General features: G+C 41.6%; 4 protein-coding genes across 8 annotated transcripts; 1 reads left to right on the top strand and 3 right to left on the bottom strand.

The window, feature by feature from the left end:
• Positions 1-11,489: 11,489 nt before the first annotated feature.
• POU4F2 (POU class 4 homeobox 2) lies at positions 11,490-13,170 on the bottom strand. Its single transcript, XM_068403883.1, has 2 exons — positions 12,862-13,170; positions 11,490-12,431 (listed from the first exon to the last, which is right to left on the bottom strand). Exons 1-2 carry the CDS (start codon positions 13,168-13,170, stop codon positions 11,490-11,492), a joined length of 1,251 nt encoding a protein of 416 aa, XP_068259984.1.
• Positions 13,171-45,713: 32,543 nt separating this feature from the next.
• SLC10A7 (solute carrier family 10 member 7) lies at positions 45,714-196,028 on the top strand. Of its 5 annotated transcripts, XM_068402887.1 has the most exons (12): positions 45,714-45,863; positions 49,573-49,655; positions 54,725-54,861; positions 59,596-59,671; positions 96,734-96,772; positions 144,211-144,246; positions 157,803-157,886; positions 168,142-168,307; positions 171,289-171,340; positions 172,882-172,955; positions 189,851-189,996; positions 193,325-196,028. In XM_068402887.1, exons 1-12 carry the CDS (start codon positions 45,764-45,766, stop codon positions 193,367-193,369), a joined length of 1,038 nt encoding a protein of 345 aa, XP_068258988.1. In that variant the 5' UTR covers positions 45,714-45,763; the 3' UTR covers positions 193,370-196,028. The 5 variants fall into 5 exon arrangements, with proteins under 5 accessions (XP_068258988.1, XP_068258990.1, XP_068258989.1 ...); XM_068402889.1 differs by lacking the exon at positions 157,803-157,886; XM_068402888.1 differs by lacking the exon at positions 144,211-144,246.
• Positions 196,029-207,624: 11,596 nt separating this feature from the next.
• On the bottom strand, positions 207,625-215,660 carry REELD1 (reeler domain containing 1). The gene is made up of 6 exons (XM_068402549.1): positions 215,441-215,660; positions 214,345-214,567; positions 212,599-212,756; positions 211,572-211,872; positions 210,860-210,923; positions 207,625-208,206 (listed from the first exon to the last, which is right to left on the bottom strand). The coding sequence occupies exons 1-6, from the start codon at positions 215,658-215,660 to the stop codon at positions 207,625-207,627; spliced, it is 1,548 nt and encodes a 515-aa protein (XP_068258650.1).
• Positions 215,661-225,260: 9,600 nt separating this feature from the next.
• Positions 225,261-232,642, bottom strand: LSM6 (LSM6 homolog, U6 small nuclear RNA and mRNA degradation associated). Its single transcript, XM_068403991.1, has 4 exons — positions 232,576-232,642; positions 230,638-230,750; positions 227,018-227,131; positions 225,261-225,518 (listed from the first exon to the last, which is right to left on the bottom strand). The coding sequence occupies exons 2-4, from the start codon at positions 230,729-230,731 to the stop codon at positions 225,484-225,486; spliced, it is 243 nt and encodes an 80-aa protein (XP_068260092.1). The 5' UTR covers positions 230,732-230,750; positions 232,576-232,642; the 3' UTR covers positions 225,261-225,483.
• Between the last annotated feature and the right edge of the window lie 55,716 nt (positions 232,643-288,358).

Below are 288,358 nucleotides of genomic sequence, written 5' to 3' on the forward strand. Positions count from 1 at the left end.
CTGAACGATGCACAATGGAAAAAATTGCCACAGAAATGTAATACTGAAAAGGCCACAATACTGCGTATGTAGTTTAGATTTGTAATTGCAATTGATATTATTTCAGCAGTTTTGTATTCCAGGAGTATTTTCAGCTTCAGAAAAGCAGAGTACTTCTAACCTGGGGGTGTCAGCAGGGCAATACGATGACTACTGTTATACAGCTGGCGTTGCAGAGATATTTGACACAAAAAAAGATAGGGCTGCACGTGTGTGTTTTAGTTACAGCTTACTGCCTAGAGTGTAAGGTAGCAGCGTTGTTTTACAGTGTATGAGAGTGATTCTGCCTCAGTAGAAAGAAGATTGAGGTGTGATGAAATGCCAGCCAAAAGTGCCTACAGATACCTCCAAATAAAGAACTACACGTGTTCTGAGATGTTGGTCTATTGTATTTCGCCTTAATCTGAGCACAGCACTATCCCGGATCAAGGAAAGGCTTGTAATTTTGAAATGAGAGGAAAGGTGGAGCAGCATCTTGTTCCTAGAAAGTCTGGACTGAAAATGAACCACATCAATGGTTATATTGGTCCTTTCTCTTGTAATTGCAGGTGGGTTTCCTCCTTCAGATGTGCAGGGTACCGTTATGTGGTAAACAGCTTCTGTTTTTTCTTTACTCGACCAAGGATAGTTTAAAGATTGTCATGCCTAAAACACACACCCAGTTGAGATCTCACTGGGTGAGATCTGGCACAAAACCTAACAGAGCAGCCCGGCACTGACAGCCGGGTCAGCTGCTCATTTCCTCTGGGCAAGAAAACTTGTTCACGAACACCCATAGGCGTATTTGGAAGGGCAAAGGAGGGAAGAAAGGATCTGGAGGAGTGAAGAGAGGGTTGGTGTCCACGCTTCCTTCCCAGGGATTCAGGGTTTGGAGGTGTACAAATTGAAGAGTATTTTCTAAAGGTGAGAACTGACTAGCCCTAGCAATGCTTCTGTTGCTTTTTAAGGAGTAGCTGCTTTTTCAGTTTAACCTTTCGAGTTTTCTCAGTTAAATCTCAACATCAATCAGATCTCTCCCAACGTGAAGTCCAAACCTTCTAAAACTATTGGTGAGGATGTTTAGAATGTTACTACAGAAATGAAGCATCCGTTTCCATGTGGATAACGGAGCTGTTTGTATTCACACGTGTCCGTGTGCAGGAGGACCCACTTAATTAAAGCTGGCCTCAGACAGCAGAGCTGCATTCAGGCTGCTGCTGTCCTGGGAGGACGAGAACTGTTGCAACAGAAGCGGTCTGGGGGGCAGGAGGTGAAGGAGGTATGTGGAAATGTTCACCCGAGCAGCATCTCTTCTTCAGGTGGCTTGGTCACAGACAGCAGCCTGGCTTCCCCAGGAGGGCTTGGGGGACCCCGCTCTGCATGGCCGACCCTGTCTGTTTGTACCTCTGTCTGTGCCTCCCTCAGCTTCAAACTGGCTTTAAAACCCTTAGCCCACTTCAAACCAGTGGAACGGATAGGGAAAGGGCTTAGCTGTGAATATATCCCCACAGATTCTGTGCAGCGAAGCAGCTGACAGAGGGGACAGACCCCATGTGTGTCCCACACAAGGGAAAAGGCAGAAAATCACACATGTACCAGAAAGCCTGCCCCAGGCAAGAGGGTTTATTAATGCTCCATCCTTGGGAAAAGCACCAGTTGGAGTTTGTGCCTTATTTGACACCAGAGAACCCAACCAAAAGACCCGAACCTGAGGGAAGTCAGCTTTTACTGTTCCACTGCTGTTCTGCCTCCCCACCGCGTACCCCTGCAACAGAGCTTTAAAAATTACTGCTGTGCCGCTGCTGGGAAAATAAACCACTTCTTGCTGTAGTTCGAGGTGAATGGTGTTTCGTTGGGCATGTCGTACTCCCGGTGTCCTGTGAATAAGATTTTCAAGGACGTTACTGGTTCAGCTTTTTGGAGGTGCTGTGAGATGAGGCAGGGTTGGTCCCCTGATCTGAGCGCTCTCCTAGAACTTGGGAGACTGCTTTACAGTTCCTCATCCACCCCGAACTTCTCTGCTTTCCTCTGCTGTAAGGTGGGGTAGCAGCACATCCCTGCCTCCTGGGGATGTTTGGGGATCAGTATGCTGAATACCATGAGGCACTCTGATAATACTGGGGAGAGGGGCAAAAGCACTGAATTGCCATAAAGACCCAGAAAGAGTTGTAAAACTCTAGGGGAAAAAAAAAAAACAACTTGAGAAAAAAACCCCAGACAGTCCATGGGGACACAGTGTTAAATACACTGACACTCACCCCCAGCACGGTTTTCCCTTTTCTGCATGCTCCCTTCCATGCATGGCCACTGCTCTTGCAATTCAAGCCTGTGACATGTATAAAATGGGACTGTTGCGGCACGCACAAGCGTTGGAGTTTGGACCATGTGTTTTCCTTCGCAGAGCACCGCCGCCTTGGCACTAGAAACCTTGGGAGTGATGTGTTTTGCAAAAATAAAAAAATAAAGGAGCGAATGAAAATGTCATATACATAAATGTGCCACAATAAGTTTAGTCTTTGGATCAAAGTGCTCAAAACGAGACAGCTTTGAAACAGAAAGGTAGGAATCAAAATTACACATCCCTGCATATCGTCTCGGGTGCCAGCTGTTTAACTGAGGCGTACAAACCATGGCTGATTAAATGAAAACATTTTAACAGCTGTCTAAAAAAGTAAAACCCTCTCCCCATCGTCCCTGGGCTGCCTGGTACACCGTCCCCATGGGCTGCCCAGGAGAGCGGCTGCTTGGCTCCAGCCCGCGCCTGCCCCGTCTCTGCTCATCGGCACGCGTGCGGGGGCCACCGGGCACACGGGGCTGCTCTGGGCTCGTCCAATGGACAAGCAATAAGATCCTTGGCAAGGTCCGGACCTCACCGAGTCCTGGTGCTGTTGACTCGCAAACCTGCGTCTGGGCAAGAGCCCATCAGCTGGCTGGCTCTGATCCAGACTATTCAATGAGTTAAAAGTAATGCCGGCTAATTCAGGGGGACAAAGCGGCTCAGAGAGGAGAGGGGCTGGTTTTCACATCCAAGCCAAACACAGCCCCACCTCCCCAGTGGGGAAGAGGCTTTGTGGAAGAGAAAAAGCTTTAGGTAAGTGGTGGGTGGTCTCTGGTGGCTGCAGCCCTGCCAGTCTGCACAACCAGCTGGGAACCGTTCTCCAGCCCTGGGGCCAAGCGACACTGCGTGACTGCTAATTCCCCTCCTCTCTTCCCCTCCTGCCCCAAAACTGCCTGGGCACAACTGAACTGACTGGAGTTTCCCCAGCCTTCCTGAGCAGACAAGGGATTAACCTGGGCAGAGAGACAGGGACCGGGACAGAGGCATCACCCCTCCACCACCCCCAGCCTGCTGCTGACATCCACCTTGTGTCTGATGGAAGCTGAAATGAAAAGTGGTTTAAATTGCGATCAGGTGGATGGTGACGGGGAGCAGGCAGCCACCCCAGCTGTTGCAGGTGAGCTGCATCAATTAGCAAGGGGTTCCTAGTTGCCCCCCCCCCCCTCCAGCAATGCCCCTTCTCCATGAGGAAGGGCCAGTAGGAAAGGTTTGTGGGCATCTTCACGTAAGGTATTTAAGTAGAAGAAACTTGGGAGAGTTACATATCAAGGCACCAGGCATGTCCATTCACAGCCATTTTTAAAGATGATGCATTTTAAGAATGTATTCTTAAAGAATCTATTTCTAAAATGAAGAGCAATCAGGAAAGAAATTTGACAACTCAGGATGTAAAAACAGTTTCAAAAGGTGACATCTTTGGCTTTTTTTTTTTTGCACAGCATCTGGTGTAAGTGTTTGTGTGTGTTTGTATGCACCTGTGGGATGGAGGCTTTTATTATGCTGAGGTTTGCGCAAGCCCTTCTCATCACATCCCTTTTCGGCCCGTGGGGCTTCGTGTTGCTGCCAGGTGGGCACTGCCATGCATGTCGCTGCCAGAAGCTCCCCCCACAAGAGTCGCAGCCATTACTGGGGTGAGAATGGGACCTGTACATGCCTCTCACTGCTGCACAACCTCCAAAATAACATGGTGCCACAGGCAAGAGAAAAGCTACAAGGGTTTCAAGTGAGCAGATGGGTAAGAAAGGGTTTCAAGTGAGCAGATGGGTAAGAAAGGGCTTTCCACCATGCAGTGAGCCCTTCTCAAACCCAGCAGGCCACACACGTGCCCACACGCACCCTGAGAGGACTTGATCCCCAAATGCCACATGCAAAAGGACGAGGAAAACATGTGCCAGCCACGTGCACGGCAATGTGCCCCTGTGCCACATCTCCTGTGTGTTCATGGTGGCAATAACTATGAGCACATCTGCAAGTACGATTCAACCCATCAGCCTCGGGCCTTCTGGTGGCTCTTTGTGCCTTGTGTTTTTGCCCACCCGGGGTGATGCTTTTGCTCATCATCCTGAAGGTTATTTTTCTCATCCTCTGCCCAGAGAGCATCTGGGACCAGTATAGTGGCAGTGGCTCTAGGAGAGGGCTCACATTGCTGGCTATGACCCTACCAAGTGCAGAAGACATGTCCAGCTCTTCAGGAGTAGCCCTCTCTCATGTGAAGGCCAGGGCTGTATGTACCCCCACCCCGCACAGATGGGGGGATCCCCCGGGCTTGCTGCCCAAGAGGTGGGGAGGGCTGGGTGTGGCTGTGCGGCTGCTTACACACCACGATCCTGGCTGGAGAGGAGATAAATGTTCCCACGGGTGTCATTGTGTCCCTGGGACCGTGTGGTGCACAGGTAAATACCCCTTCGACACGAGCCTGTGCGGAAAGCTGGTTAGAGCCCCTGTGGGGGCGTTTGTGCCAGGGTTTGAAAGGCTGCCAACACCTGCACCCACACCCCCACCCCCTCTGCCCTGGCCCCTGACCCCTATGCTCTGGGGGGGTTCTGGGGGCAAAGGGGCCTTTCTGATGCGTGGTAAGAGTCCCCTCCTGAAAGGGGAATTGCTGGCACCCTCCCCACCGCGGCCCCAGTGCCACCGGGTCAGCCGGCGCCCCTCCCCGGGGCCTCGGGGCAGGCACTGCGGAGCTCCGTGTCCCTTCCCCGGGGGAGGGCCGGCCCCACCGCCCTGCTGTCACCGCCACCTCCTCCCCGTTATTTACATCCATCTTTAGCAGTCTAATTACCCGCTTTATTGCTTTCGCCCGGGGGAAGCCCGGGGACGGCGGCGCAGGGGAAGGACCCTCCCCGCAAGCCCCAGTCGCACTCCACACCGCCCGGGGCGGGGGGGACGGGGACGACACCCCCCCTCAGCCCGGACTTCCCCCTCCCCGCCGGCTTTTCAGCAGGATTTGGGGCGGGGAGGGGCGGAGCAGGTCTCCCGAGGCGGCCGGGACCCGCCGCCGCGCAGGGCCGGCGGCCGGAGGGAGCTCCCGGGGGGGCCCGGCGGGGCGCTCCCCGCCCTCACGGGGCGGCTTCATCGTGCTGCACCAACGCGATGGGCGCCAGCGGAGGGAAAAAAAACCGACAGAATATGTGGACTTTCAGATAAGCAGCGGAGGTAATTTATTGGCCTTTATGCTCTTCCGATGGAGCGGGAGAGAGACGGCGGAGCCGTGTCTGCACAGCATTAGGCGGCTTTACTCCGCCTCTGCCAAAAGAGGTTCCCCCCCTCCCGACCCCCCGCTGCCAGGGGATCCCCCACGCCCCAGCCCGAGCACGGAAGCGAGCTCCGGGCTGCCCCCGGCCAGGACCCGACGCCACGGTGAGGGGCCGTCACGCCGGGGTGCCGCTCCTGCCGCCCCGGGGGGGAGCCCCAGCCTCTCCCCGCTGCTCCAGGTTATCCGCAGCGCATTCGCTCTTCCAAACTCATCTAAATTACATCAATAACAGAGCGCACTCTTTAATGAGCTCTCAACTTTAAAGACTTGAAGGATATTAACAAGCCGCTTGACAAATGGTGCTTAGAAGCACATTAAAGACGCTGCTAATGGAGCGCATAATGACGGCTAATTTTCGATCAGATATAAATTAGAGCCCCAACAGTTATTTGCCTTAAGGACTTTATGTAAATGATCCTGTTCTGTACAAACGGGGAGGCGAGCCCAGCCGAGTCGAGCCCCGCCGCGCTGGTGAGCGGTGCCGCAGCCGGACGGGGCGCGTAGCCCCCGGCTCCATCCGCCGCGGAAACACCGCGGGGCCCCGCCGCGCACCCCCTGCCTATGGAACACCCCCGACACACACACAGCGGCACCGGGGAGAGGAGGGGGCTGCTGTGCCCGCCCGGGAGGCCGGTGCCAAACGCACGCGGGGGTTGGGGCCGGCCCAGCCCTCTCCGGCCGGGCAGCGCTGCGCCCCGCGGGCTCCGCGGCCGCGGAGGGCTGGGGCTGGGCCGAGACGGGGAGCCCAGCTGCGAAGCCGGCTCCTGCATACAGACACGCTCCCGGGGCAGTCCCAGCTGCCGCCCAGCGCTCCTGCAAGCGCCTTTTTTCTTCCTCCGTTGTTTTGGGTTGGGGGGTTGTGTTGAGTTTTGCGGCAGGGTTTCGGTTGTGGTTTTTTTTTTTTTTTATTGCTTTTAAATTTTTTGGCAACAAGTGCCACCTGGGGGCCCGGCCCCGGGACAGGGCAGGTGTGACACCCCCCCCCCCTCTCCCCCCCGCCCCAGCACAGCGGCTGCGGCTCCTGCTCGGGAGCTGGCGGCAGCCCCCGGCCCTGCCCGGCCTCCGGGGCGCCTCTGGCAGGGAGGAGCCGTGGGAGCGGGTCAGCAACGCCCCCGCCGCGGGAGGGGTGGGGGGTCCCGGCTGTCTGTGGGAACCCCCGGAGGTTTCTTGAGGATATTTTTGGCTGGTGAGTGGGGATTCTTTTTCTCTCCTCCCCGCCCCCCTTACTTGCGAGGTGTCCTCCTCCCTCCAAAAACCGCATTTACCTTTGCGGGGCGCGCCGAGCCGCAGCCGCGGGGCAGGTTCCCCTCCTGCGCCTCCGGACTCCCTCCTCCGGGAGGGCCCGGGGGTCTCACCTGCCAAAATAACAATAACAATAAAGGGGAGAGGGAGGGGAGTGTTGTCTCCCCGTTCTCCTCCCCCCGGTTACCGCGCCGGGACCATAAACCAACCGGGCTTCCCTGGGAGCAGGGCGGCTGCTGGGGTCTGCCACCGCCGCGCTAAGGAGGGGACCCGCCGGCCGGGGGGCCGGGGTCCCCCCCTCCGCCCCCCCCGAACCAGCAACTCCCCCCGCCCCCCCCGAAGGGGATTTTGGGATAAAAAACGGCGACCCCCCATCCTTCCCCGCGCCTCCCCCTACAACGATCCGCGAGGCGGGATGGGGCGCGGGACTTACGCGGGCGCGGAGGACCCCTCCGGCGGCCGTACTCACCCGGGCGGCCCCCGGGGCTGCGCCTCCTGCTCCGCGCTCGCTGCCCCGATCCATCGATTTGTTCCTGGAAGAACGCGGCGCATTCTTATAGCAGCTACGAGCAATTAATATTGCATTAACACTATTTGCAAAAAAAAAAAAAAAAAGAGGGAAAGGGAAAAATCCGCACCCTCTCAAAGGCATCTATTATTAACGCGAGTGTAATTGGAGACCCGAGACGTGGGTGTGTGCGTGTCGTGGGGCAAGGCAGGAAAACACAGGCGTGACAGTGTGGCGGTAAGGAAGGGGAGGCGAGGGTGGGTAATATTTAATTTCAGGTCTGTGGTTTTCTAATTCGAGATTAAAAGCAGTCACGTCTTTGAAGCCAGACACTTGGTGTAAATGTACAGTTAAAATATTCTATTCCACAGTCCCCAGACAGAGCTCTGCTACTCCCAGGCTTCATTAAATTTTAATTATCATCCCAGACTGGAGCAAGGGAAGAGGGGGAAGACTGTCCACCTAATTGCAATTGATAAAGGCAAAGAAGCCGAGATGTTGTTGTTGTTGTTGTTGTTGTTTTAATGCGGGCAAAGCCCGGCGAGGGCAGGGGGAGCATCTCCACCTATAGATTTGCTGTTTACAAAAGATGCACGTGAAGGAAAGCCGGGAAGTGATGTTATGGAGGGGGGGGGAACACATTAGCTCTTGGAGAGATCTGGCGAAAGATGAACGGAAGAGACAGGGACCCTCATTAGAGCTCGGCAGCTTATTGTCTCCCAAAACAAAGCGCGCCGGTGCCTCAGACCTTCCCGGCGGTAGCAGAGGGGCTGCCTGGGTGCCCACCCCGGGTCCCTCGGAGCCCAGCACCCTTCGCCCCTCTCCCGCCCCAGCTCTTTCGTGCCTCGTCGTTTGTTAATAATCTGCATGAGTGGGACAGGCAGGTACGGGGAGAAGTCGACTAATTGCCCCGGGTTTTTAATTTGGGGAAACTAGAGAGCAGTCTATCTCCAGGCATTAAAAGGTAAAAAAATAAAACCCACCGCGTTTGCTTTCTAAGTAGCTTCCTATTATCACATCGCCACTTAATTTTATTTCCATTCTCTCCAAGTTAAATAGAAAGCCGGGCTCACAGGGGAGCTGCCATGTGCCTACAGACTGGGGATGTCAAGCAGAGAGACTCACTGTGCAAAGTTAATTTCAATTCCCGAGGAGGATTTCACATTCTCGCTCGCTCTGACCCACAGTAATTAGCTGAGATAACTAATGATTACTTACTTATTCCTTGTAATTATCTGGATTTAATAATTCGCTGTGTAATTTATTAATTCGCCCGTAATAGCCTTTAAGTGAATGGCTCATTTAAGAGGGCGAAGCAGCAGTTCAGGGGCTGTTCGCTGCCTGCGCCTGCCGACGGTTTTGGTTTTTGCTCTGCTGTTTTCAAGGTTTTTGCTCTGCTGTTTTCAAGGGTCCCACTGGCCCGTCCCACGCCGGGCTGACTGGCTCCGGCCCCCCGACCCGCCACTTTCCGCCCGCCCTCCCCCCCCCCTTTAAAACGACCCTACACCCGCGGAGGGTGCGCGGCAGCCCAGCCCGCGGCGCGGGGGGTAGGGAAGCATTTTCCCCCCGCTGCCCACGCCGGGGGGAGGTGTCGGCGGGGGGGGCCAGCCCTGGCCGTTGCCCGGCCGGCGGAGCGCGCAGAGGCGCGCAGGGGTGCGCGGGCTCCGCGCAGGGACAGCGCCACCAAATTGCCGCACCGCGCCTGCAGCCCCGGCAGCGGCTGAAGGAGAAGACAAGCCATGCTGCGCGCCCGCGGGAGTCCTGCGGGCCCGCGGGATCGTACAGTATCGTTGCGGTAGCAATGACGGTAACGACAGCGACAAGCGCTGGCCATGCCGGGGCCGCGGAGGGCCGGGAGGGGGGGGGCAGGCCTGTGCCGGGCGGACCGAGGGGAACGAGGTGCTGCCTCCGCGCCCGCGGAGCCACCGCCCCGGCCGTGCCAGCAGGCCGGCACCCTCGGAGTGCCGGGGCGGCTTTGAAGATGCAGCTGGAACTGGTGGCTGGGCGGAAATATGAATATTTAATGGCGGTTCGTGTATGAGCTCCTCTCCCCCCTCCCCGCCCGCCGCCGTCGGGTTTCCCCGGCTTTTGTGAGCGCCAGGCGGAGAAATTACTTTTTTTCTTCCTTTTTTTTTTTTTCTTTCCCGCGCGTGTGCGTGCGCGGCACCTCTGACTCCCCCTGCGCCGCGGGGGTACCCCCACTCCCCCCCCCACCCCCGCACAATCACAGCGGTCACCCGCTGCAGGCGCTCGGCGGGCGGGGCGCGGCGCTGTCCGTGGTGCTGCCGCCGCTGTCCGTGGTGCTGCCGCCGCCAGCGCTGGCACCCCCGGGGCCGCCCCCCACCCATCCCTCCGGCCCCGGGGGACCTGCGTCGGCCCCCCTCCCTCCCCTCCCCCGCTCCGCTCGGAGGCGCCGGCGCTGCTGCGGGAGGGCAGGGGGTGCACAACCCCCGCCGCACCGCGGGGTCTGAGCGGATCCCGCGACCCGGAGGCGTGGGGGAAGCTCAGGCAGAGGATGGCGGTGGAAAACAAGAAGCAGCAAACGCGCTTTGCCCACAAACTGTTAAAATCCTTTTTTCTTTTTTTTAATGAAAGACGATTTAACAACATTTAAAAATAACTTAGTACATTACTAGAATAAATAAACCGCCTATTAACCAAGAAAAAAAACCACGAACGAAATCGGGTCATGTACAGAACTTAAGACTTCAAACAGTCTCGAATAGAACAGCGATACAGCGGAATCTGTAAGAATATATCTATATGTGCGTCAACGCCAATGAAATATTTACAATACATACAGGTACCCAACTGAGTACCCTCGTTTTATTGTTGTTGTTCCAAAAGAAATGTATCAAACCAGTTGTGAATTTACAAGCAGTGCAGCCTCGCTCGCTCGCTCCCTTTCCTACAAATTTAAATTTGGCTTTTCTACAAACAGACCTCCAAAAGGGACTTTCCTCCGTGGGAAAGCATTGCAATTAAAGGTAATAAATAACCGACCGACCGACCAAATAAATAAATAAGCAATCGGATAGATAGATAAATAACCTAGCCGGTCTGAACACCGTCGCGATACAGCTTTGAAATCGAGAAAGACGGATATTGTGCTGGCAAGAGACCCGAAGGGACAACTCCCCCCACCCACGCTGTCACCTACGCGGCCACGTCCTTTCTCGCTTCAGGAGCAGCGTGTGGTGGGGACAATATGGGAATCCCCATTAAATATGTAACGCGGTAAACAAATACCTCGGACAGTGAATCAGGCTACACAAATAATGTAGGACATCTACTATAGGGTGCCGACGCCGTACGAATAAGAATACTCGCCAGAGAAATACCTTAGGTTCAGGTGACAATTTACAGATGGCCAAAAGGGACGTTCAGAAGAAGATAAAACCTCACGTTCATAAATCCTACCAACACAAAATATTTGATTCTCACTATCTTTTTTTTTTTTTTTACTCTTATCAAGACTTAGATTAAAGAGGTGTAATTAATTAGAATGAGCACAAAATGAAGTTGCTAGAGAGATAAATTAATAATTTACAAGGGGTTGTTTGGCAGTAATCTAATAATAGCTTTTGAAGACCAGTGAACACAGCAGGATCAGCTCTTTCCCTAAGCGTTATAACTTCAGAGAAGGAAAAGGATAATAACCACAGTAAAAATATATATATATTTATATATTTATAATACGCAGTGTAAATGCAGAAAAACCTGCCATCTGTTTTTTTTTCTTTAAATCATTATTATTATTATTTAAATCAAAATACTTTTGAGACGTCTCTCGCGGCGCAAGCCTCAACTCTAGATTCAAGTTTGGGTCCCGAAAACACCGTGACATTGCGGACACGCCGCTGCGGAGGGCACCTTCCGCGCTTGCACCCAGGCGAGGTCTGTTAAGAATAAAAACCAGCGGTACTTGCCGGGGCGGGTCCGGGCGGCGGCTCCGCGGGGAAGTTCTCCCCGAAAGTCGGGCGCGAGGCGGTGGGGTGGGCTGGGGGCGGCGGGGAGGGTTTTTTTTATCCTCTTTTCTTCTTTTTTTTTTGTTGTTGTCGTTTATTTAATTTTGAATTTTTTAATGATGGTGATAATGATGGTGTCGATTCTCCTCCGCTGCCGGCTCAGATGCCGGCCGAGTACTTCATGCGCTTCTGCTTCTGGCGCTGGTTGCAGAACCAGACGCGGACCACGTTCTTCTTGAGGTCCAGCTTCTCGGCGATGGCGGCGATCTTCTCGGAGGAGGGCCGGGGCTGGAGGGCGAAGTAGGCCTCCAATGAACGCTTCTCGGGGGCGGCGATGGAGGTCCGCTTGCGCTTCTTCTCCGCGCCGCTGAAGAGCTCGGGCTTGGCCAGCTTCTCGCGGTGGGACTTCTCGGCCTCCTCCAGCCAGGCCTGCAGGATGGGCTTGAGGGCGATCATGTTGTTGTGGGAGAGGGTGAGGGACTCGAAGCGGCAGATAGTGCTCTGGCTGAGGGATCCCACCCCCGGGATCTTCAGGTTGGCCAGCGCCGAGCCCACGTCGGCCTGGGTCACCCCCAGCTTGATGCGGCGCTGCTTAAAGCGCTCGGCGAAGGCCTCCAGGTCGCGGGGGTCTGCGTCCACGTCGCTCATGCAGCCCATGTGGGCCGGTAGCCCGTGGGCGTGGGCCATGCCCAGTGCCGCCGGGTGCATGGGGTTCATGCCGGCCATGTGGGGAGCGTGGCCTGGCGTGGAGACCACAGCGCCGTCGGGGGCCGCCATGGCCCCCAGCGCCAGCCCCGGCGTCAGGTGCTCCAAGAGTTCCCCCTCCAGCGCCTGGTGGGGCTGGTGGTGGTGGTGGTGGTGATGGTGGTGGTGGTGGTGGGTGCCCGACAGGGCGGACGGGTGGGAGATGGGCACCGAGGAGGAGGAGGCGGCCGAGGTGCAGGGGATGGTGTTCATGGTGTGGTAGGTGGCGTCCGGCTTGAAGGGGCTGTGGTGCGGCGGGTGGTGGTGGTGGCTCTTGCTCGGGGAGACGATGTCCACTGCTGCCAGGGCTTCGGCGCGGGCCAGCAGGCTCTCGTCCAGACCGCCGAATATATTGCTCTGCAATTGCAAATAGAAGGCACACATAACGCTCAGCAGGGAATTCGCCTCCCCGCGCACTCCGCCGTGCCACTAAAACCTTCCCAGCATGTTAAAAGAGAAATCCTGGAGAAGGGGGCGGGGGGGGGGAAGAGGAGAAAAGGGAGCGAGCGGGGCGAGGGAGCGGGCGCGGTGCGCAGCCGCTCGCACAGAGGCAGCCAGCGGCGGGCGGACGGACCGACGGACGGACGGACACACGCACCCGCCGCACGCAGCATCCCAGGTCATAAAAATTAATACGGGCGGCAAGAGCCGCCGCATGCATAAGTTGGGCGAGAGCCCGGCGGCGCCGGGTGATTTGCTGCGCGGCCATGAAAAAATCATCAGGCGGATCCAGGGGGGTCGCCGAGGGGCTCCCCTTAAAGCGGGGCGGCGGGCGGCGGGCACCTACCGGAGGGGCGGGCAGGCAGGCCCGCCGCATCGCCTCCGCGCCGCCGCCGCCGCCGCCGGGGCCGGAGCCCGAGCCGGAGCCGCCGCTGCCGGGGCCGGAGCCGCCGCTGCCGGGGCCGGAGCCGGAGCCGCGTCCGGCGGAGCCGCCGGTGCCGGTGCTGCTGGGGGAGCTGGCGGCGGGGGCGGCGGCGGCGGCGGAGGGGCAGGGCGAGGCGGTGTGCAGGGCCGAGTACTTGGTTTCGTGGAGGCCGCCGCCACCGCCGCCGTGGGGGAGGCCGAAGGGCTGCTTGCTGCTCAGGGACATCATCATGGTGCTCGGTGCTCGCCGCGGCCCGGCCCGCCGGCAAGAGGCTGCCGGAGGAGGGCAGGGGCGCGGGGCCTGGGGCCCGGACCCCCCGGAAAAGCCACAGGAGCCCCGGCCCCCCCCGCGCCCCCACCCCCTGCAAAAAAAAAAAAAAATATTAAAAAAAATCCCACTCGCCCCCCAGCCGGCTGCCCGAGCCCCGCCGGGGAGGACGCGGCAGGGAGCGGCTGCTCCGGCGAGCCGGGGATGCGCAGGGGATGCGCGAGGGATGCGCCGGGGGATGCGCGGGCTGCCTCCCGCCCGCCCGCCCGCCCTCCGCCCGGGCGCTCGCCGCCGTCCGCCTCCGCTCCGGCGCCGGCCCTCGCCTCTCGCCAAGTGCCCTCCCCGCCGCCGCGCCGGTGGGTTTTACTCTCTTCCCCTCCCTCCCCTCCCCTCTCGCCTGTCACTACAGCCCAACTCCTCGCGAAGGGCCCTCCGCGCCTGCCTCCTCGGCCCCGGCCCCCTCCTCCGCCGCTCCCTGCCCGCCCCCCCCGCCGCCCCCGCGCCCACGCCCACGCGTGCTCCCACACTCACCGCCGCGCCGCGTCCCACCGCCTCCCGGAAAGGGGAGGGAAAGAGCCAAAAAAGCAAGGGGAAAAAAAAAAAAGGGAGGGGGGAAGCGCCCCCCCCCCCGCCCCGCCGCGCCAAATCCACCCGCCATTAAAAAACAAAAACTCAAAAAAAAAAAAAGGAAAGAAGAGAAAAGTCCCGTGCGGACTCACAACGAGCCCACAGCCAAAGAGCGTCCCGGGCGCTGCCCTGGCACGGTTCGCCGCTCCGGCGGGGCAGCGGGGGCGGAGGGGGGCGACGGGGGGCGGCGGGGGGCACCGGCCGCCGGGCGCTGCGCGGGGGCCGCAGAGGGGAATGCGGCCGGGGTCTGTCCCCCCCCATCGGCGGGGAGCCGGAGGGATCCTCCTGTAAAAGCGCACCGCTGTCCCGTCAACTTCCCCCTGCATCTCTCTTCGAAAAAGAAGAAAAGGTAAAAGAAAAAAAAAAAAAAAAGAAAAGAAATCGGGGAAAGTCAGTTTTACTGAAGGTGGCCGGGTTTATTTCCCTGAATTTCACTTTGCAGCAGGAAGGTTAAATAAGTGCTTAGGTGTTTAATTTCTCACCTAAACAGCAGACTTGGTAATTTTAAGGGAAATAAAAAAAAAATTACATTGTATCAGCTCTCACTGTCGCCAGCTCGGAGAAATGAAATAAATCAAAGTTAAAAGCTTGAGTATCATTTAATTATGGTGCGAATAGCGCTTGGAAAGAAGTAGAACAACATCTCTAAACAAATTATGGCCGGGCCAGGAAGGAATTATTAGATTGAAATTTCATTTAGGCTCGGGAGACACAGCGCTTCAATATGTAATCTGTTATGCCTCATCTGATTTGTATGCTTAATTCAGCTTGACGAATTTATTAGTTTTCATAATAGTAAAAAAATTGAGCAGCACTATGGGCTAATGCATTGTGTGTACTATAAATTGTATGTCACCGTTGAAAGGCTGAAGTCTATAGAAATCTTTTATTAATGACAACGTAGGAAAGAGGATTTTCTTGCAAGCCTTTAAGGAGTTCATGCCAAACCTCCGCGCTTCGTGTCTCAGTAGGCTATTAACATATCGTCATACTAATTAGGCTACTTCATGAGTGATATAATTTCAAACTTTAAATTATGTTCTAATTAACAAGGGTTGTCCAATTTGCTTAATCTTCAAAAGGCTTTTGGCTTGTCTAATTAGTCTAAAGCATCCAGCATCTCCTCCAACGCCCAAGAAAAAGCCATCAATAATATTTGTGAGTGTTTTGCAGTCAATCCCGGGCAGGGCCCAGGCGAGGCGGGCAGGGAGGCGGCTGTCCCCCTCCTTCCACCCCCCCCCTCCCGCCGCCGGAGCGCCGCAGCGCGCCCGGCCGCTCCTCCGCTCCCTGCTCCGCCGCCCCGGCCGCGGCCGCCGCCCTTCGCGCTTCGGCAGGGGCCTGCCGGGAGGTGTGCGGGCAGATGAGGAAAATCTCCCACTTTCTGGGGAAAAAAAAAAAAAAAGAAAAGAAGAAGAAGAAAATGCCTCGTTGGCGCGGGGAGCGCGGAGCCGCGGAAGGGGCTTTGCCCGCCCGGCTCCGCGGCTGAAGTTTGGCAGAGAGAAGGACTGGGGAGAAAAACCTCTCCGCGCTATACATTTAACCCCTCCCGCATTGAGTTTAATTACTCGCAATAGTTGTTCTAATGTATGCTGTCACACGGGAGAATTGAGAATGCATATCGTTAATATGAATTAATCTTGATTTTAATAGCAACTGACAACCGGTCTCCAAAACGCCGAGCGCTTCTCGCCGCTCCGAACGGCCGCCACGGGGGTGCGGCGGGGTGCGGAGCAGCGCGGGGGAATGGCTGGGCAAACTTTCCTGGGTGCCGGGCCCGGGGGCTGACCCCGGTGTGCTCCGGGGGGCCCCGCGGAGGCTGAGCCGGCCGGTAGCGGGACTCTCCGCCGGCCCCGACCCCGCGCAGCGCCGCGCTGCCGCCTTACCCCGCTGCCGGCAGCGCCCTGCCTGCGGCACCGCTGCCCAGAAAACGCTGCATTTCCCATTTTTTCCCCTCTTTTTTTTGTTTTTTTTTTTTGGAGGGAGATGCCGCGATGCCCAGCTACCCCTTCCTTCCCCCCACCCAGTGTCGTGGGGGACGCCGGGGGGGAGCCGCAGCAGGCGCGGAGCCCCCGCCGCCCCCCGGCAGCTCGCCGGTCCTCCGGGACCGCGGGCCCTGCGCAGCAGTGGGCCGCCTAAATAAAAGGAGAGCCCCCCCCCCCCGCGCCTCCGCCTTGCCCACGCCCACACCCTGACCCACGCAGACATCTGGGGAGAAATCACTGTCGCCTCTCATGTATCCGCGTTCTGATTTACGATTAAAATTTAAAGCCGCGCATTCATATTTTACCGAACCTAATGCGCCCTATGAATTTTTAATCCATTAAGATGCGGGCTACACTTTGAGCAAACTCTACCTTTGTTTTGAGCGCAGGGCAACGCCGGCCCCGGCTCTGCCAGAGGGGCGGCCCCGGTGTCCCACACCGCCTCCCGACCCCTACAACCCCCGGGCCGCTCCCCCGGGGCTCCGGGCGCGGGGGGCGACCTGTCCCCGCCGCCGCGGGGGTATCGCGCGTGTGGACAGCTGCAACCCGCGGAACCCCGGCAGCCACCGGGCTGAGACGCCCCGTCGGGGCATCCCGGCACCCCCGGCGGTGCCTCCGCACCCCCAGCACCCTCGCTCCCCCCGCCCCCAGCCCGGCATCGCTGCCTGCACCGGCACCGGCTCCGGCTCCCCATCTCGCCCCCCTCCAAATCTGGGTGCGGGGGCCGGTGCGTGGTGTTGGGCAGGCACCTGGGGGGGTACACCCTTCGCGGCTCCCCCGCCTCCTCCCGAGCCGGGACGGCCCCGCCGGCCCCTCGGCCTCGCCGGAGCTGCGCTCCCTCCTCACGACAAGTCAAGTCACGAAGTCAAACTTAAAGCCCGGACCGATCAATGAAGACTTTTGCCGTCCGTGGCGCCTCGTGCTTCCTGGCGCTAAAATAAATGCAAGAAATCGAAACTTAATTACTTGAAAGAAATCCAGAAATCCCTCTGCATAATTTATCCAGGCATTATTTTCGTGGCGTTGTGTTGAACGCACGCGTTTAACTCCGCACTCTGCTTTCCCCAGCGCCGCTCCCCTCGGCAGGCGCGGGGCGACGGGCAGGCGAGAGGCGGCCGGCTCGTCCCCGCACCCCCGGGCACCCCGCACCCCCCGCACCCCGCCAGGCCGAGGGGCGAGGGGAGGAGGGGGGGGGCTTCGGAGAAGACCGCATTTCTGCTTTGGGGTCTCCCGGCGCTGAGCTCCCCCCCCCGGCTGAGAGCATCTCCTGGGGCAGGGATGCGGGCAGGGCGGCGTGCGGTCCCCTCTCCTCACGGCCTGCGAGGTCTGAGCCCTGAGCGAGGCACTTGGCAGATATTTTCTGATCAGGAGTGTCTGGCGTGACAACCCGTGTCTCCTAAGTGCAATGGAAAGTGCCAATAAAGTAACTCAGTTAGTCTGATAAACTCTCCCCTTGCCTTTGATGATACCCCCGTGGCCTCCGCAGTCCTTCTTATGAATAGGGTATGACACCTGCTAGGTGGGGGTAGTGCATTAACTGGCGACACAGCGATGGCCTCCTCATTTGCCATCTAGCCTGGCTGATGAGAGCGCGCTCGGTGAGCTTTGCACTGAATTCATTAGGGCTGGGAGTCTTGCCGGCTCTGGAGCAAACTTTATCATACGACACCTCATTGAGAAGTTGAAGTAATGTTATGAAAGAATGAAAAATACATTTGGGAGCTGCCTGGAAACTGAAGTACATTTTGATTTAACTTACATTAACAGAAACCTAATGTAAAAGTGAAGGGATCTAACAAAACCATTAATAATTTAAAAATAATTACAGATAGTCTATCCTTACTATTCATAGCCACTCAACATTTTAGACAAAGAAAGCTGAATATTCTTCGTGGAAGAAAGATGTGAGCAGACTGCTAAGCACGAGCCATCCAGCTTGCGCTGCCTCTCCTCTGCTCGCGTCCATCGCAAGTTCCCCACGGTACCCAGGGCACCATCCAAAAAGTCCTTTTCCAGGAGAGAGGGTGAAAGCTGGCTGGAGGTGGAGGGCAAGTCCTGCCTCTGTACAGGGCTTTTTGGCAGGTGTACAGCACGGATTTGAACCCCTCCTTCTTGTTGGAGCTGCTCTTTGAGGTGGGTCCAGACTGGCAGGGGAGACCAAGGACTCCCTCATGTCTCCTTGGGCTCTCACGAAGCTCTGTCAGCCGTGGAGGCCTCGGGAAAGGCTTTTTCCATCCGTAGCCTTGGTTAACACCAGTGGCAACAGTGACTCCTCTGTCCCATGCTGTGCCGTGCTATTTAACAACAGCTATCAGCACCATACGTCATCTGTTTGGCTTGCCATGGCTCTGCACAAAAGTTATTTCGAATGCATCCATTTTAATTCAGGTTTCTATCATAAGCTTTATAGCTCAAGGGTCTTGAGCATCCTGCAAGGCCATGATTTTGCCGGTGTTTCTGTTCATTTGGAGTTTTTTTTGAGATACACCTGCTGTCCAAACACTCCGTAAAATCAAAGCAGCTGGATATGAGGCAAACTTTGCTACTTTTCCTTACAGATAAAGATAAAATTGTAAAGGGAAATTCACAGACATAAAGTGGCTTCTAAAGGAAAAGAAATATTGGACAATACAAAGCAGGTAAGAAATTCAGATTAAACTCTCACAGGAACCTATCTTACAAATAGCCTCACAGGTAGAATCCCTTCCTAACTGCTTCCCCAACCTCTCCTTGCACAGAAAACATTAAGATCTCATGGATCATTAAAAAAAAAAATTCTATAAATCACACTGTGGATGTCCTTGGGACTCTATTCTTGCTGATTTAGACAAAACCCTGGTATCTTAGATTACCCTTCATTAATTATTTTCATTATTTTCCCTTGTTATAGATGTATTATCACAAATCATATTCCAAACACATCCCCTAATTAAAGACAAAATTCCTCTCTACCTCCGTGTGCCATCTAAATGGAGCAATGAGAACGCGCGTATTCAGCGCATCGCTGCCGCACAGCCAAGCCCGGTGCCCGGAGGCTGGTGGCAGGCAGTCGGTGTGACAAAAGACGGTGCTTATACGTTAGCTGTCTTTCGGGACTTGCTCTAACTCAGAGTAAATATTTTGATTTTTCCATTTGGTCATCAGCATGGGCATGTTCTCAGCTCAGAGCTCTTAGCCCTTCCAAATTTTCAGTGTTCTCCATCATCTTCTTCGGTGTTTTCAAGGTAAACCTGTGTTCTTTTTCTCCCCCTTCCACCGTGCAAGGTGTTGGCTGATCTCTTTATATCTCTTCAGGATTCACCAGGCACCTTTTCCTTTTCAGCCAGGAAGAACTATGACAGCTGATAAGCATTGAAAACGGTGATGAAAACCTCGTGTTTCTGAAAGGCTGTCACCAATGGATAGATGCAATTTAAAAAATGGTGTAACAGTTGTGTCACTAGATTGGTGTTTGTACCTCGGAGCCATTAAATAGCGTGCTAAAATACTTATTTATGTAGGCAGGGTCCTGTGGCCCCCACATGAGAGGTGTATAACGTACAGCTGTGGTATTTGGTGTGTGCCGGGACATGTTCCGTGCTCTCCACAGTCTCCGTAGTTTTGGTGAGGTCTTGCATGGACTCATCCTGCTTTGTGAATGCGTAGCAGAAAATGTCTGTGAATTATTCTGTTTTCTCCCTTTGATTCAATGTCCACACAATCAGAGCATGACGGGACTCAACGCCGGCTGAGGAGGAAGGCCCACTGGGACCAACATCTGCTAGAAATATTAGATATGTGCTGAAGCGTCAGTCCCTGCAGGATCAGGCACGCTGAGCTCAGACATAGTCTACAGGCTCATCCTCCTTGAAAACCAGGCTTTAATTCTTGAAAGATATATCTGTGTATAACAGCAATGATAATGTTTAGGGGGCGGTCCACCTTATATGTGGGCATAGACACTTGTCTACGTTTTACTCAAAGCTATTCACAAATCCTCAACTTTTTTTTCCCCTCTATGTTTTTTTTGTTAAAATCCAGTAGAAATGCATTCCACCTTTCCTACAAATCTGGGCACACATCAAAGCCCTTCCCTTTGCACACAGAGCATGCACAGTTATCTGCCTGTGTTCTCCTATCCCTTCTTATAAATGAAATATTGTATGTTCTGAAGACTGTTAATAATAATGAAATCAAATTGCTAAATGCCTCTGCAGCTCATATCAACATTTCCTATTGGAAACAGCCTGTTAGGACTATGTTATCACGTACCTCTTGCAGTCCTGAGACAGCAATCAAATTCCAGTGAAATCTCTTACCAAAGGCAATCGAGTCGATCAGTGGGAGTTTTGCCAGTAACATCAAACCTGATTAAATGGTTCGGTGTTAAGAACTGCAAATATACGCACAGAAAAGAGGACAGATCAGAAAACGAGACTATGAAGACAAAGAAAAAATGCAGAAAGAAAAGAAATGATACCCAGAAAAAAAAAATGCAGGAGATTAGTAATCGACTGGCATATATAGCCAACCCAACACAGAGTTTAAAATGCAGACAACTCAGTTTATAGCCTGAAACACAAACTTCTGCGGAGACATTTACTCAGAAGAACTCTTATCCACACATCCTGCTTTAAATATTATGCTGAATTGGGATGAACTAAACTTGTGCTTAACTGCTTTACTGTTTGTTTTGGTGGGGGAGACCTGGGACAACCCAAAGAGGCTGTCATTTTTGAATTTTCAAATATCTTCATCAAACTGCATATGTCTGCATATGTGTCTGTTGCTATGTATATGTAGTAAATATGGCACCAAATAATATTTTTACTTGTTAACCCCTTGTCGTGGTTTTGCAAGGGTAAAATTTATAGCATCACTTTTCTGTTACATTTTGTTTCAGTTTGTGGCCAGCCATGATATGGTGATCAAGGCCATTAGCAGTGAAAACCAGGGCAGCTGACCCAGGCTGGCCCACAGGTGTGTTCTGTAACATTAACGTCGGATTCAATATAAATGGGAAAGCTGGTGGGGTATGGGGGGCTTTTTGCTCAGCTCTCCTATCACTGTATTTTTCTCCGTCTCCTCTCTTCTCAGTGGTTACTCTCTCTGGAGGGACTTGCTACCACTCTATGAGCTAAGTATAACTTTGTGTCTTTTGTATTAGTATTGATATTGGTTCTCTTATTTTATTAAATCTGTTTAAATTTCAACCCATGAGTCTCCCTTCTTTTCCCAATTCCCTTTCTCAGCTGGGAAGGGGTCTTGGGTGATAGAACAACTGGTTATTGTTTAGCCCTGGGTGCAGGCTAAACAGAGACACCCCTTAACAGTTATGTTGCCTGGTAGATACCCTCACATAGTGAACTTAAATAAGTTAAATGCATTTGGTTTTTCTTGTTTAGGCCAGCATGTTTCCTTGGAGTAAGTGAATTTGTTGATGCACACCAGCAAAATTGAGACAACACTTTCTAACAGGTCGCAGCACCCCTGTCTTTCCCAGTGACTTGGGCTCCCAGTGTGCTCGCCTGCCTCTGGAAATGTTCCTGCTGGGTCCGTGCACTCTAGCCCAAAGCAGGCCAAAATGGTGGGGGGTTTGGGGGTGGTTTTGTTGTTGTGTGTGTTTTTTTGTTTGTGGTTTTTTTTTTTTTATTATTGGGGGAATTTATTTTTTTTTTGAGCTTGATATAGTTTTTAATAATGCTCAATTTTGAATGAGGGGGTGGGATCTGATAAAGCTTTTACAAGTGCTAAAACTTGTCAGCTGTAAGTGCTGACAGCTGTGGAAAGGTTCTTAATGAGGAGGGATGCACTTGGGAGTGCCCTGCCCCTCATCCCTCTGTACCTTCCTCTGTCTGTGAGTGCTGGGGACCACGGGGGCAGCCTTGTGAGTGTCCCCAGCACAGGGTGGGGAGGGGTGTGGGTGGCTGAATTCCTGCTGCCCACTCTGTATGAACACAACTGGGGCACCCTGGGGGGACACAAGAGGAAATTAAAAGCACTTTGTGACTATGAGGGGCTGCTCCCCTGTTTTTTCCTGGGAGGCTGGGGCAGCCCAGATGCTGGGGAGATGGGCTCAGGACCAGGATCCTTCCCCCTCTTCCTCCCCACTTAGCTCCAGGGTGCAGTGGCCCCAGGTGATGCTTTAGGGTGGTGGGGGCTGGTGGCAGCCAGACCTCATCTATGGTTCTGTGGGTAAAACTGGGGTCAGGCCCTGGGGAGCCACCAAAAGTTTGCTCCGGGAGGGGTGACCCTGGGAGGTGCTTCCCGATGGCTGGGGCAGAGCTGGGGGTGCCCCAGGGCAGGTGTCTCCCTGCTGCTGGTATCCAGGGTCTAGGGAAAATTCCTCTCTCTTCTCAACTGGAGCCAAAAGCAAACCCTTTTCAAGATTCCCAGTGGAGCACTGTGACCCACCTGCTGCAAGGATCATGTGAGAGGTATGTCTCAAAATGAAATGTGTTTTAATTCTTATTTTGTCTCTGTTACACCTGATGTCCTTCCGTGTCCCCAGTGTGACACCTCATGGCATGTCATAGTATGTTGCAGCATGGTATGTTGTGATTTGTACGTAATAGCAGGCATGTGATTTTAGTAAAAAAAAAAATACGCTCCGAAGGCAGGAGACATGTCAATCTAGAAAGAAGGTTGTTCCATCTGTACTCATCAATTGCTCAGAATACTTAAAAATGAACCGAAAGACCAGAAAAGCTCAGGAACCTGAAAAGTAAGGGTTATGTGCTTGGAGGCCAAAGCAACTTAAGTTCAACAGTTAGCAAGGCCCAGCTGCTTTAGACACTAAATGGTAGGAGGAGAAAAAAAAACCCAAACCAGAATAGGTGAGTAGAAAGAATATCTTCTTGCAGGCAAGTGAGGGGAAGAAGGTGATGAAAAGAGTTTTGTTTTATTTGATTCAGAATTGTGCTCCAGCTCTGGGCGGATGCCTGTGCTCTGTGGGAACCCTGCTTGGGAGGGGAAAGAGGCAGGTCTGGTTTGCAATCCCGCTATTTTGGGGCTTGCTGCAAAATCAGGAGACTTGTGTAGGGTTTGATGTTCAATATTCATATGGCCGTGTTTTAGCAGAGGTGAGCTAAAACCTGTCTCACTACACATGGCTGTCATTTTCACAATCTTGTGGATAAGCTGTATCAGCACAGCCTTTATAAATCCCATTTTCACCAAAGATTTATGATATAACTGTAAATGTGTGCTCTGGACTGGTATCTTCCACAGAGGGTTTTAGTGAAAGATCTCATTTTCAGGGGGTTGATGCATTTATTTTCTATGCCTAAGATACATGATGAAAAATGTAATTTATAATGTGGCATAATAAAAATGGATGATCTTTGAGGGGATGGCAGACTTACTCTTGTGCCTACACAATATCTTTTTGGGTAACATTTTGATAATGGTTTTATATGTGTGATATAATGGTGTGAGAGGTGGTGATAGTGCATCAGGCAATGGTAGGAGCTGCTGTGTTAACTCTGACCTTATGAAGACTGCTATGCATGTACAGAGCAGTCAAGTCAGACAAAGATGGAGGGAAGAAACACTGTATGTGGCTAGATTTTGCTTTTATTTATTCCACTTTAAGTAAGAAATAACTGAGTGAATTGGAATCGTCTTTGCTGAATTAATGTGTGTGAATGCTCCAACATTTCAATGTTCTTAAAAAATCCAGCCAGACCTGGGAATGGCTGGGTAACTTGCTCCTGAGAGCTGAGATACACAGCCTCCTGTACTGCTGTTTGGCAAGACTGCCTATTTTAAAGAGGCAGCTCAATGTTAGAGCTGGTTTTAAGACAGGCTGCATTTACTATTTGATTCTGCATGGTGTTGCCATACCTGCTTATTTCATTGTAATCATGATAACATTTTTTTTTACGCAAATCAAGCTGTCACACATAAAGTGGTGGAAAACAGCAGCTCTATATCTGTATGAACAGTGGCTGGTTTTCCCCTTACTCGAGGACTTTGTGCACTTATGGTTCTACAGGACCCTGCAAAGCAGAAGCCATGGAAATGACAAATGAAAGCTGGGCTGGTGCATTCGTTGTTAAGGCAAAGCTCCTGCCAAGTCAAAGACCAGCCATCGAATGAGTTTCATCTGAATCTAGAGGAGAGACTCAGGCTGCACTAGTACTAGTAAAACTAAGAAACTGCTAAGGGAAACTTGCAATCTTGGTGGTTTTTTTTTTGTTTGGTTGGTGTTTGTTTGTTTTAAAGAAATAACTGACAAACCAGAGACTATAAAAACTTTGCTTAGTGTATACACACAGTTACCTTTCAAAATCATCATCCTTCTTTTTACTATGCAGGCAGAAATTCTTATGTATGTCAGCACTTCCCTAGTTTGTTAAGCTGATGTACATATGAATTGGACCTTAAATGCTATACTGGCACACATCAGAATATTAAGATTTCAGATTATAGCAATTGTTCAGTTCAGGGCTCTAACATGAATTCTTAAACGACTTCCAGAAGTAAAAAAAAAAAAAAAAAAAATTACAGGTCAACAAAGAAATTATTTTAGGTTTTGTGGTGTTCTTGCTATCTCCTCTGGTGTAAAAGCCATGAGTTTGCTTGCTTCCCACTTTGGACAGCTCATCTAAGTAGAAGCAAGGAAGGGGGAACATCACCTTTTGGATAAAACACCTCCACAGTCTGGAAAGGGCAAAAATGAGAAATTTAGTCTTTATCTGCTCGTGGTTATTATACCATGTTTCCAAAACACATGCTACTATAAACTCTGTGATTAGCTGAAAGAGAAGCAACTTTGGTCTGAGTTGTCTATATCTACTTCAGATTGCTAAAATTGTGCTGTTCAGAACTTGCTTGAAGTCTACTGATAGTTTATGCTTATGTGCAAATAACCTTTTTTAAAATCTACTTCTAACTGTTATCATCGATCATGAAGAGAAGAGCAGGAACAGCATTTTAAAGCAGGTAGAGGATGGTGGGATCACAGGTGATGGCAGCGCAGGATGAGAGCAGGAAACACATGCATTCTGAGGATAACTTCTGTTATTTAGTGAGGTCTGTGTTTTGGAGAAAAAGCAGTAGAGGAGAGCAAGAACTTGGTGCTAGAGGGGAAAAAGTAGACCACTACATCTTCAGGATGAAGACTTTTGCTCTTCTGGCATGGTGAAAGCGCTGTAGGGGATGGGGGTTTTAAACTTGTTTTTCATTAATCCTTGCCTCTGCAAAAGGAAAATCTTCCTTCAGGACTGGTCCAAGGTGTGGAGCAAATGAAACCAGGGACAGACTGATGCTTACTACCTTCTATTTCAGGTCCCAGGCACTTATCTGACTTACTGGCACAAAGATGTCTGTGTGTATATTTAGCTGAAGCATCTCATCTCATACCTGCTGCCGAAACAAAACAAAATGGGAGAGTGCTATAGAAACATGAAAATCCAGTCAGGAGGAAAAAAAATGTATACTGAGTGGCTGGGATGAGGGTAAGGGAGCACGGTAACCCCACGATAGTCATTACTTGCACTGCTTAACGTACCCCCTACAATGGCACTTGGATGCTTCAGGGCTGAGCATGGATGAGTACGATGACTGAAGAGAAGGGAGAGGTCCCTGCTGGGCCGTGAATATGGACGGGGCAAGGGGTGTGTGCTGCCACTGTGTGCCACTGGGACCTCGTAAGAAGGGCGAGCTGTCAAGCAGGAGGATGAATTTACTCTGCGTTAATGTGATGGTTTTATTATCATAAACTCAGCTGATAACAGAGGAAAGCTGGAGCAAGCATGGGGTTTCATAGCTGCAAGGGAGAGTCCTGAGAGGAGGTGTTAGGTGTTCGGGCTCTGTCTGTTAGCCAGAGTGACTGTGGGTGGTTTGGGTTTGTAATTTCCAGAAGCAATTAACACAAGAAAAAAAAAAACCAAAAAACAAAAACACTGACTCAATGAGGTGAAGCAAATATCATACACTTCAGTATTTATTCAAAAGTTACTTTTCATCCCTGCACTTAGCTAACTCAGTCCAGGAATTTCCTTTTTCTCCCCATCAGAATTGAATTAAATCAAGATTTTAATCCCATTTATTTCAAGATCATGCTCCAGAAAACTCTAAACAAAAATGCTGTGGCTAGTGACTGACAAACAATGTGTTTGGGTGTTCAGAAAGCAGCCACTGAAAGCTGTTTTCTGTTTGAAGCTTCTTGCTGGCTCCAAGTTTTGGGAAGTTCAGACTACATAGGCCCAGCTGCCATCCAGCCTGGTAACTGCTACAGACCCACCTTTCCTGTTGTTACTTCATGTTCAGTGAGATTCTGATTGCAAACAGCTGAAATTGGATACTAATCCCTTGTGTAGAGTATGCTGGAGACTTATGTCCTCTTGGTCTTGGAGTAAATTGGACATGGTAGTTTTGGCAGTAGGTGGACTTGATACTTCTTCTTTTCATAAGAAGCTGACCAACTGATGTCAGTGAAGGATAATTCCTCTTAATTATTTTAAATCATCAAGCAGCCTGTTTAGTAAGTGGGATGACACATGAGCATGAGGTTGCCTGCCCTTTTTTGGGCAGGGGAGGGTCCTGGCAGGGCTGGGCTCTGCCCATGCCTGGCCCCAGGGCGTTGCTGGGGGCTTGGCTGTGGGCTGGTGCTGGGTTGTGGGTTGTCAGTTCTTCCAAGTGACTGCTGTCTTCTGGCATGCATTTAAGTGCTGAAAAGCACAACGGTGCTTGCTTCTGTCTGGGGTCTTCAGAGGCTGCTACGACACCAATAAGTAAAAGTTAATTGCAAATTTATTTCCACATAGCAATAAGGGAAAAGCACTTGGGGCCAGTTTCCTTTAAAGAAAAGGGGGGAAAAGCCTGTTCTACACTCATTTGATTAACCCGTGCTGTTAATCACTGCCAGGTTTATGAACCTCTATTATAAACTTGTTACTCTAAGGGGTTTCAGTTCAGTGATTGAAAAACAGCTTTAGGGCCTGGGTAGGTTAGAGTAGTGAGAAGTACAAGTAGAAGCACTGAGCCTTTGAAGAGGTATATAAATAATTAGCAACATATTTCATGTGGACTCTTTTGTCAGGATACGCTGTCAGACCTGGGATTTTATCAGAACATGATGAAAATGTATAAAGAGCTCTGTATTTATTCCAGCATAACAATGTTGAAATCTAAAATAATTTGGTATATTAGAAGCTGTTTTAGGTTGCAGGTAACAGCTCTGCACTGCTGAACCGCCCTTGTATCTGCTGCGGTTTCTTCAGAAAGCAGAACGTATGTGAAAGGTTCTTTACGCTCTTGTCTTTTGAATCTTAGATCCATATTTCATGGTTGCAAAACATACAACACAGGTGAAAACCTGAACTGCATCTTAATGAAGCAAGTGATGAATAAATAGTAGCAGTAGCCCATGCAACTTCAGAAAGTGGAGAGAAATATAGCAGGTAAAACAGAAAACAAACATGGGAACTTCTCAAAACACTCCAGTGGGGGAAAAAAAAAAAACCCCAACACTCTAGGACATACCCATGTATCTCACTTGAAAGTGACAAAAACTTTGTTCCTACTAATAAACAAGAAGCACAAATCCTCCTAATGAAACATACGTATCTGGAAGCTAATGGCATTGCAAGTGTTTTATATAACAAATTACAACACTGTTTTAATCATGGTTTGGTTTAGTATCATTCTAGTTTGTTTGATTTTTTTTTTCTTTCCCCCATTTATGTGGTAAAATTGTTTGCTTTTTAAGGCAAGACATCTGCTCTCCCATTTTCAAGCACTAGTCTCTGTGGAAAAGCCCTAACTCTCCCTGTTGTAGGTGGCTTTGCTCATTCCCACTTGGAGGAGGAGCTCAGTGGGTGTCAGCATGAGTTTTGTCCAACTAAGAATTAATGTCAGCCTCAACATAACCCAGCATCAACTGCTGGGCGTGGGACCCCTGTGAGAAACCCACATGCTCAGATGCAGAGGTTATTTTACCAGAAATGTGTTGGTCTCTGCTACTTTCAGAAAGGCTAATGGGACTTCAGTGAGGTCAGGACTTCACAAGAGTATGCTCTATTAACCTGAACAGAATAAAGATTTCCCTCTTCACCTTTTTCTACTGTGGCTTTCTGCCCAGCTTTGAAGTCTAGAAGAATAAAGCAAATTCAAAGAGTGAACTTCATTCTGCCTCCAGTTTGAATGTTTGGGCTGAGCGATGGTAATCTTAGTGCAAGACCACAGGCCAGTGAATTTCTAAGTCATGGGCATGAGGCATTTTCCGCCCCTTCTACTTACATTAGGAATTAGAGACCTGTTTAATGATTACAGTTATTTTCTTTAATTGCTTTCATGCTTATGTGCATTTGTATTTTAAGAGGCTAGTACTTAGCCAGCTTTAAGTTCTATTTGTTCATTGTGCTTGTCAAATAATTTTAAAGGAATATGCTGCGTTATTAAAGAACTGTGTTCTCTATTTGTGTGTTATGTGATGTGAAATGCAATGGGATCTCTACAGAATATAATACACAATGAAAAGTTACAGCTGATATGTGGAAGGAGACAGCATCACCCCTAATCCTCCTGGGCTTAGCTCAGCAGCACATGAGATCCTAAAGAAATACCATGAGGCAAAACTGGACCCAACGGGTGCCTGTGGGCACTGCCCGTGGCTTTGGCTGTGCAGTCAGCATAAGGCTGCTCCCTCCTGCCAGCAGCACCGGTGCGAGCAGGCCGGTGTTTGCCCACCCATACAACTCATGGGCAGTTTGTCTGGTGAACTTGGTGGTAAAGTCCCAGCTGCAATTCTGCACCCATCCAGGTGTTACTCCTTGGTGAAGTGCTATCCAAGTCAGCCTTTCTTACTATTTAAATTTTCATTTCCACTCTTGCTAAGAGTGTACTACTCTCTCATTTTTACTTTTCTGTCTCTAAACTTGCCTTTGCTACTCAAATGGGAAGCTGTGCGCAAGAGACTAATGCTCAGGCACATGGCAAAATACCCAGATAGATGCAAAGCCAGCCCCTCCTCCTTGACACACCTGTTTCTTCCCACCCTGGTTTTAAACTGGAAGAAATGCTATAGAAATCCATAGGCTTCAGCAAGGTAAGCAACGGAAAAAAGTCCAGATTTTCTTGTCTACTTTTGGTCTCTTCTGGTATCCACTGGCAGCTGACACTAACCTGGCTAGTTGATGTCCCACAGAGTCAGACTGACTTATGTGGTAGCCATCTCTATGGTGAGTTTGATTTTTATTTTCACAGTAGCCCATAGGGCAGGTATTACACTTGACAAGCGAGTGGAAACTGTGCCACTCAGCTATTACTTTTTAATCTGCTAAGCAGGAAAGTGAGCCTTTTAAGTGCCTGGCTTGTGGGAGGTCATCATTAGTCTGTCAAGGTATTTCTTTATTGCCGTCTTCCATAAATGTGTTTGATATGGCAACTGCTAGTTATGTTGTTTTGAACAGACAAGACGTACTGTTTATGAAAACAGACTTCTTAAAAGCAAGCTGTTGTGGCGGGTAAAGAAGGAGAGGTTGTTTACAATATTTTAAGCCGAATGGTTCCTTTGGCAGGAGGTTTTCTGTAACAAGTGAGAACAACAAGAATTAGCTCTCTCAGCACTTCAACAAGCAGAGATTTTTGTCTGTAATGAGAAGGATGAGGCTTGTTTGACATAAACTACAAAACACAGGAAAGATGAAGAAGGAGGGCAGAAATACATTACTGAAGGTGAGGAGAAACAAGTTCACTGCTCTACTGTGAATTCAAGATTCTTCCTCATTATAATGTATAATTACAGCTGGCATCATTCCAAAGGAGGGGTTGAAAGAAGGTAGGTCTTACCAACTGTGCTAAATCCTGTTGAGGAACTGACCACAGCAGCATCCTACCTGAGTTCATATAATCCAAATTGTTCCCATTTTATTCTTCTGTACCGGGTCCTTCTTTATGCAGAAATGCAAATTCACTTTGGACTCCTGAGATTGAAAAGTGATTAGAATTTTTATGTTCTTTCGTTAAGGGTAAAAATAGGTTATCCCAAGATAGACAGCCCCCCAAATTATATACTGATCTGAGAAAATGGGAATAGCTTACTTTTGTCATTAAATGAATAACTACTTTCAGCAACCAGTGCCAATGACACGGTTGTGCCTCTTCTGAATTTTTATGTTTCTGAATTTTTTAGCAGTTTAGTGATCAGTTTACTAATGCCAGATTCTATTTACTTGAAGTAGGATATTCATCCAGGTATCATTTTAAATACATCATCCATGTATCATCATCTTTGGTTTGCTTTCTGAATCCCGTATGTGACTGAGAACATCAGAGATGTATGTGGCTATCCTAACTTCCTCTGCAGCTCTGCCAAGGAGCAGAGCTGGAACTCAAGTGAGGAGACTGGGCTGAAGTTTGACCGTCTGAATGTGCCTGGGTAGATACGCATATGTGCAGCCTCTGGGGCATGGCTTTTGCTTTTAAAAGCAATGATGGACCACGATACTGTAGGACAAAGTTAGTATTTATTGAATTCAAGCTCAGGGTAATTGTTGGTGACCAGATATTTCCTGTGTAACGAAATTGTAAGGCTCCTACTCTTTCTTTTTTTTCCTCTTTTCTTTCATAGAATGGTTTGGGTTGGAAGGGACCTTAAAGATCATCTAGTTCCAACACCCCTGCCACAGGCAGGGACACCTTCCACTACACCAGGTTGCTCAAAGCCCTATCCAATCTGGCCTTAAACACTGACAGGGAGGGGCAGCCACAACTTCTCTGGGCAACCTGTTCCAGTGTCTCACCACCCTCACAGTAAAGAATTTCTTCCTAATATCTAATCTAAATCTACCCTCTTTCAGTTTAAAACCATTCCCCCTCCTCCTATCACTCCATGCCCTTGTAAAAAGTCCCTCTCCCGCTTTCCTGTAGGCCCCTTCAGGTACTGGAAGGCTGCTAGAAGGTCTCCCCGGAGCCTTCTCTTCTCCAGGCTGAACAGCCCCAACTCTCTCAGCCTGTCTTCATAGGAGAGGTGCTCCAGCCCTCTGATCATCCTTGTGGCCCTCCTCTGGACTTGCTCCAACTGCTACATGTCCTCCTAGTGCTGGGGGCTCCAGAGCTGGATGCAGTACTCCAGGTGGGGTCTCACGAGAGCGGAGCAGAGAGGGAGAAACACCTCCCTCAACCTACTGGCCACGTTGCTTTTGATGCAGCCCAGGATACAGTTGGCCTCCTGGGCTGCAAGCGCACATTGCCGGCTCATGTTGAGCTTCTCATCAACCATCGCCCCCAAGTCCTTTCTCCCTTTGAGAGCAATTGCAAAGCCAGGTTGCATTGCTGGACACCTGCTCCTTTCCCACCAGTAAATGATGTCATCTAAGCAGCTGTGGCTGTGCACAGATGACTCTGGACCCTGGTTTCCTGGCTCTGAAATACCTGTCTGTTTGGAGGTGTGGGGACAATGATTGCTTTTCTTCTGGCCTGGCTCCCAAAAGCTCTTCACCCCTCTCATATCCTAGTTACACTGACGTTCTTTTCTTTCCTAGGTCTTCTGACAGCCTCAAAACTGGAGTTAGTCATAAAGTATTCACTTTGTCACTTGCTCTTCCCCACTCTTGTGGTGTGTTTCATGGCAGCTGTCTCAGCTTCATTCCCCTCCTCGACCTGTAGTGCATTGTGTGTACATGTGTTTCATTTCATTCAAAGCTTGGGACAGGAAACTGGTGAAGTGCTCTGGTTGGAGGGGGATAGCAGAGAGGGAGAAGCTAAGGCTCTGTGTAATGGAACAAGGCTTATCTATGCAGCTTTCCTTCTGTTGCGACACAACTGTGCGTTGCTTATTAATATTTTATTTGTATTGCACATGCACACTGCTAAGAATGGTGCTTATCTAGGCATAAAAAGGCTATTAATAACTGATCCTGTATGTACCTATGAGTTTCCAGAATCTTACTACAGAAATGATTCTTTTTGCCCACTTCCACTCCTGTGCTAGAGGCTCCACTTGCTTCTGCCTGCTTTATTTCTAAGTAAGCCCATGATTTTTTGATTATATAAAGAGAACAGCTAAGAAAATCAAGATGTCTAAGTATCTTAAACTAAATAATCCTTACGAAAGAGTTCAAGAAGAATTATTTGGAACAATTTATTCCTTTTATTTCCTGTTGGCAATGATATTTTCTTTACTAGAGCTGTCTGGGGGAAGTAAAAATGTGTGTTAAAGCCAAAGAGGTGTGTATTCCACTGTATTTTATCTACAGTTTTTGGTTTAGACCCTGATCTGTTACACAGCCATAAAACAGGGTTAATGTGATTGTAATGACAGACACAAATAAGGGTTAGGTCTGCTAAGCATAAAATGAGAATTATATTGAAGTAAAGATTTATGGGGCTACTCCTAGTCATATCAGGCAAGGAGAAAACCATGGATGTCTTGTGTAAGCATGTGGATATATGCAAAAAAAAAAGCTATCATGTTATATATAGTCTACTGAACTTTATTCTTTTTTGTCTAGATGATAAAAGATTTATTAAAATCAGCAAGAGGAAAATGAGCCAAATTTTGTTGCTGTGAGAGAGTTCTTACAATTTCAGGTCTATGGTGTCAGTTTGGAAAACAGGGTATTTTTTGTTTTCTGTGTTTTGTTTTTTTTTTTCTCTCAACACTGGTATGAAGCATAATTAAACCAGGTACCCATATGTTTACATAGAAACACAAAGGGTCCGTTTATTTCAGCAGCTGTTTAACAAGCCACCAGCACAATCAATTAAATTAATCCCAGGAAATAAAACTTGAAATAAAGATGATATCTGAAATCATTTTTATTCATGGTTAGAGACCATACAGATTCTTTTGACAAGTCAAAAAATCTTATGGGTGATGTTGAAAACTTCAATGTACAAGTGCTAATTCAATTTGAGGGCAAAAAACCTGACTTGATAGAAGTTTCTGTAGAGATATTACTAGAATAGCAAACCCCTAAGCAATACAAAGGCAGCCAGAGTATTGTATGCTCATTACCTGAATTTTCAAACACTTAACAACTGTGAGAAGTATGAATATGCAAAGCTTCCAGACTCTGACCAATGTTTTTCTTATTCTTTTCCATTCCTGGAATGAAAAGGCCAGTGGCTTATGTCATTGCATACATATAACTGTTATTAACTCAATTTAAAGCTGCATATGGTTTAAGGTCATAGGTCTCTAACTCAGCAGAGCATTTAAGTAAATGAGCCTCTTCACTCACTGCAGCACCTTAGATATGTGTGCAAGTGCTCTGTTGAACTGGGGCTAAAATTTCAGCCCTTGTATCGCCACAGCTGTTATGCAGGGGAGATGAAAAGTGGACCCTGCATATAGACAGCACAATATTAAAAATGTATTAAATCACAACTATGGAGATTATAATATTAAAATGGGAATGAATTCTTGCCTTTAATGGTGAGGGTCCTAAACAGTCATCCTCATCTCTCGAAGAAAAAACATAGAAAAGAGAGCCTTATAATGAATGTCCCATGTGAGGGAATGGTTTGAATACGAATTCCTCTCCCATGTGGAAGACCCCTTGACCTCTGTGAGGATTTCGGGGACTCACTGCCATGTTGAGTCTGAAGGCTCCAAAGGCAATGTTAATTTGCCTAATTTTAAGTTCTGCGCCAGACCCTGCAAGCTCTTGTTTGCATATATAGTCCATTATGCCTGAATATTTTGTGGTGGCATTTTATGACAGATAACTTATCAGCCCTGATGTTTTAACTGGAAATGTGAAATATCACAAAGTGCACACCACAGTTATGCTGGCATTGTCACCTGACCCTTACCTTTTGCTTTTTCTCACATGAGCAGTGCCACTGATTTCTGATAGATCAAAAAAAACCCCTCTGAGATATTTGTGCAAGACTTAGGATTTTGTGCTTACTGCTGAATGATCAAAGCTTTGATATCTAATCTTAAACAAGACAGTAAGGACTACAAGAGTGAAGTTTTTTTAAAGCTAAAATTATCTTATATATAAATATATATATATTTATAAAGATATTCTTTATAAATAAAGAAGGACACCAATCTCTGCAGGTTAAGGCTAACAGGGCAGTAGCAAATCTATTTATATTAGACTGTCTCTTAAATATAAGAAAAAAGTGTTTTAAAAATAAAAAAGCTGAACTGCGTCTAACACTGAAGAATGCCACAGAAAAAGCAGTTGATGTGCCATGAATGCTTTTATCCTTTACAAACCAAGTTTTTATTCTGTACAGAAACTGAAGGATTTATTCTGGGAGCTTTTCTTGCAAGATACCTGTAGTCTCCTTCCTCCTTGCTAACTCTTGCCAGTGGTGTTTGCAAGAGGCTTCTCAGCTGCCTGAGGCCCTTGATCGTGGCAAGCAGACAAATATTCTAGGTTATGACAAAAGTATTGAGGCTCGAAGGAAAGAACTGGCAACATCTGTATTTACTCTAGGCTCCCAAAGTCCTAGTGCTCTGATCACTTCGATGGGACCTGTTGGAGCACATCTGTCTACTTTCTTTTCAGCCTGAATGCTCCTCTTCCCTTTCCCGTGGAAACCAAGCGGTATGGTGGCGAGTCGGCACCGCTGGGTCTTGTTTCAATATGCAGGTGGGTGGTGATGTGCCCTGGGAGCTGGAAAGTGCTTCAGGGTCCTCAGCGTCTGCTAAATTACAGTGGAGGAGCAGAGGGGGAACGTCATTGCAGTCTGGAGATGTGGTTGGGATCTGAAATGAATCTCGCTAAAAGCAGAGCTCCTCGCTTGTTTGTCAGCATCTCCGCAGTTAATTTCCTCCACAGACAAATTTTCTACTGAAAATTTTCATGTCTCCATTACTTAACCTGAAATGTGAAAATCAATCCAAGTGTTTGCTTAAATATTGTCAAAAAATGTGTCCACCTATTTGCCCACTGTAAACATGTAATACATGTAACAGCTGATGCACGTATTATGTGCATTTTACTGAGGTCAGGGAATTCTTTTATGATAAAAGAAAATGAAACCTGGTGGTCTTTAAAGCACTAAATCATTTGTAAAAGAAGTATCTCATGCAAGTGAAGAGATGAGCGCAGGGAAGGAATGGTGTCACTTTTACGTGCCCAATATTCAGAGCACAACTCCCTCTTAACTAGAGAGAGCACTGCCAACTACTGACTGGAATTTAAGGTTTTAGCTGTCATGTGGCTTCCTATCTAAGCATTGACAAGTAATTTGAGTAGTAATCAATATGTTGCTGCTTCCTGGAGTTGTACACATTTCTTAATAATCCAAATTTTTATTTGGCTGTCGTTAAAGATCAGTGTGGTGGGTTGACCCTGGCTGGACACCAGATGCCCACCAAAGCCCTTCTACCACTCTCCTCCTCAGCTGGACAGGGGAGAGAAAATATAACAAAAGGCTCATGGGTCAAGATAAGGACAGGGAGATCACTTGCCAATTACTGTCATGGGCAAAACAGACTTGACTTGGGGAAATTAGCTTAATTTATTACTAATCAAATCAGAGTAGGGTAATGAGAAATAAAACCAATTATTAAGACACTTTCCCCCCCCCTCTGTTCTTTCCAGGCTTAACTTCACTCCTGAATTCTCCACCTTCTCCCCCACAGCATTGCAGGCAGATGGGGAATGGGATTGCGGGTCACCTCATCACATGTTGTCTCTGCCGCATCTTCCTCCTCAGGGGGAGGGCTCCTCACACTCTTTCCCTGCTCCAGTGTGGGGTCCCTCCCATGGGAGACAGTCCTCCATGAACTTCTCCAACATGAGTTCTTCCCACAGGCTCCTTTCCACAGGGTGCAGTCCTTCAGGAACAGACTGCTCTGGTGTTGGTCCCCCAAGGTGTCACAAGTCCTGCCAGCAAACCTGCTCCAGTGTGGGCTCTTCTCTCTTCATGGGGTCACAGGTCCTGCCAGGACCCTGCTCCAGTGTGGGGCTTCCCACAGGGTCACAGCCTCCTTCAGGTGCATCCACCTGCTCTAGTGTGGGGTCCTCCATGGGCTGCAGGTGGATATCTGCTCCACCATGGACATCCATGGGCTGCAGGGGGACAGCCTGCCTCACCGTGGTCTTCACCATGGGCTGCAGGGGAATCGCTGCTCCTCCTCCTCCTTCTTTGCTCACCTCTGTGTCCGAAGGGTTGTTTCTCTCACATATTCTCACTTCCCTCTCCAGCTGTAGTTGCCGAGGTTTTTTTTTTTCTCCCTTCTTAAATATGTTATCACAGAGGTGCTACCACCATCACCGATGGGCTTGGCCTTGGCCAGCATGGGGTTTGTCTTGGAGCTGTCTGGCATTGGCTCTATCTGACACGGGGGAAGCTTCTAGCAGCTTCTCACAGAAGCTACCACTGCAGCCCCCCTGCTACCAAAACCTTGCCACGCAAACCCAATACAATGAGAAAAGGGGGTTGTGAATATAAATGAAGCATCCTATTGCTCTAGGCCGCACTATGTCTAACTTGTGCAAAATGATGTTACTTGGTGTTAACTCCATAGCTTGCTTTTTGCATAAGAAGGCTGTGTCTGTATTTGGAAATGCTGCATAGAAAATTAAAAATGCAGGCCAGTCTTTGGGAACATTTCACTTACTGTTTTAATAAACTTTTGTTTATGCCTAGAGGTGCCATTAAATTACCATCCAGACATTAATATACAGTACACAAGGGAGCTTGTATATAAGCAGTGATTATTACTGTGTGACTCAGATGAAGCTTGCTATATACACAGATAGCTGCTGGACAGGAGATGAAAAGTGAATACCTGTCTGGATAAGAGTGGTGGTACTCAGGCAGTGGATGTGCCATTTGGTCAGCTATGTTTAGAAGTAAGCTATTTTTTCAGAGCAGAAGCACGACTTAAGGGGACAGTGGTCTGTCGTGGTAGAAACGCCTTTGCTTTCTTTCATAAAATAATGGAAGGCAAGCACGTGGTGTGGATGATCCTGGAGCTAAAGGTACTAAGCACTTCCAAGTGCAGTATTGTTTGGGGCCCCTTTAAACAAGGAGTTATTTTACACCACCAAAGCATCTGCTTCAGTTGCTGACTCTTGAGTGTGCAGGGATGCTGGAAATGGTTAATTCCAAACACAGCTTGCCTTCTGTGCTTCTGTGTCCACAGCCAGAACATCACCGAAGGAAGCGAAGACTGCAAGAACAAGCTGGAGTAAACACTTGTAGAAGACTGCAAGAACAAGCTGGAGTAAACAAGCATGGACACCACACTGGAAAGCATCTGTCTGAGTAACAAGGTGGAGAGGTAAAATCGGAAAGATGTATTTTGCTGCAGGCCTTGTGCTTGCATGCTTCCACAGACAGGTACAACTTCAAATGTGGGATTGCAGGAGTGTTGTAAGTTCGTCTAGAAGGAAAAAATTCAAAATCCCTCCAGCTCCTGAAAAAATGTATGCCAATTAATTCTGAATTGGGATTTTCCTTTACATTTGATCTATTTAAGAATGCACCACAAGGAAAGCTTCCTATGAGGAAAGCTTAGAAATGCGCTCAGGGAAAATGCACCATCGTAACTCTCCCACTTCCTAAAGGGATCAGGGCAGAACTCTGCTTAATGCACATCCTCTAAAGGAAATACAAGGCCCTACCTAATACAGCCTCTTTAGGTTCTGCTGCAACAAAATAGCCAGATGATCCCTCCCCATGTCTGCTCTTCTTGCTTCTAGCTTCCCTACTGTGATTTCTGACTGACTTGCACCTACAAAAAAAATAATTCCTTCCCTTGTTTACTACAGCACAAGGCTCTGGTATTAAAGCCACTTACATGGAATGAAATGGGGGAGATTGGGTGGGACCTGTGAAATGAACAATACAAAATTGACACAAGATGACTTCTGTGGTATAAGCTGGATAGATGGCAGGCAGCAGACAGTGCTGCTTGGAAATCTTTGTGAAACCGGATTATGTTGTAGGAATATTTCAAGTTCACAAAGGAATAACTATTCCTTTCCTTGGGAATAGGAATGAGAGGGCAGAATGTCTCAGGAGTAGAGCTCTTCAGCAATGTCCCAGCGAAGGCATGGGGCAGATGCTGAGCATGAGAGAAGGCAGGAGTGAGAAGGTTTAGCAACTGCGTTGGCTGTGCCAAAGAAACAAGTGGTGGGTGTTCGAGCACTGAGTGTGCCGGAGGTGCAAAATTCTTGCCTCCTGGTTAGTGAGGTAGCAGTAAGGGAAACGAATACACAGTGGAAGGAGAGCAGCATGGCAGTAGGCTTGGATATAAAAGGCTTTCCCTTCAGGCCACATCCTTCATGGTGCTTGTTTACCTTGGAATGGTGCGTACCCCAAAAGTCTCTTACCTCAGTTTCACTTTAACCCTTGGTTCCCATCCCATCTCCTCTCTCTTTGTTTAAATAGGCAGTTTGGGCTGGACACTTCTGGAATAACATCTGCATCCAAAACATTCATCAGACAGTGCTGACTTCATGATTTGCATCTGATTACTGCCAAAAGAAATGAGGCAGCCATGTTTTTCTTATATTTGGTGGTTGGAGGGGTTGTATTTGTTTCCGTTTTTTTGTTTTTCATTTATGTCATTATTTGCCAGCAATACACAATCATGCCCTTTGTTTTAGTTCAGATTTATTCCCTTGTCCTCATGTGATATTGTTATAGGCACAAAGTGTCCCAGTTTTTTTTAATACTTCATCACTTATTAATGCTGCAGATCATGGGATGCAGAATTATCAGCATCCTCAATTTTTCTGTATTGACAGATGTAATAGCCGATTTGTTATTAAATAGCTTTTAAATGATCTCTTCCTCTCTGGTTGTATTTTTTTTCCTAATTATTTAGTGTATCTCCCAGTAGCTTACCTACCTTCCTGACTCCACCTTTTTTGGGGGTCTGCTTTCACATTTGAGATAAGTTTTCCACTTAAATCTGAAACTTTGAGGGGCGAGGCAGAAGTGAACCTGATCAACATCAGACATATCAGGACCCCATCTATTAATGTGCTCTCATGCCTCTCTAGGAGAGGGCTTGTGAGGATGTCTGCAGGAGGTGGAGTTTTGACTCAGTTCAGAGTACTGCCAGTGGGGATCTCCTGACATCTTTGGCCTGGTGGTCCCCATTCCTACTGAATCATAGAATCACAGAATGATTTGGGTCGGAAGGGACCTTTAAAGGCCATCTAGTCCAAGCCCCCTGCAATGAGCAGGGACATCTTCAACTAGATCAGGTTGCTCAGAGCCCCATCCAGCCTGACCTTGAATATTTCCAGGGATGGGGCACCAATGGTATTAATCACTGCAGCTGGTACTAACGAGGGCCACATTAAAGCGAAGTCCATTATGTGTATGTGCACTACAGTTACTTGATTGCAGTGTAAACGTGCCTGGGTTTATACTTGCACAATACCTGGTGCAAAGAAGCCTTGAAATCTGATCTCTGAATTCTGCCCTGGTATAAACAACAATTTAGGAAAAAAGAAAGAAAAGAAGAATAGCTCTATTCCAGCACTACGAAGGGGCCTAGTGCCACACGGATGGGTGGGAACATGCACCTTCCTCTCAGGACTGACATATGCAGCACACTGAAGCACTTATGTTCCTGTGGGGGCATTTCCTAGTCCATTTTAAATCGAAAAGCCAGAAAAGGCTGGGATCAAATAACTTGATTTGCAAATAATGTGGAATTTACTTCATTGCAGGTAAATGACGGCACTGTCAAGCTATATGACTTTAGGCTTGCCTATTTCCTGGTGCTCAGAAAGGCCTAGTTTATTAAGGGGAGGGTAGGCAAAACTTTCCTTGGTAAATCTGTACCCTAGTTATGTATAACAAGCTGCTTGGTTTCCATCCTGCAAGGGAAAATCGTGGTGGCTGGTGAGGACTGAATGGTCAGGCTGTGAGTTATGAACATGGTTTGATGTTCAAAATAGTCAACAGATGTCAACGTGCCAAGCTAAGCACAAAGGATGCGTCTATACTTGCATCTTTCTATTGCACATCACATTGATCCTGAGACTGTAGTCTCCTGAATGTCCAAATTGGCCATGGTCAGAGTTCATCATAGCTCTATCTGGGGAATGTACTTGGCTTTTCTCCAGACTGATGGAGAGCTAGGTCCTGGCCTGTGGTGAAGACAGGACATGGCAATGACGTGCAAAGATCCGAGAGGTATGAAGCAACAGGTGCCACAGTATGACGAAGTCAAACTGACAAATCTGAGAAAGTCTAAAGACAACTTCTCTAGCATATTCTCCCTCAGGGAAGCTAGTGAAATTATCCTGTTTCTCTGAACCTTTAAACTCTTTGCTAATGATAAATGAAAAGGGAAAGACACAAAAGAAATCAAGCCCCACCTTCCATCCAGCTGAGTGAATACAAAGTTTGGAGCATGGGCTGTCCTTCCTCTTGGGCAAGCCCTGCTATTCCTTCTTCTAGAAGATAAGCCTTAAGCTTCTAAAAGCCAGCTTTCAGCAACCTTAAGACAAACCCTTCTTCTAGCAACTGCCTCTTTCTCAACCCCATATGTGCTCACTTATTTCCGATTTCTCCGATGGCTACTCCTTCCAAAGTTGACCTTTGTGACAGGTATCACAGCTGGGATGATGGCTCTCCTCTTTCTGCTTTCCGTGATTTGCATGCTCTTCCCATTATGAGTGGTTTAATTACTCTGAAACTGTTGTAAAATGTTTACATCTGCACACATGTGTGCACACACACACCCAGGAATAAATCTGCTGCTTCTCCCCTATAAAAATACAGATGAGGTTTTTTATACTGCAACTGTTCATGTTTTAGGTGTTTTGATATGACTACTGTAATATTAGAAGGTTATTTTTGTAAGCGTAAGGAGAAAAAGATATAAAAGTATCATAATGTTATCTCTGAAGTGTCTTATTTAACAGGTTAAATTCAGTTGTTGTTCACAATGAAATCATTCAAAGAAGCTACTTCATGTTCCTGCTTTCATTTTTCAGGTTTAAATATGTACAGCTTTTCATGGTCTTAAAGAAATAGAATTTTTTCTTATGTTTTTAAGTTGCAGTTAAAGAAGCCCATAATTTGTTTCAAGCATAGCTTTATTACGACAATTGCTTTTTGTTTTTCTTTTTAAATCCAAACTTCTGAACGTGTTATAGCCTTGCTGTCTACTGGGAAACCATATTTTCTGTGAAAAAGTGCAAAACATGACAATTTCTCCAATCTATATGTTCCCTTGGAGGTCTAGGAGGAGAAGGCAAGAGAATATCATGAGTGGAGCAGCACTAAGCCAGGTTCTGTCTCTTCGTAAGGACAAACAGGTTCTAGGAAAGGAATCAGCAAAGCCTTGTTTGTTGCCTTTTAAATTTTCTTCCTAACGCCTAAGATTAGTGCGTGAAAATTTCACACTGGGCTCTTAAGTAAAAGAAAAATTGCTTATTTGGTGGATACTAAATTTATATGAGGACCCTTTATTACAAGTTAAAAAAACATTATGCATTTAAAGTCTCTGGGGAAAAAAAAATCATACCATTATAGAAATAAAACCAAAGATCTACAAAACCTTTTATCATCTTATAGCTTCTGTTTATAACAGCATACCTATACATGTGTTTAAGTCCCATTAAGTGCTGTTCTAAATTGAACTTGTACATAATTCCTACTACTGCATTACGCTAATGGTAGTAAGTCCTGCAGCCTGCGAGCGCATTTAGTAATATCCAGTAGCAACAACCAAAAGATCCCTTGCAGATGCCTGAAACAATATAAGCACCTAGGCCAGACAGAATAAGTGTTGTGAATTCAATTTCAATAAGGAAAACCAGCCAATGGGATCAGTATAACAATCTCTTCAAGCTGCTGAGAAAATCTGAGATCATGCTACTAAGTGCTCATGAGAAATATAAATGTGTTGTAAACTGTCTCCCATATATTTCCACTTTTTCTCCTCAACTTTCCTATTTATAATTAACACCTCTCTTTATCTTGTTCATTCTGGATATCTTTGTTCTTTTCAAGTTAAATTATTCAATACCATCTCCTCCTCTCGTTTAAGCTCCCTTTATCTCGTGATCCCTTCTCCTTTATACTGAAATCTCTCCTGTCTAAATGCATAATCAGATGACATCTGCTACTACGGAACTTAAAAATCCCAGCACATTCCCTAAAATAACTTAAATGTGTAGTTATTAGACAGCAGTGTATATTGTGCAGATAAGAGGCTGGGCACACAAAAGAATGAGGCTCCATATGGCACAAAGAGGAGTAGACGTCCCGGCATCAGTTACAATCCACCTAAGACCGATTGTTCATAATGTGAAGCCCAGAAACTTCCAGTCCACTCCTGTCTCTTTGCAGACATGAAAACCAGTCACTGCTCACAAAAACAGTCCTGTTGATTTCAACAGATTACCTGTGAGCAACAAGAATTTGGTGTCACGTAGCTACGCATGTCATGAAGCTTTTTTATTATGCAGAAGGAAGCACGAGGGCCTTTAGAGGCAGGAAAGCATCTGGAAGCCCTGAGGTATGTTTGCAGTTGAACAAAAATGAAAATTTGGTCATGTGAAATGAGAGAGAAGCTAAATTCTTGTTCTTGTACTGTGTCAGAGCCACAGGTAAATATATCTGGGATCTGCCGGATAAATATATCCCAAAATGGTTTTGTATGATGTAATGGAGAATAGACGTACACATGTGCCAGACCTTTCTGGGATCTGGTCAAGTCCCAGTGGTTAATTAGGATATGTATATTATCCATATGGGAACCTGATGAAGAAAGTGAAATGTTGTGGGATATAGTTTTGGATGACACACACTGAATTGTCCCCCTCTAATACTGACCAAATGGCTCAATATGGATGACAAATTGCCTTATAGCAACAGTGATGCTCTCTTGCAAAGACTTAGGATGCATGAGAGTCCTGCCAATTATACAATACACTTGTAGTGTTTTCTTCTGTCCTGTTCTGCACTGGTGGGTCAGGGCAGGGCAGGGCTTTCAGAGTGCTCTCTTACTTAAAAGCAGGAACAATTTAATCTATTTCATCTAAAAGACCTATATGCTTATCATGCTAATCGAAGAACAGCTTTTAAACAAAACCAGCTAAAATATCTTTGTACAAGTCTTTTGATACACAGCTTAGAATATCTGCATACGATCTTGAAGATGACAGAAAACAAGAGCCACACGAATCCATGTATTTTGTAACTCAGTTGGCAAAACACGTTTATTACAAACTTCAGATCTCTTGGAAACAAATTTCCAGGCAAAGCATCCACTCAAAACAACAGAGCATTATTAAAGCGCATATTTTTATTTAGTGAGTACAGACAAAAGTTAAACTTTTTCTGTGATATCTGATGACCGTTGGCAAACTACTGGGTTTTTTTTTAAATATTTCTTCACTGTTCTAAATCTAATAGGCAGTGAGATAGCTCATCCTTCTCTAGAGGAGAGACATGTTTGGGACAGCTCACAAGGAGTGACCCTTTTGAGGGGAAAATGAGAAGAATCTTCCAGAGCCTAGGACTGAACCTGAGGTTTCTAAGTTTTGCCAATTAGATCTGCTGTGCAAACATCTGACACTTGTTGGCAAAACTTGGCCAGTGGGCAAGATTAGAAATTAATAATTAGTATTCACCTGCAAAGAGTGAGGGGCAGGATTAGCACCATGTAGAAACTATAATGCAAAAGCAGGGAGAGACTGCCATCTTTACTGCAGGATTGAATTTTATTGCCAGACTGAGCATCCTCTGTACCTGCCTCTTCTTTGCATCCATCCACAGCTTCTGCAGCAATTGACATCGCGGCAACTTCATTCACTATGAAATTTGTCTGCTTCTAACTTCTGTGTGCTTAACTTTCGGCCTCAATAGGGTATTTGTCATTTTGCTTTTCCTTGGTAACAATTCTTTGCTGAATTGTGCTGAAGCTGTTTGTGCCTTTTAGCCCTGCTAGTGCAGAGTGAGGCCTCTGCATCGTGTAATGAACCAGCCGGGCCAGAATCACCAGGCAGAGGGTGCAAAGCCTCCTGCCCATCTCTGTTAGGACCTCCAGGGCTGTGTACGCATTCACAACAAAACGACCTGGGAAATACTGGACATTTGCCTGGTCTCCCGCTGTGTTCAGATCAGAGGGCCTGTGTTCTGGCTAGTGTGCTTTCAGAGCCACACAGGAAAAGATCTAAGCACTCTGGTCTATGAGTGTAGATAAAAACCATATCATAGAATGAGGGCCACCTCACCTGTGAATGAGTATCCACACAAAGATTTAATATAATTTATATGAAAAACACTAACTTTACATCTTTAGTTGATTCATCTTAGCCTTCCTGTGCAGTAATCAAGTCCTCCAAGTAATAAAATCCTGTGCTCACTATAATCACAGCTTGCTGTAGAAGAACAGCTGTTACACATTTATCTTCTCCAAAAACAGTTAACCTATAGCAGTTGCACAGGCAAATGCAGTGAGGTTTTACAATTTGGCCCTTGAATCTGAGAAGAGAGCAAGGACCAACGTGTACTCCAGTAAACTTTAGTAAAGTAGTGAAACGTATATTCATTTTAAACCGCACATTTTGGATCCCTTGTGGGTGGGAGAAGGAACATTTCCTCCATATTCAAAAAACTCAGCTATGATGTATGCATGTTTACACAAGCGAACCTCCCAGGACACACAGCAATATACGCTTCCTGACGTAGCTGAGATCACAGCTGAGCTTTGAGCTATAAACATTTATTTACTTGGTAGCAGAGAGCAGAAAGCGTGTGGCAGGGTGATTCTTTGAAACCTGAATATACCCACAGAGACCGTGAAGTATAAACTTACCTCTTTATTCAGAAATCACCCAGCAGAACTGGTGTGTGTTTGAAACCTGCCGGAACAAGGCAGCGTGTGAGCAGCTGTGATGATAAGAGCATTTCATACTTTATAATTTCCTTGTTAATGTAATTTAGAGCGAGGGGGTCGTGGCCGGGCAGAGGCTGGGCCTCCGGGGAAGGCTGACCCACCGGGGAAGCAGAGAGAAGAGGGGAACAGGCAATGGAAAGCGCAGGTCGAGCACCTCAGCGGGGTATTTATGACACCCTGTTTTAATGGAAACGTAATTAACACTGAAATAAACCCACCGGCCTCCGCGCACGGAACCGTCGGCAGTTCGGAAGCCGGCTGGCTCAGCAGGCGCTCACACACGGGACCCGCCGCGGGAGATAATGTCGGCATGTCGCGATAGGCGTTTCTTTTCCTGCGGGTAGAGGAGATACCTCTGGGCCGGCTCAGACCGGGCAGGCAGGTGCCTTCCTACGGCCACGAAGCGACACAGGGTGAACCCCGAGGCGTGTGTGTGCGTGTGTACACAGGTGACACGCGTGTGACACAGCAGCCACCCTCTGTCCGCATCTCCTTGCTTCCGCAATACGGGTTGCGGGATTTTAGCTGTCACTTGTTCCCACCGCCAGCAGCCTCCCACCGGCCCAGCCCGCGCCCGCCCCCCCAGCGCACCTCCCGCCCCGGTTCCCGCCTCAGGCGGGCGGGGGCGTGGTTCCCACAAGCCGGTGAGCGCCCCCCCCCCCCCCCCTCCAGCCCGCCCTCCCGCGCGTCGAACGCCGGCCGTCACGCAAACGCTGTAATGTACCAAAGCAGCGCGCACCCCCCCACCTCCCGCGGCCCCACCGCGCCCGCCTAGCCCCGCCGCACCCGCGCCGCCCGCCGGGACCGGCTCCCGAGGCCACGCTCCCTGGCCTGCCCGGCGACGGCAGCAACGGCGTCGCCGCCGCCGTCCTGTCTCCTCAGCCCGCACCGCCGCGATCCGCGGTGGCCGCCGGCGACCGCGCTTCGACGCGGGGATGCAGCGCGGGGCGGGGGCGGCCGAAGCCGGCGGTTGGTCGGCGCTGCGGACGGGCGGGCGCCGCAGCTGCAGCTGCGTGTTTATTAGGAGGTGCGTGGTAGCGATGGCGGCAGTGGGTGAGACTTTTCCTGTCGGCGGATCCGGCTGGCCCTGCCGGCGGGCGGTGGGGCTGCACCCCGCCCCGGCGCTACGCTGCGCCGGGCCGGGCGGCGGGGAGCGGCGGGGCGCGCCATGGGGCTGCTGGAGCGCCTGCGGAAGGAGTGGTTCATCTTCGGGATCGTGCTGGTCATCGCGGTGGCGCGGCTGGAGCCCGCCGTCGGCGTCAAAGGGGGTGAGTCCGGCCGCTTGCCCCGCCGAGGCCGGTTTGCCCCGGCAGCTGGGCGGGCGGTGCGGGGAGCGCCGGCGGGGGCCCCTGGAGCCGCCGCCCAAGGGCCCGGGCACCCTCGGGGAGCCTGGCGGTACTTTGTTAACTCCCGGCGGCCGGCGCTGTCCCCCCCACCCCGCCTGGGCTGGGCCCGGGTGCGGGCGGCAGGGCGGGGAGCGGGCCGCCTCGCTGCTGGGGCGCGGAGGCAGCGGAGAGTCCGCGGGCCTTTCTGCGGGTCCCCGGGCGGAGGGTGCCGGTTTCTTCGCTGCTGGGGACGCTGAGAGTTGCGCGGGTGCCCCTCGGGCATAGGGGCATCCGCTCTGAAACTTTGGAACTGGAGTTGCCCCGGGGTGCGGGGCACAGCCCAGCCCACCGGGCCCGCGTGTGGTCCCGCACCTCCAGCAGCTCGCCTTCTCTGCTTGTTAACCGGTCAGTGGTTCTCAGGTACCCAAGAACTGTTCCACAGCGTGTTCCTGTGGGTGTCTTTGCTAGGCGCTGCACCAGTTGCTTGAATAACATCCTGCTCTTTTTGGATTAGTAGTAACGAAAGCTGGATAGCGACTGACTTTGAGTGTACTCCTGTTAAACTAAGTAATAACTTCAAGAACTCTTAAGGTGGGCATAAAGTCATTGCAGCTCAGTGTGTGGATGTCTGCCATCTGTGAGCTTTTTGAGAGGTGTAGCTTAACGTATGTTGTGTTAAAGTCTCAGGTGCTGTATTTCAGCCGTGTGATTTTTTTTTTTTTACTTTATAATAACAGACTTATATTTTAAAGGTAAGGCTTTTTTTTTTTTTTTTTTTTACCTCCTCATGAGAGATGACGGAAAACAGTCAAAATGATGCTGTGCAAAATGGTGTCAAAAGCTCACAGTAAACAAATCGGAAGAAAGATCTGTCCTTTTCTAAGCAGTGAGGTCTTGTATGTTTCTTGTAACAAGAGCTGATGAAATACCCAGTGTTATTTTAAAATAAACAGTGTATCTCTAAGTATAAAAACTGGCAGCGTCTTCTGGTTGGTTTGCATTGCAACTTCCGTTCCAGGTGTTCAGTTTTCAAGAACAAATTAATTTTTTTTTTTTTTTTCTGGTTGATCTCTCAAGATTTAAGAAAAGGGATGTAGAACACTTGAACAAAATTCCTTTAGCAATTCCATGTTATGGGAGAGGAAGAAGAACATAGCTGTGCTTTTATACGCATAGAATATTTTTTTTTTCTTAACAGAGATGAAGTTTGAGGATAGGCAGCTCCTCACTGAGGAGCCAGCCTTTCGCACCCCCCTTCCCCCTTTAGGTTCTGGGGAAAAAAAGAAGGGATTTGAAAAAATATGGCTCTGAACTCTTGCTGTGGCAACTAAGGCTCTGGTACTTCATGGAGTTCAGGGTAGGCAAATTCCTGCTGTGTAAGGATCCCTTCTAACATCTGTGTGCTGTTTTGCATAGGTGAATAGGACCCACATGGAGCTTCTTGCAGGATCCATGCTGTGTCTTCAGCAGACCTTAAAGACAACTTTAAATTGATAGTATCAGGTGGTTTATCCCTTTCTGGTTTGTTTGCTGTGCTAATTGTTAACAGCAGTGTGGGTGATCCTTTTAACTAGAATATGAGATAATTTTTCCTCAACTTGCTTCCTGTGTGGAAGCACTATGATGGAGCACTTCATTTAATTATCCTACTGCAAAGAGATGTCAAGCATTGACATGGTTTGTTCCTGGGACAACTTGCTTGAAAAATCTTGTAAGCGTTGCTTGAAACTTGTGAGCACGTGTACCCCAAAGTGGTATCCTTATGCTGAAGCTACATGATCTCAGTGCTCATTTTAAAACCAGAAAAAAAAAAACCCAAAAGAGTTGGGGGTGGGAAATACCAGCATATGAAAAAACCTTAGTTTGTCATCTTCCAGCTGACAAAATCATGCACTGTAATTTGCAGGGCCTTACTGAATGGTATGGATGGTCCAGCATCCATACCAGAGGAACATTGTGCCACAAATAACAAAGATTTGTGCTGTTGCCACCTTCAGGGCATAAGCCAAGCACTTCTTGTGTGTTTTCCTATTTGATGAATGAGCCTGTTTAGTTCCTTTGTGAAAAGAGCTTTCCTGACCAGCCTTTTGCACAAGAGATGAAGGGGATCTGTTCTGACCAGAGTTCCCTGTGCTCCATGAACATGTGGTTGCTCTAGTGGTAGAGATTTCTCCTGTGTAAAGGAGTTCAGGTACCCCTGTGAAATACCCTAAAATACAAAAACTGGGTCCTGGAAGAACCCTTATCTTAGCCAGACTAACTAACCCACTGCCTGTCTGCCCTGTGCATGTACGTATGTGCTCTAATCTTCTAAAAGACTAGAAAAATTATATAATTCTCTCTATATAATATAGTTTTCTGTATAACTGTATGTATATTTATATAATTTTTCTGTTTTTTTTCCCCCTGGCTATTCAGTTAACACGCCATAATTTTGCAACTAGCCGCGTGCTTTGTTTGCAACTTTAACTCTTGCATTTCCTGCCTTATTTTTACCTTATGCTTCATATAGGTTGTTTGGTTTATTTTTTATATTTAAGACACGCAGTTTTAGTGTCTCATGAACAGAGTCCTCTCTGAGAGCAGGATTTGGGTTTAAATGACTTGACATGCAAATTAGAGTAGACTCAGTGTACGATCAAATCCCTCTAATTTAAGGATCATTGACCTTGCTGCAGTGTGACCATCAATGTATCATTCATTCAAGAGAGCAGAAAGGATCTTCTCTTCTGGAGTGCTGAGTAAAGGCTTGCTTGTTTGCTGCTGCAGTTTTGCTGGTGACAACTTACTGTCACTTGCAGAGTTAGGATATTACTTTGGTCCTAAGTAGACTGCTAATATTTTCTTTCTAATATAATAACTGGTTGAATGCTTGTGAAAAAATGAGTATGTACGTTTTGCTCTTGGTGGCCTCTGAAGGCGAAGTGTATTAAGAGAATTCATCATTTTTATAGGAGTGTAAAAAGTATTTTAATCTCCCTGAAAAAATGTATACAAATGTAAGCCTTTAATATAGTGGAACCCTTGGAGGTGCAGGCACCTGCCCTTGCTGATCTCACTGCAGCAGTGTATCTGAAATGTGTTATTGTAGGGCTGGAATGAACCATTTTGCCACAGCCCCCGTTGTGGGGGAATAACGCAGAATTGTATTGCCCCAAGGAAATCATTGCAAGGTGCGAGTTGGTTTCCTCTGCGCGGGCAGCCAGACAGGTGTATGTGTTGTGGGGGAAGAAGTGAGAGGTAGATGTGTGAATGATATCGATGGCCCTGTGGAGGGAGCAGCTAATATTTTTATTTGAGTGTACGGTTTGAGTTTGCTCATGCTATAGGGATACTCTGATGACAGAACTATGAAAATTCCCTGTTTTCACATTTCCAGAATTTACCTGTTCCTTCCCAGTGGCCTGTAATCACGTAAGCCAAATTTGTATGACATCATACCTCACTCTCCACTCACTGGTTTGCTTTTATTTAAAAATGAATAGCATGCTTTCTGTAACTTAACAGAAACCCCATTCTTTTTATTAGAGACTTTAATGATTAGATTTTCTCCAGTTATTTTTCTAAGTATTCTCATTTACTTTGATGTAATATATGCATATCATTATCTCTCTGACTGTAGTTCACTTGGTTCTCTGTCTATATTTTTTAGGACCCTTGAAACCAGAAATTACCATAACTTACATTGCTGTTTCAGCTATCTTCTTTAACAGTGGACTCTCCTTAAAAACTGAGGTACTGTAATTTCTCATTGCTTCATTCTTATTTTGCTTTAAAAAGTTGTGTGTTGCCTTTGATCAGGTTTGAATGTAATTGGAATATTTACTTACTATGCTGTTGTTGATGCTGGGAGAATGGCTAACAAGAGAAGATAAATATTAGACATTTGTGGAATAACCCCTCCTTGATTTCAGAAAATTCTTCACAAAGGAATGAACATGATGAGAAGGAGACCGTGAATAAATTTCACCCATCCATAGAGGGTGGGTTGGTTGACTTTGCAGGGCTTTGATTAAATGGAAGTGCTGAGCACGATTTTGAGACTGGATCTGCATCCTGGATGTGTCCCAAATCCAAATCGGGGTGAGACCCAGGAACACATTAGCACCTGCCTTCTGCCACCCTTTCTGCACCTTGTCTTCTCCACTGCTCAGCTGAGATACAGGCCAGACAACTGTGTGAATCCCAGGGTAGAACTTTGGAGGGACTAGGCAGAGAGGGACTATGTGGAGTCTCTGTGCCTCTGTAGGACACGAAAAGAAGATATGAGCTCTCTGTGCCTCTCTCCTTCATCTCACCCGCTGGTGTGCTAAGTAAAACTGTTGAGGCTAGTCACTACAGGAATGATGCAAGCAAAGATCAGATGGCTTGAAGTTACCGCATTGGGTAGGCACAGGACAGCAGCTAGTATCAACACAAAAAGGTTTCCTCTGCAGATGCAAGGCCAATATACAGGTACAAAGTCTTGGCAGTCTTTTCCTATAGGATTTAGTTGTGGACAGGTAGACTTGAAGTGCCTATGCTCTGCTGCATATCACAGACACTGAGACTTGTTTCAAATTTTGTGTCACACATTTTTCAAAGAGGAACAATCTGGGAGGAAGAAGAGATGAAGGGGAGAACCTCTTTGTGATGTGCAAAGGAGGCATAGAGAAAGGAAATGATGGCTATGTGCCCAGAAGGGAAGGAGCAGCTGGAGTTGAAGTGAACCACTGCATGTCTCTGCTAGTCTAGTTTCTCGATTCCTTTTACACTGTTGGCTGTGCTAACAGGTGATGTCATTCGTATGTTGCATGATACTGATGCCTAAAAGAATCATCATGATATTGTCTGGTTATCTTCTGGGCAAACTGGGATTTGGCTGAACGGCATGCATTCAATAAAAAAAAGTTTCTATAGCTGTATCATGGTTATAGTGATAAAGTTTCAAATGGCAGCCCTCAATCAAATGAATTGATGACAGCCCTCCTGTGTCTGCTGGCAGTTCTGGCGCTAGGGCTTCTAGTTCTGCCAGGACACAGCATAAGTGAAGTGAATAACTTTGTTCAATTCTGTAGCAGCTATTTAGAGTCTTGTGGTCTTATGGAGAAGCAGGAAGAAACATGTTATCTATTTGCCTGGAACAGTAATTAACCCTAATGCAAATAGACTGTGGAGAGGCACTTCCTTCCACAGAGAGGAGGACCAAAACCATGAAGCCTGAGTAGTACTAATGGAGTGGAGTTTTCTGCTTTCAGGATTTAGGAATCTTTGCATGCAGAGAAAAAACATAAAACTGCTTTCCCTTTCACTACTTTGTATCCTTGAAGCTTTATATTTGTAAAGCAGCTGTGAGCGAGAGTGATATTGGTAGCGTTATCCAAGTCTTGCTTAGATTCTCAATGCTAATGTGCATCTAACTTTTTCCTGTTAAGGTGACATGACTGACAGGTTCCTGGGCAATGTGTCATGTCCTACTCTGGACTTGCATAACTTTTTTTCATCCGTGGTTCTAAAAGCAGTATATTGATGTAAATGAAGCTTTTACAGGAGCTGATGTTTATGTCCAGGTAGCTGATCTCAGATTGTTTTGGAAGCATCGGTTAGGACTGGTGCTGTACATCCAGCTTTATGTTCCATCAAGAAGTGAAGCCTTTTCTGAATTTCTGCCATGGGGGTAGAAGATAAAGAGGAAGACAAACATTTCACTCATTGTACCTTGTGCTAATACTTTCTAAAATGTATGTTAAAAACAATCCTTAAATGTGTTAGGAGGCCAGGTCATGATTTTATTAAAATACTTTGGGGCATGTTTTAATTGTTTAAAGCACAAGCTGAAGTTGGTATTATTAGTCAGTTAATATATCTTTTTATTGGCTTGCAAAGTAAATAGCTTCTGCTTTTGTCTTTGTCCTTGACCTGGGTGTCAGCTGTTCTACCTTGGATAATACATTAGGTCAATTGAAACCAGTGTTTGGTATGAAATCATAAAAAGTTGTGTAAGTGTTAATGGAGGCCGCCTGATAAAACTGACAAAATTAGAAATAGCTGATGCTCTCCTGGTTTTATCTGCTGTGAAAGCGCATGTTCAAAAAAAATTGCTAACATGCATTCAGAAAGCATTTTATAAAATAATTGGCAACAGTCAGGGAGAGCCTGTCTGTGCATGGCCTTGTTATATTTTCAAATCTAGAGGTCACCGAGGTCCTCTTACGTTTGTACAAATAGTCTGTGTCCAGGAATGACAAGAACATTTGATTCCACTTTAGTATAATGCTCTTTCAGTTTTCAGTGACTGGATAACTTGCTCTTAAAAGCAAATGCCTTCTGTGGGGCCCCAGAAATGAAATCACATACTTGAGTTACCCATTTCAATGAGGAATTTGGTAAGCCAATGAAAACACTGTTTGCTCTGTGTGGGTATTTACCCAGAGGAGTCCAGCTATGACCATATGAGCATGGCTGGATGGCAACAGGGACGCACACTGACCAGTGAGAGGCTAGGGTAAGCTCTCTAAAGGGTCTGAAATACTGGGAAAGACAAGCTAACCTGTTCTACCTGGTGTGCAAAAACAGAGTCATAACTAGCAGCTTCCCGTAACTTTTCTGAGACTTCTGCTTTTTTCAGGGCTACAGTGACCAGATGTATTTTGGGACAAGCCCTTGTAGATTGCTTAAGAGGGTGAAGGCTGTTTGCCTCAGTGTTTGCTCTATGATGATACAGTCTAAGGAATAACTATTCTAAAAGGTGATCAGGAGAGACATTTTAAAGACTGGTAATTTAGATCTACAAAGACCTGTTCTACTAACACCGCGTTCCTGCATGCACTAGGTTGACTGCCTTGTAATCAACTTCCTTGCTCCCTGGAAGCTCCAGTTTTTCCCAATTTTTTGTCTTGGATTTTGCTTCTGAAAGTATCACACAATTTTCTTCAAATCATCTGTTTTTTAAGGCATTTTCCAATCGTAAAAATATTAAATTAAAAGGGCACTTCTGTATGTGTGACGGTGCCTAGATTGGGGATGCCTTCATAGATTGGTCCACTAGGAAATCTGGGCTAGAGGTGACTTGGCAGGACAGAAGGAGGAATTAGCAACTTTGATGAAAGGAGTCACTGGCTTTAGTTTTTCTCAATTGTATTATTTACTTTTAAGATGTACACTTTTATATAGGTATTTCCAGGCATCTTTTCTTCCTGCACAGGATGTGTTTCTACTACTAGACATTTTATTTATGCTTTCTTTTGGAGATAGGATGAAATAGTACTACAGTGAAGCTATTAGTCACACTGTGGGTACTGTGACAGGTTATGTGTGAAGAAGGCCTGTTTTTTCGTGCAGAGTGATACTAGCCTGCTTCAGAACTTTCTTTATTTAAAAAAAAAATAATGTTGTTTCATTCAATTAACCAAGCACTGAATATAATGATACTTTCTTGGTAAAACTGGATCAAGATGTAAATTTCAAGTCCATGTTCTTTTATAACTTTAAGAATAGGATACGAATGGATGTATATTTTTTTGGTGGAAGATTTTTTTCCCCTAACCCAAATTTGGGAGAAGATTTTATTACAAGAAATAAAGTAACAAGGACATGGTGCTGAACTGCTAGTACTTCCAGATGTATAAGTACATCAGTGTGCATTTGGATGGTTGAAAATGCAATATTTGATTATGTTTCATAAAAGTTCAACTGTTTTGAAGCTGAGGCAGGGTGGCATTTGAAGATTGGCTGCTGCATTACTGTACATGGAAATACACTTTTTAATATTGCTTTTTTTTAATGCATTTGAGGTGTCAGCTGGAGAATCCTAGCAAATTAGGTTTCAAATAAAAGTGCCGTCAGTTCTTTTCCTGTTGCACTGTTTGCTTGAAAAGAGTGTGAGTTATTTTGAGAGAGAGGAAAAGGAATTTTTTTCTCAGTCTACGAGAGCTGAAATGAGCTGAAATGTACAAAGCTTTTTCTTTGTACTCAAAAACTGAGTAGAAGATCCTGCACTGCACAGATCAGGCACTGCAAAGTGCCTGAAAAGATAGAAACTGAGTGACACAGCTAACTGAAGAGTTTTATTGTGTAAGGATACTCGATCACCTCTCTGGAGTACTCTTACACTATTTAAAATTATTTTTTTTGGTTGTTTTCTCAGTCTGCAGTGGTGTTTTGCACTTTATTTCTCTGAATTTCATGGCTTAGCTGTTGTTAGCCTGTTACGGTCTTGATATTCTTTCTTTGCTATTCTTCATCAGCCTATTTTTTTTTCTATAAATTTCCTATCTGTTGATACAATAAGTAATCAAAACCTGCTATGGATTACTTTGCTTTTTATGTTTGTTAGTCTTTCCTTAAAAAAAACCCACCGCAAATGATGACTGTTTGTAATGTAAACATCCCTTTTTCATGGTGTAAATGAGAATCACTGTGGCTCTCTTTAAACTAGAGAAGCCTGAAATTGTGTGCACACTACAAGTTTCCCTTTCTCTTGATATCAGCAGTCAATAAAGTAAACAGGCCGCCAGCGTAGTTAACACAGGTTTTGAAGCAGTGGCGAAGTGCTAAGGCTGCCTGCTGAAAAGCTACCCTTACGAGAGCTACGCTGTTATTGAAGTGGTGGACAATTCTTTTGGAAAAATGCCCAGGAGCAGACGGAGCTTTTATGTTGTCTGGGTGTAGTTCATTATTGAAGAGGAGATCAGATGATCCCTAAAGGTGCCTTTTTGACATGCACTCTCTTTGTATTATAAAGATGATCCTAGTTTTAAAAGCACAAACGTGATCTTACTTCAGCTGTTATGACTGCAACTTCCTCTCTTCTTTTTCTTTTGCAGGAGCTGACAAGTGCTTTGATGCATGTGAGACTACATCTTTTTGTCCAGATTTTTACACTTGTGTTCTTCCCAACAGCAATATGGCTCTTTCTTCAGCTATTATCGATCACACCTATAAATGAATGGCTTTTAAAAGGGTATGTTTAAGCATAATAGAGTGAAATGTATTTGTAGCTGTCTTAAAGGGCTGCTTATCCTGCAATGGGTTTTTTAAGACTTGTATTGTAAACAGATTTTGCTGGTTGTTTTTGTGCTTCAGCACTTTGCTGTCAAAAACACACAGTACATGCACAAGATTATCCTTTCAGGAACCTGGTCTCATTTTTAGAAAGTCTGGTGAGTTAGTTTCATATGTAGGGAGCTTGCAACAGGTTAGCTTTCTCTTTCACAAAACAGAGCTGAAGTACTGTGCTGGGTCTCAGGGAGGATGGGGAGGAAAGAAACGGAATGCTGAAGGAAAACTATAAGTCGATGAATAAATACTGTGTATGCCATGTACTGGTGTTCCTTTCTGATTTTAAACAGTCTGTATTGAGCATCTCTTGCATGTGTCCAGACTGGGGTTCAGTATCTGCTCCTAGGTAAATTATGGAAAAAACAAAAAGAGAGTAAAGTTTTTGTAGGAGAAGAACTTTGAGATGAGCAGAAGCTAAGTTACCATGAAAACAATGTGGTTTAAATCTTTGGTGTACTCTGCCAATGTGTGCTTCCAAAGCTGCACTGATGGTGCAGTAGTGATAGATGTTACGAAAAATCAAAAAAAAAAAAAAAGCTTTTTTCAGAATCAAAGGTCAATACCCAGCACCATGCAGCTCTATTGGAATGTTTGAATGCAAAAATCAATTATTTTAGAAAACTGCTTAAAGGATCCCCACTGTTTCTTGTTGCTTAGTGAAACATTGCTTGGGGAGAGTTCACTGTCTTAAAAGTTTAATGATAAAGCTGCTCCTGTTTATGTTTTTACAAGGCCTAAACCTAAAAGAGCATTTTGTTTTGTTTTTAAGAGGCTTCTCCAGGTGTTCCACCAAGTGTGAAGTGGTCCAAATGATACTGAGAAAGTGAAATTGAGATGACATAATTTAAGTTAGCACTGTTTTGCTTAACAGTATTAGTATATCAAGGAAATAACAAGGTTGCTATACAATGTCCATTTGCATTTGGCTATTCATAGTAAAGGTTATTCTTTAAAGTAAAATCATTATGAAGTTTTTCCTCAGCTAGAACAGACATATGATTATCCACAGTGAGCCAAAATTCCCTCCTAATCCGTGGGAGTATCAGTTTCTGAAGTGCAAGGTGCAAAAGATTTTTGTGGTTTTTGTTCCTTGCCGCACTTCTCATCCCTTCTTCCCTATGACTTTTGTGCCACTTTGGTTCATAGTATTTAAGGGACATGATCTGTTACATGCACTAGTATATGTGTATGTATATACATACACACACACAACTGTGTGTAAAACTACATATGTATGTATGTTTTTTAAAAAAGAAGCACTTGTATGTGTATCTCCCTAAAAGTGGAGCCTAAAACCATCCTAGTTGTCATGAAGGTGTGTCTGTGTTTTACCAGTGAGCTAGTATACTTATATATGTTTCAAGCTGTCTTGCAAGCACTTTTTCCTTGAGTACTCTTTCTGTTTTGGCTGTGTTTTATCTTTTGGTGCATTTGTATTTAGACTTCATTCAAAGAATGGTCTGATTGAGGAGTTTAATGAAGGGATTATTTCTTTTTTTTTTTTTTTTTTGAAAGAGTACTTTCTTGATAAATAGTGCTGTTCAGGACATGCTCAGAGCAGCAGCCATTGTGGGGCTCTGAAGGCATCCACTGCAAAGGGAGCCTGATGGGATCTGTACCTTCAGCGCTATGCAGGTGCAGAAGATACTGAGCTCAGTTCTAATTCTAGGACAGCGCATTTTAAAGCAAGGACTTGCATATTCCTATATGAGTATGTGAAAGGAGAGTGAGGAGTGGATGTGAGAACCGCCTGTGCCTTGGCTGCTCTGTGTAACCAAAGTTCACGCTAATGCCCCGCAGCTGTAGTTTTTATTCCCTAGAAACTTTGAAGTACCCTAATGAAAACATGGGGGAACAAGATAGGCTTTGGCAAAGTTGCTTCCTTATCATGCATGTTTATTACAGCTTGTAGTGGGAGCTAGTTGATAGTCCTCACAAAGGCCTGGAAAAATAGGCACATGCTCCCAAGGGTATGCAGCACCCTTTGGCAGGGCAGCTTCCCTGGGGACTGTAGTTCTCCACTACTCTCTACACAAGGTTATGCCTAAAGGGCACAGTCAAGCCCACAGCTGATTTCCCGCCTTGCTTCAGAGTGAACGGTAGATTCTCCCATCCTCTATAATGGTCTGTTTTGCTGTAAATGTTATTTGGGAGGCAGATTCAGATGGTACCAGCTTTTCATCTGTGTTTCTACAGTTGCGGTTTTTTTTTCCCCCCTCTCTGTCTGGGATGATATTAGGAGGTTTGTTATTTTGCAGTTATTTTGAAATAAAATAGAGCAGAAACTGACGTCATCCCAAGCATCTTTTAAGTTAATTTTTTATTAGCTGACTAGGTTTTGCATTGACAGGATCTCTTTGAAAAGGAGCATGAAGGAGGTTATTAACTCTTGCACAGATTCACCTCTTCTGCCCCTCTTAGCATATAGCATTTACAACACAGGTGGCAAGGCATGAGATGGAAAGACCTGGTACAAGATATGGCTTTGGTACTTCCATATCTAAAATATGTGACTTCGGACTCCAATACGCAGTTGTCTGTAACGTATTAGCAGAACAGGTATTATTTATTGCCCTTCAGCAAGTGTTTGGACCCCTAATGTTAGTGCTTATGGCATTGCCTGAACCAGTGGAATGTTTCAGTTGGTTGTTCTCTATAGTGATCTGTTGGCCATTAGAGGAATTTTTGTATTGGTAGTGTTACATGTAGTTGATACAAAGCGAGGAAAAAAAAGATTGACAAGTGCATGTTTCAATACACCTCATTAGAAGTATTTCCATTTAGTGCGTACCAGATTTTTGTAGATTAATATTTTGTTTGAAGAATATTTAAAACCATAGCTTGATAGTGATTTTTATTTGTTTTAAGTTCCAAATGTATTATTTTAAATTTGAGAGTGTTCACAGAGATTGTGTTATTAAACCTTTCTCTTATAGTGTGGAAAATCCCTGCCAGCTGAGATGAATGCCCTTGCACACATTTCATACCTCTCTGGATAACTTTGGACTTAATCCACCCCTTATTAGTGCAGGTGAGAAGTTCAAGGAGCTGACTGCCAAGAGACCACATAGAAGCAAGATAACAGTATCCCAGCGGATGTAGGGCATGGACATCAGAATCGCCATGTGTTTGTCTGCTGTATATTTTCATATATATTTCCAAACTTTCCACACCATTTCTTTTTCCTGTATTTCTTTTCAATATGAGCTTATCCTAAGTGCTGACAACTCTCTGCTTCCATAGCTTACTTCACTGTAAGCTAAAGGTACGATGTACTTCCAAGGTGGCGCTTGGCACTTTGATTGGATTTATATAATGCTTACGTTGGTTTTCTCTTCCTTTTCCACAGTGTCTGTAGCTGACAAACTGAATACTGTCATTGTTATTTACCTGTTTCTTCTATTTTAGCTTTTTGTGTATTTGCAGCCTATCAATTGCACTATGATATGCTCCCTATTCTTTGGATTTAATACTTCTGTGTGCTATAGCTTTTTGACACTGCGTTTCTCGGGACTGGACTAACAGAGTTACAAGTGCAAAACAGTTCACTGCTAGTAATTGATCTGAACTAGAATACTGTCTCAAACTCAAAGACTTGAAAACATACGTAGATGCTGTGCTTTTGGGGGTTTCGCAGACTATTTGATTTCATGCCTTACTGTTCCTTCGAAGTCAACACAGTTTTCTTCAGAAGGCCTGTTTTACTTAGTCCCAAATTTAATTGTAATCTGTTGTGGGATGTTCTTGTGTTTCTAAATACACATTTGATACAACTGATTTTTGTAATAGCCACTTTTTGTGGCTGTCTTTGAAAACAAAAGAAAGCTCACCATTTTTTCTCACTTTGCAACAGCATTTGCTGTATATGTCAATAATTTGGTGCACAAACAATAGAAAAAATGACAGGTAATAATAGTGTATTTTAGACTTCTAAAATGCAGGAGAAAGATTTTGATGTGTTGATTAATGGAAGTCAGATGATTTTACCAAGAAGTGAAAATATGCATAAAAATTAAACATTTGATAGACTTTTAATGTTAAGGAAATAAGCTTAATTGTGATTATTTTTTTTTCAGTAGGGGTTGATGAAAAACAAAGTGTAGTGGGAACCTGAAATAGTGAGCATTACTATTTTGAGCATTACTATTTCGAGCATTACTATTACTTACTCTTACTCTTCTACTTAGCAGTAAATATTTTTATCACTGAACAGCTTTCTCAAGAAAATAGGGGTTTACATCCTTGTTTTCTTTTTTTTTTCCAAGTAGCTACAGGTATCTCAAAACATACTACAAACATTACTACATCAGGACACATGATGCAGTTATCTTTGTGATAGATGTGTAGATATCTTTGTGAATGATAGATACAGTACTACAGATGGGGAAATGGAGTCACAGAGAGGTTAAGTGTTTGAGTTTTCAAGTGGTGACATGGCTCTTCACTGTGGTGGTTGGTAAGAGATGGCATAGAAATCCTGCTGGCTGGTGCAGGGCTCTAACTGTAACGCAAACTGATTTGGTTGTGCAGGTGATAAGATGATTGTTTCTACTCAACTATTTGGTATTTTAAGGTTTTAGGTTGCATAGTGTTTGCATGATGTGAGGAATGTAACATTTCTTTTTGTTGTTTTCAGCTTGCAGACAGTAGGCTGCATGCCACCGCCTGTGTCTTCTGCAGTGATTTTGACCAAAGCTGTTGGTGGAAATGAGGTGAGTTTTCATTTTGTTCTTGAATGCTTTTTTTAAACAGAAGGTTAAACAAATATTTGTTTATGATGAGCTCATGTGGCAAAACACTGACTGCAATATGATGCTATTATGGTTTGCAAAAACTTCTGGAATTAAAACTTGGATATTGTGTTGGCATCGAACAAAGGAAATAGTGTTCTCTGCTGGTATTGTTCAACTGAAAGAAGCTCAGTTTTCTGAGGTGATAGAAAAGTTTCTGATAGAAATTGGTGTTAGGAGATTTCTGCTTGTTGCTGCACTGTAAGTCCTAACCATATAATGTTCATATGCTGTGTACTGGTTATCTCATAGACCATTAGCTTTGTGGCGAAGAACTGCCCTTGCAGTGATTGATTGGATGGTGTTTAGTATTAAGAGACCCTATAGTAGGAGTTCCTCAAGCTTGAAGCTGCAAATATTGCAAGTGACGATGGAGACACAAAAATTCATTTAAATCTTATATTGTTATTTGTGACTGCATGAAATGAAAATTCTGGGAACGTGGAATTCTCTGACAGTGATGCAATGCGAAGTTCTCAAAAGATAGGAAATGCCAGAATTGAAGTTGTTTTTGCAAACTCAGTTTGGTCACATCATGTTTCTGCCTTAAATTGGCATATGCTGATGTAATTTCAGACTCTTTATCCACAAAACACTTGCTGTTTTCAGGAAGACCAGGTAGACAGCATTTAGGAAATTAATCCAGGTGTGCTAATTAATGAGACTCTTTCCTTTAGATCTGCTTCCTCATAACTGCTGAAGGTGGATGACACCTAGCAGGTGAGGAAGGGAGAGAATAACACTAAAAGAGAGTGGTTTTAAAGCTAGGGCTGCTGGGGTGCTGCTCGGAGGGCTAGAGCCAAATCTTAATTCAGCCATAGAGCTCCTGGGTGAGGAAGAGTGAGTCACTTCAACCACATTTTTAAAATATGGCCATTAGTTGTGTACTTGTCATTTTCTGAGTTCAGACTCTTGGGACCGATTAATGTCAGCTTTGAAAACACATGATAGCACTGAAATAGATTGAAGTTGTACTTTGTACTGACAAAGTGCTGTTTAATTGCTCTATCCTCTGAAGACAGACCCAAAGCATCTCAAGTCAAGCATCTATAATTATGGGCAATCCTGATGCACATCACTGTCTCCCAGTTTGTTACCTGAAAACAAGAATCATAAAATTGTCTGATGGAGGTGCTGTGGAGTAATTAGCGTAAGGAAATAATTCAGGGACATAATAGTGATCAACAGAGAAATGAGAAGTTTTCCAGTTATGATTCTAGGTGTAGACGCTGTAAATTATACAAAGATGCCCCATAGTGAACAGTGAGGATGAAATGAAGTATTGAATGAGTGCTCATTCAGTGTTAGCACTGTCTGTCTTATCCTTAGAACAAGGAAAAGATCCTCTGGAAAAAAATAAGGAGGGATTGGTTAGTTGAAGGCAATATCATACAGCATTTGTGTGCAGGAGTGAGAGAGGTACTTTAGTTTCTTGACCGTTAGAGTTCCCCTTTTTGTAGTAGTATTCTTCTGGAGTGGTGGGGTTGTGTGTATTTTATACCAGCTTAAAAAAGGAAACTTTCTATCATGTGAGGTTTGTGTAAGTAATTGTATAAATCACTGACAAAGTAAGCTTGAACCTCTAATTCTTCTGTACCAAGCTGGTGTTGGAAGAATGTAAAAATGCATACCTTGTCAGTGATCTTTACAGATAGTTGCTGACAGCGGACACAGAGTGAATCAAGAATTGGATCTTGGGAATTGAGATTCTCAGTCAGGCTCTAGGAAGGTATGCAAAAGAGAAACACCCTTTAAACATGCTCAGCGTAGACAAAGTGTGTGGCAAATTTCTTGCCAAACTTGAGCAATTTTCCACTGCAAACATATTTTTGGAATTTGATGCTTCTCTGTCATTCAGACTATTGTTAATTTTTCTTCTGAAGAACAGCAAATCACATGCCTCATGCTAGGGGAGAAGACCCTCTCACATCGCTCCTTGCCAAATTTCACCTAAGCTGTTATTGATATATTTCTCTTTCTGAACATGAGCAGAACAAGGCATTTTTTCCCATTTTAATTTAAATCCATTCTGATACATGAAGAATTTAAACCTGGGAGTCAACTGGAAATATAAGTGATTGTACTGTGAGAGCGTTTGTTCATAATAGTGTCCCTTAAACTGCTTTTGCCTTGTCAAGCGTGTATCCCATACCTAGAGAAATTGATTTGTCTGAGGGTGTATCTACACTGCATAATGTAATATGAAGATAAATGAGCTTGCTCAGAAGCAATATAGTGAGGGAGCTCCACGTGAGCTAATTAGTCTGAGAAGTGTCCTGCTGCTGTAGAGTACAGGCACACCCTCAATAAGTGCTCTGAAGACCTCTTTGGATTTCTTGAAACACAGCACATGAGAGTTGTGGTAGTTCACTGTGTTATGACAGTATGGAGGGGTTTAAGTTTTCTTCATCTAAGTAGAAGTGACTGTTGAATGTAAGTTTGGACTTGGGTTATTCTCAAAGAAGTAACTAACAGGCACTATGGTGTGGTAGGAGCAGTACTCACCTGGGGCTGAGGAAACATGGATTCTATTTTTAGCTCTGTCATTAACCTGTTGGGTAAAACAGAGTGGGCTATGATGTCTCTGGGCTTAGCAGTAATGGATAATGGCGACTTTGTGAAGTGTGTGAAGATCAGTGCTGAAAAGCCTTATGTAAGAGCTGTGTTTTATTGTTCCGGGACAGGGTGATTAAGTATTTGGTCAAGAGCTTAGAAAGAGAGTCTACATCATTAGAAGTTGCTTGGGTGGAGGTTTTGCTGCATATCAGTTGGAAAATTCGGTTGTGAGATGATAAAAGGAAGACATTTTTGTTAATCTTCAAGGATGTGTTTTTTTGATTGATACATGCCTGAGGGCACAAAATAAAACGTTCTGCTTTTGTTGACTAAGGAAGATGTGGTCACCAAAGCTGATACTAAGAATTCTGTTTAAACTGTGTTCATTGTTGAAAAAGTTAATGTTCTGGGATTGTAGATACAAACCCAGGTAGGCTAAAAATCTTTGTTATTTAACTGTCAGTGGTTAATAGCAACTATACAATTTACCAATGTTTGTTTTCCTGATGGTTCAAACATATTGTATATCAAAAAAGTTTATCTAAGCTTTAAGTCCTCTTGACCTGTGTATAGGAATACAGCAGCTGAACAGTTACTCAAGAGTGTAAATATAAAATTGTCCAAATCAAAAAGAAATCTTCCTTCTTCCTATACATTGTTTGATCGCCAGCCCGGTGATCTGTATCACTTTCAAATTTCTCATCGTAGCAGCTGCTAGGTGTGCCTTCCAAACTCTACCATGTTAGCCGTTTGTATTACTTTGCAGTATGCCTGGTAGATGAGCAGGTGGGGGCTGGTTTTGATGGTTGGGGCATTCCAGAGGAAACAATCTTTATCAAAAGCCCTTTGTCAGCAGTAGCCTTCTATTAATAAGGGAAGACAATCAAGTCAGTTAGCACCTTTGCTTCCCATAGCTGTGGCATTATGGTGGGGAGAAGCGTTATATTTGGAAGCCAAAAGGCTTCCAAGTCTTCTGGTGTTTGAGGGTGAAAATTAACATCTTCACTTAGCCCTGATGCATGAGTGGTTTGGTGGCTTGTTTTAGGGGACTGGAAAGAGCCTTCCTCACAAGTCATAGGGATTATAGGGGGGGAAAGATCTCTGTAGCTTTATAAGAAAGAAAGTGAAAGACTGCAAAGAGATAATCAGACTGAAAGCCAATAGCAGATTTCATAGGTGTATTGGATATTTTTGCTGTAATCAATGGAAGAGAAATCCAGAGTTGGCATTAGCCGAGTGGAAGAACAAGAGATTCTAGCTGCAAAGAAAATAACGGAGTGACTAGTTCACTCTCAGTAGTGCTTGTTACATGAGACTTAAGACAGACTTTTACAAATCTCATTTCCTTACATATCACCATTGATGGCAGTGGCAGCAGCAGAGGTGTTTAGCTGTTCAAGACAGTGTTTCTGTACCACTTCAGAATAACTTGTGTACTCGTAGTGGTATAGGTACCATGTTTTGAAAATGTCTAATATGCAGCATTGTAAGATGTAGTTGTTGGAAGAAGGTATGGTGGAGATTAAAATTTCTGTCCAAAGATCTGCCTATATAATTCAGACTAGCTAGGAGCTAGTATTGTTCTGTCGAGAGAGGTGTTGGCAAATGAGAGATGTCAGCGGTGGGGAGCGAAACTGTGCTCTCTGAAAATCCTGGCTTTTGGAGGAGAGGATGGTGATTTATCGCTATTCTATCTTTTGGTGGAAGTAGCTGTTCTTGATGTGATGAGCAGAAATACAACTTGCCTAGTAGGGCTACAAATTCACACCTATGGACTCTGTGACCCATTCTTAGGTTTCTCTAGCTCCTCTCCCTGGTCTCTGTATGATGTGTGGTTTGTTCTTTCAGCTCTCTTTCAATTATTGTTTCTTCTCTCTGTTCCTACCTCTTCACCGTGCTTGTCCATCGTTCCTCTTGTGATCTCTTCGTATATGATGTTACTTTCATTAACCCTGCAAATGACTTTCTAAAATAGCTTATTCCTAGCTTTTGTTGCAAATACATTTAGGTCATTAGCAAAGCCAGTTTCAAGTAGTGAATTTAATTTGGTGCATATGAAGCCCTATAGGAACAAAAAAAAGTTCATATGTACGCTGGCAAAAAATAAGGAGGGATCACCATGAGAAATCAAGATTAATTTTTAATTTAGTGATATCTTCTCAATTACTTAGTTGTTTCTGTCATCAGTAACACTTATGAAGTCTCTTGATTTGTGAAGAGGACAGTCCATGTAGTTAAAAAAAATTGGAATGAAAAACAGAAGGCCTCGCTTTTGTTCTTTGCTCTTGTTGAGCCATGAAGGGTCAGGATTTTAATAACATTATAGCATCTGACAGCACAAAAGGCTTTTTTGTGTCATTTTTTTCAAAAAGTCTTGTAGTTTTTCAATGAAATTATAAAACCAATTTCTTTAAAAGTCTGCTTCTAACTATCCATTTCTGCAAGAGAGAGACAAATAAATATGTCAGCATTTCAAGGTGCTGTAAAGACAAACCTATTAAAAGCTCTGAGATCCTCAGACAGAAATGCTGTAGAGATGCCAGATATTACTACAAAGTATTCAGACAGCAAATGTCATATTCTCCTTAAGAATCAAAGTAATGAAGAAAAGAGATTGAAAATTAGATCTATACGTCTATTATCAGTTTGGGAGAAAAAACAATTTGCCATGACTTTTATGGCAGCTTAATGACATATTTTTGAAACATGTAACATAACAGGCAAGAGCTGTGGTGGAATTGTACAGATAAATCGTGGCAGACGGTTCATTTTATTGAAGAATACTTTGGCTATTTTGCTATCTCGTATACAACAAAACCATCCAGGTTTTTTTTGTGTTCAGTTAAGCTGTGGCTTGTACAGAATGTCTTAATCAAGGTGCTGTTTTATTTTTTTGCAACTTCCATGTGGATCTGCTATGCCTTTTGTAAAACAAGGTGTTGCATATGCAAGACAAGAATTTGAAATATAAAATAGACTATAATGAAGAAAGCTAGAAAGGTATTTATGAAATAAGATATAAAGTAAAGAAAGAGTTCTAGCATTGATTTTTAGACTTGTTTTTTGAAGCAGATGTAGAACATAAAACAATATAAATTTGGAAGGTCCACAGCTAGCCTTTCTGGAAAAGAATCAAGGGAGAGTAGTAACATTTTGCCAACAAATTATATGCAATAGTTTTAACTGATATTTTAAATAAAGAGCAAATGAGTACTTACTGAGAAATGAACACTGGAAAATTCCTCTGTTTGAGAGTGGTGGTTTTCTTTTTTTCTTTTTTTTTAGTAAAACAAAAAAGTGAACCCTAACACTACTGTAAAGTCACAGGAAAGATATTGATTTCTCTAAAAATATCTGAAGTTCTTTGAACTGTGTATACATTTACATTAACCTTTTAAAAAACAAAATAAAATGAATAAAAAGAAGTACAAGCTCTAGTGGTTCGTGATTCATACACTGATGCACCAGTCTACCAAGAGCGTTTACCCTTGGAAGGTGACACATGAGCATTATGAAACAAAATCATTTAAGATCTTCAAATAAACTGTATGTGTCATGATGTTTAGTTGTCTTCTATAACATAGTTTTCTTCTCTGAATATAAGCCAGAATTTACAGTAGTTTTGTCTAAAATTTGATATCTGAATTGCACTTAAAATATTCATATTTTTAGGTTTTGTTTATAAAAGGGTAAGTAATTTCATTTTATTGTTTTTATTGTTTTTAAATTTGATACTGTAAAAGGAAAAAACCTATAATGAAATTTTTTTTTATTTCCTAAGTAATAAATTTTGTCTTTCCGCACAGATCAAATAGTTCTAAATGAAAATGTAACCAATTCTACCACTAGATACTACACTGAAGTCTCTGGGAAATGCATGTGGGTGTCAGAGGACAAATTTAGGGAAGATGTCTGTACTTCTCATGTACAAATATAAAGAATTAACTGTGTCAGCATAAGCCGTGTATGTACATAGGAGCTGTTGTGCTATTAAATTCAACCGCTCTATTCTAGTATTACAGTCTAATTTTTTATGTATCCTAAGAGTTTACTTTTCTTTTATCATTACTGTGCTTTGAGCAGATGGTTTTTATTGATACTTAGGGGTTTTTCCTTCCTTGAGTGGTGAGTGCATTTTATATCCATCAATGCATAGGAGTAGCCCAAATTATTACTTACAATATGAATTTCATCACTATAATGTGTCCCAGTCACGCAGCTCCGTTAGATATCTCTAGAGTTCCTCATCATCTTCTCAAGTCTTCTATAACACAAAGCAATTGTGGAATCTGCTGTTTTTTTCCCCTCTCTCACTGTTCTCCTTTCATTTATCACTAGTAGTTCAAATACAGATCCACTATTAAAACTGTTCAGGATGGAAGGGATTTTCAAAGGCGTTCAACTCTGCTCTTAATTCAGTGGAAGCAAATTCAGGCTAACAGTGAGACTTCTGAAATCCCTATATTGGAGCACTTCACCCCGAAACTCCTTACTTCGGTTTGTACGAAGTTTCACATTCTCCCAACACCTTTGAAAAGCAGCTGATTTACTACCCTAAGGTATCAGTGATTGAGTTAGACTTGTGATAAAAGATTTAATTTTGTCCCTGGTTGCCAGTACCTCCAACTCAGGGTCTTTCATCTGGCTCATAAGGTGTCCAGTGGAAAAAGCCCCATCCTGCACTCCTGGGAGTGTAAGAGATTAGGGAAGTGCAACAAAATATATTAAACCTCTTAACTGCACAACTTTATGTGCTGTTAGATACATGACACAGAATTTGCAGCCTGGTGTGTGTTCAGCCTTCCCAAATCTGGGGTGCTTATAGCAGCTCTGCCATAGTCTAGAAAGCTGTAAAATTGTCTGTTTAAATTATGCGAAACTGCTTGGGCTGTGGCTGGAAACTACCTGGAATCATCATAGCCTTGAGTTTTTATAACTGTGTTTGCCCAACTGTCCTAGATGTGACTTGAACAAGAGCATTTTCAGAGGCTTCGCTGTTGCTATTCTTCAGTGCTTGACTGGGGAGACCAGTTTTTTGTCTGCTAGGGGACATTCAGTGACCCTGAAAGCTGTTTGTGGCGTAAAGAGACCAGGACAGAAGAAAAGTCTTTCTCTCACGCTTGACAAAAATGGCCTTTTAAAGCAAGGTGGTTTCGTATTTGTCTTGGTCTGCAGGTTAATTCAGTGTAAAATTATAGTGTGCAAGAGCTTCCCATATTTAGCAGGGAGTGCTGCGTGAAATGCATTGCCTGCGCAGAGCATTTTAACTGTTTGAACAAATCAGTAATACTTATATTAAAATATTTGCAGAGAGTGGGGTCTACTGGCCCCCTAAAATTCAGCTTCTGTACTCTCTGGTGTTTAATCTTCATGGCTGTTTGAAAGAGAGATTGCAGATACTTCATAGCGAGGGAAATGTGTTGCCTGCTCTCCCTTCCTCAGCCTTTGAAAGGAAGGGCTGTCTTTTGGAGAGCAGTGAAGACTGGAAATATTATTCTGAAGGTGACAGCTTCAAAAAGTTACAAGTGATTTGTTTGCAGTGGAGTGTTTTATGCAGTCTTAATTCCATTGAATGCCTGCACGATGCCAGCGTTCACTGTGTAAGGGTCGTTTTCTAATGGGTTTCTTTTGGCAGAGCAGTGCAGTTGTTTGCTGGCACTGAAATCCAGCGACGTGCTTCTGGTTCTGCTGGCCCTCACCTGTTGGCTTACAAAGCAAATTTAATATTAATTTTAATAGTAAGTGAAATGTTTAAGCGTTGTGTATGTTAGGATTGGTGTTAAATCACTGATAGAGCAGAACAGAAACTATTCAGCTTTGTTGCTTGTAGGTGGTTTATTTTCTACCGTGAATAATAAAGATGGTTCCTTTGACGTCTTTTCACGTGTTCACCTGTCTCTGCGGACCTGGACCCTCTTGCACGAAGGGAAGTGGCTGCAAATGGTTTAGCATGGCTGTTGGTGGCCCCAGCGTTGTGACTGGGAATGAAAACGTGTATTTCTAAAACTAGCAAAAGCTAATATGCAATAGTATTGGTTGTCAAAAATGGAATTAATTCAGTGTTTCTTTCTAAAAAGAACATTTGGAATGATAATGTGTAAAGCATGGCTAACATTTTGAAATCTGAAAAATACCTTTTACCTATGACTGTTTGCAGCTCACTGCAGATAAATCAAAATTAAACATGTCTATTGAGAAGACAAAATGTCCTTTAGGAATATCTGTAGTGGATTTAGTCAAGGATAGCATTACTGGTTTTGAAATGTGCAAGTTCTGAGCACTGGCTTGTAAAGAGGTAGTGTTACATTGTTTCTCCTTTCTTAAATTTGTCCTTTGTTCATTAAAATCAAAGCATCGCAGAGTATTTCACTTGGGAAAGTTTTTGTTTCTATCCAAGCACATTTTTAGCTGATTTGAATGTATTTGCTTAGTGGCTAATAATGATATATAGAAAGAAAGGAATCAGGCTTGCAAGTTCAGTATTTCTAGAATTTGTTTTCTTTAGCTCTCTTTTTGGGTGTGCAATATTAAGTCCTGATTTGTGGAAATCATAGCTGTAAAACGTGAAGCAGGATTTTCAGTTAAAATTACTGTTATCTTTAAGTTTCATTCTTTTTCAAGGAAGTAAAATTGATTTTGTTATCCTTTTTTCATTACTATGATTATGAAAGAACATTGTGAAGGTTTTCGTCTTCTGAATTGTTTGTCAAATGATTATACTCTACATGTTAAGAAAAAGTGTCTTACATTCTATGCGGAAAACCTCATCTGTATGAAGAGACAGAACAGATTTCTAGATTCCTCTTTATAAAAAAGAGCAAGCCCAAATTTATTTAAAATATTTTTATAGAACTCTTATGAGAAGATAGGATATTTTAGAAGTGTTTCCAGTCTGTATTTCTCTGTTAAACTGACTTTTTGTTCATTTGGTAGTTAGAGTAGTTGGCAAAAAAATGTGGAGAGCACTAGAGCAGCAAATCTTCTCTGATTTCAAAGCATTATTTAGGCTTCGGTTTCTGGAAAATATTGGCCCTATTATGAAGTCTGAAAATAGCAAGCTGCTGGTAAACTGTTTCTGGACATATTGAGGAAAAGGCATGTGCCTCCTGGGAACTCTTTTTCAGACATGCAGTCCCCACAGCTGGGTGCTTCCCTGCTCATCTAGGATTTTTGCAGGTGTTCCCTTGTGCATCTGGCCTTTTCTGTCTGAAATCCACTGCTTCTGCTGCCACTTCTAAATTAGCAAGGATGGAGGGAAAACAACACCACTCGGAGTAGCAGTAGCAGAGGCTTAAACTCTTGTACTCACACGGGAAGCCCCTATGAGAAGGTGGTAGCGTTTAGGAAATTTTGAGGGGCGGGAGACTGGCAAAGGAGCATTAATGTGTTCACTGTACTATAGGTGCCCTGAAAGTATGACAGCCCCTGATTATTCATTTGCGTGATGTGAGAGAAGAAGTTTTACTATTAAATATAACCTTTGCCAGCCCATTCAGTACCTCATCCTATCCCCATATCTATATCCCCACCCCAAGCCGCATTTCCAGGCCGTTTGCTTCTCTGTCATTTCACGTCCCCTCGCCAACCTCAGCCTGACCTCTCAAGGTCAGTGCTGCCTGCCTCCGAATCCTGCCCTGCCTCAGGCCCTCGTACGTATCCCCAGGGAGTCAGCACCCACTGCTTGGCCGCTCTGCGAGGAAGAGGTGAAGTGAGAACCGGTACGAGCCACGGTCGTGCTTGGCAGCATGTTATTCTTTGATGCGCACTTAATGCTCTGAGGCAGTAGCTATGTACTTTTTCGCTAGGGCTGCGAGCCAGTGCTTGAATTTAAGGTAAATAATGTTTCTGAAGGAATTTTCCCCAAGATTCAGGGGAACAAAAAACTTGCCTTATATTGAGGTGGATACAGTAGTTCTGACTTCATCTATTTATTTTTAATAATAAAGGGATGTTTAGTAAGAAATACATGAGCAAACAAAGAAGCTAGTGCACTGCTTATCAGCAAAGAAGTCAGCAGCCATAGACTAACTAGGTAGTCTAATGCAGCAGTTCTGGTAATTACGGGGCACATAAACTAAAGAGAATATTACTGTGCTTGAACTGAATTGTGTTTGAGCTGGTAAGTCCAGAGCAACAGTATACTTCCTGAATTAGTTTGCCGATTTACATGTATTACTTCTTCCATGAAATTTTGAAACTCTCTGTTCTAGCAGGTATTGTAGATTATTGCAGCAAGATTCCCAAAATGTTGAATTTCTAGTGTGTGGATGACTTCGCTTAGCTAGACCTTTTTGTTGTTATATTTTGTAATGATCTAAATTCATTTTGTTTATTGATGTTGTTGCAAAATGTCCATAATGTATATGGGGATATATACTTTGATACATACTGTGTGTTTCAGCTCCAACTGCATATCCAAAACCTTTTAAAAGGAAATCTCAATGAGCCCCATGGGGCAAAGTAAATTATTACATGTGGTGAACTCTTAAGTCATAGACCAAGGTCATGGCAGTGAGAGTGTATTTCAAAAAGGTTTTATCTGTGCTTGGAAAGCAAATGAAATCTCTCATCATTAACTTTAGAATTATAGTTATAAGAGGATTTTCACTAGAGGTGAAAGATCAAGTTCATGGCGGACATAATGGAGTCTGAAAAGTTCTTTCTCAGACATAATGGTAGGGCATGAAACATTCACTGAGGTTTTCACATTATTGATGAGGAGTTTACAGCCTCTAATCCAGATACTGATGATCAGAATCATTGTAGTTATTGCTATATATTGTGGCTTTATTTCAACCTTTCTAGATTAAAAAAAAGAAAACCTTCTTTTTTTCTAAATTGTCAAGACTTTTAGAAAAATTTCCTAGCTTTTCAGCCGTGTCAGTCTCTGTCATACTGTACAGGCAGTATCTTCCTTAGTTAATAACAATAATCCTTCTATAGAAACATGATTTAGTAAACCTGATCTTCAGTCCCTAATGAATTAATCAAAGCACATATACATACAGTGATACGGTGTCTCTGTCCGTATTTGTTGATAGTTCACGTAAACCAGAAAGAGCAAATGTCGAAGGGAAACAGGGCAGAAAAGCATAAGTAGAACTCAGGTTTTTAGTGACCCAGACTATTATCCTGTCAGTGGAAATGGATACTCATTTGTCTGTGTATTCAACAGACTTTTACATTTTGCTAGACTTTGCATGTGTACATGCATGCATTTCAGCGGTACCAATGAGCAATAGAAATCTGCTCAGTAGTAGAGAGTCTGAACTCTGTGCCTGCTCCTTGGGAATGGTTTTGCAAATATCCCTGCCCGTAACAGCACTCGCTTGTTCACAGAGTTTACAGTGCTCAGTCTGTTTGCCGGTAGAAGTGTTGAAATTTGCCGGTGATGTGCTACGTTTAAAAGTAGAGTATTAAACGACTGTTGGCAAAAAGGAATCCCTTCATATTTGTGCTTTCACTGTCATGAAGGTTATTACATTTACAGGAAAATTTCAGCTATTGTGATTTTATTCGAAAGAGTCTGTTTAGTCCTGTTTTCATGCCATTTCACTTCTAGGTAAAATTTAAGATTTTGGTGTTTTGTTTTCTTAAATCTTTCCATCTACTTTAAGAAGAGGTATTTGTTAAAAGGTGCATTTGATCGCTGAGTTACAACTACAAATAACAAGTACGTATATATTTTTGGCAAGTGATGTTTAATTTCTTTGAAAATATAAAAAATAGAAACTAATTCTACAGTAAGAAGATTTTATAACTGGAACTAGAGAAAGTGAGCTCTAAGAGTGGCTATGAGGTTTTATTCTACTTAAGCAAAGCACTTTCTTTCAAAATGAATGTGTTTTTAGGGAAACTTTTTGTATATTCAATATGTGTCATTTCTTAAAAGTCCTACGAGAAGAGGAAGCGTAAGCTGGATTGATAGGTTACCTGTAATTCAGGAAATGACAGCATTAAAGTTGGACATAAAATCTCAGTTCTAATCTATGGATATGTTTTATGCTTCTGTTTTAAAATGGCATGTGATCATGCAATCTAGAAAACATATATCCTGCAACATTTTTTTTCTGTAATGTTAATGTCATAGTGTTATCTCAAAAATACTTGCTGTACTTTCATTATCCAAATGGTTCAGAATATCTGTATTGAGAGAGACTTTCTATATAGGTTATGTTCTCTAAGGTGTATATTTTAATAATTTAGTCAATGGCCTCTCTTACACGTTTTCTCTTCAACCAGCAGCGTAACCTCTTTTGTACAGTTGTGAGGCATTTCCATTTCTAAGCGTAGTCACAAATATCTGTGACCTACTGATACTAGAACGTTTTTGCTATTTGTACCACCCTTGTAGATGACTTCTGCATGGCTTGATTGTCTGCAATTTATGATTTGAGAGACTCAGAACAATAGATGTTATTTGTAAGTATGGAATACCCAGAAAAATATGCAGTATTGTGAAGTGCTGTCCTCAAATCCCTTCTGAAAATGAGTCACTCTGAGGCATCTCTGCTTCATATGGGGTCTGCTGTGATGACCCCTTGAGTAACAAATGCCTATGTTGCTACATTTGGTTTTTCAGACCTTCCTGATACTCCCAGCAGATAAAACTCAGAGTAGGCATCTTCTGCAAATAACAACAAAATACCTACCTTTTAACCTTGATTTCTTTTAGTTCATTCCTTAGCATTTTCTTTTTAAATTTTCTTTAAATGTAGAGTATTAAATTGAAATTAGTTCAGTTTTGTAGGTAACAATGTTCTCTCTTTTTAGATGTATATAAATTCGAAATAGTAGCCTCTTCACTAGTTCTGATCTACTTTGTTTTATGTAAATATGAAATCCTAGAATGTGATGACACTTTATAACCCAGGTACTTTGTGAGTCTGACAGCTGAGTGCACTCTGAGTTGTGAACAGGATTCAGATGTGCATTTTCATCTTTAGAGTGTGTAAAATCTCTTTCTTGTTGTCTTGGCAGTATAGTTACACTTATTAACGTCCCAGTTCTTCCCCCCTCTGATATCTTTGCATGATATATGTCAGTGTGCCCATTGTGTAAGCATCCTGTCGTGTCTCTAAGTGATCATGCTGATTTTAATTTCCCTCCTCTTTCAAATCACCAGCCAGTTCCAGCATGTTGTTTGTCATCTTCCTTACTAATATAAAACCACGCTGAAATCTGCAGTAGTCTTCTGTTTCCCAGACTGCCTGATCTGTGTAGTCTGTGCTTCTAACTTTCAAGGGATTATTTTACTCAGGTGAATCACTTGTTATTCTAACTTATCATACAGTATTTTGTGAGGTAGATGGCTCATTTAGCAACTCTTCCAGCAGGCTATATTCATGGCTTCTTTATCAGCTCTTGTGGTTTGTTTTTTTTTTTTCATTTTGTGCGTGGTGGGAGGCAAGAGTGTCGTTTCATACCCTCTAATAATATTTTGCAACCTAATGCAGATCTGCCATACAAGCGCATTTTAAGGAGATTTCCTGTCTTTCAGGCTTCAAGTTCCTTCTAAATTGTCTGATGCAAGGCAATGGAAAATTTCATTTTGTCAGGTTATTTCCTCCTGTAGAGCATATTACAATATGCTGAGACTTTATTCTGAGCCATTTCTCTTCTTGGATGTTTTTACAAAACTAGTAATAGTTGAATTTGGTTTTCATGCTAGTTAGCACGTGCCAGCTGCTACCAGCAAGAGAACACCTGTGCTGCTAGTGAGGGTACCTGGAAACTTGGGCATGATTCTTCTCCTTTGTCCTAGTGTAAATCAGATATTTTTCTGTTGAAATCAAAGCAATGGACTGGATAAGTGTAGGTAAGAGTCACAAATGAAAATCTGGACTGCATGATTTTGGACTGCATGATTTGGACTGCATGATTTGGACTTCTGGGTTCCAGAAGCACTAATTGGTCTTAGCTGATCTCCTTATGCAAAAGTGTGCAGTAGATACATAAATAAGTACAGTACTGCATTTTTGTCCACTGTATTCTCATACATTAATTACTGTCTTTTTGAAAATATGGTCTTTGTTTCAAATAAATGGAACTGTGCCTGTAAATTTAAAATAGAAAATTGAAGACAAGTATCAATATTGTTCATGCTGTAAATGCTTCTAAAGACAGAGCTTTATTGTGGGTTAAGTGTATGTCATTATCTTGAAGTTAGAGTGATCATACTTATCTTTCTTTAGGAAGTGTATTCATCAGGAAACATCACTAAGCTTTCCCTCTGCTATCTCCTTATGCAGATATTAGAGGAGTATAAAGTCATTTTGTTAGCTGACGAACTGTGTAATTACAAGATAAGAAACAGAGCTTTGCCCAGTAGAGGAAATGTGGAATTCTTCCACCTGCATTCAGAAACACATTCAGAAGCCTATTTCTTCCTACCTTCACTGGAGGTAAAGGCAGCCTCTGAAACCTGGAAGAATTTAATCAAAGTAGTTTATGGATGTTTTCTCCTAGGTTTGTTCATACATACAGAAATAAAATATCTAAATCATGAAGAACTTCGTATTATACATCTAGTCAGCTGTGAACTATAGAGCTGTACTGCTAAATGTCCTAGATTAGGAAAGAAGAAAGAGGATGTGATAGTTGTGTATACAGCCTTTCATATATATGTCGAAATCAGGAGTCCTAGTTAGAATTTACTACTTGGGCAGGATTAATGGTTCTGCAGTGAGGTCAATGCTTGAACTATATGTAATTTAAAATATTGTTCATTAACTCTTTTTGGTATAGATTGACTGGCTTCTTGGATGAGTTCCAGGTGTTGTTCAAGGTGGTGTTATTAATGTCCGAAATCATTTTCCTCTGTTCCACTGTAATGGCAGATAAACAGGAGCTACTCCATTCCATTTCCAAATTAGGAGAAGTGTTAACATGGATTTTGTTTGAAGACCTTTTTTCTCTGGAGTTTGTTTTCATATTTGATTTGCCTTTGTATGGATATGTTGGCATTCCTGTCATGCTACAGTGCTTGCTTCTTCCAGCTGTTGAGTTTTTGGAGAATGACTGTGGGGAGTTTTATTTACTGTTAGAAAGCCTCACTGAATAGCTGTAATTTCATAATAGATAGTGCAAGGCAGCATTAGCTACCAATGTTTGGATACCCATAGAACATAAATCAATACTTAGAGTAAACAGAGGAGTATTTCTGGTTTGAAGCATTTATTTATTTGCTGTTGGAGTCCTGGTGATGGCTTATGGCTTTGAAAATAAGTTTGTAATATGTATGTCCAAGCTGTAACTAGTATTTAAGACAATCCTGCAAAAGTGTGCTTTTAGACACTGTGAGAAATGTTTGTTAGAACCTGTATCTATAACCTCTATATCTTTCTATCTTTAATATGTAGAATTAGTGTGGGATTTGTTTGCTTTGTTGACTAACTTTATTTCCTGTGTATTTTGTGAAATAGATCTTACATGTTCATATGTGGAGTATTTGGTTTGATTTAAAAGGAGTAGGGGAAAGGGTAAGCGTGTGGGATGCACCATTCAAATTCTATGGCAAGTGAAGACAGAGGGTGTATAATTAAGCATCTACAGTGCATAAAATACCAAAATTAAAATTCCACCTAGTCTTTACTTCATTTCTTGTGTTACTTGTGTTAATGCCATATCCACTGATAGAATCACATGCTGTTTTTTAGCCACATGAGTTTGACCTGTTCTACCTTACAATGTTTTTCTTATTACACTGCAGTCTGGATTGTTCTACAGCAGACAACGTATTAGTAAATACAATATAAGTTTTTAGTGTGGTGGTATGGAATATTTTATGACTTTTTCTTACTTGTTTCTGTTGTGTAAAGCTGCATAGTTACTTGCAAGCTGCAGCAGTCACAGAAGTCATCAATTAAACTGTAACAGGCTGATATCGTAGCAAAGCTTTTAAGAGAAACATTTGTTGGACACGCATTGTATATAGAAAGCATACAAAATGTTTATGTTGTCCTGGTGCTGCTGGTATTTTACAATGTCATTATTTGCACTAATCCACATTCACTCTAACAACCTACCTGCTTGGTGAGAAAGCAAAGGAGAATTTGCTTGATTCATATTCAGCAAAAAATTGCATAGCATCTTTCTGAATATCTCAGAAGTATGCTGAATTGTTCAGGAGGTTTTTTACAGTTGATATGATGTAAGTAACGCTGGTGAAGCACAACTTCTTTTCTTCTTGATCCAACTGTTAACTGCATTAGGAAACTGCTAAAATACAGTGGGGTAACTTTTTAGTATTGTTTCTCCCCCTGAGAGGGGAGCGTTGTGGCTGGAAGAAAGCAGGATAGCTGTGGTGTGAGAAATATGAAGAAAAAGAAAGCAGGATGCTCTGTAACAGCATGATCCCTAGTAAAGTTTTTAGCACACGATTTTCAAACTGCTTCTGTCTGTAGCACTTTTTAAAGGTTTTGGCAGGGATTTGTTTTCTTTGGGAGCTGGTGTGTTATGGCAGATTATTCAGAGGTTTCTCTAAAGCTCTTTTCTGAACGCTTTGAAAATATCCTGAAATGAGGCAAAGTTAAATCGCAGGGGCCTGCCCTTAGAAGAGAATTGGAATCTGAATTTATTTAGTGTCCTTTCTTTTTAACTTGCCCTTGCCAATGGAAGGGAAGAAAAGGTGTGGTGGTTGGTCTGAAACAATAAGGACACCCACACAGAAGTGATCTCTTCCTTATTGCTGCTGTTACGTGCCACCCCTGGGTTTTAAAACTGATGCTGCTTGGAAGTACGTGGCTGGGATGATATTCGTAGTATGGGCATGTTTACTGCCCTCAGACAAATACCTGTGAGATTTTGATTTCTTCCAGGTTTAAGTGTTCTGTTGTTTTTTGTTTTTTTTTTTTTCCTGTTGCTGAGGGCAGGCAGCAAGCGTGCACTGGGAACACCTAGGGTGTAGGGGCACTGCTGTAGGAAGGACATAGGAGCATGGGTATAGGAAAAGGGCCTTCTCCTGCAGGGCTGCCTCCAACAGCTCTTGTCCAGCTGCCAGCATCACATCTGGTGTAACCTGTAGTGGTTGGGGATGACGAGGAATCAGACAGACCAGAGTTTGTGGCAAAACCCAGGTAGCCTCTGATGGCAGGAAAGCCTGGCCTTGGAATTAAACCTTCGTTTCCCTGTGTTTGCAGCCCACCTTACCCCTGTGAGCTCAGCACATTGTGAACTGCCCTGTTTCTAAGCCTGGAGCAGCCAGTTGGGCACTTGGCTGAATCTGTAGCAGTTGTCAGAGGGTCATGCTTCAGGGGTAACGCTGCTGGCATCTAAAACCTATGAATTAGTCAAAAATAGTGTGTTTGGATGTTGTAGTCATTTTTTTGCAGGCTTTTAAAAACATGGTTTGATCATGCAGTGTGGTGACCTTTCAATGAAATCTTCATTAAATCCACTAATTCCTTGCAGTTTTTTTAACTTCTGTTTGCTTTTGTCACACGTTTTTTCCTGGATTATCATTCATTAGCTTCTCCAGAGAGATTAGCAGTTCCTTAAAACAGGATCATGCGCATTCTGGTGTTCTGCGTGAAAGCGGAGCTGGAGAGCCTACAGGATCCCTATAGAAATGTGAAGACAGTTTTGATACTCTAGTCCACTCAAAAATCTGCTGATACTGTAATGTTTTTTCCCTTGCCAGGACCCTCCTTGCCTGGTGTCATTTCTTGAGCTCTCCTGGGATGAGATTAGTCTAAAACAACAAAGTAGCCAGATGTCTGGTTCTGAGAGAGTCCCAGAGGCCAGGGTATGGCAGGCAACGGTAATCGCTTGGGGCTGAAGATCAAAGATACCTGAGAATTACTTATGGGCACATACTATGTGTCATTCCTATTATTAACAGTCTGAGAAAATTTGTATCCCTAATTAACCCTTTTGTTGGTTAAATTTTCTTGCCAGTACAGTCCTGTCTGTAATGACTATTTGTTCTTTTTGGTAGTGTTACGTAAGTACATGTTAGCTTAAAAAAAAAAAAAAATATGCAATAGTCTCATAGTAGCAAATTTATGTAACCCATCCAGACCCTTTTTATCATAGTTATTTGTAAAGGTCAGAAGTTAGCATGATTTCCGTTTGTTTACTGTGCCATCCTTAGGGCTGGTGTTATTCCTGTCCAGAACTGTGTCGATAAGAATAGTTAACTTGTCAGAGTAGTGGTTCTCGTTCATTGCTTCCTAATCTAAAATGAATTAAAATCTAATCCCAGATGTGCAGGATGTCTGCACATCACTGCTTTTTCCCATATTGATATTTCTAATGAAATGCTAATTAATATTTTTAGTGATCAACCCATGTTTGTATTATATACTCTGAAATAACAACGCAAGATTTTAAGTGCTGTCCCTGAATTCTTGTAGTGCTTTTAGAATGAGTGACTCCTGGCGAGAGAGAAAAATCTGGTTGCAGCCTTCTGTGCTTTTTTTATCCTCCAGATGAAAATACCAAGATTGTGAGTGGAATGTCTAATTTACTAAATTATAACATTGTCTGCTGTTGTAGAATTGAAGGCTCAGAACAATTTTTCTTAGCTTTTGAATAATAAACTGTAGTTATCAGAGATACCTGTTGTTTGTTATGACTGCTACAATTTCACTTTCTTTAACATGATGTAACATTATTGTGTGGTAAATACTGCATGTGTATGTTTGAGTGGGAAGGTGTGAGTTTCTGGTCACACCAAGTCTGTTTGCAGTTTATTGCCCATATTACATGTGTTTAACAATTATAAGATACGTTTTTGAGTCAGTAGTGAGTGAGGAAAAGATCCCTGGAGTGATTTAAAGGACTGAATTGATTTACCTGTTTCAGCCTTGACAGTCTCCCTTCAAAACATGTTATTTGAGCAAGAAACCCCAAAAGGTGACCTGCCTGAAAGTGTATTGTGTTTTTTACATTTTCACTTTTGACACAGGTATGCCTGCTGTCCGTATCTTCCAACACGGCCATGACTGCTGCTCTGTTGTCCCCACTCCTGTTCAGTTCTGTACCTCGCCGGTCTTGCTCTACACCCGAAGCAGTGTTTAAAAAAAAAAAAAAAAAAAAAAAATCAGCATCTAAAGAAATGTGAGGGCAAAGTTTTCTGGTGATGCAGGGTTATTTAGCCTTTCAGGCCCTATGGCTGTCAGCAGGTATAGCCGATCATCTTATTAATATTATGAACCTCATGAAAATTTCCATAGGGTAGAGACAGGTACTGTGCTTCTCAGAGATGCACGGGAGGGGGGAGCTGTGTAGGAGTGGTTCGCAGGCACGAAATAGCTGCTTCCATGTGGATGTTGGAACCTGGGTTTTGGATTGTTTGTTGCCATTCATGTGCCATAATCCAGGCACAGGGGCCTCACTGTGACCACGTGGGAGCCACATGCTGCTCCAAAGGTGCTGGCTGGCTATCCTAACATAGAAATCAGCTCTTTATAACATTTGGATTCTATTTTGCACAACCCTTTTTTTAAATTTTTTTTCTCCTTACTTTTCCCTCTCACTTGTTCATCTGGGAGGCATTGCACCAGTTTTGGTTGTCTGCGCTGCTCTGTTGAAGGTCACAGTCAGAACTGGAATAGGTAAAATCCAAGAGTCCATGAAGTTGTCTCTGCAGAGGCCACGTATGACCTTCTTTTGAGTTACCTCACAGGCAGCAAGGTGCTTCCCATGAAGGTGTTGAATCCATAGCTGAGGTTTTGTGAGAGTCCTACTAGATGGATTTGCAACATACCTGAGACAGAAATGCCTTTCACTCTCTTTTGTTATCTGCCTAGAGCTCTTGGAAACCATGCCACAGCTACTGCCAACAAGCTAGAACATGACATAGTCAGCCGATACTAGATTAGTGTATAGAAGTAGAAGCACAACCATCTCCCTCTTTGTTTTCAGGATGGTAAAACTCCTATATAAATTTTGATCACTAGTTTTGCCTCTCTAAGTATAAAAGTGACTGGATCTGAGGTGATGCAGGAGATTCAAATGCAGTGCAGGAGCAGAGAAAAGCACTGCGGAACTACTTCTCCCTGGCAGAGGCCAACTACTTTTTACGTTGAGGGATGAAGTTAGGAGACTCTAGTCGTTATCAAACCAGTAATTGGAGGTTGGAACTGGTGAAATTATTGATATCTTCTGCAGTTAGATTGTTTCTTGTTCATGTAGCAAGTTTCTTTTCTGTACCACAAAATGTCTTAGGGACCTATAAAACAATTCTTTATTTGGCCTTAGGGAAAAACAGGCTTTGGAGCAATTTAGGTGCTTGAGTAGACTCAGAAATAGGTGTAAATACCTTATACAAGCTGAATAAATTTGAGTATGTTAAGGTGTTGTATTGCATATTAATGAATACTGCTTCATTCTGGGTACTTCCATTACAAGAAAGTCTTTACAACTTTGAAATAACTTTTGTAAAGGAAAAAACATAGGAACTAAAGAGACTGCCCACTACAAATCTGTGGGAACAGTGTTCTCTGGTTAGGGCTGATGGGCATCTAGGGGGTACAGGATTGTATTTGTTCTGCTGGCACTGCTGTGTGTGGAAGAAAACAGTTGTCTGTTGCACTAATGTACTCCTCTCTGGTATTTAAGAATAAAACCATAGGAACTGTGCTATCAAAGAGCAAGCGTTGTGCGAGTAGTCAGGAAGAGTGAGTCTTGCAAAAAAAAAAAAGGAAAATTGTGGTTGAATTGAAGGATAAGTTGTGAAGGAAATTAAAATACATCATCAGCATGTAAGTTTGTTACTTCAAGGAAATATGTTTTTTTTTTTTTTCTTAATAGTGGTGTTTAAAATATATTTCGTATGCCAACAACATGTATGTATTTTCCTCCATACTGCAACTTTTATATTTAGTAATTTCAGGACTGTTCACTGTTTTAAACAGCACATCATGACCCAAGCACATCCTGTATCAGAAGCTTAAGCCACAGCTTTCCTTTAACTTATCTGAGCCACTGCGATGTTCGGACCTTGGGCTGTGTAAAATCAAATAAAAAAATCTCTTATTGACTTAGTTGAGACATGGATCTGATCTAAGGATCATGCCATGAAATAAATAGAAAAAAATATATATTTCCATTCAGAAGTTTATTTCCATTCATATGTTCCATTCACAACATTTGAATTAATAAGAAAAATGATGAATGTAACTAACATTGCAGCTTTCTGTTGTCATCCACTGGCAACATGTCTGTAAGCACAAAGCACTCACCACTGACAGCAAAAGCTACTTGATGAATTGATTATACTAAAATTCTTGGTAGAGGATTCTTGCTGTTGAATTTCTGGTTTTCCAGCATGTCTGGTACAACTTGCCATTACTTTAGTTTGTGGAGTTTTTGACCTATAATTTGGAGAAGGAAGGAAATTAATTGGAACAAACCTCTAGAAAACTGAGTGTTCCAGGGTTTTTTTCTGCTAATCTCTTGTAATTAAAAATGTCAGCTCCTTTTCCTGGTTTATGGATAACCAAAGTCATTTATATTTAGAGGTGTTGAAGGAGAAAAGCTGTAGTTAATGTTCCAAGTGCTATTCAATTTTTCGTCACCAATGCAATGGTAATTGGTTTGTGGGGCAAAGGAGATGATTGGAAGGATCACGAGATGGTTGACAAAGCTTTTCCTCTTTAAACTGCAGGTGCTAAAAGTCTAAATTAAGTCATAGTAGCTATATGAGCTTGCAGCTGTGTAAGACGACTCTTGACTATATTAAAATATTTTGCAAACCCCTAGGTTATCCTGGTATTTTATCGGTGACCCTTGTGACCTAGAATAAATTCAACACAAAGGGCTATTTTTAACTGCTCCCCCCTTCCCAGCTGGGAGGGGCATGCTGCTAACAAGTTATCATGACTGTGGTGGCAGAAGAGAATGTCTATGTTGTGAAAATTAATTGCTTGTAAGCAAATTTTTTTTTAAAAGTGTCATGATTTTCATAATGTGTAGTTTTTGTTACCATTATGGAGTTGAGGAATAGTAATAGGCAGAACTTCTGTAACGGTTGCTTTTGAAAATATTTAAATTATATAACTAGCATTATTTTACATGGTCTTTCTCTGACAGACTATTGTGACATGGATTACTATGCATTACACTCCTTTGTACTGATAATATAACAACCAAGCATTTAAAATAAAATATGAAATTGCTTGTGAATGCTTCCTTCTTTGAGAGGGCTAGATAAATGAAAATTAATGAGGTTAAGGAAATTTCGCTTCACGAGTGATCAAGTAAATCTGGCTTTGCGCAGTCTGCAAAACATGATTTTAATAAGACTGTATTACATTTCTGTTTTGCCTTCCATTGTTAAGGGGAATTAGAGAATATGTATTTTTTTAATGAAATTAAAAGTTATATTAGAACCAAAGGTTTTTTCCTAGTAGACTTTGAGATTGTCTTGTATAGTATGAAGAAAATCGTATCTTTTACAGGCAAGTGTGTTTATTTTTCTTTCTTGCTAAGCTTGTACTCTGTACGAGCAGCATATATACTGTAAATAAAAGGGTTTGTAAGGGAACTGCACTGAAGTATGTGGCATAATAAATGTAAACATTTTCTTTATTTAAAAGGCTCAATAGAGGGGACATGCAAATTGGTATTCTGAGTTGTCGTTTGCTACCCAAAGCATTTAAATGCGGGAACATTTGTTAGATACGAAGAAATGTTAGTTGGGAAGGGTAGTACAATTATAAGGCTTGTTTAAATTGGATGGTTTCATGGATCTTGCGTCTGATATCAGCATTATATGGTTATTCTTGGAAATTTCTTCTATGCGTGTTTGTACAGCTGAAACCTTGTCATGAACTCCGTTTCTTCATCAGCGTCTGTGTCTTGCGCGATGGCAGGCCTTGTACCAAAGATTGTAAAATAGCTTTGCTGCTGTAAATCCTCCAGTGTTGCACACCCCAGAAAGAATAAGCAAGACAACCCCGAACCGGTTTCCTTGGATGGCACGGCGCAGAAATAACAAAGGCTTTGGTTTTGCCTCCTTGCTCTTTCAGGGAAAAATCCAGAGGACAGGTAGGGTTGAAAGTTACGTCTGGAGAGTGGTGCTTTGTGTTGGAAATTTTGTTTCGAGGTCTGGTTCCTGCTGGCAGCAGCAGTAGGTCCTGTTACAAGCCCTAGACTTTCCCGAAGTTAGAAGGCAAGGGGCGAGTCCTCCTGGCAATGATGGGGAAAGGTATGTTTGAATCGTAAATCAGGACGTGCAGCAGGTACGATAAGCAGACGTGGAAAAATGGACGTGTGTCTCTTTGTGGGGAAAGTAATTGGGCACTGGGGCTTGGCAGGCGCTGGCGCGGCTGAGGTGGGGGTGACTGCCACAGGTTGATGGGCAGGTGATCCGACGGCTTCCACCCGGGCGGGCGCAGGAGGTCTACCTAATATGCTGTCTGCCCGGAGGGCCTGGGGGAACGCGGTTGGATTATTATGTTAATGCCTGAGCCTGCTGCCCTCTTCCTATCCCAGCTGGGCTCCCTGTTGTTAGGAACTGCTTTGCTCTGACAGTGGAGTAATATACTTCATGATTGAAAGGGCAAAGGGGCTCGGAGGGAAGAAAGAGCCGGGCTGTGCAGATATGTAAATGAGGGGGGATGGCTGTAGGAGGGTTTGCGTGTAGGTGCGGCTAGAAAGTTTATTAGGAAATGAGTAATAGAAATCTGCTAATTGAATTGTTATTTACAAGTCCTGTTTCCTAATTTGTTTCTTTGTGCGTTACTCGCCCCCCCCCATGCTGATGTACAGTGAATTCGAAGTGCTTACCGAAGCAGGCACTTAGGCTGATTTATTTTAAACCAAGGTGCTATAATACACTGGTACCAGTGTACAATGCTGACAATGGTGTATTTTTCAGGACTTTGATTACTGTTTCATGCGCTACAGCTTATAGCGATGATATGATTCTTTTATATATTGTAGATAAGTATATCACTCTGAATTTTGTTGATACTTCCACAAGAGTAGGAGATAGATACAGATTACAGAAATATATTTGTTATGGTGTTAGAGCAAATTGAACTTTGATTCGACAAGATGGTGACTATGTTGTGATATTTTTCTGAGGTCTTTTCTGCAATGGAATTGACTAAACGACGACTTGGTTTTAGAATGAATGTATGTGAGAGATGAAAATCTGTTCCATAAACAGGTTTGGTCCCCCCCATGATGATGATATGGCCTGGTGTACGAAGTTTTTCTCTACCTTTTATCAAGCTTCTATCAGTGGCAAAACTTGACTCAAAATACCAACCATCCTTGTCTGTTTTACCCCTAAAGTGCTGATCACAGACTACTCAAAGAAATAGCTGTTAACCTAAATTAAACTTTCTAAAGTGAGAGCTGTTCTTATGAAATGCAGCTAGTGTGTCGGATGCAAAGCTGTTCGGTAAGTGAGGTGCTTTTCTTGTACATCTATCTGGTACTTGGTGTTTGTGTAAGATGTGATTTCTCATTGCTTCTAGTGTATAAGGTGACTTTTTCTACTCTTCACATGTTTGTTTGCATATCCCAATTCTGTTCATTAGTTTTGCATTCACATGTATTGCTACTCTGCGTTGCTATTAAGCGGGTGTGTCTGTCTTGGCATCGGGACCTCTTGCTGTGCAGGAAAGTTGGCAGCTCTCGCACTTTTGACCTGGCAGTTGTGAATGTACTTCTTACGCAGTCTTGTCCACGTATGTATCATAGGACATCTTATGTTACTGAAGTACTTCAAGGTGAAAAAGAATTCTGGATCTAGATTGCTTCTGCAAACTTAGTTAGGTCTGATTGTCTAGATACAGGATGTTCTGGGTCTAAATGGCGTGACAGAGTACAATTTTGCTTCCATGCCCCTTCCCTTGTTGGGTGCCCATGATGAATAACCGTCACAGAATAGGTAGCAGCAGTAGCTGTGTTCTACTGGAGCCTTTGTACTTAACACAAAATTATTGTTTTCGTTATCAAGTTCTCCTTGGAGTTCTTTGTGAGCAAATCAGAATGCGTTGGCCTTGTCTCTACAGTTTTATCAGTAAGGTGAGAGAACCACAAAATTCTGGAAAATAGACACATGTTATAAAAGAAGTGTTTTCCAGTTGAAGGAGTTTTTTTCCAATAATTGCTTTTTAATTTTTCTTTCATATTGTATATGCACCTAAGTTCTTTAGTAACCTCTTTAAAAATGTGAAGTTGGGCTACAAACCATGATGAGTTGGAAACCTCTCCATTCTTTCTTTTCTTCCTCCTGTGTATGCAATTTAGACTTTGTAGAAATGTTCCCACTTTCTTTCAGGAAAATCTGTATGTAAATATTTTGTTTTGGGTCAGGTTAACCTGGGTCAGTTTTGCACACAAATGATTTTGATGTAGTCCACATTTTTCAGTGTAACTTAGGTGCTCCATGCTTTCATTTCATTTATGCTCTCGATAAAGTGATCTCCCTGGCTGTATCTTCTCAGTGCATCATAAGAATTTAATAACAGTGCTGCATCGTGGACCAGCTGAAGAGCTTTGTGCAGGGACAAACAATGGCAGAGGCCATCTTCCACGAGGGACCAGAGCAATTCAGCTGGAAGCAGCAAAATACCAAAATGAAATGGTTGAAAAAGAAAACTTCAATCATTGTATGAAAAGTGGTGATTTTAGAGGCAGGGAACTTACCCTTAAAGCAAGTGTTTAAGTACTGGAATATCCCTAATGCTGGATATTCCAGTTTTCAGCCAACTCTGGATGTAAAGGGAAACTGTAGAAGCTCAGTTAATGCTGCCATGAAGAGCATGTTCAATGCAGATGGCAAGTTTGTGACCTCTTGCAGTAAAACAAACTTGTATATTTCTTAGGCTCACACCCAGCACAGCTCTTGGTGAGTCTCTGCTCTCCACAGAATGAGGAGAATTCTGTACATAAAACCCATAGGTTTTAATGTTTTCTCTTCACCTTTTCTTCAGAGAAGTAGTGGTTATATAGTATTCTACCCGTTAGAGAAATTAAATTACTTAAAGGAAGTAATAAAAATATCTTTAATTTAGTTGAGTCACTGTGTATTTTATATATATGTTTATGTAATAAATAGATATATATGAATTAAAATTCCAAAGAACAGTTTCAGCGTTTTTGTAGTTCATGATGTACTCGTACTGCTGGCCAAGTAGTTGTGAAATCAAGTCCCTGACCTAGACTTGATTGGCATTTGGGGATTAATCCTTGCACTTTAATGAAGACTAGTTCCCCCCTACCCACACCCCTTTGGATCAGAGGGTATAGCAGTCCGCTTGGAAAATGGGGGCAACTAACTGATTAGAATTTAAAGATGTTTTGGGCATGCTTCAGAGGAAGGATGGTGGTAAATACCAATGTTTTCAGAGAAAAAAGGTTTGGAGCTTCAGTTGTTACTTGACCCACTGCTGAACTCCTTGCGCAAATTTTGGGGATATGTAATATGTAAAGATGCACAGTTATGCACTTTCTCACTCTGTGCATGTGTGTATATGTAACTTCTAGTTATACGAATTGTTAATTTGGATGACAGAAGTATCTGAGCAACATTTAAGAGAATGCAGTTGCACGCGTCAAGATTGTTCCTTTTTTACCTTCAGGCAGCGACTGTAGTGCTGGTCTCTTCCTTCTAGTAGGCCGATTTTCTTTCCCTTCTCTTTCTGCCTCTGCCACAATATTGCAGAGTGCAGAGCTTTGGCTTTGGCTAGGCTCATAAAAAGGGAATTGCCAGTACCATACAATGCTGTCTTACAGTAAAGCCTAACCTTTGGACTAGGTTAAAAAAAGAAGTAACTGTACTTCTTTGAGATATGGACAGACGTTTGTTGATGAGATTAAAATCTCCATATCTTTTAACTGTGACGTGTGACACATTCTGAGATGAGCTCCAGAGATTGGGGTTCATGAATCTGTGCAGTGGGCCACTTTTTATTTTACAAAGCTGGTACTTCAGCCAGCATCCCCATGCTGTGGCCTTGCTTGCATTACTGTTTTATTACCCATCTCCTGGCATTGCACTACTGATAGTGAAGCTGTTCCCAGTGGTAGTAGTGACAGGGACTTTAATAACAATGCCATTCTGAGCTGGTTTGGATGGCATAGCAGTTAAAATGTCTGGTTCTGCTACTAGCTGCCTGGAAAGCAATATGACAGCAGGATATTTATAGAAAAATACTGGTGCAGGCACAGCCTTACAGTTAATGCAAAGGGCACCTTTTAAAAAGTGGCCTTGTGCTTTCATTTCACTTTAGCAGGGAAGTAATACTCTTTGCAGTTGTGGGATGCATTGTTTAACTAGACCTCTAATCATGTTATGGATGATGTGTCTCCAGGAGAATCAGGGGACAAGACCTTTAAGTGTTTTTATCACAGCTTAAGATCTCAGAAAATGTGAACTTAAATAAAAGTATGTTTGGGAGGTTGTTATTGCTCTGTATCCTTTTGAGGATACCTGCTACAGTAATTTTTTTTTTTTTTTAGAGAGAAAGTCACTTACAGTTACGAAGTCTTTGACCATAAGAGAAGATCAGCTTGGCAGAGTTACTTGTATAATGCTGTTCAGCTGAGCCTCCTTTATTAAATCATTGTTCAGCAGTCCATTTGTTCTCGTGCAAGACGTAGTGTCTTCACTGCTGAGGCAATAAGCCTTGAGTCACTAACAAATACACGATACGCGTAAGGTTTGCGCGTATTTTTCACACCAAAGCGTCAGTAGATTCTCTCCTTTTTGCCCTCTAATTGTGTAGCATGATCTGTTTCACAGGTCAAACGTATGGCTGCTAAGGCTTATACTTTACAGTACGTAGGTAGAAGGGGGAAGTTACCTTCTGTTTCCCCATGTCTAGGAAAATTATGGAAATGGGCTTTCCATTTGAGGAAAAATACATACAAAAAGGTTGGCTATATGCCTTCTCAGAAACCCAGAGCTTTCTGACATGGCAGAGCTGTATGAAGCTTGTGGAGGAGTAGGTGAGATGCTAGAGCATAGAGTTTGTGGATAGTTATGCACATATGTACTCAGTATGAGAAAGCATGTGTTGTTATGAGTCTGTCAGCTTTAAATCACTGCCTGCTTGAATGTTTACACTGGCACTGGGGAGTAATCTTAGAAATTGTAAATGCAAATATTAAGTAGAGGAGAGAAAAAGAAACTGCCTCTGTTTATTCACGTTGGTCTTCAAAAGTCCGCTGTAGATGTTCAGGTTAGTTCTCCATTGGGGTGCGTGATGTAGGAACCAACACTGGAAGGCACTGTGTCTTATGAGTGTAATTTTGTGTTTTGTACTGCAGCTGATGGGACGGCAGGAAGGTTAAGCTACAGCTTCAGGGTACCACTGGGCTTGGGGTATGGATGGTCAATGACTGTCTCACACAAGGACAAGGTGAGAGCATTGGTGGCTGTCTCTGCTGACAGCCCTTCTCATTGTCAAAAGGAAACAGACTGTGGTTGTTAGAAAGAGGAAATCTCTCTTCACCGTAGCATCCTGAAGGGATAGATGTGAGGTTGCAAAAGGTGTTCCCTACATTTGTGTTTCTGGATAGGGCCTAGATAGGCCTTTTCCCCCGGTACGCCCTGTGAGCATCGCACCAGTTTAGTGTGCTATACAGCCCCGTAAGCATCTGGTATGGATGGATCTATGGCAATTAGGATAAAGCAAAGAAACTACGAACAAAGTGGCTCAGCATTGTACAACTGATAGCCTGGGCTAGTCAGGCACTGTGCACTATATCTCATGAAGCATCTTATCTCCTCTGTACCCGAGGAGACCAAGTCTTGGTGCTTTCAATGTGGAGATGGACATTCCGACTCATGACAGAGGTTATTCCCTCCTGGCTTCCTTCATGTGATCTTTCTGATACTGGTGACAAAGGCTTTCATTTTCATTCTGCTCATTTATACAAGTAATCTGAAGTAAACTGATCCAGCCACTCAGGACAGTGTTGCTTTCCAATCTTTGCTCAACACAGACTTCCTGTTACTAATCTATATATTAGTACTGGGGGGAATTTGCAGACTCACTCATAAATGTTCCTGAGATCTGAATGGTTAACGTTTGCCATTTGAATTGTTAACAAACGTTTACATTCTGGTTTTACTCTCTGGAAAAAAACCTTTAATGTATATACTCTCCTGGGTTTTATTTATCATCTCCTACTGCTTCTGAAGGAGAAATACCATGCTGCCCCTCCAGAACTCTCTTGGGTCATGCCAGTTGCTCACAGTAGAGAGAAGTTACCATTTCTGATGAAAGGAAAGAAAGCAGGATAGTTTTCTTTCTCTCAGTATTGCTGAAACTATTGGTGAAACAGAGAAATCCTTCAATGTAGAGCACCAAATACACTAAATAAGTGTGTCTAAAAAGCCTGCCTTTTGACATCCTTTTTGATGGATGGTTTTGTATTTGTAAATATTATTACCAACAGGCGGTGATGGTTATGAGGAACTACAAAAATGGGGGAGTGAAAGACTGATATTCAACAGAAAGAACTTGGCTAGCAGGAGGTAGGAGGCAATAATTCTTTGCCAGCTTGTTTCCATGAACTGCTCGTGGCAGAATGCTGAGCCTGGCTGAAGCAGCACAAACTTAATACTCAGGTGATGGCAACCTCAGCCAGCCCAGAACAAATCTGTAGTGTGGGCAGCTTCGATCCACAGCTCAATGAGGTGTTTTAGAGGACATCATTCTCTGGATGACGTTTCCCTCACTGAAATGTGAGCAAACAGCACATTGGTTATTCTGTTTTCATTTTTCTGGTGCCTTTTCAGCATCATTTCCATAAAACTGATGGTTATTGAACATTATTGAAATAAAGAAAAGTTTTCATGTTGTCAGCAGAGCTCTAGAGGCAGGTTGGGGATTAGGTGATCTCTTTTTCATGGTCAAAAAATTGTGTTGGGTCACAGGGAACATGACAGTGGATAAAAACATAATCCGCTCCATATCTTGGTGTGTTTTTCTGTTGGTGTTCTGGGGTTTCTTTGGTTGGTGGGTGTAGGGTTTTTTTTGGGGGGTGAGTGTTTTGTTTTAAGAGGGTAAGGTTATGTGTACGGTTCCACTCCTCTAAAAAACTTAGAGTAATTCAGTATTTTTTTTTAAGAGAATTTTCAAACATCAGTTCACATGTTTTGTAAGATTTCTTTGGATTCAAAGTTTAGTTATCATCAAAGTCTGTTTTTTGGCTGGTTTTGTATTGTTTTGTTTTTGTTGTTTTGGGTTTTTTGTGTGTTTTTTTTGTTTTTTTTTTAAAAATTTTTTTTTTTTTTTAAACGGAATACCACTGTTGAGGTGCCCCATCACATATGCAACACATGGGGCCAAAGTTATGTGTAAGATGCATACTACAACTTCTGTTGAATTCAAAATGGAGTGTATATACATCTCCAAGTGTCAAATTTAAGGCCCAATTTGTTTCTCAGAGATGATGCTGGAGTGTTAAAAAGGCATGTGCTTTGCCTTTGAGGGGGCAACTGTGCAGCCAGAGATTTTGTTGAGCAGTTAACACTACCTCTTTTTATTTGTGCCATGCTGTAGCAGGATTTTTATATGCATTTTAACAGTTATTTAAGAGTCCCCATATGCTTAGAAAGGAATCTGAATATATGTGCCTTTTTTTAAAGCTGCATCATAACTAGGTTATTCCATCAATACAGTGGAATGACTGGGAGCTGCGGTTGGAACAATATGTAAAAATACAGCTTGTAAAAGATTTCCTTTATTAACTGTCATCATCCACAGAATATATGTTCAAATAAACGTTGTGTAATAACTAAATTTGAGATTAATAGGCCCCTTAAGAAACAACGAAGTCATTCAGGATAGTCAGTGAAAAATAGCCTGTAAGACTGTAACATGCACATATTGTCCTGCTTACATGCTCTCTCTGGTGTCATTCCCATTTATCAATGTTGGCAGGCTCTGTTCTCATTAAAACACTCTTGCACAAAAGCAACTTAATTTTCTTAAGAGAAGAGGACACCTGATTCAATTTAGTGCTCAAAACCAGGAACTTGAATATATATATTTTTTCCCGTCTGAACACAGATGAATAGTTATGAACAGCAACACAGATTAAACCTTATTAGGTATATTTATATTCTGTTTGCAGTAACAGTGCTGTGGCAAATAGCTTTTTACAGAGCTGTAACATCTTATTAATGGAAACACCAGTTAAGACATGAGCTGCGGTAACACTCACATGAGATTTTATTTTTAAATAGGAGATTGAAGGAGTTGTTTAAAGGGACTCTGCCGACTCATTCAAGCTACTTCTGACGTCCTGCCTTCTTCCTCCACCTTCTCGAACTACACTGATCTCTTTGGGTAGATAAAATTTCCTTTTCTGTCCTGTTTGGTCAAACCGTTTCCATCACTTTCTTTAGTTGTCCTTTCTTCCCCCCCCCTATTTTTTTTCTTCTCCCTGTCAAATAGGAGACATGGATCTATTAAATTTTGCATTAACAACGTGGACGCTGTAAAACGTTATACTACCATATTGTGTTCTCTGCCCTCTACTGCAGTAGTACTGCTAGAGTCCTTGTCTTTCTCCAGATCCTTTCTACTCTTCTGGGTTTTTCTCTCTTCTTCATTGTGCCATGTGTGTTGAACAGGATATTTAGTCTTATGCCTGGTACTGGAGCTGTATATCCCACTAGTGCATGTCTGAAAATGATAAAGTTTTAACCGCAGGTATTTGCAGGCATACATGGAGCAGCTTTGTATGATGCCCAAGCCGCTTCCTTCTGAGATGTTTTGAGGCCATTCAGTTTCGTTACTCTGCATATACGGCCTTGGCCCTGGAATGTCCTTTCCACGGATCAGGGACAGCTCAGGGCCAGGCAAGTCCTAGTGTGCATAGCATGTGCTCTCTCAGCTGTGGGGTGCCTGGGGGACACAGGTCCTGTGTAAGCATAGGGTTAAGTACAGTTAGGAAGGCTACCTCCTTAAAGGCTGCCAAATGAATCAAGAATCAAATGTTTTAGTGTTAAAAAAATATACATATTGGCAAAAAAGCCTTTTGCTTTTTTATATGGTCCACATATAAAACAAGGAGACACCGTTGTTTCCCTGTGACTCTGCAGTAAAGAAAATTGTAGTTCTAGTTGAGTTGTGCATAACAATTTCACTCAAATCCTGCCAATAATGATAAAACATTGGGTTTTGACCCAGGTGTTCCAAATGTTGTCAGTGTATCTTTTCCTTTTCTTTAATGTAGTCCTGCTGCATTATTATCAGAAGATACCTGGTCTAATAAATTCCAAGATAGGTTAGTTTGATACCAAAATAAAAGGGAATGGAACAGCGTTCAGACCATATTCTGTATTTAATGCTATTGAAACCTTAGCATGCTTGTTTGATTTGCTGCCCAGTCACATGTACTTGAACGCTGAATGTACTTGCTGCATTTGGGTACCCACTCGTGGGGAAGTGCTCAGCCGCTTGGTTGTGGCTTGGCATTTTTCTTCTGTCTTTTAGTAGCCTTTGTTGCTGTGAGGACTCTCTTGGATCTTGTTGCTGTCACTGTTACAAATCTTAGCGTTTTTTTCCGTACATATATTTCAGGATAAGACGGGAGATGAAGGCCTGAAGCTTTGCGCTAGGCTCAGGGATGGGAAGAGGAAAGTTTCTGCCAAGTACTGCCAGATAGGTTTCCTTCGGAAGCGGGCTGGTGATTTCTCCCTTGAAAGTGCTCCAGGCCAGCTGATGCTCCCTGGAAATGCAGACCAGCGAAAGAGAGTTCCCTCAAGCCTGCTGCCCTGTTGAGTTGACTGAAATTGTACCTGCTTAATATCAAGTAAATTTGTTGTTTAGTGAAGCCAGCGTGTACTATTTTAAACTCGAGTGGAGATGTACGTGCTCTTCTGTACTAGCCCTGTTTAGAGTACTGGCAGTGACTTTCAGTCTTCGTTGTCTCTGAGTTGATGTAAACTTGAATAATTGGTCTGGTTGTTACTACTGCTGCTTTTGAATGTGGTCTGACCTTGCATTTGAATACATGGCTATGCATTTACCTTTTGAAAGGATCTTACCATTGATTTTATAGCGAACTCTCCCCTCATATTACTGGTAAGTGCAATGAACAGTTTGCAAACACATGCAAATCTGAACTTGGAGTATTATAAGGACATCTAAATGTTTTCATGTTTTATTGTTTCATTTAAGCTGACTGCAGATAGTGTGATATCTGTTGAAGCACAAAAGGCACAAACACTAAAAAAAGTTACACAATAATAGTGACTAATAAATGTTTCAAATACAAAATGAAGAGCGTAGCTGTATCATGTGTCAGCACTAATGTTTATTTGTATCATCCCTCTAAGGATCTCAGAGTGCTTTTTAAGCAATGAATTAATTTTGACAATGCCCTGTGAGGTATGTAGGCAATATTATCCCTCTTGATAGAAGGGAGTTGGAAGCACAAAGTGTTTAAATTCTACAGGGTCATGCTACTAGGTACGTTTAATTACAAATTGGAGCAGTTGATTCAGTTTACTACCAGTTTGTTTAAGCTGAACCAGAATCACAAATATAAGTCCCAGGTTTGTGGGTATGAGAAAAATTTACTACTAAGTTTATTTTGCAGGAGAAATGTTGGTAAAGAAAACTGCGAATAATCCACATGTGTAAGTCCTTCCTCACTAAGGCAAATCATCTGAATGATTATAACTTAATTTGTGGTCTTTCTGATTTTTTTTTTTCTTCTTTTGTCTGTAATGAGTATTTAATCATCGACCATGGACGATTTCTGACACTTCAGAGAAAGGGAATTAAAAATTGCAAACTAGTGTACCCCTGAACCAGTCGTGAGTTATGACTTTTGCACATGACTGACTGAATACCTGAAGCATAAAATTTGTCTGCGTTTGTTGTCTTAGTACCTATTATATGCTTGAGAATCTTAAGAAACCCCAGAAATCTTCCTGGTGGGTCAGGAAGGAAGAAAGAAAAGAAGTTTGTTGATGGCCAAAATATATACCGCCAGAACCATCTAGTATCTCTCCTTACCACCTTTCCAGGTACAGAATCTCTCCTGGAAGTGGAATTGCAGCATGTTTTAAGTAAAAAAAATTTCATGTATCTAGATGATCCTCAAATCGGGATTGGTAGCCACCAATGTGGCTAAAACTAGATGCGCAGTGTCCTTCAAAGTGTATCGGTTCTTGCCAGCTACTGCTTTGTTCTTTGTGCATTGTTGAAATGACCAGGAAGGCCGTTGAGGGCCATCTAGCACTAAAGTTATTTCTCTTGCATCACTAAATGTGGTCTGGCAGGCTCACCTGCACTGTAAGCAGAGCCTGGCTTGAACCCAGCTGCTGGTAGGACCAGGTATTTCTGAGACAGGGGAGATAAGTTTAGTGTGTTAGGGAGGGAAGGGCTACGTTTTTGTGCTCTCTATCCATTTCATGTGGACTTCACCAGCTTTCCTGAAGAGGGTGAGTGATTCTGTTCTTTGTAGCAGACAGAAATGTAGCCGTCACTCTGCACACAAAATCTGCATGGGGAGGAGGGGACCATTAAGTTTCCTCCCAGCCTTCTGGTGCAGAAGTGGAGCCCAGATGCTTCTGTCTTTCAGATCTTAACAGTTGATTTACACTGTTTTCTATAGCAAAGCATGTTTTGCAAGGAAGAGACCTTTTAAGTGTGTTTAAAAATAGAAGTCTAGATCCTGCTTCATGGATTCAGAGACAGGATGTAATAAAAAGGACCTTTCTGCATCTTTATCAGATTGAAGTGGTCAAATACAATCAGTCTGTGTAAAAGAATGGCACATGTCCAACAAATACCAAAGAGACTTGATAAACCTGATGGGTTTTTTAATATAATGATAATAGTAACCTTAAGAAGGATATATTAACAAAAGATACCTACAAGGACATCTCCTGTGTTGAAACTGATCCCTTGCAGTAGGTTTGTGTGCGTGGGCGTAATGTGTCTCTCTCTTGCCACATGAAAGTATCAGCTGCACAGCTTCAAATACAAGTAGAAAATCCTGATTTAATTCACACTTGTTGAAGAATTGTTTTAAGTAGTACTCACTCTTGCTTTCAGCTGTGATCTCTGGCAAGAGGAGCTGTTTGGACTTGTGCCTCTTTTTTTATATTCAAAAAAAGGAATGCTGATGAGGAAGAGGTGTTAAAATATGTTACTGTAGTTTACAACTGTCAACTATAATGTTTTATTTAGCTGTATCTATTCAGATGCTCCCTCCGCAACATGGAGTGCCATATGCCATTGTCCCTGTTAGTGAGCAAGTCAGCAAGGGTTTCCCAGTCTGCATTTGGTTTTGTATTTGGGCCGCTGAGGAGCTGCGGTCCAGTGCCATCTTTTATTGATAGGGCCAGCAGAGGAGGAATCTAATGAAATTATCAAAGCTTTGAATTAATTATGAACTTGAATAAGAAAGCTAAGCTCTCTAGAGCCAAGGATCTCATTACCCATTCATTTTCATTGCATCCTCTTATGGAGCAGAAGGCAGGTTCAGCTACAGCTCCTACCCTGATTTTGGACTTTATTCAAACTTGCTAAAGTCACTAGCATCCACTTGTTATTAATCTGTGGCTGGAAGTGTCCAGGGTGATTAATTTGATTCTGCTCTAAATCTTCATGTAAGTGGTAGATTTCCCTCCGCCCTTTCCCTCTTACCTTTGCTGTGTGGCTTTTCATCATCAGACTGGCTGCCATACAAGAGTTTCTGTTCTTTCTTGGTAATTGGGGAAAGCTATTCAAGACTCAAGTTTTAACTTCCTGGAGTTTAATGAGTTAATGTTAAGAAATCATACTGCTGCCTTATATTTCCTGGATATTTAGGTAAGCACAAATGCTTCTGAAGTCATTATCAAAATTGTTTATTTTCTTATTTTAATAGACTATGGAGTAAAAAGTAATGATTAGACATTTTGGCCTCAAAAGTGTGGGGTTGTTTTGGGGGTTTTTGTTTTTTTTGTTGTTGTTGTTGTTGTTCCTGTTTTAAATTTGTTGGTCAAACTACAGAAATGTCTAAATTTGTCAATACTTTGTTATGATGAACAATTAAATTACTTTGCTTGCCTGATTAATATTCCATTAAAATTGTTAAAAGTCTATGAAAATGCAGTGTTTTAGTTAAATCAGATTATATCTATTTTAATTAATAGGTCAATATGTAAAAATGTTTCTGGCAAATTAGGGCAAAAGCCGTGAGACCAAGCTTCTGTGTAATATTCCTAATTCTTGTGGATATTCCTCTTAAGTCTACTGGCAAGGATTTTCTTCTCCTGCTTTTGTCCGTTTCAGCACATTATTTATGAATGCATAAACTAAAACCTATCAGTCTTCATAAGTTACAGGCCACTGGCAATTTTTTAAGCAGTGGCTAACTGCCTAATGATCTCTGGGTATGCGTGTATTTGGAAAATCTAATAGCTTGTTGGGCGGGGGAATAATATTTTGTTCTTGTACTATAGATATTTTACCATTGATGATATTTATCTTTTTCTCTCTTCAGGCAGCTGCTATATTTAATTCCGCTTTTGGAAGTTTTTTGGTAAGTAATGCACTATTTATAGCAAGAGCTTTAATAGTCTTATTTTAACAGTATCATTGGTGTGTTTGTATTTTTCACATTAGTGTTGGTGTAATTGTGCCATTTAGCTGGCAAAAATTTGAATCATCTTTCAATTTATGTCACCATGCCATTAAATACAGATATTACAATTTCTTTTTGCTAAACTCTTGAGAAAAGTAGTAAATAAATAGTCTCTGCTCATGGTAAATTAATAATGTGTAAACACATCTTAATTTTCTCCTTAATGGGTTAACAGAATCTATTATTATGCAGATGTTTCAGACATGGGCATCAATATATTGATTTTTCTAATAAGGCCCATCAAATACTCATTATTTTCTATCAAGAGGCCATGGATTTTGAAAAGAAAACATGACCCAGCTGATCAGAGAGTAGATGCTAATTTACTCAGTGACATGTCATTTGTTTAGCATATTTCACTGTCAGTGAAGCCACTCAGTGTCTCTGAGGAACACACTAAAACAGCTAGATATGGGAAAGCAATCAATCCAGCTGGAAATGTAACCATTTCTGTAAAAAGCTAAAACAGTATTTGTGGGCCTGGTAGTCTACAAAGATTCAGAAAGGACACTGTAAAGAACACTAAATATATTTATGAAGAAAGGAAGAATAGATTTCTTTTATTGATGTGTTGTTTAGAGAGACATTAATGAATATTAAATACAAATTACTTTATATGTAGGCAGGCTGCTGTAACTGTTTCATTTATTTAGGCAGCTAATAAGTGAATTTGTTCTTCTTTACAAAAACTTGTGCACGTTTAGAAGTGTGTGTTTGTGATTCCAATCTTGTGTCTCCATAAAGAGGACTATGATGTGTAAAATGAATGAATGACAAAACAATTCAAATTAGGAAATTAAAATCAAAACTGCAAGTACAAAATAACCCACTTCATGCATATTTGTTTTATGAAAAGCTGGAGTTTGGGCGTTCAAGTATGTAAAGCTGTACTGCCAAGAGAGCGAGTTGCATGGCATTTTGAAGTTATGCATTGTGCTGCTGCTTTTTTGAGGGACCAGGTTAAAGTTTGGAGGGTGGATGTAGGTTTTGTGGATATAGACGACCATTCACGGTTTTAAAATATCAGTTCCCAAATATTTGTTCCTTTTTGTCACCTATCATGTTCTCCTCCAATGGGAAGAAGGTACTTTTTGCCTCAAACTGTGGGACCACAGTGTTAGAGCAACTTCTAAGTCTGTGTATGTGCGTGGCGTTTTCTCTTGTTGCTTGGCACGAGCTCCGGCTTCTCTGCTGTCCCTGTCTTTCCGTTCAGGATGAGGCCTTGAATACCCAAAGGCCTCAGTTCAGCTGTCGTTAGGAGAATGTCTTTTGACTTCAAATAAGAATTTAGACCCCAGAGCATCTGACTACAATGCCGGCTGCTAGTAAAGCAACATAAACATATTTTAATTTCTAGAACCTGTTTGTAGCTCTTTGAAGAAATCTCAGTTGAAGAAGATGAGATAGTTTGTGTGTTCATGTAATACTCCTGATTTTGGTTTTGATCTTAGTTCCATGAACTGATCATTGGAAACTTGCATTTCACTTTTTATTCACTTCATTTTTTTTTTTTTTTTGAAATATTGGAGCACATTGCAGTAAGCATTCTTTTTAAAAAAATTCCCAGGAAAGGCTTTTCAAAAATATTAAAGATCAGCTAGAATTGAACCACAATACCAGCTGATTTTTATTCTAATTACTGCCTTTTTAAAAATAAAATTATAAAGAAAGTGGCCACTACTAAGTCACAAATATATACAAACACTTAGACACTTATTGTGATATCCTAGTTAAAAATCGTGATTATGTAGGGAATCTGTATGTATGACAAAATAAATCACAAATGTTTACTGAAAGCTTTGCTCTTACAAACTTCTCCAGTTATGTAGCTGATAGGATGAACCTTATGACTGAAAATGCAATGGGGTGACAGTAGGCCAGGGACTGTAGTGAGTAGCCAGAGTTGTTTACCAGTTTCACGGTGCTGTAGGTCTACATGGCCTTTAATTGAGTGGCTCCTGAATGTCACTAGTGTGTGGTCACTTACTTTGTAAGTTTTCTGTGAACAACTGGTGAAGCTTTAAATATATATATATATATATATATACACACACACCTGTTTGAAGTCAAAACTGCTCTATAAAATATGAAAATAGTTGGCCTGTTTCTGAGAAGGTAATGGAAGGTCCTGGTGGTGTTTTTGGAAATCCATCAGTTTATGTTTTTGCCTAACTTAAGGGCTTGGCTACAAATGGAGATCCTATTTCCTATATCTTTAATTCATGATGGATCTAAATCACATTTGCATTTTTCTAATTAGTGTCTGATGGTGTGTTGTCTGTGGATAGGCTTAGATGTAGTTATATACTTTTGTGACCATAACCATATACATGTCCTGGAGATAATTTCAAAGGATCTGACCATTGGCAAGGCTGCAGTTTTTATGTCCCTTGTCTTACAATGTGTAGCATGTGGGCAGGTTGCTGCACTTGCGTGTAGCGCTGACAAAGCCAGGAGGACAGTATGTTGTCTGTTCTCAAACTATGCCCTGTGGGCCAGTGCCTGTGTATGATAGTGTGAAGCAAGTTGGTTTAAAAGAGCTGAAAGATGTGCTATGCTTTTAACTCTTTCCTTTTTTTCTTTCTTCTTTTTTTTTTTTTTTTAAGACTGGGAAATGGTCCTTGAGAAGTTAAAGTAAAATAAAGTGTTGGACAAAATGTCTGCAGGAAAAGACTCAGCATAATGTTAGAATGATACTGAGATGAGCTTATTCAGATGAAAAGGAACACATTGTGATACGCAAAATGTAGAAATGCCAAATATGTCTTGATGAGCAGAAACACACTTAAATTAAGTGTTTGGAGGTGTTTTCACTTGTAAGGAGATTTACAAAAACTACCAACCAACTGCAAAGTAATTCCTTTTAAACTCCACCAAAGGCTGTATTCCTATAAATGTGCAGGCAAAACAATGCATGGAATGATACTGTACATATTTATACTTAGTTTAATGGTGTCCCAGGTCTAATTAAAACATAGTGTTTTAAAGAACTAATTGTTACAGAAAAGTGTTTTTATGTAGCTAGATTAGTAATAACTAACGATAGATGAATTCAATTTACATAAATTTCAGCCAAGAGAATATTTAGAATCATACCACAGAGGAATGCTTTGAGTTGGGCAGTTAATATCATTATCTCCTCCCCTTGTTTAAACAGTTTGGTTTACAAGAATTGTGGAACATAGTAAGTGATTTCAATTTTTCCTCTTACTAGGGTTTTAATAAAATCTGACGGCGTTTTTTTTCTAATACTGGGTGGTTATCAGCAAGGTTGCTACTGTAAAGTATGCAAATGCATGCTAAGATCTGCTGAGATAGAAGGAATTGGGGTAGCTCCTTCCACTTGTAGGATAGGATACTTCTGTACCTAAAGGCTAAAGAAATCGTCTGGCATGTTAAGTATGGGTCTGCTGAGATTCTTAACATTGTATGCATGGCCATGCTTCCTGAGCATTTCTGTTCTGCTTCTAAAAGTTGTGCTGCAACAGAAAAATAATGCTTGTTAATGTCCAAAGCAGAGAGCAGTAGGCAGGATACTGCAAAACATGCTGTGCTGATGATTGTTCCATGGTGTTTGCTTGGGTGGCTCAGCTGTTTGGCTTTAAGTTCACCAAGGCATAGCTTGTCATTGAGGCTGTTCTTGCACTGGAGACGTGCTCGGTTGAGAGCTAAACTCAATTTGCAGTGACAATATAATGCAATGTGAATGGAAGGAGGAGAGGGCCTAAAGTCTAGAAGGGGATGTCCTCACAAAATGGTCTGCACTGCTAGACTAGAAACAGCCTTGTCTAATCTCTTTCTACGTTTCATTAATCTCCTTTCCGCTTGAGACACTGGGCTTGGAAACTCATGAGAGTATCCAGCTTATGATGTGAGTGAATGTTGTCTGATTCTTTGGTGCCTTGGGGTTATGAACAGTAAATATGAAAAGAACAGCCATCAGCTTCACCTTAAACAAAGAACTGTAAGCAAAATCTGAAGGTCTGTGGTGACAGGAAATCAAGAGGAAAAGAGAGGATTTGGAGGACTCTGCTCTGGTCATCATTGCGCTCCTGAAAACACAGAGCAAAGGGCAGCTGAAAATTAAAGTGTTGGTTGAGACTTCTTATGATGCTGTCTTGGATTAGCTTTGCTTCCTCTGTTGAAACCTGTGGGATGAAATAAGGCATGTGTCCAGGCTACGTAAGTCAGTCTGAAGGAATGAACGTGTTCCAGGTGCCCATCATTTCATTAATCTCCTTTGTCCAAATTAAGTATGTATGGTTTTGGTGCTTTATCTGACTGTCTTTCTAAGGGGACAGAGCTGGTTCGTATTGCTCGAAAACGCAAATAATTTTTGGAGCAGCCACTTGGCTAATCGAATCAAGGCTAGTATTTTTTCACACTGTCTTCCAAATGAAAGCTAAAGCTAGCAGGGAATGTGAAAGTTAGCTTCTCACATATACACAAAGCCTAGTTGGTTAATGAAAATGTATGGAATTCTTATCTACTCTGCTTTAGCAGGCATAATGATTTACACAGCCTGACAGCACTAGTGCAGCAAGTAAATGCATTAGTCATAGTGTCCATTTTTCTTGCAAATTTGTGACACAGATTTAATTACGGGAATGACCAGCAACTTACAAATCTAATTTTGGTAGGCTGAGCCAACTTTTTTATTTTAATAACAATGGATTTTTTAGCAATGATTTCATTACTATTTAAAGAAATCCACCCGTATGGTAATAACCAATTGGCTGAATTTATTTACTTTATTTTACCTTAATGGATGTTGAATGGTTTAAGTTTAATTTTTTTTCATTGTCACTTTTTTATCTTAGTTATTTCTAGGATAAATTATCTCTGGCTTAATTATCTCAGCACAAACATTGTAAATATTTTTCTAAAATCAGGCAAATGTTTGTATACATCTTTGTTCCCTCTTAATTGTGTCTTTGCAGTATGGAAAGGGGCAGAGCAGTCATCTGGGATTCCCTTTTTACTGTGCTTGCTGTTTACAAGAAAGTCTTGCCAGGAAGTATGTTCACAACAGGTGCTGAATTCTAGATTCAGTCTTGTTTAATTTCAAAGTGGAGCTGCTTTATGGTGTGCCACCACACTCTTAGAAGTGGTCTCCTCTTCCTTTGTGAAGCAGTACAGTGGTGCTGCTGGTCTGTGCTCCGAATTTGATTCGGGTAGTTCTCAAAATCCTGAGCAAGTTCTCCCTGTTAATCAGCCACTCGGGAAGCCACCTCAGCCTTGAAGGATGGGTTTTTGCATGAGTGGAAGGGAATGGCAGATCTCGGCAGCAGCGAGTCTTTGGACCAGATATTATGTACCTGGCAGGAAGAGTTTGGATTCCGTGGAATTTAAATAATCTTGGGAGCCACTTATGTTGTCTTACTGTAACTTTCTCTTATTTTGTGGCTGGTGCTTGGTTCTCTCATTGTTATTTAACATCCTCATTTTGATTTCTGCTAGGTTGATCTGAAATCTCAATGTGAGTTTCGGCATCATCAGCTGTTTCCAGATCTGCCAAGTAATGTTTTAAAATGTGCAGGCCTTCACTCTTATTGCGTATTTGTGCTTCTAGTGTATAGCCTGCTCAGTTTAATACCTAAGTTTGGGTTAGCTTGTACTATTTTGGTACAAGCAAGGCAGAGTAACAAAGCTCACTGTGACAGGGACCTGTTAGTGTGGGCTTGAGAAAAGAGCTCTTAATACAGATGATTATTTTGAGGGATGGCATGTGCACCCATCCCAGTATACACTCTCTCTCTCCCTCCCCAAAAGCCAAACTGACAGAGTGGGTGTCAGTTAGAAACACATGCAGAATTTTTTACAAAATAAAAAAAAAAAATCTGCTTGTCTATGAGTAATGCTGAACTCCTTTAAATTAAAAAAGGAGTAAGTATGGAGGTGTGATCGTCAGAAAGTTAAAAGAAGTAAACGAGGCCTTGCTGCCAAGGGACTGAGAGAAATCAGATAGGGGGATAACTGTAAATCTGAGTGTTATAACACCCAGATGATGTGTGGTCTGTCTGATGACACAGTTGATTTGAAAAGACCAGTGAAGTCAATAGGGATTTACACTGGTCTGAGAACCAGTTAACAAATAACAGCCCTGCTGCTGTTGGTTATATTTTGAAACCTTGGGGAGAAAGAGGGTAGGTAACAGTAACCAAGAGGTAAAAAGAAGTGCTATTAAGTTCTCAGAAAAGAGTATCCTCTAGAAGGCCAATGATTAGTCCCTGTATTTTTTTTTTTCAAAAGCTAAGAGGAAAATGCATTGAAATCTACATAATAACAAAAAATGAAACTATTAGCTGTCAAATCTTTATAAATTATGTGGGCTGTAGCTGGTCTCAGTGCTTTCTTAGTTTTCCCATTAGCTTTTGCTACTGAGCATTTAATTAATCTCCCTCGGTCTTATGGGACTCAAGCAGCCAGTTCTTCCAAAAAAAAAGTTTATTTAAAGGTAGCAATAAGTAGGCCATTAAATGTATCTCTTTGTATTCTCTTTGCAGCCCCAAAATAACAAACTAGTATCTTTTTAAAGATGAATATATTTGGATATTCTGCTCTTTCCACTTCCTCATATCAGAGCTAACAGTAGGTAGGATTTTTTTCTTGCACCTACTTTTTTGGTCAGCAACCCCATCTAGTGCTCTTGCTTGGCGTGGTACTTGGTGGCTGCTTTTGAGGCAGTACATTGAATCCCCCCCGCCGTTGTTACTGGTTTTATGGATTAACAGGCTCTGAGGGAAAGAAATAGCTGAGGATATATGTGCAGTAGCATTTCTTGAGTTAGTAAAACAAGCAGCAGAAGTGGAAGTTGCTGGAGAAAATTCTGAGTTAGAATTCAGGGTGTTTGTTGCAAATCGGAAAGATAGCATGAGAGTTCAAGCAGCTTTATTCTTCCAGTCCAATTGTCATTTATGAATTGCAAAGTAGAAGGGAGTGAAGTTTCAGGAGCTAAAACTGGGCATTCAAAGTACCTTCAATTTTATGATCTGGCGTATTTCTTCTGATCACTTAGTGTGGGGAAACTGGACATGAAAGTGCCCTCAGACTGACCATGGTGCAGTCATCTCTCTTGTTAATGGGAATTGAATACTGGAAATTTAGAAAAAGCTTGATTCCATTTTAAATGAATGCTAATGAATAACAGAGTCAAAAGAGTATGTATCTTTGGTAGCTATCATTTGGAGACCATCTAGAGGAAGAAATGTATGTGTTTAATATTATATAATCAGGCAATTTGTCAGATTAGTATGTAAATCACATCTGTGCTGATACACAGTTTGAGCATAAAATCAGTTTGTTGTCTAAGGTTACTTTCGTCATAATTTGTACAATTCATCATTGCCCTCTTTACTGTGGAAATATAGCATTTTTTGTCAAAATAATGTACTTGTTTTGGGCTATTTTTTTCTGGTTCTGCTTACTTTTTGTTAATGGTCAGGACTTGAAAAAAACAATTGCACTAGGGTAGAACTTGTGTGCCGATCATAATATTGAAAAGGTTCTGGTACTAGTTTGTGATGTTTTCTTGTCTTCTGTTTCCCAATGGTTTCCTGTCTTTTTCCTCCAAGACAAAGCAAGTAAAATTAACAGGAAGAAATACCACTAGTTCTGTTAGAAAGTCAGATCAAGATGTCTGACTTCTAGTTAGGTCACTGACATTTGTATCATAGGACGATGTCGTATCACTTATTTGAAATTAGTTTTAAAAAATGGTTGCATTGAAAAGCTGTTCTATTTGTTTCTGACAAATACTTGGAGAAATATTTGTATGCTTTGTTACACTACAAAACTTTGAACAATTTATTTGTAAAACGAGATGTAAAATTCTTGCAAATAATTAGTTGTGTATGTGGGAACCAAATGTTTGAATTTATTGGTTCTTTATGTTAGGTAGGTTGGTGCATGAAGCAGAAGTTGAGAAGGGAGGCAGTATGAAAGACAATTTAGTTTTTATTTTGTCCTCTCTGTAGTATCTTTTAATACTGGAAGAAGCAAAACTGCATTCCTCTAGGGCTGTGGTTGTACACAAACATGTAGTCATTTGGCCTGATTTAAGGGCAAATGTTCCCTGCAGAAAGATTTGGAAATGCACAAAATATATAATTTTCTCCCTCCTTTTTAAAAAAATAATTAAAAGGAAATGAAAAATATTTTTAGAATCTACTGTTAATGTTCTCCCCCAAAGTTTTAGCTTCTGATTGAAATGGAGCAATGATCTTTCCTCTGTCCTGCAGCTTTTACTCACCTGCATGAGAAAAGTGTGTGTTGGGGTGAGGGGGAGTGGAGAGAAATCTCCCCTTTATTTAGAACAGGGGTATTTAAACCCCTGTCTTCTGCTTCATTAACACTTTGAACTAGTGCCGCTGCAAGGGTGAGTCGTTTCACATGGCATCTGTGTTTGTTATAAAGTACAATCGGGTACGCTGAGGAGTCACCTACATGGATGCAGTAATCCGTAATGGAGTATGGAGCTCTTTCTCCTTCTGTGTCCACCAAATGTGGATTCAGCAGCTAGCAACAGCTGGATTCTAGAAAGCAATATGCATGTTTCGTGACATCCCCTTACAAGCAGCAATACCAGTACTTTATCATTCTGTGCAAACCTTCTTTTACCTTAAGTTGACTCTTTGGGGGAGGAAAAATATCCCAAATACATTAATTTATTAAGCTTCTTGATTTTTGGCCCAGAACAGGTTAAGGCTCTGCCTGGATTTGGATGTTTTTTTTCTGTGGTGGTTCTCTATCTGACCTAGCAGTGCCTGTTCAAAACTGGGTAGTCCGTGAATCGGCAGCCCTCAGTCTCTTGGGTTAAAAACAAGAGGGACGTCATTATTACTATAAGCTGAGTGGCTGGAAACCATTCCCCTTGCTGTCAGGGTGACAAATACTGTCTTAACGGAAGTGCCAGAGGTTAGGTCAAAAGCTTTTGCAAAGTCTTTAACTCAAATACCAAGGAAGGCATGGTTATCGTAAAACTGGAACTTCCTTTGGAATCTGAGTTTGTTTAATATTTGCTGTTGGCCTTTTAAAAGGCAGTTTTGGGAAACCATCGTGACCCTTCAGTATGAGACAGCAGTAGTTCATGAATTTTTTTGAATGACTGTACTTGTGTTGTTGCTGAGAGGCTCCCTTCATTATTATTTTTCCTTAGCTTCTTTCCAAGTATCAAAACAACCTACAGCTTTCATCCTTAATGGCAGAGTTTTGGAAATAATGGTTATTGTGAAGGAGGCGGGGAGAAATATTTTAATTAATGGTCTGTCATTACCTGACTTCTTTTGACACTGTTCCATCAGCGGAATAGATTTTTTATTTTGACTTTATGTAAAAACAGAAGAACCCCAAAAAAAACCCACCGCAACAAAACCCAAACCATCTTGGAGATAACTCCTTTGCCTGCCTTGAGACTCAGACTTGCTTATACAGTTTATTACTTTTCTGGCATGAGACACAAGCAAATTCACCTCCCAGCATCTCCTTTCCTTCTCCTTCATTCCAGTAATAATAAGCAAAATGTTTATTTGTTGCTTCTACTTTTTAAAAAAGATTGTATCACAAAATTCCTTCTCTAAAATATTTTCTGAAGGTACCTTCTTGGTCAGCTCCAGTGTAAGGGCTTGTTGCAAGCATGGTTACGTGATGTCCTTTCCCTGTTACCTGGTGGAAGGTCAGACTAGATGATCATCTGACTTTATTGATGAAAAACTCAGTATGTTGTACGAAGTGGTGTCTCACCCTGAAAAGACTGTGTGTGAGCTCTGACAGGGTGAAGCATTTGAAAATTTTCTGATTTTACATCCAAATAAAAATAATTATTTTTACTTGTATCTAAATGTGGTGACCACCTCATTTCAAACAGAAAATTTTGTATGTTAATATATGAAGATGGGATGTTTCTACATTTATAAACCATGCTTTATATTATCTCCCGGTTTTCAACCAATGTCTTGAAAGCTCAACATTGGACACTTTCATTGGATACTGTTATTCCCCTAGTGTTTAACTTGACTGAGACCATGCACAGCTGGGAACAGCTTTTTTGCCTGACATAAACCCACTGGATGAAAGCTGCATGCGGTTTCACCCCCTCTGCATACTCTTTATATATTGCTTTGTACTGTGGTATGATACAGGTGCTAGTATTGATGCCCACCTGAGTGGGAAAGTCATTCTAGCTGCTTCCTCCTGGGGCATTTGAGGCACATGCTAATGGCGTGAAAATGCACACCTTGTCGTGCCTCTTTGCTTAATTGTGGTCTAGTTTCTTTCCCACATTTTTACTACCGTATGGAAAGCGAATGTTAACTATTTGAAGGCGAAATATATTACATAGGATTAGATAACATGAATAATGTGAAAGCAAGGGTTTTTAAAAAACTCAAACCTTTTAATAAAATGAAATGTCAAATATATGAACATGTCTTTCAAGAAATGATCAAAAAACATGTGAAAAGTTTCATATCCTTTTTAAAGTCAAATAATTATCCACCATCATATAATTTTTTGGTAGATGGACAGTACAAAGATGAAAGAAAATTTTATAGACAACATTGCACTTCACAGTTGACTGAAGCAGGTGTTAGAAATGCAGATTAAGTATACTGACTAAAGACCATATAAATTTGAAGTGAAAATGCCACTGGTCTACTTGCAGTGCCCTGCACATGTGAAGTTTCAGATAGTTAAATTATTCATTTTATTGTGTGAGATAGTGCAGCATTTAGGGTGAAGGTCCTGTGCATTTATGATGATTTTTTTCCCTTGTAATCTTTTTAATGGTATATGATGAGCAGCTAACAGAATTTGCTTCATTGTGTAAGTTTTGCTGTGGAAAGAGAGTACATAATGCAGCTAGATATATCCATAGTGTAAATTTATTTGCCAGTTAGGTGTTTTACTGCAACATGCAGTGCAAACACACAATTGTGGGTAAATACGATTTCTACAAGTGAAGGAGACAATGTTAGTAGTGTCGCTGTACAAATCCTCAGACACTGGGAAACTTATGGTTGGTCCTTCAGAACACTCCTGTCAAAGCAGTATAAGGTGTTAATTCACAGGTCATTCTTTTCTGGACTTCATAGGCTTTGTGTGGACAGTATGCTTCATGATGTACAGGTGCCTTACTCGTGTGGGTGGTGTGAAGCTTGTTAGGGTTTTGGTAGGAGGGCATTGGGAGAGGGGTGAGAGTGTTTTCTTTTATTCCAGCAACTCAGTAACCTGCTAATAAACTGTACTAGCCTGTGAATTTAATTTTGTCATGACTTACCAGGTGCCTGGAGCTAGTAATCAATCTGTAAGAGGTCTAATTCTCGGATAAATTAGAATTGAAAGTGGATTGGGAGATAGAATCTCTTAAAGTGAGGGGCAGTACTAAAGCCCTTGCTCAGCATGAGGGACAGTCAAGTTTTCTTCTCACTCTGGACTGTTGTGAGAAGAGGGTGGTAGGATCCCCACAATAGCCTAACATCTGGCTAGCAAGGGAGACAAGACTGGCCTCCATCACCTAGAATGACTGAAAGAAAAGGACAGCTTTTGCAGGATGTTTTCTTAGTAAGTAGTCTCTGGATCTGCTTGTTCTAAAAGTATGTTGCCATGAAAGAAAGAACTGCTTTTTTTTTTTTTTCCAAGTAGACAATATTGTTTTGTCCATCAGCTCAGGGGGTGTGGTATTTGCATTGGCAGCAGTTCTGCTCTGACTGGAGCAGCTAGTCCATGGTCTGTAAATACCCTGTATATGGTTGGAAAAGATTGGTTGTAATGAGTGGAACAGATATTCAAGTGTCTGTCCAATGCTTCCTGAGAGATAGACAACACGCAGCTGGCAAACCAGTAATTTGAAATTTGAAAAGGCTATAAATGGTTGTGTTTTGCATGTATCTACTTCATTTTTTTCCATAAGAAGAACAAATAAATCCCAGATGTCTCACTGTTTTCCATGCACCTCTACCCACAGGCACCTAGACTTAGCTCTGTTTCTTTCTCATTTCTGATAACTGGTGCTTAGAGACAGGCGTTTTTGTTCCTTCAGTGATAGGTCCTTTCCCTGTGCTACAGAATTGAGTTCCCTACAGTGGGTACAAAATCATATAAAGTCGTATAAAGTCCCCCAAAAGACCACTTGGTGCATTCATAATACAGATAATGCACTATAATGAAGTAGTTAGCAAAATAACAATGTAAATTTTACTGTAGCCTTAGCTTGTGTATAGCATTTCAGTAAGATTTTTCTGGTCATTGACTTTGAGAAACAGCTTCTATCCATCTTTCTTATTTTGCAGGCCAATTAAAGCAGAGCAAAAGACTACAGATGATAGTTCATTTTATAGACTGTGTAGTGTCCCCAGCAAAGAACTGTTTCATGAATTCATGTGTAAAATATATTTATTACTATTGCTTTCCATATTTTTAGTAGGTAGTTAAAAGACAAGCTAAGAGCATCACTGTAACACAAACAACTTGCGAAATAATAAAATCTAGATGAAGCCTAATATTTATAGAGTACTGCCTTATTGCTTAGTTTAGTCACTTAGTAAAAGTACAAGTATGGGTTTGCTGTGCTTTTTTTTCCTCTTTTTTTTATCCCCTCCTAATTAGAGTGTGGGCTTCCCAGCAAAGCTGGCCCATCTGCCATTTTGTCTTCCAGTTCCAAAATCCAATCAATGTGTATATGTATTCAAGTCAGAGAACTAAAATAGAATTTCGTCATTACTATCTCAGGTTGCTTACCCTGAAGCAGAGTTAGTGGGGGGCTGATCCTCCCCTCATTCATAAAGAGCTGTCAAAGTGGGATACGTCACTCCAAAGACATTTGGAAAAATATATTATCAGAGTCCTGCTACATCAAACTGTGACATAATTATTGTACCATAAATACTTGCAAAGCATTATGCTGGCTTCTCTTTTATTTTTCAATCTGATCTCAAAAAAACCTCTTGTGATTAAAATTGTCGTGCTAATTCAGACAACAGCACAGTCCAGTGCCAGCTGAACTTGTATTGAGAACATCATGAGCCAGTGTTATCAAATAATATACAGAAAACTATATCATCTGTAATATATGGGAGGAGGTATAATTTGTTTTATTTGCTGTTGGAATTATCTTAAAAGCTATTAAAAACCCTCTACAGCCTCTTCCAGATAATTGTGCTTTCTTTTAGGGCAGAAAAGGCCATCACTGATAGCAAAAACACTACGATTTTATCAATCTGTTTCATAAAGCTGTTCAAGCACCCTAGATTAACATGATATAGATTAAGACTGCCAGGCATATGTTTTGCTGCAGTGGTAGTCACTGTCTCTAGGCTGTCCAGATAAATTTTTGGTTTTATACTTGGTGCATGGATTTCTTAAAGCCCTGTCAGAGCAAGGAGAGTTTCTTCCTCTTTGGAGAACTTGCAAGAGGGAGATCCAGCAGTCATCAGAGGTCAGTTGAGCACTGACATGTCCAAGCAGATTAAAAAGAGATTTGTGATGGAGAAGAGTTTTGGGACAGGAGAGCCTTGGAGAGTCAGAGGTCTAAATTAAGATGATATATTGGAGAAGCATAAGCGAGAGAGGGTTGGCGGATCTCTGGGGAGTGCTTGGATTGTGCTGGCTTTGGTGCAGAAGGAAGAACAGCAAGTTCTGGGTCAGGCTGGACTGGGGTTACCCTGAGGCAGCCCCTGCCTGGGAGCTCCTGTTTCAGGAGGAGGATGCACATACCATAACTGCACATTCCCTCTGCACGATTGCCACACATCCTCTGTCTGTTATTCTTGGTCCTGTGGTTTCTTCTTCTCATCAGAAATACAGGATTCCTCATCCATGTAATTGTTCAAGAGCCAACACTAACATAATGTGTTTAAGCTGAGATGGGAACATAGCTCTTCAGGGTGTTAACATCAAGTAAAAGCTGCTATAGTGATAAACTTTTGAATTAGATTTTCCAGATTGATTCTGTTACAAATATCCCAATAGAAAAATAACTGGTTTATGACATTATATGATAAAGTTCTTGAACTGAACTCATAGGGAGTTCAGTTTTCATGGATAATCAGGCAATAATCTTGTAGAGCCTTTGGCCACTATCCTCCAGGTTTTACAGGGAACATCTTAAATCACGGTGAAAAGCTAGTCAGCAGGACTAAGATCCTGAGGCATGCCTTGAGCCGTTAGGATTCTCTTTCTGATCACCTATAAATAATTGACTAAAATATTATTTCAATGGAGATTTAGCAAATTCAAGAAATATTTTGAGGTACTTGCTGGATTTATAAGTACTGCATTAGCTTCTCTAGTGCCTGAGCTTTGTAATGGAGCATCGGTCCTTCTGCCCCTCGGGAACTGTGGTGCACATTGAGTTGTGCATGCCTGGCATAGTGAAGGTGCAGTGTGGATGTATTAAAAGCATGCAGACATAAATGTTTTTGAAGTTTTTTCTGAAAATTATATTCTAAGAATTAGGAGTTGGTTATGAAAGGAGGGTTTTCCTGACTGATTGTTTTGAACTCCGTTTGAGCTTACTTCCATCCTAGAACAAAAGTGTTGAAAATAGTCATGCTAAATTAGAACACATGTACGCTTGTCACAGTGTAAGTGTATCCATACCTAGAGTTACCTTAGATTAGCTGTTGCACAAATCCCTGAATTTAGTCCGTATTACACAAACACCACAAATGTCTCAAAAGGATGTGTTCTTTCTGTGCTTGCCACTGGCATGTGCAAAAGGGGATTTTTGCACTGAGATCTAGTAGTTGTGCACATAACAGACTGCTTTACATATAGAGCTATTAGGTTTGCACTTAAAAGTATAAATATCCGAGTCAAGCACACAGCTTTATCTGCTTAGGCCATAATCTCATACAGTATCTGTGCTTACAGTAGCATCTTGCATAGACAACGCTACTATCAGGAGCTGGATTGCTGACTTCCCATCCCATTTTATAATGTGTTGGACACCACTGTACATGCATGAGTAATAGAGATGGGGAGAGAAGAAACCTTTTCAGTATAATTCTTACAATAGTATCTTTTTAGAACCTGTTTTTTTTTTTTTTACTAGAAATACTCAGAGGTTTTATTGTGTAAATTACAGAAAGAAACATTCCTGAAGTCTTTAAGAAAGAACCATTCTTTTCCTCTGCATCATGATAAATATAGCAATTGTGTGTGTATACTAGAATAGATCATATTGAACATCCCCTGAGCTCCGTTTGCAGACAAGTCCTATCTCCACCATGACAAAATTCCCATAAGAGCTTAAATTATTAATGCCCTGGAATCTGCGGGGTTCAGCAGATATGTTCAGCGTTATTGATGGCAAACTTTATCCCTTTATTCCTAAGACACCTAATGAAATAGGGAGTCCCTCAAATAACTGCATTTCGTGTTTAGGCTAATTTTATAGACGCCAGTGGGCTTTGCCTTAATGTGTGTAAATACAATTTTTCTATTTTACAGCAGATTGTGTGGTAGATGGGAATGAGACTGATTTGGCACTAATTTATGAATCCTTCTAGCATTCTTTGTGTGCTGCACCCTGTGTGGGCAAGATGCTCTAATTACACTTACTCTATATAATGAGAGCTTTTAATGACAATTACTGATTGTAGTTACGGATGTTTGGGGACCATTTTTTTCTAGCTTAAGATGATGTATTGACTTTTACAAGAGAAGACTTTTATTTTTGTTTTATGCAATATCTCTCCTTCCTCCCCTCCAGCCTTCACAACTGATAGGCTGACGGGTGAAGCTACTAAAGTGTAGCCACAGAGAATTATTGTTCATTTAATTTAACTCCAGAACAGATAATCTTTCACTGTTTTTTATTTCTGAATTAAAATCTGCACATTCACATGTTCTTTTTTCATAGCAATTTAGTATTTGGATGATGTTATACAAGTTGCATTTGTTTTATATAACAAGATAAAACTCTACTTCACACCGAATGTGTCACTGCCATGTTAAGCAAAAACATTTACAAGAGCTTCATTTTTCTCTTAATGTACTGGTATAAATGACATTTTAATACGAAGCTGTAGATTTTAAATAAGAGTAGGTTTAATCTTTGTTCCAGTTTTCAATTAGATTAATTATAAGGGCAAACAATGAGTCTACCCACAGTCCCAGATTGCAAAGTTGCTTTACATAGGGCTTGCTCACTTTTTTTAGTAAGTCTGTGAGTATACTTCTCATTGACTGTTGTCTTAAATATACACATTTGGGCAGCTTCCAGTTTAGCAGTCACTTGAGAGAGTGAGCTATCAATTATTGAAAGATCAGTTTAACACTTGTGAGGAAGAGACAGTTTAAAAGTTTTGGTGGTTTTTTTCCCCCCTTTCACTTTCATTTACTGGGGGGTTTAGAGGTATCTTTCTTTGCTTTGGTTCCTGCTGCTGGCAGACTTGTGTTGATATGGGAGGTGAAACCTTCTTGTAATTCCAGGGAAGCAAAAGAAGAGAACACGAGAATTGCCTGTTCTCCTTAGCAGCTCTTATGGCTGTTCATCATTCCCACATACCCTCTGCAGCTTGCCATGTCTTCCATTGTCCTAACACAACTAGCAGTGGGACTGGGCTGGAAGACAGACCTGGTCTGAGTATTAAAATAACCCTTTCTATGTTTGTTGTGGCTTTCTTGTGCTTTGTTGTCTTTTAAATCCTGACCATGGCAGCAGTCTGGTTTATCATACAGCTGTCTTAAGTGAGAAGATGGTATTCCAGGACGTGGGAACAGAAGTAAAAGATTGGATGGAAGAGAAAAGAGAATAGCAGCTTCTGGAACTCATTTATAGCTGAAGACAACACTTAGGTAATCAGACCATAAGAAAGATTGTCTGTATACTACTTTATTTCTGTCGTCTACTAACCCCAAGGCCTTAAGTCTGATCTCAGTATTTTACTGATTTTGCTGATTCTGATAATGTGGTAATGAAAGACTTCCAGGAAGTCAGTTCAGGTCTCCAGTAGAAGGAGCCCACTCTTCTGTGTGGCACAGTTTTCAGGAGTTTATGAAATTAGAGGCTTAATTTGTCACTGTTAGCATGATGTGTCATTGCCTTCTCAAAGTATTGAGTGTGTGCAGATGCTTTTATGACTGAAGCATTGCAGAGGCTGGTGTCTGTTATTTGAGTTCATACCTTTGGACCTACTTGGACAACCAAAAGTGCACAGATAATAGCTGATACAAACAGCTTCATTAAACATAAAACGACAATTGTCTCCTAGGACCAATAATAGAAAGCAAGAATCCTACTTCCCCGTGTTCTGGTGTTGGTTCATAAGTACTTGTGTGACTGGCACACAACACGCATTGTGTTTTGCTGTATAGGCTGATTGACCTGTGCCTGTGAGTAAAATGGAACAGGTCTGGGTTGCAGTCACCACTGGTAGACACCACCCTGCTGTGATTGGATCTGGTCTCTGAATCCCACAGGCTTACATACCCCTGGATGTGTGTGTAAGCAAAGGACCTCTCAGTTACACGTCAGGTTCTGCTTGATCTCCTCCTTGAGTAGCGAAAACCTGGCCTTCGTGTCATGGAACCAGGATCTTAGTCCAGAGATCAACAATAACACAAGATGGGTGCTAAAGAAGATGCTAAAGAAGAATGTGAGTGGCACACACAAGGTCAAGTATGGGGAGGCACAGCATCTGAAGAGCTGTCTGTGAAAAGTGACAGTTCCCAGTTTCTGTTTCCCAGTAAAACTTGCTATTAGTAGAAATTGCAAGAACCTCGCACAAAAATAGGATTATCAGCATCTTACTCTTGAAAAGGAGCAGATCTGGGCTGCTGAGTTTCTGAATAGACTTGTATCTCTGCAAGCAGGCTTAGCCTCTGATTTCAAAAGTGGAAATGCAGCCTGAGAGAACACCCTTACAAGGATTTTGGCCCAGGCTTAGCCAACCTGTTCTCTCTGCTGTTTATTTTTACTCTGTCTTGCACACACCCTCCCCTTATCTAGTGATGAGTTGAGGCTTTAATTTTCTAATTACCCTTAGCAGCAGCCACTTGTCAGGAAAGCAAAGAATCATGGACTTCAGAAAATGAATTTCTTATTCACAAGTCTTGTGCATCAAGAGAGTTACCCCTGGAAAACCACAGACTCCAGTTCCCTTGTTCTCCTGTCACTGCTTCTGGGAGTCCTGCATTTGTGCCAAGCAGTTTTTCTTGCCTTCTTGGTTCAATGGGCATATTTTTTGGCATTGTTCGACTTCTGTTGCTTACAAAAGAACCAGTCCTGTCAAAACTGGCTGGTTCCCAAGTCTCTCTATGTGCTGCAAATTGGGTGGTGCTTTCAGCTCCCAGCCCATGTCTTCATTTACAGTATTCTTTCCCCAAGCCTTCCACCTCTATGTAATTCGAAGTCCATGCCACAATTAGTGGAAAATATGCTGTTGTACCGGAGAGGAGTCCTTCTGCACTGGTGTGTCCTGTTTGCTCTGTGGCCACACCATCCACGTGGTGTCAGACCTCTGTAGCATGGGGAGGTTTGTGGTTGTGTTGGCAGAAGGCAGCAGTGGTCAGCATAATGGTGGTCGCGCTGAGGATCGTGAATAGAAGCTCTCTTCATGATTGTCCCTAATGCACAGGGAAAAAAGTGTATCACAGGGACAGTTATTGTGTATGATAACATAATATTTGGAAGAAAATTTATTTTTGAAGCTTATACACTTGAAATATTTTTTTCTTGATTAACAGAAGTTTTTCCTCTTAAGGAGGACTGAAAATATGTCTGAAAGGGTAAAACTGAGTGTGAATAGGATGCAAGAGCTTACTATATGACGAGAGAGAAACACTTCCAAATAAGCCACAAGTGGAGTTAGTAAACTTACTAGAAATGACTCCTTGGATGTCTCACGTCTTCTCTAGGGAGCTGTCAAGCCTTTCACTGTAACTGTGGAGTGATTAAAAGTTGTTTCTGGCTAACAAAGATATGGTAGCCTTTTCAGGAAACAAGTTGGTGAGCAGGTTCGAGGCCCTTTGCTCAAGCTTGTCAGTTTAACTATAGTTTGTTAGGTCAGAGACTGTTGGTTTTTATGGTACCTGCTACACTAAAATCTTTCTGTGGGGTCCTGCAGGAGACTTGGGTGGTGCAAGTTGTATTTTGTACAGCTCTGAACAATGATGAAATGGCTGGGAGAGGGGTATTTTGTGGGATGCTTTCATAGAGTTTCTGTAGGAAGTCAAACCAGAGTCACTTCACTGTGAATTTGGGATCATTAGAAATGCATTGATTTCAAGAGGTTGTTTAGGTGAATGGAACTAAAAAAGTGAAAAAACATCAAATAGGTCAAAAAATGAACTTGACCTTTTAACAGAAATATTATGATTTGGGAGCTAATCTTGTTTGAGAAAAAAATGAAGGCAGGAAGATGGGTTCCAAAGTGGCTCAAAATGGGCATTAGGCAGTTCTGTGTGTTTCAGTGATGACATCCCAGCTGTTCACAGTTCATTGCTCGTGCCTGGCAACATCGAAGAACATTAGACTTTGTGCTTTGCGTGCTCCGCTGCTTTGATAAAGCGAGCGATGTGCTTCAAATGCTGTGGTCATGTGGGGTTATACTACATGTTTCAAATAAGGGATAGCTATTCCTAAATGTGTTTACTCGTTCACTTCAAGTTACTCTGTCTTTTGACGGTTCTTTTGGTAGATAGAGGCAGGGTGCTCAGAATGACAAATGTTCCTGTCCAGAAACTGTCAGGGTTTTTTTACAGCCACTTTTTTTTTTGCAGCACTTTCAAAAGGGAAGTGTGATGCAGCAAAATGGATTTTTTTTTTCTTTTTTTTCTTTTTTTAATCTGAGGTGCAATTCCTCACTGACTACTCTGGTGACAAAGCCAGTTTAAGAGGTGACAACCCTGCTTTCATCTCCTCTCATGCTGCAAAAAAAGGTGCCAACTCTTTGGTTTCTTGAGCTATGTTTTAGACCAGTACAGTGAAATGAGCTGAGTTTAAAAACAAAAAACCTGGGGTTTATTTCCTCCACTTGGATCATGTCTGTGATTCATTTTAGAAGTGATCTCCTGTGTATTCCTGAAGAAGAGGAGATGGTTAACTGTGGCTGAAGGAGAAGGGGCTAAGGATAACAGTTTATTAGTCGGCTTTGCTAGAGGAGACTGAAGTGAAGCTCTGCCTTGTGTAAACTTAAAAGGTAGAATTCTGCCCTGATGAGAATCAATAGAAAGGCTGTTCTGGTTTGCTACAAAACAGAAAGGTTAGAATAAGTTGCTTTTTTTGGGGTTCAGTTGGGGTTTTTTTGGGTTTGTTTTTTTTTTTTTTTTTGGTAGTGTATTTTGGAGTTTATCTTGTCAAGTATTGAAGCGCTCCAAGCTATAGCCAGGAAAAAACAACCAAGCATGCTTCATATTGCTCTCTTATCGACCTTATGTGGACCTTATCGCTTTCTACAGCTACCTGAAAGGAGGTTGTACTGAGGGGGGTGTTGGTCTCTTCTCCCAAGCAGCAAGTGATAGGACGAGAGGAAATGGCCTCAAGTTGTGCCAGGGGGGTTTAGATTGGATATCAGGAAAAATTTCCTTCACCGAAAGGGTTGTTAAGCATTGGAACAGGCTACCCAGGGAAGTGGTGGAGTCACCATCCCTGGAGGTATTTAAAAGACATGCAGATGTGGTGCTTAGGGGTATGGTTTAGTGGTGGACTTGGCAGTGCTAGGTTTACCATTGGACTTGATGATCTTTTCCAACCTAAATGATTCTATGGTTCTGTGATATTTCATTCCAGTCTTGACAGATGAGTGTGGTTAGAAAAATGGAAATGTTATAAGCTCGTACACTTACTCTTATATGGTCTTTCTGATAATGTCCTTCTCGTGGCTGTACTGGATTCCCTCCGTGGACCACATGACAAACCATGTACACAGTATTCTTTCTTTCCATAACTAGGATGAATGTCTTCACAGCTGGAGAAATGTTACTGCTTTCAAACCCCTTTTGCTTGAATAGAACATCTGCAAATATTTTTAAGATAACGTTACATGAAATAATGTAATTTTCAAACGCTGAAGAGTTGCGATACAAAATAGTACTAAATGGGGATATAAATATAAGTAGCACTGTTAATATATTGTCAACACTGCCTTTTTTTTTAAAGTTTAAGATCTTCCAGTTGCATTTTTTAATATCTGTGAGATATGTCACACAGTTTGATAGTGAGGTTGAGATTTGGTAATGCTTCTGAGGGGTGTGGATATTACAGGAAAGGGTCTGGAAAAAGCCTGTTAGAGTACTCAAATCAGATGGAGCCTAAACTCTTCTAGCTTTTGTGCAAGAAACCAGAGGAGAAATGCCCTTTGTGAGTACCAGTGTTGGATCGGGGGAGTGTGGGCTACACTGCTCCAGAAGGGACATCTTACCTGTCTTATCTGCTGCTTGATGAAGCAAAGTGGGGGAATCTTCAGTCCTCATTTATTTATGGACAGGTCTTCTTATCCCCCAAAACGTGAATAAAGAAACAGTCTTTTCTGTATTATTCATTGTTAATACGAACTGTGACATGCATGTGACACAGACAGAGTGTTCTTTGTTTCTCCTTCTAGTAACCAGCCCCCTATCAAATGCCAGCTCTTACCTTCCTAGTGCTCAAGCAATGGTGGTCAGCACAAAAATAACGCATATTTGACACTTCCTCTTAATCCATCATCTTTGCCAGCCTGTCACACACAATTTTATGTTAAATGCTTTGAATGTTCTGGGTGTGCACTTGCGAAGTCTCATCTTATGCTAGATCTCAATACTTTGTACTTAAACTCACTATATAAATATCTACTGAATCCATTCTGTTCTGGAGCACATGAACAGATAGGTGTGCTTGTTCACTTCGTGCCATTACTGTTAACTTCTGTGACTCCTTAGGGATTTCTGTTAAAAATCCAGTTAAAAAAAAAAAAAAAGGCAACCATGCCAGACAAACCCCCTCATATATCTATCTGTCTCTTGGCTTTCTTTTCTGTCCTCTGGGATTTTTTAATGTATGTCTCATAAGCCAGGTTATAGACTTTTGGAGGAAGAGACTGCCCGATACACACACACAGTTTGCTGCACATTGGGTTGTCTAACCATTTAGTGCTACTGTAAAACAAATAATGCAAATAACTCTGTTCTAGTGCTGTTAATTTGTAGGTAAGCACTTATCTTCGTTTTTATGCTTTTATTTCTCCTGTATGTGTGTATGAAGGTTGCATACAGAGGAAATAGGAGACTGATTAACTGGCAGTGTAGAAAAATCAGTGAAACCAGCTACTCTGGCTGTTTGACAACCATTTGCATACTAAACTGAACAAAAAGGAGAGGTGCTCCTTAGTCTGTTTCAGTCACAGCAGCCTAATGAATTGTCCATAGCTATGTAAGTTATTAAACATAATTTGTGCTTGAGTTTTTTTAAAGAGTTTATTGTATTCCCTTTAAAGATGATCTGTTGGTGTTTTGGTACAAAAAGGAGGATTTATATTTTCACTGTGCCATTAAATAATTTACGGTTTCTTTTTAACCTAGTTGGATAATATTCCTTTCAGGCATTTCATTATACAGATAATATTTGAGGTGAGAGAGAGAGTGTTAAAATTGTGTACAAGAAGAGCATTTAAGAAACCCCATTCGTTCCTTTAATTAACATTTATCTGCCTGTCTTCTCTCCATATGCAATCAAGGCAACGTTTAAGAAAATACTGTGTTCAAATATGCCATTTCATAGAGGAAAGACAAAGAGAGTTTTCCAGGGCAAAGGGCAAGGTCATCAATTTGTATTCACTGAATGTGACATATATTGCATAAAGAGGATTTGATCAAACCTTTTTAATGTACTTTGTTCAAGAGGTTGAAAGGAATACTGCTATAATTGTCTACACTGTATTGGCATAAGAAGGACAGATGGCTACTAGAGAACTCCTCACAGGTTTTTCCCTTCAAATGTTTGCAAGTCTATGATAAGTGAAGTCCTGTTTTCGGATGGGATTGTGTTGATGTCAGCAAGACAAACACACATACATCCATCTGCAGAATTTCCCCTAATCTAGATGCACTAATGTAGGACTAATTGATACTGTAATTCATGTGCTGGGGTTTTTTGTCATTCGGGTGGAGTTTTTTTGTGTGTGTGTGTTTTTTTTTTTTCTTAATAAGTTATTACTGTCCTTAATTTTGAGACCGAGCATGTCCCAAGATGGGGATAAACAAATAAGATATACAGATGGTTGTGTTCTATATATCTTGTTGACCATGGATGGTCATACAGTTTCAATAAAGTGATGTACTTTTTATCACATCTGTTTCACAATGCCATTTTTGAAAATTATGGCGGTTCGTGTTTTTGACCTTGTATATACCCATTAACTTTTCAGGTGGATTCAGCAATGGAACAAGATTTTATGTTTATATTAATTAATTTTAGTTTTCTAAGTTTTCCATGTTTTATGTCAGTGAATGCATTTGCATTCACTCTGTGTGTGTCGTGGTCATCTGAGGTTCTGTAGTATTTTGCTGTGCCTGAAAACCTTTCCCCGTTGAACACCTTATTATTCCATTGGGTATCAGATTTTGTTCAACAATTTATTTTTTTCTGTCCTCTTTGTCCAAAAGAATAAATATCATGTTGGAGGAAAATCTGATACATTTTGCTAGCAGATCTGTAATACTGAAATACATAATTTGGCAAGAGCTTGGGGCTATTCTCCTAGCTGTTGGACATTTTACATCCCTCAGCCACCAGCGGTACATCTTGATTCATTAGAAAACCGTGAATGGGTAGGCTTTGTTTTCTCTGTAGCCTGGAAGTGTTCACTCAGAAGGAGAGCGGTGGCCGTTATGGTGCCTGAGCTGTCTGTGTAAGAAGCTGACGCACTGTGCTGAGGCAGCAGATCGGCAGAAAAGCATCTAATTGCTAACAGAGATGACATATCTCAAATAATATTCAGACTGACCGAGCGGTCTTCGAGGTTGTAGCTGCAGGTATGTTCACCGAGGCTTGTACTGCGGAGGTATTTATTTCTAGATTCTGTGCCAGAGTTACCAGAAGATACCTTCAGTAGAACAGGAGTTTTTGTGCCACTTGGCCTTTTAGCCTATTTTTTGAACTCACTGTTCTTTCACAACTCTGTCTGCAGATTATTAGGGAGCTTTCTGTTGGATCTATTATTCTTCAAGGACTTAATTAAATTGTACAGTGTAATTAATCTGTCGTCTTAATTTCTAAAATTCTCCTAGTGTGTAGGTAATAAAACAACAGAGGGATTCTGTGGCTGCTCGGTTGTATTGTGAGTCTGGATGGAAACAAAGAATATATTCTTTTGATGAAAATAAGTTTATACATGGATGGCTGAAACTGTATTGCAGCAGACGTAAAATCTGCCATACTGGGACTGACTGAATATTCTTTCTTTATCAGTGACCAAGAGCAGATATTTAAGGAACACTGTATTTGAAGTTCAGGGAATTCATATATGACACTTTCCCCTAATGTTCTCACACTCTCCAGCTCTGTATTTCCTGAGCTAGTTATAATTTCTGCGTATGTAATAAATTTCAACAGGTTTATCTTCTGTGAACTTGTCCTATATTCTCTTCAAGCCACATACATGCATCCAGTTGTAAAAGATAAATGGCTTTAAGGAAAGAAATGTCTGGGATGAATGTTCTTCTATTAGGTTTAACCAGAAGGTTCTGCGATTTCTCCGTATGTTGATTGTGCTTACTAGCTACTACTTAGGGTATTTTATTGAAATAGTAGGGCTTTGGTATCTCAGTGGCTCACACACACCAAATGGAAAACAGATAGCTCTTTGAATGGAAGTCTTCAAAAATAAAAATACTACTTGCTGGAACAAGGCACAGCTTTAATACCTGGTTTGAGATGGGCATCAGAAAAACTTGCATTAGTTTGCCTCTTGGTTAGGACTGTCGTTCACTGAGATCATTCTCCTCAGGAGACTGGTCCAAAGTTTTGCTTTTGGGATAAGGAACAGACTGGAACTGTTTGGGCAAAGGCTTATATATGTAACCTATCCTTCCTCTGCTTTTTCCTTTTGTTGCTTTGAATGTATCCCTTCTGATCATTTCAGCTGTATATCTTGATTTTGCAAACAGAACTTATGTGCCAAAAAGTATCTTTCAGTAGTCAAAAGCATGTAATTTCAATTATACCTTCAAAAAAAAAAAGTCACAAGATGCTGTGTGCACTTACAGAAATGCCTGTGTGCACTGTTTGACAGGTTTATCTCATAAGGTTAAAAATATGTGGAGAGTATCTTTTGTTTTTTAATGTAGCTATTGATAGAAGAGGAGAATACAAATGTAACAAAGAATAACTGAACAGGCTCTTTGAATCTCACTTCACAACAAACATCAAAGAAAAATGTACTGCCACCTGTTAACATGGTATGAAAGGTTAGCAAGTGTGCATTGCTCTCTTATTTTGCTCTTTTAAATCAAAGTTAACTAGTTCAGAGATGGTTTTATCTCAATAGGTGGATCCTTTTTTAATTGCATTACTTCTGACGTTCTTCTTACTGTGGTTGAGTTGGGAGATGCCTTTCAGTTTTGTGCTTGTTTAGTCTTTCCTGGGCACTATGAGCAAGAGTGGAGATAATAGTGTTTTGGTTTGGTTTGTGGTTTGGTGGGTTTTTTTTGTATCTAGCAATTGCCAAAAAAAAAATATTAACCACAGTGCTTATTAAAAATCGTTACTGATCCTTTCTGTGTATGCTCACTATTTTGAGCATGTGTGCGCTAAAATGACTTGCGTAAAAATCTTGTGTGATCTGTAGAGGGGAAAAAGAGGATGGCTTGTATGAAGTACCTCATGCCAACATACAGTTTCTTTAGTCTTCATGTTCTTTAGTTCAAATACAACTGTTTTTATTAATGTATTTCCCTTGTATCATTGTATTGTCAGCTCCATTTTCATAACATTACATTAGAGCTTGAAAGCCTGAATGTGTGTAAGCAAACGTATGATACAGTACTGCACAGAGGAAGGAGGCTTTCAGTTGTTTGCTGGTGTTGGTTGGCTCTGAGTACTTGTCTGTAATTCTGAGATATTTGCAGGTTAAGGGAACAGTGTTGCTGATAGGCAGTGCCAGGCTCAGAAAATATGTGCAAACACCGTAGTATGATATTAGCACAGTGTTTTGATCCAGAAGAGTAGGTCACTAGCATGTATGCAGTCAGGTTAAGAACTGGGATGAAGGGATGCCCAAGCATTGCAGTAGAGCTGTGGCTTCAAGGGCCCAAGGTTCATCACAGGAGGAGTCATTTTCTAAAGACTGGGCAGGACTAAAACTCCCACTTCTTGCTCACTCACTTGAGTGTCCGAACACATAGGCTAGAGGTACCCTGTATTCCACTTTCTGGTATCTGCAGGCAGGGGCCCATGACAGCCCAGAATAAGTTGTTCAACTTGTACAGGTCAAACATCAGTGAAAGTGAGCTCTGCATGTGAGACACTTGTGTTTCTTTCCCTTTCCATTCCTCTGAACAAAAGGCAAGGTTGCATCAATTTGCCTGTCCAGACTTTCACCATTCGTGTGAAATGGAATCTGTTTGCAAAGCGCACTGTGATAAAGAGAAGCTGCTTTCTCTCTCCCTTCCTGCACCTGAGGCCCAGGTGGGTAAATCTCTAATGCAAATGTGAGCTGCAGAAGCTGAGGAACAGCAGCTTCTCCTAAGCAGAATGTCAAGATAAGCTGGTAAACTAAATACACTTGAGCTTTCTATGGGGCCACACTTGACAGCACAGAAGAGAAAGCAAAGTCTGGCTTGAAGCATATGAGGAAAATACGGCTTCTGCTTGCAAATTTAAATGACTTAATACATGAAAGGGTATGGAAGGTAAAAACCTTAATGTATATTGTTATTCAAGATACATTCATAGGGTAATGAAAAGAAAAAGTTCAATTACTGGTATTTATACTGAGTCTGCAAAGCCTACCATTGTTTTCTTTCTTAGCACTATATAATTCTAAGGTAGCAACACAGAAGTTGAATCCTGATTTGACCTTATGTGCCTCGCTGTTCAGCTCAGTGGTTTCCCTGTAGAAACAGAAACTGACACTGCCTCGCTTGAATTTTCTTCAATCAATATGAGTGTGGCACAACACAAATTATACAGTAGAATAGTATTAAAGAAAAGATTATCTATTGATACAGATGGCTAGAGAAACAGGTTTTTATCTAAGAGCTTTCAAAGTATTCTTTACGAGTGAAATCAGACCCCATGGAATGAATTGTGTATTTTGATATTTTTTTTTTAGATGCAGACATTCTTTGCAGCTGTTTTTAGCAGTGTGGAATTCCTCTGTATAAAAGTCTGTAGGGTAAATGACCATTACTGTACATCTAAAATGTAGCTATATAAAAATATTTATGTGTATATTTCTGTAACTTTTAGAACAAACCCTCAGAGGTTATGCATTGTGCGAGTGCAAGTCTACAGCAGCAAAACTGTTAATTTGCCTGACTGGAAATATTAACCATACTATATCAAATAACTGCCAGGAACAATTCCCCACCATTCCCTGTGACTTCATTTTAATTGATTTTTTTCAACTTCCAGCTTCTGAGATTTCGTTTACTCTGACAGAATGTTTATTAAATGTGTAAAAAGAAAATTGTTTTGTAAATTGTTTCCGAGAGTGTTTTTATCTTCCATAAATTGGTGGCTCGTTTAACATTTTCCATCTACCTTTGTTTTCCACCCCATGCTCTGCCTCATTTGTTTCATTATTGGATTTGATGATTAAATACTGATCAGATGCTGGCCTGATCAGCTGTGCATATTGCTGTCTTTTAAACATTGTTCATATACACCCTGAGGACAGGGTTACATACACGGTTAGAGACAGAGTGGGGGGGTGTTTAGTGGTACCATTGGATCTGTTTTACATATGATGGTGAACTTGACAACAAACATTTGTAAACCTGATCATTGAAATAGACCTCTGTGTTACAGCAGAAACAAATGACACACAACTGTCCAAAAGAACTGTCAGTTGTTTGCTTTACATTGCAGAGCAACTTTTGGCAGACTTGTACAGTTGGTGACAGGGCTAACTTCAGCACTCCATGATTCAAATCCAATCCTATTCTAAATCCATTGGAATCAGTGTATTTACAGTGGTGTAAAGCTGGAACATCACAACAGTGAAACGTACGTTTTCATTTTTTTGTCCATAGCTATATATCAATGGTGCCTACTGACTCCAGTGAGAGCCCCGAATAGTAATTCCAGGGCTGGATTTGTCTTTTAATTGTTTATCTCTATTTTTGAAGTACATTCAAAATGAACTGAACAGTTAAATAATTCTGTAAAGTGATGGTTGTTCCAAGGACAATATATATCTCTTTGTTGTTGGCTTGGAGACAATAATGCTGGTCTGATAACAGTAAGTTCTTTTGCTGTCAAGATTTCAAGCATACTTCTTGATACACTGAGACCTTTTGGCAGGTATTTACAGCATGTGGGAATATTAGGTGGTAATACAATTGTCATTTTAAGTATGCATTAGTAGCTTTCTGTATACTCTGCCAAGTCATGGTAGGTAAAACTTTTCAAAGTACTTAATTTGATTTCAATGGGAGTTTCACTCCTAAGCCCTTTATTCTCTTTTTTATTTTTTTTAATGTTTCTAGGCACCTCTGTCTGTCCTTAGTGAACTAAGTAGCTTCAAAAAATCTAGTTGGTGGGAGTTATGCATCTAAGCCCACTTGATCCTTGGTAATCTAAGGAGCTAGATGTGGTCGTGATGAGTATCATTTCGCTTAATTTTGAAGTGCTTGGATCTGTGGCAGGTGTTCAGAGGCATTCCCTGGCTCTTGCTTTCAACTGCTGATGATTTTTTTTTTTTCCAATTGTTTCTGTAATGTAGAAACAAGTACCAGAACCCTATATCCATCCTTTGGTAAGTGACCTGATGAGACAAGTGCTCATCACTATGTGTAGAAAGTAAACACAGAGGTGCTCTTCTCAGTCAAGATGGCAGCAGCTGTGGGCATGCAGAATAGAGGAATATTAGGCACCTCTGTCATTTTACTGACATGTTATTTGGCAGCTACAGACTTGCTCACACTTAGAGAGATTATGAGATTTTATCAAATACAACTTCAGATTCAGGAAAATCGATGCTACTCTGGTAGCACTGTAGGCACTTGAAGAGTCATGGCTCTATCCTTTGATCGTCTTTGGTAATTCTTTCTCTTATTTTATTTTTTCTTTTAGACTTTGATCATGCTGTGATGTTTAGAAAATGCACAAATGCTAGGCAATTAGGCCGTATTTGTCTGAAGATCCATGCACGCATGTACATTGCATAATGCAACCGGGGATGCAACTGAAAACAAAACCCCCTAGCCAACTCTGTACCTAGGTCTTGCAGAATCAGTGCTTCTGCATGACCTGAGTGTGTTACGCTAGCTAGGCTCATCTTGCCTAGTGTCCTAGTTGGCTGTTTGTTCTGACCCAGGTAAAACAGGTGGATACAAACTTGGACTGAAAACTTCATAACTTCAACTTTATGGTTGGACTCAATGATCTGAAAGGCCTTCTTCAACCTAAATGATTCTACGATAATAGGGGTCTTCTGTATACTGTGGGGAGAAGCGTTTACACCATCTAACTTCAGTGCCCAAGTTAAATTTCTGATGGAGTTTAAATACAAAGCCCTCTTAAACATATAGGTTAAGTTATATGTCTTAAGGGATCAAATATCCTTCCCCACTGACACACTGTGTTTAATAGAGTAGGTTCTACCATAATATAAATAGATGATAATTTATCTTGCACATATAGTATTAGACTTGTAGACATAGGCTCAAATTAATTTGTATTTTTTCTATAGTGTGAGCAGCTTTTCAGCTTTTTCTGCATTCTTAATTTCTCAGCACAGTTGTGTTTCATAGCTATTTCCTGAAAATTATTTTCCTCTTTTTGTTTGACTGGAAAAAATATTAGCCATGGTAACTGCAATAAACATGTTTGTATAGCGAATGATAAAACTTCTGTTGAATGGGGTTTGTGTCATTAGCTGTCAGGGCTGCAGAAGATGAGTAGTTAACTGAGTAAGTAATGTGTAACATTATCATTGACGGAACATTTTTTACCATTAAGCCTTCAAACTCTTATTCAGCTGTCAACACATGGGCACTTTCTGGAGCCAAATTCTCTCATGCTGTGCACTGCCTGCAGCTCGCCTGAAGCTCAACTTTGACTAAAAGTGTTGATTTCGCTTCTTTTAGCCTTGTTCTCATTTAGCGTTAAAACCTGCTTAGAGTCTGCCTTTTATTCTGCAAAGTACACATGCATGTGTCATCCCTCGCACACTTCTGATGTGAAGTTAAGGTGCTCAAAAGATATGCTAGTAATCTTAATGAATAATTGATTAGAAAGGAGTCTGGCAGTGTTAATTGTGAGGTGCAGCTGAGTGAATGCCAAAACAAAAGCTCTTCTAAATGTTTCCGAAAACCTTGTAAAGTCTTTAGCATTGAGCAACAGGGTCAGTGCACTGAAGTGGAATTTAAAGGAGGTTCTTGAATGTAATGGATTTTGACTTCCCTTTGTCATGTGCCTCAGTGCATCATTGATTGAGCACTCATTTGTTAAATCAGCTGTATTTTTTGCCATTTGTCAGAGCATAGACACTTACTGCAGCCTTTTTCCCTTTGAGCACAAGTTTCTTGTCTTAATAAATCACAGGTGTAAATTAGTTTTTATCTAAGCTGATCAATTTTTCAAGCAGAGAGATGGTCACAAGGAAACATGTTGTGAGCTTTTATTTTCTTAACTATTAGAAGAAAAGGGAAAGATCAGGGATACATTTTAGCTGAAACGTCGATAATTCATGTCTTTAAATTCAGCTCCCAGAAAAATGCTCAGAAATGATTTTATTTGGAAAGCTCTAAACGGTGTGCATTGAAAGAGTAGTTCAAGGTAAACCAGTGTTCAGTCCATTCTTTAAGAAATGAGCAAAGGAAACCTGAGGGTTAAGGAACAAGCAGCGTACTGTACATTTGCAGCGATGAGAGATGCTCCCTGATTAGTGGAAAGGCTAATTACCTGGAGTATGCAGGAGCGCTGTAGGTGCCGTGCATACCTGATTAGAGTTCTGACAGCAGGGCAGAAGAAAGAAGACCTTGAGAATGTGCCAAAAATATCCCTTTATGTAAGCAGATGCTATTACCTTTGGAAGAGAAGAGTCACTTATCCAGAATGGTTATTGCTGCTAGTAATAAGTATTCTATGGATGGGCCATCAGCTTCTGAGAAATGTACATGTGCGGTATTTAATACAGCAATTACTTGTCAAATCTGGAAATGTTCATCTTGATGCTCTGTGCTTGCTGGATAAATGACCAAATGGGATTTATTTGCCAATGGTCATTGCAGCTCAGGGTCTGAGCGAGTAGTAAGTAGTTGTGAGGGACTGAAGACAAGCTAATGTTTGGAGTTTTTTCAGTGTTGATACTAGCAATGAAGTTAGATGGTGTTTCTTGGTCTTATCATTAAGTAAGAGTTCTTCAAAAAACATATCTATGATGAAAAAAGGTAGAGAACCTCAGTGTCCTGCTGGGTAGAGGCTTGAATGTTGGGTACACTTGGAAGTCAGCTCTTTGGAGGCTTATACTTTTAATCTTTTTGGAAAAGATTTTGAGGAAGGAAAAAAGAAAAGAGAGGAAAGGAAAGAGCCTCGAGAAGAGTGGGGAAGAGAAAAACCAGTCATGTTGACAGAAGAATTTAAAGCTTCTCAATAGCATAGAGTTTAACACTGTAACTGCCTAGATATAATTATGAGTGAAGAAAGATGGAGAAACAATCTTCAGCTCTGACACCTCTTTTTTAAAACAAACCTTTCTGCAAGGTGCAGAATGCCACCTTTTTCTGGGAGGAGCTGTAAATGCTCAGCACCTTCAGGCTTGTATCCATATTGAGCAGCAATGTCAATTTACCACCAAGTCACTGGCCAGTAGGATGGCAGTGCATTTTCTTGTATTGTGGTGAATCATGGTAAGAAATTTAATTGTGACCTTGACTTGATAAATATGTTTTGTTTTGCTGGCAAGTACACTGCAGTGACACCTGCTAACATTGCAAAGGCTGTCCCCCTCCCGGAGCAGAGCCCCTTGCTCCTAGACTCACTCACTCTACAAGTAGTTTGCAACTTAAGCAGATGTTTTCACTTTTGATACTGTCAGGTGCTTGGGGACAGTTTCCTTTCTTCTCTCTCTGGCTCCCTTGGCTCTATCAAAAGTGTGAATCTGAAACCAAACAAAATAAAACTTCAGTCCGCATCTTTGCGCAGCCTTTACATGTACGTTTTCCTGTTTTGAGTTCTTTTAAACTGCAGCTATCAGAAAGAATAAAACAGTGCATCACCTAGTAGCGTACTGAAGTGATCATCCAAGCAATTTTCTTCTCCCTGAAGCCAGACAGCCAAAGGTTTTTATTACTGACTGACTGAACTTCCCATGTCTGTCTGTCTAGGTTGCTAGGCCACCTTGTTGTCATGATTTGTGATGTTAGAGGCTTTTGATTGTAGGCAAACCAGAAATGCTAATTTAAATATAATATTTACATTAAAAAAACTCTTATGTAAGATATATAAAAAATAACTCAACAATTATTTAAAACTTTTTTTTTTGTGGAAAGCTCTAGTACACATCTGGCAAACTGATCCTGGAGCTCTTTAGTTCATGTACCTTCTCAGTAAAACAGTGTCGTTAAAAAAAAAAAACCAAACCAAACCAAACTTTTAAAGTCTTTAGATAGCTTGCAGCTCATTTACAGCACCAACATTTGGCATGACCATCTCAAGTGATTGTTATTTTTAGCCCACAGCTGGTTATTTCTGCTCTGTGTAAGAGATAGGCTGATGTCCTTTGTGTCTGATCCAGAAAGGAGAGGGATGATGGCTTTGTTGCCTTTTAATAATAGGACCTTGATTTGCCCTATGCAGTGTTATGCAAACCTGCATTATGTGTATTTGCATTGCCTGTAATTGCTTTACAGATAAAAGAAATGGTTATGTGTAATTGTACATAAGCAATGCAGTTATTTTTTGACTCTGTTGCATATGTGCGAGTATGCAGCAAAACTTCAGGGGAAAAAATAGGAAATGGAGTCTTTTTCACAGGGAAATTACACTTAGAATGCAAAGGGCTGATAATAAGCTGGTAGTGAGTAAACTGGTGGGTGAAGATCCCCTCTCTGAAGAAATTTACTTGTCATACCCAGGCAGCCAGGAGCTTTTGTAAGGTATCATCTGCAGAATGCAAGCAGAATCTGTATTTAACACCTCCATGTTATGGGTATTAAAACTGCACTGTAATGGATAACTACTAGTTATTAACAGCTAATACTGTGTTGAACGATGGGTTGTTTTTTTGTAATTTTCAAAATGGTTACCGCTGGTAAATCGCAATAATGTGTAACACTAATTATTAGGTTGTGTATCTTGATCTGTTAGATCAATGAGGCAAACAGCACATCTGAGAGCTACTTTGAAAGTCAGGTCAGTTTTTAATCTTAGGATGGGTTAAATCTTGCTGCTCTCAGCAATTCACATGTTCAGGGTAGAGATAGCAGGTGATGTATGTATTCTGCAGCTTCTGTGGAGGAGTCCTGTCTGCCACCCACCAGGTGAAACGGTTTATGAAAAGTATTAGGCATACAAAATAGACACAAGCAAATCTCTTGTTGGTTAGAAAATTGTGGAAATCCTCAGTAAAAATTAAGGGCCTCAGGGATATGTGTTGTCCCTTCAGCTAATGAGGTTCTGTGAATGCGTGTGACATGTCATTAACTGAGTAATTACAAGGGATTTCACTTTTTAAAGGAATGTATTATAGGATGAGAATTATTCTGGATACAGAGGATTGGGGCCTTTGGCAATTTAAGTACACAAAAGTTCTAATCCCGTACTGTGAACTTCCAGCCTTGCAGTGGTTCTTTGGGAAGAGCTGGGGCAAAGCCCGAGGAGGAGTCAGAAAGGAGCTACCTAGGGAGCTGGGATGTCCCTGGGGACAGAGTAGACTGAAGACTCTTGCCCTGAAAAGTGGAAGGTAGAAGTCTTGGATAACATTTTTTAGTTGTTCCCTTGTTTTACTTCCTGTAAAGTAGGAGACACCTTCCAAGTTAATTCTGTCTTGCCATTTGAGCTCTTGGGAGCTCAGATCTAAAAAAGACTTACTTCTGGGGGCTGCGAGGGAAATATTTTCTCTTCATTTGGTTTCAGTCTCACATGCCAGCTCCCTTTCCTGCCTAGGCAGTCTCTGCTAGACTAGGACTGTTTTGTTTTCAGAAACAATTTTCCCCCTCTGGAAATATTCTGTTATGTTACTGAATCAAAGATACACATTTCAGAGCAGATGATTTAAATGCAAAACCAGTATTCATATCAGACAGGGGAAAAGCAGGCTCTTTCTGATGGCAAGTTTGAGCAGCATAACCTGTACAGGAAATTGAAGTACAATTTTGTTTGCTGCCCCCCCTTTTCATTCTTCCCACCCACCCCCCCCTTTTTTTTAAACAGTTCTTTAGGCTGCCTCTGCCTGGGATTTTACCTTTATAGAGCTTACATGCTCCGGTACACCCAGAGCTGGGCATACTGCACTGATGTTACAGTTCGCAGGTAAAGTGTGACATGCCATCTTTGTCAGAGGATGCTCCACAAAACACTCACTGCAATGGATGTGGGCTTCAGTGCTTGTTGCCGTGTCCAACCTCATGCCAGTACCCTGCCTCTCACTGTGCTCAGGTGATGTGGGCCATGCTGGGCAGCCCAAGAGCCTTCCAACGTGGCACTCCTGTCTCCTTGCAAGGGCAGATGGTAGATGTGAGCCAGGCAGCATGGACTTGTGGAGGAGAGTTTCAGGGCGGTAAATTTTCCTTGGACCTGCCAGCTCAAAATCAGTGTAGACAGAGCTCTTCTGATGTGGCAGCACTGTAGATTCAACCAGTTTCCCATGTGCTTCAAAGCAGTTGTCGGTTTCTTCAACAGGTGGAGTGAGCGATTTAGGATGCTATGCTGAGGGACAGGCTGCTATGAGCAATACTTTGGCCCGTTGTGTCATCTGGGACTGGAGCGACAGCATGCAATTGAACAAACGCACCATTCTTTTGTCTTGAATGTGAGATCTGTATCTAGTGAATAACACATGAAAAATGAACATCTTTGAAGCAGATGGTTAAAAAAAATGTCTTGAAATATCCTGTAATTTATTTTAGTATGGCATTGGTAACAAGAACAGGGGTTTTGGCCCATTCTACTACATATGAACAAAACCCTGCATTTTCTTGTTGCGGATGTGCATGTTGAGCACATTAAAATGTGTATTAAGCAGATTGCCTATGCTGCGGGGATATTCAAAGCAACGCAGAAGTTTCATGCTCTCAACCCTGTGTTTGGACAGTAGGCTAGAAGAGGGTTGGCTGAGCACTCGCAAAACCACAAGAACGTGTTGGTAGGAGAAAGGAAGCAGTTTTTACTGATTGTATAGAATTGGTGAAATGAATAATAATCAGTCTAGTCATGCTGAATATATTGGAGTTAGAATTGAGAAACAAATTTTCTGCTATAAAATAATTTGGTAACTCTTTAAACAGAATAAAGTTTCTTTTCTAAGTAGATGATCTTAATTTAGTCAGCTAATTTAAACAGAATCACACTTCTGTGGTTTGTTTTTTTTTTAACCTTAGCGTGCTATGGTGTGCACTTGTAATTTTTGAGGTAGTTATTTTATTATCTGCCACAGAAAGGTGGTTTATGATCCTTTTTCCTTATTCACAGTCATTAATAACATATTCAACCCATGAACGTTCAGCGATTTATGCACAGTTCAGTTCAGCTGAATACTATAATATCCCATTCTAACCATTAAAAACAGTTATCACAAGATAACGTTAGGTCAGAACACAGAGTAGGCTGTTTAAATTGTATTATTGATGGCTCCTTTGTGAAGATTTTCCTCAGTTGTGTTTAAACCATGTGCTTTGATTTGCTACTGGCTTCTAGAAAAGATGGCCTGGTAACATAATTTGAATTGAGATGTCTTGCTTTTGGTGCCCAGTTGAATGTACGTGCTTAATATAGTTTCATTTCTTATATTGAATTATCTAGTTCCAGGCTTTTGAAGACAAGGCTACATCTTCAGTTAATCTTCCAAAGTGGAGAATATTTATTCATCTACTGTGGAAGTTAATGTTTTTATTAATTAATTTTATTAATGCAGTACATATTCTGGAATTTATGCAGATGTAGAAAGCAAGTAAGACTTGGGTGTACAACTGGGTTTGCAATCAGTTTAGTTTGTGCGTGTCCTGTAGACATTTTGTAGTCTGCCACCCACCCTCCCTGGGGGTGGGTTTGTAGTATACCAGCTGGTGTGTTCTGTTTGTACAATGTGAGATAATCACTGCTGTAAGACTACCATCCTAATGTCTGTAGAAATGTATTTGGGAACACTGAAAAGAAAGAACAGATACAAGAACCACCTCTTTTTAAAACCTTGTCTAACTCACTTATTAGGATCTGCATATTTTTTAATAATGCTATTGCTTTCATTGACTATGCGTATATGTATTTGCATGTATTAAGTTTCTTCTTCAAGAACAATTTTATTTGAGACTGGATTCCTAGAAAAACAAAACCATTTTTTTCCTCCCTGTATTTAAACCGTGGTATTTGACTCCTCTTGAGTATGTATTCATTATCTTAAAATAGAAACAACCTCCCCTCCCTGTGCTAAGAATCAACATTATTGTTGAATTCCCAGGCCTAGGAGAATACTGGTTGCATTACAAGCAAATAATTTTCCATTCTGCATGGTGGAAGAAACTGTAAATTAGTACGAAATGGGTTAATCATATTACCCCTTTTTAAATACCCCTTTGTTTTGTCTGCCCTGTGTTGGCAAAAGAAGACACAATCAAATGGCAAACGTGTGTTTTTGTTCCTTTTCAAAAATCCCTGACAAGCCCATGACACAGGCTACTGCTGTAGCTGTACATTTCTATTCATTATTGATGACTTGGGGCCAGGCAGGCAGCACAGAACACAAGCAATATAGATTACCATATTGGGGGCTGGGTTTGGGGGGTTGCGTGTACGCGTGCGCACACACACACATGCGTGTGTGCGTTTTGGCTGGGTTTGGCCTTTGAAATACTCAATTCTGAGAGGAAATCATATCCGGGAATAATAGTGGAAACAGATTGAATGAGCTGTGTGATACATTTTAGTAAAACAATTCAGGGCATTTAGACTAAAGGAAAAAAAGAATGTATGAGGGAGCTCACTCTCAAACTAATTATTAATAGCTCAACTTTCCAGCAGACTTGGAAATGATCCTGAAAGGTCCTGAGCGTCACATACCCTGGGGAATTTGGAGGGCAATTCTCACCTTACAGAGTGTAGTTAGCACCTTAGCCGATGAGACATTTACCTGACAAAACCAACGTAAGCTGGCTAATTTATCTATAACAATAATTATAGACAAACTGCTGTTGGTTTGATTTGTGTGTGTGGAGGGGTGGTATCTCATTTCATGGATACCACAGACCAAACCCACAGTTTGGGTGAGTGGGAGAATTACGCCATCACTTTAGTGATATGCTTTAAGTGGTATTTCTGAATAGTAGGTCACCAAGAGATCTTTGCAATCCTAAGAAAGTGTTTTACTACTCATGCTTCATAATTAATCCATATAGGTTTTTATTGGCACAACACACCTACCCATTATATAAAGTTTTTATTTTCTTCCATATGTCAGAGGGGCTGTACAGTGTTTTATACTTGCACTGTTTGAGGTTCTTGGCTTAAAGAAAAATGAGGGAGATAGGAGTTTATTTAAACATAGTGTTTATCTTAACAAAATGAAATGTGCTTTTGTTCATATATTGATGGTGTGTTTATACAGAAACTGTTCTATTTAAATAGTTTTCAGTTACAAGGAAAGCTGTAGAAAGAAATAAGTAGAATCAATTTTGATAACTGCTTGTAACTGCTCATTTCTGTGGTATTTGTTATAGCTTTTCTCTCAGGTTTCTGTAATTTTTCCTTTATGCTTCTGTTTTTTTTTCACGCAACTGATTATCACAGCAGGACAAGCTAATTCACAGTTTAATTAATTCAAAGCTTATTGTGTTAAAATATTTTTTTAAACACTCAATGGAATAAAATACTGAGTGCTAGAGAGTGATTAGATCCAGCTCACAAGGAAGGACAGAAAGGGCTTGTAGGGACCTTGCTCTATCTCGGATGTCTGTCTTTGGACATCACTATTTCAGCTGTTTTACATGTAGAGCCCTTTAAAGTAAGACTGATGTAGAGCATAAAAACTGCTTTCTCTTGTTTTGGGAAGGAGAGATGAGGAGCCATTGCAGTGGAAGAGGGACACTTAACTATTTCAAAAAGCAGTGTCAGTCCAAAGCAGAACGTTTGCTTAGGTCTTCCTTCCATTTCTGTGGTTCTGGTTTCTCTTGTTGTGACTCAAGACTCTTTAATGTGTTTCAAAATACGGAATCAACTATATGGCTAATTTAACACTACAACTTCTGTTTGAGGAGGTTCTTTTCCCTGGAAGGTCCCACAGCACCATCTAGTGTGACATCCTTTGGTATTGTATTGCCAGGTGGGTTGGTGAGAGCAGAGCCTACATGCCAGGCTGGCATGTTTTGTTAGTAATGTCTTCTGAGTAATTAAAATTAGGATTTGCTGGTTACTCGACATAGATCCAAATAAAGTAGAAATTTAGATCCTTTGTAACTTTCTTCTGCAAGAAAACAGACTTAAAAATTAGGTGGAAAAATAACTTTTCTTCTAAAATGTATATGTTATTGCATTTCTGTTTTCTACATACAAAACAAAGAAGTTATGGTGCATCCTTAATACTACACTAACATACCTTGCACTTAACATACACCCCAAAGCATGTAACTAAGTTTATTATATCCTTATTATACATTAAACTCTTTCTCAAGAAAGGGCCATGATTACACCTACAGACACCCTAATCCTATAAGCTGTCCTACAAGCTGTGTGTCTTTCCTCCTCAGTCCCACTTAAGGTCATGCTATGTGGTGTGGGGAACCTGCTTGCATTGTAGAAATTACAGGATTGTGTCAAAATGATTTTTGCAAAGACAAGGGGATCACTCTAAAAAATGCGTGGGTGAGGATGATTCAGAAGTTCCTTTCTCCCTTTTATGCCTCCTCTAGGGAAGGCCCATCTAATGGCAGTGTATAAATTCAGTTCCTATGCTGACTTACATATTTATAGTGATCTTGTTCTCTGTTGACGCCGCATGAGAAATAAATTTGAATAGGAACAGGCAATGGTTTAATGAGCTGGAATTAGGAGAAGTGTTGTGTGTATGAGGAAGTTTTAAAAGATTCTCATTGAGGTGGGAGATAAAGGAGAGGAAGAAAGTCTTGAGGCCAGGAATGGTGGTCAGCAAAAGCAACTGAAGAGGAAATGGGAAACAGTTGGAGCTACAGGCTCGGCAGCCTCATTGAATGCACTGAAGATGTTAACAAGACAGCCAACTTGAACATGTTACACGAGAGAGAGACAACAAAAACTTGCAGGAAGGCGTTGCAAGTTTGAGTGGGGAATATGGCTTGATCCTGTTCCAGATATGTAAGCAAAGGCCCACTAAATCTCCTTTGGTCACGCACAGCCCTGCGGAGCTGCTGCAATAGCAAGAGGCTGCAGCACTTGGGAAGTACGGCTGGGAGCAGTTTCCCCAGCAGCACCCCCCCACCTATTGTAGGAGCTATTCCACACTCTGCCAGACAGCTCCCATCTAACTGAATTTCATTTAATTATTCTTAAAATATAGGTTATGAGGTTTCAGGATGTTTGATGGAAGCCCTCATTTCCAACTCCGATTCAGACTTTTGTTGTATTTTGTGCATCATTCCAGATACTATTCCAGTATCACCTACAAAGCCCCAAGAAGTTTTTATAGTTGCTTTAAAACTTTAGGGTCCTTATTAGTGTGTTCTGAACTATTCTATTGCTGTGTTAAGAAGAAAATTTCTAATGTGTCGAAGATGCCCTCTGCTGGGAAGCCGGGCAAACGAGGCTTATATGGAGTTTTACCTTCCTGAAATACTCTTCACACTCTTGGCTTAACGCTCAATCCGATAGTGGAACCTCACCCCTCAACCTTACTGAAAAAAATGCTTTCTCCTTTGGGTTTTATTCTTCACATTCAACCTGTGACAAGTGTAGTAGTGTTACTGCCAGTAGTTCAGATCACTTTATTTCTTAGTTTCTAGGTTCTGTTGTGTTGAAAGAACTGAATTCTGGCTGCTTGCATTCCTTTTGATTTCATTTTGATTTCATACTTGCATAAAATGTACGTGAGGGGAACATGTGCAATTAATACTTTAAAATAAATAGTGGAAATGCTTTTGATTTCTACTGTTATCTGATGCTAGTATGCTTTTAAAATTTATTTATTTTTTTTTAAATTTCCCTTCCCACAGTAGAGGCCACCAGGTTGCCACAACAGAACAAAGGTGGTACAATGTCTGGAACAATTCACAAAGTACTATGCATAATCTCATAGTTGATATGAAATCTGCTTTATTCAGTCCTCTCTGATAAGGCAAAAGCCATTTTGACATAGCGCTTCTAATTCTGCAGTTTTGTTATTAAAATTCAATATTGGCCTAATTGGATGAGTTGCAGCTATTGTTGTGGTACTTATTTATAATTATAGTTGAATTAGGGTTACGTAGTATTGTATTTTCAATTTTGTATTGTAGTTCATTGCCTTGGTGTTGTACACTGTTTATTAATTTAACAAAATGTATGAATTTCACTTCATGCTGTTTTCAATATCTTTTCAGATTTTCCTATTATTTATTATGGGGAGGATGGGTGTATTTAGCATCCTAAAAAGCATCAGTTCATAAGCCTTTGTTCTTCCCAGCATTCAGATCAGTCATTTGATATAAATCAGGATAATAAAGGGCTAAATTACATATTTTATTTTGAATTCCTACAGTTGTATAAGCCTTCTCAGAACCAGCGATGTCATGTAGCTGACAGAAAAGGGATGTGTGGTAGGAAACTTTTAAAGGCCTGTGTTTTGCACTTGAAATGATTTTGAAAATAATTAAATTGGAAAACAAAAGGCAAGTGATTATTTGGCATCAGGAGCTTCTGTGAGGTCTGCAAGGAAACAACACAGGGACGTTGAAGTTGCATCACAGGGCAATGACTGAAATTATAAGCACACCAGAAAGTTCAGTTCTAACTTAATCTGTGAGATTGCAAGAGAGAAAACCAAACATTTATGTTGTTTACATGGACGTGAAGTTTGAAAGGGGGGAAAACATATGTTTTATTGTGGAAATTTAGTTCAACATCTAATTCAACAAAAATTTGTTGTCTCCAGCATAGCTTGTATAGCCATGCTTACACAGATATTAAAAACTGTTTGAAGAACCTAGAAAAAGGTTGTCTCAAATAGGCTTCTGCAGCCACTTGATCCAAATATTAATGCACTGAAATGTTTTCTGAATAAGTTCAGTTACAGACTTGAAACCGTGTTAAAATGGTTTAGTACTCAAAAACTGAGATATGCAAAATTCCTAGTTGCCTACACAACCCTGTTACCAGGCCCTTTTCTATTACGATCGCTCTTCAGCGCATCCTGATGGTTTCACAAGGACTTGCACAAGCTATCTCAACCTGACTTTTACTGGTTTTTTGCTCTTCTGGTTTGGAACCAGGTAAGTATATTTAGCGTTGGGTTTTTTTTCTTGTTCTGTGGTGTCTGTCAAGAGGTTCTGCATGGTTCCAAAGAAGGTAAGTGGGGACAGGTGGAAGAAAGGAGAAGGCAACTCATTTCTGAGGATTTTGGCTGGTTATCCAGGCATGGGAAAGCCCTATTTCAGCAGTAGGAGTCATTCTTTATATGATGTCTAAAATTAAGATCCCTGCAAAGCAGTTGAAAAACCTTAAATCGGTTTATTCAAGAGGATGCATAATGTGGTATTGCAGCTAATAAGCAACGTTTTACACGGGTGTCATGTCGCGATGTGGAATTGTGGAACTGTGACCAGTCTGAGGGATGAGGGTAGGGGGAACTCTTGTACTCCTTCATTTGAATAGACTGAGAGTTGGCTTTGAGTGCTGTCATGGTCTTTACAAACTCTATCATCTTCTCGAAAACACTGAACAATAAGCTTTTTGACATTTAGGAGAGCTGACTTTTTTTCCTTTGTGATGGTACCAGATTTTTTGAGAACATCTATATTCTGTCAGAACTTTGGAACTAGCTGTCATTTGCTCACAAACATACTTAATTCAGACCTAGAAGTACTTTTCTAGAGGCAGGATTCTTTTTCTGAAATGTAAAACATTATAAAGTTGTCTGCAAATTTGTCAGAAACAAAATGAAAAAAAATTTTTTTTAAAACGTACTTCCAAGCACAAAAGCAAGGAAACAAAAGGCATAGAAATAATAGAAGAAATAAAAATAATAAACGTTTCAAGGTAAAGTCTGTCTCTCGTTGTAATCAGAAAAACGGCACTGTTTTGTTTTGTTGGGGTTTTTGAGGGGTTTGGGGTTTTTTTTTGCAGAGAGGGCAGGCTGGGTTTTTTTGGTTGCTCTTTCTTTTCCAAAAAGTGCCAGTGACTCTTGAAGTAAAACCATGTGAGAAATACTGCTGTACACAGATGAATATTGAGTTTCAATTCTCGTTCATGCTTGTCTTCTGATGAAATGATCCAGCGTTCACAGCCATTTTTCTCGCACATTACCCTATCAGTAGTAGTGGAAATGCTGCCCAGTTAACTTTTTACTAATCTTTATTCAGTTTATAACATAATGTTGCTTGCAGTTTTGCTCCTTTTTTGTCCTGCTCGGATGAAGCATTCAAGAACATGTGTAGCTTTAAGCACGAGTAGATAACCGATTTAAGAAAATACACATTTGTTCAGAATCTTGATTACAAAACCCTTTTTTTTTTTTTTTTCTTTCTAGCCTGACTCTTAAGACAAATCAGATGTGACTTTGGTTAAGATTTTTTTCGCTAGTAATTGCCACATGTGTGTCATACTGATGACCTGTAAGAATGAAGAAAAATTGCATGGGAAATTTGTGAGTAAAGGAAACGAAGGAAAGTTCACATGTATTTCATGCCTCATTACAATAATCCTTACGCATCTTCTACCATGTGTCCCTCTGGATCTGTGCCCACCTTCCTCTTACTATTTGCATAATTTCTTTCTTAATGATTTGCCACCATATTTTCAAATCCATTGTGTTATTTCCTTTTGCTGTCCGATTTGGCAGCCAATTACATGTATTGATTCTGCATATTCTTTTGGAGAAGAAACACCTTTTAATATCTGCTCTACAGCAATGCTGTACTGGATGAAACCTATAGAAAACCTCTTAACATCTTTATCTATACAAGGCAAATTAGACAGCAATTAAATGGATGTCCAAGTACATCCTTCCTGCTAAGTGTATGTTTTATGCACATGCTTGCACACACAAACTTGTATTAAACTCTCTTAATTAAGACGTTTCATGATCTTTACTGTAAAAAGAAATGTGTTTACAGGTATCTGACTATTCAGACTCTTATGTTGTATCAGTGTCTCAGGTCAGGCTGAGATTTTTTTCTTCCCTTTCCACTAAAATCATTGAAATATATTCAGTCAGTCTTTCACATCAGAGGTGTAAATGGATTTCTTGAAAGTTTTTCTGCTGATAGCAAACGGCAGTCACTTTACAACTTTGACTCCATTGTGGGCAGCAGTCGGAAAGCTTAACACTCCACCCGAACTTTGAAGATGCTAAAACTGTGTGATGACCTTGCATTCTCAAGGGCAGATGCTCAGCTTCTACTGCAAGTGCTAATCTGCAATCTGTTTATCTCCATACACTATGTATTTGACAGCACTTGCCTGGAAAGCAAGGCAGGGAGAAGCGTAGTCAAATTTAGTTACTTTTTCCTCTGTGATGGTATTAGTGTCCAATGGACTTAGAAACGATAGCCTTTATTTTAATTTTTAGCTTCCTTTGTGCTTTTCAGCCTGTTGTAGTCTTAGAAAGCAGCCACGTTGCCAGTGTCAGAATACGCCCATCATTGCGAAGCCTCTGCTAGTGCATGAGCTGGACAGTGTAGAGTAACTGTTTTCTTCTACCTTTTCTTTATTCTGCGTGAATCAGAATTTGGTTTTACTTTCAAAACCTAAATTGTCATCTGTATTTTCTATCAGTAGGCTTTAGACTCAACGTGCTCTATCTATTATTCTTTAGCGGGTATGAATTGAGATGCATCACGTAATGCTTATGGGCATATTGAGGAGCATGTTTCTAATGAAGAGGTACTGTGTTGAAGGAAGGCGGTGTGTGCAGGGAAAGGTAATACCTTTTCTTAGACAGATATACTCTAGTCATGTAAACCCGTCTTCAAATCTGGAACAGAAACCTGAAGAGAAAAGCTTTTGCACATAAAAGCATATCACTGTTTTCAGGTAACATATAAACGGGCTTTATGTGCCCAAAGTTTGTTCTTTACCAACTCCCATCAGTCGGTCTGGTAACAGAGGTTCCCTCTCCTAACAAATCCTGCCTTGCTTCCACCCGTAAACCATCACAGTCACCACAGCACTATTGACTGAAAAGAAACCCTTGGTTTTAATGTAATCTCTGTGGTTTTTCAAACTGGTGCTTCTTATCAAAATAAACATTAACATAAAATTACTCTGATTCAGCAACAGCATCTGTTTTTTAATATGAAGTTGTCTGTTCTGTCAGGGAATTGTTTAACTTCCCAGGGAATTGTGTATATGTTGCAAATGGGAAAATTCAACCTTGTAAATCCTTTCTGTGGTGAGGCAACAGGAAACTTGCTTCCGATTATTAAGATCACCAGGTTTAATAGCAAAATTTTGTAAACAATTTCTAGAATTGACCTTTTGAATGCTAGCTTTTCAACAAGCTCAGCTGGGAATCTGTTTATGATGTATAACAGGATTCTGTTCCTCTTTGCTTACAGAGTTAGGAAGAAGTGTTACTGTCACAGAGGTAACATTTCCTTTTGTGACATACGCTTTGAATTAGCAGTGGCTGTTGCCCATTGTGTTAATATCGCCAAGCTTCTAAAGCAAATATATACCAAGTCACAGGTCCTGTTCTAAAGAGGACACATCTTTATTTATCAACAAGATGAGGGGAAAGGTTGTTTTGATTTGGGTTTTCTACCTTTGCATTTTTTTTTGCTAATGTATAAAAGCGCTATGAAATGAACTGAGGCATGAAGTGCGTAAGAAATGACTAATGGTGCTGACTCAAATGAGTTCCTTCAGATTTAGAGGAGAGCTGGCTGTACTCACCAGCTGGCAGTGTGCTCTCTTCTCCCTACACTCAATGCTTAGTTAGAGTACAGGATACTTTTGGCCTATCGCCACCTGCTCCATCCATGCTCCTCTTCGCTTGTGCAAAGGTCTGAAGATGGAACCCTGCTGCAGCGGTGTTCTGCCATCCCAAAATTACAGGAATACTCAGGCACTGGGTAATATTTGAGCTGTGCAGTGTAGTTGTCAATGGGGAAGGGGGAAGAAGGGGTAAGTCTGGCTCACGTGTTCTTAGTAGTACATCATAAAAGCTGGAGTTTGGCCATTCTGATGAAGTGACTGTGTTGCATCTACATTATACAGCTCTTCCTGTCAGTTCTCCATTCTAAGCATCATAGATGCTGCTGTATGCAAGTGTCAGTTCAGCTCTTGGTGCCTCCTCCCTTCCTCAATTTTTGTTTCTTCCTCTACAGCTGGTATACTTGAACACCCATATTTCTTCATAACTGTTATCTGCATTTTGCTCTAGGCCTCCCTGTAAACAGTGAGTGACTCCCTGAAGCAATTCTTATTGCTTCTACTTCTACTCTTTCTAGTCTTTTGTGATCTATCTCAGCTGTGACATTTGCAAAAAAATGATTATGGATAGCTAGGCTGTGGGGCAGTCAGATATGGCATATATTATTTATTTCAAATATGTTTTTAAATTCTGTAGAGTCTTCAAGTTGCACAGCTTAACTGTTGCCTCCTTGATCCTTCTTGTCTGCTATCATTTGTGGCATTTACTTGTTGCATTTTGTTCTAAGAGCGCAATAGGAACTCTCTATGCCTAATGGGCTGTCTGGATCCATGACTTCTTGTGGACCTAGAAAGTAAATACAAAACTAGTCATATAAGGTTTTTCTTTATATTATCTTCCAAAGGATTGAAGTAAAGCTGTGTTACTCAAGGTTAAATAAAGAGCAGGGGACAACTGCATTTTTTGTTCAATTGTTTTTCACTTGGAGCTAAAAACAAACAGAAAATAAGCATACTTTTAGATGGATGTGAGCAAGTTTTGGACTTTTGGCCTTTATACAATAAAGTTTGTGAATAGCTGAAAGATTAATTATTCTTGAGACATCTCTAGATGAAGAACAGTCTTGGCTTAGAGAAGTTCTCAGCAAGCTTTGTGAATTAGCATGCATTAAATGATAGAATCATTTTATTGAGCAATAATAAAATATTGAAGTCAGATAGAAGGATGATGGGGAATTGCTATTTGCAGCTATGAAACTGATGCATGTCATGTTAACTCCCAATCCAAACAACTCATTTTAAGATTTGCTCTCATGAAATTTAAAATCCTCTGTTTTATCCAATCACCAGCTTTAAACCTGTTCCTTGTCAGTGAAGACAACAAATCTTTTTGCTTGCGTCTGCCTGGGGGATGTGGAAGGCTGAGGTGGTCCTGTGTGATTAAATTAGATGAAAGACTTGCCTTCTACCAGTGAGACGCAAAGTCCAATCAAGTGAAATGAGTTTTGAGATCTCAGCTCGTTTCCTTGGGGAATATCAGTTTACATTACACAGTCACAACACCTAATTCATCACGCTTGATGTGGCTTTTGCTCAGAAGAGGACCTGGGACTGGGTAGCATGCGACTTGATGACAAGTCTCCCCCCAAGGAGGAGCAGCTTAGTGAAGTTAAGATACAGCACAGTGAGGGGAGAGCTTTAATATATTTTTTTAAAAGAAATTATCTGTATTTCTATATATCAGATCTTTTAGAATACAGGGGCTTAGGTGCAAAATGGGGAAAGCTAGAGGTAAAAAAGGATACTTTGTACTGAGTATAGTTTATAAAATGATTGGCATACAGATGTGCAAGAATGTACACAGTGAAGAGCAAAGTTGACCACCTTGTTTCTTAATTTCTGTGATGTTAAATGATGTTTGTGTATTTCCATGCACTAGGGTACAAGGAAGTACAGACTATTCTGCTTCCCTGACTAACAGACGTTTGTTTGTTTCTTCCAGGGCATTGTTATAACTCCACTTCTGCTTCTGCTTTTTGTAAGTATCTTGTATCTTAAGATGTCTTTTTACTGGGTAATCTTGCACCTATTAGACAGTATATTTAAGATATAAATTTGGGTGATTTAACAATGCTTAAATAACGAGGAAGACTTTTCTGTTCAGTATTTGAAGTAAGCTGCCTCCCAGAAAGGCCATCGGAATATGTCACAATGAATGCAAACACTGCCTGCACTTCATTCTGAGAGGACCAAAACCCTATGTTCTTGCAGAATTACAAAACCATATGCTATCGGTCAGGCTGGGTAAAATACAAACACTTGCCAAGTGAGATGATAATTCAGGAGATCTCTTGGAGAGCTTTCACATGCAGAAGTTGGACAAGATCGTACTGATCCAGAATGAATGACAGGCCAACTGGGAAAGCCCTGTTCAGCTAGAGCCTCACTCTTGGGCAACTAAGCCCATGAGTATTTTTGTGATAGAGGTTAGTGAGATAGCAGCAGCAGCAAGACAAATTACTGGAGCCTCTGTGTATCACTAAATGTGATGCTGCTTCATTCCTGTTAGTTCAAGATTTCTTTTTCAATCGTTAGTCTTCAGTGAGGGCCTTGGTTCTTACAGTTCGTGGTAGAAGAAAAAGGAGAATACAAAGTTTTATCTTCATGTTTTATAAAGGCGTGGATATTAGCATACAATGAAGAGGCTTTAACAGATGTAAAGTCCTTTGTCAGTTAGGAAGTCTTGGTGCTTGAGGATTTGCGGGCATAAATGGTATGGTGTGGTGTGGTATGATATGGTGCAAGTAACTGAGGACTGTGGTTTTGTCAAGAGCGGGGAAATAGGCTGAAGTACTTCAAGGATTTCAGGAGAGGTATATGTCCTTTATGTTTATCTTACTAACAGCCTTGTATGTAAGCCAGCACCCTGGAAAGGGGGGTAAGTGTGAAGTTAGTCTGACATGATTTGTAAGTGGCATGCAAGTGGCACGCTGTTTATAGTCGGGATGCTTAAGCAGCATATGTACTGTATACAAATACAGCAGTGTGTGCTAAGCTGGTGTAACTAGTACTGTGAGAGTGGCTGTAACATTATCAACTACTGCTTCAGTAAAGCTGCATGGGAAGATTTTTATTTTACTATAACAAATTGTAATTCATCTGATGTAGCTATGTTTACACAAGAACTGATTTGACCATATTGTGTATATCAATACACACCAGCAAAGCTTTCTTGATATACCTGGGACCACAGACTTACTGTAGGTTGAAAAAGATAACTGTTCTGAGAAAAGTGGGTGTTTTGTTATTCTTGCACTGAATACATTGATTCCAGATGGTCTGCCTCACTGTTTTCCTGTCGTCTTCCCTCCTGTACGGAACAATGTTTCTTCCACAGGCATTCATCCAGAGACCTGTGCTGTTGTTTCTAAGTGGCTGAAACTTCAGCTCTTTTTACTTTTGCTCACTGGCAACTTTAACCCTGCTATACCTCACTGAGTTTTGGTGCTCTACATAGCCAAAAGGGATATTTTCTGTAGAAATTGAAATGTTAGGGAATGATCTGCATACCTTTTCAAGCAAGATAAAGATCTTTCTTTTGGTGGCTTTATGGACAGATAACAAGCTATTCTGTCCCATAAAATGCAGTTTTCACTGTTACTTCTCAAAAGAGGTAGTAAAACTTTATATGTGCAAGAACAAGAAAGCAAAGTGTACGCCTCTGTTCTTCCTATCAGCCCTGGAGACATTGTGTGAGAAGTATGTAAAATGCATGTTAATTGTTGTGCGGTTTGTAACATGACTCAGAGCTGTTCTTGAGGAAAATACACACACGAATTATTTTTTTGTGGGGTTCCCACGAGACAATGGTGGGAACGAGGTACTGAACGAGCTATGTCCAGGCATGTCCAGGGGGTGGTAATGGGGTGGTGATGAACTAGCCAATCGTAATACAGAACAAGGGCCTGAGCTATGAGACCAGCAAGATATGGGGGAAGTTGAGGACCTTGGCTATGAGAAAAATAAGATATGGGGAAGCTGAAAAATAAGAAAGAATGCAGCACTTGCAAGATATAACTTTTTAGCATAAGCCAATCAGAACTAATATAGAGGCGTGTGAACAAAGCATACTAACCAATCATAATAGAAATGACATGTACACAGAGTGTGTACAAAAATAGAATAGTATAAATGTACCCTCAATAGAATAATATAAATGTACCCTCAGATACATAAATAAACGAGATCTGCTTAACGATCATATTGGTCTGCGTGCGGTGTCTCCGTGCCCTCTCGCGAACACTGACATTTTTTCATCAGAATGAGAAACAAACTACTCTGGGGGTGGGGAGAGTTACAAAAGCTGCATTTTTTTTTTTTTTTTTTTTGTCACAAAGCCCAAAACCTGAGGGCTTCGCTTGGGGTATATAAATATTTAAAACTCCTTGATATCTTTGCTGAGGACCTGACACATGAAGAGCAGCCATTCTGGTCAACCCAGCAGCACATCTTGCCAAGATGAGTCCACCTTCTCTGAAGGTTCAGTTTCTCCACTGGCAGGTATTTAGGATAGCGAACTAAATGTGCATGCCCTGTTGCACTGCTCCTGTACCCTGGAAGTCTGTGGTTTGGATTGCTGAAACCTTTTTTTCTCGTGAACCTCTCTGATTTTCCTTTGCGTTTCCTTGGTACGTCTGGCCTGCTCAACATGTTGTGGATTCAGGCACGCAGTTCACAGGCTTCTGTTTGCTTGTTTGCAACCTGCTGCTTGATCATGTGGTATTGTGTAGTTACTGTGGAGTGAGAAACACTGACTAGTAATTTCCTGGTTATCTTTTCTGGACCATTCATTAGTTTAGTCATGCAACTTTAGCCTTAGTGCTCAGTTAATAAAGGGTGGAATTTTCAAGTTTCAAGATAAAAATCTCATTTACCTTAACAGTAGCTGAGCTGGGCTTCTCAATACCATTCAGGGACCTTTGAAGTCAATGGCTTTAGTGAATTTTAATTCCTGAATTTGGTACTTAACAAGCATTAACTCTTCTACAGAGTCATACTATGATAGTCTGAATGCTATATTGGATTAGTGTTCCATAAAATACCCTTAGTGCTGCCAGAAATAAAATACATTGTTGTCCATTGGCTTGTTTTTGTTATATAGCCTAACCTGCGGTAGCGGTTATGGTTTAAATTTTGCCCTATGTGCACCAGAGAATATAATGTTCTGAACTGCCTATTCTGTTCATAATTGCCTAGTAAGGTAAATATAAATTGTCTAAACAACATTGATATAGACATGTTGACGCTTATAATAATGCATTTAATGCAAATAATTTATCATCTTAAAGGAATGTTGTTGAACATAAGATTGTCAGTTTCATTTCTGAAAAGTGTATTTCTACTGTGAAGCTTCTGGTGTAAAGCTTACTTTAAAAAAGTGTTCTAAGAGGTTCTAATTGATTTAATGAAACCTTAAGTACTGTGCACATAATTACTGAACTGTATCCTTGTGAGGATGCCTAGCTAGACTTTAAAGAATAGCTGCCTTCACCATGAATACCTCTGATTAACTTTTTACCTAATAAGAAGCTATTGAATCTGGCTTCCAGATGGGTTAATCTGCAATATCGTCATCCTCATGTTAACCCTTATTAACAGTTAATATGTTACATTCCCAGCAAAGATGTTATAAATGGGCAATGTCCCATAAACTATATATAATTCGTTAGCATTCGTACATGTGGTGAGCGGGAGGGTTGAAACGAAGTGCTGTAAGATACATCAGTTTCAAGGTAACGTGGGGTTATGCTGCTCACATTTCTTTGCAATGTTCTGCAGTGTTTCATTAATGATGATTAGGAAGCTGTGTACCAAAGCATTCAGAAAAGGATGCTGTCTGTCTTTCCCTTATCAGGTCATATACTTAGCTGAAACCAGAGGTAACAGATTAAAAAATTTCATGATCAAAGTGGATAAATAAGTTTTATTTTCTCAAAGACATTTGGGGAAAAAAAACCCCCACCAACTAGAAACTGAAGTGTAGACTAAATTTTGCTTTTGGAAATAACTATATTGCTATCAATAAATAAGAATAGGTTAAGTAATGCCTGAGGAAGTTAGTTACTTGGGTATGACTATCCATCTTTACTTATTATATGACTTGTTCTCTCTATTCAGTTTAGTTGTTTCCTTTAGTAATTATAATAACATTTTATGATTTGTAATAACAGTTTATGATTTGAATTCTTAAGTATGCTGCATTTGGGCACATTTACATTACTAAAAGACAGTTAAACAAAAGGTGTCATCACACTGTGAAGATAATAGTGCTGTGATCTCTCTAATAACCTTGAGATGTCAGCATCTGTTTATGATGTCTCATTTGAAAGACAGAACTCCAGGAGCACTGCACTCTGCAACAGTTGGAGCTGTATCATCTCACTTATATGGCCTTAGATTGTAACTTTAGTCATGAAAAACAGCAATATGTATGAATGCAGGTTTATTTTCATTGAGGGATTTCATATGCCTTTGTATTGCACAGGATGGAGGCCAGCCTGATGCCTCAGCAAGGTCATGTCTCTTGGATTTGCCTTGGAAGCAGAGTGAGCATAGATATTGTACTGCCATGTAAGAGGATTATGCAGAGTGACCTTTCTCATGTGAATGTAGCTCTGTTGTTTTCCAGCCACATTGGGATAGAGTTGCCCTCTCTGTCCTGAAAGTTGGTTGGGCACGTGGACTGGCAGTTTTACCAAGCCATGAAAGCTTATGAATTTGTTGATTGTATTTGGTATTAAAATACAAGAAGTCAGTCATCTGCACACCTGTTGGAGCCAAATGTGATGTCGAGGGTTTTATGGCACAGTATCCCAGCTCTGCCACCATCGTGGTATTACCCTTACTGTTGAGACTCAGTGCCTGATGAATGTGGTCTCTTCAGTCCTGGGAAGCACAGCCAGTTAGCTATCAAAGTAACAAAAGTCAAGGTGTGTGAATCTGTGTATTTTTATTGAAAGCCATCAAGAAAAATGCTAGAGATAAGTAAGTGTTTTACATTTTCATGTACTTTACATTCTTCAGAAGCCACAGCAAAATTCACGTGTATTTCAAAAAATACACTTGGCAAAAACCTCCGTGTAACTGTCACGCATTGCTCCCAGGTTTACTGTTTTACCAAAGATTACCATGACATTTGTGTCAAAATGGACTCTTCCCAAGGCTTTATCAGTTGCTCCTTTTCTTGATTTATTCAGTGATGTTTTCTTTTCTGGTCCCCTCTCAAATTCTAAATTGTATAGTAGGTGTTTTTATGGTGGCATTGTAGGGGTGATGCCATAAGTACTAGAAAGTAGTTCTGCTGAAAGAATTCAAGGATTAGACAAGTGAAGGAAATTCTGTGCAAGTATCACAGAGAAAACTGAAATAAAATGACTGGTGAATAAGGATATGAATAAAACTAGAAGCTGATTGAAATACTGAAGTTGAAATCTTCCCCTTGTATTCACAATCCTTAAATTAAAACACTGTTTTGAAAGTTGTTGATGCTTCCCAAATTTTTGGCAAGTCTTCTCCAATCCCATGTATTTCAGATAAATCTTTTTATTAAAAGGAGCTGTCATTACTTTTTTTTTTTTTAAACAGGATTTCTACACACTGTGTCTTGGTTTTCCTCTCAAGCATTTGCTAAATGAGAGTTGATACCAGTCAAATGAATCGTTAAATATGCAAATATTGTTGTAGCTGGAAGGCCTTGGAAGTTGATAAGGAAGTTGCAGCTAATGGATTTCACTAGTATGTGACAAAAGGCTGATTACAGTGGAGGGAAGAGGGGGAAGCAGCACAGTGTAGTAGCAGTTAACAGATCAACTCATTCATGTGGAAGTTTTAAAGTGCATCATTATTTCTACCTGGTTATTTACCTCACACTTTTCTTCCTCTTTAATCACGGGGAAGACAAAATTATCTGATCTGATCCAAACCCTTTACAATTAACCAAAACTTTTTAATCACTGCCATGAAATATTTGCTTAATCATTTTATTCTTTTTTTCAAATTCACCTTTTATGGCTCTGTTATGTAAATTGCATACAAATAACAGTCGGAGAATAACAGGGGCCCTCCTTCTTCCTGACACACATAAAATACTATAAATTTATCTAGGTAGAAGACTCTAAAATATGTAACGTTTCTGTGAAGGACTTTCTTTTCTACTTGGTTTTGCTCTTGAAAATTTCATCTATACGATGATAGGGGAGACTTTTAGGTACACATCCTGCTTCTACACAGCAGAAGCTAACCACACATCTTAATAGGGTCACAGAGCCAGGATACCAGGAGGATCCCATCCCGACTCACCCAGTCTTTTCCATGCTGTGCAATTCACCTCAAAACCGAACATGATCCAACTTGAAGGTGAGGATTTTTGCTCTCCCTCCACCCTTGCAATACTAGAAATTTGTGTCTCTGATGAGCAGAAACCTAATTTCCAGCAGGTATTTGTGACAGGTGTTTTACCCATTTGTCTTTATTGCCAATGCTGTCATACACCTGAATTGCACTTCTCTGAAATTTATCACCCTGCCTCAGACATAGTGTACAATCCTATCCTCTTTCTCAGTCTTTAAAACATAAATACAAAAAAAAAACCCAACCCAAATCCCTTGTTCTGAGGTGTTTTGTGCACCTGTTACAGCTTTAATTCCTTCTTTAGCCCAGGTAATAAGAATTGTGCACAGCCCCTACCATGATTGATTTATTTCTTCTGGTATGTCACAGCTGCCTTTTTCATGGATACATAATATTTGTGGTTCTTAATTATCCTGTATTTACTAATCTATTTATTTCCAGGTAGTCACCCACTTGTTTGCAGCAGAATTTTTGGATACTAGTTGTTAAGTCTCAGTTCTCCAAGGGTATTAATCACCTAACTCCCATTTAGGTGCCTTTGGGTTGTACGCTTGATCTCATTTTCTTTACATTAGCCCTCAAGATCATTGCACCATGGTAAAGTGGAAGAGTAACTCTGATGTATTTCAGATTGAGAATACCTATGGTTATTTTTACAGCTCTATAAAAGGCTTTAAAATCGACAGGTATGTTTGGATTGGCTTGGTATTTAATGTGTCATAGGGGAACCCAGAACAGGATTAGGCATCTGTGATCACTTTAACAAGGGAACCCCAAAATATACAATCTCCTTGCCCAAGCCAGGAAAAAAGAAAAAAAACAAGCTGACGGATTGTCAGCTTTTCTTTTTCCACACTTCTGATTATGAAACTTTCTTTTTTTTTTTTCTTTTTTTTTTTTGGAAGACAAAACTGGAGGGTATATATAGACAGCTAGGTTCTTTTATGTTTGTGCCAAATCAGTTCCCATGGCCACAGAAGCATATAGACTATGCAAGACTTTGCAAAATATACCATAAGACCAGAATATCTCTTTCATTTAGCAGAACTAGAGACTTATGTCTGCCTTTAATTTTTAAGAATAACAATGAAAGATCTCTTTGTTAAAATACATGACAGCTAAACCATTGAACGTGATCTCTGTCGTACCTTTAGCCCCTTTCTCTGAGGTAAGAGACAACTTGCAGTTTTTGATAGGCAGATTTAAAAGCTGTATTGTAAAATTTAAATACATTCTTTCTGATACCTCTGATTCTGCCAGCGCTAGGAAATTGGAGCCTATTTGCCTTTGAATACCAAACCCTCTTTCTTCTCTTACTATGGAAGCTCCATTCTCAGTGACGTGCCTCCTCTTCCTTCCATCTCCTGCTGTTAGCACCCATTAGAGGTGGATGATTTCAGTACTAATGAGTCTTGGTCAGTCTCTGGGAGCTGGCATCTTTTACACAGCTTCTCTGCCTTTCTTACAGAGGTATCTAAACACTCTGCATGTGAATGCCTTTAAAGTAGTGGTTAGGAAGGACATCCTAGTGACCTGCCAACTCTGTTTACACTGCTGTGAAATGTTATGTAGGAATGACTGTTTCATCTCTTTCAACCTCCTACCTGAAATCTAAAGCTGGATACTGTGGAACTCATAGGCGCCCATCAGTGCCGTTTCCTTGGAGTAGCATGGATGCTTCCTACTTTCCAGGGCCTCAGCATGATTACAGTTACTGCCCATTGCAGTGTATTCACTGCAAAGCACTTCCACTTGCCAGCTACCTGGGTTACTGAGGGCGGTGTGCATACTTCTCTGCTGTAACGTAGCATGCCACCATGGCTGGGTCAGGGTAAGGGTTCTGGAAAGAGTCCAAAGCAAGGGAGAGCTTAGTTCAGCTGGTCACTCTTGTTCGTTGTCCTCCATTACTGGACTGGATCCCATCCACATCTTTTCTAAAAGTGCATCACCTTCCATGTCCTATCTGTAACGGGGCTGTCATCCACAACAGGACGGAAAGTGATTAGCGCATGGGGTGGTCTAGACAGGCCTCTAAGGCAGCTGAATCTGGACTGAATGAGAGTACCCAGAAGCAGTGACGATACAGCATGGAAGACAAAATTTAAAAAGATGGGTGTCAGAGTAGCCTGACCTGAAAGGGGAAATTAAAAGTTTAAATTAAACATCTCACATGAGAGAGCAGCCAGTGACCCTTCCCCGCGGTACTGCCCTGTTTTCACCCCTGCCTTGCTTCCTTGTCTGTGCTCAACAGCTGGGGAGGCTGAAGCTGGCTGATGGTATATGAAGAGCACAAAGACACAATCTGAGGAAACATGTTAATTGCAGGAGAACACTGGAAGAGTAAGGCCCCAAAGGACAGCTGCCTCCAAAGTGGACTCGATGTGTGCAGCACATGTGGCACCGGATTATAATTTGGTGCGGACGGGTAGGAGGTGTGTTTCTTCTGAGCCAGTGGCAGTTGTAGATGTGGGAACGGCCAGAATGATGAGAATGGAGCATCTGGCTTGTGGAGGCAGTCTAAACTGGGATGTGGAATCACCTTGTTTTTATGCAAGGAACGTTTCTTTTGTTTGGTTGGTTTTCGCTTTTTGTTTTCACCACAACCAGTTAAATATATCCTATCAATTCAGGATAAGCCAATGTTTCTACCACAAACTCATAAAGAAACCCACTAAATAATTTGCCAGTAGTTTTTTAAAACAGACAGTGTCTTGAGAAGAAAGGTCTGTGACTAAATTAGCAAGAATGCTGCAGGTCAGGTGTGAAGTATTGCATGGTGACAGAATTGTTTGGAAAGAGATTCCAATCAGATTATTTTTTATAGCTATAAATCAGCAGTTTGATTCTATGATGTTTTTACACCAGTTCTTACAGTACTTCTGTTTGCCTGTGAGGAAAGGTTCATTTTTAGGTGTGGAGATTATTATAACAAGGAGGGCAGCCAAATACAAACAGACATTTTAGCATAATGCTAATTTTGCTGCAATGCAGATCATCTAGGTGTTGTTTTTTTTTTTTTTTTAATTTTGTTTCACAACAGCAAATGGAGCACAGAACTTAGCTTGATCCAACTAAAACCTGAGCAAAATCATATTTATTCATTCAGACAGAATATTTGCATTTGTTAATGTGTAGGAAGGTTTGATTAACATTATATCAAGCTTTTTATTTGTTCCTCAGTTCTCACTTCTCTGTCAAAATGGATGCGATGAACATACCCAAGTTCAAAGGAAGTCTGAAACCCAGGCAATGTCTGAGAGTCCATGAGACACTTAGATTTGTGAGCCTGATGAGTTTGCGTACTAGAAATGTTGAGGCAGTCCTTGTCAAGTTATGCATCCATTACCTGTGGGTCCTTTAGCATTTGTGATTCCTCATGGTTGGCCACTGTATGTCCAGAATCTGGGTTAAAACGTCTTTTTCTTCTGTGTGATTGAGAAGTTCCTGCCTTCTCTTTTCTTCAGCCTTTATCTTATCTTCTATGTCTTTCTCTGGGAATAGATTTAAGATTAAGGTAATACAAGAGTTTATAGATGTTGTCTAACAGATTCTGATAAAAAACAGTCCACTGAAGTTACTGTCGTAATATACAGAAAAGAAACAAAAGTTCAGAAGTCTGTTTGAAGAAGTAATGTCAGTACCATAGGTGGGACAGGGAAGTCTAATACCATTAGAAGCGGGGGCAGAGCCTAGCAAACACACTGCTCCAAACCACTGTGCCCAGGTGTGGTGTAGCAGAGTGTTAGGACCTCGTAAGGACCCAAGAGAAAAGCTAGCTCCATGCTGTTCTGTAGAAAGTAATGAAGGTGCTGGAGACTGGCAGAAGAATATGATTCTCAACTATACAACTGAAACAGGATCAAAAATAGTGTGGTCATAGGATCATGCAGGAGAGGAGTCATATTAGAAGCAGAAAAACGTAACTTTTTCTACAAGGAGAGGTGTTTTACCCCTACAAACCAGATGTACTTGAAGAACTTGCTTCCTCTGGGCAAAAGGAGAGTTAATGAATCATTTATTTATTTATTCATTTTGACATTTTGGATTGACATTTGGATTTCTGTTTTGTTTAAAATGTAGTCAGGGTGAGATGGTTACCTGAAATGTCTGCCTTGTGGTGGTCCAGATGACAGTGACATGAGCCTGAATGCGTGGGGTGAAGTTGACAAGGTGAAGAACCATGCCCTGATATCCTGATATAGAAGATGATTGTTTCTTTGAATAAAATAATTTTACTTTTCCTAGGTAAACTGGTTTAGCATCCCAGCACAGTACCTGTAATTCAGTTTCTAATTATGTAAAAAAACCAAACCAAAACAAACAAAAAACAGCCCAAAACCCCACACCCAAAATAAAACATATCCTTATTTATACCAAGTGCTTAAGAATCCACAACAGCTTGATGACACATTTGAAGTAGTATTTAAAAAAGCTGGCAAGACTATTGCTGTTTGAATGGCTGCTTTTTTCAGCAGTGTGTTATATTGTTGAACAATTTTTCATTCCTGACTTAGAAACTGATTATGCATCCACTGAGCACAAGTAGTGAGAGAAGTCCAATCAATGTTTTTATAAAAATGCACAAGAGCCGCTGCCAAAGTATCATAGTTTTGTGAATCTATGCAGAGGGTTCTGGCATGCAGACTGCTTGGTTAGATTCACTCCTCTGTGACCCAGGCAGATTTTAAAGTTTAAAAGTCTTCACTTTCATTTGAAAAAGCTTCATTGGATACACAGTAAGTAATGCTTTTAGCTCCTCAGCACATAGCAAAAAATAAATCCACATACAGTTTGAAAAACTATGACCTTTTAAAATTTCAGAAGCTCCTTACAGGAATTAAAACAAGAAGGAGATCATGAGTGGTATGATGGAGTTTTCTGCTTCACTTTCTACAAGGAAGCATCCAGAGAGCCCCGTGTCCCTTGGAAATGGAGTAGCTGTACTGCCTGACTTCAGATACTCAAGTGGGTGATCTAAATTTTCACCTGCAAGCCTTTACTTCTCCCTCTTGACTCCATGGGATATTTAGGCTCCTTAATCTTGGTGCTCTCACTTGCACCCTACTTGCAGACCAAAAGTCTCGGTGATGACATCATCTTCAGGTCCCCTCCAACAGTCTTCTGGGCCCACATTGTTAAAATTGAAGGTGATGGGGATCAGATGCTGTAATTTATTAAATGGCTGAACAGACTCTTACCTGATATTGCCAGTTAAGGTAACGCATAGGAAACAGCCATATTACATATGTTCTGCCCAAGGCTCTTGTCCTGGTTTTGCAGGGATAAAATTTAGAGAATCAATTTTCTGTTACATTTTGTTTCAGTTTGTGGCCAGCTGTGGTATGGTGATCAAGGCCATTAGCAGTGAAAGCCAGGGCAGCTGCCCCAGGCTGGCCCACAGGTGTGTTCTAGAACATTAACATCAGTTTCACTATAAACGGGAAAGCTGTTAGGGATGGGGAGCTCTTTGCTCTCCTCTCCCTCCTTCTCCTCAATGGTTGCTATCCCTGGAGGGACTTGCCACCACTCTATGAGCTAAGTATAACTTTGTGTCTTTTGTGTTAGTATTGATATTGGGTTTCTTATTTTATTAAATCTGTTTAAATTTCAACCCACAAGTCTCCCTCCTTTTCCCAATTCCCTTTCTTGGTTGGGGAGGGGAGATTGGGTGATAGAACAACTGGTTATTGTTTAGCCCTGGGTGTGGGCTAAAAGGAGACAGCTCTCTACCTCAAGTGACTTTCTTAAACTCTAAGCTGGCCAAGCAACATTCAAAGTCCCATGATTTTCTAGTGTTAGAAGTTAATTCCAGTTCATGCTGTTTCCCAGTTCTAATGCCATTTGCGTGCACCAAAAGCTCAGCTTGCATACAGACAGCCCCATAGGTGTGTTCACCATTTTCCCAAGCAGTGCATATACAAATGGCGTTTACAAAAAGCAGCGCATATATGCGTAAACCACTGTAAAAGTGGTATAATTGGAATTTTCTCATCAGATTATTTTCTATAGGTAAAGGTTTCAGTTGTATATATCTGAATAAAGTAAAATCCTTCAATATGTGAAATTTCCGATTTTTCTGTTCTTTGAATTTCTGAAGAATCTGGTTTTCTGCAAAACCCGTGTTTGTGGCCATATGTTGATTTTTCTAGGCAGACTTATAGGAAGTGACTAGATTGTATGATCAACTTGTCTATCATTCCTGCAGGTGGCTTTGAGAGGAAGATAAGTGTCAAAAGTGTAATGCAATCTGAGTGTAATTTATGAGAATGATGTAGGTGAGAATGTTTTAGGAAATCAGCATCGTTTAGATGGAGCTGAAAAGATTCTGAATTCTGTCATCGTTTTGAGGATCTTTAAAGTGAAGTACAAAATATAACGTGGATCTGTGAAATCCTTAATTTTATGTCATTTACCCTCATCGTGAAGCAAACGGTTGTCTGTGGAAGCTCTGACAATGCTGTTTCAGTCTTCTTACTATATATTTCTTAATGCTTATTCTATTGCTGTTAAAGATATGTTAAATTACATTAAATTAAACTTTTAAATGACCTAGCATTCTGAAGTAGGTTGCAAAAATCCCACTGTGTTTGTTCACCTTTTCTACCTGCATCTGTAAACAAAAAACTTTTAACATTTACAATCATAAAGAGATCACCTATATGAAGACTAAGCCTGTCACAGTTCAGTTGTCTTAGTGAAAGAATAGTTACATGCTTTCAGTAGATCTCTTTTTTGACATCATTGAAATAAAACATGTGTCTTCACTATTTTTGATTGTTATTTATTGAAATAACTACACCAATTTTTGTTGCTTGATATTTGTATAAATGGTAAGGTTAGTTGAGCTCACTGTTTAGTTAGGAAGATTCACTTCCTGTCTTTTTAGACTATCATCCTACAAATGCTTATATAATTTACTTGGTATACATGTGTAGTAGGGTTTCAATTAAATGAATATTGATGGAACTATTACCTTAGGTTATAACATAATCAAGCAGAGATAGTTTTAGTTTTGTTATTGTGGAATACCAAATGCTTTATTGGGACTTAACAATTAAACATGTGTGCACATAATTCCAAGTTTTTATGCATAAAATAAAATGTATACTAATGTGTGAGAACTATGTATGAAATTTGCAGATACTAAAAAAAAGTGCAATATTAATGTATATTTTTATTTTGTAGCTTGGATCATCCTCCTCTGTGCCTTTTACATCTATATTCTCGCAGCTGTTTATGACTGTTGTAGTCCCCCTTGTTATTGGACAGGTATGTCTTTTAAATATACACTCTTATTTAAAAATGTAAGATAAAGATAGCTATCTTAAAGACAGACTGGCAACCTGATAAGCTGCCACATAGGAACAGCCTCAGGATAGTGAAGTCTAATATCAGAGAAAAGACGCTACAGTGCTCCCTGGAGTCACATTGATCTTTGTTGAGACTGAGCATCTGTCCCTCACTACCACAAACATACGCTACTGCATATCGAGAAGGGAGTTTGTGAACATAAAGTGGGAAAAATGGCAGCCCAGACTGTGAGAAATTCCAGCCCCATACAAATGAGCTTTGAGAATACTACAGAGTCCTTTTGTCGCTTGCCCTTTGCCTGGATGATGAAGGAAGTTCTCCCTGTGTAGTATCTACTACTAATTACAGGAATAAAAAATTCTCAACATTAAAAAACATATAAGGGCTAAGCAATCAGAAGTTAGGAAATCATAAAATTAAGGCTGCTTGAGCCGTTTTGCATATGGTTTACAATAAGGGTTTTAATTGCACAATTGCAAACTATTCTTTCTGCTTGACTCCTCTATCATTTGTTACACTGGATGGAGGGTGTTCATGGAATGAGCAGCTGTTCAATATTTCACTTTAGACTCATTGTTCATCTTGTAACACAAGGCCTTATTTTTCATGGCATATGATAGAAATCTTTCACTGAATGTAAAGATACTAATTGCAATATAAGTTTTTCTGTGACATTTGTCTCTCTACTGTCTGTTTTTTCACAAATGTTAATATTAATTATTTTTTTCTTCCACATCATGGTGGGAAATTGCTATATTAAGACCAAAAGTTGTCAGAAGTGTCCACTATTCTTGGACACCAAAACACCCAAAGCCTAATTCTTAGATACTTGTAAGTATTTGTTGTTCTTGGGCATTCAGAATGCATGAAGGGAATATCAGTGGGATTTGCAGTTCATTCCCAAGCGGTACTGTTGCTGATTCTAGCATCCAGTTTAACACTGGGTTCAGCTGGAACTTTCTGAATTTTGTCAGCCTAAAGCAGACTTTGAAATGGAAAATGTAGTTAAAATGTAGGCAAATGAAAGTGGAGTCTATCAAGGAGCATCCTGGGCAAGGTTAAGAATATCTGTCATTGCCTATGCGATGTAGAGCAATCAATCAGTCTTGTATCAAACTATAATTGCACATTTCAAAATTGGCGTGTACTGTAACTTAACGAAATCCTAGTGAAGTTTGTTTCTTATATGATTAAAAAAACCATTAAAATCTTATAAGAAGATGAGCATGATAAGCATGACAGTAGCCACCAGCATCTGTACCTGTGTAACCTGGCTGTAACTATAGCATGTGGAAAATGGACATAACCTCTGTATCCCTGAAGGCTATTGAATTGCTCACGTGCTTTGAGTTAAATGCCTAAGAATCTCCTTATTAATTAGGATCACCAAGGGCTGCTGATGAAGCTACCTGTGTATCACATTCTTACTTCATCAAAATTAAATTAAGTCTCCACCAAAAGTGGACAAACAAAAGTACTTGAATCCTTTTGTCCTGAAAGGTCCAAAAACTGGAAGCTATTAGTTGGAAGCCTTAGTTGGAAATTTCTAGGAAACAAATACCATGGCAGCAGATCTAGCAATAAAGTAACCTGTAGTGATGGAGTATCAGCAATCTATACTGCAATGTAATAAGTCTGAAGATGATGGTAGATTGCTAGACAAAGTGACTGCAAAATTTCAAGAGGACTTTATATGTATAATGGCATGTTACTATGGACAGATGTTACAAGAAATTGCTATGTGAGCTAACTGGTGGAGTTGAGGGGTTTTTTTGGCTGCACCAAATAATAAGGCTAAGTAACATGAGTTGAGCAGTAAGCATAGGAAGTAAGTGCTCTGAATGATCAGAAGTTCAAAATCAGAATTGTGATGAGACTTAACTGAGAACAGATGTGATTTAAGAGTTCTGATAAAGACTGAAAGGAAAAAATAGATAATCTTAAAGCCTGTGTAACTCAGTCATAAATTTACTTAAGAGTTTGTTTTTTATAAATATACTTCAACAAGAAATAGGGTGATTCTCCTTTAAAAGTGTTTGAAGCAGTTTCTGGAAATGAATGGTCAACAGTATTAGCTCACATTCCTTTAAGCATAAAGACTTTGTTTCTAAAGTTATTGCACTTGATTATATCTGTTCAGAGGATATGGAAGAGAGGAAATGCTAAGGATAGCTACAGATCAAAAATGCTAAGCGTAGTTTACACGGATTGTCTTGATTAGGTAGAACTGTACAAAGGTAAGCCAACCTGCCCAGATAGGAATAGAAGCCGTTTTTGAAGGTGGATATCCAAAACCAATGTGCAGTAATCCTGGAAAAACAATAAGCAAGAAAAGGACTGACATCAAGAGATACAGTGATAGGTCTGCTTGCCCTTCATCCAGAGGTGACATGGATCTGTTAGGATTAAATGGGAAGTTTTGCATTTAGTTCGTAGACCACTGCTCGCTTGTTACTGACCTATTGCACAACATGCGGCACAGCAATGTAATATTTCTTTGTGAATCACAAGTTGCTCACTCTGGGATTCCAGATGCATTAAGAGATAATGGCCCACAATTCATGAATGACAGTTTCAGCAATTACTTCTAATTGATCATTTCATGCCCACAATGTCAATTCCTTACCATGCACAGTCATACTGTTCATCAGGAAAGTCAGTGAAAGAATACCTGGTAAGGTTACCTGGTAGCAGAGAGCTTGATGGGGGGAAAAAAATGAGCTTGGAACCTGCCTGCTTGGCGGGTTGCTTCTCTTCAGCCTTCCTGAGCTGTGATCAACAAAGGTTTTACACTCGATCCACATCAGTGTAAAACAAGAGGCTGCTTAAAGTAAGCATTCTCCAAGGGCTTTATTTTCCTTTAAAAAAATCTCACCTCTGGGAAAACCTGTGTTGCCTAAACGCTCATTTCCTGAGCAGGCTGCAGGGCTGGCTGTTTGAGCAGCCCTTGGGATGTCAGCAAAGCAGATGAGAAGGTGCTTTTAGATTTGTTTTGTTTGGGGCTTTTTGTTTGCTTTATGGCAAAAATGTATCAAGAGTTTTGGTTGCTTGGCTGACTTGTCAGAATTTTTAATGATGGCTGGGAGAAAGAAGTCACAATAGTGTAATTGATGCTTATTTTCTACTGTTTCTCGAACAGTTTTTCAGTGTGGCAAGACCACCATTGTCAGGAGTCAAACATGCTTTTCTAGCGCTGACTATGAAATGTGTGAGGGGCTGCAGGTACAGGCTCTGCTCAGGTGATGGCTGGCATTTGTTAGGTAAAGAAAAAACTGTTAAAGGAGGAAGAAGTTATTATGTTATCAGAAAGGCACTGAGTTACAGATAGCAGTTACTGATAGATGGTCTTCAATAAGGAGAGTCACTCTGTTCTTTCTCAGAGATGTGCAGGTTGTCTAAACCTGAAGAAAACACTGTGGTCTGGATCTTCTGTCTACAGATGTGTTTTGTTAATTGACAGTACGGTGTTACTCAAGTCAGTATTGACATTATAATATTGCATTTGTATTTATAGAGTAACAAATAAGACCTCTCTGACAAGAGGTCTTTGAAAGAGACATAATCTATAGTATTTTATAAAGATCTAATGTTCTATAAGCCTTGAAGATCTGTAGCGTGTGAGAGCTTGTTATTTGTGTACCACTCTTGTACACCTCTAAGGAGAAGTTGAGAATACTTGTTGTATGATAAACATGGTAATAGATATTTCATGGAAAAGATTTTTGAATTTGTTCTGGCAGCCTGAAGTTCTGATTATTTTTTTCCTAGGTAGCAGAGTTGTGATAAAGATTGCTGCTCCTGAGCTGTTGTGATTTTGCTGAAATAATTGTTTCCTGGTCTGTAGATGTTGGTGATACTTTTAGACAGCAAAATGTAAGGTTTTAAGAAATGTCTAAGCAGTTTCTTCATGACCAGTTGTGAGGTTTGGCTGAAGACGGTTGTTTCTTTGCTTATTTTTTTCTTCCTGTTATCCGTCACTTCAGAACAGTGAAAACCACTGCAATATTTCCTTTCTCCTTTTTGCAGACTTTCTCTACACCTAAGTGCTTATGACAGACTTTTATTTTATGTTTTATATTAAAGAGCGATTTATGATTAAATGTTAATGAAATAGAATTTTCACTGTGCTTTCATTATATTCAACTAGTTTGAACATTTTTCAAAGCAGCACACCAAAACCCACTGTTTTCTATGAATAAATAATAAAAAGCTTGTCTGTACATTATCATTCATGCATTCTCTAGTTGCCCCATTGGTAATTTGTCTGCCAGCGTAAAGTGGGCACTTCACGTGAAACAGACCTTAACTAAAGCTAAAATTAATGTTATGATTCTAAGTAGTTCTTCTTCCTAAATCTATGAAATGAAGCCAGTTGTACAGAAATCCTTGCCAAATCTGGTCACACCAAAAAATCTTGGTGTCCTACAAGTAAAGGATTTTAAGTGCCTTCTGCATCGTTGCCCAAAACATTCCAGAGGAACCCTATCAGCGTTTGGGAGGTGTGCTTATAAACACAACTCTAAAAGCATGCTATGTTGCAATACAAGTTGTCAGTGAAATTGAAACTAAAAAGCTTAGCAATGTATTTATTTTTAAAGAATAAGAAATTGAAAGGGAAAGGTAGGTGGCAGTTGCTAGGGAGTAGAAGGTACTATTCACCTAAGCCTAATGTTTCTTTATAGTGGGTGGGAGAAACACTAGTTAAAGAAACTGTTATAAAAAGGGAGCAGTGTCAAATCCTTTTGTTCTTGTAACTTAAATCCCCATGGAAGTAGCCCTACTTTCTTTTCAAAGTCCAGCTGAGCTGCAGGGAGGAGGAGTAGTACCGTGGGAGATGAGCGCTTCTAGAAGCTTGTTGCAGAAAACTGAGATGGCAGATAAACAGCCTTCAGACCACAGTCCGCTCCCTTCTGACACTTGACTCAAACAGGGAACAGAACCTAGGCTCCACAGAAATACAAAATATGAAGAAAACATGTACTGCTGCTACAGGCTCCCTTTACATTTTTGCATGTTGTACCTGTTTATAAGGTTTTAAAGGAACAGCTGTAAATTACCCTAAAATGTGAAAGTTAATTTTGAAAATGGCCTTGTGTGGGTTTTATAAAGCTTGCTTTGAAGGCGTGTATGTGTCAGGAGCTATCTCTTGGGAGTAAACTGACTGACGTAATGGAGTAAGATAGCTTTTAGGGGAGTTTGGTAAGCTGAGAAAAGAAAACAAGACGCTTGTAAAAAAGATTTTTTTCCCCAGATTGCAAAAATGGTTTTTTTTTCCATCCCATCTTCAGAAAAGAAATATTAGATTTCACACTCCATAGAATAAGGGTAGATTTGACATTTGTTGATGTCCTGGAAGATATAGAAAGGTGGGTGAACCAGTGCAAAGCTTGGGACTTTATAGCAGTACACAGGAACAGGTGGGAATGCGTGCCTTCACACAGGTACGGTCCCTATAAAATTAACAGGACAGGGTCTGGCTGAAGTGATATGAGCTCTGCTTTGGAAAAGGGTCTGTGCATTTGAACTGCGATGCAGACCTTGGGTATATGGAGGGTGACTATGCTATAGAAATGTGTGAAGGATGTTCCATCTTATTTATGTCATTTCTACAACCCGCATAATCTCCCTTCCATTCCAGTATCGGATTCTTTCTACTGGTTTTCACAGTTGCTGTCATCTTAGTTCACTTTTTTACCAATTTTTCCCCTTTTCATGTCTTCCAAGCTTCACTGAAGTAGCTTCCAATATTCCATCCAGTCTTCTTTCTTGGTTTGCCATCACTATATAAGAAGAGCTTTTGAGAAGTTATAGAACTGTTGCAAATATCTAGCCTGACTCAAAGCTTTTTAGAAGAAAATTTTGCGTTGCAGAGTTCATTGCAAAGGTCAGTTGCTATAAGTACTAGTAATATTAGTTAATGAGTTAGGAATCTTACCTTGAAGGACAAAGTAAGTAAGGTAACTGCTGCATTTAGCTGTAATGATAACCCAGCATAGTTTCAGCTTGTTTCCTTGTGTGTTTTGACACAAGGAAAAAGTGACTTGTGTTTCTTTGTCGAAATGGTAAAGCCCCAAGTGTTTTTCCCAGGTATTTAGAAGTACATACCAATACATAATAAACGAGGAGCAGAAGTGCAGTAAAAACACGGTAAATTCTGTTAATTATTAAATCAGTCCAAAATAGAATAAGGGAAAATCTACTTTGTGTAATGACGTAAATACCAAGAGATACTCTTGTGTCTATAATGGAAACAGAAAAAGTGACTTCATAACCATTTCCCCTGTTTTTTTTTTTCATTTCATGGGTTTAAAAAAAATAAGTTGAAGATCTAGATAATTTTTAAAAGATGTACTGTATTACAAATGTCAGAAATTATTCCATTCCATATACATGAGGGGGGAGCTCCTTGCCCTATTTAGTTCAATTAATAATGAACATTAATGAATTACATTGTTTATTGCATTTTTTATCTTGTATGTCCAGCACTTGAGCAGGCAGGTGGAAACAGTCTAGCTGTATTTTACTGACAAATTTCTCTGGGTATACAGCATGGTTGTTATGAAGGTACAATTAGATAAGTGAATTGTTTTTCTGCAGTATATCTTCTGCTATTTTCATGTATGATCTTATAACAGATGAGCATTATTTACCTGCTTTCTGGAATAGCAGATCGTGTTCCTTTGTACAGGGGATGTTAAGTGAAACGAGCAGTAAGCCCATTTGCTTAGGGAGGCTGGTGTTTAGATGAGGAGGTTATGGCAGGATACAGAGCAGTCTGGAGGAAAAATACTGTGGATATAACCATTCTGGTAGAAGACCTAAATTGAAATGGGGACACTAGTGTTAACTCATGTGTAATTACATTCCTTTGTAGTTAAAATTTAAATCCTGGGCAAGAGGGAAGTTTGAGGCTGAAACTGCATTTTGAAGCAAATTTGAGCTGATGCCTTTCCAAAAACCTTTGGAGATTGCCAGGACGTAGTCACCAGGAGGTAGTTGCCTGATGGACATGTTTATGTTCTTTTATTGTCTGACTTTTCTGTGAGTTTATCAGCATCTTTCATCATGTAGGTTATTTATAAAAAATCACCTACTACAAAGTTTTGCTTCTCTTCTCTCCACTAATCCACAGTTTGAGGGAAGGATTCACCAGGTGAATACTGGACTTTGTCATTTCAACTGAGAGGTGGCACACCGATATGGTGCCTGAGTCTGGCGTCCTTCGTACAGGCCATAGCATGCAAAAATGATTGCGTTAGCTTTTGCTGTGTTTACAGACAAATGAAGCTTAATATCTCTGCCCAGGCTCTGAATTACCAATGAGATTCTTTATTTAATCATTTCAATCTGCGTTGCCCGTGGCTTTTCAACCTCTATTAGATTTCCTGTCAGAGTGCTGGCACCACAGAACAACAAGTTCACTGGATGGCTGGCTCTGTACTTTATTGTGTGTTGTCTTTATTGTATTTATGGGATTTATCATTATGTCACTACAAATCACAGAATGGATAGGGTTGGAGGGAATCTTCACAATTTTTTTAAGTTGTGTGCTAACCCTGAAAAGTTATAGAATTGGGTTAAAAATTAAAAGGCTTTCAAAGCATCCTTGTCCTGAAACAACTCTGCAGGGCATGAATAAGTAACAAATGGATTGTTTTTCAGTCAAAATAAATCAGCTGACACGAGCTTCCCTGTGAAAAATCTAGTTGAGTTTTTACAGATGCCTGTAGGGTTATATTTCCCCTCTCTTAAGTTATACAAGAATTTAGATTACCTTGAATCAGTGGTCATAGGCTGAATCGACCTCTGAAATTACAGATCATGTTGAACCTTGTGAGAAGAACAGAATGTATGGGATTCTGCGTTAGAGAGGATGTATTTTTCTGTGTTTTTACAATATACATTTAGCATGACACTGGGTTGATGAGATGATTTCCTGAAGCCACAATTTAGTTCTTCAGGATCTGACTATGTCATTTTTTTAAAAATGCAATGTGCAGTAAGAAGCCGTGCTGGTATTTATGGTTGTTGATTCACAATAAGTCCAGACTATGTAGAGGTGGATATTTAAAGAAGATATCAGCCCACTGAAGATTTTGAGGAAATACTGCTTGCAGTTTCATTTTTAAAATGTTTTTTCTGAATTTTATGTCAGTCCATGATAAATACATGTATAAAGTTATTATTGTCATGCATGTTGTAATTATACCTTGTAGAGACACGACGTTATAGTTTTTGTAATAAATACCTCCAGTGTAAGTTGTACTGTGGCATAATTAACCATCACTTTTCTTTTTCAACATCTCATTACTTTCAATATAAATCTTCTGGAAGGACCATAAATAAAGAGCAGGTCTTAAGTAGCTTTCCTTTTTCCCCGATGTGACCTTAATTTAGGGGGTAATAGGATTTTTTTAAAACTTCCTTAGAAAACACTCACTTTAGAGGTGAAGACTTTGCTTTTTGCTTCTGATAATTACAGAATCCCAGATCTGCTCAGATTAGACTAATCTGGTCTTCCCGTTTGAAGTCTTTCACACTGCACACTAGATGTCTTCACTCAGGTTTCTTGCCTCTCTTTCATCAGTGCAGTGTCTTGTTCCTACCTAGTGGCTTGTAAGGAGGTGGCTGAAGGAGCTCCATTGAATGCTGTTTCAGAGGTTTGGCCGTATATGCTGAGTTGTGTTCTCTCTTTAACATCTGGCAAGTGTGAACTTTTAAAGTTGAGTGTTTTCACTGGGGTGTTGAGCATTCCCTTACATGGTTTCCTGTAAATCTGTTATTTTTCATCAACGGGAAGCTTAGAAGTGCTGGGAGGTAAGTGCTGGTCTTCAGCCCAGTTAGCTTTCCTTGAACCCCGTGTGCCAAACTTTTAGTATGTGCCCTGCCATGTCGTCGATGAAGTCTGTTTGCTGTGGTCGCTGGGATAGCTGCTTCCAGGACTTCCCTATTGAGAGACTTGCAAACAAGCTGGCAAGGCAGTGGGGAAAACTGACAGCTGTGAGGTCAATCCCGCAGCTTTGGCAGTTAGTGTGTGAAAAGGTCCTATGGTAGCGTTGGTGGTGATGCTTTGATATTAATCTTGAATACCTCTAAAATGATCTGTATTATTAAACCGATAGTGGTGATGTTTATTAACGGTACCGCTATGGGAAGGTAACGAGACACCTTTAGAGCCCTCTGGTAGAAGTGTTTCAGGATCTTGTGCTATCATTTCTGAAAGAGCATGGTAACAGAGAACATCGGGAGGTCTCAGGAGAAATTAGGCAAGATAATGTGATTGCTGAAAAATTAACACAAGTTGCAGCTGTATGATAAAAGCTTTAAAAAGTTTTTTCAAACCATATGAAGTAAAGAGAAAAACTAAAAGCGACTCCCCAGGCAGGGCTGAAATAGATGCATTGTATCTGCTGAGGCTTAGTCCTGTAGCATTTGGCATAATTTGAAAATTGAAGTTACTTTAAAATTTATATTTTTTTTTTCTAAAAAAATATTCTTGAAAAACAACTTCAGATTCCGTTTCCTGAAAATGCAAAAGTTCCGCTAAGTACAGTAGGTTTCCTTGTTTTCATGTGTTAATTCTGGTATTCTAAAAAGCGTGCAAATGGCGTTTGTCTTTGGATTTACAAAAACTCTAGATATTCAGAGTTTGAATTATTTAAACTCCCACAACACATGCACTTTTGCTTTTCAAGCTTGAGTTATAATTTAATTAAAAACTTCTGGTGCATCGCTAGCTGTTTAAATATTAAAGTGTTCCATGGATCACTTTCGATTATCTACCGTCATAAAATTCCTGAAGATGTCAGATTTTTAAGATTCCCAAAGTTGCACTTGGAATTGTCTGTTGGTGCAAAGGGGACTGTGATAATTACATACATCCATTAGTATCAGCAGAGGAGATAAACTTTGGGGAGGCTTAATGGGCATGTCTCGGTGACAGCTAGCAAAGAACATTTGGCATGATTAAGGATGGATTTGAATGTACTTGAAAATATACTCTCATTATGGACACCCAGTGGAAGTTGCACTACAAATGTTAAATTCCCCAGAAGAAGAGTTGTGTGGCAGGGAAGCTTTGAAATCCACTGTGGCCGTCATCCAAATTACTCTCTTCTCTTTGTGTCTTTCCGCTGTCAGATTCACTTTGTGATGCCCAACTTGGCTCCCTGCATCTTTGAAAAGAGGCAACCTGTTGGTTTCTGTGTTTCAGATTGTCCGAAGATACATCAAGGACTGGCTTGAAAGGAAGAAGCCTCCATTTGGCGCTATCAGCAGCTGTGTGCTCCTGATGATCATCTACACAACGTTCTGTGATACTTTTGCCAATCCAAATATCGACCTTGATAAATTTAGCTTGATTATAATAGTGTTCATAAGTAAGTTCAGCTTTAAAGCATCTCTCTTATCTGTGTTTCAGGTGTGTAATGAGCTATATGTGCTGGAAAAGGTGGGGGATGCAGGGATATTGGCATGGGGCTAGAGCTTGTACTTTTAATATGTCTAGTAAACTAGATTACCAGACTTCTTAGGGGCTGGATGCTTTTAGGAGATTGAGTAAGCATTTAGAGAGGGATGAACCCTGCTATTTAGGTGTGCCTGACGCTGCGCAGTGGTCCTCCCTTTCTAAAGGGGCACGATATTACTTTCTGAGTGTTTATGACCATTCTGTTTTGGCTTCTTTGTTATTAAACAACCATAAATGCACAGATGTTGCAGTCCAAACAGAAAGGAAAGATCTGGGTTTGAGCTGTTACTCAAAAGCACTGTTATAACTTCTAAATAGTTCTTCCTTACTATATTATAAACCTAGAAACTAGTTGGGAGTTTGAATGTGTTGATGGACTTCTTTTGATGAACACATTTCTTGCAGAGTTTGTTTTAGAAGCATTCTAGTCATTGAGCTTTAAATAACATACATATGAGACTAGACTGCTGGTATCCTTGCCATCAGTTAAAAATACACTTGCAGATCACTACCTCCCAGGGAAAGGCAGTGGTATACAGGCACTGTCTCCTCTCCCAGTAGGAAGTTCTCATCTTGCTTCAGACTGTCCAGAGACAGACGTTTGAGTCTGCTTGGCAGAGAGGTAACTACAGTATACTACAGTATAAATCACATCTAATACACTCTAAACCTGTTAGATTTCAAGAAATCAATGCATCACCTACCTTGAAGTGTGTGTATGTTGACGTGTTTGTCTAATAAAAATAATGTATCTTCTGTAAATCCAACCTTCACTAAAGTCAGTAGGAAATTTGCCCCTGCACTTTGTGGGTCAGTTCTTATTCTATACTAATTGTGGCAGTTTTTTGGACTATGAAACTCTATACACGTGTAAAATACTACATGGAATTAGAAATGGTACTGTATAAATCCTTTATTGTGAAAGCAAAGAAGGAGGAAGCCATGCTAAGGAGCTTTTTTTCAAAATGGAGGATATACTTGTTTTCATGGGCACCTGAGAAGGATCACATCCCAGATGTGCTTAGATCAGTGCAGGGTTGTCAGCAAAAAAGAGGGATGTGGAAATTTTCTACTCTGATTTAACATGCAGAGAAACTCAGAATAAAGTAATTTTATGTTACTATGATGACTGCTACTTTGAAAAAAACGTTCTTTTTTAGTTAAAAAGGCATGTTCTTCGTTGAACAGTTAGTGTAGAGTGCTTGCTTCCATTGCCTTTCTTGTCCTTTCTTTTATTTCTCTGCAAGACAACTCTGTATTTGTGCCATATGTAATTATATATACCACTTGCAGTGCAATCCACTGAAAATCATTATATATACATTTTCACTGACAGTGTGCATAACTGGAATTTCTTAGTAAGAATATTAACATAAGCACTGAAACTGCTTGGAACATATTAGACATTTGTTTTTTTCTAAAATATTTATAAAACTAAAAAACAAGGAAGTTGTGGAGGTAGATATGCACATTGTATTGTAGAAAAAGCTCTGTACCACCATTGGTTATGTTGGCTGGAGGTGTGTGTTGTGTTACACCAGGATGAAACTGCATTTATTATTCTGCTGATTTAATGTTTTAATGTAATTTTTATGTTAATAGTCTAGCCACAGCAAAATATGCACAAGAGATAACTGGTAGCAACACATGCTTATTGCTTTACAGAATTATACATATTAAGGGATTTTTTTTTTCTGTGCCTATTAAATTAATGTACTTAGTTGCAGAAAAATTGTAATTCAGGAACAATGGATTGCTTCCTTAGTTCATGAAGGAAGAATTAAGTGCATGCTGAGGTGACATTTATACATCCTCGGAAATGTATGTTAGAGAATGGAAAATGTCACTGGTAATAGCTAACATCCCTGCCGTGTTGCCCAGTTGTAAACTGGGGTCAAAAGCGAATGTATAGTCTTGGCTTGCACTGCCCTATGGGACACATTAGTCTTATTGCATTCACAAGTTTTAAAGAAAAGGGAGAGGGCCCATCCAGATTCTGCTGAAAGTAAAAGCCCTTCCCCGTAACCCAGAAACACCCAGAAAAGGTCTGTGCAGGTCATGGGGTTTCTCCTCCAGCTCTGTGGGGAGTTCCTGCGCTCTGGCATGATGCTCAGTCTCTGCAGTCCCAGCAGCTACTCATGGTACAGCAGGGAAGCCGTCTGCTTCCCCCCACATCTCCACAGACCAAGGGTGGGCTCTGTGCATCCCACAAGCCCTGCGGGTGTCAGGAGAGCTGGCAGAGAGGAGAGCTCCCCTCCGGATGCTCAAAAACCATCCGCACTTACAAAGCTGTCTGAGCTTGAACGAAAGCTGCTTTGTCTGATGTACACTGCCCAGTTCAGGAATTAGCCTTTGTCTCAGAGGGAATTAAAATGTCTGTGATGATCTTCTCTTAATAGTGATCATTCATTGGGAGAGTAATATACGCAGTGTGTGAGAATGTTTATTGTGATCATGCTTACACATTGTACTTTCTCATGTTAAATATAGAAAGGGGCTAAATTTAAATACTTGGCAACCTGAACATGTCAGAGATTTTATCTTGTCAACCCAATAAGCAAAACTAGTGCAAACAGATGTGCAGCATGGAGTAGTGAGCTTTCCTGCCATTCATCGTGTCAAGAAATACTTGATTCAGAAGAGTTACCTCAGGAAGAACTGTGTAGCCACAACATTAGCTCTGACTTTCTTGGATGTAATGATACGTATTGTTCTTCCAGACATGATTGTCTTTAAAGGTTGTCTGTCATTGGGTTTCTCTGGATAGACTCAGTCCAGCCTAGCTTCTGACCTGTTGTATGGGGGCAAAAGGCATGTACACAGCAATTGCAGAGAATTAAGTGATTTTCACTTCTGTGATCTAACACTAATTTTAACTTGTTTCTCTTTCAGTATTTTCTGTTCAGATGAGCTTCATGTTTTTGACTTTCCTCTTCTCTACAAGGTAATTGAATGTGCTGAATCAGAACCTTTGAATATTTGTTTTGTGTGGTATCTTTGATTTGGGTGATACAGTTTATGCAAATGTGTAAGAGCAGGTTTCTGAATAGGGGTGACCTTATTTTGGTATTTCATACTGTCCTTACTGCATTTTCTCTGTTAGAGTTTCATAGGCTAAGAGAACAGGACCTGAATTCTGTCCTTTCTTGTGTGTTAATTACAGAGTTGTTAAATCTCAATCAATCACTGCTATACCTCATCCACTGAAAAAAAATGGATTTGCACAGATGTCACTGAAGGTATAATTTGCCCTGCAGACATGCTGATGACATATGAGAGAGAGAACTCAGTTTGACTTTTTACATCTCAAGTTCCATTTGCTGGGCTGGCAATTCACTCTTCTCTGTATATGTCAGATGTGTTATGTTTATATGGTGATTCTTAAATCAGTTCAGTTGTCCTGAACTCGTGTTTGGTAGAGCTATTTTTTCTTTTCAAGTATCAACCACAAAGAACAGTTGTATGTTCACTTCTCAAAAAATACTGCCATGAGAATGGTGTTAGCCAATGGCTTAGTGCATCACTTGAGCTGGTCAGAGTATCCACCTCTTACTTGGGCTTACTGGAGTATTTTTCTTAGCAGTACTCTGCTGAATAGGAAGTGCCACAATACAGCAGACTCCAGACATATGCTTTATATAAATTATGCAGTATCCATAAGGGAGGATCACAAAGGAGGGTGCAATGTCTTAGAGCTACTTATGCTTTTTCAGTGCCACAAGAAAATTTCTCTGTGACAAGATCATACCCTGACCTTAGAAGGCATTTTTAAATAACTTTTGAACTGCTAGACCCAACCTGCGGGGAAGACATGTCCCAACTGTTAAATCTAAAATGCTGTAAGTGGTAACCAGCTCAGACAGTGTGGTAAATATTTAGAATCTCATAAAATGATTCTTAATTTGTCCCAAGGGGTGATCCATTGGCCAGTCATATACCTCTCTCTATGTCATTTTTCCACCCTTCCTGGCCTTACTCCCAGAGTGTAAACTCTTAGATGGAGTTTTTCTCTGAGGTGGAAGATAACTACATATTCTAAGCAGCGCTCATACTGTAGACTCAATATACTATCTAAATTGAGCATTTTGTTAACATTACATATTAGGAAAAGAAATCGTAGGTCATTCTCTTTTTTTTTCTTTTTTTTTTTTTTATGGAGGCAAGCTGGCCACTGCTGTGATATAGCATGTTTACAAAAATACCCTTGGCTGGAATAAAGTTGTGTCCTACATACCATGTGTTCAAAATTCCTCTCCTTTGCAGGGGAGCATATTCCTTAGAGAGTTTGCCACAACTGAGAAACAATTCTGCTTTAAAAAAAAAAATCAAACACTACTGTTCATTTGTGGGTAGAATTATTTCTGTCACTAGACCTGATCAAAGTGATGTGAATGTGCATATGGATCCTCAAAGTAATATATTTGATCGATGATGTTTTAAGAAGGTTTTTGCTATCAGAGGTTATTAAAACTCTTTCTTTTCTAGGAATAACTCTAGTTTCACACCAGCAGACACAGTGGCTATCATTTTCTGTTCCACACACAAATCCCTCACCCTGGGTAAGTCAGGAGATAAGCTTTTGAGAAAAAAACAGTAATATTCATACCTTGCTGTGCTGGAAAAAAATGTTGTTGCTGGCTTTTCTGCTTGAAGGGCTTTGGTTTTAGTGTGACAAGTAATGCTACCAGTATGATACTAATAGTAGAATAGCCCAGTCTCACAGTAAAATCTTACACCTAAAAGCTGGGATGTACAAGTGAAAATCAAAGCATGTAGCGTATTCAGAAATCACAAATAGACAGTACTGTCTTTTGCTTAACATGAGCAAAGTGTATATTTATTTTAAGTCTGCAGACATTTTGGATAATTTCATTTATTAGAATTCATTTATCAAAGCATCATTGAGATATTTGTCATTTATGACCCCTTAGTGATAATAAGATGTTCTGATAGAAATTCACAAAATACTGCTAAATCAGTTATGCTTACGGCCACGTGCTACTGCTTCATCCATTATGTTCAGTCAGTGAAACGACTAGTACTTGAATATTTTCTTACTGTTTTTCAAAATATGAAAACACGGGTTTGATAAAGCATATGTGACTGAATACATGCCTTTTCAAGACTCTATCTGTCAAAGAGAAACACCGCTGGTGTCAATAACAAAGGTAAGAACTCAGCCTGAAACAGGGGAAGAACAAGTTGGGACTTAGGTGAGATGTTTTCCAAGTCAGTTTGATATAGCGAAACTCATCTCAGGGTTCTTTGCTTCAGCCAGGCCTGTGCTGCACAACTGGTAGCAAGTGCCCTTGAAAGTCTGTGGGAAGTGAAGGAGTTCCTGGAAGACAAGAAAAAGGCAAACATAATGCCTCTTTTTCACAGTGGAAACGAGGAGGGGATGAGGAATTATAGATCAGTGAGTTTGACTTCATTTTGTAGAAAACTACTGAAACAAATAATAAATTATTTTAACAGTGTAGGAAGAAACGAGGAAATGAGTAACATCCCTGTAGATTTGTCAAATGTATATCATACCAAACTAACCTAATTTCCTTTCACACAAGGTACTGTGGGTTGCAGAGAAGTAGCAAAAGTTGTATGGCTTGAGAGCGTTATGGCTTTTGACACTTGCATGATGTTTTGGGCTCCACAATTCAAAAATTATGTAGGCCAACTGGAAAGAGATCAGAGGAGAGTGCCATGAATGATCATAGATCTCAAAAACGTGACCCCAGAGGAAGGTTAAAACAATGGGGATTGTTGAGAGAAGACAGCTGTAATACAGCACTGATCGTCAAATGCATAAAAGGTTAATGCAAAGAAGGCAAAAAGTAACCTTTTCACAGTGAACTTTGAAAAAGGAAGGACTTTGTTACAATGATGATGATTTAAGCTAACAATCGGGGAAACCTGTCTAATGTAAAACAGTTCATCTTTGGAATATGTTGCCTGTTGAAGTCTTGAATCTCCTATCATTGTAGACAAGCCTTAGACAGGAATTAGATAGCTAGAGTTGATCCTGCCTTGGAGCAGAACATACATTAAATGACATTAAGTCTTTTTCAGCCAAATGTTCTGTGAACCTGAAGCTTCAACTAATAAATGAGCTTGTATTCAGGAGGACAGTTACACTTGTATTTATAGAAAGCAACCCCACATGTAAGTCATAACACACTACTGTACTTGCTATTTGGAGGTGCGTATAAACGTAGGACACAACTGTGATACTATAGAAGAGAAGATGGTTTTATTTAACAGCACAAATGTGTAAGTCTCCCCTTCCCTCTCCAGTGAAAATAGTTTTATATACGTTCTGTTGGATACTTTTGCAGCTTGCCACGACACTAAGAAAATAGGCACAGAGCCTTTTTTAATATTTAAGTCCTAGAGAGGCTTGCCGTCACCCAGAAAAAAATGAGGACTCTTCATTTCTTTTACTTTACCAAGCATCCTCATGCAGCCTGTCTTGACCTGTACCCTATACACACAGCTGAGTTGGTTCACTTTTCTTTTGCTAGTACACTCTTTTTATATTTCATTTTCTCCTTTAGAAGAACCTAGTCTGAGGTTCTAGCTTGCTTGACTTTTTGGCTCACATTTTCCCAATTCCAAGTTACTGTTCTCACTAGCACAGCCCGATGCATCAGGCTTTGTATTTTGCAGCTTTCTTTGCCCAAGCACACCAACAAAAATACTTTGGCCACCTTGACTTCAAGGACTCCTACAGCTTCTCCCCAGCCGTACATACTTTTACCCTGCTAATACAGATGTCTCATGGATAAGTGTGCAAGTTGAAATGAAACAGGTAGATGGTGTAACACAGTATTGCGGGACTATTTCTCGTCTACAGACTGTTTCGTTTGTCAGCTTCAGGGCAGACTGGTTTACCGTCATCCTTGAAGAGCTGGCATCTCATGGAAAGCAAGTTTGCCTCCTAGGAGGCTAGTCACAAGATGTAATTTGTTCATAGGCTTTGCACTTTTGCACTACCTTTCCATACTGCCAAGGGCCTGCACTGAGATCACTGCGTGGTTGGGACCTGTACTTCCCTTGCTGTATTCCATCTCGGGGGCTCAGCTTTGCCAAGATTTCTTTGAGGCTCTCAGGCTTGTCGTGCGTGGGACCAGCAGCAGTGTGTCCCGAATTAAGCACCACCCCGATGGGGAAATGTTCTTTTTGGCAGTCCCTGGGAGCCAATCTTTGGTAAGCCTGAGGGCCCCGCCACCCTTGTGTGCACCCCTACACAGTGTGTGCTATGTAGGCGTGCGAGCTGTGTATCAGTTTGAAGCTGGCTGGTTTTGAGACTGTTGGTATTTTACCCCGTTCACTATTAGTACCAGGTGCGGGTAAGATAGAGCCGCATAAATACACATTTCTATGTAAATAGGGAGGATCAGGTTTTATAAAGCTGTAGTGTGATGAGGCATGCCCCTGACCTGATGACATAAACAGGAATGTTAACCAGAGCAGCTAGCATTTATTCCTTCACTGAAGGCGGAAGCAGAATAGATTTAACTTGTTTTTAAGGATCAGCCATTTCTGAATGGCAGTTTATCCACAGCACAGTCTTGTCCACCCTGATCTTAGCAGAAACAAGAAGAACAGACATAGGCGTTTTGGCCCTTACTCTTTTGTTGTTCTGTCACATTTCTCCTTATCCAGAGGTGTTTACTGTAACCCATGCAATGAGGAACCTTCTGTTCTCTTGTAGCAGAGAGAGATTTTTTTTCCCCTCTCCCTCTGTCACTGCAATGCCTGAAAGCACAGACACAGCTCAGGGTCTGGTTTCCCATCCGTTGTGGAGCTCTGCTTTGTTTGTCTTCAAGATTCCAGTGGTAGTGTATAAATGACCCCCCAACACTTGTTCTTTCACTTTGAAACTGATTTCTCTCAGCTTGGCAGGTGAAACTCCAAATAGGTACGTGTGGCCCATTCCCCGGGGAGCTTAGAATGGCACCAACTAAAGTAGGAGAAGAGCTGACAGCTTTAAAGCTTTAGAAGTGGTAATAGGAGAGGCATGAGAAGACTTTTATAAGTCACTTTCTCCCACACCATATTATGAAACCAACTAATTCCCATGCAGTGCATGCTCATGAGGCCAACTGCCACTTCCACTGTTGAATCCATGAATAAGTGCTTGCTCTGCACGGAGATGAGTGCTGTTCCCATATGCTGGGGTTTATTTTGTAGACAGAACAGTTGACACACTTTTTGTCTCAAAGATCAGAGTGCAGGGCATGTTTGTGTAAGGACAAATTACACAGAGTTAGGTGCCTTTGTGTTTCTTAGTTAGGAACACAAGCCGATATTTCTGCATAAAGGTGGGTGCTTTGGCAGTTTTTTGAATACAGTACATCACATATGCAGAAAAACAAATGTTTATTTGTATTTCACTTAATGAGTGAAACAGGATATAAACTTACAAGTAGCAAAGATAAATATAGCATTCACAATGCCCTCTGGCATATTCACCCACACTTTGTTCTCTTTCTCTCCTTCTCCCTACTCACATATATGCACAGTGCATGTGAGCACACACATATGCGGACATTTGATGCATGGCTTTTATTAGTGCGTTTGCCATTGATTGATTAGTACTTAGTATTAGTACTTCTTCTATTGATTGATTGCAGATGAAGTGACTATTTGACCTTTAATTATGAGCCTTGCTATTGAAAATGACATTGAGCTATGGCTTCACATAATCCATCTGGAAAGCCCAACATGATGCCATTCCCTGGAGTTCATTCAGTGAGAAGAAGCCTCAAGGAAGTGCAAAGCTATCAGTGTGGCTCATCTACAAAAACACCGTAGAGTTGTTTTGCACTTACACAAAAGTTGTAGCCAAGTACAAAACATTATTTTATTCTTGCAGGGAGTGAGTTGCTAGCTAGAAGTTACAACTCCTAAAGTAAAATGCAGGATTGTCAAAAAATATTTTCACTTTAATTCTTTGTATTTACTATGTAAAATTATTTTATCAGCAAAAAATGGAGCACTGCTACCTATTTTTGCCTACCACAAGTGCAAATGTTAGTACTGTAGGTATGATGAACAGCAGATTGGTAAAAAAATCAAAACAAAATAACTAAAATGACTCCACCTTATAATAAAATCAGGGTATTGTTTGTGATGCAGAGTGCATTTTTCCTCATTTGGATTTATCAATGTAGCCATTCTTTCACCATGGAATTCTTAAAGTAATGCAATCAAAGTTTGTAGGCTACAAAATACTTTCAGGAAAGAATAGAGTTCAGTTTGCAAACAGAAGCCAAAGCGCTAACTTTCTTTTGTATTGTTTTAATTTCATTCAAATTTATTTTTTAAATACTCAGCTTCTTACTGCGCGAGTAAGGAACTGATAGACTGTTCTTGAACAATTCTTAAAAGCCTGCTGTAATGCACAGGTAGATTCACAGACAACTCAATTGTCTGTGAGCAGATCATCTAGGCTATGGATTAATCAGCCCGTGCCTTCCCCCGAGTTCCCCAGCTGCACGATGTGACAGGGTGCATCGTGCTCGCAGATAGATCCAATCTGCTCACACCTATATATAGTTCACTTATGTTTTCTACAAATATCTCCTTACAAGATTTTTTGGAGATAAATAATATATTTGCACAGCCTAAACCACTGCTGTTTAATAGTAGTTGGGTTTTTGCTTCATCTGTTTTTTCCTATTCCCAAACTCTGTGAAATGCTGTACTAATCAATCAGAGACTCTTCTTATTGTGTGATGATAATCACCTTTCTACTTTAGACAGAAAAATGACATAATGTTGTAACTTGTGTTAAGATAAAAGGTAGATCATTTTGCTTTTAAGAGGCATCTCTTAATTCTATAATAGAAAGGAAGATGGTAAAATCAGGTGTGTTGCCCTAAGGGAGTATTCAGGCTATGCTCTGTGGTATTTTTGAAATGTGGTGGTTTTTCTCTGCTCCTGGCAGAGAATTGTCCTCTAAGGCAATTATTCATCAAGGTACTAACTATGACTAGCTATAAATGTGTGAATAATTCCTCTGACTTTTATATAAAAGATATAGAAAATAATCCTGGTTAATTGCTGTCTGAAAGTTTTAAAGAGTAAGACTTCTGATACTGTCTCTTTTACTTCCAAAATTTTCCTGTGAGTGTTGAACATGAGACATTACTGCTGGCATCATGTCATACTTCTTGGTGTTATTAGTGCTTGAATTTGCATATTTTCTTATCTGTTACAAACTTTTTAGTGTTATTTCTTCCCCAGGTGTCCGATAGAGTGATGTAAGTGAAAATGATCTGGCTGCTTCTCTGCCTAGAATTGGTGGGTGCTGACCCTTGGGGCAGAAGGGAAGCTGATGGGAGGAATATGCTTGAAAGAATGTCTTGTGGAAGACATGTCTGGGCCAGTATATACCCTTTGCTACAGCCAGAGGGTCAGAAACTCTCTCCTGTTCCTGCTTCTGGGATCCCAGCGGGCTTAGTGGCTGCTAGAACCTTTAATGAGTTTTGACACTGTGAGTCTTTGGGCCAAAACGAAAAGTTTTTCTCATCTCTTCAGTCTTCGCCCAGCATTTGCTTGGAAGAACCAGCAAGTGATTGGCTGGGCTTTTTCCTCTGCTCTGTGATTCCCCTCCCCTTTGTCCTCTCTCTGTCACTGGAAAATAAGAAGTGAGGGGTTCGTGTTACATGAGATGATAGCAGCGAGAGCAGAAGCACCTGGATCCACTGCACTTCTCTCATGTTAGCATCTTTTTTTGTAGCCCAACTTGAGGGCAGGTGGATCGCCTTTCCTAGCTCAGCAGTCTTCTAGAACCAACATTTGGTTCTCACCAGTCAATATTATCAGTCAGGTTATTACCACGTAATTGGCATGTCTTCTTTCTCAGTAGACCCCAAAGAATACCTGGGAAATGCTGCTACTTCCAGTATGGCTGCCATATCAGAATATTAGCAAAACCAAATATAGACTGAAGATTTATGTAATTGGGAATAGTATGAATGTGTCCTGCTTGCACAGACAAATCCACCTGAGGTGAGATGCCATTTTGCATGTGTAAGCATTTCTCTAATACTAAGGCCACCACTCACTTGAAGGGGCAATCTCTACAAGAAGTCAGACTGATGGTTTTGAGTTGACTGTGGTTGCTGGGATAGTCTGTGCCAGAGCATCTCTCTTATTTTCCCTTGCTACTCATATACGTGGCTGGGCAAGCACCCCCTGTGTGTCTCCTTCAGACAAGAGCATCCCTTGGGGCTGTACTTGCAGGAAGGAAATGTGCTGGTAGGCCAGTCTGAAAGTAGGAAACAGCATAGTCCAGTGAGTTAGAGTGGCTTTTGGACACAGAGTACCTGATTCTCCCTTGGTTTTTTAATCACAAGGTTTGCAATATAGCTTGTCTAATGTATTGCAGTTTACTCAATTTTGACCTCTCTGTGATTCTAGAAGGGGAAATACTAGAGTAAATTAGGGAATCTCCTTTCCTTTCTGACCTGAAATGTACGTTTCTTTGATTAGACTTAGAATGCGGCAAGAAATTCTGTACCAGCTCCCAGGGCTTCCTTTTCATCTGTATACTCTGCCAGTAGTAGGTTTTTTATTAATATTTAGAAAGTTTGCCTCCAGCAGTACTAAAATGTGCATCAGAGGACAACAGTTGTTTACTGTGTTTGAACTGAAGAATCTCACCCAGGAGATCTCATTCACTTGAAGTTTACATCTCTCAATCTCGCCTTGCAGAAAGAGATCGATGAATAACAATTGTCATTTCAGAGTTGCAGCTCTCCAATTATTTATTTGGTTGCGTGTCTTCGCAGATGTACATGTAATTGGATCAGACACTAAAAACCAGATCGCAGGTTTTTAATGACAGCAAGCTCATACCTCTTTATAATAAAAAAAAAACCCAAAACACACATATCCATCTGTAAAATGATAGTGACACAAGAGCCCTCCCTCCCCACCAAAACCAGTTAAAGTTAATTTATCTACTTTAAGAAACTACATTATATTCAGCAGACAGCTGACAGGTTGCCCTTGGGAAGATCCACGTTTGGACATGACTCGATTTTTTTTTTTTTTTTTACCTCAAGCTGGCAGAGGCTACAAGTGTCACCCATACTAAAGCTGGCGAGTATTGAAGATGATGTTGAGTCTCCCTGAGAGACTTGCATCTACATTTGCTGCTCTCAGTGCACCTTCTGGCAACCAGTCTGAGCTGCTGACTCCAGACAGTTCTAAAACGGTGGGTGCAAAGATGTGAAAAATCAACAGCAGCAAAATATAGATATCTCCTATTACAGGATAGTCTCGGGAATCTGGAAGAGGGATCCTCCTCTAAAAGCTGCCATGACCACTGCAACCACATAACCTTAGTCCATAGAGTTTTAGAATAGGAAATAGTATCCCTCAGTATTTCTAGGTAGTGAGCTGTTCTCTCAAAATTCCTTCCCAAATGACTGGAGCATTAAAGCTTTTCTGGCCTCATGTCTTCTTTTCTTGGCCACAGAAATCAGAAGAAGAGAGAATTAAAGGAAAAATTATGCTAGTATTTCTAACAAGCATTTTTTTTTTCATTATGAAAAGAAGTAAGTATTTTCTTTTCTACCATTTATAATGAAATTGTGTATCGTGTTTTCCTTTGCATCAAGGTTTCAGGAGAAAAAAAAGCTTTAAAAAATCTAATAGATAGTATGAAAGAGTTTGGAACATAATCCTTTCCTGCTTGTGTTTTATAATAAGAACAACTATAAAAGATATGGCTTTTATATATATATGTTTTTATATATTAAAAAATGGCTTTTTTAATAATATGTGTAAATAAGATCCACATAATCAAAACTTTAATGCTGAGAAATCTTAGCCTCAGCTAGGTGTAGAAAGGGCAGGAAATAATAAAATTCATCAAATCTCAGCTTTGTGTTTTTAGGACATTTGTCAATCTCTTTGTCCAGAATTCCTTTCATTACTAGGTCTAATCGATTAAACCTTCAAAAAGTGTTGGCTGCAAGAATTATAGAGAAGGGAAGGAAGTGTTTAAATTCCATTCATTTAAACTTCATAGCTTAGATATTGCTAGTGAATTACAAGGAAGAATTTATCCTGTGCCTTGAGTATGTTATGTGCATGAAGAGTGAACTGATATCCAAGCAATAACTAAAGCACTGAAGTGTGAGGATCAGCTGACAACATTGCTATGCCCGCATTATGGTGCCAAATTAAGGATAAGTCACATTTAAAATACGACTTATGGTGGTTCAATTCATTCTTGAATTCCCTGTTAGCTAATTACTACTACCATGTTGTCAGACAGGTGGAGGTGTTTTGGAGTCTAAGGCACTAGTCTTCTGTTGTTGGTGTTAAATGTTTCATTGTTAGCAGCTGGTAAGATTGCCTGTGTTGTTCATTAAACATCACTTCCAATCTGAACGCACCTGTTGAAAACCCAGAAATAGACAAACTGTACTTGCTTTCTCTTCCTCCCAGCTTTTACATTTTTATCTACCTCAGACTTTGATAGTATCAAGATGTGCAGTTTCCTAGTAACTACCTACATTGCCCTTAAATTACTGATTTCTGTGATGAGTATAGTGAGCCAGTTTCCTGAAGAACAAGAATTAGTAAAAGCATTCAAAGCATATGTTTTTCTTTTTTATTCTTGTTAGAATTAGGACAAAAGAAATATCTTATTTCTCATTCATTTATCTTCCTCCTTCTCCTTCTTTACTTTATTAGACCAGCCCAGTCTCTTACAACATAGTGTGGGTCTCAGTGAAATTCTTGCATCTTAGCATAACTAAATGGCCAATATGTGACCACACCGCTCTGATTCCATACAGAGCCTTCCCAATAATTCTAGTCCTCCAAAAGAGGTAAGTCATGTAATGTAATGTGAGGGCTTGTTGAATATTCTGGTAAATCATTGTTCTTTCCCAAGGAAGGGGATGAAGGTGGAAATGTTTTTGAAGATCAGGGTCCATGCAGACTTCCAAACTGAACTAGGATAGCCCTCCCTTTTGCAGTTTTCCCCTCCAGCTCTTCCAGACTCCCTTAACATCTCACCAGTCCCTTGTAAAACCTTCCCCTCAGATGTTTATTTTTACCAATTTGTGAGCCTGATTTTTGCTTACACTTGTCACTGACCTGAAATAGGAAAACACGCTTAAAAAGTTGTCTTTTTTCCCTGAAAATATTTTAAGCACAAGTCTTCATACAGCATATATGTGGGAAAAAAAGGCAAGAGGAATGTAGTCTCAACTGCTACAAAGATTGCAGATCCTTCCCAATCAGGGACTGAGTGTCATATCACCTGGAGGCAGTTGTGGTTGTGCTGATGGATGATCCCTTTATACCTACTGGCAAAAGTCAGATTTCCGTGGTAACACTTGGCTTTGTCACCAAGAGGTGATTGAACCAAAAGTGCCACAAACCATTGTACCGTTGTAAACCATTGCCCAGCCGCTGCGGATGGAATCTTACCTTGACGCTGTTATTTCCTTCTGGACAAGAGACTAGCAAAGGTTGTCTATTACTTCTCTCAGCTTGATTCCTTTGCAGAGTACAAAATGACTGTAAGGTCTAGGATCTCTTGGTAAGTACTAAAAGCCAAAGAAATCTCAGAGTTACAGATCGAGTGGGGCTGGGAAAGGACTACCAAATTTTCCTCTGAGGAATTTTTCACCTGGGGAAGAGCTTGGCTGTCTGTTTTAGGCTCTGCTTTAAGTAATCTGTTCTCCCTCCAATGTAATGTGATTTCATATTACACTGGAAGGTGCTTTCTTCACCTGAAATGGGAATACTCAGTAGCAAGTGAATATTTGTTTTGTTACGAGTTGTCAGATACCATTCAGCTGTTCCAGTACCTGCAAGAAACTGGTCCTGAGGGAAGAGCATTTAACTTGAGTTCAGTGCATGTTTTGGAGAGGGCATGGATATAGGAAAAAGAATCCTTAAGCAGTTAATTTGTCAAAAGTGTCTTCTCCTATCGTGATCTCAGTATGTCATAACAGAGTCTGAACAAGGGCAAGAAACATCTTCTATCCCTGGCTACCCTTCAGTGAGGGTAGGCATAGTATATAAACTTCTGTCTCCTCAAAACTAACCATAGCAATGTGATTTGCCTGGGAAGAAACAGGGAAACCCTTAAGAAAGTTTTCAATCAAGAGATTAGCAGCATCTTGCCATTCTGGCAGCTCTCTGCATGAACAACCTTTTTCTAATCCTCTAAACTGGATTTTGCCCAGATCTCACCTCCCTTTCCCACCATGCAGTCACTGGGCTGCATGCAATACTGTTCTGAAACTTGGCGGTAAAATTTCAGGTGCTCATTTGGCACTGTCTTTGCAGGGAAAAGCTCAGAAACCCTCTGCTCTGGCAGCTTAGGAGGGGTTTGATGAGATATATGCCCCTCGACAGGCCTTTTCTCAGTTGAAAAAAAGAAATAGCTATTTGGCCTACTAATGGTCCCTTCACATCAAACCCTGAGAGGATCCTGCAGAAAGAGAGTAGCATGGAGAGTGTCAGAGAACCTACCATCATACACTTGATTCATTTTGTATATTGCACTTGAAGATTATGGCAATTGAGTGTTCTGAAAGGTATAGACAAATAGAAGGGTGAACTGAAAATCCAGAGGCTAAGGCTTCTCTTCGAAGTGTTTCCACTGCCTCTTCGTGAGTGTTGTTTGGCATTCTGATTCCTGAATGCCTGGTGGTTCCATAGCCCTAGTGATGACCTCTTTGTTTTGCCTCAAACCTCTTTTCCTGAGAAGAAATGCTGCAGCGTTTTGTGATTTGGAATGTGTTTCAGTAATGTAAGCAATAAAGTTTTAAGATAAATTGTTTGTTATGAAGACATTGAAGGAGAAAAACCTATACAGTAAAGTATGTAAGTAGAGCATCTAGCAATAATTCTGCTTGGGGTTTGAGAGATAATGGCCTATGTTTCGGTGGTAATAAAAATGTTCTCTTAAGTTCTCTGAACCCATTGCAACGTGATAGAAAATAGCAAATGATGAAACAGTGCTTTGAGGGGAGCTTCCACATTCAGCGAGCATAAAATAAACATATTAAAATAGAAAAAAACCCCTGATTTCCAGTACTTATTGTTTTATCACTTCCATCATGGGTACAGGATAAAAGAAAACTCTTACTTGCTTGTTAGAAGAAGAAAGCTCCTACTTGAAGTTCTTACTTGGCAGATGTCAGTTGAAAGCTCTGCTATGGAATATGCTGCAGTGTCAAACTCTGTTGGGTAATTTTAGACAAATGTGTCATGTGTGACATGGAAATATGGCATGCTGTACATTAGTGATTTCCCGAGTGTTTGGATCAGGTAGTAATGTGCTGAGAAAGTGCTCTTTATCTCTCCACACTGTGTACTTGTATAGCAGTGGGGAAAGGCTTTTGGTAGAAATTACTTTAGTCAGAAAAAGAATCCATTTACAATATGTGCCTTCTAACATCTTTCAGACAATGCATTGTATTAAAGAGGCATTTTTTGATTAATGTTTTATAAACATTTTTCAGCATGACAGCTTAAAGTCCCTGTAAAATTGTAAATGCGTGCATAGTGCTCACTTCCATAAAGTCAAATGCCATCTCATAAAGTCTAGTTGGATCCTGTCAGTGACAGTGACACAGAATCAGTACCTTGGAGCATTAAAATTAATTTGCTTCATTTATATTACTGCAGCGATAGCTAGATGAAAAGAGTCCTATATTTAAATTCTCTTAAAAATACCTCCAAATCTTTCAGGATTTTTTATTATTATTATTTTACAGTTAACTAAATGTAGTGAAATGCAGCGTAATATTTTCATGGGCCTTTTAAGAAAGTGACTACAAAATGTGAAAGTAGCAAAGGGGAAAGTGGACAACGTGGGAGGTTATATGGGGTGCAAAGCTGAAGGAATGATAAACTGCTTTCAGTTGTGCAAGTTACTAGAGAAACAGTGGCCTTTGACCAGGGCTGATAAACCACAGCCTTGGAGCCAAACTGGAATACCCTGGAGCAATGGAGAGCAAATGGGGCTTTCCTATACCAGACTGTAAGAGCAGTCCTCTCACTCTTCCTTGCTGTTGTTGAAGGTCACAGATAAACAGCTTTTCTCTTGCTAGCTCTTCCTCAGGTTTGCGAAGTCCTTGCATGAAACGGGCTGAGTGAGGACACAAACAGGGAGAAAAATGAAACTTAGTCCATATCACAGGCCTAACTTCTCTTAGTTGCAATGGGACTGTGATTTTAGTGCCCTCTGCACTTAGTTGAGCTTAGTGATTTTAGTGGAAGTACCCAAAATTTACACCTCTGTAAGTGAGCAGAATCAAAGGTCTTGGGAAGCAAAGTCAAGCAAGCTAGAAGCATGGGAGTGGAGAAGAGGAGGAAAAAGGAGGAAGGGAGAAAATACAAATAGAAAAAGAGCCTCTGAATACCAGAGCCAAAGTGCAACGAGGAAGATGGGAACACGGTGGAGCACTGGTAGGAGAAATGTAGCCAAACAAAGGAGAAGATGGAAATTTGGGGTAAAAAGCTGTGAATACCAACGATCTTGTTTGTAAGGGATATCTATGGGATGATCTCAGTGCTTCCTCCCTTTTGCTACAGCTCTCTGTAGTCCTGGTCAGGTGAGGTGCTGGTTTGTCACCCAGCTGGGTACCACATGTCCTCTTTCTTTGAAGGAGGATGGGATACAACCCTGACTTGCGCCTGTCACGGTCTTCGGTCAGCTCAGATCCAGGAGTTGGACACATATTCATGCAGTAAGGCTGTTAAAAAGGTTTTGGTAACTCAACAGCTTGTTACACCCCTACTTTGAGCAAAGCTGTCCAAGTTGGCACCAAACCACGGAGGAGCACTTTGTGATTCAGTTCTCATGGTATGTAGTGAGTGAGGGTCTTTGGCAGAGGAGTTGAACCAAGCTGCTGGAAGCCTGTAACTTCATAAACCGCAGCAACTTGAATAGGTGTTTGTGGCATGAGCCTTCAGACCATGACAGCAGTCTTAAAACTTAACAAAAAGATTGTCTATAAACTGATAATGCCAGTGTTACTCCTCCAGTGTCAATCAAGATGAAGACCCATAGAAGTCAGTCCGATTACCCTGAAATGCAGATAAGCATGATTAATGGCTCTGTGAAAAATCCTTACCAGCGTTGTTCTTTATACATGTGAATGCATCCTTAATGCTTCAGATGGCAAATAAATACCCTACTAATATTGGGGGGTAGGGGGAAGGAGGAGCTGCTGTGTACTTTGAGGAAACTTAAGGCTAAGGTAGTGGTCTGGGTTTTAATATATGTGATTTGATCCTGTGCAAAATTTTATTTGTCTTACACTTAGTGTAGCTATCGTACTCCCATTAGCACTGGAAGCAATATGCTATAAAAGATGAGGAAAAGAGGAGTGGACAGCCCAAAATAAAGATCACCATATCCATTTTGCTTAGCACCTTCATTCTTTGCTATCTGTCTGGAAGATTTAAACTCATGTCACTTTTAGTTTCACTTTATTAGTTTCACTACTGTTTCACACAGTGTTTCTGTTACAGCTTCTCTTAGTGCTAGTTCATAATCTGATCTTGAAAATGCATTATGGGCTAAGATTCAGCATCACACAGCATCAACCCAGTCATTATAATGTCACTTTTCTTCCTTTGACTGGGATTTGGTTTTCATTTTGTTTGAGGTTTTTTTTGCAAGAGTTCTATAGATATATTTTAAAATGCATTTACTTTTTTTTTTTTAAGAGAGGGAAAAGTAACTACTAAAATATGTTTTTCCTAATTAGGAATTGGCCTGAGTTTTATGCATTTGGAAAACATCAGCAGTCATACTGATGCTTGCAGTTACTATGTATTGCTACCAAAAAGTTTAGACAACATTTTAAAAAATAAATAAAACCCATGCAGTTTTGTTTAGCTTTGTGGTGATATTACTGACACAAGCATTTGTGACTGTAGTCTGTGGATCGATCTCATGAAGTTTTTCCTGAGAGAGTTGCATACTGGTAAAGTTGGGATTATCAAAATCAGAAAGTGCATAAAAAGGCAACAGAGCTTTTTTTTCCCCCATTGAACTAATGCTTACCTGCAAAAATTATTATTTCTTCTTTACACCAGTTAGTTTGTCCTGGTAAATAACAGGAACTTTAATTGCACATTAGTAGCTTACAGGAACCTGTTGTTGTGACATGTATTTAAACAAGCTGTGAATTAAGAACCTCTTTCCACCCAGTGATCTAATTATATTGTCACACTAATTATAGTATTTTGTATTTATATTTGACAACTTTAATTTTCTTTCCCTAGTTTACTGAAACAGCTTTCCTCCAGAGAATTTACCTTTTAGGCTGGAATTTCTCATCTTTTCTTTCAGAAAATGTACAGTAATTTAAAGCATGTCTCAGTCACTTTGGATCCATTCTGTTCATGTCTCTGCCGTTAGTTTTCTGTGTGATCTTAGGCTAGTTATTTTAGTGTTCTCTGATTCTCTGTAGGAGTCCTGTTCAGCTTATTAAAGTGTTTTTGGATCTGTGGATGAAATTGCACTGACAAAACACCAGGTACTGTCTTACAAACATAAATATAGCATGTTCATAGCTTGGGACTCTAGTTTGTGGTTAGAGAACAGAAAAGGACCCACAAGAGTCAAGCTGAGACTTGGAAACAGGCAATAAAACTTTGATCTGTTTACAAAAAGAGTATAATTGGCATTTGAAGTAAATTGCACTCCTTAATATAATGCAAATGCCCACTTAATTTCTATCCAAATGGTATCTATTCCCAAGCCCCAGAAATTAGTGTTAATAATAAGAGGCCCTATTGTGTGATAGGTCCATCATGTTGTTTTGAAGGTAATTATAATATTGAAATTAAGCACACAAGCCTTTATTTATTTGATTTAATCTTTCCCTGGAAATATCCACATAAGTAAAGGCTACTTGTAGGGGGATGAGATTGTTAGTGGTGTATGTGATGAAGCTAATCAAAATAATTACAAGAAATATAGTGCTGTGGAAACATCATGAAGATTTCAGCAAGCCTAGATGTGTCAGCAATAGTGGGGCACTGGTGGAGTGGTAATATTCAACAAATAAGCTGTTTCCTCACATAGGGAGGACGCAACTTTTATTAAGGGAAAACTAAAAGCGTGCTGAGAATGGGAATTTATCCAAGACATAGAGAAAAGTTTATGTAAACATGGCAACTTTGGGTGATCTGAAACATCTACAGATGTGGAATGGAGGGCATGTGGCACAAAGCTCAGCTTTTTGACATTTCTGAGAAAGGAGACACACAGATGAGCTCTGTGAAAACTGTGTGTAGTCTGCTTCACTGCAAGGTTGATGGTGGCGGAAGATTCCTAGAATAACTTCAAGATGAGGGAGAAAATAAGGTATGTTCTCAGGGGGCTTCTGAGGAATCGCAGCTGCTCTTGTTGGCGACTATGCAAATATCTGGTCAAGCAAGACAGAGATGGCTGCAGGTTTTGCCCACACCTATGCTTTGTGGAGCACGGTAGCAAAGTTCCAGGATTTAAACAGATGATTTTGAACAATAACATGTTGAAAGTAAACATAATCGGTTTCATTACTGCAAAACTAAATCAAATCTAATTTTACATATCACATCATCAAGTGGGAAGATTATGCATGAATGTCGAATAAAATTAGCACTGTTGAGTGCAAATTCAAGCTCTTAGGAAAAATGGCCCATCTCTAGCTCTTAACATTCACTTCTAGCATCTAGCAACTTCTGTACTCCAGCTGCTCCCTAATTCTTCATAGGCATGACCACTTCATATTGCTCACCCAGTTCACTAAACATTTTCTTTCTCATGCTGTATCTCTTCTGAAATGTACAGGTAAAGCGGAGGGTTCTGTTCTCTAACCAAGGAGCACTCACCTGCAGAGTACTTGACTCTCTATCTTGACTGCATGAATTGGTCAAAGCAGGGCAGGCTGTCATTTGGGTACTCACCAACTGGCAGGGAGTACGCCAGGAAAATGCAACCCTCCTCCAGTGGTGACGGACTGAAGAAAGGTTACAAGCAGGAGTCGGGCAGGTTGGATGAAGGACAATCATGAAAACATGAAACAGAGCACAGTGAGAGGAAGCAGTAAATAAGCAGTACAGAACTATGCTCAGCAACCAAACAGTCATGCTATAGCCGAATGTATTTTATATCAAGTCTTCAGCAGGAGCTTGACAACTATCAGCATAATTAGAAAAGATCTTTTATGGCATTCCCCTACTCCTTCCTTTCTGCCACAGAACTTTCTCTGCCTTGTTTTGTTCATGTTCTCACTGGTTTGTTTGTGTTGAGTTTTTTTATATAAAACTTTTGAGGCTTCGTTTTGTTTCTTTTGGGTTTTTTTTTTTTTATTCGGTGAAATGTCAGTGCAACACAAAATGCTTTGCATTTATCTGGAGCTCAAAGTCTGAGGGGAGAGTCTGTCTCCTGTTTTTCTGCCTGCAGGGATTCCAATGCTGAAGATCGTATTTGCGGGTTATGAGCACCTGTCCTTAATTTCCGTCCCCTTACTCATCTATCATCCTGCTCAGATTCTTCTTGGCAGTCTGTTGGTACCAACAATAAAATCTTGGATGGTTTCTAGGCAAAAGGTAAGAATTGCTGGTTTTGATTTATAATGGAAAGTGTGCTAGGAGGAAAAAAATACCTAAACATGTGTCTTAAACTTCTCAGGTTCCTTCTTGGAGATCCCATGGTAGGGATTTTTCTGTTTCTTTACTTCCTTTGTGAAGTCACAGTAGTATCAAATTAAAAATGGTGAACTTTGTTCCACTTGGCTCTGAAAAGGTTCAAATCTTGAAGTCAGACCTTTATGGTTAGTTCAAATTATGAATTAAGATTATGCCCCAAAAGAATAACTCTATCTTTAGGTGATAATCACAGCTTTGGATCTCCCTTACGGCGAAGTGACAAAGATCTGTCCGCTGGCATGGGAGCTGGGGAAATGAGGTATAATGAGGGCACTTTCTGAATTGAAGCAGGATGAAAACTTTTTAATTTTTTTTTTCTGCTTGGGTGACCCTTTACAATAGCAAGAAGTCTACAGGAGTCTGGTGCATCACATTTCATGCCAAAATTATGGCATAGGATAGCTTGTAGGATTACAGACTATAACCTAGAGGTTTTTGCATCAACATCACTGATCTAAATTATGCTTATTTCAGTGCAAATTGAAGCTATTGACATCTAGCAGCCATTCTGTGATCTGTATGAAATAATTGCAATGGTTTGAGTCAGGTTCTCAGAACAGTAGTAACCACCTCACAGAAAGCTAGTCCATGCAACTGATTTTAATGCTGTCTTTAATGTTCTGAGATAATAAGGATCAAGAAGCTGTGGCAACTGAAGCAGTCTTTAACAGCCATTTTAGGTGAACATTGAGACCTACTGTGGATAGACCAGTGCCACCAATACCCTGCATTCTCCACTTGTCAGTGGAGAATCTTTTTTTTTATAACTTCCATGTTTCAAATTTTCAGTAAAACCCAACAGGCCGGCATTTTAGTAGCTTCACTCCACTAAAGTCACCTTGCTAACATGAATGCTAACATTCCCCAAATCAGTGATTTTTAGGTGGCTCCACTTTTGGTTACCTGAACTGTAAAAAGCAGGAAAACTCTCATTTTTCAGGAACCGAGCCCAGAAATCAGACCTTGCTAAGATATACTTATCTTAGCATCCAAAAATGGGAATTTGAGAATCGTATGTCATTTCTCCATCCGTCTGGATGTCATTACTTTTTTAAATCAGAAATTATCAAGAGACATTACAGGTTGTGTAAAGAAAATGCCATTCTGCTCCCTCAGAAAGATAGCCTAAATCTGACACTAATGGTGACAGAACGGTCCCTGCAATGCTGGCTTCTCTTCAGCATCTAACTGCTCTTTGCTGCCAAGCCCCGAAGTGGGGCTGGAGCTCATCCAGACCTCCCTGATCTTCAGGGGCAGCCTCCTTAGAGGCTGCTGTCAGTTGCTGCAGGTTAACACAGCCTTTAAACAGGGCATCAGAAAAGTCAACCAGTACTGGAGAGATTTACAGTTCACCAGCACTAGTTTCTTATTCATTAAGCATCAAATAAACCTCCTGTGCTAAACAGACTGTAATGCTACCGTAGAACCACTTTGGGGGATTGTTGTTGTGTTGCAGCAGTTTCTTCGGTTGGTCTTCTGTATTATTCACAAATGTTATTTTAATTACTCTTTGAAAAAAATCAATGAGGTTGGGTCTGGTACAGTTGCAATAAGTATAATAGAAGTGAATGTTGTGACTGGATAATGGTCTCCTGCTTTGAAAATAAACATGTCATCATCACCCTTGATGTTTATTTTCTATAAACACCTTGGCTTCATTTTGGCATCTCTCTTGCAGGGGGAGACAGTTATCCAGTCACAGTACTCAGCTGCAGTGACATTCTTACTTAATTATGATAGTACATGTGATCTGGTTGTATGAAATTGAATTTAAATATTTAGAGGTTCATCTACACTAAGGTATTTCTAGTTTGTAAATATGGCAGTGGAATCTGCCAAACTACAAAGTTAAAAAATTGTTTCCCCAGACAAAACGTGGAATGATGTCTCTCTCCAAAGTCTCTTGCTGAATAATATCCAAAAGACTAATCTCAAACGGCTTGATTTAACAATAGTTAAATGCTGGTGTTTCTGAAAGCTGGTGCTTCCGAGGGGAATATAGCCTATTTATTTTTAAAGGTTTGGATTTTTTTAAGGGTTTACATTTGTGCTAGAGCGTTTTTCAAGCAGTGCTTACAAGCTTTAAATGTACAATATTAAAGGTTAATATCTATAATAAAAAGACCCATCAGACATCTCAGAGTGAAAATTGCTTGTTTAGCCAATGCTCTGGAAATGATACGTCTGTCACTTGACAGGCAAATGCCAGTCTGTCGGGGCACTTCCCCTAAAAGGCTAAGGAAAACAGAGGTTCCAAATTTCAGGAATTTGCAAATTTCACGAATTTCCCTCTCACTCAGGCCAATTCGTCCTGCACAAGAAAGCACTGAGCTTTTTTGGTTGCAGAGCACACCAACAGCAGGCATCCTTTACAGTGACCCCATCGGTGTAGGACCACAGAAGCCGATGAAAACTTCACGCCTTTTAAGCCTGTCACATTTGCCTCCTAAGTTAGAGAGGCTGCTTCCTGCCAAGCTAGAAGCATGGTCACCTATCATTTGAGTTGAACTTCTGTCACCTTCTGTCACACACAGAATAAATAGTTCAGCTACCATAGTTGGCCAGCCCTAAAGGGAACACAGAGCTGAACCCTGCCATCAAATAAAAGCGTGTGGTTTCTCTCCTCCTCAGTAAGAGTAGACTAGAGCTACAAAGACGTCATGTGTCCCTTGGCATAAGGTCACCTCTGGCCTGATGGACTTTGGCTTATTCTTACCTTTTCTCAGAGAGGAAGGTATAAATATTGAAGGCATGTGACATCCACCACTGCGGCAGTGACTATACTCCGAGCAGGCATCGAGCTATGGCTCGATGGAAGGAGGCCAGGAAACACAAAGGTGTTGGCAGAAGTTTTCTTCACAGTCTTTCCCTAAGTACATCAGAAGTTCTTCTATCTGTGCCACAAGTGGTTTCTTGAGTGGGGTCCCAACAGTTGCTTTCTAAAAGACATCTGAGATCCACCTCTGCATCCTTCACTGGCACTGTAACCATATTCCTTGTGGTTTCTCTGTTAAGGCTATCTGTATGCGAGGAGTTGTGACGGGCTATCAGAGCTAAAAAGTTCATCATAAAACCCAGAGTGGCCTGTCAGCTGCATGCTGACACCTCACTCAGCCTCCCAGAAGTACACGCAGCATTTTGTTTCCCCTTATAAATAAAAATCTTATCTTGGGCTGGTGGTTGTCTTTTAAGAATATAAAAAAGTGACTGTTTTGTTTACTGCTTGCAGGCGCTGAAGTTAACCAGGCAGCCCAAAGCACCTGTGAAGGTATAATGATGGAGATGGCCTGTGTCACAGTGAATGTATATATGTACTATACTGTACACACGGACAATTGAGACAACTGGGTATTTGTGAATGTTGCTTCAGTGCATATTTTATTTTTATATATACATATCTCTATATATATTAAAAAGATACCTGTTAAGTGCCTTACAGATGCATTTTTGGTAAAAGCATTGTTTCCAGAAGCCACTTTGTTGGTTACTGCAAGAAGTTGTACAGTATTTTGGAGTCCTTTAGTTTTTATTTTTCTAACAGAGTGAATGGTCATGACTTAACAGCTGTTTCTTCCGTTGCCCCTGCTTTGAAGCCAGGGTGCAGCAGCTCTAAGTCTCTGTTTTAAACTAGCCAAAATGACCAGAAGCCTATCCCACTGCTGGCTTACCCTGGGGAAGAGCTTTCTGAAGGTTTTTTTTGAGATCGACTTGAATTTCTGTGTGACTCTGTTACACTCCCTAGTCATATGACTGTGACATGCCTTTTTCTTCTGAGTTTGTGTATGCTCAGCATGGGGCCATCCATTGGATAGAAGCTGAGAAGCATGAATTATTTGCATTTGTTGACACAGTTGTCTAGACATTCCTTCAAAGTTAATGGTTTCTCAAGAAAATTCTTTCAGTTCCATTGTATGATATTGTGCCATTGTATATCTTAAATGCCTCATAAGCTCCTTCAAAGAAATGGTCTGGTGCTTGGGTTATGAGTGAAGTATTTGTGTTTGCAGCTAGGAGATCTTTTATAATTTACCCCTGAAGAACACAAATTTTTGTTTTTCTTTTTTCTTTTCCTTTTACCAGTGCAATGCACAGAGATCTGCAGTGACAGAATTTAGGATGTTAATATTGAAACAGAGCCTTTATTGTAGTAAGCCAGGCTATGTTTTCTATATTGCTACATTGGTAATGAATAGCTTGTGAGGATGAGAAAGTTGACAATTATCTTTTTTTTGCCAATTAAAAGGATCCTCATAGTAACAGAAACGCTATCTTAGCTAACTTGACAATCAGTCACAACTTTATTAAAAAGAATAATGTTTTATTTTTTAAAAACTTATATAAAAAAATACAAAATACTATTTCTAAGAGGAGTGTTGAAGAGAAAGGAACACAGGCATATACTTAAACACATAGCCAGCACTGCAGCTTGTCTGGGAGATTAAGATTTCAGAAGCGCACTGTAGTCCCAACTCTGAGGTGTACCCATCTACAAAAACTGTGCTGGCAATTGTGCATTAAAATATTAACAGGAATGAAAGAAATAGGTCAAACTGGGATTGATATAAATGCAGAAGTTTCACATGTGTCATAGTTAACATTGCAGTTAATGGTGCAACTGAGTGCAAACACCTAGGAGCAGATCTTTATCAGATGTAAATTATCGTAGCTCTGATAAGGCTGTAGCCATTTACACAAGCTAAAGGTCTTTTGTCTGCCAACAGGCATGTGAAATTCCTATCCTTTTGCCTTAGTGAAAAAAATTGTGTTTGGTTTACCTAGTCTGTTATTCCTGTGAACGACAGGAAAGCAGTCTGGTACCAATCACTGGTGCTTTACCTGATGGTCAGTCAGTGCAAGACTGCTCTGTTGCCATCTGTATGACAAACTACTGGGAGCTGACAGCGTCACCTTGTTCAGAATTGTCATCACCAATAAAACGACCGTGTAACAAAGGTACGTGAGGTGGCAACATGCTGATGAATCCTTTCATTCCCTGGAGGGGGATCAAGCTCTGCACTCTGAGCAGGCAGGAGGGCTGAGGGACACTGTCCACTGCCCATGTTCCCCAGGGCTATGCTCTCATCTCACTAGTGATGCAAAGGGCAGCGGCAGTGATCTCACAGTTTTGATCAGCGCATCCCTAGATAGCATGGTCAGATCCACCAACCTGCGAGGTAATTGAAGAGAAGAGCATGTGTGTTCTTGGACCAAATTCAAGGTTCCCCTTCCTTAAGCATGCTGGTAACTGGCTCCACGTGGGAAAAAATTCCTTTGTCTGGATTTAAAAACCCTGCTTGCAGCAGAGAGTCCAGACTCAGGGCAGTTTCTTTTTGTTCTGTTTCCGTAAACCTGAACTTCCAGAGTACGTAAGGACTTAATCCCAATCCCACTGAAATCGATGACTTTTTCTGTTGGTTTTGAATGGCAAAGCAACAGGCCCAGAAAGAGTGCTAGCTTTTTTAAAATATATAGGAAAAGTTCAAGCACACAGTAACTTACTGTGGTTGTGTCAATGCGAAATAGTCAGAACACTGCAAGTACCCTTACGGAGCTACCTACCTCTACGTACTGAACCTCTGACTTCCAGTACATCCAACAACTCGCTTAGATTCCACTGAACACATCCTTTTTTCTTTGTTAAGTTTTGTCTTCATTTAAGAATATTTCAAACTGTTTTGAGACGGAGTTTTGTTAGAGCCTTTACAAAGTGCTTGTTGATTGCTTGAGGCAGCCTAAATATTGTGTACTAGTGTTGGAGGTGCTGGTCTAAAGGGAATACAAAGCAAAACTGAAATACGTATTTTAAGTCCGTACTCAATGAAACTTAATTTTGCATATCAATTCTGTTATGTTTAAAGACTGTTAAGATGTTTGTTTTATGACTTGTTATTATGCCTATGTGTCTTTAATAAACAGAATGGTTTTGAATTTAATTTTGTTATGAGGAAAACAAGATAAAATAACTTATCCTCTAGGTCAACTTTTTACCTCTGTTCCCTGTGCTTTGTTCTTTTGTGGGTAAGCTTTTAAACTGTTTGCTTGTTCTTTAAAAAAAAAAAAATCCATGAACTGTACAGAAATATTTTATGAACTAAAACTGGGGAAAGAAAGTCCTCAGAATACTGCAAATTATAATCAACTGAAAATTAATTCATTGAACTCCACCACTTTTTCAGTAGAGGGTTAGAACAGTTCAGAATCTTTTCAACTCCTTGGCTTTAAATTGAACTGTGAGAGATACCTGGTATTGAACACAATGAGGCAAAACTGATGGCAAACGAGAATGTTGCCCATGTTAAAACATAAGGATTTTCTTGATCATCAACACATCTTCTGCATATCTATAATCCCATCTAATGACAGCAGAGGAAAAAAAAATGCCCAAACGATAGAAGAGCACTTCAGAGGTCACAGGGAATCTTAGCACTTTATGTTGAGTTACTCAAACATTTTATTTCCCTTTTTGTGCGCTAAATTGAGAAGCTTTGATGACTCCAGTAACAGGTCCAAGATAAATAATTTTCTATGTGGTTAAAATTGTGGTTGTGCTTTTTCTTACAGATCCTTTAGTTAGTGCGAGCAGGTTATACGACAGAAAAGGCAATCTCAGCAGAAGCGTGGTTGTGCATGTTCACAGAGCAAAAGGAGAGTAATCCAGCAGCTTGGTTTTACAGAGGTAGTCTCCTATGTTATTCTGGCAGTCAGGGAAAGAGGAGCTGTTAGGGTTTTTTTGTGTACAGTGTTCTGTGGAAATATCTTGACAGCAGGAGGTTAGAAGGCAAGATGAAATATTGTCTGTCTGCAAGCACATTTATTTATGTGCAAGTGCATATGTGCATAAGAGATGAGCACTTATATATGTAGAAATCACTAGAAAGGACCAAGTCCCTCGTATACATTTTTTTTGCAAGACTGCATATGGAGAAAGAGCTACTTTTTGGATGTTATTCTGACATTAAAAATGAAATTTCAGACACTGAATTGTGTTTTGTATTGAATCATAATCTCATACGGAACCTTCACAGCAGACGATCGCAGCATTGTATTTGTAAACTGTAGACTATTTTGCACTTAAATAGATGTTGATGCATTTGGGAATTACAGCAGAGTAAAGGGCTAAATCATAGTTTCTCCATTTTGTTATAATCCAAATGCATTTATATTACTATTATTATAAAGTGCCAGAAACACATACAGTCCCTTGCAAACACATTAAATAGACAAGAGACTAAATTCTGCCCTTGGTTACACTTGCACATCTCCAGCGAGAGGGCTGTTAAGCTGCAGAGCAGTCTCCCTAGGGAAGCTGTTTGAAAAGCCCTGCCATTGTTCTAACAAAGCTCGGTGATAATGTAGCACATGATGAGAGTAAATGAAGAGTATTTTACTTTAGAGTTGATGGCCAGCCCTTTCCAGCATCTAACAAACCGAATCTCTTTTGTCCCTGTTTCCATGGGTAGCCCCAATTTCCCAGACCAAAACTACAGCATCATATCAGAACAACGGCAGAGGAGGGAGATTGTCTCCTCTTTGCTGTTTTCTTGCTTAAACCAATTTATCGCTTGTGATCGTTAGACTGTGAGTGCTTTGAGGAGGCATTTTGAATTAAATTCTTCGAAGTTTTATGTGTGCGGTTCCTGTAAAATTCTCATTCAACAGAGAACATGCTGCAGGATGGTAAGTAATCTTTTGGAGTAGTAGGGAGAAGGACTGTCCAGTGGCTTTAGATGTGCAGGACTAGAGAAAGCAATGCCAGGAAACGCAGGTGCAAGGCATTGCTACAGGCAGGTCTGCTCCATGCTGGCATCTAGAGCTGTAGCAGAGGTCACGAAAGCAGCCTCTGAATTGTTCTGTCGCCAGAAAGGTGGAGAGTGAGATCTACAGTGAGAAGTGAAATTAAATTTGTTAGTGATTAAAAGGACAAGAGAGATGTGTTGGAAGCAATTGGTGCCAATGAGGCCTCTCGGCTGCTCCCCTAAGCAAATTGCAGTCTCGGTGGAATATCAGCTTCTCAGTCCATCAAATTGCAGTAATCAAGTCTGGAGCCGATGGGAGCATGAGTCACCACTTAATTTTCTCATCAGTGGAGACCAAGTTTTCAAAATATTTTTAGATGCGTTTCCGCAGAGATTTCTGCCAGCCAGTGACCTATAGAGTGACAAGAAAATGAGCAATAGCTGCTGTTGAATCAGGCTCTGCTCCCTGCCACCCACCCTACTGGCTGCAGTTTGGGCAGGGAGGGCAGGTAGATCGAAGACCTTTGGCCCTGTTATGCAGAAAAGAGCCCCACTGAGTTGATCCCAACACCTGGATTTGTTAAGTAATAACCTTAATTCTTAGGCTATCTGGTAGGTTCAAATCAACTCTGTCTTGGTGTTGCTAGCCCAGACCAGAAGCAGGCATGAGATTAGAAATTGTCATCCCTGCTCAGAGAGACAGCCGATACCCAACAGCTGCAGCACAGAGAAGAGGCGGTGCATCTCCTAAGGATCCCATGCTGGTGCGTATTGTCCACTCTTTACCTGTGTTCAAAGTGGTACAACCATTTTTCACCCAGTTAAGAAGGAAAAAAAAAAGCCTTTTTGGATGGCATCCTCTGTGGGTGGGCTCCATCTAGTATAACTGTAACAAAATCAAAGGCTTACAGATGTTAGCGTGCTGATGTTAGTTCATCTCTGTAAGAGAAAACTTAGTGTTTATGGTCAGTTTGTTTATGAAACAGTTCCAAAGTGTAAGGGAAATCAGCTCTCTTAGAAGAGAAGAAAATGGGCTGCCTCGAAGGAAAGATGATTTCACTGATAGGATTAAAAAAATTACGGAGGTCATGGGAGAACTGGCCTTTTGCCAGAAGAATTGCCGGAAATAAAATTTAAGAGTCCCGTGACAATAATTGGGGATGAAATTCTATTGACAAAAGCTTTTGCAATTCTGTGCTCCCTCCATTTCTTAGCGTTGTGACTGCAGCCCTTCCCCATCAGTGTCCTTTGTCTGCTGCACAGCCCATACCCAAGACATTACAAAATTCTGATTCCCTAGTGCCTTCCCCGTGTAGTTTTGCCACTTCTTGTCAACAGTGTTTGATGAAACAAGTGATAAAATGTCTTTTTTTTCTATCTTCAACTTAAATTGCACTACCCCCCTTTTTTTTAACTTCTCCTAGTTGGCTGTCCCTAACTGAACCTGTTGGTGTCATCAGCAAGATGATGTTCTCATCTGCTTGGAGAGCATCTCTAAGAAGATCCTTTCTTCTTAGACCCCATCCCGTAGCAGCACGACAGGATAACCATGACCGAGAGACCAGGGCAGCTTTCCAAGATGCTGCTTGGGGAAGCAGAAGTCAGCTTTTTGTGCCAACACTGAAGAACTTCACCCGTGCGAATTATGGTTCTCATGTTCTTCATTAGGACTCGCAGATCCCCTGGATGGAAACAGCCGCATGCACGCGGGCCTGCAGCTTACCGCGGTATCTATTATAGTCACTATTGGTCCTTTGGGCAGTCCCATATTACTGCGTGATATGTTTTGTAAAGTTCTTCAGCAAAGTCTCGCTCATTCTGTTTCATAATGTTGCTTTAAATCACAGAAATTTCAGGAGAACCTCAATATTTTTCTTTATAAAAATGACAAAAAGTCTTTTTTTCAGTGAAATATTTTAGATCACTGTCTGAAAAATTAACTGTAATTTCCAAACAGTGACTCAGGACTAAAAAAGATGCATGTACAGTATTTGGCTCACGCATTCACTCTGCCCCTTCCCCAAAACATACACGCAGGCTTTCAGGTACCTCCCAGCGAGTTGCCTAAAGCCTCCTTTAGAAAACCACTGCAACATCTGTTTAGGTCCAATTCCCTGACAAATAAAATATATCCTAGAGGCTTAATAGTGTACTAAAAATAAGAGTATGAAACAATTTCAGCCAGCTAATATGATAACTCTATTTGATGCAGCTCACGGAGTGTTAACGTGGGAAGCCTGTATCTTTTCAGCTCGGCTGTCCGTGAGTGTCACGCATGGATCTCTCCCAGAGCCAGAGCCAAATCCCAGAGCCGCGTGAGCAGCAGCGTGGGAGCAGTATTTCTCCAAGACACTGGGGTTTTGGCCACCCCGTGCTCACAAACTCGCCTTCTTCTGGCCCCTCCAAGTATAAAAACATCGCTGAGTTGTGATACGTGAGGTTTGGTGCGAGTCAGGGGAACAGAATAGGAGCGCTGCAGTCTGACTTGTATCATGTTTCTGATCAGGTAACACGTAGCTGTGATGTGTAACACTAACGTGTAACCTCTCTGATTATAAAGGGCATAAAGAGCTATAGTATATGTATAGCTATACTATCACATATCAATGTTCCCAAATAACCTCATTTAAAGTATCTATCGGGACATTGTTTAAAACCAAGAAAACTCAAATCTTGCTGGTACCATTTTTTTGGAAGATTTTTATGTAGCTTTTTTTTTTAAAGTAAGGTGCATATTACATGTAGAAAAACTGCTCTCCATGTGCAACAGGATGTGTATTAAACCATTACCTTCTATGTTCTATAATTGAATATTTTACATATATTTAAGAATGTATTTTGCTTGTCTAGCTCTTTCAACAGCAAACTCTCGCTGCTAATTCATCCTGTTTGAATTTTCAGCTCCGCTATATACATAAATATGCTCCAGTGTATTGCAAGCAGTAGCTTTCTATGTTTAAAAAATAAATGTAGTGAGAAATTTCAATATTTTTCAATACTAGTGAAAATAAAATTTAGTTTGTTAAGAAGGCATCGTGGTACTCTCTGAATAGCTGCTGCTTGGAATGTGCTCGAAATTTGTTTCAGAAGCCCCAGTTTAGGAGTTTATTGTCTTAGCAACAAAATGTTTGCTCTGAACAATCCCAGAAGCACAATACATTAGCAGAAGGAAAAGAGTATTTATAGCCAATAATTCAGCTGATATAAATTGTGTCTGTAAAGAAAGAGAAAAGGGTTCCTTGTTAAAACTTGCTGCCAGATTCTGATTTCAGTGATGCTGAGTAAGGTAAGTAATGTTCTTTTGATTAACGGTCAGGCCTTGAGTGGTTTTCGTTTAAAAGAGACTTTATTAAGCTTTTTTTTCTCAAATTCATCTTTTTTTTGTTCTGTTTTGAATGGACTTCCATCTCAGGAAAACTCTCAACGACTTTTTAGCCTACATTAAATCCCCACTGACAAACACATGAGAGTTATTATTAATTTGCTCCAGAGAGAACTAATAGGCTTTGCGAAATAAATGATGCAGATCACCAAGTGTGCTGTTCATCTCTTCTGAATGTTATTGCTTAAAAATTGTGATAGTTGTCCTTTAAAGATCAAAAGTCAAATCAGTCCTTTGACTTGGAAGTGAAAAATTGGGACCGATGGTTGTCTTGGGCCTTATTTTTTTTGCTTGCAGTTCATAAAAGGATGGAGCGCTGGTGACCGTGGGTTTGTAGCTTCTGGGAATCTGTTCATTTGTTCCTTCAACACGTTTCGGTGTGTGTCCACATTCTTCGCTTTCGTGGGGATTTCACAACTCAGCCCACGCTGGGAGACTGGAGGTAACTGGGGTGTGTTAGTAAGGGGCTCGGCCATTTCCCTGCCCAAGGTGATGGGCTGCAGCGAGTCTTCTGAGAGGCCAGAAGCCGCCAGCAGAGTTGAGCTGCTGCACGTCGCCTCTGCCAGGGGCTGCGTGGGGTTGGGTCTGGGTGTCCCTGGGTGTCCCTGCCCCGCGGCCCTCGCCGCGCCGGAGCCGGGCCCCACCTGCCCTGCTCGGTCCCGGCCGCCTTCGTGCCCGCCGCTGCCTTCTCCCCTGAAAAGATGGCGGCGTCTGGGCGAACTGCCGCCCCCAGCACCCGCCGCGGGGACGGCCGGGTCTGAACCCCCTCAGCCGAGCGCTCGCTGCCCCGGCGCTGCCCGCCCCGGCCCGGCCCGGGGAGGGGGGACAGGGGCGGGCGGCGGGGCCGGGCGGGCCGCCATGGCCGGGGCAAGGCTGCCCCCTGGCGGCGGCGGGGGGAGGCGCTCGTTGTGGGTGGGTTTCACCTCCTCGTTCGAGTGACAGAGGAGACGGGTGCGGGGCGGCGGCCGCGGCGGGTGTCGGCCCGGGAAGGGGAGTGACGCGGGAGCCTCTGCCCGTCCCTCCCCGCACCGGCTGAGCGGGCAGAGTCTGCGCCTTCCCCACGGAGGGTGTCCCCGTTCGGGGCTGTGCCCGCAGCCCGGCCCCGCTCTGCCCGCACCCGCTGGCGCCGGAGGTGGCGGTGAACTCGCCTGACATGGAGCGTCATTAGGCCGCATTAGGCACCGGGAATTACTGGTGACACTTTACTTGACCGGGTTAACTATTTTTTTCTGCTTCGGGCCGTGTGTTTGCATAATAACGATCAACGAGTCACATCTTCTGCCTTTCCCCCTACACCGACAGCCTGAGGTCCTCGGTACCTGCCCGTCGCTGCCTAATGTACATCAACATACACTTATATACAGCGGGTCTGATCTCTGACTCGCCTTTGAAATAGCGACACATTTTTCTTGACAACAAATTATACTTTGACATTAGAAGGTGGCAATCTGTAACGGATATTGTAATCTGAAGATTCAGAGAGACTATCTGTGATCTTTGCCCTCAGCCGAGCGAGCTGGAGTCTCTCTTCCCTCCTACGCATTATTTGATTGTGGTGCCTAACCTCGGGATGTGCTAATAATCGTTAGTCAGAGCTGATATATCCTTTATGGGCCTGCCCGGCTGAGGAAGGGAGACATTCTCTAGAACAACAGTAAATCAGCAAAACATGCACTTAAATATACAGTAAAATGTGGTTTGAGACACGATCCTTTATACATCATATAACAAAATGCTTTATTGAGGGAGTCACATGTGCGCTGATGAGGAAGGAGGGCTGCTGGGATGAGACCTGCGAATGGGGAAACGATTCGGTGGTGGGAGGGAGCTGGGAGAGATCCCTGAGCAGCAGCTCGTGGTCCAAGGGCAGTTGTGACTCCTCAGGTCACAGAACCACAGAACAACTGATGTTGGAAGGGACCTCTGGAGATCATCTAGTCCGTCTCTGCCCTCTCGTAGGTGATGTGGTGCCTTGGAGGAGCTGGCAGGAGAGAGGGGAAGGGAAAGAAAGGAAGGGAGCCCTGCAGAGCTATCCAGACACGATGACTTTCAGACTGAGCCTTAAGACCATGGCAGGGGCAGTGGAGGGGGTCCGGCTTGCTAGGAGGAATGAGGGGGCTGGTCTGCTGTTCACCAGCTGGGCAGGTTGGGTCGCTGCTTTGTGGTTGGTTGGTGCTGGTAAGCAGCTTTCTTCTTGCAGCTGAACGTTGCAGGAATCGTTAGAGCATCTCCTCATCTTTTTACAGGCATTTCTCATTGTTATTTAAATCTATGTGAATAAATAACACATGCATCTGCAGCTCCACCAGGGAGCTGGCTGAAGCAGGGGCAAACCCTCAGGGGTGAGGGAGAGCACAAATCCTCACCTCTCAGCAAGGTATCATCTCCCTGTGCTCAGTTTGCTGGGGGATGTGCTGAATGTTTTGCTCTCTGGGTTCCTGGCCTTGCTGCTTTGCCTCCTTTGGTTTGTGTGGTCTGAAGTAGTTGCAGAAACTGTGCCAACAGGGCTGGCCAAGCCACCCAGCCAGAGCTCCGTAACACCTGGGGCCTCGTCCTGCGCTGCTCTGGGGAGAGCTCTGCCTCTGCTGAGAGCCGGATCTTGCACATCCCTGCTGACCATGATAGCTGGGCCCGCAGGGCCCTGTGGCTTCTCCTGGGAGTCTCATCACCCATTTTGGAGCTGACCACATCAGTGCATGTTTGGCTTTTTTGCTTATTAGCGACAATTGAACCAATGCAAGAGATGTCCATGATGAATTAACCGAGCTTTGGGCCAACTGCACTGCTGAATGCAACCTCTCCACATTACATTTAGTGCCACCAATGTATTAGAGGGCTGCCATCCTCTGCTGACTGCAGGTGGGGCGGGCATCTTTTTAATAGAGCAGATGCAGCATTGCATGAGACAACATCTTCTCTGCAACAGAGGGGGAACAAGATGTATGGAAGGGCTTGGTGATGGGTGAAGCCAAACTGATTTCAGATACCATGGAAAAGTCGTAAGTGGTCTATCAGTGTCAGCGATGGTGTTATATGCTCAACATGCAGGACTGATGGTTTCGGGGCAGTGGTTTATATTTTTGTGGAGCAGAGGGAAAGCAGGAATCACAGTGACCTGAGATGGGAAAATGAGTATGCAAGTAAGGAGTAAGGGTGCGATGAATGGGCATGTCTGTGTGCAAGTTAGTTATTTCTAAATATTTTTGGGGGTTTTTTTTGAGTTAGGATAGCTCATGCATCGTAATGGCATCAGAGGATTTAAGCCATAGGAATTTTTACTGACAAAACTGCGTTTGATGCCTGTTTGGCTGGTGGGGAGACAGACTCAGGATAGGTGTGCATTAGAGCTGCTTTCCACACCTTTGGTCAGTAATTCTAACACAAAGCCCTGACACTTTGCTGAGGGATGGCAGCCTAACATGGGCCACAGACACTGCAGACTGACCCGTGCTGGAGGAACAGATCCTCCAGTTCCAGCAGAACGTCTGTGACCAACACAGTCATGGTGGTGGAGTCACCATCCCTGGAGGTATTTAAAAGATGAGTAGATGTGGTGCTTAAGGACATGGTTTAGTGATGGACTTGGCAGTACTGGGTTAACAGTTGGACTTGATGGTCTTAAAGGTCCTTTTCAACCAAAACAAGTCTGTGATTCTATGATTCTATGCACTTAGAGAGGGAAACAAGCCAAGTCTTTCACTTGTCCCTCCAGTAAATATTAGAATGGTTCTATTCTGTTAGAACCATCAGAATGGTTCCTAATTCTGTCATTTTTTTTTCTCCTAAATTTGTTCCAAACGTGAGCACAGATGAATTTCCATACAAGGCAAGTCACTTAAGAATGGGAGGGCGGGGTGTTTGAATGGTTTGCCTTTTAATAAATTAATGAGCCTCATGTTTTTAACAGCCTTAAGAAGAGATAAAACCTCCATCCGTCTTGTCATGGCAACTACAATAAACGAAACATCATTCAGAAGTCAAGAAAAAAACCCACAAGCACTTTAGGTCTCAGCCAAGTCCGCAAAGTAGCAAAACTCATTACTAATTCAAAGGAGCTATGTCCCTCAGAGCTCACCATTACTGGTTTTACTACTAATAATACTGGAGCTGCATAAATTTAACAGAAGGCTGAGTTTGGCAGAAGGGAGAGTGGTGTTGAAGTGCTGCTGTCCTAATCAAACATCTCCATGAGACCTTCGCTTGCTCCGGTCAGCCTGGCAAGAAGTGATGCTGGGTCATGGGGAAGGTGCTGGGAAGAGGAAGGGCACGGTTTTAAGGCTATATCAGTCTGACAACATTAAACCTAGAGAGATAGTGGAAGGGGCCATAGGTATTTGTAATTTATTCATAAACAGCTATGCCATCATAAGAAACTGTTTAATATGTGATAGTTCTTTAAATATTTAAGAGTTTGTTGACCTATTTTCTCAGTTAATTAGGATTTTTTTTGGCTGCATTAACGACTTGAATGCAGTCTGCTTTAGTGGCTACATAGTTCAGCTACACTGGGTTACAGAAACATGATTTCTTTCTAAGGCACATGACACAGGACAGGAATGCCATTGGAAGTGTCTAGACTTGTAATTAAAAACCTGTAGACTTCCTAGTAGGTAGTGCTTAAGCTTGACTTATTGAACATAAAACAATTCAACTAGCATCCTTTTGAGTCCTAAAACAAATGTCTTTTCAATTACAGCACTACCCTTAGTTACTCTGCAGTGGAAGGGCCATGGTGCAGCCACCCTTCTCTTCAAAGTGCAATGGTTAGGACCATCAAGCTCATCTCTGCAAGCTGCATTTGTGAGTACACTTCTTTTCTTACTCATATGTTTTGCCCAAGGCTCACTAGGCCTAGAAGTTAACTCGATGATAGAATTTGGCCACGTGTGTAGCACAAAGCATCATGTCACTAATCACAGGACGATAGTACAGTCAGAAACCAGCTCTTTCTGAATGCTAATAGAAGGTGCTATGAGCAAAAGATGCACTGTGTTCATCACACTACAGGGATTTGTGCAAGAGAGCTCCTTTACGTCCCACCTGTCTCCTCTGAAGTCAAAGGCAAGGTAAGGGAGGACCTGAGAGCAGAGCTTTGACTGACTACCAAGCATGAAGATGGCCAGCTGCTTGGAGATGGTTACAGGGCCCTCCTGTGACAGAGGGGGAAGTTGTCACCAGGAAGGATTCTATGAGCCATCAGGGTCCTGTCAGTGTCTACTTAGCTCAGGGGGGATTGCTGCAGGCTGTGAAACGAGCTGCAGCACCAAAGTTTAAGTCTGTCCCCCATTACACAGCTTGGGGATCATCTGAGCCCCCCCACCCTAGAAAAGGACACCAGAAGGGGTGATTCCTGCTCTCTGAAAGGCTATAAAATGTATATTTCAAGAGGATCAATATCAGGGCTATTTCTGTCTCTTTCAAAGCTGCAGTAAAACAAACCTTTACCCCTGCTGTCATCACCTCTCCTTCTTAGAAGGTGTCAAGGACCTTCATGTTTTCCAAGGGCTGTTTTAGTGGCCTCCTGCAGAAAACCACACAGTCGGAGAGAAGTTTGCACGAACTCAGAGTAGAAGGATGCTGTTAACTTTCCACGCAGCCTTTGCTGGGGATCTCCAAAGTGACCTGGGAAGGGTACTTCTCTGCACGTTTCTGCACAGAGTGTTACTGAGCTGACTCGAAGTAAAAGACCAAGTAAACGCTGGCTGTCAGGCTTCAACAAGCTTCCTCATAAGGTGCAAATGGACAGGAAAGGTTTTCTTCCATTTGCACCTGATGAGGAGGCATGTTTCTCCCCCAAAAGCTGGTGTCCGTCACCCTGTGTTTCATTCCCGGAGATCAATTCAGCGTTCTTTGGATCAATGTTCTCCACTAATGAGTTATTGCTTTTTATTTTCAAATTGAAACTTAAAATCTACCAGCAAATATTTTGTCATCCGAGACATACCAAGGGCACAGAATCAAACCTCTAAGCTCCTGAATGAGAATGGTTGGGTTTATAGCAGGGGTTTCTAGTTCCTAGAAAGAAATACAACACTAGAAACTTTTTGCTGAGATTAAACAGGAGACAATACTACAGCGCAGAGGAAGAATTTCTATTTTTGGCTACACCCTTAGGGCAACAGAGGAAGCAGCGTATGTCACGGCTGCAGTGACAGCTAATGAGCAGATATACAATATTAATTGCGGTAAGTGTAACACACGGAACAATCTATCAGCTTCTATTTTCTTAGCAGCTGTAGCTTAGATACTTTCAACTAACACCTTTGTCTGAACTGGCAGCTTTGAGTTTGTTTACCTAGATGGTGGCACGTAGAGGAACTGCCCCACCGCTTCCCATAACCTGTGGTGTACAGTCCGGGCTGTTTTCACCTACACCGGCCGCTGTATTGCTGCTTTCGGCGTTGCAGATGTTCAGATGATTGTCTTCTTCCCACTGCTCGAGGGACTGACCCAGTTGTACTCGGCTTGCACCAGCACGAAGCTGTTCTCCCGGATCTTTCGGAAGTGCATCACCTCCCCGTTTTCTCTGACGGCGATGACGTCGGGGTCCGGCTCGCTGAAGGAGACCTCGGTCCGCTTGTGGCAATGCTGGGCACAGACACAGCGCATGGCAGCCGCCAGTGCCAGGCCCAGAGCGGCCGTGCAGACCAGGAGGATGCCGAGTTGGGCTGCGAGGAGTCGGGTCCCTCTGCCAGGGTCTTCCCCCTTCTCGGGAACAGCAGATTTGGGAGCTGGCCTGGTCACCCATGGCAGGGTATTCCCACCCGCCGCCTCCTCCTCCTCGCCCCTGGCGCCTGCCTCCTCTGGCTGCAGTGCCAGCTCTCTTTCTGCCATTTGCCTTGAAGCCGATGACAAATTGCTGGCAGCGTCGGCATCGCCAAACCAGGCTGTTGTCACAGCGACATCACTCAGGTGAGTGTGTACGTGCGGGGCAGAAGAAGATGCTGTCGCATGTGGGGAGGTTTTCAAGACAGCCCCGCTCTCTGTACTGGCCTTTGAAAGCAAAAACATGACCAGATGTGCAGTGAGGGAAGAGAAAGGGGGCTGGTTAGATTCTCATCCACTACTGACATCACGGTACAGTTCAGCTCTGTATTTCTGGTACCCAGGTGTCCCCCGGCCTTGGAATAACCCTGCTCCATCCCCTGCTTACTCAGCAGCTTTTAGGAACAAGGCAGATTCAACCCTGCTCCATCCGTATCAGAATTGCCAAGGGAGAGACGAGGCACTGGGAGCTGGTCCCAGGGGGGCAACGCAGAGTGGGTTGAAGGGGCAGAGGTGAAGGGTGCAGGTGGAGGGGAAGGTCACTGTTTTGCCTAAGTAAAGGTCTGCAACTCCTGTGGTGGCGGTGGTATTTTTCACAGGCATCATTATCACAAAAAAAATCCCTTAATAAACAATTTCCATCTTGAGTGATACCAGGGTCATGCTGAAAGGAAAGGAGTGATCTTCCTCGCCAAGCTTCATGTTTAGGGTCACACCAAGCCCACTGGGATTCAGTGTCACCCTTCTGAGGCTGTGGATCGAACCACGGAGCGGAGGGACCCAGGACACTTGGGATGGCCTTTGACATCAGCAGTTTTGGGGCAGTCACATACAACCTGTGAGCCCTTCTCAAAACCCATCATGCTTTCTTAGGCTACACAGCCAGTTTGGGACCTGCTGCCTCTCAGTGGTGCTCAACCACCCGCTTTAGAGGGAACGACTGTTCCTGCATGATCCTGTTCCTAGGGGCTCTGCCTGGTGCCGTGCACCTTATTTTATCCATCACACAGTGACAGCCCCTCTGTGCCAGTTCTGCAGCCCAGGCTTTGCTGCAGATATCATCCAAGACTAACTGTGAAACAATCGCACAGTTTAGGAGGCCCCCACTGAATTTTTCCATTCCCGCTGTGCACCTGAGCCCCCATCCAAAACCTGCAAAAATCTACTGGAGTCTTTTCTTTGGCTCCACTGAGATTTGGATGTGGCCCTCAGTAGCTGGCGCCTCTCCAGCCTGTCCAGCCCAGCAGGCTTTTTCACACATCCATTAATTACACCAGAGAAACTCTCACCCTCCACCGTCATTAGCGATTTCTAAAGCTTGCTGGGAAGACAGTGTGACAGGAGCACAAAGCTGAGGTAGGTGCCCTGGCAAGCTGTGATCCCAAGTAGGGGAGGGTCAGAGCATCCTTTGTGGAAGAGACCGTTTCTGAAAGTGCTAGTAAAATACGGTAGTAAATAAAAGACTTTCAGTGGCTGAACTGCAAACTGTAAAGTAGCTGGCTGGCAAAGTTAGGATTGCGTGGGTATGGATCGCTTCCCCTCAAAATGCCAACGCCACACTGTAGGGATATACTGCAGGACTTGGGACTTTGGGATAGCAAATGGAATTGCCTTGCAAGTCCTTGCCCTACCTCACCTCATTTCTCCTTTCTTTTTGTACTTCTCTCCTTTCTTGCCTAATTTCTCACTATTGTTATTTCGTTATGCTCTCCTGGTCTTGCCTTGTGCAATAACTCTTCCTTTCCTTTGGTTACCATCTTCTGTCATTTCTCCACTCCTCTCCATGGCTATGCCAGATGCTCATGTTACACATCTCTCCTTTACTTGTTTTCTGTCCTCTGCTCCTTCCTAAATATTTCTGCCTTGTTCTCTGCTGGACGGCCCCTTCCTCTTTAGTTTTCTGTGAGATTACTTCTCTTCCTCCTGTGGCATCCTGCAACCCAGATCTAGTTCTTTATTTTCCTTGTGTTTTTCTTCTCTCCATCCCCTGCATATTGGGCTTCCCCTGCTAACTCTGTACCCCATGTCTCTAAGCCATCCCTGCTTTCCAGCTTCTCTACTAGTTCCCATCTGAGCATCCTCCTTTTGCCTCCACAGTCCTGGTATTCTCCAGTTTCTCTCCCTCCTCTCGCTGTCCTTTTCTTTCTCTACCTAATTCCTCACGTGCCCTTTCCAGCTCCCACATGTCCTTCCATACATACAGCCACCCCACTCCCCTGAGGCTGCAGTCCTTTCATATCTTTCTGGGCTTCCTTTCCTGAGGTCACCCCTTCCTGAAAGGCCCTCCCACCTGCTCCTCCCGTCTGCCAGCTCCCACTCTTCCAGCTGTCTCTGGTAAGTGCACCCCACGCCTGTGGCTGACCCCACCACCATGACCATCACCACCACCTCTACCTTTCTGGTCCATCCAGCCTCCCGGGCTGACCCTGCCCTCAGAAAGCACACGGCTTCCTTGGCCGTCCCCAAGAAAGATGAAGTCTTTGACCTCTGGTGAATGTCATGGGTGGTACCTATCCAGCACCTCTGGAAAGGCACATCTCAGCCTTCCATGGGAATAAAACACACGTTTGCAGCCCAGTAACATCCAGCAGCCTTTAGTCATGTCTACAGATGGAAAAGTTATTTTAGATTGTTTTTTTTACAGTGGGACTCTTAAAAACCCATGCAGTGGGCTCAAAAGGAAAACAAAAGAGAAATATAAAACCAATTCCCAGTTAAAGTACAAAAATTAAAACTCTTAACAGTCTCAAAGTAGTTTTAGTGACTTATGAGACCTACGCGGGCTGCTTGGTGCTGCGATGCAGTAGAGAGGGTTTATTCTCATCTTCCCTTAGACCTTTCTGTCTTTGGAGAAGACATCCTCCCCGTCCCCGCTGCTTACCTGCTTGTCTTCTTTACACATCAAGCACAAGCGTGGGGTGGCAGCGCTGGCAAGGCTTCCTGCTCTAAGATATGGACAGAGGAAAGGCAGGGTTAGTAAGGGAGACATGTCCCTGGGCTCTGCACCACTGGAGAAGCGTGCCACTCCCTAGAGCAGCCTCCAGACACATGCAGTCAACACAGACCTTAGGGGGCTGCATTTTTAATAACGTCTGATCATTTATTCCTATCCCCATCGTTTTCACCCACAGTATGAAATGTTGCATTAAAGCTCATGCAGCCCAAACCCTCTAAGACTTCTGAGCAGACATCCTCAAGCCCAGATTTCATAATTGGTTTGAATCCTTTCTTCCTTTTCCCTATAGATGGAGAAATAGGTCTGCTGAGTTTACCATTTCATTGAATATTTGCATGAGCTTTTAGAAAAATATCATAGCGGTCAATAGTTTTTATCACATTTTTCAGTCAGTTGGCCAGTCCTCTGCTGGGCTGAGCAGCTCAACATCGGCTTTTTAGGAGTTTTGGATTTTCTCCCTGTCACGTGCGATCTCCAAAGGATTATTTCTCAAAATTTCAGCAAGAAAACACCCTCTCGCCTCCCCCCAGCCTCAAACACACTCCTACATGGACCCTCACTCATCTGCAGCGAAACTAGTACTATTTTCCTTCCCCAGAAGGGCTGGAGAAATAGCCCTTCCCACCACCTAATTTACCCATCTGAGGTGCTGTAGCTGGAGGCGTTGTCCCAGGAGAGAAAACCTCGCAAGGCGTCCGCCATGCCGGGCTCTCGGGTGGGGAGAGATGGCTCCAGCCCCCAGCTGCTGGATCCGTCACTCCCACTGGACGCAGTCAGCAAAGGCTGGGTCGGCTGCTTCAGCTCAGCCATGGGACGGGCGTCTGACCCAACACCGAAACCTGGCTCCAATGCTGGTGTTGCCATGATGCTGGTGGGGCTGGCAGGCAGCGCGGGGGTGCGCAGGAGGGAGCCGGTGGCAACCGCGGGAGAGGTGGGACCTTGTCCAGCATGGAGACAAAACAAGAAGCAGCGAGAGAGGAGCAGAAGTCTATTTAGTCTTTGGTTTGTCTATTTCAAATCCCATTCGGTGCTAATGTTTGCCAGGAAGGATCTTAATAGTGACTTTTTTTATATTTTCATGTCACTTAATTTTGAGTGGGAACCCAGATGGAAAGTAAAGCAGCAAAGCCCACTGCCTAAATTATGGTCAAGTAAAATAATTAAACCTCAGTTTTGGTACCATGCCAAAAATGCTGAGAAACGCATCTGATTTTGGTATAAGTAAATTCTTGGAGCATTTTGCTGACTAAAGACCACATGAATAGAAGTAAATACATACCTGAAGGGCAATAGTCACATTTAGAGACGAATGTATTCCTTTATTTAGACAGCATTGCTAATTGCACTTGCTTGTCTTCAGGAGCTGAGATTTTAGGTAAAGTATGTTGTATTTTAGGGTTTGCACTGAAATTGTAAGATCTGGCAACCCTGTTTATCTTTCTGGTACCCTCCTCGGAACTAGCTCCATCACCTTGAATGCTGACCCGTGCCCTCACTTCAAGGAGTTTGCCACGGCCATCGCTGCTCTCCCCGATGGCCACAGGAGTTAAATGGGTCCCTCCAGCTTGTTTGGGTCACCTGTGTTCAATGCTTGCCCAGAATAAGCTGTAAAACTACTCTGTGGGAAGCGGTCGGTAAGCATCCCATACCTTTGCTTGTCGTACCTGTGGGGTGTGGGTCAGCCGGTCCCTGCGAGGGCGCGGGGGTTACAGGGTCGGGCTTCTTGCTGCTGCCAGCAAGCGTTTTGTTTTGCCCTCGCTGAGCCACGATCGCAGATTCAATCTTTGCCCAGTAAACAAAGTATGACTGGACTACGGAGATGCTGTTAAAACATAATTAGGCAAGAATTTACTGCCTCTATAGCATTAATAAAACATCCGACTGTTTAGCTAATCACGGACTGCTTTAATCTGAAGGCAGAAGCAGCGCAAAAGTATTTTAAAGGATTAGCCCATCATCATAGGTTTTATATTACAAACAAAAAATACCAGGTCCCGTAAGAAAGATACTGGGTGAAGAATCACCACTCATAATTAAGATCAGTCAGAAAAATGTGTGGGAACTTAAATGAAAAATAAATAAAAGGCTATTATATTCGTTGTGTGACAGAAGTACATTTGGAAAACTTGGACTAGCTTTGCTTATAATCTTCCGTAGGCAGGGAAACAACAGTGGTATTTACTAATTAAAACAAGTCAATGCAACTTGGGCAAACAGCAGAATAGGTAGGGGAAAAAAAAGTCTCTCTTCTCAGCCCTCTGATATTTGAGCTTGCTTAACCCTCTGCTTTTTGTCAGGTGCCAAAGCTTCACTGGCCAACCTTTAACTCTTCACCCGGAGAGCCTTATTTAAGCTGGAGATTTTAGGAGAATTTCAGCTCAGATTGCTCAGCTGCTTCTGAGAATTAGCTAAGTGGAAACCAACCCAAGTTCTCCTGTGGCAGATGACTCTTACAAGGCATTTTAAAGCCTAACAAGGAGTTTTTCCAGATGCTGTGATAGGGAGAAAAGGGGGAGGCTACCAGAAATCAGCTTGGAGGGTCAAAAGCCAGAGGGTGAAGGAAGCGTCAGAGCAGGTGGCTAGGAATAGGTGGTGTTGGGTTTATTCGGTTACTTGAGTTTTATGTGGTTTTAATAGTATTTCCTGATCTAAAACAACAGGCAAAACTGGAAACACTAAGCAGCAATATTTTCGTTTCAATTAGTTTGTGTTGAATCATGATGAGATGCACAAGCCACGGCACTCACCAGGATGCTTATGTTTTGGGGAGCAGCCAAGGATCTGGCCAAGCAGCTTCTAAGCAGTTTTGTAAAGTCAAAACATAACAATTTAATCTCTTCCAAAAAGTCGCTGTGCTTCCTCTGAGACAGCCAGTTAGAAAATGTTTAATTTCATTCCAAATCAGAGCCAAAATACTTGGATAGTTTGGGACTTTGGCGCAGAACAGGGATGTCAAGTTTTGTCCCAGTGCCCACTCTCGCTTCCTACTGTGAATAATTCTGTTTACATTTAACTTTTTTTAAAAACACTCATTTTAAATTATTTTTTAAAAAAAAGAAGTGATAAACAAGATTATCCTGTAGGCAGGGAAGTCCTATGGGCTGTGTTATTTAGAAAGACAGGCAATGTGATCACAGTTCTCTCTTTATACTTTAGTATTTCTATTTCCTAAGTACTTAGGCTGTCATCTTCCAGTGTATTTATTCTGAGAAAATAGTGACTGTGTAAATAAAAAGCGGCACTACCTAGCAGATATAAGTAGTGATTTATGTACCAGCTGGGATACTGTTGCAGCATTTGATAAGTATTTAGCTATATGTCCACTGTGCTGGACAAGTACAATGGAAAAATAAAGCCAAGCCTTTAACTGAGAAGACACAAATTCTGGTTAGGAACCAGCATGTTCTTACAAAAACTTGATGTCTCCAATGGGTTGGTCTGGTGCTTTCCACACAAAGGACAGGTTTCTCTTCAGTGACTTATCCGAGTGGGTGACAGCGTCACCATCTTCAAAACAAGTCAGGAGCTTGGAACCAGGAGGGATGAAGACGAATGTGCCAGCGATTTCATCGTTAGACACTTTGCGAGCTTGAAGCAAAAAGCCCATAAAATCCTGGGTGCTCCTCACTGTCACTGCAAGACAAAACACGGGACGTGAAGGGATTTGTATCATAGTTACGGGGTGAATTGTTTGCAATGGAATTTCCAGTGCTAACACTGAAACTGAAAGAAAAGCCTGTGCAAGAACAACAAAAAAAATCTTACTGTCTTTGTCCTCACGGTCTGTCTTGGACACGCTGGATGCAGGAGGCCAGACTTTAACTTTGTAGTATGTAATTGCACACAAAATTTGCTTGATTCTTTTTCCCCCCTTGATTATAATCTGCTAACCACATTGCACATTATGCAGCCATTTTTAAGGAAGGAGGTTTGGGTGCAAAATCTTGTGGGCTGCCCTTGGAGGGGTTTTATTTTGCATGGGTATGAGCAGGCAAGCGGCCAGGCTGGGGAGTGGTGCCTCTCAGCTCTGTCTGCATCTGCCTCAGGAGCAGCGATGCTGGGGACGGGGCACGCTGCCCAACCGTACCTAAGGGTCGGGTGAGTCACCCAGACCCCTTCGTGCAGCGCAGAGGAGCAGGGAAGGCAACTTTACCCTCTGGGGGTGCCTCTCATGTGCCGTTGCATGTAATGAGGTCCAGTATGGCTGAGATGCAGCTGAGATAAGTGAATCCCACCCAAAGCATCCAAACCTACTGGCTGCCTCCGGCAAACAGTTCGTCTGCAACAACGTGAAAACCCGGAGTCAGCCATCACCTGAGAAACCTCAGGCAAAGTGCTGCAAACGGAATCCCTCTGTAAATACATTCGTTTCCTCATGATGAGAGAGGTGGCGTAACTCACTCAGAGCAGTTATCTCTCTTCCCAGCCCTCACAAAGATTAATGCCATCACTTGAGATTAGTTATCATGTATTTTTCAGATGCAGGAATGAGAAGCTATTCCTTACCTGAAACCTTGTCACCTGGGAAGTAGAAGGACATGTTGGTGTGGACAGTAACGTAGTCATTGCTGGAGCTGTGCAGCTGCGCTCTCAGGTGCCTGGGCATCATGTCGGTGCAGGCAGAAAGGCTCGCGCCGTGCGAGAAGGCGGCTGCGTAGGAGACCAAGCACAAGGTTGTGCATGCCCAGCCGATGATGGCGATGTGGGCTCTCCTGACGTCCTCCATCCTATGGTGGAAAGCAACGGGCAGGTTCACTTCAAAGCAGCGGCTTCAGCAGCTTGTAAGCCCGTCTGGTGCCTTTGAATTAGCTGAGCTCCAGAGCTGCCCTTCCCACAGCCTTTAAATGAAGGAGAATAAATGATCTCTGTAGCACACGGAGCTGCTTCGGTAATCCACATAAGTTTACAATTGGAAGTAAATTGCTGAGGCTGGGAGGGGAGAGGCCCAGCAAGAGGATGCATTTCTTGCGGAGTCACCCGTGGAGGGAGCAGTTGGGGAAGATTTGCTCTAAAACAGTCTTGTGGTATTTAGCAGGAGAAGGCTCTGCACGACTGCGCTCAGCACCCTCCACCATTCCCAGCCCAAATGTACAACCTGATCAATGGGGGAAACATCTACCCTTCGACCTGCAGAGCTGCTGCAGGCCCCATCCCTCGCAGGGCTGGTGCACAGCACAGAGCCTCTCCCTGCCCATTGGCATCAGAGCCATTTCCCCCCCAAGGACAGCACATGTCCCCCTCCTTGCTCTGGCCTGTGGCAGCACGAGGCACCTTTCAGCAGCCTACGCGTCGCGGCTCAGAGGCACTGGGCTGCTTGCAACCTCCAGGCCCATCCCTGGCTGCCCAGCAGCATTTCAGCTTGTCCTTCTCAGTCAGGGCTCACTGTTGCTGATGAGACAGCAGCGATGCTGTCTTTGAAGTCAGCGTTGGAAGCCTGGGCAGCCGTTTTGGCTCATGCCAGGATTTCTCCTTATTCTCCCATTTTTAATCCAAGCAAGCATTTTTTCTTGACGTGGTAGAAGTTTAATATTTGGTATGCTGTGTCTTTAGTACCTCTCAGCTTTGGTGGCTGGCACAAAACACGTTTCCAGATTAGCTGGAGGATTGTGTTATTCTGATTTTTCAGAATGTCCTTTTGAAAGCAAAGCTGAAGGACAAGCGTGCGGTGTTTATTGTGATGGATATCGTAAGGCAGATAGTCCCGCTTTTAATGTAGCGCTTTCTAACATCTTTTCAACACGCAGCTTTTCCTGGCTTAGATTTCATTACACTTGGTCCATAAGTAGATGTAAATAAACCAGAGGAAACCAGAGGCTGAGGAGGTCTAGCTTACACCTCCGTCTCTAGCACTTCAGAAACCTGCCAGCTGACTCTAACAAACCACCACCCACACGAAACAGTTTGTGCCCAGCCCAAAGCAGGGAGCGAACGGATGCAGTTTAACCTTCCACAGCCGAGCATTGTCCCACTCCACCCAGCTACAGGCCAGAAGATGCTTGTGGGAGTCACAGGAGCCTTCGCTAAATACCCCAGCCCCTGCAGGACCAGCGGTGGGATGCCCCCTCCTCGTGGAGTCAGTCTGGGCACACCTAAACCTCCCTTGCAGGGTGTGATTTCCCACAGGAGCTCATGACAGTGCCCCTGAGCAGCAGCTCTTTCCCTCGGGCATTTCCCAGGCTGTGCCACCGTTCCCCATCGCTCCCCCAGCCACTGCCTGCCCCCCTCACCGCCCAGGCGTGGGGAGCGGGGCCGTGCTCCCCAGGGCCGCCCGGGCTGGGGCTGCCGCCGTCGCTTACCTCGGGACATGTACGCCGTCGGGCTCGCTGCCGCCGCTGCCCTCCCGGCCTGCCCAGACCCATCCTTTCAGGGACCTTCTTCGCTTTCTCCTCTAATGGGAAGCGCAGCAGCTGTTACTGCTAATACCCACCACCTACGGCAGCTCTCCGCCAGTGCCCAAATCCTGCCTTAATCATATTAGTTTTCCTCTTCACATCCCACTGCCTTTTTTTTTTTTTTTAAAATCTCCAAGCTTCTGCAATGAAAACAAAGGCAACTAGCAGGGGGGGCAGCAGCAAGCCATGGGGTTTGTGTGGGACACCCTGGGACTCCTTTGCAGAGGTGCAGGAGGATTGGACTCTTGCTTGCCCCGTTACCCTCCCCACACGCCCCCGCCTTTCCATGCTGAAACTTTGCAAGGCAAAGCCACATCAGCTCCCTCTAGTCCATGACCCCCGAGCAGTGGGCCCTTGTGCCTCATAATTACATGGGAGTTATTTTGGCAGTAAAGGCAGAATTTTGCTAGAAAGGCCGGGAAGGTGCATCCCACGCACCAGCCCTGCCAGGAGGAGCCATCAACACCCCACAAACGCACCAGAACCGGCACACGGGACTAAACATCCGATCCGTGTGACTGTCCCCTGGCACAGGAGCTGCGTTTAAGTCCAAGCTGTCACCCCTGCTCCTTGCCGGAGCTGTGCTGCAGCCGTGCCAGTGCCTGGCTGTGGAGCTGATCCTGTCCCTGGGCTTCCCAGCTCCTTCTCAGATCTGCCTTGTCACTGCAGACTGCTCTGGTGATCGGGACTCTCAGCTGACCCTGGCCACTGTCACCGGGCTCATCCCGCTCCCTGCCAGTGACTCCTTGCTCGCAATGGGTGGAAATTAGGGTACACTTTCTCATCATCGTTAGAGCCACCATCAGGAGATCCTGAACAGGCAGCTTGCAGCCTGGAGTAGGGCTAGAGGAACAGAGTAACCACCCCATCAGCTGGCCAGCTTTTCTTCAGCCAGCAAACCCTTAAGCAGCAGTGTCAGATGTCTCAGGGCCACCAGGAGGGGGGCTGACCCTGTGGTGCAGGAAAGCTATTAAAGATGGAGGGGCAAAAGAACGTTTTGGTGCCCTTTAGTCCTCCTCCTTGTATAAATGTCTGATGGCTGAATGAGTTCCTGCTGGAGCTTAGGCCACTCTCCCTGCAGGACACCACAGAGCTCTGTCCTGTCCCATGACTAAAGCAGATACACCAACATGTAGGTAACACCACCGCATTTTGTTTCTGCAGCTCCAGCGGTGCCTATATTTGATCTTGCTCGGGATCTGACCAGTGTGGGAGTCTGTCCAGAGTGGGCACCGTGGAGACCTCTGCCCAGAGTGCCCCCCAAAAACTGGAGGCAGAGTCTCAGATGCCCCGCTCATTAGCGCTGTTCCCATCAGCCTGCCCTGCTCTATAGCCTGTCCTTCAGAAGTGAAACCAGATGCTGGGCTGGTGCTGAGGTACTGCTGCTGACAGCCCAGCTCTCATCTGTTTAACTGGTTTGAAAGTATGGGAACTGGTGGTACTGGGCTCTCAGCAGCTGCTCTCCGTGGCAGCTGAAAGAGGCCTTATAGTCACTGGATTTCAAGATACAACGCAAGTCTCATTGTTTTATTTCCTTTTGTTGGTAGAAGCAGAGAGTATTTCAGAGGGAGGGAGGAAGAGTTTGCATTATTGCGTCAGTTCCAGTTTGTAATTGCCCATACTTTATATACAAAAAATGCTATATTTATGCTATATTAACGCCTAATCCTTTCCTGAAACCAGCTGGTCTCTTATGGCTTTTCCTTACTAACTTATTCCTAAACTAAACTATCCCTTGCTTATAATTCCAGCGTAATAAAGCAGCAGCTCCAGACCTCTGACAATCTGCAGGGGAAACGCTGTTCTGGCACAGTGGCCAGGTCTGAAAGCAGTATTCCAGGTAAGTGTAGGTCTTTGCATCATGGCATGGTGTTAAAGCATTGAGCGGTCTTCTTCAGCTGCTGCCGCACATTGGGCACACGTTTTCATTATGCCAGCTCCAGTGAGGGCCATTTCTCCACTGGCTTCCACCTGAAAAAGGGAGAAAAGCAGTGGAGTGCAGACCCTGAAACAGCGATGTCGGGTGCTCCCTGGAGCTCAGTGCAAAGCTGTGGGGAGAAGGGAAAAGAGCTTCAAACAAATGAGACCCTGACCCAACCCACCTGTAACAGCAGAGGATGCACCGTGGCACTGACCTGGCCGTGCTCGCTCCTGAAGCCGGAGGCAGTCTCTGGGCAGGGCAGGACGTGCTGCCTCAGGGATGCTGTATGCAGGTTTAGCAGCATCAGTCAGCAGAGCTGCACGGTGCTGCCTGGACGCAGTGTTAATTGCTGAACTAATCTGAAATACAGCCTTACGCAGAGTTCATCCTTGCTGCCTGCTCTCAAGCAGAGGAACTCAGTGGCTTCAAAGCTGCACTCAAACCAAATGTCACAACCATCTCCTCCCTAGAGATGGAAAAAGCCTGTCACAGTCATTACTGTGACACAAGCACCTACCAGCAGCCTCAAACTGCATGTTCAAATGCCAAGTGACAGGCAGATGTTTCCAATAAGAAATACAGCTCTCTCCACAGCCTCTGGTTGCATCACCCACCAGGACAGCATTGCCTCAGCCTTCTCTGGCCAGAGCTTTGACCTGCTGGAGTCACTCGAGCTCAGCCAGGCTCTGTGTATCGCTCTGACAATGGGGGGCCCAGCCAGACATGAGATGACCATGTGGCACTGCTGTTTGCCTTTTTCCTGTCATAAATTTCTTTGTGAGTAGGAAGCTGGTACGGAGAAGGGGACTTAAGACAACTTACACCCTGCCTATTGTTTTCTCAACAGCATTTGTGTGGTGGATTTCTAGAATAAAAAAACAACACAGCTGGAATTTTAAAATAACACTAGGGAAAACTGTGCGTGCTCTGTAATAGCTTGATAATTAAGATAGACTATAAACCATATAACTTGAAATTTCATCAAGAAAGTATATAGAAGGATTATAAACCCAGTAACGTCCCAGGCTCTTTGATGCAGAAACTTTCCTCTTCTTGCAGATTGCTTCTACATCTCCACATCGTCAGGGCACAACAGGGACAGCAGGCATGGAGCAGGTGCAGTGGAGATCAGTATGTAATACGGGCATGGATGTAAGCAACCCAGCGCTGACACTCTGACAGGTTGAGAAATTATTTGCTACTGCAAGATAATAAGGGTTATAACGAGTTAGAAGTCCTTCCCGGTCAGCTAGTGGCCACCTGAGTCCTGTCAATAAAGTTTAGGGGGGGCGTTGGAGAAGAGTGGGCAGGTTGATCAAGTAGAGAGCTTGAAGATGGCAAAAGTTAGTTGAGTCCGGATCACAAGGAACTGATCATTAAACTAACAAAGCTGGCAGCACCATCTTATTTAAGAATATTTCAGGTCATCTTTAAAACAAATGCAAGTGGCCAAATGCGAGAAGAGCAGTTAAAAACCCACAGTAGGAGAGCAGTAAAAACCCATGATAGTCCCACAGGGAGAATGGAGAACAATGCCTCCAAACTGGGATCTCAGGGTTGACCTGTGCATGTCTGTGGCTCTGTGGTTGGGGAGACCAGGGAAAAGAGGATGTTTCTCTGATATCTAGTTAGGTGGAAGGTTGGCAGAAGTACTGGCAGGTCCTTCCATTTCTATCCAGTTGACTATTCTTGCTATTCCTCTATCACACTTACTGAAGTGTGACAGTGGATTCAAATGTTACTGCTGAGAATGAACTGACACATACACACGGATGCCACGTGTAACGTGAGCCTCCTTCCCTTACAAATTCAGCCTAAAAAAACCCAAAACAACCTTTTATTTTATTTGGTAACTACTGCAACCTGGGCTGCTGTTCTGCACTAGAAGAGGGGGTTGAGGGGAGAGAGAGATGGTGCAGGGCTCTTTCTGGATGTCAGTAAGAAAGGCCCAGCAACAAATAGCTTAATGACTGCTCAAATAAGATGAGGAATGCAGACAGCAAGTACATTGTACATCCCTTCAGATGCTGGGCACCCCACATTCATGTAGCATCGGACGGAGCCCAGATGGATTTTTTTCACACAGTGTGCAGCGCAGAGCAGATGCAATCCTGTCTGTGGAGAGCAGCTCTCCCTTTTTGTCACTTGAGCTATTTCATAATTTCCTTACAAGAAAATAACCCTCTTTCTAAAGGATGTTCTCATGAGAACTTGTTGCTGCTGTGTTAGATAAAGGCAAGGCCAGGCAGGTGGTGCAATCATGGTACCGAGTGGGAGCTGCCTGCGAGCTCTGTCATTATGATGAGCTGGCAGAGGTGTCCTGCAGCCAAGGGGTCCGCGCAGCCCAATGGCGACCTGAAAGCCATGCTGGGTGTGCAGCCCAGCCCGAAGCTGCTGTGTGGATCACCGATGACTAAACATTCAAGGGTCCATCAGTCAGGATCAATACAGCAGCCCAGGAAAAGCCTCCTCCCATGCGATTTCTCAGCCTTGAAGAACAGTTTGGCACAGGAACCTGAGACACTGACACTGCTGGCTCCACAGTCTGTTTGCTTTCAAAACCGACACTACACAGGGCTGGAGCTGCCCAAGGGCATGGGTTGGCATATTAAAGATCAGGCATTGCTTTGGTACCATCAGTCAAATGTTTGAAGGCTGTCACTTTGCAAACACTTTCATACTTTCTTGACTACCATGAACAATGCAGCTGAAACCTGCAGCTGTGAGGCACAGCTGGTTTTCATAGCTGGGTAAGAGCCTTAGGACTTAACAGGCAAGTCATACTCAGAAGGGCTCTGGGTAGCTGTTTTGTTATCGTAACATCGTGAAAAAGATGGAAAGAACTCAAATAAATTATGTTCAGAGTGGTTTGCATTAGATTCCCTTTGAACTAGGAACCAGATGGCAACAATTGTAAAACGGAGTGGTCATCAGTGTATCTCTTTAAAGGCGAACTTTCCCAGCATGCTCTGCTCCCTTTATACAGGGGCACTCCAGGGCACTGCAGGCTTTAGTAGTAACCTGGCTTCTGGCTGCCCTACCACATAGTGAGTACTTGCCTCCTTCTTCCAGACTTGCTTTCTCTAGCTTCCATGGGATATGCTGTGCTGCTGCTGCCAGCCAGGCTTTTGTTCAAGGAGATGTGGCTTAGTTTGGTTTTTCAAGTGCAAGAAACTTACACTGGATGTTGGGATGTAGCAAATCTGGAGTTACTGCTCTTCCTCTTCTATCTGTGAACTGAATGCACTGAAGGGTGTGGGGTAGCGGTTGGATGGCCTTGGTTTCATTAAGTGATCTCATTGCATAAAAGTACTACATACCTGAATACAGCTTTAGCCTTTGAAATTAAATTAATTTTTATTTGTTAGCTTTGGATTACTTAATTTTGGGTGCATTCTTCTAAGACAAGTGATGGGCAAGCACTTGTAAGTTGCTCAAGGAATGTTTCATTGTCAGCTTGATCCACAAGTAAAACTATTTTATACAAAAGTACTGGGGCAAAAGCATTAGGATATGGTAAATGAGAGAAGAAGAAGGACATGAGCATTAGTATCTAATAGTCTCTTGTGTGTGAAGATATACTGCGTTTGTACAGAGTGTATTTGTATCTCCTAATGGGATAAAGATTAGGTTGAGTCACTTTTAAGCATCAAGAGTTTCTGAAATATACCATTCTACTTCGACGTTTACATACATAACGGGATGGCTCACCTTAAAACTTAAACTTTGGATAGTGTTCCATGTGCTATTCTGCAAGCTGTCCAGACAGTGTCTGATTTACTTGTAACTGGTATGCTGTCCTACAGAACATAGTAAGTCAAAATCTAAAAGATAAGCAAAATAAATCCAAGATGAATGTTTTATCCAAGTCAAAACAGACTACATGCAAACATTGGACACCTAATTGAAGTCAAGCTTAAATGTTCACTTGATTTAAACGTAGGGGCTGAAAATTGAATTGAGTGGAGGAAATTCTGTAAAATGTACATAAAGGTCAGTGATTTGGGGAATTAAATGTTTACTTTCTTCAGTTACTTTTGAAATTTGAATATGAATTCCAACAGCTCATCTTTAATGCAAGTTTTCCTATCTACTACCTCACATAGTAAATAGTGACTTCATGATCTAGAACACATTAAAAAAACCCTCAGCATGTAAACTACATAGTATTTTCTAATTTCAGAGTTTAGTATATGATTAGACCATCTGAAGTAGCAGATCACAACTGAAAAATATTCTCTAACTAGACTTGTAGAAATAAACTGCAGTTAAAAGTCAGCGATGCAAACTCTTGAGAGTAAATCAAAGTCTGTGCAAAATGTGTTGCTATAGGTGGGCAGGTGGAAGAGGGGAGAAAGGTGGAGGAAAAAGAGGGGGAAAAAAATTAAACCCATATTAAAATAAATTTTAAAAAATCCAAAACCCAGAAAGTCTCCAGGAATGAAATCACACAGTAACCTGCCAGCTGCACACAGACAGCAAAACAAATGAGAAACCACATGCTCTACTTGGAGGTATATCTTCCTTTTTTTTGAAAGGAGTCACTTTCAGAAGAGCAAGTTGGTGATTTGTACTTGCACCTTGGACTCTTTTCAACCCTTGTCAGAAAACAATAAATTATTGAACCATAGTATAAAGTACCATCTGAATTGTGTGTTCTGTAGTAGCTTCTGAACTGTTTAATGTGGAAAGGTTAACTACTGAATGCAAAATAACTTAGAATTATTCCTTGACCTTAAAAAAAAAAAAAATTAAAAATTTGCAACCCACTTTCTCTCCCTTGGAAAACTGCAATGTTACTACTCCCTGCTTGCATTAGAGCTACTAGTACTTGGAAAGAATGGACCAATGTTACATTCACACAATTGTCTTGTGCTCATCCACACACAACTATAAGTATTTTTGTTCCTGGAGGCACAATAAACTGCCCAAAGAATAAAGCAGGACTTCAGAAAACTCATTTAAAAAAATTGGCTAAATAACCTCACCATGAGGTACATAACTTATAACTTTGTCCCGAGGAACAAGAAAACATTCTGAGTATCTGGATGTTAAGTGCAGTAACACTTAAAAATATCTGAACACTGAGGGGTTTGTTTTTTTTTTTTCCTAGCTCACTGCATGTAAAAGGAGACAAGATATTTTATAAATTGGTACAAGTATCCTTGTAAAACAGCTGGATTTACTTACTGGGCTTTGATTCTCTGGGAGCATTGTTGCAAAATATAAACAAACAAGTTCTGACTGTTGCCTGCACAGAGGTTCCCCTTCCCTAATGCATACCCCATACTATAAGTTTAATGTATTTGTTCTCATTTCTGGCTAGCACATAAAGAAAGGGAATACATAGATGGTACTAGGTTGGGGAGGGAAGCAGATGGGAGAAAGAGTGAACTGTCTGAAGAGGATAGATATGGCATGTTGACAAAAGCTTTTAGATTCCTAGTCTGTTTTCAGAAGTAGTTATAGGTATTAGTTAAAATTGCTTTTTATTGAAGTACATTGTGTTTGATACAGATCCAGGGAAAAAGGTAACTGCAAGCTGAGGTAGGGTGGGGAGTACTGAGGCAGGAGGTGAAGCAGCTACTAGCTGTGCTGGCATACCAGCAGAGAGCTTTTCACCTGTGACTGACTTCCTCAGCTGGCACAGAGCTTTCTTTTCACCCTTAGGGCTTTTCTTCAGTTTGATTCAATTCTTTCCCCACCCCTAACTGTTGAGGTGTCACTGTTACATCCCTTGATTCAATCCACAATTCAAGATTTTTTTGGACAGCTGAACTTTTTACCCGATGACTCTTACTAGATTGGCATCTAAAGCTGACCCTGTGTTTTCCAAAAAAGGACAGGTCATTGTCACCAAAACACTAGTATTTCTCTTCCCAACATCAGTTAAACTATTGTTTTGCCATCACTACAAGGCTGTGATTTGCAATTACTCCATGGCTGCTTACCTTCCAATCAGTATTTCTGTAACTGTTAGCATAATTAAATGAGCTGTTGCTTTTAATTAGTCTTGCGGCACTATTACATGCTTCACTTTTATTTTTCTCTGTACAGTGGGAACAAAGCAATGCTTTGAAACAAAAACATTCAGGAAGTTTACACTGGTTTACATTTATTTAAAAAAAATATTTAAACACTTGTGTATTTCACCTGTGGATTATTAACTACAAATCAAATAGGGCTCATCACTTTGAAGAGGTTCACAAGTACAAAACAGATTCCTTCTGGCATCTTCACATCCTCCTCTTCTGTGTGCTTATGTACAACACTGTGAAAAGGAGAAAGTGGCACACATGAGGGCCCTGGTAAATAACGTGCAGAAGCCTGTTTGTTTAAAACATCTTATTTCTATGGCTTGTAAAACAACAGTTTAATGAATCCCATTGGGCATGGACAAAGTCAAGAAACTTTTAAGTCCAGGTTTCAAGAAACGCTATCAAATTTTGTATTATTTTGGTTCAGTATTTATTATATTCATAGCCAAACTACACTCCAGCAGATGCAGGAGGGAGAATAAAGCCAGCTACTCTGCAGCATTACTGAGGGGACCATGAAAGCTTCTAAGCAGCGGAATTACAGGTGTCAGACACTAATGCTATGATCTTTCAACAAAAGCTGGAAATCCCAAGCACTTAAGGCAAAGCTAACAATTACCTATGAAGCAGCAGATATCTTCCACTTGCTTTGGCTGGTGATATCCCCAGAACGGATCCATTCATGACGTGAAACTGCATCATGCTCCTAAACCTGGGATATCTTAAGTTCTCTGCTCAGCCTGTTCTTCAGCCTCCTGCTTCTCAGTCATTTGGTTTGACTTTTATAATAGATTCTTATTTCCATAATTGATTCTCCAGCTGCAATGTCACTGCACTGCTTGGCATTATAATCCAAATTCCTTGCAAAAAGCATTTGGCCTCATTCAAGGATTTTCTTCTCCCAAACACTCTTTCACACTGGTGCCACATTCTCTTTGACTCTTTTTTGTTACATGGGATTCAGCTCTTGTTTCTTTTTATTCCTTCCCTCCTTCCTGTCATCCTATTTCTTCTCAAGTAACTTGGTCAAACTCTGCTTCATTTACCTTCTCTGCAAGTCTCCTCACATCTGACTTGTGAACCTTTTCTATATTTAGATATTCTTCTCCCTGGCATGTCCTGCTATTACAGCCTAAATGATACCACAGAGTCATTTCAGGAGCCTGGGATTGTCCTTGAAGTGCACTAAAATCTACCTACTGCACTGGGTTATTCAAAGGCTCAATAGTAAAGTACAAGGGATTTTCTTGACTGGTGGTAAAATCTTTACTCATAAAGATTAAAATAACCTCCAGTACTAATGAACAGCATTCATGTCTGGACAATTGCATCACAAGAAAATATTAGTGTCATCAATATCTGTACTGTATCATAAATTTTCACAGTAGTTTGCCTAGCAAAACACAGACGCTTCTATGGAGCAGAGGCTGTCTAAGCAGGCAGTAAGTACAAAAGAGTAAACCTGTCAAATGACAGGAAATAAATTCTAAGGCTAGAAAAGAGCATGCTTCTCTAAATGAACTTCAAGTTCAGAGGCAAAAAGGGCCACAGGAATGCAGAAAAGCATAGACACTGAAAAATTAAACTGTAAAAAGTAAATACGTTATGGTTTCCAAGAAAGCCTAAACCTAATAGTCTTAGAGGCAGCTTGCTTATACCTCAGCTACTCCTCATATTCAGAAGTAAATATCAAAACACAATCTTCTAATGAGCAATAACACAAGGAAGTTACCATTATTTCCTCGGATAAACGCATCCCCGTACTTGTTCTTTAATTGTCCATTTACATATTCTTCAGTCTGTTCCAGAGCTATATTCATATACCCATCCAGGCAAGCCAGGACACCTGAAGACAGTGACAGTTTAAAAGTGAATCAGCTTAAACTTATTTTAAAATAAACAAAAATGCATTGTGTTTGAATAGTACTGAAAAACCTCTATCTTCATAACAAACTAAAAGCCCAAGCTTGGCCACATAGGTCAGCAGATCAGAGTATTCTTCAAAGAATTAAGCTGAGAGTGAGGAACCCCAGGCATTCTAGTAGCAACTTTCAGTTGACTTAAGAGTGGGGGGAAAAAAAGAAGTCATGGAGGCATGACTTTCAAAAGATGGACAATTTCTGCTTTCAAAGTTTAAGTTGTCCCTTCTCACTTGTGTTTTAAGCCACACACCTGAAAAGAACTTGTGATATTAAGTGTAACTGGATAACCTAAGGACAAGGCTACATTAAGTTTTCATCAAGATTTGTGACGGATATAGCTGAAAAATAGCCCTTTTAATACAGAACACCATACACATTTTTTCAGGTTTATTTTCATGCTTACAGATCTAGAGGAACATTGGCTGCAAGTCTCTGGTTTTGTGTAAACAAGATTCTACATAGAATTAATCAATTTTTCATTTTAATCCTGTTTAATTAATGTACCTCAAGAAAACTACCTCTGCCATTTGTAGTATTAGTTGTCCTTTTGACTGGGAAAATATGCATTTGAGTAGCACTGCTTTTAGAGAAGTACTTACGTTCTCACTTCTTACAGCCCCTGTTGAAGGCTGCACCTTGTTCACACAGTACTTCCTATGTGCTGGCAGCACGATGGCATTTTTTCATTCAAAATCACTCCTCAGTGCCTACACCCACCCTTAAGATCAGAACTATGCCCATCTACACTTCTAACTCGATGAACAAACAGACTATTCATGTGAGGAACTGAATGTGGGGATTAACAGATGTAAAGATTTGCTCAGAGAATGCAATCTGATTTGTTAATTGTGCACATAAAACAACTTGTAAACAGCTGTATTTATTAACTCCATCTCGCATGTGTGTGTTCCTGATTTCATCCTTGCACACACAGACGATACTACTAAAATAATTTTTTTCTCTGTTTGAAAAGTATGTAATTTATCTATCTGGCATTAAAACTCAAGAAATATAGTGTATTGGCTGTACTTGAGGAGAGGGAGAAAACTCCAGTATCAGAATCCTCCTCTAGGACATGTTTGCATTTTTCAGAAGTGTTACTGTAAAATCTTCCATTAAATGATTAGGAATTCAAGTTCCCCTGCCAACTTGTAATGGTTTGAGGATTATGATCTTCCTGTACGTTCTTCTTTCCTCTGTTTCCACAAAAATGGGAAAAATTGACTGACCACTTAAAGTGTTATTAAATGCACCAAAAAAACCCAAACAAAAGTCAAACTCTTTCTCTCCTGTAATCCCAAGTGTTCTACATAATAGAAAACAAAGTTTTTCCAAAATTAAAATTGGACTGTGTGGGGTTTTGTAAGCTACCATTCAGTAGTCCATAAATGCAGTATTTTCAAATTCTTTTGTTCCTAGAATGCATTCATGCTTGTTTCAGTTTCTTCCTCCTCTTTGTGTTTACTCTCAGGCCACTAATGGCATTAAATATTGTCACTGTCCATCCTGGCTAGTATTTTATCTGTTTTATCTGTATGTAGAGATGTTTTATGTACATATCCTTCTCTACACACTGGAATCATATATATTCATTTATCACTGATTACTTTCCCAGGGATTCTTCCCTTAGACGTGCACAGCACTTGGCAGTGAACCAGGACATTTTACAGTTACATATCAATGCTTGTATTAGGCCACATTTGTGTGTGTGGTGGTTAGGAGGGTGGAGGTACAGACATAAAATTAGCAACAGAGCCTAGAAGCAGAGTCTAGACAGATCTGCAACAAAAGCCTGAGATGCTGGCTTTTTTACTGTTTGCTTTTTACAAATGTTGTAAATTTCTGTAGAAAACAAACTGAGTGGATATTTTTCAAATGAGAACAGTACAGAGGTTTTTAACCACAGGATCACATCAAGTGGGGAGGAGGGAGAGCAGAGGGAAATAAGGAAGGGAGGAAAAAAAAGCCAATACCAAATAGGGCTGCTCAAAGGAACTATGGTTCAGTTCCTGGTAGGTCTGATTGGAGGCATGTTAAACTAGCTTCATTGAGGGGAAAGTTGAATAGTTTATCTGCAGCAGTTACAAATGGATCTTACTGAGCAGAAGGTACCAATGTTCTCAAAGAAAATAGGAATTGCATCAAAAAAACAAATCTGGTTTGGCCCTGCCTTGTGTATACCTTTAGGCAAATGGTGACTTGCTTTAATTGACTTTAATGAGCTGTCACTACATTCTCCTGCAAGAAAGAATTTACAGAGGCCAGAGACTGATGAGAAGTAGTGAAGCTTTTCAGCCACCAACCCCACCTTGAAGTGCTTAGACAATGTGGTTCTCGAAGAAATGACAGATTGCAAATTTTCTCAGCTGAGAGACACTAAAGAGGAACAAGAAGGGATAAAAAGGCACTGCTTGCTCTGTCAGTGAACAGTAGCAATTTAAAACTGTCATAATACAAAGATTCCTTGTCACAGCACAAACAAGTCTCTTCTCACAAGTGCTAAGCTGAGCCAATTGAATTAAACCTATCTGAAGCAGTGATCTGTACCAGGACCGTAATGTTTAAATCATTCCAGAATAAAATGCCTAAATTGCGCTCGATAGGAGACACATGACAGTTTTAATCAAGTTTGGATACTACTAAAACAATTGGACAAGCTGATAGTCTTATCCTAATGGGAGCAGGACCAGGACGTTTCACTGAACCAGGAAGTTTAACTTACTGCTTAAAAAAAACCCCTATAATCCTACATACAGTGCATGAAGGTATACAGATAGGCTGAAGAGTTCTGCAATAAAACTGCTGGACTGTGTTAAAATGAACTGAGCATATAGCAGCAAAAGCCACACTAAGCTTTCTCCTGTATCTCTGTGAGTCTTGATCCAACATGTGTCTAGGCAGCTGTTTAACCAAGAATGTAAATAACTCTTTCATCCCTCGTGTAAGAGTAGGCTTATGACTGACAGCACAGTTTACTTTTAAATCTTGAAGCTTTTCTGGACCAAGGTCTATACTGGGAAGTGGAGAACAGGAAGGTGAAGAATGAAGAAAAGGGTAGTTCCAACAAGGCTTGCTCTCAGAGCACTGAAAAGGGGACTGCCTGGCCATTTCAAGAACTGTAATTCCAGCTAATCTTTACAAATATCAGTTTAGAAGCTCAGAATCACTTCAAGACCTCAGTCTAACTATCCGTGACTACGGACGCAAATAATTTAGATAAGTAATTCTAATCTCTAAATCCACCATTAATGTCCTTTTCATCAGTTTCTCCAGGGTTGATTTTCTATTTTTAATGTCACCATTCTGAGATCTATATTCATGTACTCCAAGATTCTGGATCACACTGTTCTGCTTTTCAAAAGCAATGCATCTGTTCCAGCCTCCACAAACACAGACTTTACTCAGTGTGAGAGACAGATGGAGAACTTACCTCGATAATCAACTCCAGAATTTAATTTTACGACAACTGGCCTTCCAATGATTTGTTTTAGGAAGTCACTAGGGGTTTGCTTCCGTAGACTCATCTTGATCTTCTCTGGTAAGCTGGGAAGAGAAGTGAGAGAAAACATTTGGATAAGCAACATGCTCACATATGGTCTTTAAACACTCAGTACAGGCAGGCAGTCCCCTGAGTCTTAATATTTTCAGTATGAGAAAATATTGAAGGAGATAAAAGCAAAACCTTAAGGGTGGAGATGGAGACACAGAGCTCCTAGAGCCATAGCATTAAACTTTCCCTTTGGCATTTTTCTAACTTCTGAAATTATTAAGAATCCTTGTTTGCCACACTGTGCATCTTGTAAACTTCCAACAGAGCCAAAGGCCTCATCATCTCTGTAACACCTTTTGCTAAAGTGGTTTTACTAAAATTAGAGAGCTAAGCCATAATAAGTGGTTCATATCTTTAGGCGGTGGAGGGAGAAGCCAGTACATGCTCTATACACATAAGTCCGTGCTGGAACAGCAAGAGAAGGATTTTTGACATTGGCTCACAAATACGAGCAAAGAACAAATTTGAAAGGATGCCTTCAAATGAATCAGACTAAGGTTAGAATTAAGGCCTGTGATTAAATTATACAGAGACTTGAAAGGATGCCATGATTTAAAAATTCATGGTGCAGCATACACACAGAGTTTGGTATGAGACCCTCCGTCAGTCAGTATTGCTTAACTTCTGCTTTAATGTCACTTTGTCTAAGTAACAGCTGTTCTGCGTTTTAGATCAAAGGTACAAAATAGCGCTAATGCTGACACCAGCACAGTGTCAACTGTTTGTCGCTCACTTTCTGTGGCAAATTGCAACAGGCTATTCCAGCCATGCAAGGATGGTCGCTGGTTTTCCTATCAACACACAATGTCATGTGCGATGCTGGCACTGCAGGGCTCGCTGGTGTAGCACTTTATAGCTGAAGCTTTCCTGGAAAATTGTGAGACCCCCACCTGGAGTACTGTGTTCAGCTCTGGGGCCCCCAACATAAGAAGGACATGGAGCTGTTGGAATGATACCAGAGGAGGGCCACGAAGATGCTCAGAGGGCTGGAGCACCTCTCTATGAAGACAGGCTGAGAGAGTTGGGGCTGTTCAGCCTGGAGAAGAGAAGGCTCCAGGGAGACCTTCTAGCAGCCTTCCAGTACCTGAAGGGGGCCTACATGAAAGCGGTAGAGGGGCTTTTTACAAGGGCAGGTAGTGACAGGATGAGGGCTAACGGTTTTAAACTGAAAGAGGGTAGATTTAGATTAGATATTAGGAAGAAATTCTTTCCTGTGAGGGCGGTGAGACACCGGCACAGGTTGCCCAGAGAAGTTGTGGCTGCCCCCTCCCTGGCAGTGTTCAAGGCCAGGTTGGATGGGGCTTTGAGCAACCTGTTCTAGAGGAAAGGTGTCCCGGCCCATGGCAGGGGGGTTGGAACTAGATGATCTTTACGGTCCCTTCCAACCCAAACCATTCTATGGTTCTATGAAAACAAGCACCTTTGGAACCGCGGGTGCTACCCCACCACCTGCCCGCCCCGGGCAGCCCACCCGCCCTCGCCAAGGTAAACGCGCTCTGCTTTTACGCGCCGCTGCAAAAGCTGCGTGCTCAAAACCAGCTAAACCGACGTGAAATGTGTTTTGACAAACATCCCTGAGAGAAACCGCAGGCTTTTACTGCCGCTCGCTTAAAGAAAAACAGGAAAAAAAAAAAGGCAGAAGCAACAGCTGCAACAGACACCAGTTAAGTGTGTTAACTTACACTCTTAAGGCCGGGGATACACACACCTCACAGGAGCCCCCGCCCACCTAACCAGGCAGCCCCCCCCCCCCGGTCCCGTCCCCGCAGCCCGGTGGGTCACGCACCGCCGAGAGCCCCGGGCCCGGCCCGCACTCACCCGGCGCCGCCGCCTGCGCCCCTTCCCGGCGCTCGCCTCCCGCCCAGCCAGCCCCGCCCCGCCCCGCTACGGCGCGGCGGCAGGGACAAACCGCGCCGGGCGCGAGAACCGCCTGTGCCGCTGCCCGCCGCGGTGTATGTAGGGCGGGTGTTGTCCCACCCGAGGCCGGGGCGGTCGGCCTGTGACAGGGCCGCCAGCCCTGGCTGGTTTAGCGCTGTAAAAGCGCGGCTGGTTTCTCACAGACCCCCCCCAGAACCCGTCAGGTTGTGCTGCGAGGGGCTCACCCGCGGACTCTTCGTTAGCTAAAGTCCAATTTCTTCACCGAGATGCATTTTTTTATGGCTTGCTTACACCCCAAATAATGTCTCATCGATTTCTTATGGAAAAATTATGTGATCTGGTATGTAATTATACTATATTATAATGAGATCCTATTAATTCTAACATGATCCTGTCTTATATGGGCCTTATTGGAGAAATAAGTGAGCGTATAGCAGCCGTCAGTGTGGGTGTCCTTACCAGAACTAGGTAGGAAAGTGTTGCTCAGTTCATTTTACAGATGAATTAGTGAACATAGAAGCTAAGAGATTTTTTTTAAAAAAAAAAACAAAACAAAAAACCAAAAAAAGATCATGGCACAACAAGAAGCTGAACTTTTCTCCTCTGCTTCTCCCCATCTTCTCACCCATCTTTTCCCCTTTCCCCCAGGTACCCCTTAATGTCTGGAAAATACTTTTTTTTTTTTTTAAGGGATTTACTACCATGACAGGAGTTAATCAGCTGTGAAAGATTCTGGACTGGATTTTTTTATTCTTCCATTATTGATTTACTATCTTGGTGAAACTCTCAATTCTTGTGATACAAAGAAAACGTACTATGGCTTTTCAGAACCCAGATTTGTATTCTCTTTTCCTTCTGGAGTTCTTTATCTTTTCTGAACACGTATCCAGTAAAACTTTTTTTCCCCCCAAAGCTTAGGCTAAAAGGTTTTAAGAGGCAAGGTCCACCAACCTGACCTAGCTCACCTGACTGTCCCAGAGTTCAAGCGTAGGCACGGCCAGGAAGGTTGGGCCACGTTGTGCCCATGTTTCCAGGCAACCATCATGTTAATCAGGAGCATCCAACTGTGCTTGATTATATCTAGTACTTGAAGCAGAAAAGGAACATAAAGTAGTTACTCCAGGGAGCAGGCTTGCAAAGTTTTATTTGGCCGCCTGACTTCAGTGCGTAGTATTTTGATAAGGGAGTATTCTGGTTTTCGTTGTTATCAATCTCCCTGATAAAGACTGGGCAAATAGATTTTTCATGCCTGTGCTGGTAAACTTTCATGGCGATTTTGCAAATCCAGCTAGGGACATTTTACGGTTTGGGAGCCTTCCTCTGTTTTGTTTCTTATGAGTTTCTCTTTATAGCTTGTATTTCTTTTTTTGTGCTAGAAGTTAGATCCTGCTGAGCTATTTTGCCTTCTGCTCAATAGGCTGCTTTCTAGCTTGCTTAGGCATATACTTAATTACAATTTCTATGTGTGTGGATACTTTGGTTATTTGATGCCAGTCAACAAAATCCTTCTACTTTCCTGCTTCCTACCCTATTAACCTCTATTAACAACAACCCTATTAATAAACAACACATCTATCTTGAATCGTGGGCATTGAGATTGGCAAGTTTTGTGTCCTTAGCTCCCCTCTTTCATGGTTAAAGATCAAGTCATGAACCCAAATCCTAGCTAATTTTCCTCAGTTTGCCATAGGTCTTGAAGCAGCCTCACGTGCTGTTCCTAGTGGTAAATTAACCTTTGTGCAGGAAGGCATATGTTGCTGAGCACTTTGGTGTAGCATGATTTGCACCTGGGAAGACAATTCCCATCTTGTACATTCAGGAAGATTATGTCATCACATCTGTTATTAGGCAACCTAAAGAATATGTTATTTCCTGAGTGACAAAACCCCAATGACCTCAGGAAGGTGGTCTTCAAAGGATTTAAGTAATCCACATTCAGTGGACTCCTTAAACATTTCAAAGCTTCAAGAGTGAAAATAAAATTAAGATATTATTGGTTCATGATTCTCTTTTGTTTGTTTGTCATCTAGATGAAAAAGGATTTTGATCTAAAACATCCCATACCTTGCTATCAGTAGATTCTTTTAAATACTGCATTGCTTTATCCTTTCATAGTGTACTATGACAGAGCTTTTTCAGCTGCATAACTCGTGGAAAGCAGCGAGATGCTGCCCTTGCGTTTTAATCAAGATGAACTTGAAAGTTGAACATTGTAAGTGGTAGAAATTATTTATAATTTGGTAATAAAAGTTTATGTCTAACACTCCAAATTTCATACATCTGCTATGTGCTGGCCTTGAGATATAGAACAATTGCAATTGCCTTTACATTTGGCCTTAGATGAAAGGTCATAAATTACAATGATAGAGTTCTTAGTCGTTCCCAGCTCACAAAATTTCCATATTAACATCTTCACCTCAAACATAAATGGTTACAAAGTTACAAAGAAAAGAGTTGCGTTGGCCTTTGTCAACTGAACTTAATGATGGAAGTCGGTGGATCATGTACTATTGCTAACTCTTAAACATAAAGCATCGCAGAATCCTTGTTCAGAGGACCTAATTAAAACTTTACAGTTAACTTTAAAAATGAAATGGGATTTGACAGTCTCTCTCTCTCTCTCTAATGCAATAAAAACCACTTCAACATTAGGAAGGTTTTTCTCTCCCAGCTACTTGAAATAAAAGCATTTCCATAGAGCGAGGTGGCTGTAACACAGAACGTGTTAAAAGGATTGTCCAGTTTTTCTCTTTCTTGTGAAGTGCACACCATTTATGTAAGTTAAATGCAGAAGAACAACAATCCAGATGACAAAAGAATGTCTGTGGCAGATTTTGAATTCAGCCTAAATAATCCCTGCCTACAACCAGTAGATGAAAAAAAGAAGATGTATTAAACAGTCCTCACCTGAAAATTGTGTCACAGAGGACAAACCCATTCCGGCCACAATCACAGCATTCCCCATGATTTTAACAATGAACTTTGGTGTCGCCTTAGATTAGACAGAAAAGAAAAAAAAAAGAAAATTATGCAATAAAATAGGTGGCCAAGAATGAGTTCCAAATCCAGGGAAACTTTTCTTGTTCAGAACCTCTGAGAGTGTGGGGGCAGAAGGAGATGTCAGGTTCCATGAAATAGTGTCAAGGTGGAGAAGCTCTGCAATTCAAGATTAGCACTGTTATTGCAGGGTTTCCTGAGGGCCCTGAAGTAAACATTTCTGGAGTTTGAGAGGAAGAAGGTGAGATTCTGCTCCCACTGAAGCCGGTGGAAGTTTTGCTAATTACTTCTCAGTACTAAGGATGCCTCTATAAATTATTGAAAATACACCTGAAATCTCAAAACAAGTCCATCTCATCATCAATGAGCTGGTACCAAAAATATAATTGTTAGACTGATAGTTGTCACAGCTTTGTTTTAGAAACTTCTCAGCAATGGATCGTGGCTGCTGAACAATGTTAGCCCACTGGCCCGATTCAAAACTCCTCCAGTGGATTCAGGATAAGACTCTCAGGCTGCAGATCCCTTCCATCCACTTTGGATCAAGAAAGCACCATACATGCTTTCTCCACAGCAGTCCCAGGAGACTCCTAAGGGAGAACCTCATGACAAGAAAGCTTTTGCAACCCGAGTGGCTTGTCTGCTTTTCAGTCCTGGAACAACTCCTGTGCCAGAAGAGCAGGGATGAGCTTCCTCCTTGTTGCTGTGGTCCCCCAGGCTGTTGTCTGATAGTGAGCTGGTGGGTATGATTTGCTGAGGGCTCTGTGTCTCACTTTGCGTTGTCAGAGGCTGCGCTGTGTGCAGAGAGTAGATCGGTGCCAGATTTGCACTTTGGCACAGGACTGCTGAAGCTGACCAAGCAACTCTCTTGAAGTTGGCATAACCTCCGTGCTCTCTGTCCCTTTCTTCTTCCTTCTGGAGCTGTGTTCTTTTGCTAGGATTTGTGCTTCTTAGAAATCATTGCGGTTTAACCCGGCAGGCAGCTAAAACAACCACACAGCCGTTTGCTCACTCTCCCCCCAGTGGGGATGGGGGAGAGAATCAGAAAAAAAGGTAAAACTCGTGGGCTGAGATAAAGACAGTTTAATAGGACAGATAAGGAAGAGAATAATGACAACAATAATAGAATATACAAACCAAGTAATGCACAGCACAATTGCTCACCACCTGCTGACCAATACCCAGCTAGTTCCTGAGCCACAGCGGCCCCCTGGCCAACTCCCCCCAGTTTATATACCGAGCATAATGTCATATGGTATGGAATATCCCTCTGGCCAGTTTGGGTCACCTGTCCTGGCTATGCCCCCTCCCAGCTTCTCACTGGCAGGACATGAGAAGCTGAAAAGTCCTTGACTAGTGTAAGCACTACTTAGCAACAACTAAAACATTGGGGTGATATCAACATTGTTCTCACACTAAATCCAAAACACAGCACTATACCAGCTACTGGGAATAAAATTAACTCTATTCCATTTGAAACCAGGACAGAAGTCTTCTTCTGATGCCCTGAGAGTGACGAATAGGACATAAAGGAATTGAAGGGTGCAGGTAGAAGAAACAGAAAGGAAGTATGAGGACCTCCCTCCTTTTCCTCCTCAGCAAAATTCCTGGTAACCAGGGAGCGGTCAGCAGGCCTTCAGGGAGCTGGGGAGAATAATGTGAGAACTCAGCCTGAGGCTTTCTCTCTGTCTCCTAGACTTTCAGGTCTGTAGAAAAGAAAGGGAAGATTCCCAGAAGCTTTCAGAGTTCACTTAGCTCCCTCCAAGTTCCTGTGAGTGCTCTTCTTGGCTTCCCCAAGGGACAAGCCTTTTCATGAACCTTAAGAGGTTTGACATCCCCCTTTGTATGCATTCGGATGGGAGAGTTCAAGCCTTTCAGCATTTGAATAATAGTCTATCTATGCCTATACAGTAAGGGATCAAAGATTTTTTCCCCATAAATGAAGGCTTAGTTATCCAATATTATTTCTCATGCTATGCTAAGATCATCAGAACTGCTGATTCCCAGCCATGTTCTCAATTAAAACGTTAATGCATTTTTAAATTGGACCTTAATCAAAAAATATTGGGTTTGTGCTACAGATTTTAGATAGATAGAAGAGACTAACAAAATTCTGTCTTCTTCAAGTTCTTACATTGTGCTCACCACCTTGGGATGTTCATGTTCTCCTATATGGATTAAGTGACATGATGACCTTTTGTCACATGTTTGTCTTTCCTACTTTCTGTCCAGTTAAAATATAATTTGACAGATCATGTGAAAATTGTGCTTTCTATTAAGTAAGGGCTGGAAGCTCCACTTGATTCTTTTCTGCAACACTTAGCTAGATTCTGTCCAAAATATGATGGAATTGGACACAGCCTTTTGTGTTTAGACTTTCTAAAATATTTACATCAAAGACACACACATTCTCTATTTTTTCTAGGGTGGAATATCAACTCCATATGTCAGTTCAATGTAAACTTTTCCATAACTAGTTCAATGATGCTAATTCACTACTTCAGGTTGAAAAATCTGGTGTCAAGTTTAAGCACAGACATGGGCTGAAGTCGTTATTTTAAATTGACCTGCTGGTGTAAAGCATCTGCAAGGTTAGTTCCCAGCTACCCAGAAATGCTTCTGACGCAGACCTGGGGATATAAAGTAAACATGAGGCAGCTCTAATTTGTAGTGTGGTAAAACCAATCCATACCATGTTCTGAAACTCAGTGAAGAAGGAAAATTAAAAAGTGTTCAGCCACCTTTCTGTCCCCCTCTGACCCTTTCCTCTTAAGGATCCAGCTGATGCTCTAGGGAAGAAGTATCATCTGACTCATAGAACGATTAAGTCTCTTTTTGGGAACTGACTGGGTCTGCCATCACCTGACTTCTTCCAGCCTCGCAACCCGATTTCTCCATTTATCTGACCCTCCAGAAGTATTTCATATAAGGGGAAAATTTGTGTTTGCCTCTTCTCAGAAAGATCCCGAGAGCCTTTCCATGGATTTCAGCAAGCAGTGGATTAGGGATCAAGCCTAAAATAAATTGAGTGGGTTTTTTTCCATCCACACTTCCAGTCTTCCAGAAATTGTAAGGCGTAAACCTGAACCCAGCAGTGCTACTTCACTATATGCAGCAGCTAGCACAGTTTAAGTAACAGTTGTAACAGTAGCAAATGGAGTTTTATTGACACAGAGCACAACATTACGTAAAAAAAGAAGTGTAGATAACTCTGTGAAATTCAAAGCATTTGCTGACACGTACCAAGAAAAAATACTGGAAAATGAAGACATGAAAAAAGAGATCAAGGTTTCAAGCTCTGGCCTTGCAAACCTTTGTTTTTCTTGCTATTGTGTATTTGTACAGTATGCAGAACCTCCTTAGACATTACTGAAATGCAAATAAAGAAATAATAATCAAATGTTAGAGAGAAAATAAGTATACAAAGATGATTCAGTTTGTCTATGTGAGGAGCCTGGATATTAACCAGACTGGAAGGCACGTGTGTAGGCTACCAAGTCAATGTTTACTGTGCTGAAACATGTTACTGTTGTGAGGATACTGGAAACAGACAAAAATGATGGTGTTTGTTGTAACTCAGAATGCCTGGGTTCTCATATGCCTCTGCCAGAGGCTTCCAGGCTGACCTTGGGTGAATCACATCCTCAGTGGCTCAGTTCCCACATTCAATTAACAGAAATTTGATTAGATGGAAGAAGCTATTTTTATTAGTATAAATTATTTTTGGCGTGGAGGGAAAATAGGGAAGATATATGTAGAAAAATCTCAAATTTTCCTAGTTTCAGTAATTTTAAACATAAATATTTAATCTACTGTTAATACAGGAAGTGAAACAATTAAGTATTTAAAATAACGGAGATTGTGGTATAATCACTCTGTTCTTTCTGTGCCTTTACCAACTGGAGGCTCATTTTCTTTAGAAATAAAATGTGATTTAATGTCAATGTTAGGTCACTCCTAGAGCATTTGCGAGTTAGTATTTTCCAGTGGCCCCAATTCTTGGCCACTGACTACAAACTCATTATTTCTGAGGTTAAGGGAAGAAAATGGAATGTGATTATTTTGTAACGTAACAACAAAAATAGGTAAAATCAAAAGGGAGGACTAGAAACTGTATATATGCAAGATAAAGTTTTGTTAGGAATAGAACAAAAGCATGAAGTTTCATATTAAGTCAAAAGTTAATTTTTAACTGAGTACCTTATACAGCTCTCTTGTCTTTTTAACTTTATTATAATTTAATTGGATACACTCGCAAAAGTAAGGATGCTATCTATAAATATAGATCTGTCAATACACTGTGACTGCCTGTGACCCAGTGCCCAGGGCCTGCACTTTCAGAGGTAGTAAAAACCTCAAACACAATGTTCAGAACTGATTCCCTGGTGTTTACACGTGCAAGAAAACATTCCTATATACTTTACTTTTGATTGCTTTTACAAGAAAAAAATATAATACTGGAAAAATGATATAAAAAATATTGAAGGTTGACTCTTCCAGATATGCAATAATAGGTATGAATGAATATTATCCCCTAGGAGAGGGGATTGATGCAGGGCAACTGACTCACTCTTCTGTGGTCCATTTTTCAGCTTTCAGGCAAAACTGCCATCTGTGCTATCAGTGCAGCTCCACTAGTCCTAGGAATTGTAGGAGCTTTAGGGCAAAACAAACACCCATGTTTTCTCACTCACTTAATCCTACCTAGAAAATTTAGAGGGCAGTAGTGTAAAGTGCCTGTAGCAATCCAGACCACCTGTCATTAAAAATTACACCCTTGCTAGTGCCGGTGGACCCGCATGGATGTTGAAAACAATGGAGAATGCTAAGATACCACTAAGCATAGACCAGACTTGTGACAGTGAAACTGAAAAGGTTCGAAAGGCTCTCCTGAGGAGAAGAGAGATGATACAAAAGCCTGATCAGTAGTCCTTGCAGGCTTCTGTGGCTAGGAAGGTGTTGGCAACATTGCTGTAAAATGGGTTATAAATCCTTATGACTTGGATCGTTAAAGAACTACAGCTCTCATTACTTTGCTCTGCTCTGCTCTACATAAACAGAGGACTTCATTCTGCAAAGAAGAGGAAGAAAATCCCCTCTGCATTCAGGAGAAAGTGGAAGGTGAAGAAGCAAGCTGTGTTCATACCACACATTGCTTTTCTTTGGTTTCTTGTTTTACTTCACTTCTAGCTCCACTGAGTGACACATGCTTTGGTTTCCTCCATGATGTATGTGGAGTCCTCTGGTCTTGTCTCTTCAGACCATATCACAACCTTGTCAGCTCCTCAGCTACTAAATTTTTCCTATGCATTCACCTTCCTCGTCCATATCATCATTTTGGGTTTTTTTTTTTTTTCATTGTTTTCGCCTGGGCATTTGTCTGCTTGGAACTGACACTACCAATTGATTTCACATAATGCACACAGCACAGCCTAAATATGTATTTCTCTCTCTGGATGTAGGGTTCAGACATAAAAATCAATGCCTTGGAGGTGAAAGGCTTCATCATCCATAAATAACTCTTGAGCCACTCATTTCAGCTCCTCAAACAGAGTATCAACAAGAGAGTATGTCATTTGGAAAATGAAAATATGCATGCTGTGCTCACATGCTGAAGTTTCCTCAGTTGGAGGGAATTCTAATGGTAATGGGGAATAGCAGTGGATTTGTGTTTTCACACAAAATGGATAAGGAGATTTTTTTTTAATCATAAAGAAATATCTGTGATAATGTTAGCCCATTAATGAATAATGAATAATAAATGAATAATCACATGCTATGTGAACAATTCAGGAGTACACCAGCAAGCAATGCAAATTTCCAGTTTGAAATAAGCAAGTCAAGTATTGGACAGGCTAGTCTAGGGATGTAGGGTCAGTCAGTTCTCACTTCTGCTGCTGAGCTGCTCTCAAATGTTAAGGCAGGTCATCTCACCTCTCTGTGTCTCAGTTTCCCTTCTGTAAAGCAAGAAGAATGATATATCTAAAGTGCTTTCAGATCAATGGATGAAAGGCTTTATGTAATAGCAAGGTATTATTAACATCCTAATGATGCCATGAGAGAAAATGATCAATAATTATTTATATTTTTCTTTGCTGTTTAGGAGGTATCTTTCTACTGTCTGTATTTTCTAAAGTTGTATGCATAACAGCAGAATGTTGTCACTTTCTTGCGAAACATACAAGTCTTTTTGTATCTATATGATACAAAGATGAAAACCGGGTTAAATTCTGGTATGTCATTTCTCTCAAGGCTGGAGGGCCAAAGTCAAAGGCAAAATCTAATGATCTACTGCATGAGCAAGTGCAAAATCCATGCATTAATAAATTCTACAGGACTGTATATTCGTGCTTTACTCATACTGTTTTTTAAGCTTGAAATTTTTTAGGAATTGAAATAAAAAGGATTGCTTTCAAAAATTGTCCCACATTAAATAATCCATGTTTAAGAAATTGTGTATTTATTTTTCAAGTAACCTCATTACTACTAGACTACTTTTTCCTTTTGACAGTAAAGCAGAGTGCTTATCTTCCATATTTTCATAATGAAAGCTCCCAAGCACAGGATACTGTGGCAGATTTACAGCCTGCGAGCAGCAGAAGTGACAGGCATTTTAATATGAAAGGAGATATGATGTCTTTAATGTGCAGTGATGTCACTTCTAACAAGGTAGAAGCCTGCTTTTTGCACTGCAATCACCATAAGAAGTGAAACCTGTCTGCTTCAGGAGTGACCTTTTAACCCAGGAAAAGGTCACAAATAATAGAAAAAAGACGGGACTCTGCTTACTCAGGTGGAAGGGCACACTGATGTTGGAGGAGCAAGGCTATTGTGGATGTGCATTATCTCCAGGAAGCTGAAGCTAGAAATAGTCTAGCTGGAGCTAACCTTGAGAACAGAAAAGGAAAAGATAATGAAAATCCTCAAGGGAGTGTTAAACTGAAAGCTAGATTGCCTGTTGACCACCTTTTTTCCTTTTATCCAGCATTGATTGGACCTAATAACTTGAAAGTGATATTGACAGCAATATAGTCTACCATTAGCTGGACACATGATTATTTCACTGAGAGAAAGGACAGCAACCCAGTACCAAAACCTAGGTCTTTCATTCTACGTTAGACCAAGGAATTTACTACTTTGTCTAGGAAACACTTGCCAGTGATTTTAAAGGCTGATTTAAAATGTGCATTTCTTAAGTCCCTTCTTAAATATGCTTCCAGCTCCTGACGGAAAGATTTTATCATGTAATCTTGAAGCTGCACCATTCTTAAATCTTGTATACAAGAGCATAAGCTGAAAATGCCATAAAATGGCAAGAAATCTCAAGGTCCAATAAGTATCTTGTGTTAGCATTGGGCTGGTGACTTCGGTTAAAGACAGGAAATCAAAGTATGCAGGCATATATCTATATATATGTATATATCTAGATATCTCCTCAAGAGATTAACTAAACTAAAATTCAAGAAAATCAACCTTGAATATCATGTCTTTTGGTATTTTGGCAGTTTGATCTTGAAGGAACATACTAAAGGATGAAAAGAACAATATAAGAAGTAATTCTGTTGTTTTCTCTTATCTTTGCAGAAATCTTAATTTTAAAAGACAATGCTTTTCAGAAGGATCTGAATCATGATGTTCTCTTAGCTGAGGTGCTGGGGCACTGCAACAGCAATATTCAGGTAAGGCAAAACAAGGAGGAAATCACAGTGTTGGCTAATCTGTATAGTGTTATTCCCAAAAGGAAACGTTGATGTCAATACAGCTGCATGTCTGTGTGTCCTGCAAAATCAGAAATGATGGCTGACCTTGTGAAGATGCTTGTCATATTCCACAGCTAGTCATGTATTGTTTGAATTTAGTTTTATAAATGAGTATGTTCTTAGAGGTGACTTAATTTATTTTGAAACAGCTGTCTCTCTTTATCCCTCTGCAAAATGGAGGGAAGAGAAACTCCAAATTCAACTTTACATATAGAAATAATCAACTCACATTTCAGTAGAAAATGTGAGAAATACTGGCAGTATCAGTAAATTCTTCTCCCCATTTTAAGTCTGTTGTTCTGACAGCAAAGGAACATTCCAAACATAAGCCCTGTGTATGCTCAGAGATATGGTAATATTCTAATTATATTTTTGAAAAAGTAAAAATCCTGGAAATGAGGTATGATGTGGTACTGCTGTAGATCCATAGATCCCTGGGAAAAAAAAAAAATCAAATGCCATTAATGTAAGTTAATGGTTTGAATGGTCCTGTAATAGTTTTAAGACATCCTGTGTCTGGAGATGAAAGCAGCTTGACAGACACAAGTTGTGAACTGCTTCACTTTCCATACTACCTTATATCTGTCAATATATTGGTTATAGAGCTCTGCCGCGGCCAGTCTCAAAAGGCAGACTGTCAAATTTCTCAGAAGATAAAACATCCCTAAGGGTACAAAGAATTCAGGGACACAAGCTGATAGAGAGGAGCAGCACTGCAGCTCTAACATTTTATGGCTAAGTTCAATGAGTGAGTCCTTAAACAGGTAATTGAATCGATGAAAGGCTTACAGTTGCCCAGATTAAGCTTGTTCTTTCTCCATATGTAAAACTGAGGATAGTTTAAGCAAAAATTGAGGAAGAAATTCAGGAGAGAGACATTCATAAGCACTTTGAAAACTGGTCTCACATGAAAAGCTTGCCATTTGTTAAGTCACATGTGCCATTTGTCCACTCAAAGAATCACGTTTCTCAAGAAGTGTCATTTGCAACAGCCCCCTTTTTTTTTTCTAACTAAGGATTTGTAAATATTTTTAGAACATGTCCCACTGCTTCATGACTCATTCCCCTTAGGATCCTTGGTATTTTTCCCATTTGTGATTGTGTAGCATCCCTGTGGCATATGGTCACCTGGGAAAGTACTATTAGGGAAGAAATTAAGGTATTTTAGCTATTTTTAATGACTCTTGGAAGGTAGAAACATGGAAGAAGAGCCACATCAAAGCAATATTTTTCAATCTACTGCATTATATCAACCAATCTCATTGTTTGCTCGTGCTTTTTCATGCCGTACCCCTCTATTGTATCTTTGTTTATAACTGAATTGTAAACTGTCTGGGCAACATGCTTTGCTTCTCTGTGTGCTTAGACAGTGCCAAGTGCAAGAGAGTGATGGCCTGTGACTTGGATCATTAGGTGCTATGATAATATAATCTTTAAATAAATGCATATTGGACTAGTAACTCATAAATTCCTGCTTTAAAAAGCCTTGGGTTTAAACCTATAGCTGTTTAGTAACTGGCTTTGCTGTCATTAGCTTCTTTTTTAGAAAACTCAGAAGTTAGTTCTGTTCTTCACGCGTTCAGCAGGTATATGATGCCTTTCAGAGAATGAGGATCGTGCCCTCGGGTGGGTAACAAATCTCTCTGTGCGTTTAATAACATTTAGATAGCGTAGGGGAAGAACACTTCCTGTAGGGGTGAATTTTATTTGCCTATGAATGTAAGTACTGGTTCATTGATATTTGGTGCATGAAGTTCAACTCACCTGTTTGCTCTGGCCATGATTCAGGCAAATGTTTAGTGTCAGCAAGCACATATTGTATTGAAAGTTGTCAGTGAGGACACCGGTACCTAGTTCAGGCAGTCTGAATTGAATGAACTGGTTTGGACTGTATGCACCTCTGAAATAAAGCCTGTATTTGAGCAGAATTTTTGATGTTTGAATCCCGTATAAGTAACTTAATATGGCTTACAAGTTGTTTAAGACCTTGCTTGCATATATATGTATATGTTGAGTATTCTGACAGATTTTTTGGAGAAAAATAGATTCATTCACAGTTTATTTTTGTGTCTGTATGTCTAGTGCAATTACATATTTACACTAGTCTCACAGTATAAGGTTCATGAATTAATATACCATGTGCTTGAATATTAATTTTTCTTCTTTAAATAAGGCTGGATTATAACTGCAATTCTTTTCTTTCCCCTAAACTGCTTTTGGATTCCTTCCACACGTGGCACCCTTCACCATTCTGTTTAAATAACTAGCTTGGTGAGAATGTTTGACTTTTTAAAGCACCTTCTCTTTATGGAGAATTAAAGGTCATAGCTGGAAAACTGGCCATCCAAGCTCAGTCATTTCTATGTATTTTGTTAATTTTTCCTGGCTAATGGTCCTTTCAAATTCAGATTGCATGGTTACTTCAGGCTCGCATCAAATACTCCTCAGAAATAGCAGCTCACAGTGGGAAAAGACAACCTATTTCCTTCAAGCACTGTAGCTCTATATCTGAACTATTGGCACCACATGAAGATTGATTAAAGTTCTGCAGACACCTAATGCAAAAAAAAAAAAAAAATTGCTCTTCTTGCCTATTTCAAAGGATAGCTAGCTCAAATTCTAGCTGCTTGTCTCTGAGGTCTGAAACTGGCTGGGTCTGTTTATCAATTAGGGTGCCAGTGTTTAGAACAACATTCAGAGGATAATGGTAATGAGGGACCACAGTCATGGCTCCAGGGGAACATATTAGTATTAACCTCAATGCTAGGTCATGCACTGTCCCTTTTAATGAGGGATGTTAGGGCTTCTCAGACAGGTGCATTTTGAGCTGAAGAGTAACATAACCTTTTCTACCTTATCCTGTCAGGTGGCAAATTTAAACCACAGTGGACTGAAATAGGCTTGCTCAGCACTATAGATAATTTAATTCCTCAGCCATCTTTCCTCTTTATCTCCTGTTGACATTCTCCAGACTATAAAACAATAGCAGAAACCATGTTCCGATAAACATAAACCTTATGAAGGCGTACAGTAGGCTTTGTGCCCTTCCCCTTGTTCACCTCTGTGAACTGCAAAATGGGGTGCTGTTGGAGAAGAGGTAATGGATGAACCTGGATACTGGGTGCACCGTGCTTTGGGGTCCACCCATCTGTGTCTGACAGACTACCTTCAAAAGCCTCATCAACCTTGCCCTACCTAATGTGCAAGCTCAAAGGCTTTTGGGGGGGCCTGTTGGTTGTGAACGAGGATATATGAGTTTGACATGGTCCTTTTCTGTGTGGTGTGCTTTTGCCAGTCTGTGCTCCCTTGGAGTTTCTATTTTTCAATATTATATGCATGTCTCCAGAAAATTACCTATTTAAGCTTAGAATTAAAAGATTCCTGGGAACCACCACCTTGTTATCTGTTCCACGATGGGCTCACTCATAAAATAAGCTTGAAATATACCCTATTTCTCTTCAGGTTTTGGAGGATAAAAGCAATTGATTCCATTAGCCGTCAGTCAGGGACAGAATAGCTCATAGACCTGAAAGTGCTGAATCCAAGTATTATTATTTATGGTTGGGAAGCAGCATGATTCAGTGAAATATGTTGCTTTCCTCGAGAGTTACATAAGAATTACCACTTTGATGCTGCTTTGTAATGTTGGATAAGGCACTTAAACATTTTGTGACTCAGCTTCCCCTTTTATAAAAAGGGCATAATGGGACTTACCTTAAGAAAATATATTGTCATTGTAAAGTGCTTGGAGGCAGCGACAGGGCTTCTTTGCTACATTAACAATAGCAGCGATCTTTGAGGCAGGAGGGCAGAGAGTTGCAGGTATATCAGCATTGCCCGCTCTGCCAGGAGCATGGAGACAAGCAAGTCCGTTGAGCAGCAGCCAAGGCTACAAAAGCTTGGTGATGCCAGAGAGCCCTTGTAGCCGCTGGGCTGCCCAGGTTACTGACTTCTCCTGCCTCTGCTGTACTGGAAGGCCAACCAGATGTTGTGACCTGACACTAAGGAAAGGAAAGCCCAATTCTAAGAGCTAAGATCATTAGTGGGTATCTAAAGGGGGATACTTGTTGTGACATTGATTTATGCAATCTTTTAATTACATTAAAATAGGTGTAGCCAGCTACATGTTTGCAGTAGAGTAAGCTTTTATGAGGCCAGACTAGTGAATGAGCCCCTCTGCACCCTCTGAAAATCATTTGAGTCCCTCCCTTGTGCATAGATAGAAATTACAGCAGCAGCCATAGCACAAGTGTGACAGGACCTAGAGAACAGTCCAGTGCAGACCCATCAGTCAATGTCCTATTGATCATAGTAACAGAAGTGGAGTGTAATTTCAGTGATATTCTCTATAATTAACTATTATTAATAACCATGTGTTTTATTCAATTAAATATGTTCTTGAAGCATCAGTCACCTTTTTGCATCTTGTACAATGCAAAATTTCATTTGCGAAGGGCTACTACAGCTCTGCGTGGAGCTCAAAGCCAGCTGACAGATCTTGAAAGAAGTTTTGATTAGTGGAGCGAGGTCCACAGCAAGAAAAATATGCTGATGCTCTAAGATTCCTCGTTCTGACCCTCCCATTCACTTATGCCGGTTAGACACAGGCCTACAATGGAGTTACTATTGAAACTGAGGAGGATAAGCAATAGCTTTTCAGACATGATCTATTCCTGGTAGTTGATGATTGGTTTTAGACGTTTGAACAAATCACCTACCTTTTTTTATAGCGACAGAATTGTTTCTGGTGCACTGTGGTCAGTGAGAAACTAGTGCTGATCAATCCACCCAAACATAGCTGTCAACAATAAAAGAAATCCATGACAGAAAAGGATTGTTGTCTCGTACCACAACGTGCCTCACAATGCTGTGTTCCTGAGTGGACAACGCATGGGCTAAGGAATAAGATGGCATCCATTTTTAGGATGATAGAATGCAATTGTTTGTCAAAACTTGTGGGCTGTGTATTTGGTTGTTTTACAATAGCAGTGTCAGGTGTTCTGCTTTTTATGATTATGTTGTGTAATACTAGAAAAAGTACACAGCTGACAGCTAAATTTTTGTTTTGATAACTATACCCTTTACTGTGATCCAAGAAGTGTGTCTCTTGCCCCATATCAAAACTCAATTTGCGTATTTATCGAAGTATTCACCATAAAACTACTCTCTTGTTATGCAGAATTACACATAACCACTTTTCCTCCTTCTCCATCTATACAATACTTTACAGAGTGCAATGTTAGCAGGGCTGTATGAACAGGGTTCAGGAATGCCAGATACCTACTATTACCTCTGCTGCTGTAATTCTTATGGGCCTGATCCAAACCCACTTGAACTTTTTGGAAAGGCTTCCGTTGATTTCAGTGATCTTTACAAGAAGTGCCAAGAGGTGTCTGCCAATTTTTTAGAGGAGAATTGTCAAATTATGGAAGTCCCACTTTGATCACTTAGGGACTGATCCTTAAAACGGTGGTCTCCAAACTTTTTGGATCATGCGCCCCTATCAGCAAAAACATTTTGAGCCGGCACCCCCAGTATATGTATAATCATATATTTATAAATTATATACATGTACTACTGCACTAATACATTATGGACATTTTAAAGTAGAAACTAAAAAAGGATGAGCCAAAGATGAAATAGATAAAATGAATTTTTTTTTATTATTTCTTAATGGCACACAAAAAAAATTTCTTCCTGCATCCCAAAAATGTCTTCCTGCATCTCCGCTTTGGAGACTACTATCTTAGAAGGTCCATTCATTGGCAGTGGCAACTTTACATCATATACAACCCAGAAGTAGTTTATATACAGCTACTTGTACGTGCATCACAGTTTGGGAAACACTCATTTATGCCACTGACAAGTTTGAACACTTTACAAGCTTGTCAATGGCATAGCCCTTCTCAGTTTTTTCCATCTGCAAAATGGAAAGAAAAAAAGGAAAGTTAACAAGGTTACACACCCTGCAAGGGTTTTTGAGAAGGCAACTATAAGACTACTACTACTAGAAGTCTTACAGGATGCTAAGCATTGTAACATGTATGTTTCCTGGACAAAAAATATCCTGGGCAAACTGTGGAGATTAATAAATGAGCCTGATATTACCCTTTTACATTCTAAGAATCGTATCATAGAATCCTAGAATGGTTTGGGTTGGTAGGGACCTTAAAGATCATCTAGTTCCAACCCCCCTGCCACGGGCAAGGACACCTTCCACTAGACCAGGTTGCTCAAAGTCCCATCCAACCTGGCCTCATAATTTGATCTCATAATTTCCGTAATTTAAGATACAATGCCAGAATCATGCTTCTTCCTCAAACTAAATGATTCAGCATAGAGTTGTAATAAAAAGAGACTATCTGTCAGATTATGCTTTAACTAGAGCTGACACAAATTTTGGACTCAATTGTCAAATGCAGCTGTAGTCAGCCCTGGTTGAAATTCAGCTTGGCCTAGAATCTGCTTCAGTTTTTGCTTTGATTGTTTTAAAAACAATGACCATTAATTATGGATGTGAACTTTTTTGTTCTGTCTGGATATGTGTAAATATTTTGAAGCTTCTGTTCACTGATTCCCATTATGTTTGAACGCTGCTTATTGAGAGTGAAAACATGGGTCAAGTTACATCAGGTTGTCTCTCTTGTGCTCCTGACTACTTGAGCTGGTTAGACTAGAATGCTGTTGTCCAAGCAGACTTTCATGCTGCTTGACCCTGTTTGCACATACGTTTCCCTTGCCTCCTTCGTTTTCCTCCTCAGAGAATATTATTAAGAGTATCAGGACTAAATATGTTAATTTTTCAATCAGCAAACCCCAGATAAAATTAATTTACATGATTATTAAGATTTCTGAATACCTGAAAAAACCCTCCACAATTATTTTATGAAAGGAGCAATTTCCAAAGGTACAAAAATACTCAACATTCACAAAAGCTGCTCACCTAAATGTCACTCTGAACTTTTGAAATCTCCTTCATAGTTATCTTTCCCTTCTCCATTTTATGACCTTAGGACAGAGAATGGTTCTATTTAATGTCTACATTAAAATGTAGCATGTCTACATTGAAATATTCAGCTACTATTAGCCACTGTAAAATCAAATGATCGCTAACTTCCTCAGAACTTGCCATCATATTAAAATTATTTTCATCCTGTTTCTCCAAAGAAACATTGTTTTAGCTGAATATCCTAATGCAATGTTTAAAAGTTCAATTCTTCTTTATTTTTAATATATACTATTTGTTGCATGCAAAGTAACAGGAGGCACAGATCTGTGGTGTCATCACTTTAACGGCACAGATCTGTGGTGTCATCACTTTAACATCATCATAACCAGCTTGCTCAAAAGGGAAAAATGTTTAAGATAATATAGGACACCACAGAATATAAAGTCCCAACACCACACAATAAAAAGTCTAGTAAGTCAGTCACTGATTTAATATGAAAGATTTCAAAATGAAATCCTGGCGTAAGAAGCCCATCACAACAAAGGATTGGAAACATTCTCTCTTGCCATTTTAAATATCTTTACAGGAGAAGAGCTGGAGCCTGTCCCACCATCAGCTCAGACATTAGCTTGCCACTCTCCAGTGAGGAGTGCAATAGAAATTAACTCAGTAATGCCTTGCCTTCTGCTGTCGCAGGAACTCAAGTCACCATACTGGACTTCGTCCACCAAGATCAATGCAGTGAGTAATCTATACAGTAGCAGCTCATGGAAAGGTATGACATTAAACAGCATTTGGTTTATCCATGGCTGGAACAAATCTCACCTAGAAGCTCAGCTCAAAAAATCGCCCAAGCAAAAGTGAAAGGAAAGCTCTGCTTGGGTAAAACTAATGAAAGCAATGAACTCAGAGCTGTGCGTTTTGGAAGAAGCCAAGGAGGGGTCTGCAAATTCTGGAAGGCCAAGGAATCCTCATCTAGGATATTTTGCTTTGTGTGTGTGTGTATATTATATACATTAAAAATATATATATATTCAGGTATGTATTTATATACAAAGCACAGCATTTACATATTCAGCAGTAATACCCAGTTAGTGCTGGCCTATAGGTAACAAGAAGAGAGCAGGTGACTTGCTGCTAGCTACATCATATTTGTCTCTTTGTCAACCTGGACTATAGCAGCAGCAGTTTACTGTCACTGCCGTCAGGGTCAGTGGATCTTATGGGCAACTTGTTGTTCATTACACACGTATTTGGAACCATTACTATGCAATATTAATTTTTATTTTAAAATCTTCCCGTAACTTTAGTAATATATGTAATATTTACACATAAATAACTTTTGCATCTGAATCTAGGTCAACTCGTTGCCTCTGTCATGAAAATAATACCCAATACCGGATTATGTCAGATCAAGGAAACTGATCTTAGCTGCCTTGAATTGTTGTTTTGAAGGCACAGGTTGTCAAGCCTTTTTGTGTGCAACAATCTGACATAAAGGAAGTACCTCTGGCAAGTTGATTATATTTACCCATCTTGCAAGCAGTTGTCCAGCCTGTGGATTTCATCTCATACACTGCAGGAGCGTTTTGCAGCCAATATATACCTGCAGGATGCATAGGCAAAGAGATGGTGAAGACTCACCAGGTTCCTGAACCTGAAACCACACGTTTAAGTATGTCAGTAAGACCTACTGAAGTAATTGTGACTATTTGCATGGTTTAAGTCAAGTGTTTTCGGATTTGGGACTGTGCTGGTTAGCACCAAGTTTAATATAACAAAGCAATAAATTAGTCTGATCCCAGATCTTCTAAATGTTAAGTTGTGTAGTGTGAAGTGGCTTGGACAAAAATGTTTAAATCACTTGCAATAACACATGGAAGAGTTCATGTAACGGCAGTCAGAACAAGGAAAAATAACCTGCATTGACAATCATTCAGTAAAAAGAAAAACACCCTAATAGAAGTTTATTCCAGTTCGTCATAACCATCTGTGATCTACAGTGTCCCATAGTTTCCATTCTTAAAAAAAAAAATTGTGGGCTAGATGAAGCTCTATTGCTGTACTTGTTTTCAGTACCAAAAATATGTCCTTGATTAGATAACCTCAGTCACAAACAGTTACATATATTTTCCTGCTACTTATTAGTACAAACAGTGCTCTCTGTGTTAGGGCCGAATTGGAACAGGAATTAATTTATTTGTATAGACAACTGCAATAATAGTGGAAATGAAAGATTTTCTAATTATTTTTTCTTAAATAAGTATAGTATAAAGAACATATCAAAATTCTTCATTAATTTACATCCAGTATTTTTTCCTAAATTTTTTTTAGTAGTGATTTTTTTTTTCTCTTCATAGTGAAAGTGGTTTGAAGTGGTCCTGGCTTCTCCAGAAGCTTTCATAAATCACGCTAAACAAGACACATACCTTTGTTGTTTAAAACTCAGTTAGGAGGAAGAGAATGTTAGTTCCAATTATGCAGTCTGAATTTTTGTCATCTGTAGTTTCTGTTGATGCCACAACAGAAGGGGGAAAAAAATCCCCAAGTTTCTGACAATTTACAGGCAATTTCAAAATTCCATTGCTATTTAGAGGACATTGGGATTAAGACAAGAATCTTTGTCCTGGACTTTCAGAGGCATTTGAAGTGCACCCTGAAGTTCAAAAGAAGAAATGGAAATCCTTTTATAAGGAATTACTGCTTCTGAAATAGGGATACTTCTCATAAGTTTATTCAAATTTCATGGATTATTTCTGTGTCTGTCTTAGACTGTCTGCACTTGTGAATTTTCTACTACTACCTGTCTATATGTAGCACTACCAGAGCCTCAACTGTAGACAAGCCATTTGTGTCCTTACCAACAGATAATAACTTTTTTCGGATCAGGTTTGGATGACACAGTAATATGAATGACAGCATCTGCTGGTACATCAGAAGTACTGTAGACTGAGCTACGCTGGCAGACAAGTCGTAAGTACCCCTCTTCAGGCGTTGCTTGCTTTCGTGACAGTAGCCACTACAAGAAACCTTGTCACATGGGAAGACAGGGTGAATGTACTCTGAAACTATATGTACTTCATGTGAATAAAAACACTTGTGCAGAAGCTGTATGAAAATCTAAGGACTCCTGGCCAACTGGTTAACGGGGATCGGGAGAGTCAGTGGAGCATGGTCAGGCCTGTGGGCTGTCCTGCTGCCCACCTGCAACTTTCTGTCTTCTCCTGCCCTACTTCTCTGGTGGATCAGAGCTTCTGTTTACCCAAAATACCACTGGGACAATGCTTGGACAGCAAATTCATGCGAGATGGATGTTCTTGGCTATCTGGGTTTCCTCTCTGGTTGTGTTTTCTAATGAAGAAAATAACTTTATGTTTGTATATCTATGTGACCAAACAGGAAGGGTTTGCCACACCACTGAGTTACATGCAAATAGAGTGATGTGCCTGGGACAACAGAGAACCTGTCTAGACTTCCCATACAAAATAATTGTTTCTGAGCTGCCTATTGTCACTTAGGAGCAGGATCTTAGGGTTATAGTGTGTCGTTAATGAAAATATCAGCTCAATGCTGAGCAGCAAATGAAAAAAAAAAAAGTGGCAAATTACACGAGGGATTGTTAGAAAAGGAGGTGTCATGGTTGAAACTGATGTAACGCAAGTGGGGAATGCAAAATGATTTCTGAACGGAAGCTTGATACCGCACTGTGGTCCTTGTCACCCTTACCAGTACCTTACTGGTGCATGCTTTGTGACTTCCCAATGCTGCAGGGAGATCAAGCGTCTGCTGCCAAGGGCAGCCTGCCTGGGGCCTGCCAGCGTTGGCTGCTCATGGTGTGCTGGTTTTACTGCCCCCTCCGAGGCTTACACTGGCTCCCGGGCTGCTGGCTCTCCCCTCGGCTTGCCCCAGGCACACAGCGCCAGCGCAGGGCAGCCATCCTGCTGCCTCCTTGCCCAGGTGCAACCCCTGTGCTCTCTGCCACTTCCCATTGGCTGGGGCAGCTACCTCCCACACCAGGATTGGCCTCTGTCTGCAGCACAGCTACCCTGATTGGCTGCTGGGAGGGATGCCCGCCCTGCAGCAGCCCGGGCAGCTGAGGCAGGTTCGTTCCGGGCCCGACCGGTCGGGGCCGGTTCCGAACTGCTGGGTGAGGGGGCGATGAGGGGGGCTCCTGCTGCCAGCACAGGGGCCGCCCCGCCACCATGGCAGCTGGGGACAAACCGGCCAACGCCAGCCTGCCCCCGCCACAGTCAGCGGCGTGCCAGGCCCCAAGTGCTGTTTGGTGCCTCCTCCTGCCAGAGAAGGTGCCGGAGAACCAGTGGTGCCAGTCGAGGGTATAAACACCAGCCATTGAGAGATTTTGCTCTGGAAAAGGGATGGCAGAGAGGGGATCTATTAGCTGTCTATAAAATCATGACTGGCGTGAGGAGAGCGAGTAAGGGTTGATTGGTCATTGTTCCTGTACATGAGCTAGTACCAAAGGGGGACAACATGTGGCAGGTCAAAACGAAGAAGTAGTGGCAATTCTTCATGTAATACCTAGGCAGGATTTGTGGCGCTGCTTGGCACAGATGTGGTGGGTGATGAAAGCTCAGAGGAGAGAGAACATGGTTGTTAAACAGGCAGAAACCACCCTTGGCTGACAGGGAGGCTGAATCATAAGTTGTGAGAGGCCAGAGCAGTCTCTGGCAATATGGGTGCCATAATAAGGACCAGTTAGCTCTGCTATTAACTCTGCTTTCTAGGCATCTGCCTTTGGCCATTGCCAGGGACAGGGAACTGGGCAAGGCGGCCCTTAGTCTGACCTGGTAGAGCTGTCTGGTGTTCTTACGTACCTACCGTTTACCTCTGATGTGCAGCTGCTTCTGGAATGGAGCTTTGCAGATGTACGGACACCTAGAGCTCAGCCTGGTGGTCGTACCTGGGTGAGCAGAAGCTTTGGCCATTGATACTAGAGGATACAGCTAAAGAAATGTCTTCAGTAGTATTGCTGGCTAGAAACTTGAACATGTTTTATGGTATTTGACATTTCCAAAGTCCTCAGTTCTTGGAGTTACGGGAGAATGCAGAAATATCCATTTCCTTGCAGAGGTTCAGGTTACACAAGCTCTTGGGTTTGTAAGCTGTCTGAGAGGTCAAATCCAGTCAAATGCTTGTGTGGCTTATCTTGTATTAAATATTGCAGTAGTCATCTTATCTATCTGAGAAAGGTGAAGGGTTCAGTGACCCCGAGACTTGAAGCTGTGGTGCCAGGTAGTCAGGGAATTTTTCAGACTTGCTGTATTATGCTTATCCTCTTAGAGGCAGACTTTTTTTAAAAGGTGGTGTTAAAGACTGCCATGCAGTTAAAAAGGTACAGTTAAAAAAAAACCCCACTCTGATTGTATTAATTTTTAAGCCTTGCTTATGCTCTGATCCTACAAAGCACTGAGAACCTCAAGTGAAAGGGATTTTAACTTCTGTTGGCTTCAGGGGGAATTCTTGCACTATATGCTCAGTCAGAAATCAGAAGAGAGGGAGCTTGTACAGGGTTCAGAAATGTCTTTGGAGTTCACTCATGGTAACACTCATAACCTTATCACAAGGTCATGCTTTTTAAGGGCTTCTACAACTCTCAGCTCCCATAGCTGTGGTAATACGAGGATATTTGCTATCATTATACAAACAAATAAATGTCTAGCCTTTGTGACTGAGAAAAATGTAAAAACATTGAATCCATTTACCTCAACACCAGCAGACAAGCCAGACGGCTGAAATATCAGAGGGCTCTGAAGTACAGTAATTCTTAAAACAAGCTCATGGTATTTTAATGTGTTTAGGGTTAGCAATCTTGGGATTTTCAGGCTTATTTCCTGTTCCCCCATTGTGCTTCTTATTTTAAGTTTTGGACAACGAATTTCCTACATCTGTTTGCACATGGGAGTAAGATAATCCTCTAAAAAATTCTGAGACCAAGACTGCTTGTCTTGGTACAGATTTTAGTGGGTAGGCTGCTGGGTTGCTACTGGCCTCTTAGAGGTGATACTAATGCCTACTGTGAAAGGGCTTTACACTGCTATGTGTTACAATATGTTGATGTTTTCTCTACCTCTTCTGATACGTTCAAGATCATTTCACAGGCTGTTCCCACAAACAGTGGATCAGGTTAATACAAGAAGCACCTTCCCTGTGAGCCCTGAGCTACTATCTCATCCAGGCTCTTCATATGCTTAAATGATTAGCAGTATTTTTGTTCAAAGCTCTTGGCTATTCTTTTTGGACAGAAGCAATCTAATTCCTTAAAATTTTTCCAAGCAGCTCTTCTAAATAACACTGATACACAAAAAACGCTTTTCTGATTGCCTGCCTGGATTATGTAATCTCATAGCTGAACAATGTAATTTATTATCAATATCTGAAGTGGATTGCTGCAGCTTCCCCAGTATATTAATAGCTGTATCCATTATTTTCTAAAGAAGAATCTCCTGGGCCTTTCTTGTGATATAAGCATTACTGCTAACTGGGTAGCTGGCTGGAAAGGATGATAGTGTCCCCTGCTATTATAAATCTAGTGAGCTCACCTTTAAATGTCTGTCTTTATTCTCCCCTTTGGGCATTGTTCCAGTCACTTTTTGGCCTTTTTATTTTAAAGAAAAATCCTGTCCATATGGTCGAAGGAGGAAGTATACTTGCCCTCAGATTCAATTAATGTGTGCTTGTTCTATGTATTTTGGAACTAGACTGCCATTGTGCAGGAGAGAAAGAGAGCCATCTTCAATGAAAAGCTAAATTAGTAGCCCGCATGCATCAAACAAGAATAAAAGCCCATGCTAGAGGATACAGTAGATCTAAATATGCATGTTCTGATTCACGCAGACAGCCAAACTCTTTCAAACAGAAACATAATTTGACCTATGAAGTAATTAATGCCATGATTATGGGGAGGGAAGGCACCACAGTTCAGGCTGCAGCCGGACTGCTTTCCATTAATAGAAACCTCTATTATCCCCTCCCCCAACACACATACTTATCTCAGTTTTTAAAATCATGTTGACTACAAAATTTCTGCCTGCACTGAAGGTATAGCAGATTGTTTCTGCAAAATTTCAATAAAGTTATTGTGATTTATTGTTTTTATTCTAGGTAGTTCTCAGATGAGTCTCCCACACACCAATATAAATGGATTTTTTTCTGCTGGATTGAGTAGGAAGGGGAATACCAGCACATGTTGTTTAGCTGAAATCTAGAAAGATCATGAGAGGTTTTTTTCACACAACCTGTAATTAAAGTGTGGTACTCATTGCTACAGGATTTTGTGGATCTCGCTTTTTTGTATATATTGAAAATGTAATCAGACAACTTCATGAGACGAAAACCTATCAGGGACTTTCAAATATGCAGATAGTAACTCTACTTAAAAAAATCCCTGAATCATAGATCACTAGGAACTATAGGACTAGACTGAGGATGTGTCACTGTATGTTTGCCCCTTCTTATTCCCTTCCTTAGGCATCTGCTATTGGCTTCTGCTGGAGGAAAGGTACCTGGTGGCATGGACCTTTGATTTGATCAATATGGTCATTCCTAGTTACATCAACAAAAAATTCACTTTGACTCAAAGGAAAAACCATTCTTTTAGAACTGTAGCCACAGCTTTTTAATCAATCACTCTAGAAATTCAGTCTTTCTTTTTAGCTTGATACACAGAACAGTTCTGTTATGTTCTTCATGTTCTGTGATTCCTTTTGACAATTATAAAGAAAAGGAACATGGTCATATTTTCAGCTTCTGGGGAAAAATATATTGATAACTAAAATGTGATCTGAAACTTTTGCATTATTTGAGGGAATGCTTTGTCAGATTAAGAGCCTGAAGATTGCTGGTTTACCTTTTTTCCTAAGCACTACCTATTTCTTTGTATTCCTGAAAATTATACCACTACAGATTGAAATGTAAGACATCCATAAAGGGCAAGGGTAGTGATTTTTTTAAGAAATTGTGGTTATTTTTATAAGTAGGCGTCTCTTCATTTGTGCAAAACCGGTGAAAAAATGTAGGTTTTGTTATTGAGGTTTTGAGCTCTGTTGATCCCTTTTTATTAAAAAAAACCCTGTTTTAAAAATGCCTTTGAAAATTGAGAGAGACCTCTAGGATATAATCGATGTCCATTCTCTTCCAAAATGTTCCTGAGGTACAGGGCCAGTCCCAGGACTCATGTTTCAGTTCTTCCACTGAAATTCTTCATCCTCTGCAGGCCTTACGAGGACTATGTTCATACCGTTTCCTAAAGGTCAGGCCCATTCCATTATCTTCATCTTCCAGTGAGGTAACTGAACATCTTGCCAAGGGTCACTAGAGAAGCCTGCTGCCGTGCCAGGAACAGAATACTAGTATCATAGGTTACGCCTACATCCTTGATAGAACCTCATTTGTAAACTGTCCCTATCTCTCCACTTAGGACAGCTATAAAATCAAGCTAATAATGTTTATACTTAGTTTTGGAAGGAGCTTTGAGAGTTAGAAATAAATGCTTGCTCTGCAAATACGAAGATTTCTTTTTCACATGGAGTAATTGCAACTGAGTAAAAATGGGAAGATGATCAAAAACATTTAGAGGATTTAAGATCATGAATGACTGTCAGTGACACTTGTTTTCCTAATATTTTAGATGCTTTTGTATATCCTCTAGGGATATACAAAATCCCTAGGGAAGCTAATCTACATCCAAGAAAAAGCTTTGACATTGTTACCTAACTTTTTGACACCTGGCCCCTGATCTGCAGTTCAAAACCTCACGTTAGGTGCAGCATTGCTGGCTGTATGAATATTGAATACCTTTTGCCAACAGGAGAGGAATGGAGTTGTATCAGAACACTGAGCTTGGAGGCAAGGGCCCTCTGCTAGGTGGAAATGAATTTTTCAAAGGAGCAAAGTCTCTACTCTTACACAGATTTCACTGGGATTTAAAGATACTTCTTGTTTCAGGCAGCTGCTTTTCATTTAGGGGAGATTTATCTCAAGTACCTCAGGTACAAGAGAGTTGAGATCCTTGCAAAACCCCATTTTATAATAAACCCTGTATAATTAACACTAGCTCTGGCCTTAAATTAAAAAAGAAGAATTTATTGCCAGAGTTTAAGACCACCTTCCTTGGAGATGTCCAAAGTGTAAACTGGGCATCTTCAAGCCCTGATAGGGCAGAGATGAATGAGGAGAAGGCTGGCTGACAGCCAGCAAAGCTGACCACAGAAAGAAGTATGATGCACTATACCTTGGTCAGCCCATGCCATCCTCACTACAGGCAATTCTACAAAAGGTGTGTAGGGACAAAGTCACAATTCGGAAAAAGCCGAGGCACTGAAACTCAGCAGCCCGGGACCACCCCTGCTTTAAATGCCAGCCTCTGAGAACCAACAAACTCAGCTAGACACAAAATCAATCTGTAGTTTAAATTCCATGATCTTTCCAAATTTTTTAAGCCCAATATAATAGTAGGATCCAAGAGCTGGCTCTGAGAATGTGATGCTTTAATACAGGGGTCCAGTCTCAGTACCCTGGAAGCAAAGCAATGGCTTATGGAATGGTTAATCCATCTTCCCTCTCTCTGCTGCCTATAGTTCCTGCTCATTTGAACTGTCGTATCCTTTCTCCATTATGTAATAGCCTAGAGGTCACACATGTTCCTCTGCTTTGAATAATACATCTCTATGAAGCCTTAGTATCTCTGTTTGAAAATTTATTTCTTTCATTTTAATATTTTATCAATTTTGTCCTAAATGGATGACCTTAACTGGTTGCAGTTCATTTCATTTCTTCTCTGCTTAAATATTTTAAAGGTTCCAAAGTACAAACATCATTCATGCAGTGTGTAACAAAAATGCTCAGCTTGAGCTTTGGATTATTTAATTGCAATTGTCAAGCTATTATTGAAATTGATTATTTTTTTCTTTTTGCAATTTCTTCCCCCCACTCCTCCCCATTTCTAACTTCGTTGGTCACATCCTTTATGCTGGTATTTAGCTATACTTCCCAGTGCTTATAGAAGAGCTATACAATGCATTAGTACCATTACTTATAAACAACAGACAGGCAAGAGGCAAAATCGCTATGCAATGGGGGTAGGCATTGCATTCAGAAAATACCTCAGTAAAATACTCAATACTGTATTTGGTGTTAGGTACAAGTACAGCCTTTTGCCCTTTATTTGAAGTAAATAGGACTAATGTTATATTTTATGAGCTGGTACCATCTTGGTGCTGTGACCAATCTGGATTTCATTAAGCTGGAAAAGGGTTGTAGTTGAATGATTAAGTCATCACAACATATACACGTGCAACAGAAAATAAAAGGAGTTAACAAATACCTGTCAGTCTTAGCTGTGAAGTGGGTTGTGTTGTTAGAGGTGTCATTTTGGGCAGATAAGGTTTTTTGTAAGGGTAGCAGCCCTACCCCTTCTCAAGCCTTTTTAGGTAATTAAATTCTATCTTAATAAATTTCAGTATCAGTCAGCTATGGCATTTGTGCTTCCTGTCCTGAGCAGCTTAGTGTCACCACACGCAACTTCACACTGGCAGTTGCTGAGTTCCTGGTCTTGTTGACCCTTCTGACGTATAAAATGCTTTGGGTTATTTAGAAATGAAAAGCAATAAAAGCTAGTAAGCACAATTTAATTTCATGATTGTTATTCTGCACTTATTCTATGAGAAAGGAAACCTAAGATATGTGCACTTCACACTGTGGCATTTTTATTAAAAATAGGAATAACAACACTGAAGGATTGTGACTTATGTCCTTGAGTGCTTTTAAAAGAACTGTAGCTGTTCTGTGTTTGCAAAATATAAAAATCAGTATACAATCCATTTTTTATATTGAAAGGATTTGATTATTTGCGATGAGTCTGTATTTATGCTGATTTTTACCTTTCTCATTTTCTTCTCTCTCTTGTCCTGCACCAGTCTTGCACAACTGTAGCTATATCAGCAGTGTCCTGTTTCATTTCTGACATCTCTGTGTCATGTTACAGTGCCAAAACCTGTGTTCTGGTTTAGGCTATGCAGCATTCCACATCAGACAGACACATTAAATCCTTTTCCTTCCCACTAAGTCCCTAACTACCATATTGAGGAAAGCATGAAAGAAAAGGCACCACCTCTCTTGCACTGGCTGTAGGATTTTGTTTTACCTTGTGTCACATCGCCAAAACAGATGTCATCCAGGTCACGAAAAGCAGGCATCTCTGCGCCTCCATGTGAACAAATGGGGACATCTTGTTTTCAAGTGTGAGCCTTGGGCTGCGCACAGAGGTGAAAATGGGTTGAAAAGAGTGAATGTATAAGCAGGATACCTCTTGTTTGCTGCTGGGATGGAGATCTGGATCCTTGGACATCAGCCATTTAGTCCTGTTAGGTGTTTTTATGGTAATCCTGTTTCCCCAAAACCATAGAATAGGTGTGCTAAAACCAGAGTAAATGCTTTGAATAGTTCTTTAAAGGACACTTGAAACACTTCTTACATATTTTTTGGCCTGTAGAAATAGCTCTCCTGGTTTCTGAAAAAGTTACTCAAGGTAACCAGCATTGCTTCTCTAACTACAGCGGTTTTCTTATTCAGGTGGTGTGGCAGGTAAGGCTATCTATCTTGCCTCAACAGAGAGTATGTTAATATAATCCTTCAGAAAGTTTTTGCAAACACATCTTCCACATCCCTAATTATATAATTAAAAAGTATAAGCATTGAAAATCCTTCTAAATACGTATTTAAATCCTAAAGGATCTCCTTAGACTGGAGTATTACACTGGATGATAGAAAGCTTAGAAATGCATTGTTACTAGGGCCTGATATATTACAACAATTATGAACATGTTCTCTTTATTAACTAAATGTTAGTAATGGTACTGTGAGTAGTGCACCTCGTACTTAAATTTAAACAGCTTTAAAATACTTGTAAACTGTATTTCTGGCTATTAGGCAAGTCAGACAAAACATGGGGGGGAAAAATAGAGTAGGGTGTACAAGTAGAAGACCAGGAACTGAGGCACAGAGACAAAAAATACCGAGACAGTTCAGTCTGACTCCAGTATCTGCTGTTCCGTAGTAGCCAGGCACAGATACCCAAAAAAACATGAAGGGAACCATGGCATTTTTCCAGAAGTAGATTTCCCTGGGAAATATGTCACTTTGGCTGAAGTGAAAATGCACTGCTACTCTTTACCTCAACAGGGTAAACATGCTCATGAATAGCAGTATTTTTATGTGACTACAGCTGCTCTTTTAACTCTCTGGATAAAGACCTGAATTTTGGGAGGTAAAGGTTATGAATTCAAATCCCAATTTCCACTTGCAGATGCGTGTATACATTTGGCTGGAAACAATGCTGTCTGTATGTATACAGCCATGGATCATTGCAGCAGCACAAGTCAATTAGCCTTTGTGACACTCTATTGTCCTGTGAAATAATTTTATGAATACTTCAGGGGATGTTAACAGAAGGACAGTGCTGAGAACTACAGGACACAAAGGGTAAGGCCAGCAAAATAACCACCTTTGCCACAGGTTTCCAAACACCTCTGTGTTTACAGACACCTGAACTTCTCTACATTTCTTTGGTCTCTCTCGGGAAATACAAAGGATAACAATTAACCTTTACTTATTACAAACCACAAAAAGCAATAGGAGAATCTCTAAGGTGTCATGCCTCATTTGAGCTTTCCACTGGTGTCTGCAATGGTAGACATGTCATAGAAGTCAAGATAGGTAGAGCTGAACCTGCTAATTACAATGTATTTTTATGGGCCCCATTTTGCGTTTAAAGGCAATGACACACAGTAGTCTTCAGCTTTGACCTGCAATGTAGGAATCAGACCAGTATAAGATAAACCTCCAGTCATTCTTCAGTGGTTCCATTTTGCTGGAAGCTATTCTGTGAAATTAAGAAAAGACTGCAGGTGGTTGATCTCTTTTACCATCAAAATGTTTTTTTTTTTTACATTTTCTATGTCCATCCCTCCCAGGAAATCTAAATTAATCTCTCTTAAGAAATACTGAAATTTTGTAACAAGTGCAGCTGCAAATTAAACAGACCTCTTGTCTGTTTTTTGTTTCTTTGGGGTTTTTTTGCCTTGTTCTTTTTGGAAGGGAAAAGGTGTGCATGAGGAAAACTTTTTATTTTCTTTTTAATATGACTTGAAAGTGGAAAAAATAACAGGTTATGAGTTTCTAGTTTTAAAATTTATGTTTTGAGTTTCTCTGTAATGAAAGCATGTGAGATTTTTTTTAACCTCATTTTGTTTTGTTTGCTTAGCTCTTTCCCCCACTGAAGAAGTATGAAAAGGCTGCTTTTCCGAATAAAAACAAGTGTAAGTAAAAGAAAGTATCACTTTTTTCTTCAATTATCACTCCTGCCCAATTTTGAAATATAAAAGAAAGTTTTCATTTTACAGAAAGTTTACAGGAAATTATAGTGTTTTTTCTTTCACTCCATCCACTGTGGTTTCCTTCCCTTTTCAATGTTTTTCACTGAAGATTCTATATGTGACATTGCACACTGTTAGAAGGTGAAATTAATGTAGAGATTAAGTGTTAGACATGTGGGAGGCTTAATAGGGGGCAGCAGATGAAAGTAGAAATAGAAAAAAAGAAAATCATGGAGAGAAAGAGCTAAAGATACAATTGTTTTCTTACTGTTTGACGTGTCTTGGAAAGAAATTGAGACAAAAAATGTAGGATAAAATTAAATGAAAATTTATGCTAAATCCAAAAAAGAGCATTTTTTTTATAAATAGGCACCCCCTAGTGTAAAAACTATGCCTTTTCCTGCAGAAGGCTATGAGATGGCCATTGTGCACTGACCAGCCCCACATCAGCTGTACCCAGTTCCCCCAGCATCTAATGGAAGGCAAAACATTAGACCAGGGCTGGAACTGGGGAGCTTGACTTTTTAATTACTTCACTTCATGGCTGCTTATGCAGGGATCCTATCAACTATCCCCTACAGCCTCACGGCCTTTCAGACCACCTCTGAGTGCCAGGCTCTCGGCTGCAGCTCTTGCTGTCTGCCACTGCAGCTGTGGTTCTGTCCTGCCAGGTCTCGCTGCTGGCCTGCTTGCTCCTCTCCTCCCAGGGGTTTAGGCATCTCCAGCTTCACTGTTTTGGCCTGGCTATTGTTTACTGCCTTAACTGCGTATTCCTTCACCAGCTTCATTTCTTCACATTGCTGAAGCAGACAGTGACATCTAATCCTGGCCCACACTTCCAACACCTTGAGATTCATTACTTTTCACAAGGAAGAATTACTGCTACCTTTTCAGCTTTTAAAATTTTACTTAAGCAAAGGCAAACTATAGGTCTCATATGCTGCACACATACCACAGTCTAACCATGAATTAAAAACAAGACATTGTCGTTAAAAGCCCAGTATTGTATAAGTTTTGATAATGAATTATATACAGAGACAAGCAAGGTAATTATTCTATTTGACAATCCTGTGCAAGCCTCATTTGCAAGGTTTAGTTCAGTTGTGGGCACCAGGTTTGAAAATTACCTCAGTGTGTTGGAAAGAGTTCAGATGACAGTAACAAAAATACCAAAAAGTTGAAAAATCAGACCTATGAAGAAAGGCTGAGAAATTTTGGCATGGTCTGGCTAGAAAAAACAAAGCTGAAGGGAAACATAATAATTTTTAAAATAACTAAAAAGGGATGTTACAAGGAAAAGAGGCTCAGTCTTACCAGTGAAGAAGAACAGGACAAGTCCAGTCTAAACTGTAGATTTAGGTGAAATGTAGCTGGTATTTTAAGGCTAGCTCCATCTGAGGGTTGTGCCAGAGAAAACCAGGTAGAAGGTTGGATGTTGGGATGAGGACTTTGTGGTGGCAGACAGTCACCTTCTGTCTTTCAACTCAAGCTGGAGAAGGAGGGCACCAGGAGTTCAGCTTGCGGTGTAGGAGGAGAACAACACTTATGCCATGGGATTTTTGGGCTGGTACCCCAAAGTTGTCCCTAGCCAGCAAAATCTAATTACCTAGTTTTCCTTCTTCTGAATCCACAGGAGACTGAGGCAGTTTTCACCAGAGCTGGCAGGTACAGTTTGACTCTGGCCCCACTTTATTTCTGTAGAACTAGAAAAGGTTGTCTTAGGTATGGTTGAGATGATATTTGGTATCTCTAGTAAGAAGAGTTTAGGAGTAATGAAATCAGCTGTTTGCCTTGCAGAAGAATGAAAGTAACCTACTACCAATCCTGTGTCACAGATTCTATTTCTTATATTTTCAGTGCTTTGAAGATGCTATGGTCTGTTGGTTCATTAAGTTACATTTACAGGTTGTCCCTAAACACTGACCTTTACATAGTCTGCATTTTAACACTCTTTAAGTGCATATTGATATGTTCTGTCCTCTGTGAAAACCACAGTCAAAGAAACTCCATTTCTGCAATGGCTAATGAGGTACCAGAGTGGTAAAATAAACAGAGGAAGGAATTACACAGTGTCAGGAAGCTCGACCAAAGAAATGTCACCTTCAGAGAAGCAGCAACAGAGAAATGACCTTTCACTTTATTACAGTGTGCCAAATTTGGCTGGATTTAGACAAGAACCTACAATTACTGAATATTTAAAAGTGTATACTTTTATTCATGAAGAAGCTGAATAGAGTTGGGGGGGTTTATGTCATAGAAGCATATATTATGAAAGATGTGTTTGACACACTGACAAGTGCCATGATTGAAATTACAGTTGAATTATGCAATTAGATTTTATTAACTATACTTATTATTAAGGATTTTTCATTGCAGAGGAAAGGATGTCAGGGTCCTGGTGATTGTACTGACCTCTTGTGCCACTGGGAAAGATGTAAAGAGGCTTCCAAAAGAGCAATACAGTTCCTATTTAATCTTCAAATGAGAAAAAAGGTCAAGGAACCATTGCTGCTCTTTTATTTCTCGCAAGTCTTGACCAAGGAGGCATCCCATTTTAACGTGTATTGCCTTAAATTTATACATATCAGTAAAATGTAAATCACTGAAACATTGCATACTTTTGAATGAACTTTGCACTGTATTTATAGCAGAACTTACAAAGTGTAGTATGTGCATGCATATGAATCCTCAAAATTATGTAACTAACCTCTGGAGGTTTCTCACTTTAATTCACTTTATGTTTGATACAAAAATAAAAAAGAGAAAAGAAAACCCTCCAACACATTACTTAAGATCTCAGTAAAGATGTCATATCCACACGGATATTCACTTATCATGCCAAAGGAAGAAAAAAAAAAGGTGGCAATTTATATTCATAATGTAGTTTTATATGAAAATTAAATTAATAATTAAAGATAAGTAAATGAAGGTGAGCATGCAGAAAACAGTTGGCTCAAGACAGGTAAGGAAAAAAACCCAAACGATTGCAAGCACTGATGTAATTACAGAGTTTTCCTCTCTCCTTCTTGAAGTCCACTAGTTATGCTGCGACTTTGGCAAGAAGCCTAATTGTTTCTTAAAATATTAACTTCCCTTCCAAACTGGGAATGACCCGTTCAGAGTAGGTGCAGCCCAGTTCTTCAAATGGCAGATTGCTCAACAGCAACCATACCAGAGCTGGTCCTTTATCACCAGCTTGGTCTGGGTCATTTCAGTAGGTAGAGAAGTACAACCTTACCCTTCTTCAGCCTCCACTTCTGCAACACGCAGAAAGCTATATTAAAAGCATATTCAATTAGATTCTGGAATTAAGCCTTCAGGGTTTAGGAAGTGCCAGTACCAATGCTGTAATACAACCTTATCTCAGTCCCTTGGGCATGTATGCCTTATGATAACCTTTAATTGTATGATTGTTATTTTTTGCAGTGGGATGCAGCAAAGGTACACTGATATTTCAGTGGAAACCAGTGGAAACTCAAGTTCAACTCTGGGCAGTGGTCAGCAGCATACCAAAGTGCACTCAGGTATTCTTGCCTATCTTTAACAAACTTCAGCCCCTGCTTGTCTCACCCTCTGTAAGTTGTCCCTGTCCCAATCTTGACACTTTTCCATTCATGGCCTCCTTTTCTGTTCTTTTTGCTTAACCTTAACTCCTGAGGCTTCTCATCCTAATCACAGTCTCTTTATCAAGCCAGACCTAGTTTGTCTTCTGAGTCTCCTTTCAGAGTCTGCCCCTGACATTCACTCACTTGCTTTTCACACCCAGGTGTATTCCTCCCAGTCCATTCCCCATCTTTCTTTCTATGTAGTTTTTGTTCTGTGTTTTAATTAGACAGATTTCTCTCCTCTACTGCATGAATTCCTACAAGTCACTGATGTGACCAGGACACTTTTTTCACTCCTGGTGTCCAGCAAGCTGAGAGTGGCCATTATAAAGAATGTCCTTTTGAGCTGCCATAGGTGTTGGGGCTGCACTGTGATCATATACTCCATACTATGAGTTGTCTGGTCAGCCCTGTAAGTTCAAGTGTGCAATCAGGTTGGAATTTTCTGAAGTTTTAAGTGTTTAAGTTCTAACAGTTCTTCCTTGCAAATATGATTTTCTGTTCCAGAGGCTAAGTATATAGAATATTTCAAAACAGAAGTCTCAAACATGGTTTGTAATATTTTTTTTGCAAGTCTCATCCTCAGAAAGAGCTGAACAAAGCAGTCATCTGACATGGAAAATTTCAGCTCAATCACTTAACATTTGGTCAAGTTATAAGGAGCTGAATATAAAATCATAGAGCAGAAAGCAATGAAAAGATGCCATTTTGGATTTGGTCTTGAATGTATGCAACACTTCATTCAAGAAATAATAGTGGGATAGCTGCAGCCACAATATAATCAAACTTAAAATTATAGTGGGTGAGAGCAAGCTAAATAAATTCAGTACACAGATTTTCAGTTTAAGGACAGGGAACTACATAAAAATGAGGCACATTCTCAAAAAAAAAACAACCCAAAACCTTATAAGGCGCAGTCTGAAAAGCAAGAACTAAAAGCACCCTAAAGGCTGTTAAAAGTTACTGTGTTAGACGCCTGGGTAAAAATTGTGCCACAATTCAAAAAGAAAACAAAGCAGTCCAAAAATCCCCTGCATGGCTCAATGTGAAAATGATGTAGTCCATCAAAAGAAAAAGGAAAGCTTTTAAGAAATTAAAAGCTTGCTCAAATGAGAACAGGAAAGCCCATAAAAATTGCAGGTCATTTTCAAACAAGAAATTAAGAAAGTTAAAAAGAATTTTAAGAGAGCCTTGCAAAGAATGCTAAAGCTGATAGTAGAGAATTCTGTAAATACACCAAAAGCAGGAAGCCACCTGAGGATTAGTGGGACCACACAACGGCCAAGGTGTAGAAGGGGCCGCAGCAGTCGAAGAAAGCTCAATGAACTCTTTGAATTGTTTTTTACATCAGAAGCTGTCTGAATCCCAATTCTGATGCATTCTTTGTAGCAGATAAAGTCAGGAAAAATAGATCAATTTGAAGTAAATACACAGGATGTATTGGTCCAAGTAGACAAGTCAGATGTCAGTAAGTCACCAGGACTGGATAACATCCACCCAAGTGTCCTGAAGGAACTCAAATATGAAATTGCAGAACTGCTGGCTGTGATGTGTCATATAATACCAAAGAGTCACTGTGCTGGAGGGCAGGTGCATGGCCATATACAAAACTGCCAACCTCCATATACCAAAAGGGCTCTGGATGAGATCTTGAGAACTACAGACCAGTGAGCGTTACTGTCATTCCTGACATAATGGTAGAGTACCATCTCTAATAATAATAATATGGAATAAGATCAGTGAGCACATGGATAAACTTGGCTTGTTGAGAAGGAGTCAGGTTGGCTTCCATAATGGGAAATCCTGCCTCACTAAGCTGAAGTTCTTTGATGGTAACAGTAAGAATATGGATAAAGGGGATCCATTGGACATACTATGTATTTGGGTTTTCAAAATGCCTTTGCCAGGGTTCCAAAGAATACAATAGAATAGAATAGAATAGTTCCAGTTGGAAAGGGACCGCCATCATCTAGTCCAGCTGCCTAAAGTTATTAAAGAAAGTAAATTGCAGTAAGACTGGAGGAAAGGTCCTTGTATGGACTGAAAACTGAACAAAGGATGGGAAGGAAAGAGTAAGGGTTAATGGGCATTTCTCAGTATGGGGAAAAGTCAGCAGTAAGGTCCCCCAGGAATTGGTCCTGGGACCAGTTTCATTCAGCATCTTCATCGAAAAGCTGGAGAAGGGAATGAACAGTGAAATCTTCAGGTTTGCAGGTGATATTAACTGATTTTACACCACAGGTTTTAGTGTAGATAAATGTGATCCAATGAAAAATAATGTAATCGCTGCCTACATGATGTTGAGCTCAGAACTGAGGTGCTAGACTCCTGAATTCACGAAAGAGATCTTGGAGTCATTGCTGTCACTCCTCTGAAATCATGAGCTCAAAGTGCTGTAGCAGCAAAAAACCCAAGCCAAACCAAACCAAAACAAAAAACCTCAAGGAAAGAACTGACTACAAAAGAGAGATGACATTTTGTCACTGTACAAAGCTGTGATGTCTGCAGTTCTGGTTTACTCATCTCAAGAAGGGGGCAGTGGAATTAAAAAAGATACAGAGAAGATCAGTCAAAACACATGTCATGACGGAGCAACAGCCTTGTGAGGAGAGACTAAAAAAGCTGATATTCTTCAGTTTGGAGAGAAGGGTGAGGGGAGATGTGATGAAGGTTCACAAAATCACAGATGTGATGGATTAGCTAAATCTCACTAGTATCAGAAAGCTCAGAAAGGAATTAGACAACTTCATGGATAGGATATGCATAAAAGGGCACTAGAATGACTACACAGGAAGGTAACCTCTAAACTCTCTACAACAACAGTGAATGCTGGAGCAGTACAAGGGGAATGCATTGCCAATAGTTGCCAAATTGATGTGCTCTCCCTAAATAGCTTTTCTTTTTGTTGTTATCCCCACTGGCTTCTCCAGTTCCCTCACAAAACTTCCCAGGAAGAAAGATCTAAGGGAAAATAAGTAAAGGAGAAAAAAACCCTCAAAACTGTTTGAGGATGCAAAAACAACTCATGGTGCAACAGCTAAAAAAAAAGGGAAGGGGTATGAAGGTGAGAGTATCAATAATACATAGACAGGAAAGTGGAGGGAAACACAGAGGAAAGCACGCAGGTGTGCCTACTACTCCCTTTAGAGCTCCAGGGATGAAAAAATGGAAACAGTTGCCAGAACACTGCCTCCTCCCCATTCTTTCCTGCTGTCAGAGACACAATACCAGGCTGGGTGGATGATTGGTCTTACCCCAGAGGGAGTTTTTTATGTTCGGATGATCTTTTATTGGAGGCATTCTTGGTCATCCTGGAATTCAAGGAAAGAGTTGTGACAGGTTCTACAGAGACTTACTGCATAATTTGTTTCTATGTTAAAAAAAACTTAAGCACAGTCTCAGTTTCCAACTGAAAATGTAGGGTATTGGCTAGAAAACAAGTAATACATGGAAGAAACTGCTAAGGGAAATACTTAGGATGGATATAAGAATGTAAAGCTGTATCTCACATAGATCTGTGCTTTTTAATCCTTTTTGATTTCCAGTGTAGGTGTATGGCAAACTTAACCTACTTAGAATAAGTTTACTTCTTCGAATTTCCTTTTGCATATCCCTTAGTTCTCTCTAGGTTCTGCAGACCACAGGTTGATAACCACTACAGAAACTATATCATCTTGGAAGTTACCTATTTCTAGATTCTTCCTGCAAAGTAAGAGCAAATCCGCATGGAGACTGACGGGATTATAATGCCAATGATCACACTGTATTAATATTTCTTTTGTAGAGCTGAGTAATTGTACAATGCATAGCTAACTTTGAGGCTTAAGTTTTTAGGCAGATGCTCATCAGTTTAGAACAGCAGAGGGAAGGCTCCAAATATTACATATGATCTCCCCCCATGGTGCATCTGGTCAGCTCAGACTTGCAAAGCACTGGATTGTCATAATTTGTGAAAGTGGGTCACAAACCAAAACAAAATCCTAGATGGTGAGGCTTACATGTCACAGAATCACAGAATGTTAGGGATTGGAAGGGACCTCGAAAGATCATCTAGTCCAATCCCCCTGCCGGAGCAGGATTACCTAGACCATATCACACAGGAACGCGTCCAGGCGGGTTTTGAATGTCTCCAGAGAAGGAGACTCCACAACCTCTCTGGGCAGCCTGTTCCAGTGTTTGGTTACCCTCACCATAAAGAAGTTTTTCCTCATATTTATGTGGAACCTCCTGTGTTCCAGCTTGCACCCATTGCCCCTTGTCCTGTCAAGGGATGTCAGGAAGTAGTTTTGTATTTTTTGTTTCTCCAGGGCCTAATAAGGATAAATGTGCTTATCCTTCTCTGTGATTCCTAGGTGCTACTGTACTGAAATAATGAATGCATCTGTTTCCCTTTCTCTGATACCAATCAAATGCCACATTGTGAAACAGATCTTCAGCTACAGTAAATCATCATAGGTCTGTTAAAGACAATTTCATTTACAGGGAGTGAGAATTTGGTGCTGTATTTCATAGGTGAGAAATAAATGAACTTGATAAAAAAAAGAAAAAAACTACCCTGTAGCTTTTACTATCTAACAATTACGCAAATATTTCTGATAAAATAATAGAAGATTGCTGGAGAGCATTTGGCGAAGAGAAGAATTAGATAATAATTTTACTCTAAAGCTAAATTATATGAAGACATGCCACACTTCAATTATTTTACATCACCCACTTTCCCCTGACTAGAGCATGTAGGGCCTGATTGTGACAGTACTAACATATACTCCCATCACATATCAACCCAATTAAGAGAGAAAGAAAGAGAGATCCAATTAGGCTATTTTTTTCATCTTAATATCACTGCCTTATCACTTTATAATTTTGAAATTTAAACCTTTTAAGAGAAACAATACCACACTGCTAGGATAGAACTTTCCAAAACTTCATGATCCTGATTCCCATCTGCCTCACCCCTTCTGTAGTCATTTTGGCCCTGCAAAACTTCATGATGTTAAACTGATAAAACATTATACTTTCTTTGTGTAAGTGTTAGTGTCCTCACCAAGATGGTAAAATCAGGTCCACTGGGCCCATTTGCTTCTATTATACATTGAAAAGTGCATGTGTATGTGTATGTGCATGTGTACCCCTATAACCGATACAGTAAAACTTCTGAATACTGAAGTCAACGTTGTAAATTGGGGGGGTAATTCTGCCCCTTCTTCTTCTATTCTTGCCACTCCGACTCTTCTCTGAGCTCTTTTGTTTCCTTTCTTTCCACTACTTTTATTTTTATTCTCTATGCTTATTTTTCTCTTCCATTTTCTTTCTCTATAGCTATCCTGCTCTTACCCCTTAATATTCCAGTTTTTCAGAGTTGTTTTGAAAATGGCCAATGTACTCAGTATTGCATCTCAAATCAATTTCATTTAGGACCCAACTGTGATCACCACTGAATCTGAACATTCGTTTGCCTTGTGAGGGCTAAGGCATACAGCACAACTCTGCATGACTAAAGGTATTGTAATCTGGACCTTTGTGTTTAAACAATTATTTTAAAGATATGTCAGATTAATTCATTTATCATTTCAATTGTAATTTTTGTGAGAAATTTTATGGACTGAAAATGGGTAAAACACAAAGGATGACTGCTTCAGAGGACTAATTCTTCGCAGCCCTCACCTTTGTTTCATACATCAGCATGCACCTTTCCTCATTAAATATGTGAAAATCCTTTGAAATAACATGGGCCAGGGAGTATATCCCTGAACTGCCTGCCCAGGTACACATCCTGGTAAGTGAGATAACCTGGGACTTCTGGAATCCAGAGAGTTTTCTTATACATGCTACTGACGGGACTGCTACTACTTAGCTCCCTGAACCCTTTTTCAAAGTACATATTCTTTTATTTGACTCACCCCAAAAAGCACCTTGGTTTTATGTAAGCTTGAATGCAATTCCTTGGCTGTGGGAAGCCTTGAGGTGGGCTGATACACAGAGGTTAGAACAGAACTGGCCAGTCTGTGCCTCTTGAGCTGCACGTGACTCTCCAACTATTTAAGTACAACTCCTGTGCTGGCTGGCACAGGGGCTGTCGCATAATCCCTGCTCTCAGCAGCCGTGAGTCAGCAAGAGCCTGCAAGGCCAATATTAGTGGATTTCCCTCGCTTCTGCCTGTTTTTCTAGCTGAGCCCCATTCGTTGGGCAAACTCTGCGAGGCCATGTCACCTCTAACCTCTCTGAGCTGTTCCCATAGCCTCATTGTTCCAGAACAGGAGAGGCATCTTGAGGCTTTCAACACAGTGAGGTTTCTGATGAGATGTTTGGAGGGCTGAGAAGATCAGACATTATGGGAAAAGACTGTGAAATAGTCTGATAGGTTATGTTTTTAAATTATATATTTTCCTGAACCACAGTAAATTTTTTCCAAGCCATATGATCCTCAAATTACCAATACAAATGGGAATACAATTAATAGTGGTGCCATATCTTTATAGGGAGCATCACATTTTTGTGCCAGGAAGGCATACCTTTTATTCTATTAAACTGAGGAAAAGTCTTCTCCTGGGCCTTGTCTTCTCTATATGGTGCCATCTTTTCAGAAATACATCATCATCAGAGTGCTTTGTCCCAGTGATGTATTACACTAATATATCTGTTGCTTTAATGATATATTAGTGTAATACCTTATCAGAGTGATGCATACCAATGATCTATTACTCAAAAGGTGGTGCCATTCAGGAATGAAAGAATTCATGGACATATTCAGCGTAATTACACAGATAAAAGCCAACATACATTACACTGGAAGCTGCTTTCATGGAACCAAGAACACCAGTATTATGCTAGCCTGTTCAGTGCCATTTTCTAGTGCCATTGCACTAGATTTGTAATGCTGAGGTTGTTACATCTCTTTTAAACCTTTTAAGTACACTAAGAGCAACTACCATTAACCTTGGGTCACTGTGAAGCAGACTGTATCCAGTTACATTATTTTTACTATATAGTAGTACAGTACTTACTTACCCGTAACCATATGAAACCAAGTAACATTAACCTCCAAATAGTCTGAAGAAGATATCATATCTCATTATAATAATCTGGGCTTCTTCCTTTGCTTGACTTTAATTATTGTCCATTCTCAAACATTTTCAATTACATGACAGTTGAACTTCAGCCTGTCATTAACTGTAGGCCTCTTTAATCTCAACCTTCATTTTCTTTACCATTACATTTTTTTCATTACTTTAGCCACTGAAAAACAGATGAAGTCAGTCTGATTTACTTTGTTTTCTGTAGTGTGTTAATTAAACATTTTAAAACACCATCCAGAGATTGTGGCAAAAAACAAGTTCTACTTTCCATTTTTTAAACTTTCACTGTAAAGAAGTGTAAAAAATGTAAACCAATAATATAAAAAAATCAAAACTTTTTTCCTTCTGCCTTAACTTCCTCACTAATAGGGTCCAAACTAAAGAGAAAGAGAATCAGAACCACATTTTGGCTTGTGGTAATTTAGCTGAGGTATAAAGTATTGATTAGCCTATTTACACCAAAGTGTGAAGAATGTTGCTTAGTAGAACACTAAGGCCTCCAACTTGTTTCAGTTCATCAGAGCAGGGAAAGGTGTGTAAGTACCTCTAGAATTTTTGCCAAATAATCCTACACAAAACAATTAGTAATACAAATGAAGGAGAAAAGGACAGGCAAAGTATTTATAATATGTAAATACTGGATTTTTTTCTCTTTACTTTCTCTTCTGTTATCCTCAGCTTCATTGCTAGTGACAGGTATCATTTGAATTTGCAGAGAGGGTTGCTAAAGCAACTTTCAGGAATGTATTTAGTCAGGTGGTAAACTAAACTCACAGTAGCTGTAAATGGGAATACAGTATGATGGATGCAGAACATCCTACTCTTTACATTCCTACTCCTCCAAGGTCACTCAGCTGACCTGTGACCTTCCAGTTTGGTAACTGCTGAGCCAGATCTTTTTCCTGCTCCATGGGGGCTGAAGGAGCAGAAGCTGTCTTTGTAAGAGCCTGATGGAAGAAGTAAACTGCTCTCATTGGTAGAGCAAGACTGAGTAGAATAGCTTGTGTGTTACAGAACAGCTAAAGCAGAAGGTGGCATAACAGGTTACACTAGAGGGTGAAGTCTGTGGCTGTGCAAATGAGGCAGCAAGATACAGATCAGTGCAGAACTTCTGGGGCAGCAAGTGGCAGGTGGCAGTGGCATTGGTGGGGGCTTTTCTGTCAGAAGCCTTATCACAGCCAAACTAAGCCTTGGCTTGTAAAGCATCAGGGTCTGAGAGGAGGTTGCTATAGCTGAGTGTCCCAGTCATCATCCTGTGAAACACTTTGTTGTTTTTTTTTTTCTTTTTATACTATAATCTCACTTATAATCTAGGAATTCATGGGTGGGGCTATGCTACCTGATCTCTGCCAGAGGTGGAAGCAGGCTGCTAGTACAGCGATGCAGGAAGTACAGCTGCAGTGAGAAGAGGGTCCTTCAGCAAGAAACAGTGACAGACTTAAGAAACCTGCAAATTACCTAGATGCATCTTGGTGGAGTGGAGGGGGAAAGGCATCCTCTTTATGTGGCCTGAGAAACCCTAAACCTCAGTACGACTGACCTGCAGGGCCAGGGTAGAAATCAATATTTTACCTGGAAGTATAATTGCTCAAGTCACTGTACTAGGATACTTGCAACCTTTCCTGCTCTTCTTATCTGAGGAAACTGGTTGTTTCACTGAGTACTTACTAGGATTCATCAGTCCTGAAAATCTATTGGATCTGGCAGCTGAAGTTTCTGAAGTGTTGGCCTCCTGGTTGTGGTGGATCTAGTATGTTCCTTGTAGAAATCAGATCTATGACAGAAGCCTTCCAAAGCGTTCTGGACGCGTTCCTGTGTGATATGGTCTAGGCAGTCCTGCCCCGGCAGGGGGATTGGACTAGATGATCTTTCGAGGTCCCTTCCAATCCCTAACATTCTGTGATTCTGTGATTCTGTGATTCTGTGAAAGCGTTATTAGCAAACACAATAACTGTTAATTCTGATAAACTGCAGGCAGGCAAACAGACCTTTGTGTAACTCGCCTTGTGTGCTGAGCAATTGGAAGGGACAGATTTGGTATGGGAAGAGAGACTAGCAAGTGGGCTTCTGATACTGTTGCTCTTCTTGTGTACATACTTACAGAGCTTATGCAATAACATACATATTAACAGCTCATGATAGGTGATATATTTAGGGTGACAACAGTCTAGTAAGGTAGGGGTGTGTTAGTCTTTTCTTAAGAGATGGGGATCTGCAGGGAGAAAGAGAATAGAGTGAAATTCTTAATAGTGTACAACAGCTTAGGGGACTGCAGTCAAAGTGTGTGGTCTTACCCGGCATGGCTTTAATGGCCATTCAGTCGCAGGCAGCCCTTGTTTTCTGCTTTAGAGGTGCACTTTGTGAGGTCTTTGGGAACCCATCTGAATGATGAGTGACTTTAGGTTTTTGTTTTTCTGAGTTAATTTTAGCAACATCTGTTGTCCAATCTTGTTCACTGTGTGCTACACAAATGCTTTTGCTAGTGTGGTGCAGAAAAGAAGGAATGATAGACAAGGTGGGTGGCAATTGCTTACATTTGCTCAAACTGTACTGCCACTGAATGTCAAACCATGCCATGTTACTAGGCTGTGCCAAACTATGTGTGATGGCTTGGGACACAGCACTCCTGTTAGTTAAATGGCATTTCTTTTAGTTAAATGAATGATGGAATGATAATTGATTTTTAGGAGTTGGAGTTTGCCTTTAAGCTAGGTTTAGGTACCTATAAATTGGATGTTTTGGGCTGAACCAGTCTTTCAGTTCCCTCTATAGTCCATGGAAAGAGCAAGGCTTCTCCAGAGAAATTAATCCTACCTTCCACAGGATGGGGAACAATTGACAACTGGTAGTGCTTGACTGTCTTTTGACAACAGGTAACCTAGAATCCAGGTTACGTTAAGTGACTAAGTCTCTCTATCAGAGTGAAGACTAGCAGAATTTGCATTTGTTATCTACTGCCTAAAGCTCCGCAAGGCTGGTACCTTCCATTAATTTCAAAAAGCTTCGAAACAAAACCTGCCGCTACTGCATGTTTGAAACTCTGTCACCATCAGACTGGCTAGATTAGCTGGAGTTGGTTTGAGAGGGGAGAACTGTGATGTGACACACAACCTCTGACAGCTTACCTGTGTTCCTCTGGTATGGGCTGCTATCTACACAGCACAGTCCCCAGCAAAAGCTTAGTATATCACCCTATGTTTTGTGTTTCTTAAAACAGAAAAAAAAAAGCCCCTAAAACAATAAGACTGCAAATCTGAACTGGAAAATGGTAAGGCAGGAAGTGAAATCAACAGAACAGAAGCAGGAAGAGGGGGTGCCAGGGCATCAGAAATGGGTCAGCAACCACTTAATCTGGATCAGAAACAGGTAGCTGAGTTTGCCTGACTGGGTCTTAACACCTGGACTGCAAAATTCAGTGGCTCAGGTGAAGGTATATGATTCATTCTGCTGACTCTGCTGTAGGAAAATTGACTTTTGGCAAACGGATGGAAAGAGAAGTTGGGGACAGTAAAGTGGCTCAAGCCTTGGAACAATTTGCTTTGGTGCATGAGAGCTAGAATCATTAGCTTCTACGAGCAAAACCCCAGCTATGAGCAGATCAGTAAGGAGTTTGTCATTGATTGAATTGGGACCAGGATTTCACTGTTATTACTAATTATAGCAAATGTGCAACAGTTGTGCTGCTGCTTAGAGCTGAACTGTTTACTTCTGGGGTTTTTTTTGTCAATTATAAAAGCTGGTTCCTTTCCTCTCCCAGCTTTTCAGTGTGGGAAGCAGGGCTCGCAAATCCCTGGGCTACTTGCTTTTAAAATGTGTGACTTAAAAAGTGGGATTTGGCTGATAAGGATGGATACATGGAAGGACCATTCACGCAAATGAATGGTGAGTTCTTTCCTCTTCAGCCCCTCAGGCACTGCTTGCTGACCTAAGTGCATTAAATAACTGCATAAAATATTTGTGGATATGTACTCAGGTACAGTAGAAAAACCTGATTTTTTTTTTTTAAAAAAAAAGAACTTATGGCAGAAAAGGGTCTTTCTGTAAAATGCTGGTACTATGTTAGTGGTAATATAGGCATTCTCATCTCATATTGACAGAATAGCCATTTCTGTTTATAGATACTTCTTGGGGAGAATTTTTTTTTTTTTTTGGCAGAATAGCTCTCTTCTGTTTCTGGTCTAGCTGGTCTCCAGAGAGCTGTGAGAGTCAGTAAAACATATATGAGCCTAGAAAACAAGTTCACAGAACTGGTGGCTTCATCAGGACAACTGAAAAGAAATTGTTAAAATTTGAGGTCATGCCAATTAAGAAGTCTGAGGAAAAGCTGTTTTTCATTTGGAAAAAAACACTGTTTGGGAAAAGTGCGCAGAGGACTGTTGATTTATCAGAAGTCAGTTTTCTCTAGCAGTGTTGACTTAGCTAACCAGCCGAATACCCCAAACCAAATTATATATGTACTGGCGAGTGGGTCCATCCTCTAAAGCAGAACAGGAATATACTTTGTAGGATTTCAACATCAGGATTTAATCCACCTTTTTCCCTAACACCCACTTCTGGGGAGCGGGGGGAATCTAACCAAAAAACTGGGGTGTTCCACAAAAGAAGAGGAAAAATAATCTGTTGACTGGCTGCACCTGTAAGTCTTGGTCACTAGATAAGTGACCTGAGTGCCACCTGAGTCTGTGTTGGAATGATAGCTGGTGTGCATTGTCTTCTGGCCTGCCTGCTTTCCTTCAGAGGGAAACTCTGATGCATGGAGAAGCAGAGACACTGGTGACCAGTAGAACTTCCCTGCAGTGAAGGTGCAATCTGAGACAGACTGACAGGAAGGTAGCTGAAGACTAACAGGAGAGTCCTATTATTTTAGCTCCTTAGCATTTGTCCTGTAGTTTATAGGATGTTTCCATCAAACACCTAGGAAAGGTCACTACTATTTCTCTTCTACAGAAATAAACTGAACAACTGAAAGTGGTGGTGGGGAAGATACAATGAGTTGCCCCACGCTTCTATCTGCCCAGACTGTGTTCAGAGGCTAGTGTTCAATAGTTGTACCAAAAAAAAAACCCCAAAACAAAAAACCCTAAACTTCCTTCTCCTCTCCCAACCTAAATCTTACCTACATTTAAGACTGCAATTAGGGAAAGAACCCTCAGCTGCTATTTAGCTCTGGAAGCGCCTAAACTTAGCTTTCATTGTTTAAAGTTTTCCAGGTTCAAACTGAGACTGAACCATAGTATGCAGTTTGACCAGTGATTGTATAGTTTAGCCTGATCTGAATCAAGGACACATCTACCAGCCTCCATGGATGGAGGCAGTGGTAAGTGATTGGGCTGCTCAGAAAAGGCATTGGTTGCTACTGTTTTCTTCCAGATCAAAGGAGTGGAGGAGAAGGGAAGAAGCTGAAAGAAGAGTTGATGACACAGTCTTTCATATTGAAGACCACTGGTTAATGAACTTCAGGATACAGGTAAACTAAGTTCAGTTTCTTTCTTGAAGGAGCTGTTTCCAGCCCCTAACTTACACCTTATGAACTGTGCCTATATTACCTGATACTTGGCTACATAGGATGTGGGGGACTTGTTGAGGAAAATGCATAAACAGCTAGTAAGAGTAAAATCCATTTTCTACTAGCCCTAGGCAAGTTCTCAGTGTGTGGGTTGGTCACAGATCCAGTTCTGAGGCACTTATAGTCATGAGCTATGTAGGGGCCTCAGTAGCCTAACACAATTCTGGATTCTGCCCTAGAGGTGAGACTACAAAAAGACCAATTTTTTTAAACCATTTTTTCTGTATTTGTGCATTGCGTGATGCTCTTTATCTCACATTCAAATGTGACTACATCAGCAATGCGATTGCTGTGACAAATTTGATAAAATCAAATGAACAAGTAGAAGGTGCAGACCTGAGCAAATCACTTCCTGTTTTCAGTGGTAAAAGTAGCACTTTTCTAGATGCTCAGTAAGTGGTCATCAAAAAGATAATTAAAATGGTAGAACTAAAAATGGCTAGTAGTGACAACAGAAAACTTGGCTCTTGAATCCAGGATGAGTTGGCACATTCAGAGTGACTCCTTTATTTCCAGGATGTGTCCTCCAGTTCAGAACTTTAAAAACCCACTGGTTTAGGATTGTACTGACTATCGCAGGCTATTGAGTTACAATGGCATAATGAGGTAGCTGACTGTGTGCTCTTCTCATCTCTGGCACGTTTGAAGTGGAACAAAGGTATTTTAGTCTAACACGTTGTACTTGCTGTTATGACAGTCTAAGAGGGTGCACAAGAGCAGTTAGCAAAGCTCAGCTGATGAGCAGCAACTTATTAAACCACAGTAATTTACCATGTGGGATTATCTATATCCTGTTTTTTGTGCCTGGTTCTTTCTCTGATGCTGCTTTTGAGTGTGTGCATTTTAGCAGCAGTTGCTCTCTGTGCTTTCCTGGTGGGTACTAACATTCATGAATACCTTGTGAAGAAAAGTCTGGAGTAGAAATTGCAGTAGAAAAAAACTTTTTTGGCAGTTAAATGGTTAATAGCATTAGCTGTTAACTGTTTTGACTGGTTTGAGATTAATGGGTGAAATTCATAACCCCTCTAGAGTCTCATTGGCATCCTTGGTGTTAATTCATATCTTCTGCGTCAATAATGAGCAGTTCCACAGCTAAACCCACATGAAAATGACCCAAGTGAAAGCTACTGCTCAAGTCCAGTGGCAGATCTTACATGATATTGGACTGGGGAAGCTTGTGAGGTGGGGAGGTGTTAAGGGAGAGAACGGCTTTGGTTCACTGAGAATCTAGTAGAGTGTGGGCAGAGACTTTAAAAGCACAGATGGACATGGTGTTCTACTATGTAGTTTTCTTTAAAACATTGCTACACATGTCGTAGTTTTAATTAAGCAAAAGGAAAAAGTTGGCTGCTAAACAGAGCATCTTTGAGCACATGGTGAGGCACAAATTGAGCCACACAAATAAATTACCAACCAGCCTGGGTTACTTTTAAGATGGCATTGATGAATTCTTTTGAGCTGTGTTATTTTTCCCCCTGATTCTTGTGTTAATTTACTCAAAAGCTGACGTTACTACAGTTTCCACAATGTGGTAGCTAAAGGCCTGCCTGAAATTTTCCTTTAATCATCTAATTTTTAGTGAGTCAGCATATCTAACGTTAAGGAGCAGAAATAGTAACGTAACAGACTGTTGCATGTGTTTCCAGCAGACTTTTTTTTAATGGCACTTTTTTTAACGCAAAGGAAATTAAACATTTCCTTTGAATGGAGCGCGGTGTTAAGAATCACTCTAAGAAGCGGAGATAAAAGCAGGAGCGAGGAAAGCTCAAGTTAGGGCCGGAATCTCCCCAATAGCCTCTAACACAATGGGGCACATCCTTAACTCATGTCTGGGAACGCTGCCTGCTGCGCACGCCGAGATGATTCACTGCCCCCTTCACCTACCACCGAGGCGGCCCCTCCACACGCCGCTTTGCTTCGGCTTCGCCCTCCCGGGAGGGTACACGCCGATGCCTCCGGCGCCCGCTTCAACGCGGCTCGTACCGCCGCCTTCCAGCGGGGGCCGGGGTGCGCTCGGCGGGCGCCTGAAGCCGTGCCCGGCTGGCGGCTCGCAGCTCCCGCCGCTGCCCATCCCGCTGACCGAAGCCGGCTGCGGGACCCCGGCGTGAGGGCAGGGCAGGGGAAGCCAGGCCAGGCCTTCAGCGCCCCGCCGCGGCCCGGCGGCCGGCCCGGCCCCGCCGAGCATGCCCAGAGCGCGGCCTGCCCCGGCAGGGGAGCGGAGGGGAGAGGGGCGGCCGCCGCCGCCGCCCCGCCCTTAAAGGCCGAGGCAGGAGCCGCTCCCCGCTGCCAGGGGCTGCCGTGCCGGGAGGGCTCCCCTCAGAGCTCGGGAAAGGCACCCGCAGAGCCGGCGGAGCGCTCCGGAAGGGTCGGTACGGCTGTGGGTGCGCTGTCGCTTCTCACCTGGTGCCAGTTTCCCTCTGTACAAATGCATCAGACAGGCGTGGTGGGTTTCAAACGGTAGCTGTGTCTTGGGCTGATTGGATGGTGAGCTTGTCCTTGCTTAGTAAGAGGTAAAAATCACTTAAATTCGTGCAGGATTTTTATTCCTGCACCCATAAATATATCACTCCCTTATCTTCAGTATTCTTAACCTTATCACTAGGAAACAAATATTGGCCTGTAACCTAATCTTTCTGCATTTGTGACTTTGTCATCCTCTGTATATTGACACAGCCTTTTCCCTGAGCAGACTTGCTCCCTTCTGTGGAAAGGATTTTGAATACAGGAGTTAGGATGTTGCCTGTCTTAAAGGACAGGCGAGCAAGGCCTGAAGAGTTGCCTGGCTCTTGGTGTGGGCCAAGAAAGAAGCACCTTCGCTCTCAGTGTCTCCTAGCATAGCTGCCTGAGTCTGGGGTCTGAGGAGGTACAGTCCCTTAGGACAGAGCTTTAAAGTCCCTTAAGGTTTCTTTAATATTTTTTTTCCTTCCTAACTCTGTGGCAAAATCACGTTGCCACTTTGTGTACAAGATAGCTCTAGTGTGCCAGTAAAAAACAAGGCTCAGTTGAACAAGGAGCAGCTAAAAAGAATAAGACACTCAGTAGTATGGCAAGCCTCACTGGACAGTGTCACTGAGATAATGGGAGACTTTAACAAGGCCTGGAGATGAGCAATTTGTCAGAGAAGATCAGTTTGAAAAGTATAGGCAGGCCATTTTGAAAGACACTGGACAGAGAAGTCTTCATACTACAGGAAGTTATTGAAGGCACAGCAATTTGGAGATGGGAAGGAGTTTGGTAAGGATGGTTGATTTTTAGCATCAAATTAAGCTAGAAGCTTTGAATTAGGATGGTTGATCAGAGGAAGAATATAAAGTTTAGGTGTTCCTGTAGGTTAGAAGAATGTTCTGAAGGGTGAAGGGGAGTGATGTGCCTTGGTCGTAAAGATAAAATGGAAGAAACAGGGAGGAGTAAAGAACTGGATAAGGCAACAGTTTGGATGTAACTTGGGAAAGAGAGGACCCTTAAGCTTAAAAGGTGTATAAGTTAGATATTCTCTCTTATTCCATGATGGGGTGACAATTTCAGTCAGCTGAAATGTTTGACCTGTCAAGCCAGAAAGTGTTAAGACTTCCCTTGCGACGTAAAATGTCTTCATCTTTTTAGCATCTTCTGGGGTTTTTTGAGTGGTTTGTGGGTGATGTTTTAATTTTGTTTTTCTTTGTTTTATGTTTTGTAACCTGGAGTATCTAGCTCCAGGTAAGTCACTGGACTTTATTCTTTTTAATAATATATGGGCACTGAGAGCATAAAGCAGGACCTTGGGTAAAAGGTCTCCAACAATGTCAGCAATAGAGGATGCCAGTCTTCATATTTTTATATTCTCCAGTGAAGAGCATGATGAGCTCTCAACATTTCTAATAAGTTGATTAAAACTGTGGAAGGGAGGGAGGTAGGTGGGGGTCAGACTTAGGTTCCTTGATCAGCATACCCAGTTGGGCAGCAGAAGTAATTACGTCTGACGTGGTATCACAGCTGTGGGGATTGGAGGGTTGTATGAATCATGTAAACCTGATAAGCCCTGAACAGGAGAGTTCCTGTCATATTTTCTGCATTACTCTTCTCCACTGAGTGGACTTTCTTTTTTTTTTTCACTAGAAGATCAGAAAGACGTTCCACACTGTTTCTTCCTAATCTCAGCTCCACTGTGGTACCTTCTCCAGTGCCATTTTCTCTTGGAAAGCTGCATTTGAGTACCTTCTTGACCCTCTTCCCAATTGTTTTGCTACTCAGATGATGATTTAAATGCCACTGATTTTGCTTTTTTTCCCCATGTAAATGAAAGCATCAGTACCTCCCCCCAAGTTGACTTGATACAGCTCTTGTAGGGTTCGTGAGGCAGACAAAATGTTTTGTTTTTGATCACCTCAAAGTGCCAAGAACAGTGGTTGAGGCCACCTAACTTAATGGTTGTTGAGACCAAGAAGGCTTACTTGTTTTCTCATTAGTTGCCATTTGATACATTGGAATGAATAAAACCTCACAAATAAAAGATTTCCAAGAAAACCCAACGAAACCATCTTAAATCTGATAGGCCTTGCACAAGTCAACTGCCTTGCTGGACCTCTAGCAGTCATTCACTTTGATTTCTCCCTTTTATCCTCTGCTTGATGACCTTCACAAGGCTAAGTGGGTGATCTGTACTTTCTCTGGCCAGGCAGGGAATACTTACTGTTCAGGCTCCTGCCAGTTTCCATCAATTTGGCTTGTGCAAAATCTTCTCTGTGTAGAAAATATGGAAAAAGTACTCCTCCCTTTACCTTAAGAACACTTTGGCTTCTCTCTTCCCCGCTTTCCTCTTTAATACAAAAATGTGGGGGTTTTGGTGGGACATATACAAAAGGATAAACAGATTCATTCAAATGCTTTATAATATATTCTTCCATTTTCAGACCCTCAATTCTGTATTCATACAGTTGCTGTTCGAGGAGGGAAGCGTACAGAGGGGCAAAGCCCCTGCCCCGCAACTCCTTCATTTTGTTTGTTTGTTGCTCCAGTTGGGGGGAAAGAGGTGTGCAAGAGCATGTTGCATGGGACCATTAGTCCCTTTGCAGGCAAGAGCATGCTGCTCTGTGCGGAGAGCCACCATGACCTCTACTCGGTGTTGAGCGCCTAAGGTCTTGAATAACGCTGCTGGAATCAATGGGTATTTCTCAGTGTGCAACAATATTGGTATCTGTCCCAAAATTGAAATAAGAGTAACAAGAAGTCAAATCATATGGGTACCTCATGAATTTTACTTCCATGAAATAGGAACCTTTAGGGCAAGCAGCCAACATATATGAGGGAATATATGAGTAAGCTGTATGCTTAATGGTAAAAGAAGAGAATTGCACAAAGGAAGCATGGCTGCAGGTTACCAAGGAAAGCAATTAAATCCTGTGGCCACATCACCTACACATCAGGTGTGTGTTGGTGATAATGGTTTGCTGGGAACAGCAGCCTTAAAATTCTACATCTAGCTTTGTTAGTAAACTACCATGTGCTGCTTTTGGAGGCAGAGTGCATGTCCCCAGCTGAAAGGTGGAGGTAATGATGCTTTGCAAATGTCCAAGAAAAGTCTAAGTCTAAGAAAAAAGACAGCAAACTTCCAGTGCATGCATTTTAGAGGGGTTAAAAATACAGTCGCTCTTCTACCTGCTCTGCAGTTATCTTATACCTTTGTTTAGTTTGTAAAATCTTCAGGGTAGGAACTATATTGAGGGAAGAAGAGTGAGGGAGCAAAACACCGACCATGGTTTTGGAATGATTAGTGAATGTTTTCTGTTAGGAAGTAGCTCATAAACCAGTAGGAATTTTAAAAATAAGTATCTGGACATTAAAGAATCCTGGATATCATAAGGGTGTTTTTAGTGAAGAGTCCTAGTAACTAAAAAAGGTGAGTGGAATATTTGTGTTCTGTAAACTACTCCCATAAAACCAGACATGAATACCATGTTTAGGAAACAGTAAATGCTCATGTTACAATACTTTCACAGGACCATTTAGGTTGGGAGGGTCCTCTTAAGATCGTCTAGTCCAACCTCACTGCTCAAAGAGGGTCAGCTAGAGCGGGTCGTTCAGGCAACCTCTCTGGGCAACCTGTGCCACTGTTGGAGCATCCTAACAGTAAAAAATTGTTTTCTTGTGTTCAGGTGGAATTTTCTGGTTTGTTTTGGGTTGTGGAGTTTTTTTTCTTTTTAATTTGTGCCCATTGCATCTTATCGTGTCAATGGGCACTGCTGAGAAGAGTCTGGCTCTTTCAGCTTCGTTCCTGCCCATCAGACATCTGTACAAATGGATAAGATCCCCCTGAGCCTTTTCTTCTTCAGGCTAGACACTCTCAGCCTTTCCTCATACGACAGATGCTCCAGTCCCTTAATCATCTCTGTGGCCCTGTGCTGGACTTGCTGCAGCAAGTCCAGATCTTTCTTGTACCAGGGAGCCCTGAATGAGACGCAGCACTCCAGATGCAGCCTCACCAGCACTAAGTAGAGGTGCCGGATCACCTCCCTAGACCTGCTGGCAACAATCTTCGTAATGTTGGCCTTCTTGGCTGTGAGGGTGCATTGCTGGCTTGTGGTCAGCTTGTTGTCTAGCAGGATCCCAAGGTCCTTCATGGCAAAGGTGCTTCCCAGCTGGTAGGCCAACAGGAAGTGCTGGTGCCTGGGGCTATTCCTCCCTAGATGCAGGACTTTGCATTTCCCCTTTTGAACTTCATGACGTTCCTCTCTGCCCACTTCACCAGCCTGTCAAGGTAGTACTTCTGAAAGGTGGCACAACCATCTGGTGTATCAGCCACTCCTTCTGGTTTTATATCATCTGCAAACTTGTTGAGGGTGCACTGAGCTTTCTTGTTGAGGGTGCATTTCTCAGCTTTTTTGTGTGGAGATGTAAGCTGCTTCCCTCCAGCAATTACCTCTTCTCCTTTCTTCCTGCTCATGAAGTTTTGTGCTGCTCTGTGATTTTTCATTATTATTAGTCTACTTCTTATGGACAAATAATTTGCATCTTACTGTAAACTACAAACTTGAAAACAACGGATGGCCTTAGTGTTGCTGAAAAGTAGGGACTAGAAACAGTATTTTCATCACACCATGTCAGCAGGAGTTGAGGAGACTAGACTTTATTCCTAGTATTTCAAAAGACAAATAACCTTTTCCTCTGTGCTGTTCCGTACAACGGGGAAGTGCCAATGCAAGAAGATATTCCCTACAGGAGGGGATGGGCCACATGACTTCCTGCTCAGCAGGCAGCGGTGACAGCAGGCTGACTTGCAGCCCAAACCCTTCTGCCTGCTAGTAGGTGAGGGCTGATTACTGAGGACATGCAGCATGGTGAAGCATAGCTGAATGCCATGTGAAATTCATCACACCAGGCAGGTGAAGTCTGCTAGAAGCTTGATCTCCACATACTCCTCCTCTCCCTTACCTTAATGTTTCTTTTCCCTGGGAATGTAAGATCTCAGCACAACCATGCTTTCTTGTCTCCCAATTGGCCTCGTATTCTATCTCACTCTTCTTTAAGCTGTTAAGGTATTTCAAAGAGGGCATAGTTGGCATCAGTCCTGCTAACATCCACTTCTGTGCCTGCCTTCCTCCTGCTGTATTTCTGGTAAGGTGCTATGTGAGAGAGAGAGATGAGTTTGGTAAATGCACAGTCCTAGATGGTAGATGAGCTCCTTGGGATCGTACCGGTTCTCGGGGTTCAGAGCAGTCTCAGTATGACTCTAGTGTTTTAACAGAAAACTAGCTAGTGAGTTGAGAAACCAGAATTGATTTCCCTGAAGAATTTGCCACCTTACTGGTGCAGCAGAGCCTCTGCCTCTCAAAGTATATGTAACAAGGTGTTTAAGAACTTAGACACACTTTGATTTAGCAAACAGCTGTGTCTTAAAATGCTATTGCCTTGCCACTTAACTAAGCTGCAAGACTTCACACTGAAGCAGATGAGGAGGCCAAATGCATTCTGTTTTGCCAGTCTGGGGCTGGAAGCAGTTAGTGTCTCCAGGAGGATGGTAATGTCTTAAACCATGGCAGGTGTTTGCTAATGAGCATGTGCCTAAACCTTCAATTAACCGGTGACTAACAATATGTTAAGTGGAAGCAAAATGACAGGAGCAGCGCTCTGGGTCTCACTCTGATGTAACTTAAACCATCCGTAGGGTGGGGTAAAGTTATTGATTTCAACGTATTTAAATAGAGGATGGAAAATGGTGCAAAAAGATCAGGATTGGAGCAGATAGTTATCCTTTTTTATTTCCACATTTGTAACTGTAAGAGCCCTGAGCTAAGTGTTTCAATCCCCAGTTGACTAAACAAATTCTTCTCATCAGTTCAGAAGTTGCTTACTATTTTATGTTGTAAAATATTAATTTATTTTTTCTATATTTAATCTGTACTG

This window comes from Nyctibius grandis, chromosome 6 (assembly GCF_013368605.1).
Source record: "Nyctibius grandis isolate bNycGra1 chromosome 6, bNycGra1.pri, whole genome shotgun sequence".
In the NCBI taxonomy this organism is placed as follows: domain Eukaryota; kingdom Metazoa; phylum Chordata; class Aves; order Nyctibiiformes; family Nyctibiidae; genus Nyctibius; species Nyctibius grandis.

Coding starts and splice junctions, on each gene's coding strand:
- REELD1 (XM_068402549.1), bottom strand. CDS start 215,660: ATGGAGGACGTCAGGAGAGCCCACATCGCCATCATCGGCTGGGCATGC. Junction 214,568..215,440: donor CCCAGGTGACAAGGTTTCAG/GTAAGGAATAGC, acceptor TTTGTCTTGCAG/TGACAGTGAGGAGCACCCAG. Junction 211,873..212,598: donor GGCTGACCCACACCCCACAG/GTACGACAAGCA, acceptor ATGCTGGACAAG/GTCCCACCTCTCCCGCGGTT.
- LSM6 (XM_068403991.1), bottom strand. CDS start 230,731: ATGAGTCTACGGAAGCAAACCCCTAGTGACTTCCTAAAACAAATCATT. Junction 227,132..230,637: donor TTCTGGAGTTGATTATCGAG/GTAAGTTCTCCA, acceptor CACTGTCTTCAG/GTGTCCTGGCTTGCCTGGAT. Junction 225,519..227,017: donor GTTTATCCGAGGAAATAATG/GTAACTTCCTTG, acceptor TCCTTTTCACAG/TGTTGTACATAAGCACACAG.
- SLC10A7 (XM_068402887.1), top strand. CDS start 45,764: ATGGGGCTGCTGGAGCGCCTGCGGAAGGAGTGGTTCATCTTCGGGATC. Junction 54,862..59,595: donor AATGAATGGCTTTTAAAAGG/GTATGTTTAAGC, acceptor TGTTGTTTTCAG/CTTGCAGACAGTAGGCTGCA. Junction 171,341..172,881: donor ACTTTCCTCTTCTCTACAAG/GTAATTGAATGT, acceptor TTTCTTTTCTAG/GAATAACTCTAGTTTCACAC.
- POU4F2 (XM_068403883.1), bottom strand. CDS start 13,170: ATGATGATGTCCCTGAGCAGCAAGCAGCCCTTCGGCCTCCCCCACGGC. Junction 12,432..12,861: donor CCTGCCTGCCCGCCCCTCCG/GTAGGTGCCCGC, acceptor TTGCAATTGCAG/AGCAATATATTCGGCGGTCT.